The 270,670-nt window shown below is 39.9% G+C and overlaps 3 protein-coding genes across 11 annotated transcripts; 1 reads left to right on the forward strand and 2 right to left on the reverse strand.

Moving 5' to 3' along the window:
* Nucleotides 1-5,496: 5,496 nt before the first annotated feature.
* DYTN (dystrotelin) lies at nt 5,497-64,534 on the reverse strand. The gene is made up of 12 exons (XM_049887977.1): nt 64,516-64,534; nt 58,262-58,336; nt 53,818-54,019; nt 51,674-51,759; nt 51,026-51,126; nt 46,724-46,795; nt 46,271-46,434; nt 43,101-43,212; nt 41,117-41,265; nt 17,444-17,603; nt 14,667-15,165; nt 5,497-5,600 (listed from the first exon to the last, which is right to left on the reverse strand). The coding sequence occupies exons 1-12, from the start codon at nt 64,532-64,534 to the stop codon at nt 5,497-5,499; spliced, it is 1,743 nt and encodes a 580-aa protein (XP_049743934.1).
* Nucleotides 64,535-73,652: 9,118 nt separating this feature from the next.
* Nucleotides 73,653-100,545, reverse strand: MDH1B (malate dehydrogenase 1B). Of its 7 annotated transcripts, XM_049887968.1 has the most exons (13): nt 100,260-100,545; nt 95,368-95,480; nt 92,916-93,050; nt 92,577-92,719; nt 90,793-91,286; nt 86,446-86,587; nt 84,509-84,672; nt 81,569-81,708; nt 80,982-81,033; nt 78,767-78,844; nt 75,678-75,743; nt 74,671-74,736; nt 73,653-73,836 (listed from the first exon to the last, which is right to left on the reverse strand). In XM_049887968.1, the coding sequence occupies exons 1-13, from the start codon at nt 100,279-100,281 to the stop codon at nt 73,808-73,810; spliced, it is 1,644 nt and encodes a 547-aa protein (XP_049743925.1). In that variant the 5' UTR covers nt 100,282-100,545; the 3' UTR covers nt 73,653-73,807. The 7 variants fall into 7 exon arrangements, with proteins under 7 accessions (XP_049743925.1, XP_049743932.1, XP_049743931.1 ...); XM_049887975.1 differs by lacking the exon at nt 95,368-95,480; XM_049887974.1 differs by lacking the exon at nt 92,577-92,719.
* A 71-nt stretch (nt 100,546-100,616) lies between these two features.
* Nucleotides 100,617-125,183, forward strand: FASTKD2 (FAST kinase domains 2). Of its 3 annotated transcripts, none has more exons than XM_049887966.1 (12): nt 100,617-100,676; nt 101,336-102,146; nt 105,986-106,089; nt 106,839-106,947; nt 107,230-107,353; nt 107,599-107,738; nt 108,882-109,054; nt 114,298-114,461; nt 115,429-115,644; nt 116,051-116,135; nt 117,820-117,934; nt 119,145-125,183. In XM_049887966.1, the coding sequence occupies exons 2-12, from the start codon at nt 101,403-101,405 to the stop codon at nt 119,262-119,264; spliced, it is 2,094 nt and encodes a 697-aa protein (XP_049743923.1). In that variant the 5' UTR covers nt 100,617-100,676; nt 101,336-101,402; the 3' UTR covers nt 119,265-125,183. The 3 variants fall into 3 exon arrangements, with proteins under 3 accessions (XP_049743923.1, XP_049743922.1, XP_049743924.1); XM_049887965.1 differs by having other exon boundaries at nt 100,632-100,784; XM_049887967.1 differs by having other exon boundaries at nt 100,648-100,680.
* The last annotated feature ends 145,487 nt before the right edge of the window (nt 125,184-270,670 follow it).

Raw genomic sequence — 270,670 nt, forward strand, 5'->3', positions numbered from 1 at the left:
AATCAGGTAAAGTAAGGCCTCCGACTTTGTTCTTCTTTTTCAGTAATGCCTTTATTTATCTGGGGCCTCTTCCCCTTCCATATGAAATTGGCGATTTGTTTCTCCATCTCATTGAAGAATGTTGCTGGAATTTGGATCGGAATTGCATTAAATGTATAGATCGCTTTTGGTAGAATAGACATTTTTATAATGTTAAGTCTTCCTATCCATAAGCAAGGTATGTTCTTCCACTTATGTAAGTCTCTTTTGGTTTCTTGTAGAAGTGTACTGTAGTTTTCTTTGTATAAGTCTTTTACATCTCTGATAAGATTTATTCCTAAGTATTTTATCTTCTTGGGGGCTACTGTAAATGGCATTGATTTGGTGATTTCCTCTTCAATGTTCTTTTTGTTGGTGTAGAGGAATCCAGCTGATTTCTGTATGTTTATCTTGTATCCCGATACTCTGCTGAACTCTTCTATTAGTTTCAGTAGTTTTCTGGAGGATTCCTTAGGGTTTTCTGTGTATAAGATCATGTCATCTGCAAATAGAGATGCTTTTACTTCTTCCTTGCCAATCTGGATGTCCTGTATTTCTTTATCTAGCCTAATTGCTCTGGCTAGGACTTCCAGCACAATGTTGAATAAGAGTGGTGATAAAGGACATCCTTGTCTGGTTCCCGATCTCAGTGGGAATGTTTTCAGGCTCTCTCCATTTAGGGTGATGTTGGCTGTTGGCTTTGTATAAATGCCCTTTATTATGCTGAGAAATTTTCCTTCTATTCCTATTTTGCTGAGAGTTTTTATCATGAATGAGTGTTGAACTTCATCAAATGCCTTTTCTGAACCAACTGATAAAATCATGTGATTCTTGTCTTTTGTTTTATTTATGTGGTGGATTACATTAATTGTTTTTCTAATGTTGAACCATCCCTGCATGCCTGGCTTGAATCCCACTTGGTCATGGTGAGTTATTTTTTTGATATGTTGTTGAATTATATTGGCTAGAATTTTGTTGAGGATTTTTGCATCTACATTCATGAGGGATATAGGTCTATAATTTTCTTTTCTTGTGGTGTCTTTACCTGGTTTTGGTATCAGGGATATGGTGGCTTCACAGAATGAATTTGGTAGTATTCCTTCCTTTTCCATGCTCTGAAATACCTTTAGTAGTAGTGGTGTTAACTCTTCTCTGAAAGTTTGGTAGAACTCTGCAGTGAAGCCGTCCAGACCACGGCTTTTTTTTTGTTGGGAGTTTTTTTATTACATTTTCAATCTCTTCTTTTGTTATGGGTCTATTTAGTTGTTCTACCTCTGTTTGTGTTAGTTTAGGTAGGTAGTGTGTTTCTAGGAATCCACCCATTTCTTCTAGGTTTTCAAATTTGTTTGAGTATAGTTTTTCATAGTAATCTGATATGATTCTCTTAATTTCAGTTGGGTCTGTTGTAATATCACCCATCTCATTTTCTTATTTGGATTATTTGCTTCCTTTCCTGTTTTTCTTTTGTCAGCTTGGCCAATGGTTTATCAATTTTGTTGAGTTTTTCAAAAAACCAGCTTTTGGTCTTGTTAATTCTTTCAATTGTTTTTCTGTTTTCTATTTCATTTAATTCAGCTCTAATTTTTATTATTTATTTTCTTCTGGTGCCTGAGGGTTTCTTTTGTTGCTCTCTTTCTATTTGTTCAAGTTCTTTAGGGATAGTTCTTTGATTTTGGCCCTTTCTTCTTTTTGGATGTGTGCATTTATTGATATAAATTGGCCTCTGAGCACTGCTTTTGCTGTGTCCCAAAGGTTCTGATAGGAAGTGTTTTCATTCCCATTGGATTCTATGAATTTCTTTATTCCATCCTTAATGTCTTCTATAATCCAGTCTTTTTTGAGCAGGGTATTGTTCAGTTTCCAAGTGTTTGATTTCTTTTCCCTGCTTTTCCTGTTATTGATTTCCACTTTTATGGCCTTATGGTCAGAGAATATACTTTGTAATATTTCAATGTTTTGGATTCTGCTAAGGCTTGCTTTATGACCTAATATGTGGTCTATTCTAGAGAATGTTCCATGTGCACTAGAAAAGAAAGTATAGTTGGTTGCTGTTGGGTGGGGTGTTCTATATATGTCTACGAGGTCAAGTTGGTTGATTGTGGCATTTAGATCTTCCGTGTCTTTACTGAGCTTCTTTCTGAATGTCCTGTCCTTCACCGAAAGTGGTGTGTTGAAGTCTCCTACTATTATTGTGGAGCCGTCTATCTCACTTTTCAATGCTGATAGAGTTTGTTTTATGTATCTTGCAGCCCTGTCCTTGGGTACATAAATATTTAATATGGTTATATCTTCTTGGTGTATTGTCCCTTTAATCATTATATAGTGTCCTTCCTTATCCTTTCAGACGGATTTAACTTTAAAGTCTATTTTGTCAGAAATTAATATTGCCACTCCTGCTTTTTTTTATTGTTGTTTGCTGATATATTTTTTTCATCCTTTGAGTTTTAGTTTATGTCTGTAAATCTAAGGTGTGTCTCTTGTAGGCAGCATATAGATGGATCTTGTTTTTTAATCCATTCTGCCACTCTCTGTCTCTTTATTGGTGCATTTAGTCCATTGACATTCAGGGTAATTATTGATAGGTATGAATTTAGTGCTATCATTTTGATGTCTTTTTGTGTGTGTTGACAGCTTCTTTTTCCCACTTGATTTTATGCGCTGAGTAGATTTTCTTTGTGTATTGTCCTTTCCTCATAATTGTTGTTGTTGATTTTGTTTCTGCTGAGTCTGTATTTTTCCCTTTTATTTTATTTTAATGAGTAGGATAGTTTGTCTCCTTCGTGGTTACCTTATTATTTACCCTTATTTTTCTAAATTTAAAACTAACTTTTATTTCTTTGTATTGCCATATCGTCCTCTCCATACAGAAGGTGTATGATTACATTTCTTAGTCCCTCTTTATTATTTTAATGTTGTCTTCTTTTATATAATAACATTGCCGTTACCCTGTGTTGGCCTTTTTTTTTAATCTGGCTTTGTAGTTTTTTTTTTTTTTTTTCCCCTGTCTGGGTTGACTTCTGGTTGCTCTGCCCAGAGTTCTAGTCTTGGGTTGATACCTGATATTATTGATTTTCTAACCAAAGAACTCCCCTTAGTATTTCTTGTTGTTTTGGTTTGGTTTTTACGAATTCCCTCAACTTGTGTTTATCTGGAAATGTCTTAATTTCACCTTCATATTTAAGAGACAGTTTTGATGGATATATGATTCTTGGCAGGCAATTTTTTTCCTTCAATTTTTTAAATATGTCATCCCATTGCCTTCTTGCCTGCATGGTTTCTGCCAAGTAGTCTGAGCTTATTCTTATTGGCTCTCCCTTGTAGGTGACTTTTCTTTTATCCCTCACTGCTCTTATAATTGTCTCCTTACCTTTGGCTTTGGCAAGCTTGATTATAATATGTCTTGGTGACTTTCTTTTAAGATCAACCTTATGTGGTTTTTTTTTTATGTGGAGTTCGATGAGCATCTTGGATAGATATCTTCTCATCTTTCACAATATCAGGGAAGTTTTCTGCCCACAAATCCTCAACAATTTTCTCTGTATTTTCTGTTATCCCTCCCTGTTCTGGTACTCCAATCGCTCGCAGGTTATTTCTCTTGATAGAGCCCCACATGATTCTTAAGGTTTCTTCATTTTTTTAAATTCTTTTATCTGATTTTTCTTGAAATATATTAGTGCCAAGTGATTTATCTTCAAGTTCAGAAATTCTAGCTTCTACTTGCTCAGTTCTGCTCCTCTGACTTTCTGTTGAGTTATCTAATTCTGAAATTTTATTGTTAATCTTCTGAATTTCTGATTGCTGTCTGTCTATGGATTTTTCCAGCTTATTAAACTTTTCATTATGTTCCTGAATAATCTTTCTGAGTTCTTCAGTTGCTTTATCTGTGTGTTCCTTGGCTTGTTCTGTGTATTGCCTCATGTCCTTCCTGATGTCTTGAAGGGTTCTGTATATTAAACTTTTGTATTCTGCATCTGGTAATTCCAGGAATGCACTTTCATCTAAAAGATCCCTGTATTCTTTGATTTGAGAGCCTGGTGAGGTGATCATGGCCTGTTTCTTTATGTGACTTGATATTGACTGTTGTCTCCGAGCCATTTAGAAGTTATTATATTAGTTTATGCTTGCTTATTGTGTCGTAGCTGCTTGCTGTGTTTTGTTTTGGTGTACCCCTATGGGTTGCTTGAGTGAGCTAGCTTGATTATTTTCACCTTTGGAGCTCTGGTGTCCTATCCACAGCTGGTTAGAGCTGTTATCAGGTATATCAGTCTAGGAGTCCATTCAGTTTTCTTGTATGAATTCAGCTCAGGTTTCCAGGTAGCTGATATCAAGTGTGTGGTACAGGCTCTGTCCTACAGTCTTAGAGGGGCAGGGGTGATTGGCGTATATACTGGTATCTGATTGCAGCACGAGGTCACGCTCTGAACAAGGCAGGGGGCTGAGAACCGACCCCCAAGCATCTCTGAGGAAAATGCATCTCTGTTCCCTAGAGTGTGCTGGTGGGTGGGCTCTGCAGAGGCACCATGGGCACCCAAAGATTTTGTTGTAAGGACTGGGAGGTACCAGTTATCCCTGGACCCCTCTTGCAGGTGGCTGGGCGACCCAAGTGGAGCCACCAGTCCTTAGGTCCCTGTTGTGGGTAGGTGAGGGCCTAGTTTAACAGGCAAAGCAATGTCAAATGTCAAACACCCACCTCTCCACCAGACCGCTGAAATGGTTGGAGTTTGCCAACAAGTGCCCATTCTCCCCAAATAGGCCCACACAGGTCCATGCAGAAGGGAAAGGTGTTCAAGATCCATGGACGGTTTATGCCTGGACAGGAGCCGCTTCTGTCCTGTGCTCCCCCAGTTAATGGAGCTAGCAAATTATCTTTTCCCCCCAGTTGGAAATTTTTTCCTTCCCCAAGGCTGGGAGGGCGGCTCCAGGTGCTCACCAGGGTCTATCTCAGGCCTAGGGATTTAGCCATTGAAGCTGGGTTGGGGGTGGAGGGGGGGCCGTGGTAAGATATACGCAAGTACTTAGCTTTTGCCGAGAGCGCCCTGCTGCTCAGGTTCCGGAGGTGTGAGTGGGCTGTGTGTCTGGCTCCTTCTCCCTGAGGAAACTGCTGCGGAATGCTAGGACCAGCCCACCACTGCCGCTGCCGCCGCTGCAACCGCCTCTCCGGGAAAGGTGCCTGACAGCTCCCGGTGATTCTGGTCCGGTAACTCCTCTCCACTTCTGAACGGCCTCTTCCTCCCCCTGCCCCTCAGTTCATTGTCTATTCTTGCCTTTGACGCTCACGGCTCCCAGCTTGTCACAAATATACTCCTTTCACTTGTTTTTTCAGGTCTTTGTTGTAAAGAGGGCTGCATGGAAGTGTCTGTCTATTCCGCCATCTTGGGTCCACCTCTTTGAATTGCCTCAAGGCCTGAGTATTTTTAACACAGATTTTGAATGCATGTTTTGTCACCAAACCAAGGGGCCTTTGGGCCTGGACTCTTTTCACTTCAAGTTGGGCAAGGTGATTTGATCAATCAGGGCAGAGAAGGCCCTGCTCACCTGCTCAGCTCCATGGTACAGATCCGTGTTTACTGAAGACTGAGGACCTAAAACCAACAAACAAGAGAGCCTTTCAGAGAAATGCACCCATAGGTTCTCAAGCTGATTTTTATAAAACTCTAGCACAGAAGAGAAAGAGAGCCCATCTCATCTCAGTTCCTAATGACAATGCCCTTTCCCTAAGCTAGCTAGCAAATAAGATGACTGTTATTTACCACGAGCAATACTATCAATTCAACTAGCTTGTGAGTTCTTAAAGGGCATTTTCTCATAGCTCTTAGCACAGATTTCAGTTGCCAGAAGCCCATTCTAAAACAGTGGTTCAAGCTCGAGTGTATTTCAGAATCACCTAGACATCTGGTTAAAACAGATTGCTAGTTCCCTGATTTATTAAGTCTTCGGTGGGGCCCCCAAATTTGTGTTTCTAACAAATTTCCAGGTGATACTGATGCTAGTGGTACAGGGACTACACTTTGAGAACCACTGCTCAATAGCTCCTTGATGAATGGTTTGAGTGGTCTCCTATGACCTATTATAATAGGGACTGTACCTTAGAAAGATCTACAATTTGGCAGTTATCAACCAAAAGCCTGATATGCATAATCTTTAACCTAATAGTTATTTTCTAAGAACTGATCCTAGAAAACATATTTACATATCAGTACAAAGAAATACTTTACAAGGATACTCACCAAAGCATTTCTGTGATAATAAAAAAATTGGATGCAACTTAATTATACAATAATAAACACATTATGGTACAATTATACCCTGGGATATCATGCAGCATTTGAAACATGACATTGCTCAGTGTCTAAAATATATTGCCAAGTGAAAAAAAACAAAAGCATAGTGTGGTGGTTAAAATTGCATGTCAACTTGGCTCGGCCATGATATTCAGTGTTTTAGCAGTTGTATAATGTTGTGATCATTTTTATAATGTTGTGATCACTTCCTTGTTGAAATTTGATACGTGATCACCCCCATGATAGAATCTGCTGAGTGGTACTGCCCTCTGCCCCGTATTTCCTTTCTGTTCAACTTGCCAAGGTTTTTAGCTTGTTCTGGATTCAGCAGCTGGCTTTTGTCATCTGATCTCTGGTTCTTCGGACTTGAGGCAACAGCTTACCTGTTGATCTTGGGATTCTTTCAGCTTCACAGCCTGCGAGGGAGTCCTACTCCCGGACCTGCCATCCTTGGGTTTGCCAGCCCCTGCAGCTACCTGAATCAGGAGAAACCTTGTGGTTTTGCCTGCCAATCTTGGGATTTGTCAACCTTCACGGCCTGTGAGCAGGAGCCCTGCACCCTGACCTAGTGATCTTGGGTTCACCAGCTTCTGCAGCTGTGTGAATTGGGAGAGGCCTCTATCCTAATCCACAGACTTGGGATGTTCCAGCCTCTGTAATCACGTGAGCTGTCACCATGATATAAATTTCTCTCAATATATTTATACACTTTACTGATTTTCCTTTTCTAGAGAACCCAGCCTAAGACATTTGGAGTGGGGTGCCTCCAGGCACTTGTCGGTGGAGCTACAGAGCTTTGGAACACTTGCCCTAGCAGGGTAGCTGTGGGTGTGAGGCCCAAGGAGCTGAGAGGCTAAGAGATCAGGAAGCAGAAGCTGAAGAGACAAGGAACACAAGAAGCCAAGATGCCTCAGTCTCAAAAGGTATGGCTATAACCTCTGGGGTTTCAAAGGGTGGAGCCATGGCCTCTGGTGTTTCTAAGGGTGGAGTTGCCACTCAGATGGACTAGGAGAATGATATTTCTAAAGCCAAGGGAGCAGAGTTGCTGTCCCAGTGGGCCTGCAAGGTAGAGCTGAAGCCCAGGGCAAAGGGGCCTTCACTCAGAATCTGGAGAGTGTGGCCAATACCTAGTGTCTGGGAGGCAAGGCCATTCTGTAAATGGTCTCAGAGAACAGAGGATGATTTTCAAAGCCTTGATGGCTAATGTAATGTGTTCTGCTTACTTGCTTGGTACCTGTTATCCCTTCTTTTCCTCCAGTTTCTGCCATTTGTAATGGAAATGTCTAGCTTGTGCTTGTTCTGCCACTGCATTTTGGAAGCAGATAACTTGTATTTTAGATTTCACAGGTGAAAAAGAACTTTTGGATTTTGGACTTAGAGCTAAGACTTTTGCTATATGATGGTGTAAATATGCTCTGCATGTTGCAAGGATGTGATTTGGGGGGCAAAGGGTGGAATGTCATGAATTGAATTATGTCCCCACCCCCCCCAAAATATGTGTATCAATTTGGCTGGGCCATGATTCCTGGTATTGTGTGATTTTCTCACATGTTGTAAATCCTGCCTCTATGAAGTTAATGAGGGAGGATGGGTGGCAGTTGTGTTAGTGAGGCAGGACTCAATCTACAAGATTGGATTGTGTTTTGAGGCAATTTCTTTTGAGATATAAAAGAGGGAAGGGAGTAGAGAGACAGAGGGATCTCATACCACCAAGAAAGCAGTACTGGGAGAAAAGCATGTCCTTTGGATCCAGGTTCCCTGCACGGAGAAGTTCCTAGATCGGGGGAAGATTGACAAGAAGGCTGACAGAGATAGAAAGCCTTCCCCTGGAGCTGATGCCCTGAATTTGGACTTTTAGCTTACTTTACTGTGAAGAAACAATTTTTTCTTTGTTAAAGCTGTCCACTTGTGGTATTTCTGTTATAGTAGCACTAAATAACCAAGTATTGTTATGGTCTAACTTATGTTGAAAAAGTGAAGACATATATATGCATAGAACACATTTTGAAAAAAAACTTACCGAACTGTTAACAGTGGTTACAACTGAGAAACAGGTGAGAGGGGTTAAGGGCACGATGATGAATTCATTTTTAAAAATTTATGTACTTCTGCATTTTAATTTTATAATGAGCATACAGTATTATATTATTTGTGTAATTAAAAACAGAAATGGCTCATCCACCCACATAAAAAAAAATAGGAAATGAAAAAATGGAAAGGCTTTTTTTGTTAGTTATATATTTTTCATTATATGATATATATTGTGCCCCCATCTGACGGTTTTCTGTTGAACATAAGAGGGAGGATCCATGTCTTTTTATTCCATCTGTCCTCTAACATCGCTCCAGGACTACAAGGACCTTGAATAAATAATATTTTACTGCCTGACTAAAACAACTTGTCCAGTGGCAAATTTATTTTAGGATAATCTGTTTCTCAGCCCACAGAGATGAAAACCTAAAATACAGCAATAGAGAAATTGGGAAGCAATAATCCATTTTACATATGGGAATTTTTCTTGTTTCTGTTTGTTTTTCTTCATAAGTTCCAGTCTCTTGAAATGTTAGAAATAGCCAAAGATACACACCTAGCACCTAGCATGTTGTCTGGCATACAGTTGGAATTCAATAAATATATAGACTGAATTAATATAGCACATAGGGTACAGTTGGAATTCAGTAAATATATAAACTGAATTAATATTGCACAAAGGGGAAGGCCTAACGCCACTCCTTGGAAGTCCTATGTAGTAGTTCTGTTCTGTCCTGTGGAGTCACTGTGAGTCAGAATTGACTCGACAGCAACTGGTTTAGTTTTTTGGTTTGAATGAGTTGTTAGATAAAAATACCTGTGACATGGACAATCCAAAGGACATCAAAATGGGAAAATAATTTGCTTGAATGTCATTAAAAATGTATGTGGTCTCTGAATGACTCAAGGATGGGAGAGGAGGCCACTAGAATGCTAGACGCTGAGGTTAAAATAATAGTTTAAAGTGACAGATCTAGGTGGGGAAGAAAGCAACAGGAATGGGTCCCTCATTTACCACCTTAGCTATGCCTAATCTCATCACCCTACTCTCCCACCCCTAGTTCCCTTCTCACTGTTGAAACTTGCAGTGACAGATGAGTGGCAAAGAGAGATGGGAAAGAATCAGGGGAAAGAATTTAGGAGATATATTCAGGGGAAATTTTACTCACAAATGGAGAGAAAATAATTTAACGAAAAAGTAAAACCAGAGATTATGTCCTTCATTTTCACCACAGAAGCAAGTAGCATTAAATATTCTTTCAAATGTAAACCTTTGCTGGAAGTTTTGATCAAATCGTTTGCTACTAATTTTCAATCCAACATTTGAAATTTAAAGAGGTTTGGAGAACCCCTTCTACATGACTTTCTCTTTTTCACTAAGCTCTCAGGGTCTCTTGAAATCCTATTATCTTATATCTTGATACTGAATCACTCTAATCAGGTCATGCCAACAACTGCCCAAACCTAACCGTCAGATTTGCTGGTTTAGTCGTGTTAAGCCTTTAAGTAACGTAAAGTTCATCTTAATTTCCAACGTGAGTTGGTTCCTTAGCAAATCTGAAATCCAAAACGGTAGTCAGCTTTGACGATAGTCATGACACTGGGTGAATACACCGGCACTCTGAGTAAATCTTAGCCTGTTACAAGCTGTAAATCTTTCTAATTTTCTCAACATCCTTCAAATTAAAAACAACAACAACAAAAAAACAACAACCTTTAACAGTAAAATGAGGAGCTCTAGTGGTGCAATGTGTAAGCACTCAGCTGCTAACTGAAAGGTCAGCAGTTCAAACCCATTAGCCGCTCATGGGAGAAAAGACCTGGTTATTTGCTCCTGTAAAGATTTGCAGTGTAGGAAACTCTATGGGGGCAGTTCTACTCTGTCCTATAGAGTTGCTATGAGTTGGAATCGACTCAGAGACATACACAACAACAACAACAACAACGGTAACATGATCAAAGGCTTCCTGCTGTTATCTGATGAATCCATGACAGAGATAAAATGAAAGTAACAAATATCTTCATTTAGCTTGTTTCCCTTTCTGATTCTTCATCAGCAAGTTTGTCATACTTTAGGCTCTGATTTAGTGCAGTTCTGGTAAACATAAATGGGTTATAGAATGTACTCTTATAATCCATATTGACAATGGCCATGTCGAGTGTGTAAACCTGATCACTATCAATACCACATTGAGTAAGGATACAAGCTTAATTAGAGAAATATCTGGCTGAGTCAGAAGTGAGACTGTTTACAAATGTAAACGGTAGCCATGAAAATTAGCATAGATTCTTATGCTTAAAGGCCTAAGAGAAATAAGACTTACATAACTTTGGTGAAGGGTAAGACGGTACACAATACTGGGGAAGCCAGCACAACTTGTCCAAAGCAAGGTCATGGAAGCTCCACAGACACATCCAAACTCCCTGAGGGACCAAATTACTGGGCTGAGGGCTGTGGGGACCATGGCCTCAGGGAACATCTAGCTTAACTGGCATAACATAGTTTATAAAGTAAATGTTCTACATTTTACTTTGGTGAGCAGTGTCTTAAAAGCTTATGGGGTCTTAAAAGCTTATGAGCGACCATCTAAGATACTCTACTGGTCTCGCCCCATCTGGAGCAAGGGAAAATGAAGAAAACCAAAGACATAAGGGCAAGATTAGTCCAAAGGACTAATGGACCACAAGTACCACAGCCTCTACCAGACTGAGTCCAGAACAACTAGATGGTGCCCAGCTACTACCATCAACTGCTTTGACAGGGATCACATTAGAGAGTACAGGAAAGAGCTGAATAAAAATGTAGAACAACATTTAAACTCACACAAAAAAGACCAGACTTACTGGTCTGACAGAGACTGGATAAATCCCAAGAGTACGGCCCCTGGACACACTTATAGCACAGTACTGAAGTCATTCCTGACATTCAGCCTTTAGCCAAAGATTAGACAGTCCCATAAAACAAAACAAGACTAAAGGGGCACACCAGCCCAGGGGCAAGGAACAAGAAGGCAGGAGGGGACAGGGAAGCTGGTAATGGGGAACCCAAGGTCGAGAAGGGGAGACTGTTGATGTGTCATGGGGTTGGCAACAAATGTCACAAAACAATATATGTATTAATTGTTTAATGAGAAACTAGTTTGCTCTGTAAACATTCATTTAAAGCACTATAAAAAGAATGTGTAAAAAAATATGGAACAAAATTCAAATTAAAAAAAAAAAAATGATCAGACTTACTAGCCTGAAAGAGTGTGGAGGAACCCCCAAGACTATTGCCCTAAGACAATCTTCTAACTTGAAACTGAAGACACTCCCAGAGGCCACCTTTCAGTTAAATAAAACCGAAAAGGAGGGACAGAGAAACCTGATGAATAGAAACAGGGAACCCAGAAGGGTGGTGGGGGAAGTGGGGGGAATGGGGAGAGTGCTGACACATTGCAGGGATTACAAGCAATGCCAGGGAACAATTTATGTATGATTTATTGATTGAAAAACTAATTCTCTATGTTAACTTTCACCTAAAGCACAATAAAATGTTAAAAAATTAAAAAAAAGACTTACTTAAAAGAAATAAGACAATAAATTCAAATCTCATCAATTAGAATTTGTTGAATCATCAAGGAATATAGAATACTATAATAACAAAATGAAAATATGCACCTTGAATCTAATATCATTGGCACATTTATATGATAACACATACTTCATGCAGAAGCATCACAGTGGTCTATTGAGATTATAAAAGATGAATTTTTTGAGGCTTATATTTTGTTTATATTTTCTACAAGATAGAATAACATTAATTTCATCTTTATAAATTACTATACCATCTGAATTTAGAAGTAAACTTTACCTTTTCATGATTTTCCTTTTAATGACAGAACAATGTGTATGTATAGGAAACACACACACACACACACACACACACACAGACAAAATTCACTGCCATCCAGTCGCTTCTGACTCATATGACCCTACAGGACAGAGTAAAACCTCTCCATAGGGTTTCCAAGGCTGTAAATGGAAGCAGACTGCCACGCCTTTCTTCTAGGAAGCAGCTGGTGGGTTTGAACTGCTGACCTTTTGGTTAGTAGCCAAGTGCTTTAACCACTGCACCACCAGGGCTTCTGTGTACGTACATAGCTATAATTACAATCGATTTTTATATGTAAAAACAAACCAAAAGGGAAACCCTGGTGGCATAGTAGTTAAGTGCTATGGTTGCTAATCAAAAGGTTGGCAGTTCAAATCTACCAGGCACTCCTTGGAAACTCTACAGGGCTGTTCTATTCTGTCCTATAGGGTCCTATGAGTCGGAATCGACTAGATTTTTATGTATAGCACTTGATAAAGTCACTTAAAATACGTACAAATCTTTTTACTTAAGGTATCAAACTGCTCAAGTGTTGGGATACTGTCTTCCAAAAATGTATAGTCGACCTACTCTCATAGGAATCTAAAATGTGCAACATAGCCTACTAACAATTTAAGGCTGAACAACATTTTAGAAATCAGCACCTTTCATAAGCTCATTTGGAGAGACAAAAACAAAAATTAAAAACAAGATGATGATGCCAAAGAGTAAAAATCTTTCCTCTAAAGCACATTTTTAAAAAAAATTTTTATTGTGCTTTAAGTGAAAGTTTACAAATCAGGTCAGTCTCTCACACAAAAACTTATATACACCTTGCTACATACTCCCAATTGTTCTCCTAGTGAGACAGCCCGCTCCCTCCCTCCACTCTCTCTTTTTGTGTCCATTTCTTCAGCTTCTAACCCCCTTACCCTCTCACCTCCCCTCCAGGCAGGACATGCCAACATAGTTAAAGCCCAATTTTTATGTGAATTTTTCCTAAAAATGTCAAGTGGATACTGACTTTGCTTTTAACACTCATCGTGACTCCAAAGACATTTGAATGGAAATAGAGTGGGTGGTATATTGGGTCAGCCTAAGAATGAGGCATAAGAAGTTTCATCCTGTCTTTGTCTCAGGCAGTTTGAGGGTTCTTCTGACACCTTTAGGACCTTGTTTCCTTCAATCCAAAAATTACAGCTCCAGCCCCATTCACCATAGCGTTCTTTAGGGTCACCAAATAATTACTTCATTGACTTGGCTCTATTATGGTCTGTATAAAATTGACATTATTATGTGCCCGTTTTACAGTTCACCTCCTCTAACACAGAAACACAGGAGAATGTTACCCTTTGTTGTATCACAAGTCAACAGAAGATCTGTGTGACAGGAAAGGCCTTAGGCTTTCTTAAAGAAATGGATACAGATATAAAGTAATAAAACTCTCTAGCTGGAAATAAGACAAAGTCACTTCAAATCAGAAGAAATAGCTATAGTAAAGTAAGGATTGAAAAAAAAAGATTTCAGAACTTAGCAATGAGTCACAGCTTATGAAAACAATGATGTTACTACCTATATGTTGTGTGTGGGCTGTATGCCACTGAGTCAATTTTGACTCACTGTGACCCTATAAAAAAAAAGAAAAAATAGGACAGAGTAATTGCCCCATAGGGTTTCCTAGGTTCTAGTCTTTACAGGAGCAGATCACCAAGTCTTTTTTCATGTACAGAGGCTGGTGGGTTCAAACCACTGCCCTTTGGGTGGATAGCAGCCAAGAGCTTAACCACTGTACCACCAGAAAAAACTAAATTAATCAATTCTCTTCTAGAAAGAGATTACCGCTCTTACTTTCATTTTTAAATGGTAACATCAGGCTGCCCAGTTATATATGAGTTGGGTCTACTGATAATAATAGTTGCAATTAACAAAATAATAAGCATTTATTGGATGCTTAATCGACTCGACAGCAGTGGGTTTGGGGATTGTGTTCCCGGCTGGCACAAATAGCTATGCTCCTGACTGCTAGCTGAAAGATTGGCAGTTCGAACCCACCCAGGTGTACCTTGGAAGACAGGCCTGGTGATCTACTTCTGAAAGGTCACAGCCTTCAAAGTCCTATGGCATAGTTCTACTCTGCACACATGGGGCCTCCATGAATTGGAATCGACTTGACAGCAACCAACGACAACTATGTACCAGGTGCTATACTAACGTCTTACATGGTTTATCATTTTTAATGCTCACAAAAACTGTCTTATATGGTTTATCACTTTTAATGCTCACAATAATTTGATGAATTGGGAAATTCTAGAATGTAGACAAACAAGTTCAGAGATGCTACTGACATTGAAAAGATTCAGAACTCTGCTACTCACCAAATGAGTTGTAGCTGTTGGGCTGATCTGGCATGCTGTGAAACCATGTTTGAAAAGACAGCCTTATTTCCTGGCCATTACTGCCTCTGCTGACTGTGAAAACCTTACCTGATGGCATTTCGAGAGTGAAGGCATCCATACATTTTGATAGCAGTTCTTGCAGTTCCTCTTCCTCCAACTCATCCTTCCTCTCCTCGATGTTAGTGGTCTCTTTCCTTTCAGCAGGAGCCAGAGCAGGACTGCTGATTTCAGCAGGGATAAATTGGGGGATGTCCAGCAGCAACCCCTCCTGAGCACTGGGTAGGCTTTGCTTCATCATCTTTTGGGCTTGGTTTTGTGCCCTGCTGCTTCGCACTGACCTTGGCTGCAAAATGGCCTCTGGTGGCTCTGGATTTGGTAGAGCATGCTCTGTATTTGTTTGACTTGGGTGACTTCTGCCAACAGCGGTAGAGTTAGGAAGAGGTTCCCACTCTGAGCCTTCCTCAGTGATATTCTTGATCCATGAAGAGTCTCCTTTCCTCCAAAACCTCTTAGTCAAAGAAAGGTCACTCTTCGACACCATATTTGGACAGGAAGAAGATAAAGGATCAAGTGGCTGCAACGTTGCCTAGATAAACAAGACGTTGTTTAGGAAGAAATTAATATTTATCTTACTTTTTTCATGAATGCATTAAATTCCAATATTCCAATAGAAAATTTTAATGCAAGACTTTTCTTTCTACTCTCTAAACATTGTATTATAAATCTTATTTTATGCTGTTAAATCAACATCGACTTAAAACTGTCTATGAAAGTTGGCACAGCTCAGATTCTAAAATCACAAGGAATATCACTAGGAACTTGGGGAAAATTCTATGTTGTAAGAAGTCCAGGTTCTAGAACTATCATAAGGAATTTGGGAAATATCAACATATGTTGAATCAACAGATGAAAACTGTTACAACAAAACACAGTCATAATGATCTATTTAAGTAGGTATGTTGTGAGGGGTTTCATGATACATTAAACCCAAAAACCAAAACCGTTGCTGCCGAGTCAATGCTGACTCAGAGTGACCCTATAAGACAGAGTAGAACTGCCTCACAGGGTTTCCAAGGAGTGGCTGGTGGATTTGAACTGCTGACCTTTTGGTTAGCAGCTGAGCTCTTAACTACTTCGCCACCAGGGCTCCATCATGATATGTTATAGGTATAAAATCTAAGTGGAGGTGTTACCTGTAAAACTCAGTTCTCAAAGTTTGGTCCATAGACCCCTGAGTGGGTCCCAAAACACTTTTAGAGGTCTGAGACATCAAAATTATTTTCATAATAACACTTAGACGTTCGTTATTTGCCTTTTTGTTGTGTTGACATTTGTGCTGATGTCGCAAATGCAAGAGTCAGTAAAACTGTTGGTGCCTTAGCACAAATCAAGGCAGCATCAGCAAACGGTGCTGATAGCCACGGTATTCTTCACCACCATGCAATTTCCGTTTAAAAAAAGTGCCAGTTCCACACTTGATGGAGTAGTAAAAGTTATTAATTTTATTAATAATAGCACATATCTTTCTCACATTATGGGTGATGAAATGGGAAATGTGCATAAAACATAGTCGAATACAAAACTCACCATGAGAAAAAGCATTTGTGTAAAAGAATGACTGACGGACTATGGGTACTCAGACTTGGGTATCTGGCAGACATTGTCACAAAAATGAATGAAGTGAGACTATCACTGCAAGGGAAACAATGGTATGTTTTGTAAATTATGACAGTTGACCTTTCAAACAAAAATTAGAATTTTAGAAAACTTGTATCTGCCATCCTAAGCTTGAGAGCTTTCAGATTCTTAAAGATGTTTCTGATAAGATTAGTGATGATGTTAATTGAAGGTGATTTGTTAAAATATATTGTATAATTAAATGGGTAAGTATTAGGATGTTTGGTGTGGGTCAGTGAACTAAGATTTTCTAAATGACCAGTGCATGTTGCTACAAAGTCATGGCTGGGTAGAAGATGCATTCAAAGAGCACAATAGAATACTGGGTTTTATTAAAACAGAGTGTGAAATGGATATGGTTCGGCTACCATATTGTAACTATCCTTTAAGAAACTATCATTTATTATGTTTTAGTGTAGTACCAGAGAAGAATGTCGCCAATTACCTGAAAAGGCTACTAAAGTAAACCCAAGCCCATCGCTGGCGAGTCGATTTCATCTCACAGTAAACCCTACAGGACAGAGTAAAACCACCCCATCAAGTTTCCAAGGAATGGCTGGTAGATTCTTACTGCCAACTTTTTGATTAGCAGCCAAGCTCTTAACCATTGTGCTACTAAAATATTCCTTTTTCTTTTCCAACTGCTAATAATTTGTGTGAGACCAGGTTTTCTTCATATATTTCAACCAAAACAACATCTTGCAACAGGTTGAATGCAGAAACAAATATGAGAATCTGGTCATCTTTTATTAAGCCAGATATTAAAGAGCTTTATAAAAATGTAAAATAATGCCATTCTTCTCATTGTTTTTTTAAAAAATCTAGTTTAAAAATGTTATATATATACACACACACATACATACATATATAAACTCAGTATATATGTGCACATATGTGTAATATATATGCATATATAATGGGTTTATTATTTTTATTTTAAAATTAATTTGTGAAATATTTAATAATTTCTCACTTTTAATTTTGATTTTGGTAAATAGTGATAGAACCTACAGAAGCAAAACTCCTTGGGGTTATCAAGGATTTTTAAGAATGTAAAAGATCTGAGACCCAATGTTTAGGAACCAAGGCTGTAAAGAACTTTTTCAGGATGCAGCCCTCCCTCAGGTGGGAGACAGAGGTTTGACTTCTAGGTAATCCAGCTGGCCAGTGTCTCACACATTTGATACCTGGAGATCCTCTCCCATCTGCTGTAGCTTGGTCCACAGGCTGTCCTGGTTGGTTGTGAGCTGGCGAATCTTTGTTTCGAATCTACTATTTTTTTCTTCTTGGGAGGCGCACAGTGCTTGCAATCTGTCTTTGCATCGGTTTAACTGTTTTTCAAGGAGCCTGCAAAAAGAAGGGATTTGAGTGCTTTAGAAGGGCAAGAGGCCAGCACACTAACTAGCACCCTAGCAAGATGTGCTCCACGTCTTCCCTATGGAAGCCTGCACCTCAATTATTATCTGACATTGATCAATACCATGTGAAACTGTTTGACTGTTCACTATGCACCCCTGCCCTTTCTATCCATTATTACACAATTCCACTAAGAAATTCATTGGCTGTAGATGTGTTTCAGAAAGCTCATCTTGCATGCCAAGGATTACTGTTGACAGCATACCTCTGATGGCTATTTAAATTTGAATACTGGCCTTAGGCATTATCCTTTTGTCTAGACACACTCATGTACATATCATATACATATCGTGGCTAACCACTTAACGTTTGTCAAAGACCGCAGGGAAGGAACAGTGATTCAGTTCAGGAATTGTGGGTTTTTGACTTTTCTTTCCAAGTCTAGCTGTTCACTGGTTTAAGAAAGAACCAAACAGTCTGGATAATTGTTTGAAAAGGCAGATCATGTTACTCCTCTGCTCAAAGCCCTCAGTGGCTCCCCTCCTCACGCAGCGTTAGCTGAGGTTCTTACAGAAGCCAACAAGGCCCTACATGATGACCCTACAAGATGGCTAAGTCTCCCCTTTGCCTCTCTGATCTCATCTCCTACTTCTTCCTCCTCATTCACTGCCCTTCAGTCACACAGATCTCTTTGTTATTCTTTGAACACACCAGGAATGTACCCCCTCAGAGTCTTTGTACTTTTGGTTCCCTCCTTTTCCCCCAGGTTTGCTGAGCAAACTCTTTTACTTCCTTCAAGTCTTCATTCACACGCCAAATGTATAGTGAGGTCCTTCCTGACTACCCTACTTGAAATCAATAACCCCCAAGCTCGCCCTGGCACCTACTTTCCTCTTCCTTGCTTGATTTGTGTCCATGGCCTTTAAAATTCCTAATTGCTGCAGAGTTTGAAGAGATCTTAGATTTTGGCTCGGTCACAAGCCCTCAAACTTCTAGACAGTCACGCTGTCTAGCCTACTGTATCTTACTTATTATTTTATTTTTTCTATTACTTAGGCTTATTTACCTTCAGGTCTTTTTAAAGTGTTAAAAACAGAGATGTCACTTTGAGAACTAAGGTGCCCCTGACCCAAGCCATGGTATTTTCAATTGCCTATACGCGTGTGAAAGCTAGACAGTGCATAGGGAAGACTGAAGAAGAACTGTTGCCTTTGAATCATGGTGTTGGTGAGGAATACTGAATATATCATGGACTGCCAGAAAAATGAACAAACCTGTCTTGGAAGAAGTATAGCCAGAGTGTTCCTTAGAAGCAAGGATGGAAAGACTTTGTCCCTAGAGAAGGATATCATGCTTGGTAAAGTAGAGGGTCATCAAAAAAGAGGAGGACCTTCAAACAGACGGACTGACACAGTGGCTGCAACAATGGGCTCAAATATAACAACGATTGTGAGGATGGTGCGGGACCAGTCAGTGTTTTTTTCTGTTGTACATAGTGTCGCTATGAGTCAGAACTGACTCAATGGCATCTAACAATGGCAATACTCGCTTTTAGTCTCTTTATTCCCATTAGAATATAAGTTCCAAAAGGCAAGTATTTTTTTTTTCTTTCATTTTGTTTATTGCTGTAGTATCAGACCCAGGCCTAGAAAAAATCCATGGCACATAGTACATGTACAAGCAAAATTGACTAAATTAGAGTTTTATTCTTTGATCAGCATTGTTGGTATATTTGTGCAATTTGTGCAAATCAGTCCTCTGATGTGAAATGCAACATTTCTAAATGTTCCTAATTGCTATAGAGCTTAAAGAGGCCTTGGAATTTAGTTGGGAACCCATCCAAAGGAGGATTCCCTTGAAAGATACCCTTCAAACTTCCAGACAATTACAGTCAGGGAATACAGAAATCTGACTCTAACAATCTTGATCGTGATTGGATTTTCCAGTAGATCTTTATGATAGGTTTTTCAGAAAGGAGTCATCCCAGGGTTTTACACAGCAGATAACACAGAAACATTCTCAGAAAGCCTCTCTAAGACAGTGTTCTCTGTACCCAAAGTTCTGAGCTTGCTATGGCCCTAACGATACACTCTCCTTCTCCCATGTTGTCCACCATCCCCATTACCCTGCCATTTTTTTCTTCTTTTGTTTAAAGGAGAAATTCTCACGGAGTATTTCTGAAAAACACAATTCACCTGGTGCCAATATTTCTAGCAACAGGGAGCTCAGTAGTATTCAGGCAAATCTCCACTGTCAACAAACAGTTTGGGTTATTTTAAAAATAATTTTCAGATGACCTGGAGTCTGCCTTGCTAGCCTTTTATCTCTTTATTATCTCTTATGTGTTTATTCTTGTGTAAGCGATATCTTTCCAATGTTAAAAAGAAAAGCATGGTAAAATCTTCGTAGAAAATATTCCTATAAAAGTAAAGGGAAATGCTATTGATTTGTCTTTGTTGTCAGTATTTGGGAATACACATTTGGTCCTTACCTTCTTTCCTTATGGAGAAAGTTCACGGATTCATGAGTCTTCCATAGTTCATTCCTAATGCTGACCATAGTCTAGAGAAGCAAGAAATAGAGAAAGTAAGTTTGTGGTTTGAGCTAAATCTACATTTCTAGAAATTTGTCATAGGAACACATTTTAAACAATGATTTTTTTCAAAGACACAAAAGCCTATTTTCAAAAGCGACTGGTGTTTGGGGTTATGTCGATGTTCAACGATGCAGATATTCATATGATCAAAGTCCAGTCACATGCTCTAATTTGGACGCAATAGATCTCCTCAAAAAGATTTAAAGCATAAAAGAAATGCTTTAGGTTTAAAAAATAAGTTACAATAATGTTTTGCCTGAGCTACATTGCTGCCCCAAACATGTCTTTCCCCAAAGGCATCTATAAGAAGAAATTGCAGCATTATTCACAACAGCCAAAAGGTGAAAATAGCTCCAATGTCCAAAAACATGAATGGATGAAGAAAATGTGGTATATCCGTACAATGGAATATTATTCAGTCATAAAAAGGAATAAGGAACTGATAATTGCTAAACATGGATGAACCTTGAAAACATTATGCTAAGTGAAAGAAACCAGCCACAAATGACCACATGATGTATCGTTTCATTCATATGGAAATCAAGAACAGGGAAATCTAGAGAGACAGAAAGGAGGTTAGTGGTTACAAGGGGCTGACAGTGAGGAGATGTGGGATGTGGGGGGTGATAGCTAAAGGGTACAGAGTTTCTTTTAGAGGTGATAAAAATGTTCCAAAATTAACTCTGGTGATAGTTGCACATATCTGTAAATATATTAAAAATCATTGAATTGTACACTTTAAATGGGTGAATTGTATGGTATGTGAATTGTATATCGATAAAATAAATCAATTGCCGTTGAGTCAATTCCAACTCATGGTGACTCCATGTGTCTCCTGATTTTTTTTTAAATTGTGCTTTAGATGAAAGCTTATAGCACAAATCAGTTTCTTATTCAAAAATTTATACACGAATTGTTTTGCAACATTTGGTTGCAATCCCCAGAATGTGTCAGCACTCTCTCCCTTTCCACCCCAGAGTCCCATGTCTATTTGTCCAGTTTTTCTGTCCTTTCCTGCCTTCTCATCTTTGCTTCTGGACAGCTGTTGCCCATTTGGTCTCTTATACATGGCTGAACTGGGCAGCTGGCCCAGGCTTCTGGGGCACCATGTCCCAGCTCTTGTCCCAGAGGTCAGGATGGGAGATTAGATTTCATTACTCAAATTTTATAAGCAGCTACAGCCAGACTCTGCAACTTTCTCTCCTCCCTGCAAATGATCTGTAGAGGGACTGACCAATGGGAGGAACAGCCTGAAAGAAAAAGAGAGAGGGCAAGGAAAGAAACTGAGCTACAGACTTAAAGTCATATTCTATGGTAGGTGTGCAGCCTCTTGTGGCCCCTCCGAGTGCCATGTCTCTTCATTCAAATCCTCAAACAGCTTCTACATGCCTAGCACAGCTTTTAAATCAGTGAACATTATATAACTAATATGAAAGCTTATCTTTAAAAAGTTTTTTTTGCATCAGTGTTATCATGTATTAATTGTCTTAGTTATCTAGTTGTTGCAATAACAGAAATACCACAAGTCGATGGGTTTAACAAAGAAAAATTTATTCTCTCACAATCTAGGAGGCTAGAAGTTCAAATTCAGGGTACCAGCTCCAGAGGAAGGCTTTCTGTCTCTGTTGGCTCTGGGGGAAGGCCCTCTTCATCAATCTACCCCTGGTCTAGGAGTTTCTCAGTGTACAAACCTCAGGTCCAAAGGATGCATCCCCTTCCTCTTTCTTCATTCTTGGTAGCATGAGGTTCCTGTCTCTCTGCTTGCTTCTCTTTTTTATATGTCAAAAGAGACTGACTCAAGGCACAACCTAATCTTACAGATTGAGTCCTGCCTCATTAACTTCATAGAGGTAGGATTTATAACACATAGGAAAATCATATTAGATGACAAAATGGTGGACAATCACACACTACTCGGAATCATGGCCTAGCCAAGTTGACACATATTTTTGGGTGACACAATTTAATCCATAACATTCCACCCTTTGGCTCCCCCAAATTAATGTCCTTGCCACATGTAAAACATATTCACCTCATCATATCAAAGCAAAAGTCTTAAATCAACTCCAAGTCCAAAATACAAAAATTCCTCTTCATATGCGAAATCTAGACTACAAGTTATCTGTTTCCAAAGTAAAATGGTGGAACAGGCACAAGCTAAACATTTCCATTACATATGAGAGAAATTGGAAGGAAAGAAGGGATAACAGGCACCAAGCAAGTCAGCAGAACACATTACATTAGCTCTCAAGGCTTGAAAATAATCCCTGTTCTCTGAGACCATTTACTTAATGTCCCTGCTCTCCACACTCTGGGTGTTGGCCACTGGAGATCCCTCGGTCCTGCGCTCAGTCTTCCAGGCTCACTGGAGCTAAGACTCTACTCCCTTGCATTTGGGTGGCCTCATTTTCCTGATCCATCTGTGGGGCAACTGTACCCCCTTGGCCCTGGCAGGCCCGTTCTTTTGTTCCTTGGGCATGGCAGCCCTGCTGTCTCAGTTTTGGGCAGTGGATCTAGCCCCATCCTCCTGGCCCTTGTGAAAGGTAGCTCCATAGTCTGGAACCAAGATCTGACTCTGAAATCTGGTAATATTGATCTGTAATTTGATAAGCATTTTAGGTTCGAACATATGGACCTCCGGTGTTCTAACTAACTGCTGCCTGGTATTTCTGTAGAATAAATGTTGTTGTTAGCTGCCATTGAGTTGGCCCAGACTCACAGCCAATGGAAGTCCTGTGCCAGGTTGTGCATCAGACTGTTGTGATCCATAGGGTTTTTGCTGGCTGATTTTTGGAAGTAGATTGCCAGACCTTTTTTCTTAGTCTGTCTTAGCCTGGAAGCTCCACTGACACATATTCAGCATCATAGCAACAGTCAAATCTCCACCAAGAGATGGGCGGTAGCTGTGTGTGAGGTTCGCTGGCTGGGAATCTAACCTGGGTATCCTGTATGGAAGTGAGAATTCTACCACAGAGTCACTAATGCCCTCATAGAATAGATACCATGGTTCATTTAGTCATTTTCAACTGAAGGACATTACGTTGTTTCCAATATTTCAAAATTATAAACAATGCTGCAGTGAAAACATTTTACATGCCTTCTTGAGTATGTGTGCAAGTTTCTCGGTTTTTAGATTTAATAAGATACGTTTGATTTGCTCTGAGTTCTCATGCATGTGCACACACATATTTGAAAGAGCATAAGAAGATGTCTGCACAGATATAGCCCAAATGGATTACCCCGGACAGGGAGTATGGGAAGGCAACTTCACGGAGATCTCAACAGGAGATAGAGCACGTGGTAACCAGAGATACACACTTTCCCACCCCTCGCCCTTCTGACCTGTATGCTGCCTCCACCGCTTTTCAACGGGCCAGTCACTAGGCCAGAGAGACACTGGCTTACTGCCACCCTGGGTCCACCCCGCTCCCACTAGCTGGCTCCCTCAGTGCCATATATATTTTTTCTTTTTCTCTTTCTCCCTTTTCCTTGCCCCTCCCACCTAGCCCCCTGCACTGCCTCACCCCTTCCTGACAGGCTGTGCTGAGACACCTAAGAAGAGAGACACCAGCTTGGTACCACCCTGGTTCTGTCCCATACTCAACGGTCAACTTCTTCAGTGCCATATTTTTGTTTGTTTCTTCTCTCTCTTTTCCTTCCTTTCCTTTCTCTGGCCCATGCACCACCTCTGTCCCTTCTCAACAGGCCATGCCACACCACTTGGCTACAGCTTCATAGGCACTCGGCCTCCCTGGATCTGCCCTGCACCCACCCACTGGCTGCGATGGCACTGTCATTTTTTTTTTTTTTTTGCTTTTCTCTCTCTTCTTTCTTTTCTATCTCCATCCACCTAGCTCTTCACATCGCATATGATTAGCAATTCCACTTCTAGGAATACATCCTAGAGAAATAAGAATCATATGAATAGACATATGTACACCCATGTTCATTGCAGCATTATTTACAATAGCAAAAACATGGAAACAACCTAAGTGCCCATCAACAGATGAGTAGATAAACTGTGGAACACTACGCAGCAATAAAGAACAATGATTAATCTTCAAAACATATCACAACATGGATGAATCTGGAAAGCATTATGCTGAGTGAAATAAGTCAATCACAAAAGGACAAATACTGTATGAGACCACTATTATAAAAACTCATGGAAAGGTTTACACACAGAAAGAAATGATTTTGAAGGTTACAAGGGAGGGGAGGGGAGGGGAGGGAGGAATGGGGAGGGAAAAACACTAAATAGACAATAGATAAGTGGTAATTTTGATGAAGAGTAAGACAGTACACAATACTGGGGCAGCCAGCACATCTCGATCCAGATAAGGTCACAGAAGCTTCATAAACACAACCAAACTCCCTGAGGGACTGAATTACTGGCCTAAGGGCTCTGGAGACCATGGTCTTGGGGAACATCTAGCTCAATTGGCATAACATAGTTTATAAAGAAAATGTTCTACATTCTACTTTGGTGATTAGTGTCTGGGGTCTTAAAAGTTTCTGAGCGGCCACTGGTCGCACACTTTCTGGAGCAAGGGAGAATGAGGAAAACCAAAGACAGGAGGGAAAGATTAGTTCAAAGGACTAACGGACCACAACTATCACAGCATCCACCAGACTGAGTCCAGCACAACTAGATGGTGCATGGCTACCACCACTGACTGCTCTGACAGGAATCACAGTAGAGGGTCCCAGACAGAATGGGAGAAAAATGTTGAACATTATTTAAACTCACAAAAAAAGACCAGACTTACTCGTCTGACAGAGACTGGAGAAAGCCTGAGAGTATGGCCCCTAGACACCCTTTTAACTTAGTACTGAAGTCACTCCTGAGGTCCACCCTTCAGCCAAAGATATGACAGGCCTTTAAAACAAACAATAACACACATAGTTCAACCGTGTACAAGAGATTAATTGGACAAATCAGCACAAAAGCAAAGACGAGAAGGCAGGAAGGGACAGGAAAACTGGATGAATGGAAATGGGGAACCAGAGGTCGAGAAAGGGAGAGTGTTGACACGTCGCGGTGTTGACAACCAACGTCACAAAACAAATTGTGTATTAATTGTTTAATAAAAAACTAATTTGCTCCGTAAACTTTCACCTAAAGCACAAGAAAAAAATAAAAATGGCAGCGAGAGGGAGGAAAAAGGAAAGTGAAATAAAGGAGGGCGACCAAACAGCAAAGTCTCTTTCAAATATCTTCCCCCAGAAAAAAAGAGTTTTAGGCCAAAAGAAAAATGTCTGCAATGCCCTTTCTTCCTTTATTGTTTGAAACTGGGAACTGAGCAGCTCTTTATTTGTCCTAACACCGGTAACTCCAGCTCTTTGGGCAGCGCATGGCTCCCTGAGAACCAAGGAGCGATTGGAGTGGGCGACCCAGGACAGCTGGCGATTAAAGTACCCGCAGGCCCCAGTGCACAAAGGCACTTGGTACAGGGTGCTTGAGAGATTTACTCACCACTCACACTTCTACCCGGAACATTGCAATATGGGAACTCTAATTTCTCTTTGATGATTGAATAGTATTACAGATGATCATATTCTGAAGACTTTCCTTGAGAACAGACTGTGCTGATTACAATAATTGAGGGGAAAACTACAAGTGGAGAGCAAATAAACAGCTGAGCCAAAAAAAAAAAAAGATCAAGTATTTGCAGAATGCACACATCAAAACAAAAACAAAAACAAAACAGGATAGCATTTTTAATCCCTTTGATGAAGCAATTTCATTGAGATTTTTTTAAAGTTCCTTCCCTCATCTCATTTTCTTTACCTCCCTCTCTCATTCTTCCTCTTTTAAAATTCTTAAACATTTTCCTTATATATAGATGCATTCTCTTTTCTCCCACTTTTTGAATAACATCAATGATAATAAGTTGACAAGTTAAGGCCCTGTGGGCAGAAGAAAGCTTGTTTGCAAGAAAGTGAGTTATATTCAGAAGTCTTGGGTGGAGGGAGACCTCATATCTATGGACAATGGAATAATTCAAAGGTAGCAGAGTCAAATTCAGCTTACCTTTAGGATATAAATTTAGGAACCATCCTCTCAAAGCTGAACTTTGTCCACTATGGCAGTGAACAATACATTCATTGTTTGCGTATCAGAGGTGGCAGGCATTGTTGGGGTTAGAATTGCCTACTCTTTGGTGGCAACAGATAAGAGAAAATTCATGTTGCTCAGCTACAGCTACATGTAAATGAGGATAAGTTTTTATTTCCTGAAGGGACTTTGCAACAGTCTTCCAATACATGCCACAAAGGAGCAATATGTTATACTACAGTTAATTGTGTGTACCAGTACACCATTCTTGCTATTAATTCATAATTCTTACCTGGATAGAAAACTTTATTCTTGCAAACATCAGGTTAGCCTGGTCTACACTATTCTTCAGGAAAACTTTGAAACTGATTATATTAAATAGATGAAGGCTGGCTAGCAGTTAATCTATTTTGAGAATATTATAGCTTTTCTGATTCGATCCTTTTGATACAAATGTGACTTTACTCTTTCGGGGTAAAGGCTGAGCATATCTGAGTTGAATTAAAGTAGAAATTTGAAGATTTGAAAATAAATAAAGTGATTATTTTAAAATACCTTTCTTAACTAATTAATTTGAAAATTTGAAGTAGATAATTTCCTCACTTTACTAAAAGATGTTAAAGCTCTTTTAGAAGAATAATTGTTTCATAATAGCTAACACTTAAAAAATAAAAAGGGAAATTTGCTCTGTATTATATTAATGGTATCATAAAGCTAGAATAATTCAAACAATATTGTTCTTATGTAAGAATAAACTTAAAAGCAATTTAGCTGAACAGATAGCCACAGACACATTCTAAAATGGTGAAAATTCTAGTATATACTAAAGCTATTACGGAGCTCTGGAGGCATAGTGGTTAAGAGTTCATCTGCTAACCAAAAGGTTGACAGTTCAAATCCACCAGTCACTCCTTGGAAACCCTAGGGGGCAGTTCTACTCTGTCCTACAGAGTTGCCATGAATCAAAATTGACTAGATGGCAATGGATAAAGCCATTACACAAAAATCAAAAGGAAAAGATTTTTTTTAAGGGTAGACAAAATTGGCTTTTTAAGTAAAAAGCAGGAATGGGGACTATCTTTACCTCCTATCATGTATCAAAAGAAAAGTCAGGTCAGTTTAAAAGTTAAATGCAAAAAATAATTGAACCACGTAAAAATACAGAGTCTCTGGCTGGTGCAAAAGGTTAATGCACTCAGCTGCTAACCAAAAGTTCAAGTCCACTGGAAGGTGCCCCAGAAGAAAGTCCTGCCAGCTACCCTATGGAGCACAGCTCTGCTCTGACACACATGGGGCAGCTGTGAGTAGGACTGGTTTCAAGGGTAATCAGAGTTCTCAACGGGGAAGGTTTTTTTCCAAGCACAAAGCAGCGCTAAGAAATCACAAAGGAAAAGATTGATTGCATTTTCAAAACAAAAATAAATAAATAAACAAAACTGAAATAAACCAGGAAAAAAGATTTCCATTAGTTAAACTCAAAATATAAAAAGTTCAAATACATTAATAAATCAAACATTGATGCACCAATAAAAATGGGGAAAGGATACCTACACATGATTTGTAGAAGAGAAAATGTAAACCAAACCATATGAGGACAGCCTTCTAAAACATGGAGGAAAAGTTTCGTTTCACTCCTAATCAGAGAAATATAAATTAAGGCAAATAAAATATATTCTGTTCATAAAATTCGCAAAATATGAAACACAGTAGTAGGGAAACAGGAAAGATCAAGTGATATAGGTACTTGCACTCTCTAGAATGTAACTTGATAAATCCTTTCTAAAAAGAAATTTTGCCATCAGTATGAAGAACCTTACATGTTCCCACTTTTCATTCCAGTGATTCTGCTTCAAGAAATATTTGATAAGGAAATAATTGGAGAACAGTATGCAAAGAATTATGTACAAGGGTTTTAATTGCAAATTTTTAAATTACAATAAACATGAAAATGACCCAGATATCCAACAGAGAAGGGGTTAAATAATGATAAAAAAAATTTTTTTTTACAGCCCTTTAAATGAAAATGTTTCAGCCATTAAAATGCTTTTGAAGAATTTTAATGACAATAGGAAAGACTCACCATATAATTTACACTGATATAGAACTATAGAATTAATAACTTTTGCAATATGACCTAAACTGTATTAAAAATGTTTATACGGAAGAAAATGCACCAAAAGTATTATGAGTGGTTATACCTTGGATTCTTGTAATTTTAATTTTGTTCTTTCCTCTTTTCTGACTTTTCCAAAATTTTTTTTATCCTAAATATGTAGCACTGTTAGGATTGGAGATAAATATTTTTAAATGTTCCTAGTTTTTTTTTTTTTTTTGATCACATACTGTCTTGACTGTATTCACCAAACTAGGAAATGGTTCACCAAACCTCTTACAGTATTACTAGCTGGTCCAGATTAATTGTCCATTCACTGGGTTCCTTTCCCTTTCAGACTCACCTTACGGTGTGGGCTGGGGTCACTAGTTTGTTGAGCCTGAGAGTCCCTTTGAGGTATCTGTTTGTAGGCCTCCTTGGCTGCTGCTTCCGCTGGTCCAGATGGTACTTTAGAACTATTGTATTGAATGGAGAGTCTGTTACAGAGTTTTACAAAAGGTTGTAGAAATTTTTAATTCTTAATTATGACATTGAGAAAAGTCTTTTTAGAAAATGTTAAATCAAATAAAGTCAATGTTAAAAAAAAAAAAAGCAATAAACTAGCCCATCTTTTTTCTCTGTGCTCTTCTCCAGACAATTTAGTTGGATAGAGATCCAATTAACCAACAATAGGGATGGAAACACCATTCCCCTCCCCCGCCTTTGACAATCTAGAAATGACAATGCAATGCAATTCAGGGATGACTGCAGAAAATTCCCCAGGTCATCTTGTCCAGGTCAGATTCTAGGGGTTCTAAGAGCAGGCGTGTGTTTATTATGTCATATCTGAAAGAACATAACATAGACTAGACGGATTTAAGGTCAGACGTGCCATTTCATGCAATTCCATTTAGTTTCATTGTTTTTCAAAAAAATACATTTTTAAAGCACTTTACCTTTGCAAGTTATTAGAATAAAAAACACAAATATATCTTTTCCCTGCTTACAAAGAATTTATATCTAGTGAGTAGATAGATGTATAAACAATCATCTAGGATATAATGTGATAATTTCTACAAACTGCAAAGACAGTATAGGGAAAATTATTCTGTGATGCACTTAATTATGAGACCAAAGTGTGGGCATTTTGGGGTAGAAAAACAGGCTAACCCATAGCTTTTTTGCCCCACACCTTCTCCGATGCTTATCCCATCTGAGATAATTTTCATACCTTAAGGTTGCTCCATTTTCTGTACTCATATAAACATTTACAAACATCAAAATACATGTTGAATTTGTATTTGAAACAAAAAGGGAATGAGCCCATACACATTATTTTGCCACTTGCTTTTTTTCTTTTAACACATGATGATGGATAGTCTCTAGTATAATAGAGCTAAAACTTGTTCTTTTGTATAGATTCATTGTGTTCCATTAAACAGCTGTATCATCTGTGTTCCACCATTTTCCTATCAATGGATATTTAGGTTGTTTCCAGTTTATTGTCCTGCCCTCAAATGCAGCAATAAACATCCTCATTTACTCTGCAGTGATGCTTTCATTCTTATAGGATAGATTTCCAAAAATAGATCACAGGCTAAATACTGTGTACATTTTTATGTTTAGTAGGTACCACTCTTCTAGAGTAATTCCTCCACATCTAGATCCCATCCTTTCTTGTCTGCTGAATAACACTGCTCCATCAACTCTCCTCTCACACCAAACCATCAGTCTTTCTACTAACTCATTCCCTTCGGCATACAAACATGCTATTATTTTTCCCATCGTAAAAAATGTTCTCTTAATCTCGGTCATCCTACCACTTTTACTATTTGTTTGCTCCCTTGTTAGTAAAAAAAATCCTGGAAAGAATTTTATTACTTGGTATCTTCAAATCCTCAGCCCCCATTCTCTCTTAAATTGCTAAGAGTCTGACTCTTGCCTCTCCCACTGCCCTGTGACTGGGCTTTTTGAGGGCATCAATGATTTCCTCATTGCTACATCTAAAGGTCATTTCTTGATCTCACAGCAGCATTTGACACAGTAGATCAGACTTTCCTCCTTCGGACCCAGTCTTCATCTGTCTTCCAAGATTCCTCACTTTCCTGGTGTTCCTCCCATCTCACTGACCACCACTTCTCAGTCTGTTTTGCTGGTTTTCTTCTTCTCCCCAACTTCTTACTTCTTAATGTGGAGTATTGCAGGGCTCAGTTCTTGACTCTCTCTTCACAGTCCAGACTCGCTCCTTCGTGATCTCAATCTCATGACTTTAAAATAAACAACCCAATCAAAAAATGGGCAAAGAACTGGAATAGACATTTCACCAAAGAAGATATACAAATGACCATTAAACACAAGAAAAGATGCTCAACTTCATTAATCATTAGGAAATGCAAATCAAAACCACAATAAAATACCCCTTCACCCCCAGTAGGATGGCTGTTATCAGAAAAATGAAAAACTTTAAGTGTTGACTAGGATGTGGAGAAACTGGAACCCTCATCCATTGCTGGTGGGATTGTCAAATGGTGCGGCCACCTTGGAAAACAGTTTGGCTGTTCCTTAAAAAGTTAAACATAGAATTATATGATCCAGAATTTTCATTCCTAGGTATATACACAAGACTTGAAAGCAGGGACTCAAATAGATACTTACCAAGGTTCATTGCCCAGAAACCCAGTGCCATCGAGTCGATTCTGACTCCTAGTGACCCTACAGGACAGAGTAGAACTGCCCCATAGAGTTTCCAAGGAGCTCCTGGCAGATTTGAACTGCCGACCCTTTGGTTAGCAGCCGTAGCACTTAGCCACTATGCCGCCAGGGTTTCCAAGGTTCATTGCAGCATTATTATAATAGCTGAAAGGTGGAAACAACTCAAGTGTCCATTAACAGATGAATAGATAAATAAAATGTTGTGTATGCCTACAATGGAATACTGTTTAGCCATAAAGAGAAATGAATTTCTGGTACAAGCTACAACACGGATGAATCATAAAAACATGCAGAGTGAAATAAGTCAATCACAAAATGAAAAATATTATATGATCTCACGTATATGAAATACCTAGAATAGGCAAATGCATAAAGACCAAAGTTTATTAGTGTGGGTGGCAGTGGGAAAGGGAAGTTATTGCTTAAGGGACACTGAGTTTCTGTTACAAGTGATGAAATAATCTGCGAATGGATAGTGGTGATGGATCTATAACATGGTGAATGTAATTAATGTTACTGAATTATACAGGAGGTTGAAGTGGCAAATGTTTTGTCATATACACTTCACTAAAAAAAAAAAAATTAACAAAAAGACAAGAAGGAGAAAGTGATGGCACCAGGGGAAAAATCATGTATGACTCCAAAATTTATATCTCCAGCACAGAGCTGTCTCCCAAACTCCAAACATAAACAACCAATTGACTACTCAGTATCTCCATGTGGATATCTAGCAGACATCTTAATTTTAACATGCTGCAAACTAAACTATTGATTTCCCCCCACAAATCTGCTCCATCTCAGTTGATAACAACTCTATTCTTCTACTAACCACAGAACCACCAACACCATCGAGTTCAGTATAAACACAGGAATAGAAAAATAAATCTGAGGATGAGAATATAAATTCTATTAATTGATTCAAGTATATAAAATAACCTAATATGTGATAACTTCAGTATTTTAAATAAGTGAGGAAAAGATTGCAATCTATTTTTGAAAAAAATTAGCCAGCAAAAACCTTATGAATAGCAGGGGAACATAGTCTGATATAGTGTCAGAAGATGAGCCCCTGAGACTGGAAGGAACTCAAAAGATGACTAGGGAAGAGCTGCCTCCTCAAAGTAGAGTCGACCTTAATGACGTGGATGGAGTCAAGCTTTCAGGACCTTCATTTGCTGTTCTGGCATGACTCAAAATGAGAAGAAACAGCTGCAAACAAACATTAATAGTCTGAACACAGAATGTACAAAGTACGACTCTAGGAAAACTGGAATTGTCAGAAATGAAATGGAACACATAAACATCGATACCCTAGGCATTACTAAGCTGAAATGGACTGGTACTGGCCATTTTGAATTGGAAAATCGTATGGTCTACTATGCTGGGAATGACAAATTGAAGAGGAATGGCATTGCATTCATCGCCAAAAAGAGCATTTCAAGATCTATCCTGAAGTACACCACTGTCACTGACAGAATAATATCCACATGCCTACAAGGAAGACCAGTTAGTACAACTATTATTCATATTTACACACCAACCACTAAGGCCAAAGATGAAGAAATTGAAGATTTTAACCAACTTCTACAGTCTGAAATTGATCAAACATGCAATCAGGATACATTGATAATTACTGGTGATTGGAAGGCAAAAGCTGGAAACAAAGAAGGCTGAGGAGTTGGAAAATATGGCCTCGGTGAGATAAACCACCTGAGATTGCATGATAGAATTTTGCAAGACCAATGAATTCTTCATCGCAAATGTTTTTTTCAACAAAATAAACACAGTCTGTACATATGGAAGATAACACAACCTTGCTTGCTGAAAGTGAAGAGGATTTGAAGCACTTGCTGATCAAGATCAAAGACCACAGCCTTCAGTACGGATTACACCTCAACATAAAGAAAGCAAAAATCATCACAACTGGACCAATAAGCAACATCATGATAAATGGAGAAAAGATTGAGATTGTCAAGGATTTCATTTTACTTGGATCCACAATCAACAGCCATGGAAGCAGCAGTCAAGAAATCAAGTGACATGTTGCATTGGGCAAATTGGCTGCAAGAGATCTCTTTAAAGTATTAAAAAGCAAAGATGTCACCTTAAGGATTAAGGTACGCTTAACCCAAGCCATGGTGTTTTCAATCACCTCATATGCAAGGGAAAGCTGGACAATGAATAAGGAAGACTGAAGAAGAATCGACACCTTTGAATTATGGTGTTGGCAAAGAATACTGACTATACCATGGACTGCCAGAAGAACAAACAAGTCTGTCTTGGAAGCAGTACAGCCAGAATGCTCCTCAGAAGCAAGGATGGTGAGACTTCATCTCACATACTTCGGACGTGTTATCAGGAGGGACCACTCTCTGGAGAAAGACATCATGACTGGTAAAGTAGAGGGCCAGCGAAAAAGAGGAAGACCCTCAACGAGATGGATTGGCACAATGGTTGTAGCAAGGAGCTCAAGAATAACAACAATTGTGAGCATGGCACAGGACCAGGCAATGTTTTGTTCTATTGTACATAGGGTTGTTATGAGTAGGAACCAACTCGACAGCACCTAACAACAACAACATACACATGGATCTTGCCAGATGCAATACACAGGAATCAAATTCACTACATCTGTGGAAAGAAATGATGGAGAAACTCAATATCATCAGTCAGAACAAGAATAGGGGCCGACCGTGGAACAGATTGTCAATTGCTCATATGTAAGTTCAAGTTGAGGCTGAAGAAAATTAGAACAAATCTATGAGAGCCAAAATACAACCCTGAGTATATCCTACCTGAATTTGGAGATCATCTCGAGAATAGATTTGACCCACTGATTCCTAATGACTAAAGACCAAATGAGTTATGGAATGACATCATACGTGAACAAAGCAAAAAGATCATTAAAAAGAAAGGAAAGAAAGAAAAGACCAAAATGTATGTCAGAAGAGACTCTGCAACTTGCTCTTGAACATTGAGTAGCTAAAGCAAGCAGAAGAAATGATGAAATAAAAAAGCTGAACAGAAGATTTCAAAGGGTGACTAGAGAAGACAAAATAAAGTATTATAATGACATGTGCAAAGACCTGGAGTTAGAAAACCAAAAGGGAAGAACACATTTGGCATTTCTCAAGCTGAAAGAACTGAAGAAAAAATTCAAGACCTGAGTTGCAATACCGAAAGATTCTATGAGCAAAATGCTGAATGAAAGAGGAAGCATGAAAAGGACATGGAAGAAATACACAGAGTCATTGTACCAAAAAGAATTGGTTGACATTCCATCATTTCAGGAAGTAGTATATGCTCAAGAACCAATCAAAGGTACTGAAGGAAGAAGTCTGTGTTGTACTGAAGACACTGGTGAAAAACTAGGCTCCAGGAATTGATGGAATACCTATTAAGATGTTTTGACAAATGGATGCAGCCTGGAAGTGGTCACTCCTCTATGCCAAGGAAATTGGAAGACAGCTCCCTGGCCAACCAACTGGAAGAGATCCATATTTATGCCTATTCCAAAGAAAGGTGATCCAATCAAATGCAGAAATTATTGAAAAATATCATTAATATCACACACAAGTAAAATTTTGCTGAAGATCTTTCAAATGTGGTTGCACAGTATATCAACAGGGAACTGCCAGAAATTCAGGCCAGAATCAGAAGAGGACGTGGCACAAGGGATATCATTGCTGATGTCAGATGGATCCTGGCTGAAAGTAGAGAATACCAGAAAGATATTTACCTGAGCTTTATTGACTATCCAAAGGCATTTGACTGTGTGGGTCATAACAAATTATGGATAACATTGCAAACAATGGGAATTTCAGAATGCTTAATTGTGCTCATGCAGAACCTGTACATAGACCAAGACGCAGTTGTTCAGACAGAATGAAGGGATACCGCGTGGTTTAAAGTCAGGAAAGGCATGCATCAGGGTTGTGTCTGTTCACCATATTCATTCAATCTGTATGCTGAGCAAATGAATAAAAACTGGAGTATATGAATAAGAACAGGGCATCCGGATTGGAAGAAGACTCTTTAACAACCTGTGTTACGCAGATGATACGATCTTGCTTGCTGAAAGTGAAGACGACTTGAAGCACTTACTGATGAAGATTAAGGACTACAGTCCTCACTGTGAATTACAAGTCAACACAAAGAAAACAAAAATTCTCACAACTGGACCAATAAGCAACATTATAATTAATGGAGAAAAGACTGAAGTTGTCAAGGATTTCATTTTATTTGGATCCATAATCAACATCCATGGAAGCAGCAGTCAAGAGACCAAACAACATATTGCATTGGACAAATCTGCTGCAAAAAACCTCTTTAAAGTGTTAAAAAAAAAAAAAAAAAAAAAGATGTCAGTCACTTTAAGGACTAAGGTACACCTGACCCAAGCCATGGTGTTTTCAATCGCCTTATAAGCATGGGAAAGCTGGACAATGAATAAGAAAGACTGAAGAACAATTGACACCTTTCAGTTACGGTTTTGGCAAAGAATATCGAATGTACCACAGACTGCCAGAAGAATGAACAAATCTATCTTGAAGAACAGCCAGAATACTCCTTAGAGGCAAGGATGGCGAGACTTTATCTCACATACTTTGACCATGTTATTAGCAGCAAACAGTTCCTGGAGAAGGACATTATTCTTGGTAAAGTAGAAGGTCAGCAAAATAGAAGACCCTCAATGGGATGGATTGACACAGTGGCTGCAACAATGGGCTCAAGCATAACAACAGTTTTGAGGATGGTGCAGGACCATGTTTCATTCTGTTGTACACAGGGTCGCTATGAGTTGGAACTGACTCATCTGCACCTAACAACAAAACCACCACCACTCCTGATGCCCTGTTCCTTCATATAGTTCAGCTTCTCAGATTATTTGCTCAGCATACAGATAGAATAAGTATCGTGAAAGGACACAATCCTGATGTACGCCTTTCCTGATTTTAGACCATGCAGTATCCCCTCGTTCTGTTCAAACGACTGAGTCTTCATCTATGTACAGGTTCTGCACGAGCACAATTGAGTATTCTGAAATTCCTAGTCTTGGAAAAGTTATCCATAATTTGTTATGATCCACATAGTCAAATGCCTTTGTATAGTCAATAAAACACAAGCAAACATCTTTCTGGTATTCTCTGCTTTCAGTCAAGACTCATCTGCCATCAGTAAATGATATCCCTTGTTCTAGATCTCCTTCTGAATCTGGGTTGAATTTCTGGCAGCTCTGAGTCTGGAACCACTTTTGAATTATCTTCAGCAAAATTTTACTTATGTGTGATATTAATGATATTGCTGGATAATTTCTGCATTCTTTTGGATCACCTTTCTTTGGAATGGGCACAAATATGAATCTCTTCCAGTTGGTTGGCCAGGTAGCCATCTTCCAAATTTCTTGGCATGGATGAGTGAGCACCTTTAGTGCTGCATCCATTTGTTGAAACATATCAATTGTTGTACTGTCAATTCCTTGAGCCTTGTTTTTTCGCCTGTGTTTTCAGTGCAGCTTGGACTTCTTCCTTTAATACTATTGGTTCTTGATCATACAGTACCTTCTGAAATGACTGAATGTGAATCTATTCTTTTTGGTACAGTGACTCTGTGTATTCCTTCCATCTTCTTTTGACGCTTCCTGTATCATTCAGCATTTTACCTTTAGAACCCTTTAGTATTGCAACTCAAGGCTTGAATTTTCTCCTCAGTTCTTTCAGCTTGAGAAATGCTGAGCATGTTCTTCCCTTTTGGTTTTCTAACTCCAGGTCTTTGCACATGTCATTATAATACTTTATTTTGTCTTCTCTAGTCGCCCTTTGAAATCTTCTGTTCGGCTCTTTTACTTCATTATTTCTTCCATTTTCTTTTGCTGCTCTATGTTCAAGAGCAAGTTTAAGAGTCTCTTCTGACATTCATTTTGGTCTTTTCTTTCTTTCCTTTCTTTTTAATGATCTTTTGCTTTCTTCACATATGATGTCCTTGAAGTCATCCTATAATTCATCTGGTCTTCAGTCATTAGTGTTGAATGAGTCAAATCTATTCTTGAGATGGTCTCTAAATTCAGGTAGGATATACTCAAGGTCATATTATGGTTCTCATGGACTTGTTTTAATTTTCTTCAGCTTCAACTCAAACTTACACAAGAGCAATCGATGGTCTGTCTGTTCCATAGTCTGCCCTGGTCTTGTTTTGACTGACGATATCGAACTTTTCCATCATCTATTTTCACAGGTGTAGCCAATTTGATTCCTGTTTCCTACCCGGAGAGGTCCATGTGTTGAAGAAAGGTATTTGCCATGAACAAGTCGTTGGTAGAGCAAAATTCTATTATATGATCTCAGGCATATGATTAATAGGAAGGATATAATGCCAACTCCTTCTCAGCCTATAAATAGTTGGAATAAATTGTTAGCACTTACCAAGATCAGTATGGTGATCAGGAATAACAGGAGTTATTTGAAGAAGCGGTTGATATAGGGTTTCTATCGCCGATGTCATGTTTTCCCGCTTCCAACTGCTGATCCTTCTTTGTTTCCATCTTTTGCATTCCAATCATCAGTAATTATCAATGCATCTTGATTGCATGTCTGATCAATTTCAGACTGCAGAATTTGGGGAAAATCTTCAATTTCTTCATCTTTAGCCTTAGTGGTTGGTGCATAAATTTGAATAACAGTTGTATTAACTGGTCCTCCTTGTAGATGTATGGATATTATCCTACCACTGATAGAGTTTTACTTTAGGACAGATCTTGAAATGATCTTTTCAACCATGAATGCAATGCCATTCCTCTTCAATTTGTCATCCCCAGCATAGTAGACCTTTTGATTTTCCAATTCAAAATGGTCAATACCAGTCCATCACAGCTCATAATGCCTAGGATAACAATCTTATGCATTCCATTTCATTTTTGACAACTTCCAGTTTTCCTAGATTTATAGTTTGTACCTTCCACATTCCATTTATTAATGTTTATTTGGAGCTGTTTCTTCTCATTTTGAGTCATGCCACATCAGCAGAGGATGATCCCCAAAGCTTTACTCCATCTATATCATTAAGGTCAACTCCACTTTGAGGAGACTTCTCTTTCCCAGTCGTATTTTGAGTGCTTTCCAATCTGAGGGGCTCATCTTCTGGCACTATATCAGACTATGTTCAGCTGCTATTCGTACAGTTTTTACTGGCCAATATTTTCAGAAGTAGGCCACCAGGACCTTCTCCCTAGTTTGTCTTAGCCTGGAAGCTCAGCTGAATCCTGTCCACCATGGGTAACCTTGAAGGCATTTAAAATGCCAATGGCATAGATTCCAGCATCACAGCAATATGCAAGTCTTCTCAGTGGGACAAACTGACAGACACTTGGTGGTAGTTAAGCTATTCCCTCACTAAAATAAATTCCAAATGGATTAACATTTTAAATAAAAATTCAGAATAAATACATTAGAAGAAAATGCAGGAAAATATTTATACCTTATTTCTACTCTTGCTTCCTTTAGTTATTCTCAACGTAGCATCCACACTGATAGTTTTAAAATTTAAGTCCCATCCTCTACTCAAAACACTCCAAAGTTTCCCTATTTCACTTGGAGTAAAAGAACATCTTTTCCCTCTATTCAACAATTTTATAACTTCAACTATTCTTGTACATTTATTCTTCCAAGATATCTTCAAAACTGTATTATCTTGTTTAAAAAAAAGTGGAAGTGCATTTAAGTATTAAAATGTGGAGAATGGACATTTTAGGATTTGGTATGTCTTGTTTTCTGTTGTTGTCGTTAGGTGCCGTCGATTTGGTTCCTACTAATAATGACCCTATGTACAACAGAACGAAACACTGCCTCGTCCTGTGACATCCTCACAATCGTTGTTATTCTTAAGCCCATTGCTGCACCCATTGTGTCAATCCATCTTGTTAAGGGTCTTCCTCTTTTTCGCTGACACTCTACCAACCACGTCGTCCTTCTCCAGAGAGTGGTCCCTCCTGATAACATGTCCAAAATATGTGAGACGAAGTCTTACCATCCTTGCTTCTAAGGAGCATTCTGGCTGTACTTCTTCCAAGACAGGTTTGTTTGTTCTTCCAGAAGTCCATGGTATATTCAATATTCTTTGCCAACACCATAATTCAAAGGTGTAAATTCTTCTTCAGTCTTCCTTATTCATTGTCCAGCCTTTCCATGTATACAAGGTGATTGAAAACACATGGCTTGGGTCAGGCACACCTTAGGCCTTAAAGTGACTGACATCTTTCCTTTCTAATACTTTAGAGAGGTCTTTTGTAGGCAGCAGATTTGCCTAATGTAATATGTTGTTTGATTTCTTGACTGCTGCTTCCATGGGGATTGATTGTGGATCTAAATAAACTGAAATTCTTTACAACTTCAGTATTTTCTCCATTTATCATGATGTTGCTCATTGGTCCAGTTTTCTTCAGTTTCATGAGATATTACGATTTTTATGGGGTCTGTACCTTTTTATTAAACTTTTTCCTAAGTTTTTAAAAAATAATTTTTGTAGGTATTGTCTGTGGAATTTTTATAATATTTCTCATTGATTATTCTAGGTTAGTGAAGAGCTGTTGATTTATGCATAATTTATTTTGTTTTCTACCACCTTTCAAAATCTGTTAATCTTAGTGCTTTTTGCTTGGCTTTTCTAGATGCATGATCCGATTAGTTGCAAACAAAAGTATTTTTCTTCTCTTCTTTTTTGGTGTTTTAATTTTATTTTTGATATTATGTGTAGGAAATTCCAAAATATTTAATAAAAGTGATGATATTTTGCACCTAGGGAATAAGCCTGTCTTGGAGGAAGCACAGCAGAATGCTCCTTAGAAGCAAGGATGGTGAGACTTTGTCTCACACACTTTGGATATGTTATCACACACTTTTGATATATCCAGTCCCTGGAGAAGGACATCATGCTTGGTAAAGTAGAGGGTCAGCTAAAAAAAGGAAGACCCTCAATGAGATGGATTAACACAGTTGCTGCAACAATGGGCTCAAGCATAACAAGGATTATGAGGATGGCGCAGGACTGGTCAGTGTTTTGTTCTGCTGTACGTTGGGTCGCTATGGTTCAGAAGCAACTCAACAGCACCTAACAACAACTTTCAATTATGATTTTATAAATGAAAGTATTCTCAGTGTGAACTATTATGTGTAAAATAAGTGAATCCACATCAAAAGGAAGGAGGCTTAATACCATGCAGAATGCTTGCTGGATCAAAGAATGAATTCAATACGATCATTTGGCAATAACCGTTAATCTCTAGGAAAACTGTCAGCATTCGTGCCAAGTTAAGAGATATGAAGGATGTGTTTTTTTCCCCTCTTCTCACACTGTGTAATGGTAATGTCCCACACATTCCTTACCCCTGAATCAGCCTCTAATCAGAATTTCTGAACTCATCAGTACGTAGGCTGACCTCAAAATTATTACATGAGCATGTTACTTTGGTGAACAGCCCTATCGTACTCAGGTTAAGTGGTGGGATAATGGGTATCTTTTCTTTCCTTTCTTTTTTTTTTAAATGAAATATTAGTTCTGAATTAGGCTTCAAAAGCAAACCAACAAAAACTAGGGATACAGAACAAAGTTATTCAAATATTCTAATATTATTAAAAATCTTCTGTACCTTTCTGATGCCTGCATTCGTAAGAATAACTCTAAATTATTGGGTGAGTCACTTAAAGCCATTGCTGTTGATTTTTTGGGAAGTAATGGTATTAAAAAAAAAATTTTTTTTTTTTTGTTAATGGTAGATTGCCAGGCCTTTCCTTTGAGGTAGGTCTTTCAGTTAGCAGCCCAGTTTGTTAACTGCACCACTCAGGGACTCCACTGTCTCTTAGTTCTGCTTTAAAATTAAAGGCCACTTCTAGAGGGAAAAAGCGTCTTAATCTCCCTCACCCCTACCTCCTGCCTTCTTTAGGATCGTCAGTAACGTGAAGGCTGCCGTATATTCCCTGCGCTGGCTGTGTGACCTAATACCCAAGTCCCCTGGGCTTTCACACACAGGGACTGTCCCTCTTGAAGACACTCACCTGGTGTGTGCAGGGTTAGCCAAGACTTTCGGATTCACCTGGTCCAGCAGCCACTGCCTTCTCTCAGCTTCTTTCCTCCTACAGCGCCCTTGGAGCAGGTTGTTTCTGAGGGTCCTGAGCAGGAGTTTCGTATTCTCCTTTGCTGACATCTGCTGGAATGGCCAGCATAAAAAAGGGTGGCAGATAAGTCTAAATATGATCATCTTTCCTTACTTCGGTAGGCTGGTCATCACGAAAGTTTTCCGTCTTATTTCTACTCACTCTCATGGCCTCAGAAAAACATCTTACTTCCTGAATTTCTTCTTATCCTCTCTATGTAAACATAACTCACACACGCACACACAACACACACACACAGCATAACTCTCCAAATTAAATACCCCAACTTCCTAAATAGCTCCTCTTCCTTAGAGTAACCAAGTAACTTGAAATTCTAAAGCTGGAAAGGGGCATGAAAGAGAACTAAGCTTATAAAGGTTGCTAACATTTGGTGTTGTAGGTTCCTTGGAAAATGGGGTGATAACTCATGGGCTTATCTCCAGAAAAACGCACCAGCATTTGGTTCTGTATATAATTTCAATGGATTCACAGGTCACCTGGAATCCAGCCATAGAGCCCAGGTTAAGAATCTCTGCTAAAAGGAAACAGAGGGCATGAGATGCTTAGTTCTTTCCGCGCTTGAAATTTAAAGTGTAATAACAAAATGACCACATGGTGTCAGTCTAACGTAAAAAAATCATTGCTATTGCATGGATTCTGACTCCTAGTGACCCTATATGACAGAAAACTGTCCACAGGGTCTCCAAGGCTGTAAATCTTTATGGAAGTAGACTTTCACATATTTCTCCCGCAGAGCAGCAGCTGGTAAGTTCAAACTGCCGACATTTCGGTTAGCAGCCGAGGACTTAACCACTGCGCCACCAGTCTCCTTTACCATAAAAGAAAGAAATAAACAAAAAACCAAACATGTCACTGTCGAGTTGATTTTGACTCATAGCGACCCTATAGGACAGAGTAGAACTGCCCCATGGGGTTTCCAAGGAGGTTGGTGAATTCAAACTGCTGACCTGTTGGTTAGCACCTGAGCTCTTCTTAACCACTGTGCCACCAGGGCTCCTTCCCCTATTTCTCCCCAGGCCAATGAACCTGAAGGTCTAGGCTAATCCAGTTTGTTCTGTCTTTTTTAAAGAAGTGTCCTCTGGAAATTATTTGGCAACATCTTTGCACTTGACTTCTGTGGATCGTTTATGCTGAAAAGATAAACAGGAGAAACTGTCCTCGGCAAAGGTGATAACCGACAGCCCACTACCGTAGTATTTAAAAGTGATGCCTTCTGCACAGAGAGACTGACCTATAGGATCTTATCCATGAAAAGAAAATTATTTCTGGGAGAAACTATAATGCTCTTTGATTATAAGTTACTATCTTATTTCTCATTATTCTTAAAAAAGGGCTGAATTCTCTTGCTAAACACTTATAATTTTCTTTAAAAACACTTGAAGGGCAGCTTTGATACTCTCATAGACAAAACTAAAATAGTATTATTTCTCTCCTGCCTCCCCTCTGCCCCAGTAAAAAATGCTAGAAATTTAAAGCTCAGGAAAATGCACGTTAAAAAAAAAAAAAATTCTCAAAAAATGTAGTAGCAACTAGAGGCCCTGTTGCATACTTTTTAACGAACTAGAGCTCTTCTGTTTTCCATATTTGCCCGTTTCCAATGCTTCTACCCCCTTTAATTCCTCCCAGATATTCTCTTGTCCCTAAAAGCTTTTATTAACATCTACAATATAAAGAAAGTATACATATACTGAGAGATATTTGAGGTTGAGTTTGCCATTTCCTTCGTTTAAATGTTATAAGGCATGGTAGGGGTGGAACCTGTGGTTTTACTGGTAAGGTGGTTTTTTTGTTTTTTTAACTGCAGTAGCTTTAGCTTATATTGATTTAATTCATGAATAGCTTAGTACGTTGCGCTAGATGTTACCGGGACGCAGTGCTCAATCACAGGATGAGACTTCTGGTGGGACTTGCTGTGAAGACCAGATAAGAAACACACTTGGCAGATGTCAAAGTTGAAACACTTCAGACAGCGATATCTGCCAATTAAAATGGAAGTGTACCTTACTACTAGTAGGTGAGCAAAACAACAATATTCAGGTGGCGAGTGCACACCCAAGAACATACAAGGGATAGCAGAGCTATCAAGTGAGAGTTTTTCCCAGACTTTCTAGGGATATTAAATGACTTCGATGTGTTGATTAAAAAAAAAAAAAATCTTTTTGTAGTTTTTTTTAATAATACGGAATTATATAAATATGGTTATGCCCAATAAACTACCGTAGAAAAGCCTGATTCATCCAAAATATGTAGAAAGTGCCTTCTCCATGCAGGGTGTCGTGTGCTGTATTCCGTGGGATAGGATAGACCCTTAAGTCTGCAGCCACATTTTGTTTAGCTTCGCAGTGCATTTACATATTAAGAATTTAGTTGCCAACTTAAAAAAAAAACTGGGAGATTTCAATAAAATTTGAAATTCGACTTCTCTTGAATACTTGCAAGATACAAATTTGGACCTGTCTTCCTGCATGATCTTGGGTAAAATGACAAACTCTTATTTTAAATATAGAATTTGCAATAAAGTTTTATCGTTTTCTGGAAGTCGGAATGTAGTAAAGACATAAAGTGGAGGAGGGAGGGTTCTTCACCAGCTAAAACCTTAGCGACAATTGCACCTGAGTTTCTTAACACTTCAGAATTTCAGACTTCCTTTTAAGAACAGCTCCAACCTTAAATCTCTTTGGTCAGAAAAAAAAAAAAATTGGTCAGAAGGAGAGGGAAAATCTTGAGATACTCAGGTAACATGTTCCACAACATTTGGAGGAAGAAAACCTACTGTGTTATCAGGGGAGGGCTGGCAAAACCTAGTAGCTGCGAATTAGGAGCATTTAAGGGTATTTGAGATTCTTGGGTGATGCAAACGGCTTATGCTGGACTACTAGTGAGATCCCCATGGGCTGGTGGTATGGTCAGAAAAAATTTAATGGAAGAAGTAAGACTCATGCTGAGCATGGAATGCTGAGCTGGAGATTAAAGTGGGGGGAAATTCCAGGCAGAAGAAAGAGGAGGAGTAAGGTAATGGAGGTTGGGGTGAACAAGAATAGGTTCGAGAACGTCGCATCTCTCAGACCTACTGATTACTCTTAAGAACAGAGGAATTAAAACTTGAATGCCTCCAGAGGCTGGTTGCAGAAGATCTTAAAAGTCTGCCGACTTCATTTGAAGGCAGAGCAGGAGAATGTAAGCTCCATGAAAATAGAACCTTTGTTCACTACTGTACCCACAACCTTGGGTCACATGGTGGGACATTAATAAACAGTACTGAATGGCTAAAATAGTACCTAATATTTTTGAGCACTTACCATGTGACATACAGTGTACATGTGTTGACAATTAACCCTCATGACAACTCTTTGAGGTCAAGTATTCTTAGTATCATCCTCATTTTACAGATGAGGAAACTACAAATTGCACATGGTCACACAACCTGGAGTTTTCTGACAGCCAAAAATATACATTTAAAGTTTGCGTTGTAACACATACAGTCAATTTTTAGTAGACTCAGAAGGCCAGAGCTAAAGAAACCTCAGGCATCATTTGATCCCTTCTTCCTTATTTTACGTACTAGGAAACTCAGGCCCAGAGAAGTTAAACGCCTTGCCCAGGATCACCCAGCTATCTGTATATATGGCAATGGACGTTCCAGAGGAAACGTGGTTGGCATGGAGGCATTTCTAAGGGTAGCTTAATTTTGATCTAAATAGATACGGACAAATTCTAAAATTTGTAAGTATGGCATTTATAGCCCTTTGCCTTTACTTTTTTTTTTTTTTTTTTTGAGAGACCTGAGCAAGTCACTAAAATCTTTTGAGACTCCATTTTGCTGTCTATTAGATAAGAATGATAATATCTGCTTTATTTTCTACATAGTGATTTTGAAAAAAAATGTCAATTTCTGTACAATGCATGACACATACTGACTGCTTAATACTTGTTTATCGGTTAAATGATTATAATCTGCATACAATGTGGCATGTTCCTCCACTGTCCAATATAAAAAAGTTTATTGTTTATTCTAGCGTAGAGATATCTTGGTTTGTCTCGCTTGATTTCCAACAGTCCTTTCCATTGATATGTTTTATTGTTGAACGTTTAGATGTTTGCAAAGGGTTTTTCCTGAGTGAGGGTCACTGTGCTCTCAGAATTCTCTGCAAACCCAATTCATTTTTTCTGCAACATCAAAACCTGATCTCCAGTGTTTTAGGGAACCCAGCAGACCTATTTTTTTTAACTGTGAGGAGCATGTCTAAGATCTGGGCTAGTTAAGGTCTGGAAGTGCAGGAAGGGAAGGAAACAAAGTGAGTAGGAGCCAAGCCCTGAGTCCCTATAAACTTGAGCCAATTTTTAAATAACTCTAGTCTCAATATATCTTATCTGTAATTGGGAAGAATAATGCCACCTTTTTCTTATAGGGTTATCACGTGTATTACATGAAATGGTCCATATAAACCACTCAGCCTAGCACTTGGTTAACACTTAATAAGTATAAAACAAAACCCAAAACCAAACACATTGCCGTCGAGTTGATTCCAACTCATAGCAACCCTCTAGGACAGAGTAGAACTGCCCCAGAGGGCGTCCAAGGAACGGCTGGTGGATTCCAACAGCCAGCCTTTTGATTAGCAACCATAGCTCTTAACCTTGTGCCACCAGGGCTCCTAATTAATATAAGCTATTGTTATTTATTTATTTATTTATATTATTACCACTACTAATTTTATTATTATTGATGGCTCCAAAGTATTTTTAAAGTTATTTGAAACAAAAGACAAAATTTTTTTCCTCTTAGGGGCATAAAAATTTCAACTGGCCTGAGTTTAGGAGGACGTGTCAGTGAAGTAATTTAACATTCCATCAATTATAGAAAATAAAATACAATTTTTTATCAACCAGGATGCCTCATGTAGAAAATTACCAAGCCAAAAGAAGTAACTGAATTGCAAATGTGAAAGAAGGACCTCAGAAGGAATCTGGAGAGATGTGGCTCCAGTGTCAGACCCCTTTTGGAGAACGACTGTCTGTCAAAGACTGATGTACCTCAGTCCTGTGATTGGGAAGTTCCTGCAGATACTACACCGAGCCGGGTGAGTGACCATCTCAGTGACGGATGATCGGTAGCAGGTGGGGAGCCACAGAAGGATGGGTGGCTCAGATCGCAACCAGCTTAGAAATTTCTCTTCTTTGATTGCTGGGCTCAACACCTGAAAAACAAAAGTGTGCTTACCTGCATTCTGAAGCATGACTTTGGTTTGTAGTATACATGAAAATTTATTTTCATCTTCTTCTTTCGTTCTACAGATATCAGCTTTGCCGAAGAAGTTTACCATGTGAAAAGTCGGAGGTAACTCTACCTGCTAAATTACATTGTCTGGGAGGCTGCATCGAATAATAGGTCTGTAATTTAAGTCATTTTTTTTTTTTTTTAATTTAAGTCAGTCAGCAAACAATTCAGGTGCGTCTGCCCCCAACTCCCCGGAATGTTGTACTCACCCCTTGGAAACAGCTGCGTGTAGCACTTTCCACAGAACACAGAGCATGACTCTCCCCCACCACAGCTGGGATCTGCAAAAAGGGAGATACCTCTTAGCAAATGGAGAAATATATGGCCATCAGGTTCAGCATGCCTGAGTGATAGTGCTCACATCCAAGGAGTCACACTTACTTGGTTTCTGAGACAGGAGGAGCTGTCCCAACCCAAGCTAACAAAAGTAATGTGTGGCTTTGTGCAGCGTTTGAGTTGAGACCGTGAACGGGCAAGGAGAAGGAAGTGGGGCTGGTGGGAGGAAGGAGGAAGGGGACAGAAGCAAGTCTGTCAATTGGGTTGTGGAGGGATGGCTTTGGTTGTCGTACTTCTTATGATTCCAGTCAAATTATTTTAACCTCTCTTTGTTCTTGTTTACCTGTGAAATGCAGATAACATTGATACTGTATTCGAGTTTATAGTGGTTTTAAAGAAAACCTTTTCAAATGCTTTCACGTCATCTCATTGTAACAAAAGCCTATCTCTGGAGGGTAGGGCAGTGATCATTACCCTTGTTTAAAGCAAGGGATGATTGAGATTTTATAGCAGAATTGAAGTCTAACTCCAGGACTCCTTACTCTCCATTGAGGGTTTTCACAAAGCTTTGTCACACCCTGATCTTAGCTCTATTTCAATGGCTCAATCTGTACTACATGACTGTGGTTTCCCTCTTTCAACCACAGTCACCATAAGGAGCCTAGCTAAGACATGAAGAACCCCTGTGACTGCCAAGATGGCCAGGGCCTTGGCTTAGACATTATCTATATGCTCAGATATGTGTGCCTGTTACCTCCATTTATTCCCTTTCGGTCATGGGACCTATTGGCAAGTCTGATGTCTTCCATAGCACAGGCTGTTGGCAGGCATTGCCTGCAGCCTCAGAAGTAATTGCAAAGATCCCCCTGCTGAGTCCATCAACTCCAATAAACACTATTCTAATCAGGAAAGTGGCACTTCCAACCTCTTTGCTGACAATTAGCCAGGCAGAAGTCAACAAACATTTGCGTAATAGAGGGCAAGATGGCTTGTACTTTAAATTGATAATAACCCTATTGCCATCAGATCATAAGTAACTACTCCATATGTTATCTGGTCTTTGTCTGAAAAATAACTCATTGTCCATCTTCCAGTCTGTGAGTGCTGATGAAATACTGGACACTGGCATAGACAGTTTGGCTAATTCAACCTTCACATTCTTCGGGTGTCCTTGAGCCCTGGGCAAGGGATTGAACCTCATTTATAAAATGAAAGAGGTAGATCTGATGGGACCAACTCGTCAGCTCCATGATTCTGACACCAGTGAAAAGAAAATTCCCTTCCGTGTTGTGTTTTAACCTAGAGTTTTGGTTTTAAGCATGTGCACAAAGATTTTATGGATTAATTGCCCATTTGACTAATTTCTTGCAGGTGTTCTAGGAGAGAATTAAACATGGCTAGATGGCATGCTGGCACAGGGAGAATGCCACTTGAAATGATAATTAAGGTTCTTAGAGGGGATTTGAATCACATAATGGGGTCTGGAATTTTCTATAGGAATCTATCTCTGAATTCATAATGGAAGTCAAGGGGAAGATAATTTGCTATACGAATCTTCGGCTTCCTAACAGCTTTCTTAGGAGCATAGTCATGTATGAGGCAGACAGGGCACTTTGGGAATTGCCAATTCAGCAGCTCACTGACCTCAGCTAAGCCTGGAAGAAGGGCAGACATTTAGGGCCTGTTGGACAGACTGCTGACCTGGGGCCAACAGCAGGGATCACAAGAAAAGCACATCTACTTTCTAAATAAGGAGTCCTGGTGGCACAGCAGTTAAGCACTTGGATACTAACTAAAAGGTTGGCCGTTTGAACCCACGCAGTGGCTCTGTGGGAGAAAGGCCTGGCCATCAGCTCCTACAAAGATTACAGCCTAAAAAACCCTATGGGACAGTTCTACTCTGTCACATGGGGTCACTATGAGTGGAAATTGACTCAACTGCACCTAACAAAAACTACTTTCTAAACACTCTAGTCTTTCAAGTCTGATGGTATAAATGGGTAGACAGATTTTCCCGTACTCCCTGGCTCCCTACCAGCTTGAGTCCTGAGATATGGGGATTTATGAGGAAAAACCTGTGCTACATGGCTCCCTGAGAGATGCCTGAGAGTCAGGAGAAAACCAGCGGTTGGATCTACATGTTGCTGTAACTGCCAGAACAGCTCTGGAGTATCTAGGTCTGATATTTTAACCCTAGAAATTAAAAAAAAAAAAAAAAATTATTATTCCATTTAAGAAATATCAACATTTTAAATGTTGCTTGGAATTTCCAGATAGAGATTAAAATAAAAATCGATTTAAAATAATACTAAGATCAAATCAAAGTTAACTTCAGATAAGTTTTTCTAAACCACATTCCATGTCCTAGAGATTCTGATAATCTCCCTCCTTACCCTTTCCTGCTACCCTCAGCATGACTATCTCTAGTTTAGAATCCTTGGCCCAGACTCAGGAGCAAAATGACAGAAAATTACTGATGAAAACCCTACTGCTTCACAGTGCAGGAAGCCTAGTTTGGGGATTTTACAGGGCTAGAAGAAGACGAGAGATCCTTGAAACAGGGGTAAAAGGTACATAGGAACAGGAACCAATTAGACACAAGACAGGCTGGGATCTGCTCCATCCACTCCAGAAGTTGCTGTTTGGTTACACCAGTTTACATCATTTTAACATTTAAGGAACATATGTACTGTAAAAAACCCACCCAGTGCCCATCGAGTCGATTCCAACTCATAGCGACCCTACAGGACAGAGAAGAACTGCCCCCATAGCGTTTCCAAGGAGCGCCTGGCAGATTTGAACTGCCGACCCTTTGGTTCGCAGCCGTAGCACTTTAACCACTATGTCACCAGGGTTTCCATATGTACTGTAAGGAGGCTAAATTCCCTTGCCTGGTAAGGATAGAAATGATGTCATATTTGCATATTCTTAACACACAGGAAATGATGGAACTTTTAACCATTTGAGTATTTAGCTTTGCATTTCATCTATGCATTCATTAAGCATTTGTTAAAGGCCTTCTAGGACCAGGCACTGCCCAAGGCACTGGGGATAGAAACATGAATGAGATCCTTGTCCTTGAGAAACAGTCCAGTGAGGGAATCTTACACCGAGGTAAGAATTGCAATACAATTTGACAAGTGCTCTAGCAAAGTTGGAAACCCAGGTGGCACAGTGGTTAAGAGCTACAGCTGCTAACCAAAAGATCAGTAGTTCAAATTCAACAGGTGCTTCTTGGAAACTCTATGGGGCAGTTCTACTCTGTCCTACAGGGTCACTATGAGTCGGAATCAACTCAATGGCAACGGATTTGGTTTTTGGTTTTCTAGCAAAGTTACACACAGTGATTTACCCAGGGAGTAAAGAAGCCTTTTGTGAGGAGGTGACTGATAATTCAAAGATTTTGAAAGAAGAGCAGAATTTGTCAAGTGGAAGGGGAAATAATGGTATTGCCAGTAGAAGGAATATTAGAAATCAAGCATGGAGAACTTGTGCAGGTCAGGCACAGTTAGAATTTTGACATTCAGGAGTGAAAAGGCTACAAGGAGTATAAGGAAAAATAAAATACTCTGGAATAAGCAAAAAAGGCTACTGGATATTTCAAAATGGAGATTATCTGGACCTATAGAGATACGTTTTAACTAGGCTATTTTCCACCTTTGTAGAGATTAAGCAGAGTCCCCGGGTGGTAGTAAATGGATGAGATGCTCAGCCACTAACTGAAAGGTGGGAGACAGGAGGTTTGAGCCTACCCAGAGGAACCTTGGAATAAAGGCCTGACTGTAATCTACTCCTGAATACGCAACCATTAAAAACCCTATGGAAGCTGGAGAAATGGACACGAAAAGAGAGAATGGAGGGAGAGAGCGGGCTGTCTCATTAGGGGGAGAGCAATTAGGAGTACATAGCAAGGTGTACATAAATTTTTGTATGAGAGACTGGATTTGTAAACTTTCACTTAAAGCACAATAAAAATCATCAAAAAAAAAAAAAACCCTATGGAGCACAGTCCTACTCTGACACCCGTGGAATTGCCATGAATCGAAATCAGATCAACAGCCAATTTTTTTTTTTTTAAATATACACTCAGATTATAGCAGTGGCTACAGAGGGGAGGGGTTGTGTGGAAAACTATATAACAGTAAATTTAACACAGTAAAAATCAGATTCTTTAATTACAAACGTGGCTATTATAACCGAAACAAATTTAGAATTCTTAAGTATTAGGGATTTACCTGTTGTAGATCAGTTAGTAGGTTCCTCAAAGTCCTTCGAGTCATGCATGCCCCAGATTCATATTGCCCCTTGTTGTTTTCTTCATAGAGCTGGAAAAGAGCTAGACACATTGAGGGGAAAAGAAATCTTTAAGTTAATATTTGCAATACATCTTCAAAAGTTTACATGCTTTGAATTCTAAATAGTTTATTTCTGAATATAAAGGAAAAGGAGAGGGGAAGTTATATTCCTGATTGTTATTATTTTGAAGGCCTCCAAAACTAGATAATTTGATAACTAATGAAAACCCATTCACATTTCAACTTCTTGATAATTTAGCACATCTAAGAAGAAGGCCAGGAGGTTGGCAAACAGCAATGTGAGGCTAGTTCTGCTCTTCAAAGGAATAGTAATTACTGGTGTCTGAATAATCCTTAAACAAATAAATAGCAAGAACTTTCAAGTAATGAATAATTAGAAAGCGTGGATAGACATCTTGAAAAATTCCAAGTTCTCTAAACATTAAACATTTTTCCTCACTAAAGACGTAAGTCGTGCTGAAGAACAACTATTGTGGTGGGGACACAGGGTGAGCAAAGACGATAACATGCTGGGGGTCTGGAGGTTCCTGCACTTAGGCACTCAGAACTCCCACGTGTGGGTGTTACCTCTGTATTTTGTAAGAGGGCTGTCCCCTGAGAGGGCAATCAGGGCAGCGGCTGCAGGCACAAGATTGAGGACAACCGTTCCTGTGCTGCACAGCAATGAAACAGAGACAAGAATGGGAAGGGCAGGGTGACTGTTTGTGACATGGCGTACAAAAACTGTAACTATTAATGGACATTTCTTACACGTTGGTATAAGTTTTAGCTTTTCATGGCCTTTTTTCCTAAACCTAGAATTTGACAGACTTAAGCATTGAATTCCACCAAGTGTCTGTCAATTTGTTATACAATGGTACCCTGCATGTTGTTATGACATGCGATTGGTAATTCACGTACCAGCAGAATCACCCACCACGGTGGACAGGTTTCGGTGGAGCTTCTAGTCTATGACAGACTAGGAAGAAAGGTCTGGAGATCTGCTTCTAAGGATTAGCCAGTAAAAACGCTGTGGGTCACAACAGACTCGCTTGCTTTGGATATGTCATCAGGAGGGATCCATTGCAAGTGGAGGACATCATGTTTGGTGAAGTAGAAGGCCAGTGAGGGCAATGGAGGCCCTCAGTGATATGGATTGGCACAGTGGCCACAGTGATGGACTTGAACATGCTAGCAATTGTGAGGATGAGGCAGGACCAGGCAGAGTTTCTGTGGTACATATGGGGTCACCATGCATCGCAGTTTACTTGACGGCAGCTAACACACACACACACACACACACACACACACACACACACACACACATTGAATTCAAATATTTCACCATTTGTTTATTAATTCACTCATTTGTTGAATAATAAACAGTAAACACTGTGTTCTTGGACGAAGTAATCTTACTTCCTTAGAACTCAGCTGCCTGGAAACCAAACAACAGAGACAAAGACCAAAAGGCAGGCAGAGGCACAAACATTTGTGTAAAAACAAACAAAAAACCCTACCACTTCATAGGCCATAACTCAGAGCCTAATTGTCCTTTTCACACTGATTATATAATTTCCAAATGTATAAAACCATTTATCCAAGGCATGAGGACTATTACAGGCAGGCGATGATAGTAGAAATGGCACTTAAAAGTCTAATGTTTAAGGAGACTGGAGATCATTAAATAACTTGTGAATGTGTTTATATTTTACTTGAGCAATAAAAAAATAAATAATAAACTAGAAAACAAAACAACTCTAAGGAATTTGCCAAATAGTGAAACTGTGCCTTCTTCTGGGAGGTAGGTGTATGGATAATATTTCTTTTTCTTTATGCACGTGCATGCACACACACACACACACACACATACACTCATGGATACAACCATTGGCTCCAGAGCACATAGGATCAACCCTTTGACATGCCCTAAATTGGTTTAGAGGTTAGCCATCCATGCACAGGACATTCATCCTTACTCCAGCCAAAACACAAAACAAAAATTGATAGTGAAATAAGGCTACTGGGGACTTACAAGCAAAGTGTAGTTTTTCATACGTGCAGATGTATAATCACCCTAGCAAAAGGCGTACATGCTTCTCTAGAGTGCAGAATAGTTTGTACGAGAGAAAAAGTAACGTGGAATTTCTTTTCCCAATTTGCTATCCGTGGGTCATATAATTTAGTGAAGCTGATAGGGATGAGCATCTTCCTTCCCCTCCTCAATGCGTAATACATTTGTGGAAAATAAGCAAACAAAAAAAAACAATGACACCTTCTTGTATACCAAACTCCAAACAAACATTCCAGTTCTAGCTGCCATCAAGTTGATTCTGACTGGTGGCGACCACATGTGTGTCAGACTAGAACTGTGCTCCATAGAGTTTTCAACAGTTGACTTTTCAGAAGTAGATCACCAGGCCTTTCTCCCGAGGCTTCTCTGAATGGACTCAAACCTCTAACCTTTATGGTTAATAGCCAAACGTGTTAACCATTTGCACCACCCAGGGACACCAAGCAAACGTTGTTGTTGGGTGCCGTTGAGTCGATTCCAACTTGAAGCGGCCCTATGCGACAGAGTAGAACTGCCCTTTGGGGTGTTCTAGGCTTAATCTTTATGTGAGCAGATAGCCAGGTTTTTTCTCCAAACATCAGACAATATTAAACTCTCAATGACCAGTGGCAGATAAATACTGCCTGTGAGGTTACAGCACCAGCACCCAGACCCTCACCTGTCATACATCGCTGTGAGAAGACTCAGAGTGAGTTCCGGAGCTCTGGGATGCACCTGTCCCGGTTTTTCCACCCTGACCCTCTGAAACAACTCCTGGAGGGCCTGAAAAAGCTGCTGCACCGAGAGGGAGCTTTCCCTTGCGTCCCAAAAGTATTGGTGTAGTAGGAGGTGCTGGGTCAGGGAGATGTCAATCAAGTCCACTGCAGGAAGCAAGTGGAAATTGAACCTTATTTTCTGATTGGAAGCGAAAGCTTCAAATAAAGCAAATGTCACCGACTATTTAATTAAGATGGTCTTCTTATGGCAGCAGTTTTAAAGAGAATTAAATATGACCATTGTTTAGACACCTGTCTCTTGTGTATAATTCAGGCATTACTATTCTGACAATTTGAATTTTGGAAAAGCATGTCTGTTAGTTAAGCATAGTTGTCACGTTATTTCCAATATAACTGCCAGGATGACTGCTTTACAGAATGAAGTTAAATGAGACTTGAAAAATGGCCTCCCAAGCAAGTTAGTACGCTGCAAGGAAGAGTGAGGAGGAACAGCCTTATACTCATTGAGTGTATTGAGAACATTTACCTTTCTTGTTCAAATATAGGTTTACTTATATTCATGTAAATATATGTTGACAGAAGCTATTAGCCTAGCTTCAGAAGGAATATTGTGTTTTACACTGTAATTTGAAAGAGCCTTGGTGGCACAGCAGTTAAGCACTCAGCTGCTAACCAAAAGGTTGGTGGTTCAAACCCATCCAGCAGCTCCACTGGAGAAAGACCTGATCATCTGTTTCCATAAAGATTATAGCCAAGAAAACCAAGAAGAAAGGCTACAGTTCTACTCTGTCACATGGGGTTGCTACGAGTTCAGTCAACTCAAGGGCACCTAGCAACAACCTAATGCAGTTTGAAACCCCAGTGATCTTTACAAAGGGCAATTGCTGAAGTATCAGACTCTTTAGGCCCCATCCTTGCCTCGGTAATATCTTTTGTGATCTTGTTTCCAACAGTATTACTCTCTAGGGAAGGCACTCAATAAAACCAGAGTTGCTTACAAAAAATGATGGTTTATTTCTTATATTTATTACCTCCTTCTACTGAAAATTTTACAAGGCAATGAATAGCAGGAAGAATGAAATGGAACCAACTCTATGGTTTCTCAAGAAGAGAGGATGACAGACAAAATTAATAAACACTGAACTCTTACATTCTGAGAGGTGGGGATGTTGGTGGCACCAAGAGCGGCTGACATTTGAAATGCTTCAGTCTATGAAATGGTAAAACCCGTGTTTCTCTCTACTTCGTATGTCAATCTCTCAGATAAAAAAGTTTAGCAGGTATCATAATAATTTTTATTTGTTGTTTGATACTGCTTTGAAGGAGAGAGGCTCAGCAAGTGAGGAGCAGATTTGGGGAATACGACTTGAATAAAAACATGGCAGCAGGTGGTAGAGGCTGCAAAGTCCTTGATCATTATCTAATCACAAAGCCATCGCCTCTATAAACAGGACATTTTTGTCTTATGCTGAGACTTCTCTATTACAGCAAGCCAGGTAACAGTGGTATCCACTCATCTCTCCACAACGCTTAGGCAAGATGGTCTCCAGAGCTTTCTCCTCGGAGCTCTTCTCTCAGTGTTTGGGTTGTTTTGTCGTTGTTGCTTTCAAATTTTTGTTTGGCTATCTTTCTAGGTAGAACTTTTCAACTACTGATTTTATTCTTATTTCCCATGAGTATTATTTATATTCACTGCTTCTGATGCCAGGGATAATAAAAAGTTCAAAAATGTACATTCTTAAATTATGCTATTATACATATAGATTTAAAAAAACCAGTTGCTGTTGATTCAGTTCTGACTCATGGCGAATAAAAATGTGCTCCATAGGATTATCATGGCTGTGATCTTTTGGAAGCAGATTGCCAGGCCTTTTTTCAAGGTGCCTCTGAATGGATTTGAACCGCCAACCTTTCAGTTAGTAGCTAAGTGCTTACCCATTTGCACCACCCATGGTCTCCTAGGCATTAATGAGGGAGACTTTTTTTTAATTGAACTTTAGATGAAGGTTTACAGAACAAACTAGCTTCTCATTAAACAGTACACATATTGTTTTCTGACATTGGTTAACAACCCCACAACATGTCAACACTCTCCCTTCCTGACCTTGGGTTCCCTATTACCAGCTTTCCTGGCCCTTCCTGCCTTCTAGTCCTTGCCTCTTAGTTGGCGTGCCCTTTTAGTCTCATTTTGCTTTACGTGCCTGTCTAATTTGGTTTGGTTTTTTTGATTAATTTTTGAATGAAGGGTCAGCCTCAGGAGTGACTTCATTACTGAGCTAAAAGGGTATCTGGGGACCATACTCTTGGGGTTTCTCCAGTCTCTGTCAGGCCAGCAAGTCTGGTCTTTTTTTGTAAGTTAGAATTTTGTTCTACATTTTTCTCCAACTCTGTCCGTGACCCTCTGTTATGATCACTGTCAGAGCAGTCAGTGGTGGTAGCTGGGCACCATCTGGTTGTACTGGGCTCAGTCTGGTGGAGGCTGTGGTAGTTGTGGTCCATTAGTCCTTTGGACTAATCTTTCCATTGTTTCTTTAATTTTCTTCATTCTCCCTTGCTCTTGAAGGGGTGAAACCAGTAGAGCATCTTAGATGGCTGCTCACAGGCTTTTGAGACCCCAGACTCTACTCACCAAAGTAGAATGTAGAACATTTTCTTTACAAACCATGTTATGCCAATTGAGCTAGATGTTCCCTGAGACCATGGTCCTCACAGCCCTTAGCCCAGCAATTCGGTCCCTCAGGGAGTTTGGATGTTTCTATAGAGCTTCCATGACCTTGCCTTGTACAAGTTTTCCTGGCTTCCCCAGTGTTGTGTACTGTAGTACTAATGAAGGAGACTTTCATAAACATTTTCTTTAGTGGGAGAAATTATCCCAGAAAATAACATAATTGAAGGTAAACTGTTAGTGACCAAATTCTTCATTTTCTTGATCCTTGGGAAAGGAAATAATAATCATATGTGAGTTTATCTGTCTAGATCAGTGATTTTAGAAACCTTTTTTAAAAGCCAAGAATTCTTTTTCCAAAGGAAGGCTCATAGGGAAACGTAGTATGTGAAATAGAGAAATACGCAGTTGTTCTGGTTGAAGAGACGGTCCTTGAGCCTTCCTAATTTGTCTGTCCCTCCCTTTCTCACCTTGCTAACCTTTAATGCCCTCGTTCATCCATGTACACTTTGTAAAGCACAGTTGGAAAACCACTGGTCTATGTAACTTATCTGGCGGTTGGAAAAGCATAAAATAAATCTAACCTTTGGTAGAAATGTCATACCCATAACAACTTTTAGTCTGATATGATAAATGTCAGAAGCCATTTTACTTGATACTTTTTTCATGCTACAAAGAAGTTACAGCAAATCAATAACTTTAGATATGTGGAATGCTTTTTTTTTTTTTTTTAATATACTTAGAACCCAATTATTTCATTTTGGAGAATTTTTACAGGATAAATGTTTTCATTACATTTTACCTTATTTGCCTAAGTAACACATAGGGCTTCCAAGGAGTGGCTGGTGGATTTGAACTGCCAACCTTTTGGTTAGCAGCCGAACTCTTAATCACAGCGCCACCAGGGGTCCAAACAACACTATAGAAAAAGAAAACTGCAGCATTCAATCAGATAAAAAGTGAATGCAAAATGGCAGTTCTCAAGGAATCCTCAAGGTAGTTTTGAAATTTACGACCCATGGATTATTCATTTGAACCTACTTTTGGATGTTCAGATGTAGGTAAGTGGTACAACTGGAAGATGCAACTCTTACGTAGAAGAAGAAATCTTAAATTTTCGTACTTAAATCTATAAGTACAGATTCTAAACTAGCCTATTTTGTAACTTTATGTCAATATTGGTATCCTAAAAAGGAAACAAACAAAAAATTTCCAGAAACCAAGTAGGAAGAATGAAAAAAAAAAAAATTGACATGCTCATTCACAAACCACTTTCTGTAGTTAGTGGAGCCACACGAGTGTTGAATGCATATGGTATACTCCTCACCACCTTCTTTGTTACAAAAAAAAAAAAAAAAAAAATCCCATTGCCATTGAGTTGATTCTTACTCATAGTGACCCTATAGGACAGAGTAGAACTGCCCCATAGTTTCCAAGGAGTGCCTGGTAGATTCGAACTGTTGACTGTTCAGTTAGCAGCCATAGCATTTAACCGCTATACCACCAGGGTTTCCCTTTTGGTTTGGTTTTATACATAAAAATCTATTGTAATTATAGCTATATACATACACAGGAGCCCTGGTTGTGCAGGGTAAATGTATGGCCCAGTCTTCCTGAGTCACAGGGTCACTCAATTGGGGGAGTTTTTGTTTTCTCTATAAGTTTTACATCACACATCAGGAGCAGATTTTTCCAAGTACTTCAAGAGAGCCTGTACTTACATTGGCACAGAGTTTGCACAGATCGTAATTTGAAGGCTGTTCTATAAATGGAATTCTCAATACTACTAAGAGCATCTGCAAAGAAAACACGAAATATGGATAAAGGATGGTTTTGGTATATAAATCCCATATCCCAGAAATTCTAGAGATCATATAAACAAAAAAAACAAACCCATGGCTGTGGAGTTGATTCCGTCTTATAACAGCTCTGAAGGACAGAGTAGAACTGCCTCGTAGGGTTTCCAAGGCTGTAATCTTTATGGAAACATTGCCGTATCTTTTTCCTCGGAGCAGCCGGTGTGTTTGAACCATTGACCTTTCAGTTAATAGCTGAGCACTTAATCACTGTGCCACCAGGATTCCTTAGCGATCATATATTGTTGCTGTTGTTAGGTGCTGTCGAGTTGGTTCCGACTCATAGGGACTCTGTGCACAACAGAACGAAACACTACCCGGTCCTGAGCCATCCTTACAATCATTGTTATGCTTGAGCTCATTGTCGCAGTCACTGTGTCAATCCACCTTGTTGAGGGTCTTCTTCTTTTCTGCTGATCCTGTACTCTGCCAAGCATGATGTCCTTCTCCAGGGACTGATCCCTCCTGACAACATGTCCAAAGTATGTAAGACGCAGTCTCGCCATCCTTGCTTCTAAGGAGCATATAGGATTCCCTTTTTTTCTTTATTATTTTACAGATGAGAAAACCAAGGCCTACAGCTTGCAGTTCCACCTGCGAACAAGTAATAGTGGACTCACAGGACCCTGGAGCTGCAGGTGACCCTAGGGAACACCCCTCTCAGTCTCTCTAACTAGGGCATCCACCAAAAGGTGGGGACTACTCCTTCAGGAATCTACCCACTTTTTAACAAAAGGAGAAGACCTTGTGAAACAAATAAGATAAAAAAAAAAATTATACGTAGGATATAAGCTCAATATTGTTAAACAGGTTATATTCTAGTCATACGTGCACACGTATTTATACATGTATAAAGACTTCATATCACATACTTTGGGCATATTACCAGGAAGGACCAGTTCCTGGAGAAGGGCATCATGCTTGGTAAAGTAGAGGGTCAGCAAAAAAGAGGAAGACCCTCAATGAGATGGACTGACACTGTGGCTGCATCAATGGGCTCAAGCGTAACAATGATTCAGGCGCAGAACCAGGCAGTGTTTCGTTCTGTTGTACACAGGGTTGCAATGAGTCAGAACTGACATGAAAGCATCTGGCAACAAGGACTCAAAAGCTAATCATCCATTCATTCATTTATGTATTGCACTTGTAATATGTGGATCTGACATAATTCTAGGTCCATGAATTATAAACCCAAAACCTGACTCATAGCGACCCTATAGGACAGAGTAGAACTGCTCCATAGAGTTTCCAAGGAGCGCCTGGCGGATTCAAATTGCTGACGTTTTGGTTAGCAGCCGTAGCACTTAACCACTACAGCACCACCATTTCCCCTTAAATATAGGAGTTAACAAAACAGACAAAAATCCCACCCTCGTGGAGTTTCAATTCTAGTGGTATCCACCACCTTGCCAAGGGGGCCTTCTAGGCAGTCAGTATCAGCCAAATGGACTTGGCACATGATTTCTATTTGAAACATATTTGTGGCTCCTATTTTGGAATCTAATCTATACAAAAAATAAATAAGATGAGAGAAAAAAAGAGGTATAAATATTGGCAAGGAATAGATTTGCAGGTGGTATCAGGATTTATAAATGATCTGATTATCTATCTAGATAATCAATAAAAATCATCTGCAAGTTGGCTGGATCAGGAATCAATAAATTCCCTTTACACTAGTGATTTCCAAACTTTAGCTTGTATCACGTTTACCTGTTCAGATACAGGCTGAGGGGCCTTAACCCCAGAGTTTCTGATTCAGTTTCAGATCTGGTCTGAGCATGTTCCTAGGTGATGCTGCTGCTGTTGACCCAGGAAACATACACTGAGGATCATTGCTTTACAGCTGCAGTAATCAGCCAGGACAGATAGTTTTTAGACTACACAGTACGCTGAACAATATATAAAACCTTAGAAAGCTTATAAAGACATTGAAGATGATATGAATAAGTAGAGAGTTCTAACTTATTCCTGGATGGAAATTTAGCATGATGAAGATATGAATTCTATCCCAAATAATTCTATAAATGTATTGCAATTCTCATTTTAAAATTCCTATATTTTCTCCTAATAGTCTTAAGAGTTTTAATAATTTATGTTTAACTTTGTAATGTATCCTGATGTTATTTTTGTATATGATATCGATCAGAGAATCTATATATTTTTCCCAATGGTTATTCAATGGCCTCAGCATTATTTATTAAATAATCTATAATTTCCTTGTTGAGTTTAATGCCTTCTTTATTATATGCTAACATTCCACATTTACATGGGTCAGGTTCTGGATTCTGTTCTATTCCATTTCTCTATCTCTTCCCGCAATAATACCATGCTGCATTTATTCTCACATTTATTACTTACGGTTTGTCAAGTTCAAAACAGTAGCTGGTGGCAATTCCCTGAGGGGAGGGGATGGCTGTGTAGCATAAACAGGGAGACGAGGCACTAGGCTTGGTGAGGATTTCTGTGTCCAATCTTGACGTGGAGTTTTATGCCTTCAAGTGGACCCCAAAGCCAAAGGCGATGAGCATAGCAAGTGGTGGCCAAGATGCCACTTAAAATCAGGGTCTTTCACCAGGTGTTCAGAATAAAAACCCTAGAGGTTTCCATCTGTCTCCAAGGGATAGGTCTTTCCCAAACATGACTCAGTCTGAATTTCATACCAAGCCACATTTGGAAATTGGAGCAAAGTCCTAGCCATAAACAAACAAACAAAAATCACCATCAAGTCAATTCCAGCTCATGCTAGCCCCATGTGTTACAGGGTAGTCCTGCCCCGTGGGTTCTCTTGGCTGTCATCTTTATGGAAGCAGATTACCAGGTCTGTCCTTTGTGATGCTGCTGAGTGGGTTTGCACCACCGACCTTTAGGGTAGTAGTTCAGCGGAAACCATTTGCACCACGTCGGAACATTTTCCTAGCCACTACACATATGGATACTGAGCACCAGGCACTGGGTAGGAAACTGAGGGATTACAGAGCTGACCAGGGCAGACCCATTCTTGAGGAGTTAGAGCACACCACAGGCCTCTCTCTGAAGTTTGCTTCAGTGACCAATATATGATCACGAGCTGGGGACCTTTCTCAGGTTAATGAGGGCTGTGCCTAAAAAATGTCAGCAAAAGAAGCCAACTTGTCTGAGAACCTTCCACATTTTTTTTTTTTTTTGAAGAGGCACAAACATACTAAAGACTCTACAGTCTGCTCTAAAATGTTTATGATTCAGCATTTCCTTGTATTTTAAAAAATGCTTATGGTCTCAACCCACCTGGAGCAAAGGAAAATGAAGAACACCAAGCCCACATGACAACTAAGAGCCCAAGAGACAGAAAGGGCCACATGAACCAGAGACCTACATCATCCTGAGACCAGAAGAACTAGTTGGTGCCCGGCCACAATCGATGACTGCCCTGACAGGGAGCTCAGCAGAGGACCCCTGAGGGAGCAGGAGATCAGTGGGATGCAGACCCCAAATTCTCATAACAAGACCAAACTTAATGGTCTGACTGAGACTGGAGGAATCCCGGCGGCCATGCTCCCCAGACCTTCAGCTGACACAGGACAGGAACCATCCCCGAAGACAACTCTTCAGAAATGAAAGGGACTGGTCAGCGGGTGGGAGAGAGAAGCTGATGAAGAGTGAGCTAATTATATCAGGTGGACACTTGAGATTGTGTTGGCAACTCTTGCCTGGAGGGGGGATGGGAGGATAGAGAGAGAGGGAAGCCGGCAAAATTGTCAAGAAAGGAGAGACTGAAAGGGCTGACTCAAGACGGGGAGAGTAAGTGGGAGTAGGGAGTGAGATGTATGTAAACTTATATGTGACAGACTGATTGGATTTGTAAACGTTCACTTGAAGCTTAATAAAAGTTATTATAAAAAAAAAAAAAAAAAAAAAATCCAGAAGTCATCATAGGTGTCCTGCCAACTAGTGCTGGGTTTGTGGACACAGAAGGCCATGGCTTTGAATTCTGGCTGTGTTGGTAACTTCCAGCAGGGGCTTAAACTTCCTGGATCTCAGTTTTCACATCCATAAAAAGGGGAAATATTAGTACTTACATGGAAATTCTTTGTGAGAATTTAATGAGCTATTACATGTAAAGGTCTTATCAACAGTTCCTGGCACATAGTAAGAACTGGTGATTCTTATCTTTGCTTTTGTACAATGTGTTGCATTTTGTACATTTTGAAATTATCTACTTGTAATAAAACCAAACAAACCAAAAAAAAAAAAAAAAAAAAAAATGCTTAGATTCAGATAAGAGTCCAATGTTTGAGTATGGGAAAAGTTAAGAAACACCCTTGCACTCCTTCTGGAGAAGGAAAACAAATGGAAAATAAACATAATAATACGGAAGTAATTTACATTCCCCTCCCCCTCCCCCCCGAAATTAGCCAGGTTTTGTGCCCTAGTTCCTCTCAGATGCACCAAACAGACACAGAGAATCAGCAAAATGGGGGCTCCGCAGCTTGCCAGATGCTGCTCTTGGTGGAGGAGTGACTTGGGAGCTGCTCTGCCATCTGGCGCACCCCACTCTTGTCAAATTATGTTTTGCAGTGTCATTTGATGAAGTTATGCAGCAAATCATGGCAAGCTGTGATACAATGCAACATGGACAATGAACGAGTCTCCCAGGTGAGTCTCCCAGCCCTGCTTCCTCAAGGCTTCATTTGGCTTGTCCTGCTGGTGGGAGAGAACTCAAAAAAGGAAAAAAAATGCTGGATCCATCATAAGGTCGCTATGCGTCTAAATCAACTCAACGGCAGTGGGTTTTATCAGGTCCAAAGCTATGAACAAAGTAGCTTTAGATGCTTAAAAGAAGTAAAAATACAAGCTACATATGTTCATATTTGTGGAAGCAATTTGAGGAACATCATTTGATTTAAATAATTTTTTATTTTTTGCTTAGCCAAATAAATGCATCATTTTTCATAGGTTCTAAGCTCAATGTAATAAAACCTCTTTCGGCTGTCCATTAAGAGTCCCTGGGTGGTGCGAATGGTTAACGCTCTACTTTGAACCCACCTAAAGGATCCTTGGAAGACGTGCCTGGTGATCTGCTTCTGAAAGGCCAGAGCCTTGAAAACCTTACAGAGCAGTTCTACTCTGCACGTATGGGATTGCCATGAGTTGGACTCGATTCCTCAGCAACCGGCAACAACTGTCTATCATCTAGGTAGATGGTCTAGAAATTGATGCTTTAGGTTAGTGGTCGTCAAAGTGCAGTCACAGGTGAGCAGCATTACCATCACCTGGGAACTTGTCAGAAATGCACATTCTTGGACCCCACTCCAGACCTACTACTCCCAAACTCTGTAGGTGGAGCCCAGAAGTTTAACAATCTCTCCAGGTTATTGTGATTTGCCCTATATTTGCAAACCACTGCTTTGTGGTGAGAAAATTGACCATTGAATGGATTAACCTGCTGCTTGGTGTTTAGATTACCAATATGAGGGCTAAAATTTGGGAAACTTAAAGATAATTTGAACCATTCACAACGTCATTTAAGATAAATAACTTGAGATGTTACAGAATTTTATATAAAAAAGTAAGGTTAACAATCTAGATTTCAGCCAAGGGAATAAGGCTGCAAATAGATCCAGCAATAAAGATGTCACAGACTGGCCTTGGACCTAACTTGGTATTTAAAGATGTTGGAGGAAAGGGGAATTTGTTTCCCCATATCGATTTATCAAATATTCATATAGTGACAGCTATGGGACCTTTCTCCTCGCTTTGGGATCACATAGTACTGGGATCTCACCCTTGACATTGAAAAAACTACAGTGATGTCACTTTAATAGTAAACCACGAAGATAAATAAAAATAAGAAGCCACTTTTGTGTATTTGAATAGCAACTTAAAATGTAACTATATTAAGTCTTTTGTTAAATTTTTTTTTTGTGCTTTGGAGATAATAGACCAAATAGTTTTCAATTAATTATGGATTTCTGTTTAGAAGAGAGAGAAAAGTCTCTTTAATCACCTAATATTTTCTTTTCCAGGCAGAAATTTGCCAAATGTTTTCTCTTCTGTAACTCAGAAGTCTAAAAAAAACACAACATCTGTGTCTAATTTTTTCATTTACAAACCGTGCTCAGAAACTCGACAGTAATACTCACCTTGTTTATCTGGGTCCATCTCAGGAATTTCCCAGAATGACAGATGGCAAGTGGGCTCTTGTAACTAGAAATGAATCAATATTTTAAACAGAAGATCTTGCTGTGGAGAGGGAGAGGAAAGAAACAAAAAGGCAAACAAAGTAATTTTACCTGGAGAACAATGAATACACACTGTTGGGGAAGACTGTAAAACCTCTTGGGAGAATAAAGAGGAATACAGACTTCTTATGCTGGACACACTTCTAGGAGTACATCCCAAGGATTCCCTGGAGATGTACTTAAATATATGTATAGAAATCAGATGACATATCGTGTTGGGCAAATCTGCTACAAAAGACCTCTTTAAAGTGTTGAAAAGCAAGGATGTCACTTTCAGGATTAAGGTGCACCTGACCCAAGCCATGGTTATTTTCAATCGACTCATATGCGGGCGAAAGATAGACAATGAATAAGGAAGACCTAAGAAGAATCGACACTGTTGAATTATGGTGTTGGCAAAGAATATTGAATATATACCATTGACTGCCAGAAGAACAAACAAATTTGTCTTGGAAGAAGCACAGCCAGAATGCTGCTTAGAAGCATGGACAGAGAGACCTCACATACTTTGGGCATGTTATCAGGAAGGACCAGTTCCTGGAAAAGGACTTTGAGCTTGGTAAGGTAAAGGGTCAGTGAAAGAGAAGAAAATCCTCAATAAGATGGATTGACACAATGGCTGCAGCAATGCATTCAAGCATAACAATGCTTGTGAGGATGGCGCAGGACTGGGCAGTGTTTCCTTTTGTTGTACGTGGAGTGGCTATAAGTAGGAACCAACTAGATGACACCTAACAACAACAACAACAACAACATAGATATACAGATATATCTGTATATTGATATTCAAACATACATACACATATATCTACACACACACATATGAATATATACATTTTTAAAGAAAGCTCACAAGAGGATCATGTGATAAGGTGTTTGAATTGATACTATTTGGTTAAAAATGTAATACGTAGAATTATTTAGCATAGTGTGTATTATAAATTCAAACATTTGAGGGCTTCAAATTTTGCCCTTTGAAATTCAAGTAAATTTACTTTTTTTTGAAATGAGAATGTAGTCCACTCTTAAAATCACAATGCCTCAAAAGCTCTGAGTAGTCACAGTATTGGTTTCTGAAAATATGGTTGTAAATTCCTAGAATTATGTGTATAGATATATAATACATAATATGTATACATACATAATATGATATATACATATATGTACACACTATACACATATATATGTACACACACAGAAATCAGTTGTTCTTTTTTTTTTTTAAAAAAGGAGCAAATTAGCTACCTGCTAATAGTTTCATATTGCAACTATTGTTCAAACTCACTCTCTCTCTATATATATTCACTTTCAACAAAAAGAATAGGTTACGCTATAAAAAAGACACAGCATTCCTTAACATAAGAAGTTTAAAATTGTTTGAAAAGTTACATAATCATTACATTTTAAATAGTGCTTATCCTCCTTTCCAAATGAGTGAATGAATTAAAGCACACATTACTTGGTCAGATAACATTTTACAGAGAGAGAAACTAATACAAAAACCTATTATGCTAGTTCTTCAAAAATGTGATGGCAATAGTGATGATATCAGACTTGCCAAAATCTAGACGGTAAGGTCTGTTTTGAAAAGAAATAGCAAGAGAAATATGGCTTTTGTTGGTGTAGAAATGCTCCTCCAAGCTTCACCCGAAGTCCCCAGTGCTGCTGGAGATGTCATCTATCTGCCTCCACACTCCAGGTCCTTACCTTTCTAAGTTTGCCTGGAGAATCAATTCTTTCAGTCCAGTATTCTGCAGAAATAACTCAGCAGTTACTGAGGCAAGAGAAGCTGAGTAATAGCAGATTTCCAGATGTAGCATTCCTATGTAGACTTGATGTCTGGTTCTGACTCCCCAACAACTATAGGTAAAACACTGGCAGTTGAGGCTGCTCCGACTCACTGAAGTGCATTCATTAGTAATAACTATCTTGAATAATTTAAGGCCACCCCTACGTGTCTGTTTCAAAGGGTTATTTCCTTATTTTGTGTATTGGAGAGGCAAGTAATTATGCTTATCTTCTAGGTGCTGGTGAGAACAAGGCTTACCGTAGAGATTAGGAAACAAGAAGGGTCCCACATTGCAGGCATGAGGTGACGTCCACTTTACCAACCAGCCCAGGTTAGATGACCTAAGACTAGAACCTAATTCATTGTGCTAATTCTTTTATAAATACGGATATAGCTACACATTTTTAAAAGGCACCAAAAGGATAATATTAATTTGTTGTGAATATGTATTTCCTCTTAAATTTTAAATATAATCTGAAAATGTCTTATGTTTTAGATATTCAGATTAAAAATAAACCTGTTATAACCTCAACTGGGCTTAAAAAAAAAAGTTTATCACATGAACCATAATACATCACATGGGTTTATTGATTAGAACTTTACCATTAACATCTTCAGGCTGCTGAAGAGGTAGGGAGTCAATTTTAACATGTCTTTCAAGGTTAGAACCCAAAGCACAGGCATAATACTCCGTGAACATTTCGTGGGGAGCCAGTATGTCTAAGTGTCCATGGTCCCAAGTGATATACTTAAAACAATAATGATAAGTGGGCACTAACCCAGTCTAGAATTTCCCATTACAAAAGTCAGTTTTGAAAAGTGAGTAGCCAGTTTATTCCTTTCTCTTCAAGAAGTGTTAATATCACACTATTGATTTCTTAAAAACTGAAACTTGGGACATTCTTAAACACAAAAATTAATTAGTGATGGGGCGAGAATGGCACCAAGTGGAGGGAGAAAACAACCTGTCATTTACCCTTCCGCTATCAATTTTCTGATAAGACAAAAACCTAGGAAGAGAGCAAGCCTATCTCAAGTGATTTCTGTATCCATTTGAGTGCTACAGAGTCAATGTTGAAATCATATTCCATTTTGTTTTTCCAAGACATATCGTAATATCTGAGGTATTGGCAAAAGAAACAGGTTCGAATGTTTTTCTGAATGCTGCCATATTAAAATATAAACAGATCTCTAATATTAAGTAATTGTGTGGATCAAGAATCTTGATACAAAAGAAAAAATTGTTTGACGTTCTAGTCAACATGACATAATTAAATAGACAAATGTTTATGTACATAGGAATGAACTAGAGTAACTTGGAAAGTAATTTAAGCAAACTAAGAAATTGATAGTCCTGAGCACTTGGTCTGGCTGGATTTTGGAGAAGCTATTTTTTTTTTTTTAAGATAAGAGAGCAGGGGCCATTTTGGTTTCACTTACTTCTGTTAATTGGAACTTTGTAGTTACTGTTGCACCTCTTGAGTCAAGCTCAGATAGGCTTAGTCACATTAAGACTTTTTTTTTTCCATAGAATGTTTTGGATTACAAATCAAAACCCATTATTGCAAATTTACCACATCAGAGGTAAATGACGAGGGGAAAGTTTTTGCTAGCATGGCAGCAGGTTCTAGAAATTGTAATTGGTAATTAACACTGTCTTTACCCTCTGAAACAGAGCAGCTCCCTTCTGAGGAAGCAGGTAAGAAGAGAGTTCAGTCTTCTTATACATTTTACTCTTTATATTTAATAAATGATTTGTGGAGAGAGATGTAAATGTCCCGTTCCATATCAAACTTTCACCCAATAGTTTTGTCATCTCCTGATAATTCTTATTGAGCCAATTATAATTATCATGATTGCAAAGTGTTGATTTTATAACTTCATCATTTATTGGCTGGCTTACACTGCAGGGAAGACCTTTTCCTTCTCTTCCCATTGCTGTGCAGAACATTGTCTGATATAGTGCTAGATGATGGGCCCCTCAGGTTAGAAAAAAAAAGGCACTCAAAATTTGAGAAAGAGCTGCCTCCTCAAAGTAGAGTCAACCTTAATGAACGTGGATGAAGTCAAGCTTTCAGGACCCTCATTTGCTGATGTGGCAAGACTTAAAATGAGAAGAAACAGCTGCAAACATCCATTAATAATCAGAACGTGGACTGTACAAACCATAAATCTAGGAAAATTGGAAATTGTCAAAAATGAAATATAATACATAAAGGTGAATATCCTAGGCATTAATGATCTGAAATGGACTCATATTAGCCATTTTGTATCAGACAATCATATGGTCTACTATGCCGGGAATGACAAATAGAAGAGGAATGGCATCACATTTATTGTCAAAAAAAAAACATTTCAAAGTATGTCCTGAAGGACAACACTGTCAGTGATAGGATAATATCCATACAGCTAGAAGAAAGACCAGTCAATATGACTACTATTTTAATTTATACACCAACCACTAATGCCAAAGATGAAGATACTGAATATTTTTACCAACTTTTGGAGTCTGAAATTGATCACACATGCAATCAAGATGCATTAGTAATTAGTGGTGATTGGAATGCAAAATTTGGAAATGAAGAAGAATCTATAGTTGCAAAATATGACCTGGTGACAGAATGACCCTGGAAATTCCATGATAGAATTTTGTAAGACCAACAAATTATTCATTGCAACTACCTTTTCTTAACAACATAAATGCAACTACATATGCGGACCTCACTGGATGGAAAACACAAGAATAAAATTGACAATAATTGTAGAGACAATGGAAAAGCTCAATATCTTCAGTCAGAACAAGGCCAAGAGCTGACTGTGGCACAACTGCTCATATGCAAGTTCAAGTTGAAGCTGAAGAAAATTAAAACAAGACCACAAGAACCAAAGTATGACCTTACGTATATCCCACCTGAATTTGAAGATATCTCAAGAATAGACTTGACACATTGAACACTAATGACCGCAAACCAGACGAGTTGTGGGAGGACATTAAGGACAACATGCATGAAGAAAGCAAAAGTTTATTAAAAAGACAGAAAAGAAAGAAAAGACCAAAATGAATGTCACAAGAGACTCTGAAACTTGCTCTTGAATGTCGAACAGCTAAAGCAAATGGAAGAAATGATGAAGTAAAAGTGCTGAACAGATTTCAAAGGGTGGGTGGACAAGAAAAAGTAAAGTATTATAATGAAATGTGCGAAGACCTGGAATTAGAAAACCAAAAGGAAAGAACGTGCTTAGTATTTCTCAAGCTGAGAGCTGAAGAAAAAAATTCAAGCCTCAAGTTACATTTTTGAAGGATTCTATGGGTAAAATACTGAATGACATAGGAAGCATCAAAAGAAGATGGAAGGAATACACAGAGTCACTGTACCAAAAAGAATTAATTGATGCTCAACCATTTTAGCAGGTGGCATATGATCGAGAACTGATGATACTGAAGAAAAATGTCCAAGCTTCACTGATGCCACTGGTGAAAAACAAGCCTCCAGGAATTGAGGGAATACCAGTTGAGATGTTTCAACAAATGGGGGCAGCGCTAGAGGTGTTCACTAGTCTATGCCAAGAAATTTGGAAGACAGCTACCTGGCCAAAGAACTGGAAGAGATCCATACTTGTGCCCATTGAACTTCCAGAAATTTAAGCTGGACTCAGGAAAGGACATAGAAGGAGGAATACCATTGCTGATGTCAGATGGATCTTGGCTGAAAGCAGAGAATACCAGAAAGATGTTTACCTGACTTTAATTGGCTATGAAAAGGCATTCGACTGTGTGGATCACAACAAATTATGGATAACTTTGCGAACAATGGGAATTCCAGAACACTTATTTGTGCCCTGCAGAACGTGTACTTAGACCAAGAGTCAGTTGCTGAAACAGAACAAGGGAATACTGCATGGTTTAAAATCAGCAAACGTGTACATCAGGATTGAATCCTTTCACCATACTTATTCGATCTGTATGCTGAGCAAATAATCTCAGAAGCTGGAATATATGAAGAAGAATGTGGCATCAAAATTGGTGGAAGACTCATTAACAACCCGCAGCAATATGCAGATGACACAACTTTGCTTGCTGAAAGCGAAGAGGACTTGAAGCATTTAATGATGAAGATCAAATACCACAGCCTTCAGCATGGATTGCACCTCAACATAAAACAAAAATCTTCACAACTGCACCAATAAGCAACATCATGATAAATGGACAAAACACTGAAGTTGTCAAGGATTTCATTGTACTTGGGTCCACAATCAATGTCCGTGGAAGCGGCAGTCAAGAAATCAAGCAACATACTGCGTTGGGCAAATCTGCTGCAAAAGACCTCTTTAAAGCCTTAAAAAGCAAAGATGTCACTTAGAGGACCTAGGTGCACCTGACCCAAGCCAGGGCATTTTCAATTGCCTCACATGCATGTGAAAGCGGGACAATGAATTGATGCCTTTGAATAATGATGTTGGTGAAGAATATTGAAGATACCATGGACTTCCAGATAAACGAGTAAGTCTGCCTTGGAAAAAGTACAGCCAGAGTGCTCCACGGATGCAAGGGTGGTGAGACTTCCTCTCACGTACTTTGGACATGATATCAGAAGGGACCAGTCCCTGACAAGGGACATCATGCTCGGCAGGGTGGAGGGTCAGTAAAAAAGGAGACCCTCAGTGAGATGGATTGACGCAGTGGCTACAACAATGGGCTCAAGCATGGCAACGATTGTGAAGATGGCTCAGGCCTGGGCAGTGTTTTGTTCTGTTGTACACAGGGTCACTATGAGTCGGAACTGACTCAAGGACACCTAAAAATAACAATAAAAATCTTTATACCACATCTTTCTCCTGCTGGTATGCTCGGACTGCCAACCTTTTCATTAGCAGCCAAGCACTAAACCACTGTGCCACCATGGCTCCTTTATTCCTTCTCTCACTTCTACTTATTTAGGATCAATGCAGACTCATGGATTCTTATTTTATTGACTAAGTTATATTCCATTACCGATATTATTTATTTGATGCTCAAATTGTTTCATTTTGGCCAATGGAATCCCCAAAATCTGGCACCTGGTTTTTAAAATATTTTAAAAAATAATTTTCCATCATTAAAAAAATAATTTCTTTATTTTCTGGTTCAACCAGATGTTCCAGGTTTATTTTATGGTTTCCCTGCCCCAGCCCTATAATCAGTCATTTCTCTAGGAAGCCCTAGTTTGTTTCGGTGAATATGGTTTTATAGACCAAAATCTGGGTACTAAATGTGCTCATTATTAATGGAAAAATTGTTTTTAGGTACTGTCATAAGTTTATCACAATACTTTCAATTCCAATCCAACAATCCAAAACCACAGGGCTCTTCTTTGCCTTCCCCAATTTTATAACTATTTCTCCCTTCTCCAACAATGATTACCCTGGCTTCTAAAAAACATTGATGTATATACCCATTTGCTCAATCATAAGCTTACCTTTTGAACCCTCCCTTTCTAAAACACTGCTCTTGGTTCAGGTCAGAGATTTTTTCTATCTTTCTGCATTGCCACTGTCTTATGCTGGTGATGTCTCCTTTCAAGGGTACAGGATGGCTGCCAAAGCTGCAAGCATTACATGCTGGTAGGACTGCATTTTAAACAGTAAGGAAGTAGGTGGGAGTCAGAGAGCTTTCTCTTCACATACCATTTTTCCGTTCTATCTCTCTGTTTAGGGAAAAGTAATCTTTTCCATAAGCCTCCAGAAGACTTCTCCTTATGTGTCATTGTCAAAACTGGGTTGCCTGCCTGCCCCTAGACCAATGTCTAGCAAAGGCAACTAGATTAGATCTATCACGATTCATTGCTCTAGGGTTGGGCACATTGATCATCCCAGCAAAAATCAGAATTTTATTAGTCAAGGGAATGGGGACACAGCTGTAGGGCCAACTAATAGTGACTACCACAGTTACATATTTATAAAAACTTAACCCCTATTTTAATGATCAATAATTACTTTATTCACATAATGACTTTCTCTGAGTCATAGTCTATATTTTATGCTGAATATCTGTCACCCTTCATGCCTTTACCATGACAGTTTTAACAACATAGACAAATTGTTTTTAATCATCTCACATTAAAGTTACTTCTGATGGGAAGATCAGAATTGATATTTCCCAAATTGGTCCATTATACACACCAGGCTACTGTGAGAGATAGTGCACCAGTTGGAAAAAAAAAAAAAAAAAAAAAACTCTCTGAAAGATATTTTTGAAATGGCACCATCATTAATCTTAAACAACAATAAACATCAAGACTTTCTTCCCAGTGTGATTCCATATCTTATATTAGTTTGGGACAAATGTGTGGCAGTAGGTAACAGTGACTAAAATCTGTTTGTTCAATTCTTCTATGGGAGCCTATCCTGGAGAATTATGTCATCCTATAGTGGTTCAAACATATGATAGGTCATATTCATGCTGAAAGGTACAGACTGCTGGGGACAGGGCTGAGTGTTTCCTGCAGTTCCTAAAGGGGAGAAAACTTCTGCCTACACTCTGGTCTTTCTCTCTAGTCCCTTCCTAGAAGTTCACCAAATGGAGAAGAAACTGTTCATCAGATTGATCAGAGCTTGACACCCACTGGGAAGAATACCACTAGAGGGCAGGGCCACTGTATTGAAAAGTGATGCATGTTCATGGTCATATTCTCTGTTCCAGCCTTTCCACCTTTTTCTGAGTGGTAAGGGATCAGCATACATGATTCAATGTGGTAATAGGGCAGGAAGCTTTGCTTGGGCTTCTTGGCCAGAGTTGCATTTTCCAATCTAGCTGAATGATATTTTTACCAAGGAAATCTAAGAAAAACAGGACATGCCAGGTCTCATAAAGGTGGAGACCCTTGCCATCTCTGAAGACCTCACACACAGAACTTCTAGGCTTCTCCTGGTCACCACCATTAACAAGACTCAGACACCATTTGTCTAAGTTCAAATTGTAAGAGAGAGAATCTGATTGGTTCTCCTCGGGTAAAGTGTGTCTAGCCTGGCTCAATCAGTTGAGGCCAAGGTGCCAAGGTCATCTGAACAAACATGGCCACCTAGTTCCAAGTCTTAAGTATAGGCAGTAGGTGCAAACAGGTTCTCTTAGAACGATGGACGAGCAAGAATGCAATAGACTGACAACTCTATTTTAATGTAATTAAAAAAAAAAACAGCAATTTATACCAAACTCTTTCTGAGAAAATGCAATAATAAGCTAACATATGGGTGAGTACAGGTAAGACAAAATAATCGAAGTCTGACTATTGTGTTCCCACTGTTATTTAATTGCCAATATAATATTATCTAGGACTCAAGTTATTCTACCCTAAATACAGATATTCATGGGTCTTTCTATATTTATTACACTACCAAATAATTTTGTATTGGGTACAATTTGATCTTTCACTGTTCCACGGTTTTGTCTTCAAATTCTGTAAAAGAAAAATGGAAAGATGTAACTATGTTAAAAAAAAAATACATCAGTAACTTATGTTTTTATTAGCTTTTCTTTGCTTCCCTCTTCCTTCTGTTTCCTGGATTCCTGTATTCAATCTGATTCAATGCGGAGAGAATGCATGTGCTGGGGGGAAATGAGACCACAAGACCATCAGTAGATATTTCCAAATAGCAAAACTAAATTCTGGCCTCATTCCTGGACCTGAATCCATTTCGACATAGATAGTCTCTCTTGGACCCTTTGCTTCTCACTCTGAATGTTCTATTCAGCTATATTGTCAGCGCCCTCTCTTCTCGTGGCCTGGTGTCTCCTCTGTGCCCCGATTCTAATTCCCCATGGTTAACTCCATTCCAAAGCCCATCACAACTGTACATTTTGAGACAGTACAGAAGAAGCAATGGATTATGTTCACTTTATTGGACACTTCAGTAAAAGTGTGGAGGCTGGGGTGAATACCTGGATTGGCCAGCCACAAAGAAATCTACATCAGCCTTGCTTTCATAAACTATAAGATCAACTCAGTAATACACTTTGAAAATCTGGACTTGCAGATATATTTATGTCTGCTTCCTTACCTATCTATCCTGAAGGAAGGATTAGGTTCTCACCGCCATAATCTTGGCCATAAAAGTGGGAAGCTAGATTCCAGAAGAGTGGGCAAGCAAGGCTGAGTCCTTAGGGATATGGGTATGTGGGGGTGGGGGGGGAGAGTGTGAAAAGAACTGTATCCCAAGGAAACTTGATCCTATTCTATCCAGTTTCATTTGTAGAACAAAAAAGATTAGTTAACATTTTATCTACCACATACCATCTGTGGGTACTGGACTGTATGCCTTTTCTGGAATACTTTGAGGAACCAGGTCTAAAAAATTTACTGAAGCAAGGAGAGAATTAAAAGATTAAAGCATTTAGTATTTAAAGCACCTTGATCTTTGCAGTTATTCCCATTTTCTCCTTTCTTTTTCCTTCCATTCCACGTTTCTCTGAGTGCCTCGCTCTCCTAGGAGCTGCAAGATGCTAAACCAGACTTATATGCAGTCTTAGTCTTCCAGGAGCCCACAACCAAGAGGGAAAAGCTTTGTCTTGTCCAAGGCTCTGAGGGCAAATGGAGCAAGCAACTGTCCAGTTCAGTGTAGCATCTTTCTACCAATCCCCCTCTGAAGCCTTGATTCCAGCAATAAAAATCACTGGGAAACTCCCCAATGCTTGCCAGCTCCTTTCTTTATAGACAATTTCAGGTAAAGAAGTGGTAAAAATGGGAAGACTATATTGGGGTTTTTTTTTTTTTTTTTTTTGGATATACAATTTGTAAAGGCAGACTCACAAAATATATAGGCCTCTACATAACTATTTCTAAGTATTCACATTATATGTGATAACAAGGTAACAAGCTGTTTCCCAGCCCTTCCCTCCTAAAGAGAATATTGGCTTGGCTCTCTCAGTCTCTCCCCCTCACCTCCCTTCTCAGGAGAACCCCGAATTGCCATACTGGCCATTTGGGGCTTTGTAATGAAGAACTGAAAAGAGAAGGGAAGGGTGAGAAGGATGAGGCATAAGCGGCTCGAGTTGAAGAGTATTTGAGAGACTCTGAAGTGAGTACGATAAGGAAGCAACTTCAGTATTTAAAAAAAAAAATTGTTGACATTATTTATCCCCTCTTCCAACCATTTACAAACTATAAGGAAAAGTTTTGAATTATTTTAAAATTCCATTGGTTACTGAACTGTGTTCTTCTGACTACAACATCACAAGTCTGGACAATGTAAGTTACAACCATTAGCACTACAGAGATTGTTTATAAATCAATCAACTTACTATCTGATAAAGCTAGATCTTTTTCTTCTTCTGGGACTAGATCAGAGTATATGCTATATTTATGTTCTGAAACCAAAAATAAAACATGTTGGGTATAGAATAAAACTAACAACCTATGAGATGTTCTAAGCAGTGCTTTTCAAACTTTGTTGACCATGACCCACAGCAAAAAATGCATTTTCCATTGTGGCCCAGTCCATATATGTGTATGTATAAATGAAACAAAAAAGGTTACACGAAACAATACTGATGCTTTTCTAATGTATTCTTACTTTCCCTTTTCTTATCTTTTCTACTCACCTTTTTCTTGTCTCTTCTATTCTAGTTCATTGGGGGAAAATGTTGGTCTTCTCACCCTTTTCTTATCTTTTCTACTTACCCTTTTCACATCAATTTCATTCTAGTTCATAGGGAGAAAATGCTGGTTACAACCTATGAAATTGGTTTTCTGATCCACTAATTTTTTTTTTTTTACATTACCCACGATATGGAAAACATTATATTTGATTCTAATGTTCATTTGAAAAATGACCTGAAAACAAACTGAAGTCAACCCCATTTCTCTACTTTATACATAATCTGTATAGGATTATGATTTAGCAGGAGGTCTAGGAGTCTAAAGTTTTTTTTTTTTTTTTTCACTGTGCTTTAAGTGAAAGTTCACAAATCAGTCTGTCTCTCAGACAAAAATTTATATATACCTTGCTATATACTCCTAATTGCTCTCCCCCCAATGAGACAGCACACTCCTTCCCTTTGCTCTCTCTTTTCGTGTATATTCAGCCAGCTTCTGACCCCCTCTGCCCTCTCATCTCCCCTCCAGACAGGAGATGCCAACATAGGCTCACGTGTCTACTTGATCCAAGAAGCTCAGTCTTCACCAGTATCATTTTCTATCCCATTGTCCAGTCCAATCCCTGTCTGAAGAGTTGGCCCTGGGAATGGTTCCTGTCTTGGGCTAACAGAAGGTCTGGGGACCATGACCACCAGGGTCCTTCTAGTCTCAGTCAGACCATTAAGTCTGGTCTTTTTATGTGAATTTGGGGTCTGGATTCTACTGCTCTCCTGCTCCCTCAGGGACTCTCTGTTGTGTTCCCTGTCAGGGCAGTCATCGGTTGTAGCCAGGCACCATCTAGTTCTTCTGGTCTCAGGCTGATGTAGTCTCTGGTTTATGTGGCCCTTTCTGTCTCTTGGGCTCATAATTACCTTGTGTCTTTGGTGTTCTCGTTCTCCTTTGCTCCAGGTAGACTGAGACTAATTGATGCATCTTAGATGGCCGCTTGCTAGCGTTTACGTCCCCAGACTAGGAGTCTAAAGTTTTAATTAGCAACTTAAATTGTTCTGATGCAAGTAGTCTTGGGAATACATGAGAAACACTACAATTTAGCTTCTATTCCTCCATTCTAGGAAATTGCCAGTCATCTTCTTCATGCACACCTTATAGTTTCTTCTCAGTTCTCTTATAAGGGCTTTAGCGGCCTCAATCCTTGCCTTGAGTATTGCTTAACACTAGCTTGATCAGTGGAGCCCTGATGGTGCAGTGGTTAAGGGCTCAGGCTGCTAACCAAAAGGCTGACAGTTCAAATCCACCAGCCACTCCTTGGGAACCCTGTGGGGTAGTTCTACTCTGTCCTACAGAGTTGCTATGAGTTAGGATTGACTCAATGGCAGCGAGGCGGAGGAGGATCAGCTGGAATAATAGTGCCACCACTCAGGTGCCTAGAGACACTCTCTATCTGACTGGACTTCTTAGGATACCAGTTCTGGATGGCACCACGTTCTCCACGATCTTCTGGGCAGTGATTTGGGCTGCTACAGGGCCAATGATATGGAAAGATTAGTAATCTAAGACCAGTCCCACCTAGTTCATGCTTTGCCCCACCGCCCAACAGCCATATTGCTGAGGTCCTAAACAGCCATTCAGCCAACCAACATCTGGCCCCCACCTACCTTTCCAGTTTCATTCATTCTTTTTTGATACTCTGCTCTAGCCCAGCTATTCTGCAAACTTTACCCAGGTTTGCACTTCTGGTCATGCCTCAATGATGTGAAATGCCTTCTTTGCCCATGTTGTTCCCTCTGATGGAATATATTTCACTCCCAACTTCTTACCTACCCCTCTACCTGCACACCTCCTATTTGCTAAACTACTAGACTCAGCTCCCACGTGTCCTCTCTTCTGGAAAGCCTTTCCTGGCGTCCCATTCTATGTTAGGAGACCTCCTATGTGGTCCCATTGTACCCTGGATATCTCTCTATCATAGCACTTACCTCCTATTAGGGTAATTTCCTCTTTGCTTTGTTATTTCCCACACTTGGTCGTGAGTGCTTTGAGGACAGGAACCATGCTTTATTTATCTTCTGTCCCTAGCATCTACCATAGTCTCTGAATATATAAATGCCCATTTGCTTATCTTTAGCCATTTTAAGTCCCAACTAGATTTTAAGCTGTGATTCAATTTTCTCCTTCGTAATCACAAGGATCTTTGCTTTTTGTGGGTTTCTAGATTTCTTACTGTACGCTATCCTTCCTTTTGACACCTCTTTCCCTGTTTATTGAAGGAGCCCTGGTGGTGCAGTAGTCAAGGGCTCAGCTGCTAACCGAAAGGTTGGTGATTGGAACCCACCAGCCACTCCATGGGAGAAAGATGTGGCAGATCATTCCCATAAAGATTACAGCTTTGGGAACCCTACGGGGCAGTTCTACTCTGTCCTGTAGGGTAGCAATGAGTCAGAATCGACTCAACAGCAATGGGTGACAGGCCCTGTTTATTGAGCTTTTTAATTCATCATTTGTCTTGTCATTTACCTTTTCATATCCTCATGGTTCCTTTACCTGGACACATTTGTGTGGCCATAACTCCCTTGAGTCTCTCTCAGTGGCCAGCACTTAGAAGGTACTCCATGAGTCTCTGGTAGTTTCCTCCAAAGATTTAAACAGATATTAAATATGGTCTTATTTTTGAATATAGGATCAGGGTGATGAGAGATTTAACTCCTACTTTATGGCTAATAGGTGATCAAATCTCTGGCATTTGGTGTTAATACCTGGATAAAAAAGGCATTTTTTTTCTACTGAGTGTACCAACCAGCTGTGGGGTGTTGATCTTCGTAGTTGTCATCTTTGATGGGTAAGATGTTTCCATATTTTTTGGCTAAGTCAGTTCCTGAAAATCAGTGAATTAAATTAGTTGAAAAATTAAACAAACCTCATATATGGATCATCTCACTGATTATGTTAGTAAGCAGAAATTTCCAATCTGTGAGCATGTGCAAAGCTCTGGTTATTTTCAATGCTCTGATTTGGGAATCCCTGGAATAATGTTTCGGGCAAGGACAAAAGGTGCAGTTGTATACGTTGCTTCCTCTGAATGGAACAGCCCTTCCATTCACTTCCACCTTGGCTAAGGCCTTCTTTGCTTTCATGACTCACTTTGGAAGGCATCTCCTCCAAGAAGTCTTTCTATCTTGTAAAGTCCTGATAGGGCCCTTCCCTTTGTTCTCAGGCCCCTGGCACCTCCCACTGGCCCACAGCACTAAGCACACTGGCTCCACACCAGACTCTAGCTCCTAAGGCCAGGCCCACCCTCCTGTATTCATGTCCTCCCTTCCCACTCCAGCCTCATTCTGCCTTCACCATTCCACAACTGAACTCACTAAAGTCACAAATAGCCTCTGGTCATTCTGGTCATTATTTGAACTTTACAAGCTTCAATTTACTTAATCTCCTAGCAGCATGTGAACCAGTAAACCAACGATTGTTCTTGGAACAATCTCTGCCTTCAGGTCTTCTGTGACATCAGATTTTGGGTGTTCACCTCTCTCTCTTTCTGATTACCCCTTCTTACAGTTCTCTGTCAGCAATTCCTGCTCTACCAAACCCTTTAATGCTAAGTTCTTTCAGGCTCTCTCCTCTTGCTCTCTCTCTAGATAATCTCCATCATGCTCATGGCTTCATTTCTATTTATGAGGCAACAATCTCAGTCTGACAACTGCAGTCCATATCTTTCTGAGCTCCACAAAGTATGCTGTGCTCTATCTGACATTTCTATTTTAGCTATCCCACACATATCTCAGAATTAAAATCTAAAAAACTAAACTCATAAATCCTTCTTGCTGGCACCATGTCTTTTCTTCTCCCACCCAGCATATACACACACATGCACACACATTCACACTACATTCTCATTTCTCTCTCAAATAATGCTCTTTTGACATTTTTCCCACCCAGATGTTCAACCAGGACCAGGTAGTGTTTTGTTCTATTGTATACAGGGTCGCTATGAGTCAGAACTGACTTGATGGACCCTAACAACAACAACTAGCCCTCAAATTTCCATCACCTCTAGCCTCTTGCAATCATCTCTTCCTTTAGTCCCTGCACTAATCTCCTAACACCAGTTTTTCTGCAGACAGTCTTGCCATTTTCCAGTCTGTTCTCCAAACTAACAACAAACTTGATCAGGTTCCTCTTCACCCCAAAGTAGCTTTCACATTTACTCCTTGTGGCTCAATTTCCTAGCTTCATCTCTTTAAGCTACAACCACCTGAGGTTTTTTTTTTTTTTTTTGCAGTTTTTCACACAATTTGGTATAGTTTTCTTGCCTCAAGTCATTCCTTTATATCCTCAGGCTTAAGCTCTCACAGCATAGCACCCTGTACTTCTTATTCCTAGCACTCCTCACAACTACAGTCATTTGTATAATATATGATCCCTTGATGGACTATAGGTTTCAAGAAGACAAGATTAGGACTACCTTATTCACGCCTGTATTTCCAACTCCTAGCACTGGCTTACAGTAGGTACTCAATAAATATTAATGATGGAAGGAATCCTGGGCTCTCAAAAGGCAGTTCATCAATGCTTTTTGCATAAATGAATTTATCTCTACATTTCTATTTCCATACATAAGATGAGATTTTCTTTAAGGCAAACAAATGAAGACAGGTGACAGCACTTCCTTATGATTTTATGATTAGAGAAAACGCCAATAATAAAAATAAGATTGTTGTAACTTATTGCTTTTTTAAAAAGCTATCTAAAAAAGTAAATACAACATATGCAAAATTTGTAAGATCATGATGTTTTTAAGACATGATTTCTTTAGCATTCTTCTGAGATATTTTGTCTCAAAGGATAAATAGGACTTCGCAGTTTATTTTGTCAACAGTTTAGTTTAAACACGGTAAGATACAGATTAGAGTTATCTATATTAAATTAAATAGTAATTCGGTTACAACAAATATTTTAATACTCTTTTAATAGACACCCAATTAAAAAAAAAATCACATCTAAGAGATTACCTGGTTGGTATGGTTCAAAATATATCACGTCTCCAAGCGCAACAAGTTTTTCCTGTTGAAAAATTTCATAGAGAATTAAATGACGACAATTACTAACTTAATCATTTTTAATAGAAAAACACTTTGATTCTCAATTTTTAAAAAGCCAACATATTTTTAACATACCAGAAATTACATAACCAAATAAGTAGTATTCTTCTATTGATTTCTTCTAATTTTTATTGATTCCTTATTGTGTTTAGCAATAAGATCCAAGATTGAACCCACAGAAAGCCAATGTATGCATTGTTGTTGTTGTTAGGTGCTGTTGAGTCGGTTCTGACTCACAGAGGCTCTATGTACAACAGAAGGAAACCTTGCCCAGTCCTGTGCCACCCTCAAAATCGTTGCTATGCTTGAGCTCATTGCTGCAGCCACTGTGTCAATGCATCTCATTGAGGGTCGTCTTCTCTTTCGGTGACCCTCCACTTTACCAAGTATGATGTTCTTCTGCAGGGACTGACCCCTCCTAATGTATGCATTGGCCTAGGGGAATCAGTTTAATGCCATTATCAAAGTCATTATCCCACTATCTATTCCGACATTACCTGAATTATATCACTTGTCATTCTGGTCATTATTTGTTCATTTATTTCAATATCTTCAAGATCTGTAAGAACCACCCAACTTCCATTCTCAAATTTCACAGGCATAGAAAAGACAAGCCCTTCAGGAATACCAAACTGGCCTGCAGTGGGCAAACACACACAAAGTAAAGCAAAACAAAACAACTGAGAAAAATAAACCCATTCTACTAAGGAAGGTAGAAACAGTCAGACATACTACATGTTTATTATTATTATTGATAATAATAATCAAGGTAAATTTCTCAAAATTCCTTGCCAAAGAGAACCAAAACATTCACTCTAGAAGGACTGATAGAGCATCTATTGAGAATAAAGCTCTGAGAGTCTCTTCTTCACTAGCTGTCTGTATCAAAGCTACCACCCTTCACTGGACATTTGGAGTTGGGTTACCTCCTTCTCTGTCTCCCATATCTAATTACTCACCCAGGTCTGACAATTCTCGCTCATATAGTTCTCACAAAACTGTTTCCTCTTCTTCATCCTCTGGCCCCCACCTGATTCAGATCCTCAACATCTGCCCTGGGGACTACTGCAGTCTTTCTCTTTCCCACCTTGTCTGGGCTCCTTTTGTCTATTTCTCATGACTTTTCTTTGACCCTTTGTGTAGCCCTGTGAGCTCAAGTCATTTGCCCACTCTGGCCTTCTACTCTTCTAGCCTACGATGGAAGTCACATAGGGCAAGTGTGAAGGACTGGGAAGGGAAAGAAATGGAGCAGGAAAGCTGGTAATTTCCTTGCAACTCTTAGTCTCTGACTTGGATGTGCTCTAAATAAAAAGACTAATAATATTTGCTACTAACTGATTAACTTTCAGATAAAATTTCCCCTTTTTGTACATCAATCAAATAAGAAAATTATTCTTGCCTTTCTAGCCATTGCAAATATTGTCACTATGGCCAAACACAAAAAAATTGTGATATTCATGAAACCAAGATCTAAATGACTTTTAGAGGTTTTCCAGGCCGGCTATTTAATCTCTATTAGTTTTCTCTCTGAAGAGCTAACCTTGCCGGCAGATGATATCAGAGTGTTTACTTACAGGGTATGGTTTCAGGGAGGAAGAAAATGATCACCTGCCCCACCTTCCCATATTGCATTGTTTATTGATGAGTGATAGTCCTACAGAGATGAATTAATTCTTCTTTCTACAAATAGAAAGTTTGAAATTCCTTTTTCTCCAAAATGGTAACATACTGATTTGAATTCACACTATGGAGATGTTCATGTGAAGGATCAGAAAAACGACCCAGATGAGGTCCCTGTCCTCAGAGTGTACACCTTCTAGTGGAGGGGACTTATGCAACTAACCACCCCATGAATGAATGGGAGACTATAATATGCGCTCTGATACAGGAACAACGTGCTGTGTGAGTAGAGAAATGAGACAGAGATTAATTCTGACTTGGTGGATTTGGGAGGATTTCCTTGAGCTTCACTGTGCAACAACTGGCAGGATGGTTGTTCTATTAAAAACATAAGGAATAAGACATTGAATCAGACAAGAAGGAAGATAATACACTCAATTTGGTGTATGTTGATCATGAAGCGACAGCATGATATCCAGACAGCAATGCTTTAGCCTACGAAGCCTATGAAGGCTAAAGCTCAGCAGAGGGGCCTGGGCCTGTAGCTTTGGGAGTGAACAAGCTTACTCAGGGGGCAAGCATAGGCCCAAAGGGAAGAGATGCTTTAGACAGAGCCTACCGAGGACAGAACAGCTATTTTCTCCTTTCTGTTTTTTAAAAAATGATACGAGTCCCCTGAATAGTTTTCTGCAGCCTAAAACATTTTGGCTGTTTGTCTTTGTCATCTAGTGCTGCTGTAACAGAAATGCCACAAGTGGATGGCTTTAACAAAGAGAAATTCATTCTTTCACGGTCTACTAGGCTAGAAGTCCGAATTCAGGGTGCCAGCTCTAGGTGAAGGCTTTCTCTCTCTCTGTTGGCTCTGGAGAAAGGTCCTTGTCATCAATCTTCCCCAGTTGAGGGGCTTCTCAGTGCAGTGACCCCCAGTTCAAAAGGCATGCTCTGTTTCTGGATCATTTTTTGGTGGTATGAGGTCCCCCTGTCTCTCTGCTCACTTCTCTCATTATATCTCAAAAGAGATTGACTTAAGATATAACCTAATCTTGTAGATTGAGTCTTGCCTCATTAACATAACTGTCTCTAATCCTGCCTCATTAACATCATAGAGATAAGATTTACCACACATAGGAAAATCACATCGGATGACAAAATGGTGGACAACCATACAATACTGGGAATCATGGCCTAGCCAAGTTGACATACATTTTGGGGGGACACAATTCAGTACATGACACTGTACAAATTCATATACAGTATTTATCGACAGAGAGCAAGCTTCCTACATTCCTGCTGCTGCCGGGTACCCGAAGATTCGGGTCCTAAGCCCCTTCATAGCCTGTCCTTGTGTCTTTGCTCCTGTGGCTCCCTGTGCCCAGATATTCTTCCCAAACTTGTGTGCCAGGTAAGCACTACTCATTTCAAGGCTCCCTAGACTGTCATCTCCTTTCTGAAGCCTGTCCTGACTTTTCCTGTTCCTGGCCTAGAACTGACCTTGCTTTCCCTTTCTTGGCTGGATACCGGGGGGTGCGGGGGAACTAAACAGGACTATTTTGTTTATGTATCTGGCTCTGCTGACTTCACTGCTTGTTTCCTGAAGGCAGAGACCAGGTCTAATTCCTATGTGTGTTCCCAGTGCATTCTCGTAACATATCTGATGACTTTCGGAACAAATGAATGAATGAATGATTATGGAGTTGTCAAAGTCCAGACAACATACAGATGTTAAGAGCTAGACAGGCAGAGACATAGAAATTGGAATATAAGGCATACGTGGAGGTTTTTAAATAATAAACAAGACATGAAAAACACCAATTTACCTTCACTCAACACTCCTAAAGACACAATCTCCCCAGGCGGTGAGCCGTGGTACCAGTATTTCAATGTAGTGGCTATACTGTGTGCAGACAAAATGCCTCCAAATTGTTTTCCTGTGGCTGATAAGTTTTGAAGAGTTGTCACAAATTCTTTGTTTAACCACTCACTGTGGGAGAGAAGGAACCAATTTTATGATGCAGAGAAGAGTGAAAATGGAAAAGGATGTTTCTCAGGTCAATGAAGCTGAGTACAAGGAATCACATTCACAATCAGAATAGAAACATGACTCTGTGCCTTTTCTTCCAGCTTCTTTAATCCCATAAAAAGCTGATCGATAAATAATGAAATATAGCAGAAGTAGTTCCAAAATTTCAAACTAAAAACATGGTAACCTAACTGTGGAACACAGGAAAGTGGTCAAAGGCTGCAGGAACAATTACGTTCATTATAAGGAATTTAGTCCATGTCTCTTATCTTGGGGGCAGGGAAAGTCCCCAGCTGGCACGAATGGTTAAGCACTTGACTACCACCCAAAAGGTTGGCAGTTTGAATCTACCCAGAGACACCTTGGAAGACAGGCCTGGAGATCTGCTTCCGAAAGGTCACAGCCCTGAAAATCCCATGGAGCAGTTCGACTCTGTATATGTGGGGTCGCCGTGAGTCAGAATCCATTCAATGGCAACTAACAACAACAACATGTTATCTTGGAACCAGAAGTATCCTTCAGTTTTAATACATTAATTTCATAAAAGTCCTGGTGGCATAGTGGTAAGAGCTCGGCTGCTAACCAAAAAAAAGGCTGGCAGTTAGAATCTACCAGCTGCTCCCTGGAAACCCTATGGGACAGTTCTACTCTGTCCTATAGGGTCACTATGAGTCACAATCGACTCAACGGCAACAAGTTTGGTTTTGGTTTTGTTTTAATTTCATAAAATGTTGAATTATTCACATTGAGAATTAGGGAAATAATTGTGTTCTTATAATCTGAAGTCTAAACTAAGGGAACAGTGCAGCTGAATTAGAGCAAGCAGTAAAGGGTACCTCTGTTGACTGAACGTGAGAAAGCTCCATCCAACACTCCCCTACCCAGGCAGCAGAGGCAGGGGAACAAGCTCCGGGAATGAGATCTTGGGTACGGAATTTCTAGGCATGGATGAAATTCCTATGATCTAACTATCCACAGGCAATGGAATGGAAATGCTACACTGGGAAAGGACTGCAAAGTTTAGAAATATACTCGAAGGCACTCTTTCCCTCTTCTCTTCCTCTGTGGCATCATAATGCTGGAGTCTGCTCGGCACACACAGCTCTCAGTGCTTTATGTGCATTACTCCATTTAACTTTCTCAACGACCCTATGAGGCCCATACTGTGATACCATTTTCACTATGCAGATGAAAAAACTAAGGCACAGAGAAGTTAAGTAACTTTTCTAAAGTCACACAGCTAAGAAGTACCTAAATGAAAAATCAAACTCAGGTGGTTTGGTCCTAGAGTTGTGCTCCTTGCTACCTCTCCATTCTAACTACCCTAGGACATAACATTCAGTATGGCCTGGGCCTGCTCACCAGCTTTGCTCCTTGTTCTCGAACACTCTTCAGCTAATTTCAACTTAGATACATGTTTTTGTCTTTATGTTAAATAAGATTCACTTTACATATAGCCACTTTAGAGATAATTTTAATGTAATATGTGAGTTACTTTAAGAATAATATGAAATATAAAAGTACACAAAAAGACCAAAAAAATTGGGGATGGAGATTGACTAATTAAATTCTATGGAATTTTCTATTCCTTCAATAAATAGCCTGAGCAAAAATGAGTATGAATAATGCAAGTTATTTTTGTGCAAAGATTCATAAAATTATTTCAAAGGTTATAACAACAATTACACATGTATTGAACATTGTTAGTGTACTTGACTTAAAAGTATACTGTACCTATCAAAAACCAAGCTTAAAACAGGACGTGAATAGTGAGGAGGTCCCCAAATAGCACTCTCATATCTGTAGACCTTGGCTTTCCTCAGATCAACATAGTTATTTCCACTAATATTACCCCAAATTATAACATCTTTGATGCCTGTAAAGAAAAATAAAAATTGAACATAATGTGTACATTAATACTAAAAAATTGTCTGACACCTTTTCTGGTTTGTTTTAGGATTGATTCTTCTGCTGTGAAATGAATCTAAGTTTATGTTCCCTAAAAACGTGCAAGTGATATGGATCAGCTCCCTAAACATCAGGGTTTGGCAATCTCTAATAATGTTTTGTGAATGGCTATGAGTACATGATTGTATTCAAAGAGTTCTGGAATATTCCCTGAAATAAATGCTACTGAAAATTTTATCACTGGTGTTGGTCCTAACCTTATTACTCTGCCAGAGAGAGAGAGAGAGAATGAAAGAGAGAGAGAGAGAATGAAAGAGAGAGAGAGATGTGGTTTTTATCTGCTTTGGTCTGACAAGGAGTCCTTGATTCTCAACAGGGATAGAAATTTGGGCAACTTAACTCCCTGGGCAGCTTTCATCTCCTGAAAAACGAAGGCATTGTAATAAGAGGACCCTAAGGAACACCCTTGTAAACAAATAGTTATTGTATATCTTCTGGGTGTGAGGTGCTTCCATGCGTTAGGCTTAGACTAAAACAAATCAGCCTAAATCTTATAACATGCTGGGGATGGAGGGGAGTGTGTGAGGAAATAATTACTACACAAAGTGATACATGCTATGAAGAAAAATAAGACCGTAGAGAGAAATAGAGGTTTCTATTTAACACACCTCTCTAATTAATAAGTTTCTATAAATGTTGAGTCCAAAGTGCAAATAAGTAAGTTTATCTATCTAGCCATTTATTCATTCACTTATTCACATATTTGCTTAAAAACTTAATTGTCTTTTAAGGCCACACCACTCCCTGTCGTGGAGATTAAATTCTTTAACCTAATTAAATTATTTATACTAATTTTGCTTAACAACAAAGTGTGTACTTTCTCATCTATGATGTACGGAGGTAGATAGTTACACTGGTGCTGACTAAGCAGCTCAAAGATGTAAATATCTTGGCATTGTTCTCATGCTCCTAGAATGGCTGCAGCAGCTCCAGTTATCACACACTCATACAGTTGTGTTCAGAGGCAGGCAGTAGGTAGAAGAATGGGGCAGAGGCTCCCTCCTTTGCCTTTTCTCTTTTCAGGGAGTGAAATCTTTTTCTTAGGAGATTCAAGGCATACTACATTACTCAGCCACCCTTAGCTGCAAGAGAAGCTGAAAAAACGAGTGGGTTTTGAGCCTCTGTGGTAGGAGACAGCTATGGGGATAAGAAAGTGGGTAGTCGATTTTGGGTAGTCAACATCGGCATTTTCCTCTGAGATTCTCTCCCTCATCAAAACGACTAATGAAGTAGGAATACGTAGTATTTCCTTTACTACCCAACTCCCATGAGAGCTAGTGATGTGCACTTGGGCCCCTCCACCCTAAGCAAGTTGCAGGAGGAAATGCAGAGGGGTGGTACTCTGGTTTGGTACTCATAGGATCCTACATATCCTCACCCTTAGCCATTGCTGTTGAGTCAATTCTGACTCATAGCAACCCTCTAGGACGGAGTTGAACTGCCCCATAGGGTTTCCAATTATTCTCAAGCCCCAAGTAAGCATACAGTAGGCTGCCTTGCCTTTTCATCCTACTGAGTCTTATTTTCTTACCAGTTTCGAGGCCCTTCATAGCTCTAAATTACCTAAAGTATGCTATAAAAATATAGTGGACATCTGCTGCTTTTTTTTTCCCTCCCAGCATTTCTTCTCCCTTTCCTTTTCTTTAACAGCATCCTGGGTCTTTTTTTTTTTTTTTTTTTTTTGCTTGTTTTTGCTTTTAAATAACTACCCCTTCCCCACTTTTAGTCTATATGATTTGGGTGGGGCTGTCACCACCCCTTAGGTGCATCAGTAGGGATGTGGCCCAGGTCTGGCCAGTCAATAGATTCCCTTCTCCTGCCCACAATGATTGATCTGGGGCTGGGCATGTGGTCCAGACCAGACCAATGAGATATTATCCTTTGTGCTTGTGCTACTTTTGCATGAAACATTGGGAAAGAAAGCCCTATTTCTTCTGGGGTAGCTAAGCTATGAGTATATGGGTCTGTGGCTACCAGTAGCCATTTTACCATTTGTTGGAGAAAGCCTGCCTGGGAACAAAACTGACACAAAGGAAAGCAGAGCTGAGCAATGGACCAAGAGAGAATGTAAGGAGTTCTGACGTCATCGTTTGAGCCTCTGCTTCCAGCTATGACTGAAACAAGAACTAAACACAATATTTTTCAGTTATGTAAAAAACAAACAAAAAAAATCCCTCTTTTTCTTTCTGTGACTTCAGTCCACTTAAGTTGACTTTCTGTCTCTTGCAACAGAAAGAGTCCCGACTAATCCAATATACATGGTCTGAGACACAGGGTTATGTGTGAACTAAACTCAGGGGATACCCTGGACCTTGCTCTTTGGAAAAGGTTTGATACTGTTATGGACTTAATTGTGTGCCCCAAAAATATATGCTGAAGTCCTAACCCCTGCACCTGTGAATGACCTTGTTTGAGGAAATCAGGTTTTTCTTCACAGATGTTATCAGTGAACTTATGAGGTCGTACCGTAGTAGGATGGGTACTAGTCCTAATCTCTTCTGCACGGCATCTTATAGAAGAGAAGGACAGACACAGAAACAGGGCACACACACACGGTGAAGATAGCATGTGAGGGTCTGTCAACAAGCCAAGGAATGCCAAGAAATGCCTGGGGCTACCAGAAACTGAAAGACACAAGAAAGAGTCTTCCCCTAGATACCGTTGTGAGAAAACAAACTTTGTTTTTAAAGCCACCCACTTGGTGGTATTTGTGTTACAGCAACACTAGGAAACTAAGACACACGCCATTACATTCGACTCTGCCTTTGTTGTCACTGGGTTTCTCCTTGCTGCTCCACTGACAATTCTGTTCCTCTCATATCTCATTTTCTTTACTCAACTATCACCCACTTTTCTTTCTTCTTGTCTTTGCTTCTTAAATGCTTATTGGTTTTGAGTAGAGCAGGGCTTAGATTTTATGGCACCAGCAGACCCTCAAGGGAGCAGCTTTCTGGTTGAAAGCCCCCTGCCCCTCATCATGCCTTGTTTTAAATTTTCTATCACTGTCTCTTCTTGACACTTTTCATCAGTGTGCCCTGGACCTTTTGTGGCAAATCAATGTCTACACATATAAATACAGGGTTGACAAAAGAGATACGATGATTAGAAAATGTTTTCGTTTCCTACTGAATAACCTTAGCATCCACATGGCTCAGTTTTGCACTGATCCCAGCAGTAAGGCAGTAACAATTCACGTGGAAGAACTCAAGAAATGATGGTTTCTAGGCCTTCATTGTAAAGAAATGGATAATACAGCTCTTGCTACACTCTGTCAGGGGCTCAGTGAGTTCCATTACTGCCCTGATTCAGAGCATTACAGGCTCACGTTTCAGTGCCTACCTAATCTTGCCTGAGGAAATGCCTCGCACCTCCTCGCATTCTCAATGGACGCTGTCGTAGGCACTCCATCTAAGTGCACAGATCGCTAAAATCTGTCAGCTGTGATCTCCCTTTTTCAGTACAATAATCCATTTCCTGATCTCGCCTCATCGTCATGATTCTGCTGTCCCCCAGTTCAAAGATTAATCAGAGCAGAAACTGATCAGATATCATAATCCAGCTGGTGTTTAATAACCTTCCAGTGCTCACCATGTGCTTCTATGCCCTTTAGAAATACTATCTTCTTGAATTCTCAGGTCAGCTCTAGGAGGTAGTTGCAATTAGTATCCTCATTTTAGGGCTGAGGAAACTTAGTTGTAGCAAAGTTATGTAATTGTTCAAGGTCACACAGGCAGGAAGCGGAGTGAAGCCACTTTAACACAGCCTTGATTTTTTTCTTTGTAAACAACACTGTTACCTTAGTTGACTATTACGGAAAAAGTGGAATATGAGGTTTCAAAATAATTACTTGAATAATATTGACCTTATTATAGTAAATAATTTATTAATTTTGACAATCACGGATACAGTCGGTAACTCATAAAATCCAGGGAAAAAAATGTTTGCACAACAGTTAAAAATCACCCTATTTAAAGTTTTCTCCCTTTTTTTTTTTTTTTTTTTGTATCTGGTTTATCCTTCCAGATATCCAGAATGACCCCAGAGGGTACAGTGTTCTTCCTAGCTGCTCTGAAACCATGTTGTTTAAAACCAAACCTCCGGGAATTCACTCACCTGCCGCAGTGGTTTTCAGTTTTCTGGCCAGCGCGGCTTTAGCTTGCCCTTCCACCCCCAACGCCACAGCGACAATGTTGTGTGCGACACTCGGGGCGTATCTCATAAGCAAGGCCGTCTTAAGATTCACAAAGGTTTTCCCTCCCACAACAACTCTGACGGATTCATGGGCGTTTTTCTCAATCAGGTATCCGTAGAGCCTGCACAGAGGAACCCTGCTGCGGATGCAGTCTTCGAGGCTGAGCACCTCACTCTCGGTGCTGTCGTCCAGGATGATGACCACGTGGGCCTGGTGGAAGGCCTCCTCCACTCGAGTGCAGATCCTGATACTCCGGAGGACAGGCGCTCCCAGGTCCTGGCTCTCCAACAGAACGGATGTGAGGTGGTTTCCGCGCTTGTTGTCAAATAACGTTATGCTAATTTCCGTCTGCATCCCAAACACCTCACCACTTGTCAATAAAGGAATCAGGCCGCAGCTGGCAGGAGCCGATGCACTGATAAAAATGCAAACCTGGCTTATGAATATGATCAAGTCCTTTACCCCTTTAAACCTTTATTCTTAATAGACAGTTCGCGTGTGCACTGATTAGGTGAACCTTTTAAATAGGCATACACAGCTGCAGAGACAGTGTTAAGGCTGGAAATAAAAAGTAGAATGAAAAAAAATTCTCACTAGCCCCTCTCTCTGGTCATCTGAAAATGATCCCCAAATAAGAAATGCATCTGTTTGTTCAGCGTTTCAAATAAAATAGAATTTCCCATAGGCAGAAAGCAAAATTCTAAGAGCTGTGTCATTTTACTGTTATTACATATTTACATGTCCTCTTAAAAATATAAATAAGGAGCTTCGGTTAACTATAGTTCTCTTTTATTTTTATACCCTTGTCTACAGAATAAAGACTTTTTTGGGGGGGGAAAGTTATCTTTTCCAAATCACTACCTCCCAAATAATAATAACCCTTACAAAGATGCCTACCGATCAAGATGCCTATGGATTGATACAGGCTGTGTGTGGTTCATCCGTAACCACAACTCAGCATGTATCTGGATATTCTGTAGCTGTGGCTATAAACTAAGAACTGTATGACCCACTGTGGGGAGTTTGGAAAGGCATCAGGGCATTTTGGTTTTCACAATGGGGTTGGGGCATGGTCCAATGGGGGCTTCAATAGTATCTCTGCTATTTTAATTCTTTAAAAAATATCTAAAGCTGATGTAATATTTATTAAATCTGAGTGATCGCTTCATGGATGCTTATTACATCATTCTCAATTTGGAGAGTTTCATAATTTTTTCAAATGAGTGTGTATCTGACAATATACACACAGGTAATGAGTTGGAATCGACTCGACGGCAGTGGGTTTGGTTTGGTTTTTGAATGAGAAGGGCAGTACGAGAGGCAGGTCGAGGGTAGGGGAAAGACTGGTGGGGGACAGAACAAGACAGCAAGCGAGTGCAGAGAAAGGAGAGAAAAAATGACAACCGAATGTGTCCAAGACTGATGGCATGGGGCGCAAAGTGAGAAAGGAGAAAACTTAAGAAGGAGCCAGAACAAGGGGGAGTTACAGAAGGGGAGTGCACAAGAGCCAAGGAAAGCTCCAGTAAGTGGGAAAGGGGGAGAAAGCATCAGGCAGTGAGGGGCTGGGAAAGGGAAGGACAGAGCACTGGGGCAAGGCAAAAACTTGACATTCAGGTATTCTTCCATCATAGAATTCATTCCACTCCAGTGTGCTTTTTAAATACAAAAAGCCAGTCTCACGAATCCAGGGGCTTGACCATCCCACCTGGTGATCCAGACCTGCAAGGGGTTGATGAGTCCTTTGAGGGATTCTTCCTCAAGTTCTTTTTCTATATGTGTCCCCAGGTTTTCTTTAGCAACTACCATCATCAGCTCACTTGTCATGCTAGAGGTGACCCCATAATAAAGCTAAATGTTGGGAAGGAAAAAGCCAATATGAGAGATAATGAGTTACTCACAATGGCTATACTAGAAAGTTTTTTATTTAAAAATCAAAATAGAGTAAAAAGAGAACTGAGAGAATACTTGGAAAAGGGAGACATTTGGAAAATAAAATAATGTGGGAGAGTGAAATATTTTGAACAGATAAAATAATTTATATTACCTGGGCATGTTCCAGGAACTCATTATAGCCTCCCAAAAGCATACCCTTTCCACCACGATCCAACAGCTCTCTCCAGATGATGGGAGACTTCTTGTGGCTCCACTTATTCTTTTCACACACATCTTCCAGCCACTCCTATTGAAGGGTATTCCAGGGAAGATATATAGGAAATCTGCCTCAACTTTAGAATTCAGACAGTAAAATACAAGCTTGTTTTTTTTTTTACTTCCACTGTGTTTACATAATAAAATTTAGTTATCTTTAAAAAGTAAAATCTAAAAATAAAAATGATGAATTAATCAAATAAGAAAGAATATTCTTGATATTCATTGGCCGAATCAACTGCAAGTTGCTCTCTTTGCTGAGGAAAGCTAGAGTGCAAGTGTTTGCTTAAAGAGAGGCTAAGTGTTTCAATCTGACTGATTTCAAAAAGTAATTTTCCCTTTGTTCTTATGTATGAGATATTTTCAGTCTTAAAGCCATAAAAATTTTGATATTGCTTTTCACATCCTTGGGTTAGGTTTATAAAGTTCAGACTGAATTAGTGAGCTAAAAGTTATCTGGGGCTTTATGATAATATTTACTAGAAAAAGTGTAAATTATCATTATCTAGTTTGTATAGACCACCAACATGAGTTCCCATATAATGTCACTTTGTACCAAGGGACCCACTTGGTACCAAGGGACCCACAGAAATAGAGGCGCAACAGCGGGCACATAACCATGGGATACACTGGCCTTAACATATATCGTACCACTCATGGGCTGTCAGCCTGATTGAGGAATGGACAATTTACTCAAGGTGCACCTGAGGCACCAGCTCAAAGACTGACAAGTTGGGCACCATCTTTCAGGATGCAATTGACACCATAAATCAATATGGTGCTTTGTGCCAATAGGTAGAATACATGGATCCAGGAATCAAGGGATGGAATTAAGAGTGACTCTGCTTACCATCACTCCCAGCAACTAACTTGGGGGAATTTGAACTCCAAACCCAGAACTCTAGACTCTGTGGGTCTGGAGATCCTAATTCCTAGAGGGGGAATGTCTCTACCAGGGAACACAGGATGAGCCCCATTAAGCCGTAAGCTCTGGCTGTCACTCAGTCACTTTGAGCGTCTGTTCAAGGAAAGGAGTTACCATCCTGGCAGGGATAATTGGCCTTTATGATCAGGTGCCATTACCTAACGCAGGCAGGGAACAATATTTGACATCTAGGTGATGCATTGAGTGTCTCTTGCCCAATTTAGACAGTAAATGGACAAGTGCATCAGTCACATTGTGAAAAGGGAATGGAGAGTAGGGCTCAGCCCCCTTATAGATGGAGGTCTAATAAGTCACCTAGACCAGCAGAGAATGAGGGGAATCTAGAAGGTGATGAGTGTCAGCATAGCTCTGAAACTATCTGCAGTGGGACTGTAGTTCATTCGATTAACTTTCCTCTTGTAAAATTTCCCCAAGAAAAAACGCCAACCAGAATCATGGAGGAGCTGTTCTCAGATCATGTGAACTTATTCTACGGAGCCTGTGGATCCAAAAGGTCCAACGGGTGGACTATAGGTGCTGTCACGTGTGTCCAGATCCCCCCTGCATAACTGAGGCACTCATTCCTTTAGCTACAGGGTATACTGGCTGCTCATGGCTCCGTGCTGAGTCCCTCCCAGAAATTGATTTCAGTCAGAGGGACTTCCCTTACCCAACGTTAAGTCCCATCCCTAGAAGTAGCCTGTATCCATGACTGGTTGATATGAACCAGACCCCTTGCCTCAATATGGGGCATCTCTGAAGGGCCATCCCAGCTCCAGAGCTTCCTGTGGGATCCACTGAGGCCTCTGGTCAACTTCTCCCTCTGGCCAATCCTGCTTCCCTCATTCCCTCTCCGGATATGTCCCCAAGGGCACTCCCCATTAAGGCCCCTTCACCCAAATCTCTATCTCAGATTCTGTTTCTGGAGAAACACCAGTCCCAAAGAAGGGAGCTTCAAATAAACAAGTCCCTAATGTCATCAGAGATCAATATTAAGGAGAATGGATAATAAGTACAATGTAAGTGATTTGGATTCTTGGGGGGAAAAAATAACCATATAAATAATATTTTGAAACTGGTAAGAAAAGAACTTACTTTTTTAGTATTCAAATATCAATACTACATACTACATGAACATTCATTACTGGAAGCCTATCTACAACATAAAAAAACAAACACCAAACTTGCTGTTGTTGAGTGTATTCTGACTCATAGTGACCCTACAGGACAGAGTAGAACTGCCCCACAGGGTTTCCAAGGAGTGGCTGGTGGATTCGAACTGCCAACCTTTTGGTTAGCAGCCAAGATCTTAGCCACTGTGCCACAACAGCTCCTCTAAAACATATAAAAAAAAATTTCATTAAATTAGAACACCTCTGTGTGTGTGTGTGTGTGTGTGTAACAAACTCAATAGACTTCTTACCTCCCAAATATCAGGATGTTGTGTAATTTTATGTATCCTAAAATCAGGAAGATTCTTCTGTAAATAGTCTGCCAGAAGTTCTGCTTTAGCATAATATGGACAATCTGCTCTACCTAAAAGAGTTCAAATTAGCAATGCTTTCTCCCATCACACAGAAATTATCATGAAGTTGCCATACAATTATAGAAACAACATGCAGTTAGGATATAATTTTCTAACATAAAGTAATAGTATAATCATGTTATAAATGTCTCATTTTTATTACACTGATAAAATAAATTTCATAGGTACCCCAGAATCTTAGGTAATAAAATGTAGACAGGAAAAAAGAATATTTACTCTTTTCCAGTACTATGCTAGACCTCACTTCTTCTAAGAGGCTGCCAACTACTACTAATTAAATATCAACAATTAACTATGAACTACTTATTAGGGGTCACTCAAAGATAAAGTGACAAGTAAAGACCAAACCAAAAACCAAACCCACTGCTGCCTAGTAGATTCTACAGGACAGAGTAGAACTGCTTCACAGGTAGTTTTCCAAGGCTGTAAATCTTTACGCAAGCAGACTGCCACATCTTTTTCCTATGGAGTGGCTGGGGGGTTTGAATTGCTGACCTTTTGGTTAGCAGTCAAGCACTTTAACCACTGCACCACGAGGGCTCCTTCAACAAGTAAAGAGTGGTGGTAAACTCCCCTTTGGATTTCACATGTGTGGTGGAAAGCTTTGGGGGAGAGGAAGAAATCCGGGGTAACTCCTATTTTCTGACTTGGGTAGATGGTCTTGCTCTTACCAGAAAGAAATCATGGGTGAGAAGTTTAATTTTAGATAAGTGCAGTTGGAAGTATCTGCAGCATATTTAAGCAGACATGACCAGCAGGTAGCTGGGTATATAAGACTGAAGTGCAGGGCCATGTAAGGGCATAGGACACAGATTCTGCAGCTATCTACATACAGGAAGTTCAAACCACCACAGTGGGTAGAACTGAGTGTCTGTAGGGCAGGAGAGGCAGGGGCCAAGAGCAGAACCCTCTCTGCAGCCTATTTCCTCAGTTACTCCCAATTACCCGTTCTTCAACCTCATGAAGACTTCCAAACCATCAAACCCTCTCAACCTCCGCCTGTCCCTCAGTCCCCTCCCTGTCTAGTTCAACTCCATGGTTAATCACTTCAAACCACTCTCCTGCTGGTTTCTTAAATCATCTTTCCCCAATATAATCAGCCCGATAAAACCCTCTCACCCTGAATCCAATAATTGGGCTTTTCTCTGCCTGGGTCCCAGTTGCTAGGCACCACTGGGGAGACACGGTAGAACCAAGGAGAGAGGCACCACTATAAACTCATGGTCACCAGCCTCAGCTGGACCCTCAACTCTGCCTCTGTGTCCTTTCCTTCTTTTTTCACCTTCAATAGAAGAGGGGTCCTACCTGAATCCCACCCTCTCACATTTTTCCAGGAAACTTGCCCAATTGATTATCCCCTTGTCTTGAATCTAATCTTTCTCTCCAATGGCTCCTTTCCATTATATTTAAACATATTCAAGTTATACTTAAGTTTCTCCTGTCCTAAAAGAACAAACAAAACAAATTAATTAAAAAATGTTCTCTTCTAGCTACTATCTTTCATCCTCCCTTTTCTAGTCAAACTTCATGGAAAAGTTCTGTATACTTGTTATCCTCAGTTTTTTACTTCTCCTTATTTCTTTTCCCACTGCAATCTGGCTTCTTCCAAAATTCTCTAGAAAGCCACCAAGGACCTCCTTGTCACTAAACCCAATAGACACATTTTGCAATCTTTTTCTTGTTAACCCTTGGCAGTGCAGTATTTGTCACAGTTGCCCCCTCTAACCTCTTGAAACACACTCTATGGTGGAGCATTCTCCAGGTTCTCCTCCTACCTCTCTGGCCACTCCTCATTATATTTTGTAGTTTTCCTATTCTTTTACCCATGCATTAAAAGACTAGATTCCACACGGCATCTTATCTTCATACCTTACACATTCTTTTTGGCCAATCTCCTCTACTCCCTTGGTTTCAAGTATCAATCTATATTTTCAACTCAAACCTATCTCCTCATGTAGATGCTTACACTCTCCTATATTTTCCATCTCCTTCTAAATGTTGCAGGAGTCCCTAGGTAGTACAAACAGTTAACATGCTCAGCTGCTAACCAAAAGGTTGGAGGTTTGAGTCGACCCAAAGGTGCTTCAGAAGAAAGGCCTGCAATCTACTTTCAAAAAATCAGCCATTGAAAATCCTATGGAACATAGTTCTGCTCTGACATACATGGGGTTACCATGAGCTGGATTCAACTCGATGGTGGGAATTCTAAATGTCTCATAGGCACTCAGCACGTCTGTGATGGATTTTATCAGTACTCCCCCACGAAATCTGCTCCTTCTCCTCCATTCTTTATGTCCATGGATGACACCACTACCTACCCAGTTATCCAAACCACCATTTGGGAGTAATTTTTAACTACTTATTTTTCTTTGCATGCTATTCTCCACCCAGTTGGACATCTAGTCCTATTCTGCCTCCCTAATGTTTTTTTAATCCACCCACTTATCTCCCTTTCTACTGCCTGCCACCTTAGGCCAGGCCACTATTAGCTCCTTCCTGGACTATGCCAACAGTCTCCTTACTGGTCTCTTTGCATCCAGCATTTTTCTCCCATGCTGTAGCTATAACATTCTGATACAATGCAAATTTGATTATGTTCTCCCCTTTCAAAAGTCTCCCATGTACTTTGGATAAAGTCTACACTACTGAACATCACTTACAAGAATTTACATTATTTAACTATGGTCTCAGCTGTGATACTTTCTTCCTTGTATTCTTTGCTCCAGTCCTACATTTATAACAATTTCCCACTTACTGTGTGCTCTCAATAGTCCCTAAACCAACTCTCCTCACTCACTACAACCCTACTGTCTGCCACCATGCCTAAGTTGTTCTCATCCTCCCCAACTTCTCTTTCTCATATTTCAGGTCTCTGCTTAAGAATTACGCCCTCTCTGAAGCCCTTAACTGACAAAATAAGGTCCTCTATGGCTGTGCCCATAGAGCCCTGTCCTTGTACTGTCATGCACACAGCATTATTTCTAAGTTTGTTTACCACTGAATTCCCAGCACACAGTCAGTGTTAGTCTTAGTTATCTAGTGCTGCTATAACAGAAATACCACAAGTGAATGGTTTACCAAAGAGAAACTTATTCTCTCACAGTTTAGGAGGCTAGAAGTCAAAATTCAGGGTGCCAGCTCCAAGGGAAGACTTTCTTTCTCTGTTGGCTCTGGAGGAAGGTCCTAGTCATTAATCTTCCCCAGGTCTAGGAGCTTCTCAGTGCAGGAATTCTGGGTCCAAAGGACATGCTATTCTCCTGGCTCTGGTTTCTTGGTGCTATGAGGTCCCCCTGTCTCTCTGCTCACTTCTCTTCTTTATATCTCAAAAAAGATTAGCTTTAGACAAAACCTAATCTTGTAGATTGAGTCCTGCATCACTAACATAACTGCTGCTAATTCCACCTCATTAATATCATAGAGGCAGGATTTAAAATACATAGGAAAATCACATCAGATGACAAAATGGTGGACAATCACAATACTGGGAATCATGGACTAGCCTAGTTGACACGCATATTTGGTGGACACAATTCAATCCATGACAGTGCTCTCCTGAATCCATAAAAAAAAAAAAAAAAAAGCAAAAGAAATAGAATTTCAGGCAGGTGGGAGATCTCAGTTGTGCTCAATGCATCAAATACGATAAGGACTAACCAGCGTCTGTAGAAGTCATTGATAGCTTTGTTGAGGTAAATTTTTGTAAGGAGGCAGAAGTGGAAGCCAGCCTGAAGTGGAGATAGGAGAACAGTATACTCTTAAGAAACCTCCTGAGAAGAGAAGGAAGTAGGTACAATAGCCTGTTGTAGAAACAGTCTCCTCACTAGTTCCCTGGCTGCCAGTTGGCACTTCCAATCCATCCTCCCCATTGCTGCCAAATTGGGCTTCCTAAAATGCAAACCCATTAAGGCTACTTTTCTGCTTAAAAAATTCAATGACTCCTCATTGCTTTCAAAATACAGCTCACACTTCACTGCTTAGTGCACCGTGAGGTGTAAGGATCTGCCTCCTGCTACTCTTATAGCCCAGGCCCTGTTACTCTCCCCGTATCCAGATCATCCATTAGGCCATGGCGTTCCAGCCTGTGTCATTGTCTGGAATGGCCTCCCCAATCCCAGACCTTCACAACTAAGCTCCTGAAACACCTTTTCCAGCGAGCATTCCTGTGTCCACTCCCTACACTCACACGCAGATTAGCGATCTCTCACCTATGCTCCGAGGAGCTCTGGTGACCCAGTGGCTAAGTGTTGGGCTGCTAACCTAAAGATAGACGATTGGAACCCACTAGCCGCTCCGTGGGAGAAAGATGTGGCAGTCTGCTTCCCTAAAGAATAAAAAAAAAAAAAAAGAATACAGCCTTGGAAACCCAATGCGAACAGTTCTAATCTGTCCTGTAGGGTCACTGTGAGTCGGAATCAACTTCATTGGCAATGGGTTTTTTCATCTACGCTCCCAGAGGACGGTGCACATCCCCATCAGCATTAATCACATTGTATCAAAATTACTTGTTTACATGATTCTGAATCCCATGAGACTGAAAACTCCTCGAAGGCAGGGCCTATGTCCTCTCCCCCATCTTATCCCCAGTGCCTAACAGCGCTTGGCACACAGTCACCGCCGGATAAATAAATGCATAAGAATGCATACGGCCGTTAGTAGAGAGACTGGAGTGGTAGAGTAGAAGCCAGTTAAAATCATTGCGAAGTGGTCATGAGAGGTGAGCTGCTGTCGGCGTTTGGAGCTATCTGTGGGCGGAAGCCGGGATCACTCACCAGCAAGCACGAATTTAGCCATCGCCAAGACTCAAACGCAGGGACTTAGGCGTCAGGGTTTCCAGGCAACCATACCACCACGGCAGGGCGCAGTCGCACTCTGAAACTGACCGCGGGATCTGAAGCCTAGCAGGAGTTAGGTGTGGAGAGTTATGACTTGACGGGGTTACGTTGGGGTACATGCACAGACATACATTCCCTTCATGAGCTTGATGGTTTACCCTTTCCCTATTTCTGCATTCAAGAAAACTACCGTTATTTTTTCGGTTAGACTTTCACTCCTTTGGATAAGTTCTTCAACAGTTGCGAGTACACAGTTTTGACCTATGAAGGGATCCGTAAAATCTCGCGATACGCGCAGTTTGCTGGGGCGCCGTCATGACTGCGCCTGCAGAGAGACTGGGGCTCTGACCTAACGTGAGTGAGTGAAGGACGAGCATAAGCGGGGCAATTGTCAGTACCCCCCACTCTAAATTTCTTGCCCTGCAGAGAAAGGTCTCAGAAGTCGTCTGACACTAAGTTTAGGTGGGTTAGTGCTGGCGGCACAGTTTCCGTAGGACGGGGCTCTTGAACTGTCTTTGGGCGCTGGTGAGGCTGGCTGGTCTTAACCTCCCGCTCAAACGCAGACCACCTGCCAACATCGCATTCGTTTTCTGTTTTCTCTTCTGAGCCATCCTGCTTGACCAAATCTCTGTATTTAATAGTGAGGGTTCGGCCGTTGCTAAATCCTCATGTTAAAAAGTATCCATCAATGTTAAGCCCTTTATTTTCATTGAAGACATTTCCAAGTTAGTGCTAAAATAATATCCCTCTTGCAGAGGAAGCTTTTTGGAAAACTTTTCCACCGGAAATAAACTTTTTTTTTTAAAGATCGGCTACTTCCATAGTAACCTGTCTGCTTTAAAACGGTGTGCACATTGTGGTAGAAGGGGAGGAAGCCCGTAGTGGCAAAATGGTTTTACCATTTTAATCTAAATCTTTAATGGCTCGATAGGTTCCCGTATTAGTCTCTGTTAAATGCATCTCATTTCTTTAAGCAAAAGTTTTGCTTTAATTTTTTACTCCTTTCTCTACAGGAAAACGACTGCTTGTGTTCTCTCTCACTGGGAGAAGTGCTTTGAAAGTATTTCATTGGATAGCAAAATGAATAACAAAACAGGTTGCTTTTTATGGAAGTTCAGGCAATTCAGCACTTTAGTTCCAGCAAGCAGAAGAACTGTGAGGCTAGTAGATCTTTTGGGATTTTGCAGACCAAAAATTGTTCATGCAAACTGGAACCGAAGAAGCCTTTTTTTAAATGACTTTGATAATAGAATGCATTCATCTGTTAGATGTCTCTTTCAGAATGTACTGATTTTTAAATCAGGAGATGATGGCTTTCAAACAAACGGCATATGCACTGTAACAGTCCCTACAGTTGACAGATTACTTTGTCCTAGAAGACTGTCCTTTGACTCAAAACACTTTTTTGCCTCTGTTGGTACATCTGATGATGGATTGAAGAAAATAAACTTTCATCATGAGGTCTCCAATGAAGATGTTCTCATCAAGGAAGCAAAACCAACCCCTATAACCTCTAGGAAACTGTCTCAGGAGTGTAATTCCCTGAGTGATGTATTAGATGCATTTTCAAAAGCGCCTACCTTTCCTAGTAGTAAGTATTTCACAGCAATGTGGACAATTGCCAAAAGGATATCGGAAGACCAGAGACGCTTTGAAAAACAACTGATGTTTAACCACCCTGCGTTTAACCAGCTGTGTGAACACATGTTGAGAGAAGCCAAGATCATGCACTATGACAGCCTCCTGTTCAGTCTTCGAGCTATGGTGAAACTTGGAATCCCTCAGAATACTCTGCTGGTACAGACTTCACTGAGGGTGGTCCAGGTAAAATCAAAAGGAGAATTCAACTTCCTTTTACTCTGTTTAAGGAACCCTGGTAGTGCAGTGGTTAAGTGCCCGGTGCTAACTGAAAGGTCAGTGGTTTGAACCCACCAGTCACTCCAGGGAGAAAGATGTGGTAGTCTGCTTCCGTAAAGATTGTTGTCGTTGTTTTTAGGTCCAGTCAAGGTGGTTCTGACTCATAGCCACCCTGTGTACAACAGAACGAAACACTGCCAGGTCCTGTCATTATTGTGCTTGAGCCCATCGTTGCAGCCATTACGTCAATCCATCTCGTTGAGGGTCTTCCTCTTTTTTGCTGACCCTGTAAAGATTACAGCTTTGGAAACCCTGTGGGGCAGTTCTACCTGTAGTTTGTCCTCTAGGGTCGCTATGAGTCAGAGTCAACTCAGATGGAAACGGGGTTGGTTTTTTTGATTACTCTGTTTGGTGTATCTTCAAAGAATTGGGGGGCGGGGGTGGAAAGAGATTTCGCCTCCTTGAAAGAGACTGTCAATGGAATTGTAGTTCCTTTTATATTTATTTCTGCATGTGTGTTGTATGATTCAGGAACCTTAAGTTAGCTAGATTTTTCCTTCCTTTTTACTGTGGAAATATATTTTTTATTTACATTTATTTTCCTTTTCGAAGATTGTGTGGTAGTGAAGAGGCTGAAATCAGGAAAGATGCAAATTATGTAAGGAAAGGTTAGGTAGTTGAAGAAAAGAGAGAAGGGAAGGGAACTAATATTTGCTGAGTATCTAGGCCCTCTACTCATATAATCTTACTTGATCCTCTCCACAGCCTTTCAAGGTTGATGTTACTTTATTTTGCAGACAAGGAAACTGAGACTTAGTGATGTTAAGCAACTTGGCTGAGGTCGCACAGTAAGTGGCAGAGCTGAGATTCAGATTGTCTGCCAATGTCTTTATCCTACTTTTCATGTACTGTTAGGTATATAGGGAATTGCGAAGTGCTTCTACCAGTGCTTCAAGTTGTTCATTGCTGGTGTATAGAAACACAGCTGATTTTTGTATTTTGGTCTTTTACTGGTATAGCCTTTTAAAGTAGGCTTTATCACTCTTATCTTACTAAGAAACTGAGGCTTAGAAAGTTAGTGACTTTCACAAGGTCACATACCTGTTAGTGTCATTATTTGTAGGTGCTTGATAAATATTTGTTGAGTGAGTGAACAACCATATAGTACAGGATAGAACTGGGATTCAAGCCCAGTGAGAGATGATGTCTAAGTGGAGTCCAACGGTGACCAGCAGTTTGTGAAAGGATTGATAGTGAAGAGGATGGTGTTTCAAGGCGATGAAAAAGTTTGGCAAGTTTGGGGAGGTGAAAGTAGCTCAGTGAGGCTGAAGTACAGAATGATGGGGTTGTGTATATTGAGAGGTGAGGGCAGGGAGGATGTTTGTGTGGTGCTCAGGAGACAGGCATGAGGGAGTATTGGCAAGACATGAGGCTGGAAAAATAGGGACTGAATTAAAGGAGCCTCTTATGCCTGACTAAGGAGTTTGGATTTATCCTGTAGGCAGTGGGGACCCATTGAAAGATTTTTAATCAAAGGATCGGCATGCTAAATTTGTATTTTTGATCACTGAACGAAAGAAAAATGAATTGGAGGAAGGGTGAAATTGAATGGAGGGGAGGTACTTTTGGTTTCAGATAAGGCCCATTTGATATCCTTGAAATGGCCCCAGATGTGATGAAGAAAGCATTATTTTATTAAAATAATCACTTATGATTTAAGAGTGGACAGCTCAGACACCTCAGCTCAATGATCATAATTAAATAATTTTTTAAAACAGGAATTTCCTGAGGATGATCTGACATATATATTGTATCCAGGCAGAGAATTCATGGATTGAATTTATAGCTGTATGAGTATTCTCAACTTTATAACATTACCCTCCTCAACCAAGAATTAGTATTTATTTGGTAGACTGAGTATTAGTTCCATATGTAGTTATTTAAAAGTAATTATGGTAAGTTACTTTACCTGGTCAATGATGCTCTTACTAGATTTTGGACAGATGTCAGCATATCATCTGCATTAGTGAAGTATGAGTAGTGGACAGTAGAGTAAGAATATCTGTATTTACACTTGTGTCTCAGTAAGCTGTTGGAGTATCATGAAGACAATTTAGCTAGAGATGAAAGGACAGTGTACTGTCAATGAATATGTTCTTCGCATAGCCAAGTAGTCTTCTTTCACAGCAGATATTGATGGAACGCTATAAATTGTTATGGAAACCCTCCCATGGGAATGAGACTTTTTTTTCCCTCTTCTAACCTTATCCATTTTTTATTACCTATTTCTGACTCAGAGTTTTATGACTTGTTAGTCATGTAATTTTAGCAAAATAGCATACCTCTTTCAGCCTAAGTTTCTTCGGATATAATCACAACTACTCTGGTGACGTATATAGAGTAACTATAGTTAAATTGTAGAGTACTAGGTAAGCTGTTTTGCTACTAACCTACTACTTACTTATTGATTATCTTGTTATCCAACATTTTGCATTTATGGCAGTAATAAAAATCCACTATCCAACTAATTTGCACTGTAATGATGTACTACTGGCAGTAACAAAAGCAAGGTGAAAGGCGAGAGTAATGCTGGCTGTGATGGTTAAGGTTATGTGTCAGTTTGGCTGAGTCGTGCTTCTCAGTGGTTTGGCAGTTTTGTAATTATGTAATCTGGCAGTTATGCAATGATGTAGTCATCTTCCATTTTGTGATCTGATGGGTTATCCTCCATTTTTACATAATGCCAATTTTCATGTAACTGCCTGGTCTTTGGAACCTAACCATGTAGATAAGTGAGGAGTGGGTGCATTTACTTTCTAAATTATGCCTATTGCCATTTCTGGAGTCTAAATTAGATCTTGGAAACCCTGGTGGCGTAGTGGTTAAGTGCTACGGCTGCTAACCAAGAGGTTGGCAATTCGAATCCACCAGACGCTCCTTGGAAACTCTATGGGGCAGTTCTACTTTGTCCTGTAGGGTTGCTATGAGTCGAAATTGACTCAATGGCGGTGGGTAAATTAGATCTTGATCCAAGGCACTGTGGTGCTTGGAGCTCTTGAGATCCAGACCCAAAAAACTAAAACCAAACTTGTCATCGTCATTTTGACTCATAGCGACTCCATAGGACAGAATGGAACTGCCCCACAGGGTTTCCGAGGCTATAATCTTTATGGAAGCAGACTGCTACATCTTTCTCCCATGGAGTGACTGATGGGTTCAAATTGCTGACCTTTTGGTTAGTAGCCATATAGTTAATCACTGTGCCACCAGCGCTCCTTGAGATACAGATAGTGGTGGTAAAACATGGAAGCAGATGTGACTCAGAAGAATCACAACGGAGGTTAGAACCTTGTACTCAGGAAAGGATATAGGGAGATTGTAAGGGCATAGCCATCTAAGAGTCTTTAGGAAAGGGCAAATAACTCTGTCTCATTATACTCGATATTACTGCATTTATGCTTGTTTTCAAGTTCTAAGAAGTAAAAATAATGTTTGATGAAAGTTATTTCAGAAGCAGAGTAATATGATCAATATCAAATGGATCTTCAGTGATAATGAGGAGTGTAAGAAAGTGTTGATGCATGTAAGGGTTTCCATGTAAGGATAGGCATCTGTTATTTGGAAAATTCACTTAGGTGTTACATCCCATTTCCCAAAGATGCTGTTTATTGTGGACTGACTCTATATGAATTATTGGCTTGATACTTAATGCTTTAATTGAAAGCATCAGTTCAGTAGTTTTGCCTTGGCTGAGATAGTCTACTGTGGGCTCATCACCTGTGATGCTCTTAATTATATTTTATTAGGAACGTATCAATGAGTGTGATGAGAAGTGCTTTTCAGCTTTGTCAGCTGTTTTAGAGGTAATGGAGCCGTGTAAGAATGTGGACATTCTTCGAGCAGGATTGCGGTAAGAACTCTCTTAGACTTCATCTGTTTTTCTCTGTTCCCCTCATATCCAGAGTAAAGAACTGAGATGAAAACTGAACTGCTTTTTTGTGGGGGGACGGGTAGGGGGCTTTGTTAGTAGTTATACTCTTTAACCTAATACCTTATTAAACTTAAAAACTTGACTCAAAATTATGTAAAGCTGAAAACAATACTTCTTTCAGGGTCCACCATTTAAAAAAAAAAATTAAAAAGGTTTGGGTAAAATTGAGATCTAAATTTATCTTAAAACATTACTGGTGTGGGGTGGAAGGAGAATTGGCATGTACATTCCATTCATAAAGGTTATCTGGGCACATGACACTGGGTGGGCTTGAAAAGTAATTTGAATTTTATAATTTATAAAATTGATGCAACTGATCTAATATAGGTCAGTGAGAATAATAATTCTTTTTTTATTGCCTCCGCATTAGGGTATCTTACTATAATCACCTGATATCATTTGTTATGAGTCAGAATTGACTTGACAGCACTGGGTTGTTTTTTTTTTTTTTGTATCATTTGTTCATTGATAAAGACAACAGAATAATACAGGAGGAAGCAGTGCTAGACTGGTTCTGGATCTTTAACTGCTTAATACCCCCTTGGGCAGGCAGATTGCTTCATTTCTATGGGCTTCATGTTACTTGCCTATAAGAAGTAGGAGCTGAACTTTTAAGATTTCTGGTTCTAAGATTCTAGAATTGGAATGTTTATTGTGTTTGATGACAGGCTGCTAGTTGATCAGCAAGTTTGGAAAATAGAACGTGTCTTCACGTTACAAACTGTGATGAGATGTATTGGAAAAGATGCACCAACTGCTCTTAAGAAGAAACTGGAGGTAAATGCCTCCTGAATTTTCTCCAGTGGGTGAGATTTGAGAAGATATTTCTTGTGACCTGCTATCACTTCCTAAAGTCGATTTTTATGAGGACATTGCTGTGCTTTTAGGTTTAGTTTTGCTAAAGTGAAATAATAGATTTGTGTTTATCTGTGTATATAAATATATTTATCTGTGTGTGTATCTATTTGTCAGACTCATTTTGCTCAACCTTTATCCTTTTTTATTTAAAAATCAAAGTTTATTTTGCCACAAATGATAAATTTGTTTGTTTTTCTTTAGATGAAAGCCTTGAGAGAATTAGACAGATTTTCTATTTTGAATAGCCAGCACATGTTTGAGGTACTAGCTGCCATGAATCACCGCTCTATTATACTCTTGAATGAATGCAGTAAGATGGTCATAGGTAAGGGGATTTTTCTTTTATGATTTATAACATGTGACCTATGGGTTTGGACTGTATTTATTTTAAAAGTTTTGGTATGAAAATATCTGATGATATGGTTACATCTAAATTTTATTTTTGCCTGTAGCTTTTTTTTAAATAAAATGTAATGCTATTTTTTCTAAAGAAACAAAAAATATTGAGCACCTTGAGTCTTACATTCAAAACCGCCTAGTAATTTTTGTTTATTTAACTCATTTTTAAAGATAATATCCATGGATGCCCTTTTAAGATACTGTTCAGCATACTGCGGTCCTGCAAAGACCTCCAATACCGTAATTTAGATCTCTTAAAGGGAATAGCAGATTATGTGGCTTCAACTTTTGACATCTGGAAGCTGAAACAAGTGAGTGTGTTAACAGTTTAGAGTGAGCCTCAGAAACTTTCATGAAGCATACTGATTCACTTAGCATTCTACTTATTTCCCCTTTTGCTTTATAGAAGCTAAGATACCAAAAATATTCTACTGCTAAATTGACTTTAAAACTAGCTCCTTATTTCTGTCTGGGGATACTTGTTACTATACTGTTTAATCTTCTGACCATCTTTCTATCTGAAAAAAAAGAATTTCATTGTGAAAAGTTGGTTCTTCTATTTCTTTTTCAGAAGGTTGTATGGCATTTGGTTATGTATTTAGCATTATTTTTGTATTTCCACTTTTTTCCTGTTAGATTTAGAACAATAAAAACGGGCGATGTGACAGACTTTTTCTTTTTGAAAAATAAAATGCTACTACTTAATGATCATTTCTAGTTTCGTTTCATGGAACGTTGGCCTGTTTCCTCTAGACTAAAAGTCTTTATATTCAGGTCTGTGTTAGCAGCACGAACATCCAAAGGAAACATCTGGTAAAAATGGTTTGCTATGAAGTAAGTGGCAAAAATTGTAGATTTCTAGGTCCAATGTACTATGGCGAGGAAGCTGACTATTTAGTTTACCATGGCAATTGATTTTGGAAGAAGAAATAATCATGTTAGTGAGAGGGACCAAGAGGGAAATAGAAGGTGAACTGGAAAGTTTCTTTTTCTTACAATATTTTAACTCCTTCTCATTTGTAGAAATTAATATAGAATTTTTGAGTTATCTCTTATATATTTGAATCTAGAAAGTATCTAGGTTTGGGGAGGCAGCAGTTCAAGACTGAGTCAGTCATTGTGAAAAACTTTGGAAAAGGTCTGTTTAAAGGCAAATTTCTGATCTGGTGTAGAAAAAGCGGGTAGGAAAGGATTTATTTTTAAATGAAATAGAGTATGGAAACCTTTATATATTTTGGTTCCTAGCTTATAAAAAGAGGTTGCTTATTAACTTGATAATGGTTCAAGAATTAATGGAACAGATTTTGTGAGAAAAAATTGTTCCTTTTTAAGGAATATTTTGTTGATCAGGATAGTTCCATTGGTATTTGAATTTTTTGAGATTTAAAAAAAATTACTATTAGCATGCTATAATTTTTAAAGAGTTTTTCCCCTCAATTCTCTCTTTTTTCAAGGTTCTCTTACTCCTCATTTTATTTGAAACTTTTGGCTTTCGACCTGTTGATTTGATGGACTTGTTTATGAAGAAAGTAGTAAACGAACCCGAATTCTTAAACATGAAAAGCACTCTCGCTATTCTCCATGTGTATTCTTCACTCAATCACTTTGGCAAATGCCCGAACAAAGAGTATGTACTTGTTCTTTTGTACTTTTTCTGGCTGCATCACATAGCGTATAGAAAAGATTACAAATCATAAGCACAATGAGCTATCACCAGTGAATACATCCGTAGCCATCCTCCATGTCAAGAAATAAAACATAGTATTCCTACTCACTCCTGAAGGTAAACAGAATTTTATTTTATTTTCCTTTGGCTTTTCCTGGTCTTGCTATGGGTTTATGAGATATTTGTTCATTCACTGTAAGAGTTTTCATTTCAAACAGTCTAAACTTAACTCCTGTAGCTCCAGAGTTGACAGCTCAGTTTGGGCCCTAACTATTCATTTGGTTCCAGGCTCCTGCTTTCTAATCTTTTTGTTTTAACCACAACCATGCATTTTTACTAGCTTTCCTTGGAAACTCTATGGGGCAGTTCTACCCTGTTCTGTAGGGTCGCTGTGAGTCGGAATCAACTCGATGGCAGTGGGTTTGGTTTTGGGTTTTATTTGTCATGCATGCCATGTGCTTTCACACCCCTGCCTTCCACCTAGAACATCTTTCCTCTCTTTCTCTAACAGTTAGGGTTCATTGAAAAACAGAAACACATACAAAATGTCATTTGTTAGAAGAATAATTAAAAGCACAGAATCTGGGACAGCTTGCTTAGGTTTGAATCCCAGCTCTGCCATTCATTAGCTGCTTGACTTTTGGCAAGTTACTTATCATCCCTGTGCCTCAGTTTCTTCATCTATTAAACAGGGATATCAATTATTTCTAGTCACACTGGGGAAACCCTGGTGGTGTAGTACCTACATCCGCTAATCAAAAGATCAGCAGTTCGAATCCACTAGGTGCTCATTGAAAACTCAGGTAGTTCTACTCTGTCCTATAGGGTTGCTATGAGTCGGAATCGACTCGATGGCAATGGGTGTGTAGCAGGTGAGTCACATTGGGTTGTTGTGTGGATTAAATGAGTTAGCCTGTGCTAAGTTCTTGAAACAATGTCTAGCACACAGAAACCACTATAGAACTGTTTGCAGTATAGACTAGAGTAGAAAAAACTAAAGTGTGGGTCACAAAGGTCTTGGAGGGACAGACTAGGGCAGCTCTGAGGGTTTCAGTGGTAAGAATTCACAAGCCTTCAAATGACTCGACTCCAACTGCCTTCTGTCCCTGTGGTAGTCACTCAAGATTCCGACTTCCAAAAGAGACACTCTGGCTGAGTTTTGGGTCACATGCCCAACCTTTGAGGCAATTAATCAAAGAAGTGGTGGTGGGCAGACTTCAAAAAGCAGCAGCTCACTTTCCTCTCCTTTGAACCGATACGCCATCTGTAAAACTCAGCTCATACCATGTTTTCTGTACCTTCCCAAATTGTCTCCATCAGAGCCCCTGTGCTTGTCATGATGCATACAAACCTCTGACGTAGCCTCAACTGCATAACTGTAATTATTTGCCAACTAGTGTCTCTGCCAGGCAGTGGGACAGTTCTCCAGAATCAGACCCAGATTCTCATTATCACTAGAACTTAGCACAGGGCCTGGCACAGAGTAGGTATTTAACAAAGATTGAAAAATGTCCCCAACATAAAGCCTTCCCTACTCCTTTGGCTTGGTTTTCCTACGGAGCTGGCTTCTATGTATCTCCTGTACTTACTAGACCAATACTGTCAACCCGAGTGGTTACTACAGCTCTGGAAAACAGCCAGACAGATTTCATACGAGTAGGAGAACAAACACTGGTTGGTTAGGGAGTTTTTAACCTAACACCAGGCAGTCTGAGAGATAACTTGGTCTGATAAAATTGTTATATTTGAACAATTTAACAATTTTAACCTTGTTATATTTTAACGTAGCCACATAAGGTTGGAAGATTCAGTCAGACACATCAGCAGCAGAGCCAGCGCAGGAGGAGAATCATGAACCCTGTCTTTTTGTCTCTCTTCTCTGCTTTCATTTAACCCAGTGGTTCTCAACGGGGGTGTTTTTGCCTCCCAGGGGCATGACTAGGGGTAGGGATTATAGCTGATACTGGCATTTAGTGGGTAGAACCAGGGATGCTGCTAAACACCCTGCAATGCACAGGACAGCCCCCTGCAACAAAGAACAATCCAGGCCAAAATGCTAATAGTGGTGAAGTTGAGAAACTTTGATATAACCCTTAACCCTTCACCTCAGCATTTCTCCTTTGGAGAAACAGAGCAATGAGAGTGTGATTGTAGATCACGACTAATCAGTGAGACTCTCCTGAATGCTGACAGATGTGTGGTGGCCTGAATTTGTTACTCCAAGAACTATAAAAAAAGGAGTTTGTGTTCCCTTATCTTTTCTAGACCAGGTAAGGAGGCAAGTAGTGTATGTCCAGAGGAAGGCAGTAAGTGGCAAGTACCAAATCAGTGCTTTATAGAGAAGGAAGATGGCCTCTTGGGCTGGAATGGCAAAGGTTTTGGAAGCAGGTTAATTCAAAGCATCTGGACTCTAGTGACACTAGAGCTCTACTGCTAACCAAAAGGTCGGCAGTTCAAATATACCACCTGGTCCTTGGAAACCCTATGGGGCAGCTCTACTCTGTCCTGTAGGGTTGCTTTGAGTCAGAATCAACTCGACGGCAATGGGTTGGTTTGTTTGTTTGTTTTGGTTTGGAAAGAAAATTGACTAGAAAAGGTGAATTAGGTAGGAAAGTGGTAGAAAATTTGGCTTAGCACATTGTATATCCACATACTGTACATTAATTAGATTCCACTTCATGTGATGGCCTGTTGCAGGGGGGTGGGAGGAGTGCTAAATCCAGAGTATCTTCCTGGGTTTGAAATCCAAGGAAGAAAACATTTAACATTTAACCTGTGTCATTTCAGTCCTTGGGTCTTCTTGTCCTGACCTGTACTTCCCATCCTATGGATAACTCCCAGATTTGCATCCCTGGTCATCAGTGTGCTCCTGAACCCAGACCTCACTGTGGATTACGTATAGTCCCTGGACATCCCACAAGTGTCTCAAGTTCAATAATTCTAGAACTCAGCTCATTGTCCTTTTTTTTTTTTTTCTTAATTGTGGTAAAATATAGGTAACAAAATATTTGCCACTTTCAAAAACCTTTATTTACATGTGCAGTTCAGTGACATTAATTATGTCCATCATGTTGTCAGCTCCTTGTTCTTGACTCATCCTTTTTCACTAACAGTCTCCTCCTCCTGTCTTCCTCATCTAACACTTAGCAAACATCTACCAAACTACCTGGGCGCTTAGGACGAAAATGAATAAGACACAGTGCTTCATGCGAGAAGATTCTGTGTAATGGGAAAGGTAGACACATAAATTGGTGATTAAATATAGCATGAAAACTGGAGCGATAGAATTTTGTACAGGATACGGAAATGGGAAGGACTTAACCTGATGAAGTGGAGAGTCAGGGAGTGCTGCCTGGAAGAGATGGTGCCTGAGCGGACCTTAAAAGATGGACAGATAGGAGTTAACCAGGAGAAGATGAGCAGGGAAGAACATTCTGAGCAAAATGGATTCTATATGCGAGGCGTGGAGAAAATTAACAGCAGAGCGTGTGCAGGGAACTACAAGCAGTTTGGAGTTGCTGAAGCACAAGGGACAGCAGAAGGCGTGGGGCAGGGGAACACAGGAGAGGTGATCCCCACCCAGGCTCCAGACTTAGTCACCTGCAGCCATGCCCTTTCTGGCTGCTGACCCCAGAGGTAGTCAGTTATCACCTTAATAAGGGCTGCCTTACTATTGTCTCTAGGCTCTGTTACATTTTTTCCATTCCCATGTAACTCCGCCTGTTGTATTTGGCTTACCACCCCTCCTCGCCCCCACACAGCCACTTGCCCCTGCCCATGGCACCTGCCAGTTAAACATTCCCTTTTACAGTCTCATCAGCAATAAGGACTTACCCTCAGAGCATATCTGCCGCTTGCCTGAGAATCACTGCCCTGTTCCTCAGCCTTAATAGTTACTCACCATCGTGCGAATACCATGTACTTTCAGCCTCCATTTCTTTGCTCAGTTTCAGGTGATGTTCCTCTCTCTCATATTTCCCACCTACTGAAATTCTACTCATTCTAAAAGCTACTTTGTCCACTTTCCATCCTCGTTGCTATCACAGTACTTTGCACATTTGTTGTTGTTATTAGTTGCCGTTGAGTCACTTCTGACTCATGGCAACCCCCATGTGTGCAGAGAGAGCTGCTCCATATGATTTTCAAGGCTGTGACCTTGCGGCATCAGATCGCCAGGCCTGTCTTCTGCAGCACCTCTGGGTGGGTTTGCACCGCTGATCTTTCGGCTGGTAGTGAAGTGCATTACTATTTTTAGCACCCAGTGACCACTTTGCATATACTTCATTTTTTCTTCATGTAATGATATATAACATATACCCTGGCAGTCAGACCAACTTGGATTGAAAGGATATCTGTGCCATTAATTGGTGGTACCAATCAGGGCAGGTGACCTCACTTAATTTTGAGCTTCCCCCTCTTCATCTATGTTTCACTACTTTTTATCCTCATAGTACCAGCTCTGTGTGGTAAGACCAGTCTTGCAGTTCTTTTAACCCAGAGTATTGATGGCTAAAGAATTTTAATTGGTTATACAACAGCAGTGGTGTTCCAGGCCGTATAGACATAACGTGATACAAATCTAAAATAATGGTTCAAAGGGTGGTCTCTGGAGCTTGATGACTTGGGTTCCAGTGTTGTCTCTGCTACTTCCTGGCTCTGTGTCCTCTCTGAACCTGTTTACGTATCTTTATTCTGAGGATAATAATGCCTACTCCGTAGAATTGTAATGGGAACTAAAGAGTTAAAGCTTTTAAAGCATTTGCTCTGATCAAGACATACGGCAGTAAACCCAAAACCAAAACTGTTGCCATAAAGTCGATTCTGACTCCTAGTGACCCTATAGGACAGTAGAATTGCCCCATAGGGTTTCCAAGCTTGTTGTCTTTATGAAAACACTGCCACATCTTTCTCCTGTGGAGTGACTGGTGGATTCGAACTGCCAGCCTTTCGGTTAGCAGGCAAGTCCTTAACAACCGTGCCACCAGGGCTCCAACACATATACCAATAGCCAGCATTTATTGAGCACATACACTTAACCCACCTGTCTGGAACAATATGCGGATACTTATTTGCAAGCCTGATTTTTTTAAATCTCTTTTCTTTGAACTCCTTATAGTCATTAGGTCTGTGGCACCTCACCAGCTCTACCATGACCTTATCTTCTATTTATGTTTGAAAACTGGCTTTCGTTTGTTCCCCTGAAGGTTCCTAGATGTTATGGCTGGTGCTCTGACTGGTTATCTTCCCCAGATCTCTTCTGAAGATCTGTTGTATGGTGTGCGCTCGTTTTGCTTGATGAACCATTTTCCCCTGGCAGCTGTTGATCAGCTTCTCCAAAAGGACGTCATCAATGAGCTGCTGATGACAGGTAAGATGTCAATTTCCATGACCAAAACAAACCACTACCAGTAGCTACCTTGTGCATCTGAATGAGGTCTTTGCCAGAGCAGTGTTAGCTACAAAGTGCAGAGTAGATGTTACAATGAAGGGACCAATCATGGTGAAGTTATTGTTCAGTGCCTGGAGCTACCTAATCTATGGAGCCTCCCTTAATGACATTATACACACAGAAGGAAAGAATAAGAAACATATGAACATCACTTCTTTTATTTAGTGACAGAAGCTCAGTGTTAGAAGTTGTTCTTTATGCCTGTATCAGAGGTGTTTGCATTTCCTAATCCTTTCATGTCACATTTGGAAGCCACTTTCAGCCAACTTTTGCAGCTGTAAATACTTGGTCACTCATGGCCTGGAATAAGGGCTCACAGCCTGTTAGATCAAAGAAACCAAATAGTTTCTTAATTCAAATTAATGAATTTATTTACTTGTTGAACCAAATTAATTGTTGAGCTTGGGTCTTTAATAAGGAAAAAAGAATTTCAGGGTAGATATACAAAATTTGATGTTCTGAGAATAAAGTAGTTAACTTTTTTTTTTTTTACTTATGTACAGAATCAATACCATGTGCTGATTTTTCAAGCAGTGCAGTGTGGGGCAGCAGCCTTGAACCATGAGTCAGGAGACCTGGTTTCTAGTCCCAGCTTTGCCATTAACTAATCAAGAGACCTTTTAACATATCTGGACATTTCCTCATCTCTACAATGAGGGGTTTAGACTGAATCATCTCTAAAGATATCTTAAACCTTTAAACAGTTACCAAGTGCAAGGCATTGATCTAAATACTGGGGACTAGGGAGTTATATAGAGATTCCTCCTGATAAGAAACATGTAACTAGAAGTATAGGTGTATTAATACAATTTGTAAAATGTGACGATAGGTTTCTTAAGTAATTAAGGAAAGGTAATATAAATATACTTTATTTTTTCCTTTTTAGGTGATGTGGAGGGAAATGTTTCCAAGCTTCATCTTTTGGATACTTGCCTGGAACTTGATGATACTCCTTACCACAAGCCCATGGACCTATCACTGCCACAAGGGCTGGCAGCACCAGTGCGTCCAGATGCAAAGGTTGCGGAGGTGCTAAGTAGCCTCCTGGGAGGGGAAGGATGCTTCTCAAAAGATGTACAGTTGCCACATAATTATCATATCGGTATGCGACTTTATATGATTTTATTTTATTTATTTATTTCCGGACAAAAGATTAGAAGAGTTTAGAGTAGTGGTTAAGAGCATCCATCCTAGAGCTGGACTGCCTGGGTTTGGATTCTCACTCTACTACTTACCAGTACTGAGACCTTAGACACTTAACCAGCCTCAGCTTCCTTATCTGTCAAATGGCAATAATAATAGTACCCACCTCATAGGGTTTTTGTGATGAATTAATGAAAGCCTACAGGTAAAACCCATAGACTATTATCTGGCACATAGCAAGCCATCAGTGTATTTTAACTGCTGCCATTATTATTATTGGTGGTAGTATTATACCATTGTATGTTTTGAAAAAGAAATCACTTTGAGCAATGCTTGGAAAATTAATATTAACTCTCTTCTTTCAGATTTTGAAATTAAAATGGATGCTAATAGGAGTCAAGTGCTTCCATCTTCTGACGTGGATGGGGTATCTGCTGCAAATATGCAAAGGTTGCCTAAATATACTCATTTGTGGGCTTTCTGAAGTTAAACCTTAATTCTAAAAGACTCTGTATTAAATAGCAGTAATAATAGTAAGACCTTATGTTTGTATGGAGCTTATAATACACCATGAGATTTCTCTTCCACTTTTTTTATTTCTTAGGAGTAAATGTGGGCTCTGTGGCTGAAAGCATTAGACAGGAATTGGGCCATTAAATGAAATGGGCATTGTTTTTTCTATTAGGTTTTGAAGCTAAACAGTTCAATAAAGCAGTGTTAACATCATGGAAACTATCCGTGCAGGGTAAAATTTGACAAGATAATGTAATAGTGATCATGCAGACTTGAGGCTTTTACAATAACTGGATACCCAATAAATCTTTTGTTTTACCACCAGGACCTTTCCAAAGATAGAGCAAATTTAGCTTTTTAGTTAACCTCTACCGTGTGTGGATCTTAAACTGTATCATTGACTCACACACTACACATAGAGTATCTCTGGAAAAATGTGATGTTATAACATGCGTGAATGGCCTGCTCTTTAAGTAGATGCATAAGATCATGTAATTATTGCCCATACTTCCTGTTCAGTCAGCCTTTGTGGAAAGACTGCTCAGCTCTGTGGGGCATACAAAGGTGAATCAGTCATGGGACCTGACCTGAAGGGATTTATATCTCCATTGCACAAAAGACATGCACATAAATAGGATAGCAAGAAGTATTGAAAAAGTTCTGCAGGAGTTCAGATTCTTATCTGCCTGTTCCTTCCTGTTCACATAGAGTTCTGTAATTTTTACCCCTTTCTGAATCTACCTAGCTTGTTCCTTAACCATCTTTTTCAACTACTGTCTTCTCTACCCATGTTACTCTTTTCCCGTCAGTAAAGGCTTTCTCTCTGACTCCTTTTGAAGATCGCTTTTCTTTTGCAGATACTCCACTTTTCTGGCGTAATAAAATAACATAGTAGTTCTCAACATAAAGGACTGAGAAAAAGTGATGAATCGGAGCATTCCTTTAAAAATATAAAATTTCTCTTATGTTATCTAAGATAACAGAGTATAGAGGAAGACAGTAAAGATACTAATGTTTGTTTTGGGTTTTTTTCCTCTCAATGAACTTAAAATTTCCAGAAGGACAGGAACAATGTAAAAACAAATGATGCCATCCACATCTTTGTTACAGATATAGATTTTATCTTTTTAGCAGTCTTGCTGTTTCTGTAAGGGCTTTCTTCTTGTATTTGGTCTCTCTATTCTGGTATTCCCAAGTTTTCTGGTATTTAAATGCTGTTCCCTGTACATGAGACAATATGTACAAGACAAGCATTTACTATTGGGTATTATCTACACCAGTACTTGTACCAATAGTTTAAGTAACCATATTCAGATCATTGATCAGCGCTGCAAAAGAAAGCCTAAAGATGTGTGCATTCATATCTGAAAATTTTTGTCATCAAAACCGTGGCCATCCTTAAAGATGGGTGAGGGATAACTATTGTGTGTAGAGCATTGTGGTAGGCTTTTGGTTTATGAAGTAGGCTTTATATGGAAGTGAAAGAATACGGTTGTGAGGAATGGTGAGGAATGCAGTCAGTGGAGAGGTCAATTTTGAAACTGAAGAATAGGAATGCTGCTTGATTGTAAATGGTAATCTCATTAGTGACTTTTCTTGTATTGTTCAATTTCATTTTCAGAGTAGCTGTACTGTGCGTTCGTAGATCTAGTTATTGTTTGAATTCAACCCACCCAAGAGGATTACTTGCCATGAAAATGCGGCATTTAAATACAATGGGCTTTCATGTGATCTTGGTAAGAAACAAATGCAAGTGAAATATCGTTTAGTTACTAATATATTAATAATAAAGAAAAAAAGCAAACCCCTATGCCATCGAGTTGATCCTGATTCATAGCAACCTTATAGGACAGAGCTGAACTGTCCCGTAGGGTTTCCAAGGCCGTAATCTTTATGGAAGCAGATTGCCACATCTTTCTCCCTCAGAATGGCTGGTAGGTTTGAACAGCCGACCTTTAGGTCGGTAGGTGAGTTCTTACCCACTGCTCCTCCAGGGCTCCTTGGCATTTAGTTGCCAGAAATGTTGCAGCTGAATCGGTTACTAGGAGTTGTGAGGAATTGTCAGCAGTTTTGGAATACGTGTTTTAGCAAATTTTTTTCTGAAAAAGAACATTCATGGTACATAGTTTGCTTTCCACTAAAATGATTGCTGTCATTTACTAGGTAAGGAATTTATATTTTGTCATTTTTTAGTCTTTTTTGCTTAGAGGAAGAAAGTAAATCATACTTTTTTTTTTTTTTTTTTGCTTAACTTAAGACTCACGAAACCATATCTATTTCCAGGTTACCTTGAGAAAGGAAAGAAAAGATGTTTAATTAAAGCTTTGCTTTCATGGGCCAGTGTGAGGCTGTTCTAGGATGTTTGTTACCCAGAAAAGCTTGATACTCTAAGAGGGTGATTCTTCCTATTCCTTGTGCTTTATTTTCATTCTGACCACTACAGCTTTCCTTGAATAGCCTCTCCAGATGTCTATGTATGTAGCAAGAACCTTACAAATAAATTTATCTTTATGCTAGTATTGGGATCTGGAGGGATGCCACTCATTTGCTCCTGCACTTAATGTGAAATATAAACATTCCAGTCTCCCATCGTGGTACTTCAGTGTCTGAAAGTGGATTACATGTGGATTACTGAGGTTAAGATGGCCCCTTTCTCTTAATGGACTACTGTTTAAGACATTGGCTAACTTCTCCCAAGAAAGAAGAAATTTTTGCGCCATTTAGAGGACTTTTAAGGTCTTTATAACGTTACAGTCTTAGAGCTTTCTGGAACCCTGGCATGTGGTATAATTAGGCCATTAAAATATGAGTAATTATAAGGTAACGTTTGCTTTTAAAAAGCAGTCGACTTGTGTCACTTTACTATGCTTGGATCTCTAAACTAGGTTTTATTTTATGTGTCATTATGTTCTTGCAAACTGATTATTTTCCTCTTTCTTTGGCAAGGTCAATACTTGGGAGATTGCAAAACTGGAGATGAAGGATGCAGTCACATTTTTGAAGACTAAAATCTATTCAACTGAAGCCCTTCCTACTGCTGATGTAATTTCGCAAAGCGCACATTAAAGTGAAGACTAGTTTTCCATGGAATCCACCTGACTGCTCACCATAATAAAGTGTTCCTTCAGTTCACTGTTAACGTCGCTTTAAGAATGAAGAAATGTTGCTGCTGGCATTTTAGAATATGCAAAAAAAAATTTTCAGAACCACATATATTCCATCTGGTGCCTGCATATTTGATGAATCAGTGAGCTGTTGGTTTTACTTTTTCTCATTAGCTTTGATACACTGAAAATGGTTTCTTAGTTGCCGTGGGTCACCAGGGAAGTCCTCGTGTTTGGTATCTGCATTTTTATACTCCTTTATGAGCTTTTTTTTTTTTTTTTTATGAGCTAGTTTAAGATAACTTAAGGGCCATACCTCCAAATCGCTTTCAAGCCTTAGCCAGATAGCAGTTGTCCCAGATTCTCAAATTGTGGAGTGTGTAAGAATTAGCTGGGTAAAAAACCAAACCAAACCCATTGCCGTTGAGTCGATTCTGACTCATGGCAACCCTGTAGGCCAGAGTAGAACTGTCCCATAGTTTCCGAGGAGCGCCTGGTGGATTCGAACCACTGACCTTTTGGTTAGCAGCGGTAGCACTTAACCACTATGCCACCAGGGTTTCCATTAGCTGGGTACCCAGAATCACCCAGTGCCGTCGAGTTGCTGGGTAGCAGGTCGAAAATGTAGAATCCTGGGTTTAGGGTGAGGATCTGGCACTGCGTTTGTAGCAAGTACCTGTAAGTGATGCTGTTGAAGGTTGTTCCTGGGCCATCATTTCAGAAACACAGATGAGACAACACATAGATGGCAAGGAATCTAAGTTTATTACAACTGATAGGCTGTTGGTTGCTACTGTTGTAACTCTTGCAGTTGTTGAGGTCATTCCTTTTTCTTAACTTTCTTCCCCTTTACCCTTCCCACTATTTCATGAAGTCTTTTCAATTAAATACATAGCTCAACTGTGTTGTGAGTCAGGCCTCAAAACAGTTTTTCAATTATGTTGTTTATTGTTTTGTTCAAATAATTGTTTGCTATATACCTACCTACCTATTAGTTCAGCCTCTGAGGATACACTAACGAATAGGCATGGTCCCTTATAAAACCTTCAGTATGGGTGCCATGTAAACTGATAACTCATCTACCCCCAAGTACCAGGTCTGCAGTTATCCAGCACCTTACTGTGTGCCAGGCGCTGCTAAGTATTCACATGGGTTATCTCTTCTCATGATCTTAACAACTCTTTGAGGTGTAGCTACTAATAGGATTCTCTCTGGGCCTTCATTTCCTCATCTCTAGTGTTGTCGTTGTCGTTAGGTGCCGTCAGGTCGGTTCCGACTCATAGTGACCCTATGCACAACAGAACGAAACACTGCCCGGTCGTGCGCCATCCTCGCAATCATTATGCTTGAGCTCATTGTTGCAGCCACTGTGTCATTCCACCTCACTGAAGGTCTTCCTCTTTTCCGCTGACCCTGTACTCTGCCAAGCCTGATGCCCTTCTCCAGGGACTGATCCCTCCCGACAACGTGTCCAAAGTATGTAAGATGCAGTCTCGCCATCCTTGCTTCTAAGGAGCATTCTGGTTGTACTTCTAAGACAGGTTTGCTCATTCTTTAGGCAGTCCACAGCGTATTCGATATTGTTCGCCAACACCACAATTCAAAGGTGTCAGCTCTTCTTCGGTCTTCCCTATTCATTGTCCAGCTTTCACATGCATATGATGCAATTGAAAATGCCATGGCTTGGGTCAGGCGCACCTTAATCTTCAGGGTGACGTCTTTGCTCTTCAACACTTTGATGAGGTCCTTTGCAGCAGATTTGCCCAATGCAATGCGTCTTTTGATTTCTTGGCTGCTGCTTCCATGGCTGTTGATTGTGGATCCAAGTAAAATGAAATCCTTGACAACTTCAGTCTTTTCTCCTTTTATCATGATGTTGCTTATTGGTCCAGTTGTGAGAATTTTTGTTTTCTTTATGTTGAGGTGTAATCCATACTGAAGGCTGTGGTCTTTGATCTTCATTAGTAAGTGCTTCAAGTCCTCCTCAATTTCAGCAAGCAAGGTTGTGTCATCTGCCTAATGCAGGTTGTTAATGAGTCTTCCTCCAATCTTGATGCCCCATTCTTTTTCATATAGCCCAGCTTCTCGTATTATTTGTTCAGCATACAGATTAAATAGGTATGGTGAAAGAATACAACCCTGACGCACACCTTACCTAACTTCATCTCTGATAGGATTAAGTTATTTGCCCAAGGCTACACAGATAGTAAGATGATAGGGCTGAGTTTGAAGCTGAGCTTAAGAGAAAGTTGAGGACCTCCACATTGGCAAAAAAGAGCTCCAGCAATATAATCGCAGCCGTTAGAGGTTTTAGGTTTTATCCCACCTACATTTAGAAAAAGAGCTGGAAGGACATTTAGTGATCCTTCAGTATACATCTACCTCATTTTATGGACAAGGAAGTTAAGGCTTGAAGAATCTGATTTTTCTGAAGTGTCAGCTACATCACTGATTTCCACATTGTTTCATCTTCTGCAGCTCTTCAGCTTGTGTTCCAGGACATCTGGATTCTGGTTCCAGATTGGGCATCATCTCGTTTGGTGTACTTGGCCAAGTGATTTAACCTTTATGAATTTTAGAACATGAGATGAAAATATTCCATTATAAAAAGTAAGGTACATGCTTTAAATGTTAAGTGTGTATCAGCTTCTTCTAGTGGCTAATTAGGATCCGTATTCAAAGGACTGGATGGTTTAGTCACATTTATGAATACTTAAAACCAACTTTTGGGGTAATAATTTTCTTGAGTTTGTACCAGTTGACATGGCAGATAAAGACCTTCCTGTTTGACCATATCACTAGTGTTAGCTTTCTTCATTGCTTTGAGATTCAGGGTGTAGTGTGGTGGGAAGCAGTTTGTTTTAAGTGATAATATATAAGTCTTCTCAGGATTATGAATATAAACCTTTACTTCCCACTCCAGGAAAGTATGTAAACATATTCTTGTATTCAATGCTCAACAACAAAAACTCATGTCCCCATCTCACACAATGAGAAAGGAATGATAAATAAGCAAAAATTGGGAGTTTATAAATCACAAATCTGCAAATCCCAAAATATTTTATGTCTTAGTACCACTATCTCTATTTTAAAAAGGATGAAATTAACCTATTTTACTGCATAAGTAACTAAAAGAGTGAATATGAAAAGTATAAGTTGACATGTTTATGTCTATAGCTTGCTTGTGATGTAGTCTTAATGGTAGTAAGTCAGCCAACTCGTGAAAGAAATTAGGTGATTGTGAAAGACTTCAGTGATTTTTATGTCTAGTTCTGTGTTCTGACTTTGGGCTTTTTTTGTTTGTACATGTTTGGAGCAATGCTAAGATATAGTTTATTTCGGATTCTTGAACTTCTTCAAAATGTCTACTGTATATTTTGCAAATAATGTGCCCACACATATAATGTGTAGCATAACTCACTTAGAAAAATAGCTAGGAGGTTGCACAGTTGGCAAAAAACATAATGTGCATGTTATTTGCGTAAAAATGCGGTATTCAAGTTATAAGTACATCAAAAAATATACTTGGATATATATCAATATATAAAGGTAAAGATCAAACCCAAGGGGAAAAAGTAGCCCATTTATGACAAATATGTACCTATAAAGCTCCTACAATTTGATAAGAAACATATGAACATTACAAAAAAAAAAATAAGTGGACAAAGAACATGAGCTTATCAACATGAAAGAAATTCAACTAGTAAAGACATGTGCATTCAAAAGGAGTTATTTTTGCCTTTCAAACTTACAGAGCTTTTTTTTTCTTTTTTTCCTTTAAGACCTACAGTACTGACAAAGGTGCAGTGAAACAGGCATTTGCATTTGCTGCTGGTAGAATGTAAATTAACACAACCTTTTTGGAATGTACTTTGTGGCTCTTTCCCTTCCCCTGTATTTTTAAAAATAGGGTATAGGGTTGCTGTGAGTCAAAATCGACGGCAATGAGTTTGGTTTTACTGAGGTATAATTGACGTACAATAAATGCATATATTTAAAGTGTATAATTTGATAAGTTTTGACATGTATAACCAAACCCACTGCCGTCACGTCGATTCCGACTCATAGCAACCCTATAGAACAGAGTAGAACTGCCCCACAGAGTTTCCAAGGAGTGCCTGGTAGATTTGAACTGCCGACATTTCGGTTAGTAGTAGTAGCTCTTAACCACTACCCCACCAGGGTTTCCCTGATGTGTTTATATAGCCATAAAGCCACCACTACAATCAACATATTCATCACTCTTAAAAGTTTCTGCCCTATAAAAGTTTATTATAACAAAAAATTAAATCAGTAAAACCCAAAGTATTAAGGAAGATATTAAATATTGATTTTGTATAAAATTTACAGATACATTTTTTTTTTAAGCTTGTTAATAAGAAGCCCTTTCTTCCTCCATCCCCGAGAAACCACTGGTTTGCTTTCTGTCGCTATGGAATGCCCTTTGGCTGTATATATCCAGAGTCTTGAAAATGCTACCTGTCGACATTGACCCAGGAGTTAGATTTTTAATAATGTGTGTGCCTGTTACATAGTATACATTTGATAAGTATTTCCATTATTCCTACATATGTGCAAGGATGCTCATCACCTTGTTAATATGATATTTTCATGTCATAAAAGCCAAACGGAAACTAAAGCGTTTGTCGTTAATAGAATAGCTAATTACATCGTTATTTTCTAAGACCTTGCTACTCAGAAGCTTGTCAGAAATACACAGTCTTGAGACCCATTTCAGACTTGCTGAACCAGAACTTGTATTTTAACAGTATTCCCAGGTGTTTTCTATGCTTATTAAAGTTTGAGAGCACTGTTCTAAGACATTTTAATATTTTTAAAATATGTGAATGAGCCATAATACACCTAGCAACAGGAAGATCTCATATTAAATGAGAAAATCAATATCAGCTATATATACTGGGATTCAAGTTTAGTTTTTTAAAAACAGTACCATTTAAATGATGCACAGAAAGGCATGAAAAGATAGGAAGTAAAGTCATAAAAAGGTGGAAAGTGGTATTTCTGAGTAAATTCTGGTATTTCTGAATTGAGAGTGATTTCAATTTTCTTTATACTTTTTTCATATTTCAGAAATGAATATGTATTACTTTTACAATAAAAAAACAAATTATTAGTTTATCCCAATCAATTTCTAATGTTTGATTCCCCAAATAGTATTTTAGCAATCAATGATAACCACTATGAGCTTAATATGTACCAAGAACTCTGGCAAAACGTAAAGAAGTGAAGACAGAGGCCTTCTCAAGGAACTTACAGTCTTGTTGGAGAGAGAAGATGGCATTGATTGCATGCTAAAAGATAGCCTGGCATATGACAAGGCTCAAACCCGAAGATAAGAGGCAGTTAGAGAGGAAAGAGGTCACTGAGTTGGGTTTTCAGATTTGGCAATGTACAAAAGGAGACTGTGGTCTAAGAATTATTTCTTTCCAGGTGTTTATGGGATGGAACAGTGGTAGAGGTTCAAGTGGTAAATTCTGATAACTAGATTTTAAAAAGTAAGGGAGCCAAGAGTATTATCCTCTGCCTAGAATGTTAGTATTACAGAAAGTAAATAATTTTCTTAGATTGACTGTGTAACATTGTATATGTGGTACTGTGACATAGATAGCAAATTGGCTCATCTACTCCACTTCAACTCCTCTACCTTTTTCACATCATGGTGCACATAGAAAATGATAGTATTTCCATAACATTAAGCTAGAGAGCGTTTGGGGTGTCTATTTGGGGATTGGTAGAAAAAATTGTCTTTATATTAGAAAAAATAAAATCAGAAAAATCCAAATATTAATATTAAGAAAGAGATTAAATATTGATTTTGCATAAAATTTTCATAAATATTTTGTTAGATTTTTTAATAAGAAGGTAGATCTTGCTGTCTAGAAATAACTATTAAATGCCAAGCTGTATGCTTGAAATGACTACATGCAATACTTGATCAAGGCATTTTAATGACAAGCTCTTCAAATTCTTGATAGTCAATATTGACAAGAAACTTTATTTATAAAAGTAGCTTATGATGCAATTTAAAACCATTTGAAAAACTTGAAAAATTGAAAATTTATATCTAGAGCCTAACAGCGCCTCGTTTTCTGTCATTGACTCATGTAATGTTGATATTTTTTGCAATAGTACAAATGGATCGCAAAAGCAATTGAATTTTTCATAGTGAAGTATTTTAAAGTAATGATGAAGTTCTGATGTATAGAATGTGCACGTGTTAGAGCACATGTGTGAACCTTGCAACTAGCTTGGATGTCTCTATGCAAATAGACACCAAAAAAAAACCAAGCCAACCCTGTTGTGGTCGAGTCGATTCTGACTCATAGTGACCCTATAGGACAGAATAAAACTGCCCCCATAGAGTTTCCAAGTTGCGCCTGGTGGATTCAAACTGCCGACCTTTTGGTTAGCAGCCCTAGCCCTTAACCACTACGCTGCCAGAGCTCCCAAATAGACATAAGCATCTGTAAAACAGAATTATTTGCATCCATCTGGAGCTGTACCTATGGGCACCTGGGCTTCAGCAACCCCCGTTCCCAGCTGGCTGCTCCTTACCCCCTGGAACATGAAATTATCCAGCAACTAGAGGGTTCCTTGGAAACCCTGGTGGCATAGTGGTTAAGTGCTACAGCTACTAACCAATGGGTCGGCAGTTCAAATCTGCCAGGCGCTCCTTAGGCGCTCCTTGGAAACTCTATGGGGCAATTCTACTCTGTCCTGTAAGGTCACTATGAGTCAGAATCGACTTGATGGCACTGGGTTCGGTTTTGGTTTTAGAGGGTTCCTTATCCACGATGGTCAGTGGCACACTCTGCATCAGGCTGCTTACGTAGATGTTCCAGCTGTCAAGGGCATTCTCAGCTCAGACACATGGCAACAACACATCACAGCAAAGCAGTGAGGACCAGATACCTCTGGTACTCTTTGTCCTTAGGGTGTGCACTGTCAGACCTCACTTCCTGGGCTGCTTTCAGAGGTTCCCTAGATGCGGCTGCTTGCAGCCGCAAGTGACCAGCTAATGAGCCCTGGCTTCCCCAGCCCCTTTGTGGCTACCTAGAAGGCAGAGGATATAGGTGTTTCTTGGCACGCATGCAACTCATTTGTGTGTGTTATTTGGATGTGCTATGAGTGAGCCTGGGAAACCAGTCTACATTTCCCAGACTCCCTTACAGATGGAATTTCAAATGTAACCTGCTTCCTCCAAACAGATGTGCCTGCTTGAAATTAGTAAGACTGAGTGAGATGGAGGCCATGCTTCTGCTCTCTCTGCCAGCAAACAGTCATGGAGCATTTGATTTTTTCTGCAATAGCAGTAGCAGAGGTCCCAGGATGTGGTGTGGCAGAATATGGAACATCCATTTTGTTGATAGGAATTGTGGCTAAGGTAATATATCTCTAGAACCAGCAGTTAGGCAGCATCTTCCTGATTCTCCAGCTTCTGGGTTTTCAGCAAGAATAGCAGCTCTTCTGGACAGCCTGTTCTCTGGTGGTATTCTGGAAGTCATTCCAGAAAGCCATACTAAAGCCTTTAGATATTCCAATCATCTTGTAAGCATGGGGAGTCTTACCTGAACGTCCTGAAGTTAACATCCAAGCATTTTCTGTTTAAACTAAAGTGGTTTCTGTTATCAGTGTCTAATCCTGATTGATACAGACATTATAATATAGGCATATATGTATGTTGTAGAGCCAAAATACGTAATACCTTTCTTTAAAAGTTTTTGAATTTTGTTTTAAAGACTTTCACTCAAGGTTAGAGACACATATCATGTTACTTAGACCCAATAGGTGTTCCTGGCAGGTGCAAATGGTTAATGCACACATGGGTTGGTATTGACTCAATGGCAACTGGCTTTGGTTTTTAAGACCCACTAGGAACATCCCATGGAGACCTAGTGGTGCAGTGGTTAAGAATTTGGTTGTTAACCAACCAAAAGGCTGGCAGTTTGAAACCACCAGTTGCTCCTTGGAAACCCTATGGTGCAGTTCTACTCTCTCCTATAAGGTCTCCATGAGTTGGAAGCAACACGATGGCAATGGTTTTTTTGGGGGGGGGGGTGGGGGGACACTCATGTACAATACCAGCTGGTTTTACATGTGACCTTACCCTCCAGACAGGGGTTCTCCAGACAGTGATGAGGCGTCCCTGGCAGGTGAAGGGAAAAGCCAACCTACCTGCCTTTGTTTTCTGCTTGTTCTCCTTGCACCCAACTTTCTCCGTACTTCTGCACTTGTCATACTCTACAATTCCACCTCTGGCAATTTTTTGCACTAGGACCCACATTATCCTGGAAGAGGGAAAGGAAGATACCATCAAACTTTTGCTCATTTGTCTCAGGAAATCCATTCCTTATTTATGCCAAAAAAAAAACAATGAAGACAGAAATATATGGAATTTATTACATACATAATATTTTCATCTTGTCATCATTTTTAAATTAAATTAGACAAAGAACCAACACCCATATTTTGAAACCTTTGAGGAACTGGAGGTTGCTTAGGTGCCTCAGAAAATACTCCGCCCATCTTATTAACCCCATGCATGTGTCGGTTTGTCGTACTGCGGGGGCTTGCATGTTGCTGTGATGCTGGAATGAGGGGTATCATTGCTGATATCAGATCATGGCTGAAAGCAGAAAATACCAGAAAAATGTTTACCTGTGTTTTATGGACTATGCAAAGGCATTTCACTGTGTGGATCATAACAAATTATGGATAACATTGTGAAGAATGGGAATTCCAGAACACGTAATTGTGCTCATGAGGAACCTCTACACAGATCAAGAGGCAGTTGTTTGAACAGAACAAGGGGATACCGAGTGGTTTAAAGTCAGGGAAGGTGTACATCAGGGTTGTATCCTTTCACCATACCTATTCAATCCGTATGCTGAGCAAATAATCCAAGATGCTGGACTATATGAATAAGAATAGGGCATCAGGTTTGGAGAAAGGCCCATTAGCAACCTGCGATATGCAAATGACACAACTTTGCTTTCTGAAAGTGAAGAGGACTTGAAGCACTTACTGATAACAAAGGTCACAGCCTTCATTAGGTATTAAACCTCAACATAAAGAAAACAAAAATCCTCACTACTGGACCAGTAAGCAACATCATGATAAACTGAGAAAAGATTGAAGTTATCAAGGATTTCATTTTAAATAGATCCACAATCAACACCCATGGAAGCAGCAGTCAGGAAATCAGATAATGCCTTGCATTGGGCAAATCTGCTGCAAAAGACCTCTTTAAAGTGTTGAAAATCAAAGATGTCACCTCAAAGACTAGGGTGCTCCTGACCCAAGCCATGGTGTTTTCAATCACCTCATAGGCATGTGAAAGCTAAACAATGAATAAGGAAGACGGAAGAAGAATTGACACCTTTGAACTGTGGTGTTGGCAAAAAATATTGAATATGCCATGGACTGCCAAAAAGATAAATCTGTCTTGGAAGAAGTACAACCAGGATGCTCCTTAGAAGCAAGGATGTTGAGACTACATCTCGCATACTTTGGACATGATATCAAGAGGTATCAGTCCCTGGAGAAGGACATCATTCTTGGTAAAGTAGAGGGTCAGAGAAAAAAAGGAAGACCCTCAATGAGATGGACTGACACAGTGGCTGCAACAATGGGCTAAAGCATAGCAATGATTATGACAATGGCGCAGGACCGGGCAGTGTTTCCATCTGTTGTATACAGGGTCAGTATGAGTTGGAACCAACCTGACAGCAACTAACAACAGTAACAACATTCCTCACTGAGGAGTGTGGTCAAATCATTTGAAGAAAAGTTGTACTAAAACACATGAACTTAGTATACAAACAGAGAAGAAATTATTGTTTACATGTTTTAAATCAAAGGAGACTGTCCATAGATGTTCCCTCAGTTCTTAATTCATAGAAACCTGAATCAATGCCATTTGTATAGTTTTAAAAATATGGCCACGAATTCTTTGACATTGCTTCCATTGATAGGTGGAATCTATGTCCCCTGTCCTTAAGCCTGGGTGGGCTCTGTGACTGCTTAGACCAATGGAGAATGATGGAAATGCTATAATGAGATTTCTGGGACTAGATCATAAGAGGCCACAGAGGTTCCCCCTTATTTAGCGGAGCCCAGGTGCCATGTAGGAAGTTCAACTGCCCTCAGGCTGTCATTCTGGAACAGTCACTGCAGGCTCTCTGAAGGACAGTCTCACCTGAGCCAAGCCTTCCAGCCATCCCACCACAGCCACAGACATGTGAGTGAATCCATCTTGAACCTTTCATACCAGTCATCCTCCAGCCAAACCATCAAATGGCCTTGTGATGCTACCACCTGGAACATGAGAATCGCCCGGCTGAACTCTGCCTCAAATTCCTGACCCATAAAATTATGAGCTATATATAAAAAAAAAAGGTTATTTTAAGCCATAAAGTAGTAGTAGTGTGTTACAAAGCAATAAATATAACATTGCAAAGAATGGGAGTTCCAGAACACTTAATTATGCTCATGAGGAACCTGTATGTAGATCAAGAGGTAGTTGTTCTAACAGAACAAGGGGATACTGTGTGGTTTAAAATCAGGAAAAGTGTGCATCAGGGTTGTATCCTTTCACCACACTTATTCAATGTATATGTGGAGCAACTAATCCAAGAAGCTGTACTATATGAAGAAGAACGGAGTGCCAGGACTGGAGGAAGACTCATTAACAACCTGTGTTATGCAGATGACACAACCTTGCTTGCTGAAAGTGAAGAGGACTTGAAGCACTTACTGATGAAGATCAAAGACCACAGCCTTCAGAACGGATTACGCCTCAACATAAGGAAAACAAAAATCCTCACAACTGGACCAATAAGCAACATCATGATAAATGGAAAAAAGACTGAGGTTGTCAAGGATTTCATTTTACTTGGATCCACAATCAACACCCACGGAAGTCAAGAAATCAGACAACGTGTTGCGTTGGGCAAATCTGCTGCAAAAGACCTCTTTAAAGTGTTGAAAAGAAAAGATGTCATCTTGAAAACTAATGTGTGCCTGACTCAAGCCATGGTGTTTTCAATCGCCTCATACGGATGTGAAAGCTGGATGGTGAATAAGGAAGACTGAAGAACTGACACATTTGAATTGTGGTGTTGGACTGCCCCAAGGACAAACAAATCTGTCTTGGAAGGAGTATAACCAGAATGCTCCTTAGAAGCAAGGATGGTGAGACTACGTCTCACATACTTTGGACATGTTATCAGGAGAGATTAGTCCATGGAGAAGGACATCATGCTTGGTAAAGTCGATAGTCAGAGAAAAAGAGGAAGCCCTCAATGAAATGGATTGACCCAATGGCTGCAACAGTGGACTCAAGCATAACAATTGTGAGGATGGCACAGGACCAGGCAGTGTATCATTTTGTTGTGCATAGGGTTGCTCTGAGTCAGAACATTTTTTTTTTAATAATAACATCTTATTAAATGCTGGCCTTGAAAAAAGCCAGTTGAATTAAAGATCAATAAAACAGAGGTCCAAATAAGCTTACACCCACCACTATTGCTCCTGCTTCAGTTACAGGCTGTCTGTTGAACCAGTGGACCCACACCATCCCACCCACAGGCCAGGCATGTACCCACTCTGTATCTAGCTGCCTCAGTGCAGAACTCTGCACAGCACTTTGTGAGGAAGCTACCACTCCCTCAGCCATTCTCCTCAAAGCACCCTTACGACCAAGGTGGTTAAGTTGGGTAAATTTTCCAAGTTTGGCCCCTGTGCCCAAACCAGCCTTTACCCTTTGGCAGCGTAGGCATGACTTTGATCCCACCTCCCCAGCCCATTCTCCCTCTTCTTCACTCTAGGGTCTGGCCCTTTTGTGTTTTTCTGTTCCTGAACCTCAGGCTCTAATCTTTGAACAACAAAATGGAAAGCTTCTTCAACTCTTTTCCCCAAGGGGTCTCCTCAGTCCCCATTTAAATTTGCCCACCTCCTCCCCAGTGACCCCAGTACTGTGCACACCAAGGGATTCTGGGAGTGGTTGCCTTCGATGAGCTTTGTCTCGGTGGTCAGTAGGTACCTAATTTAAGGTCACTCAGAGAGACTTGCCAGACAAAATTGATGTGCTCTGAGACAACTTGCCTAGTTTAAATATCTTTGAATTTAGTGAGAGAATCAGTCATTAAAGTCCTGCATCATCAAGCATTCCTGGTTAACAATATTTCCAGCATTGTAACACTATGGAAACTAAAGCAAAACATATGTGTGTTTTAAAAAAAAAAATTTATTTCTTGCAAATATACAATATCCCAATTAAATCATGAATTAGATATCATTTCCTACATGGTCTGAAAAGTTGTTCACTATCTTTGCAACATTTTCCATCCCCTTCTCCATCTCCCCCCAAATTCTTTGGATTTCAAAACATCTGATATCCAAGTAATATCTTGAAATACTCATTTGTAGGTTGAGCACACTGTATTCCCTTGATTTGGAATTTCTATAGATTAAAAAAAAAATAAGCCTTACATATGTTGAATGTAAAGCATTTATGGCACAGGAAGCATACCAGGTTAACTAAGATCATATTATATCAGGCAAAACCCCAAATGGAATGAGTCCAGAGAAGTTGATAGTGAAACTTGGATGGTATAGGTATAGATTTTGGGGCAGTGGTGGTTCAGTGGTAGAATTCTCACCTTCTGTGTGGGAGATCTGGGTTCGACTCCTGACCAAAGTACCTCATGTGCAGTCACCACCCATCTATCAGTAAAGGCTTGCGTGTTGCTAGGATGCTGAACAGGTTTCAGTGGAGGTTCCAGACTAAGACAGACTAGGAGTAAAGGTGTTGCGATCTACTTCCAAAAATCAACCAGTGAAAACCCTATGGATCGCTGCAGTCTGATTCCCACCCCATCATACCAATGGTGTGGGACTGAGCAGTGTTTCTTTCTGTTGTGTATGGGGTCGCTATGAGTAAGAGGGAACCCAACAGCAGCTAAAAGAGCAACAGATATAGATTTAATTGTTAAATAGATGTTGTAGATGGAGATTTGTTACTTGGTCACCAGTCAGCTTCTCCCAGGAGCTGCCTTAGAGCGAATGTTCTTTCCTGCATTGGGTGCTGCAGACAGGGGTTGTGAGCCCCACCCAGCATGTGTGACGTGAGTGTATGATGTGGGCACCACACGTATGAGTGTCCATGTTGCTCAGAGAGATGGATATTTCATGGGATTGGTGTCCAGAGACCAAATGCTTGCTGAACTGACAGACTCAAGAGTATGTTGCTTGTTCAGCTTCCCACATATATTTATTATAGGTACCCTCTTTAAATTTTCCTTTCTATTAGTTGTTTACGGAGTTCTGATTATTTTTCTCATCAAAACAAAACAAAATTTTCAGAGATGAGTTTTCAAATAAATCATTTTTCTCTGTCTTTGAGAATTTCTCTTTTCCCCCACCTGCACCTCGTATTTTTTGGGTGATCTTGGGTAAACATGTAGACTGAAGGAAAAACAGAGGGAACTAAGGCTGTGCCGGCCACATTTCTGAGAATGTGGATGTAAAATTATATATTTATCTGCTCGTTTTAAAAAATGATGTACCATAGGTACTTCTAAGCCACAGCATCTCACATGGTGTTTTGTCCTAGAGATACAAACCAAGCAAGATATATCCCGAAATCACATTTAACTGTGGCTTTGCTATCGACATGTTTTGATATTGTTATCAAAGAGAATAATAGTAAGAAACTTGTTATTCTCCTCAGGGTCAAACTGTTTCAATTGTTTGGCTTCTTATTTATAGAAAAATTTCTTATCCTAAAGTTTTATATGTAGGATACGTTTTATATATATATAAAACTTTAGTGAAGTTCAATATATGTTACTATAGTATATTCTATGTATCCTCATATACTTTCATGCTGGATTTAAGTTTTGGAAATAACAAAAAGTCACATAGGGCAAATCTGATGAACTAAGTAGTTGATGAAGCTAAGTAACAATGGTAATACCATTTACTGATTGTTCCTTAAAAGCAAGGATGCTGGGACTTCAACTCTTTTACTTTGGACACATCATCAGAAAAGGTCAATTGCTAGAAAAGGACATTATGTTTGGTAAAGTAGAGGGTCAGTGAAAACAAGGGAAACCCTCGATGAGATGGGTTAACACAATAGTCACAAAAATGGACTCAAACATGCCAAAGATCATGAAGGTGGCATTGGACTGAGCAATGTTTCGATCTGTTATATGTAAAGGCACCGTCAGTCAGAGCTGACTTAATGGCAATTAACAACAACTATGTGCCAGGCACTGTCCTAACCATTTCACACCCATTATCTCATTCAGTCCTTCCCACAACTCTCTTTAGTTGTTATTGATATAGATTAATCTTTCTTTTGTAGATGAAGAAACTGATACACAGGGGATTCAAGTGCTTTTCCTACTTCCCTGCAATACACAATTAGAAAAAGGCAGAGCCAGGGTTGGGAGCAAAGTCCTTTTGACTCCAAAGCTCAAGCTTGTATCATTACACCAGTATTTTTCAAACTTCCCTGTTGATTAAAATCATTTGCATACTTGATAAAAATACATATTCGTGGGTCTCATCCCAGATATACCAAAAAACCAAACCCACCACCGTTGAGTCAATTCTGACTCATTCTAACCCCATAGGACAGAGTAGGACTGCCGCACAGGGTTTCCAAGGCTGTAAATCTGTACGGAAACAGACTGCCACATCTTTGTCCTGCAGAGCAACTGGCGAGTTCCAACGCTGACCTTTCCGTCAGCAGCCAAGCGCTTTAATCACTGCGCCATCAGGACTCCTTAAATATCAAAATCTACAGAGGAGTGTTCCTGAAAGATTACACTGCAGGACACACTGGCATCTCCACCATGTTTTGGTTAACAGTAAAACATGTATCTAAGGTCACGAGATGACGTGTGCAGTTCACAGATAGTCTGAAGGCAGTTCTCAAAACAGACTCAGAACTGTATGCAGATTATTCATTGGAATGAGAGCATAGGTTTCGGTGACTTCGTTGAAGGACAGTAGCATTTGAATATTCTGTTTTGTAGTCATTAAAATGAGCAGCATCATTACTATGAACACACAATTCACAAGAGAATAAAGAGAAACAGCGTCTTATAGTGGAAAGAGGAAGATAACTCTGATTTAGGATCTCCGGCAAGTCTCAACTTCTCAGGGCCTTCATTCTTCATCTGTAAAACGAGATGCTACTACCCCATTTGAAGGACTACCGTATATATTAGAATGCATATGTATACCTTGGCATAGAGTAGATGCTTAATAGTTGGTAATTCTTACAATAGCAAAGCACATTTCCCACGGTGAATGGTAAATGTAAAGCACAACAACCAGCAGGGATCACTGTATAATAAACTAGTTGAGGAGGGTTTCCAGCTAAGTCTAGAGCTGAATCTTGAAAAGTGTGCAGGGAAGCTTCTATACTTTTCTCATGTGGATATAGGGGGACTGCAATACTGTAAAAGGAATTTTAAGAGTGGAAATAGCAAAAAATGAATTAAAATGTCCCCTAGGTGGTGCTGAATCATCATGAAAATGCAAGTGAGAAACTTGGTATTTCTAGAGGTTGACTTCCTTCTGGTTTGAATTTCAAATAAGGGAAGGATGGCTTCCTGGGATGTCTGGGAAAAAATAACCGGGCAGAAAGATTCCTTTTAGTAAGACTGAGTGCACAACGCTCTTGCCCATGAGGCCCCGTCAGGTCTTGGGTTTGCTTTAGCTGGAAACAGGAAGCAGGACAAGGCCAACTTTTATTCATTTGCTGAGAGCTGTTAGAGCCCTGACTGATTTTGACATATCAAAAACCATTTATAACACTGCTGTGGGGAAGAGGTTAGCCTGGGATGTTAGCTCTAGCCACTCCAGGGACTAAATACAGGGTTTGAGGGATGGCAGGGCCCCTGGACTATTTAAATATGTGTGCTAATGAATTTTAACAAGCACAGCTCATTATTGTTTTGTGTGTAACACTGTGCATTTCCTCAGCTATATCCGTCCTTCCCAACTTCAATTGCTGGGCAACCTATTTTTCTTTCGGCATCACAAGTGATAGCATCTGGGAAGTAAATCTGATGAATTCTGTCTGGCAACCAAGGTCCTTCAGACTGCCAGATCCTGGGGAAGGAAACTGAGATGCTCAGGAGTTGGTTCAGGGCCAGATATACCTGTCCTTGAGGTCCCTCCTGTTGATGGGTGAAGGAGGCCTGCCAAATGCGGAACTTCTGAAACTCCACTTCCTGAGTTCATTTCCATTTTGGCAAGATGTGACTTTGGTTTCCAAGGAAAAGACTTCACATGTATTAAAATGTCTTAGTTGCTGAGGTTGCTATGTGTCGTCCACTAAAGCCTTCTGCCATCCATCGCCATTTCCCCTCACATTTTAAACGTGGCGTCTTTGGAAGGTAACCATAGCGACTAAGCTTATTCAGAAACAACTGAATCTAGGCAGTAAAGGGGGAGGTAACCCGTGGTAATTTTCGTTTGAACCCCACAGGACAGCATTGTGTCTAATAATAGTACAGGCTAGGTACTCTTATCTTTGTGCTAGACATTTGATTCTCATGACAACCGTATAAAAATAGTCCTTATTATCCCCTTTAACAGCTGAGAAAAGAGTTGCACAGAGATTTTGATGACTGGTCCATGGTTGCATAGCTAGTTAGATCTGGTGAGTCCTCAAGTCAAAGTTCTTTCTCCTTTATGCACTGTCTTCTAAGAAAAATTGAAGAGAAATCTTGCAATGTCCATTTAAACCACCCCCTGCCCCCCCCAAAAAAACCAAAACCATTGCTGTCGAGCCAATTCCAACTCATAAGACCCCATGGGACAGAATAGAACTGCTCCATAGGGTTTCCAGGGAGCAGCTGGTGGATTCAAACTGCTGACCTTTTGGTTAGCAGCTGAACTCCTAACCACTATGGCACCAGGGCTCTGATGTCCATTTAGTAGTAGCAAAAGTGAGTTGCAGAAATACAGAAATTGTTCAAGGCAGTAGCAAAGCTATAGAACCTCTGCCCATCCCACTAATCCCTTTCTGTTGTATGTAGCTTTAAAACTCCCAGGATCGTCTAATTTGATGCTCACAGTGGGTCTTTGTGATTATTATATCAAATACTGATGAAGATATTGAGACACTGTTGGAAGGTTAAGTGTCTTTGTCAAGGCCACTAACTATTATATTGAGGGATAAGACATCAAATCCAGGTCTCTAATTCTATGCTGCTTTCTTAAATGTCCCCAAACCTCATCACCATTGAGTTGACTCTGACTCATAGTGGCCCTAAAGGGTTTCCAAGGCTGCAAATTTTTATGGAAGCAGACTGTCACATCTTTCTCTCAGGGAGCTGCTTGGTGGGTTTGAACTGTTGACCTTTTGGTTAGTAGCCAAGCACTTAACCACTGCACCATCAGGGCTCCTTTCCTAAATGTAGTGCTTTAAAATATTCCACCCACCCACCTGTCCATCCATCTATCCGTCCATCCACCCATCCGTCCACCCGTCCACCCACCCGCCCACCCGTCCGTCCAACAGTCCATCCACCCACCCTTCCACCCATCCACCCGTCCACCCGTCCATCCGTCCATCCGTCTATCAGTCCATCCATCCAGCTACCTATTCATTCATTTCATAAGCATTTATGAATATATTGTTGTTGTTGTTGTTTTTAATTGTCATCAAGATGACCCCACGTGTTACAGAGTGGAGTGGCCTCATAGGGTTTTCTTGGCTGTAATATTAATAAAAGCAGATCGTCAGGCCTGTCTTCTGAGGTACCTCTGGGTGGGTTCGATTCACCACACTTTAGGTTAGCCATGGAGCACAAACCATTAGGTACAATATATTATGTGTGCTTGACAAGGTCTTCAGGATCAACTTTAATTCATCAGAGATGAATTTTGCCAACCATATTTTACTATCTAAACGACAGGACCACCTTTGATTTGTGTGTTGTGGAAACACTGTTTATGAGTATAAACTCTTATATGTGAGAATTATGTATGTGTATGTTAATGAATCTAAAAAAATCCATATTTATATACTATAGATATGAAATCATAAGTTTATCTTTGTAAATTCCCTAAGACGATGACAGAGAACGGTGTTAGCTTAAGACTTTTAATAAAATGGAGGGAAGAAATAGCCTCAAGAGAAAAATGATCTGTAATCCTAAAGCAGAGCCGACTGCTGAGACAGGGGGCCTAGTGAAAGACCACATGGAGAAGACAGGACCCCATCCTGGGTGGGCTGTCTGATGGTTTACTCAGTGGGTTAGAGTCAGGACTCCTGAAGTGACACTCAGAAGCCTGGGCTCAGAATTCCTCTGAGAGTGTGATACGGGCCCTTTGAACATTGAGGGGCCTACAGAGAGAAGCCTGGAAAAGTCCAATGGCAGCAGGATGCCTGGAGCTGTTTCTGATGACAGAGCAAAAGCAAGCAGCAGCCGTGAGAGGACTTTAAGCCTCCAGATTTTGCTGGGGAGGGGTGATGACATGGATTCATAATGTTTCCTGTGAATTAAACGATGAAAGGAAGCTAGTAGGCTTGAGTCATCTTGAAAGGTACCTGTCTTAGAGGACTTCCTGCCAGAACCAGCAGCCCCAGCAAAAAAGACTGCATGGGATCCCCACAGTCAGCCTGAGAGTGCAATGTGGGGCAGGTCAAGAAACACTAAAGGGGTCAGAGAGCCACAGCCAGTGAAAAGGGGGTTGGATGGTGATGGTGGGTAGAGAGAACCCAAAAAAATTCCCCATGTAAGGAAGAATACAAGGTCACAGGTTAATAGACCTTGCCCCTTTATCACTTATCCTTCTTCCCCATCCTGGCCCTGGAGAAGCCAGAGGAAACACAGTACATGGGGCACGAGGAGTGAAAGAAAGAACAAGGTGGACAAGCAGCAAGAGACCACGTCCCCATACCCACCCTACTGCTCATTACTGAGCCAGGGGAAGGTAAAGGAAAAAAAAAAAAAAAAGAAAGAAACCTTAAATTGGGTGAAAGAGGAATATTCTGAGAGTAGATTAGTAGAGGGACTTTTTAATATCTGAAGATAAGGTCACTCTTATACCCAAGTGTGATGGAAATTGCTCTGGTATATGCATGAGGTATCCTTGCTGGAGTGGGAAGGAGAGCTGACAGAGTCAAGCCATGGGCAGGGGGTAGAGAAAAATTGAGCTATTTCCAGCCTAACTACTGATCCAGTCCATACAATCAATCATACAATTGGTTTCACCTTGTAGAAGAGTCTTCCAAGTGCAAAGGGACCACTTAATTTTCTCTCTTTGCTCTTTTGTACCCAGATGGCTAGGCTAACTCTAGAATCCACTTCTATGTGTGTTTTTCTTTGAACGTCTGGCTGAAGAAACAGCCCCTGTCCCTTTTGTTTGGCTTTGCATTTTTACTGTAAGGCTATTACCAACGACAGAGGATACTTTCTCCATGAATTGCTAGCAACAGCCACTAGCTCCCTCTAGGTGACTTTAATGGGCCTTCAGGATGAAGTTGGAAGCTTAAGGGAGCAAGCATTACAATTAGAAAAAATTATTTCTTGCGATAAAACATCCTGTAATACTGTCTATAATAGCCTGTAACGTTATGTGCTGCCGGGGCCCAAACAAGATGTATTCATCTGCAATTATTTATGCTCACCAGAGAAGGGATTTTTTTTTTCTTTTGTTTATTGCTTTATTTATGATTAGGCAGCAGTCTAATTATAGGGTTATAATGATAACATGAAGAATTAAAATGTTTGAGGTGCAAGTTGCAGGCAATTTGCATAAAGCTCTGACGCTAACCCTAGACTGAAGTTTCTGGTAGAGCAGAGAGGCAGGGAAGAAGTCTGTTCTTTAATTGTGTATGTGTATGTGTGTGTGGTGGTGGTGCGGGGGGAGGGATGGGAGATAAATTTATGCCAAGTAAGGACCGATAGAGCCATGGTCTCTTCTATCACCTCATATGCATGTGAAAGCTGGATAATGGAAAAGGAAGACAAAAGAAGAATTAATGCATTCAAATTCTGTGGTATTGGTGAAGAATACTGAACATGCCATGGACTGCCAGAAGAATGAACAAACCAGTCTTAGAAGAAATACGACCAGAAGCAAGGATAGTGAGACTTTCACTTGCTTACTTTGGGTACATCACTAGGAAAGTCCAATCACTAGAAAAGGACATCATGTTTGGTAAAGCCGAGAGGGCCAGGGAAAATGAGGGAAAAGCTAAATGAGAAGGATTGACGCAATAGCACAACAGTGGACTCAAACATACCAATGATCCAGAAGATGGCCCAGGACCAGGCAACAGTATGTATGATGTTATATAACATCGCTGCCAAGAGTTCGAACCAACTCCGTGGCAACTAACAACAACAACTAGAGTGGCCCAGGTGCTTCTCCTCTTCCTTCCACAACTGGCTTTGCATTCAAGGTCAGAGGAGTATCTAGGGCTTTGACAAGCCTTCTTCCTTTTATCTCTCCACACAATGAGAATCATTACCAGAGCAACAATAATCTTCCCTGCTTGTGAAAATCCACATATAATTGTTTCTGAGAGGGAGTATTTCCCTCTCAAAGTTCCAGAAAATTCTAGCTCCCCAAGTGCTGGTCTTGAGGGGTGAACACCCCTGTTCCCACCTTCTCAGTCCAGAACAGGGTTTGGTACTTGGCTTATGACTTTCCAAGGTTTCTGGGCCTGGTCCAGCAAATAGAAAATACATCCTCCTTGCTTGATGGAGAGACTTTTTTGGAGTATCCATAGTCTTGGCAAATCTTCATCTTTTGTTTTGGCTTTGGCTTTCATAAATGGTTAAAAGTATCTCACAGCTAGCTTTGGGGAATGAAGTTGTTATAACTGAATTAGACTATTTTTGGTCAAAATGTAAGCTTAAAGTGATAATTTTCTCTTAAGATGCATAAACAAGCTCTGAAAGCAATTCTAAAAGAAAACAGCATCAAGTCATGAGAAAAAGTATACAGTGAGTCTCCTAAGGAAACTGTCTGAAGCCCAATTCCACATATATAAATATAATAAGAGTTGCTGTTTTAAAAACATTTTTCTCAAAGGTTAATTAAATAAAATAACTCAACTTTATATGAGGTATTTATTATTATGCCAATTTTACAGACGAAGAAACTCTGACTTAGATTCACCAGCCACAGGCCTTTGAGCGAGTTAATCTTTTAGATTAGATTCCAGAGTCATATGTCATGTATTACATAACTTTGTACCAATCAAACAGAAGACAAGTCGTTTTTAAGCACCTGTCTTATCAATTCTCACTCATTTTTGTACTAGGATATGATGATACCAATATATTACACATGGGCATTTTTTTTTTTTTAAGTTTTGAATGAATTTCATTATGGAAAAAAGGCCCCTTTATTCTTTTTTTATATTTTTGAACTGCAGGGAGGCAGCGGAGAGAAAACAAAGGCCATTGGGCTGAGGACCAGGTGATTCAGATTTCAGCCACTAACTCCGTCATTTAAATTCTCTGGGCCTAGAGGTCATGGCCCCAGGACCCGCTGTTAGCTCAAGACTGGAACCATTCCCGAAGCCAACTCTTCAGACAGGGATTGGACTGGAGTATAAGACAGAAAATGATACTGGTGAGGAGTGAGCTTCTTGGTTCAAGTAGACACATGAGACTACGTGGGCAGCTCCTGTCTGGAGGTGAGATGAGAAGGCAGAAGGGGACAGGAGCCGGTTGAATGGACAAGGAGAATACAGGGTGGAGAGGAGTGTGCTGTCACATCAGGGGGAGAGCAGCGAGAGTTACATAGCAAGGTGTGTATAAGTTTTTGTCTGAGAGACTGACTTGATTTGTAAACTTTCACTTAAAGCACAACAAATTAAAAAAGAAAAAAAATTCTCTGGGCCTTGGCTTCCTTGGCTATATAACCAGGCAGTTGGGTTAGACCTTCACTAATACCTTTTCAGCTCTCCCTTCTTTACTGGTACTTAACATAAACCTAGATTTTCCTTTCCAACTTTTGGCCAAAGGTCCTACCCATAGCCCCAAACCATGGTTTAAGCTCAGAGAAGAGCTGGCTGTGTTACCAGGATTAAGAATACACGGTGCTTCCTAAATCAAACTCACCATTAAAATGTACTGCAAAAAAAAAAAAAAAAAGCTTTAAACGGTTAAAATGTTGGCTTATGAGATTTAATGAGCTCCATATGCCTGACCTCTGCAAAGAAATGATTTTGGGAAGTAGAGCTGTGGAAGAGTCTGAGGGCATTAGCATCTGGTGTGAGTTACTGGGAGTGAAGGGAATCAACCACATTCTTGTATTATTGCCAAGCCTGGGAAGGTAGAAATACTGTGTAATCTATGTGCTCACCTTCTGAGATAATGCTTACAGTTTTTCAAACTTTCTGTCACTCATCGGGAGGTTGTGGAGTCAGCAGATTCTGACTTCCTTCCTGCTGCTCTCATAGCCTTCTCGTACCCATGTGCTCATTAGGTTTAGGTCTCCTCTGTTGAAAGTAAGATCTCCTGACGGACATGCCGGTGACTTGGTGGGCCACTTGTATGTATTTTGATCTGCTCTGCCATCCTAAAGGGTTCTGCCTAAAACCCAGATCTGACAATGCCATTCTACTCCCTTATTTAAAAAAATCAGGACTCCCCATTGCTCATGTATATACTGCATATCTAAAGTTGGGTCTGAATGGCCTCTTGAGATTTAGTCCCCATATTGGCCATTATTCCCTGTTCCTGGCATTCTGTGTTCTAGCCATTTGGAATCCTTAATCAGCATTCCAGACTCTTCGATCAAAGACTTTCCACATGCTTTGTACTCTGCAGAGTCCCTACCACCTCCTGTTGACCTGAAAACCTCCCATATCAATGCAAATGGGACACTACCTTTCCTGGGATGTCTCTCCTGATTTGTTCCTGCCCAGTTTATAGTTAGTCTTTGCCATTTCTGTGTTCCTATAACCCTTAGATGCAGTCAGGGCTAAAAGGAGGTGGGAGGTCTTCATGAGTGAAAATGTACCTGATTCATCCTTTTATTTACTGGAGAAGTTGTTCTCAACAAATGTATGTTGAGTGAACAAATGAATGAATGAATAGAAAGTCCTCTAAAGCCAGTAGGGTCTGAGTATTTTGGAGTTTCTCCATCGTATTCCTCTGATTATCTCAAATATCATAATTTATGTCCATCAAGGTTTTATGCTATGCTTACATCCTTTCTGAAGACTTCTGTTCAAAGGTACGAAAAATAAATAAATAAATAAATAAACATTCTGCTGACCTCAGGAAGTTGCTATGAAACAGCAAAGAAAGGCACAAACTTGTGGACGTTGTTGTCTTCATAAAATGCTGTTGCTCCCTGAACTCATTAAGCACGTGGATGGACTCTTGTCTTAGCGGTGTGCTTTGAATGCAGTCATTTTCTGTGTGCCATTTTGCAAGCAAATGGGTCTTGCAAATTGTAAACTGAACAGAGGCAATAATTAAGCTCTTCCTTTGTAGAATGAGGACTTAATTCTGGTCTTTTTGTTCTTACGTCTATTTCAATTTATTTCCCAAACCTTAAAAGACACAATCATGTATCAACACTTACCTCCTTGATATCAAATTTAGAAAATGAAGAATATTTAGATTCGGTGGATTCTTAGACAGCCCTGGTGGCACAGTATTTAAGAGCTTGACTGCTAACCAAAAGGTTGGCAGTTCAAATCCACCAGCCGCTCCTTGGAAACCCTGTGGGGCAGTTCTACTCTGTTCTGTAGGGTTGGTATGAGTCAGAATCAACTTGACTGCAATGGGTTTGGTTTGGTTTTTGGTTTTAGACAGTACTGGTGATCTGAAGATGGTGTGGTGGTTACAGTGCTATGGCTGCTAACCAAGAGGTCGGCAGTTCGAAACTGCCAGGCGCTCCTTGGAAACTCTATGGGGCAGTTCTACTCTGTCCTATAGGGTCTCTATAAGTTGGAATCAACTCAACGGCAGTGGATTTGGTTTTGGCGAGTTTGGTGATCTGAAAGAACAATCCAAAAGAATTGGTAGTAATATTTTAGTGGGCATGGTAGTTTTCAAATACATTATCTTATGTGATCCTTGTAACAGGCTTATTAAATGGATTGGGCAAAAATTAAAACTCTTCTTTTGCAGATGAGTAAACTGAAGCTCATAGAGTGTAAGTGACTTCCCCAAAGTCACATAGCTAGGAAATGGCAACACTAGGGCCTGAATCAGTTATCATTAGAGTATTTATTCAGGGTTACCTCCACTTCTCAATTACAAGTATTTATAAATGAAGAGGCACATACATTATTAACTAACCAGTTGCCATCAAGTGGCCTCTGACTCATGGCAGCCCCATGTACGTCAGAGTAGAACTGTGCGCCATAGGATTTTCAATGGATTACTTTTTGAAAATAGATTGCCAGGCCTTTCTTCTGAGGTGCCTCTGGTTGGTCTCAAACCTCCAATCTTTTGGAGTCGAGCACATGAACTGTTCACACCACTCCACGTACATTGTAGCACACTATTTTTGGCTATCTTTGAAAATTTCTAGCTTCCCAAAGCAAATAATCCATCTTGGAAACTGTATATTTCCCTGTTATTCAGGGAACTTCTCTGGGTCGTTTTCATGTCCATTAGCATCTATGAGAGAATATGGGATTGAGAAAGGAAAACAATGACAATTGACCACTCATTTGATTAAACATTTGGTGCAGAATGAAATAAAATCTACGTGGGACAGAAACAGATTTTGGAATTGTAATTTCTTTTACCCAGACTGTTCTATTTCTCTATTCTCAGAGAGATTCAAGAGCAGACAGTGGTAAAAATATAGCGATTCCATTTATTTGACTACCTAGGTTCTCTTCAGAAAAGGTGAGGATGGTAAACGTGTTTAGAGTTCAGCTAAAAGCCAGTGGACAATTTTAAATTCAGGAAATTGGGTGTTCCCTTGCATTGCCTGCTCTTGTTAGAATAATGGAATTTGAGGGTTTAAAACATTGCTTGTTTTGAAATTATGCATGAGTTCCCAAAAATCTTGTTTAACATATTGCTGGAATAACGTATATGAGATGGTTAAAAATGAAAGTAGAAAAAAAAAAATCTCTAACACCCTTAGAGGAATTTGCAATTCATAAAGTTGCTGCCAATTTTGCATTATAGTTGCCATGGTAACCAGGCTAGGCTTCTGCTGAAACGTTTCTCAGAAGGGGAAGGGATGGTATATAATAAGCTCTTCAAGTGTAACATTTTTTTATTGTAGTTGAATTAGTGTGTGACTCTTATGTGAGCATTTTAGTAATACATGAATGTGCACGCTAGTTATGATTCTGATTTCTTATCTTTGTATGTTAAAGCAACGTATGAAAAGTTGCTGACTACTATCAACACTTGGTAATTAATTATGAAAATAATAAAAAGCACTATCAACAGTAATTAATTACAGAAGTGAAAACAAAAAAGCATTTCAAACCTGACTGCAGTAAATTTACGAGACCAAAGCACTGACTTGCTTATTGATTCAAAGCACTTTCAGCTAAGCTTTTAGGCGACATTCACAGGTTACCTCTTGCCCCCTCTGTCCTTTTCCTCAGAAGAGTCTTATATAGTGAATAAATGAAGTATCAAACAGAGCAGGTTATGTGGACCAATTAGACCAAAATAATACTTTCATTGGCCCAGTTAGATGGGAAGCTATTTTTAAATGGTAATCGACTCTTTTTTTCTTCTTTATTAAGCTTCTCTGGAGCCAGTCTAACAGCTGAAGCTGAGCCATGCTTATCTCGACATGGAGCTAAGGTCATTTAGGGTTTGATCCTACATGGATTAGTTTTGAGAAGAGATCTGGGTTTGGGAGGCAGACAGAACTCCATTTGCACTCCAGTGCTGCATTTTCCTAGCTGCGGCCTTGGAAGGAGAGAGTTCTGGTGGTGCAGCGGTTAAGCACTTGGTTACTAACTGGACGGTCAGTGGTTTAAACCCACCCGCCGCTCCGTGGGAGAAAGATGTGGCAATCTACTTCTGTACAATTACAGCCTTGGGATATGAACAGACACTTCACCAAAGAAGACATTCAGAAAGCTAACAGACACATGAGGAAATGCTTGCAATCATTAGGCATTAGAGAAATGCAAATCAAAACTACAATGAGATAGCATCTCACCCCGATATTACTGGCACTAATCAAAACAACAGGAAATAACAAATGTTGGAGAGGTTACGGGGAGATTGGAACTCTTATGCACTGCTGGTGGAAGTGTAAAGTGATACAACCGCTATGGAAAACGATATGGAAACTCCTTAAAAAGCTAGAAATAGAAATACCATATGATCCAATAATCCCACTCCTAGGAATATAATCCCAGAGAAATAAGAGCCATCACACAAATAAACATATGCATATCCATGTTCATTGCAGCATTATTCATAATAGCAAAAAGATAGCAACAACTTAAGTTCCCATCAGCAGATGAATGTATAAACAAATTATGGTACATACACAAAATGGAATACTATGCAATGATAAAGAACAATGATGAATCTGGGAACCATCTCACAATATGGATGAATCTGGAGAGCATTATGCTGAGTGAAGTAAGTCAATTGCAAACAGATAAATATTGTATGAGACCAATATTATAAAAACCCAAGAAAATGTTTATACACAGAAGGAAAGCAATCTTTGATGGTTTCGAGGGAGGGGAGGAATGAAGAAGGAAAATCACTAGATAGTAGACAAGTGTTAACTTTGGTGAAGGGAAAGACAACACACAATATACAGGAAGTCAGCACAACTAGATTAAGGCAAAGTTATAGAAGCTTGCTAGACAAATCCAGACACTTTGAGGGACCAATTTACTGGGGCTGAGGGCTGGCACCATTGTCTCAGGGGAAACCTAGGTCAATTGGCATAACATAGTTCATAAAGAAAATGTTCTACATCCCATTTTGGTAAATAGCATCTGGTGTCTTAAAAGCTTGCACACCACCATCTAAGATACATCTGTAGGTCCCATCCTGTCCAGAGCAAAGGCGTATGAAGAAAACCAAAGACACAAGGAAAATATTAGTCCAACCCCAGCCTCCACCAGCCTGAGCCCAAAAGAACCACATGGTGCCCGACTACACCCACTGACCACTCTGACAAGGATCACAGTAGAGGGTCCTGGACAGAGTGGGAGAAAAATGTAAAACAAAATTCAAATTCACACAAAAAAAGACCGGACTTATTGGTTTGGCAGAGACTGGAGAAACTCCTGAGACTATGGTCCCTGGACACCCTGCTAAGTCAGAACTGAAGCCACTCCCGAAGTCCACCTTTCAGCCAAAGATTAGACAGGCCTATAAAGCGCATAATAACACACGTGAGGAACATGCTTCTTAGTTTAATCAAGTATATGACACCGAATGGGAAACACCTGTTCAAAATCAAAGATGAGAAGGCAGGAAGGGACAGGAAAACTGGACAAATGGACTTGGGGGTCCCAAGTGAAGAGGGAAAGAGGGAGAGTACTGACATAATGCAGAGACTGCAACTGATATCACAGAACAATTTCTGTGTAAATTTTTTAAGGAAAAACTAATTTGCACTGTAAACTTTTACCAACGATTCTGACTCATAGCGATCCTGTTTTACCTAAGGCACAAAAAAACAAAAAAAAGATTACGGCCTTGAAAACCCTGTGGGGCAGTTCTATGCTCTCCTGTAGGTTTGCTATGATTCGAAATTGACTTGATGGCAACAGGTTTGTTTTTTTTGGTTTTGGCCAATATCACTTAACATCAGTTTCTTCATTTGTAGAAAATGGATGCTCAGCCTCTCTTGCAGTATGTGCCAGGTTAGAGTTAACTGGAAGTGAAACACTTAGCCCAAAGTCTTGCACACAGTGTTTTAATTTCTTATTGCTGCTCTAATGAGTTACCACAAATTTAAAAAAGTTGATTTAACTCTTGGTGACTCCCTATGTTGCAGCAAAGAATTACGATCCATCGGGTCTTCATGGCTGTGAACTTTTAGAAGCAGATCACCAGGCCTTTCTTCCGAGGCACCTCAGGTGGGTTTGAACTGCCAAACTTTGGGTTAGCAGCTGAGCGCATAACAGTTTCTGCCACCAGGGATGCCACCATAAACTTAGTGGCTTAAAACACCACAAATTTATGACAGTATAGTTTTGGAGACAGTATAGTTTTGGAGATTAGAAGTAAAAAATGGATCTCTATGGGCTAAAATCAGGACGTTGGCAGGGCTGCGTTCATTTCTGGAGGCTCTAGAAGAGAATCAGTTTTGTTTTGTTTGGTTTTCATTTTTCAGCTTCTAGAGGCCTCCAGAATTCCTTAACTCATGGCCCTGTTCCTCCATCTTCAAACTAGCAATGACCAGTTGAGTCTTTCTCACATCTTGTCACTCTAACGCTGAATCTCCTTCTTTCCTCTTCCACTTTTTAGGATCCTTGTAATTACATTGGTCCATCTGGATAAGCCAGGATAATCTCCCTATCAGCTGATTAGCAACCTCAACTCTGTCTGCAACCGTAATCCCCTCTTGCTGTGTAACATAACCTATTCATAAACTCTGAGGATTAGGATAAACACATCTTTGGGGGGTGTTATGCTGCCTACCATACACAGAAAGCACAGATAAATGGTAATGGTATAGTTTTCTATCATTATTATTTTTAGTATTAGTAATAGTAGTACTTACCCAGCTGCCCTGAAGAGGAACCCATCTGGAGTTGATAGAAAAAAGAGAGCTGCCTTAATCAAATGTTAGTCTACCTGAATAGAGTTCTCTGTTGTCTGAGAATTGGATTTGGGTGGGTCCTTATTGTTGGAACCCATATCTGTAGAGCCACCATTGGGACACCGTTTCATTTCCCAAATGTCTTGCTTTATTATGGTTTTAATTATGAAGTGTTTTATTTCATTAGCATTATTTTTTAAAATTGTTTTCTCAAAATGCACTAATTCCTAAGGCGTAGAGAATCCCCTCTCAAGAGGAGAAGCTTAAAGGATCTAGGTAAATGAGTGTGGAGATGACTGAGGGAGTTCTTTATATACTCCTCAAGGAGTTGGTGTCTCCACACTACAGAGTAAGGCCAGTATTTGTCAGCCCACATAAGAGCCCTGGTGGTACAGTGGTTAATCACTTGGCTGCTAAACAAAAGGTGGGGAGCTGGAACCTGCCAGCCGCTCTGCCGGTGAAAGGTGTGGCAGTCTGCTCCCATAAAGATTACAGACGTGGAAAACCCTACCAGCTGCTGCTATGAATTGGAATTGACTTGACAGCAAGGGGTTTTATAAGAAAGCATGGTGGGGGCTTGGCCACTCTCTAGCTCCCAGGCAAAATAGAATGAAAGAGAATAATCTTATGTATAGAGGTGTTGATTGTTGTTGCGCTGTCTTGTTCAGATTCTGACTCATAATGACCCTATAGGACAGAGAAGAGCTGCCCCATAGGGTTTCCAAGGTATGGCTGGTGGATTCAAATTGCCCACCTTTTGGTTAGCAGCCTGAGCTCTTAACTACTTCGCCACCAGGGCTTCAAGGTGTTGATTAGTAAGAGGGAAAATATTCTGACCATTGTTCCACCTTGGAACATTGTGACCAATGATAGTGTGGGGGCTACTTCTCTGAAGGTCTCATCTGCTTGCGGTGGTTTTGGTATGGCTGTGGGTAATGCGGAAACCCTGGTGGCATAGTAGCTAAGTGCTACGGCTGCTAACCAAAGGGTCGGCAGTTCGAATCCACCAGGCGCTCCTTGGAAACTCTATGGGGCAGCTCTACCCTGTCCTATAGGGTCGCTATGAGTTGGAATCGACTCAACGGCACCAGGTTTAGTTTTTGTGGGTAATGCAGGCAGATAGGTGAATGGCCATCCAGTTCCTTTCTTTCCTTTTGAGTCAGTGAATTTCCTCTCTCTCGCTCTCTCTTTAATCTCTCCTTGAACTCAGTAGAGTTGTCTCCTAGGTAGCGTTTGCATTTTTGCTTCCACACTTCTCTCCAGGGCGACTGAGCAACTGAAAACACCTATTTTCACCATCTAACATGGATTTATCTCCTGTAAGTTAGAGGTGCTCTGGCTTAACTCAGTGTATTGTAGTTCGGGGGAGCAATTTCTTAATGTCACTACCACTCTTTTTAAGTGTTCTATAAGAAGGCTTTGTATCTGTTTCTCCTTTCCTTTTACATCTATACGTGCTTATTCCTTTTTTTTTTTCCTGCTGTTTTTGGTCTCTGAGAGTTTAGACTGACTTCTACTATTTTCGTTTTACTGTTTTCGTTTTTCTGGGCTAGTTATTTTCTCTTCCTTTCGTTTAGGCAATATGTTTTCTCTGAAGAACTCAATGGTGATTATTTTATAAGGGAAATTATTTTTTCTAATTTGATTTGCATAAGGAGAATGTGCTTACACTCCTAGTCTCATGCATTAGCAAAGAACGGTCAATATGTTTTAAAGAATTGGAGTAGTTGTCTCTTTTCTCAAGAAATCTACTCACAATGGGTAAATAAAAGAAATCCATATATTCGCATTTTCCCTGCAATTTTCCTTCCGGAGGTTCTTTACACATCTATGAAGCTAATGTATGAAGCTATCTGTGGGGGAGGCCGGGAGAGACAGACAATGATCTTGCAGATTTCCATTTTACCCAAATTGACCCTCTTGGAAAAACAAGCTAACTTTTCTGTTGCAGAAAAGGAGGTAAGTGTTGCCTTTAGCTGGCAGCAAGAACAACGGGAAAGAGGAAAAACAACCCACTGTAAAGGTGCCCTCCCTTTTACTTGAGAGCAGGGACAGAGTCTTGCTCTCCACAATGTGCACATTCAATCAACGCAGTAACAGCTTAAGAAACAAGTTGATATTTATGTAAATAAAACAATTATATTGTCTTTTCTACCCAAAAGATTAATTTCAGGGACTTTGTTTTGGATAGTGCCTATTCCTCCCCTTTTTCTAACCGTCTGGGGAATTTAACTTTTTCTAGTCTTTTTGAAATATGACTTAAAAAAAAAAAAAAAAACAGGAAAACAAAACAAAACAAAAACCCTGTTGCCATCAAGTCAATTCCGACTCATAGACTTTACTAAAGTTGAACTTCCTAGTTTTGTTACACTTCAACATCTCTACATTCTCAGTTCCTGGACTTAACCTGGCAGCTACTAGGAGAATGACTCATATCAGTCATCATTATGGTTGAAGCTGAAAGACAACACCGATTTTAGAGTTGCGAAATTGCTATCGCTCTCATCAGACTGACTGAGACTCTAGTCCTGGTTCTGCCCATTACTAACTGTGTAGGCAAGTTTCTTAATCAGAGTGACCATAACAACCATCCAATCCACTACACTTTGGAGAGTGAAAGCAGATGCTACCAGTAATTATACCAGGACAAGGGGTGTCAGTCAGGACAGCCTGGGCCAAACTAGGGTACATAGTCGCCCTACTCTTACCAGTATAAACTATTTCCTACTCTGTAAAATTTTTTAGGAAAAATTTAAAAATTTGAAAAATACCCCTTGTATAGGGTTTTGGATGGATTAAATGAGATAATGTATAAAGAGTGCTTAACACAGATTCTGGCACATACTAGGAGTCAATAAATGTTAGCTATTATTATGGATATACATGCAAAGTTTCATATCTCTCAGGGCAGTCTAGAATGTTAAATAGCGTTCATAATGAATACCCTATTGTTTGCTTATCATACAGAACGTAATGAAGGATCTTGGGCTTATTCCTTAGAATGTGTGCTGTCTTCCTCTGTTTAAGCATAATATAGCAGTCTCATCACCCTCACCCCTTGACCTAGGAAAATTAATTTTTTTATTAAATCTATTTCACTAGACTGCTACTTCCTGTGCTTGGGATTAGAGAAAAGCTGTGTAGAGGAGGCTATAGAAGTTCCAAGTTTCAGTTTAGAATTTTCTGTTGCAATCTAATCGCCAGTGGAGAACTTTCTCCTCCACTAAAGGTCCCTGAGTTGAGATCTGCCTAACAACTCCAGAAAATTTTGCATGGCTTTGTCAGTGGTTTGCTATGGCTCAAGGGGCTTTTAAATTGTTGCTCTTGCAATAGAAGAACTTGTTTTTAATTTGAGACATCAATGGTAATTCTCTGGTGTCATAACCTAGTTTTAGTAAGGAAAAAAAAGTTGGAGATATTAGAATGTTTTTACTACAACTGGGATAAAAGCTCAGCTTGGTTGAATGGGAAGGTTTGTGATAACTAAAGAAGAGTGGAGGCCTTAGAAGCACTTTGTGTTCACCAGAGGATTCTGAAGAACATCCCTCAGAGCTTCTTAGTGGAATCAGTCCATTTGTGCTTAATTTTGGTTTTGTACGATATTGCATTGTGTCATGGATTGAATTATGTCCCCTCAAAAATGTGTGTATCAACTTGGTTAGGCCATGATTCCCAGTATTGTATGGTTGTCCTCCATTTTGTAATTGTAATTTTATGTTGAGAGAATTAGGGTGTAACAGCACCCTCACTCAGGTCACCTCCCTGATCCAAGGTAAAGGGAGTTTCCCTGGGGTGGGCCTGCACCACCTTTTACCTCTTAAGAGACAAAAGGAAAGGGAAGCAAGCAGGGAGTTGGGGACCTCATACCACCAAGAAAGCAGCACCAGGAGCAGAGTATGTCCTTTGGACGCGGGGTACCTGCATCTGAGAAGCTCCTTGACCATGGGAAGTTTGAGGACAAGGACCTTCCTCCAGGGCCAACAGAGAAAGAAAGCCTTCCCCTGGAGCTGTTGCCCTGAATTTGGACTTGTAACCTGCTAGACTGTGAGAAAATAAATTTCTCTTTGTTAAAGCCATACACTTGTTGTATTTCTGTTATGGCAGCATTAGATGACTAAAACACATTGGGTCTTGTGAAAATCTGTGGACAATTATTTTATTGATGGCATCATAGAACTAGTAGTTGAATTATTGATGGGCTCCATAAAGTGGCTTCATTAATTTACGCATTCTTCTATCCATTCATTGACCTATCTTTTCAACAAATATTTTTTGAGCCCACTGTTGTTATGTGCTAGAGTGAAAAGATTTAAGCAAGTGATATTCAGCCTTTGCCCTTGTGGTAGACTTGTAAAAATGGCTCCAATTTTTCACTTGTCCCTCTATGCTACATAACTTTGTGGTTATCTTCCATTTTGACCGTGGTCTCAGCCATTTGACTTGCTTTGGCCATAAGCTGTTGGCAAGCATGACATAAGTAAAGGCTTGAAAGCACTCCTTGCAATCAGGCTCATTCTCACTGTTACTCTGTCATCATAAAAATGCTCGTGCTGTCCTATAGGATGATTAGAGATATGTGGAACAGAGATGAGTTAGCCCAATCATCCCAGCTAAGACTTCCAAAATCAGCTGAAAGCCAGTAACCCTCATAAGTCATAGTTCAAATCCACCAGTGGTCCCACTCTCTCTTATAAGGTTGCAATGAGTCGGAACTGACTTGATGGCTATGGGTTTATATGTCATTAAAGATCCCCGGTGGCGCAGTGGTTAAAAGCTCTGCTGCTAACTAAAAGGTTGGCAGTTTGAATCCACCAGCCAGTCCTTGGAAACCCTATGGGACAGTTCTACGCTTTCCTATAGGGTCACTGTGAGTTGGAATGTACTTGACAGAAACAGGTTTTATATGGCATTGAAGTGTTGTGACTGGTTGCTGATCAGCATTATTTTGAGAACAGTTAATGGTACAGCCTCCAAAGACTCTTTTTCTCATGTCTTTTCTCCTGGAGAGCCACACCCTATTTTTTCCAAAACATTTTGTGTATCTGCTTACCTGATGTTCTAACAATTTCTTTGGAAGAACGCAATGGCTGTTTTGCGGTATTTGTGTTCATGCTTCTGAAAAATTGAAAGTGAACAATCTTATGAGTGTCTGGATGGATGAATGGATGGTTGGATGGAAAGCCTATTTGTGTAGAGTTCATATAATAGTGGCGGATACTCTAAATGAATAAATGAACAAATAAAACACAATGTGGGAAATACTATACTTTCTGTGTTAGGAGCACATATTTGTGTTTATATTCAGGTCTAGAGAGAAACACCTTCCAATGGAAACACTTGATTAAAAAAATACTAAGATACTTAATTAGATTATACATTTACTCAATAAATATATGTTGAACATTTGGTAAATACTAAGTAGTGAACTATGCTTGGAAGCCATAAAAAATAAGCCCTTAAAGAATTCATAATCTATAAGAGGCTGATGGCATACAAAATTAATATAAAGCAGAAGGAATTAAGTGCTAAAACAGAGGTTCAAAATGTAATTGAAGCTGAGAACAAGGAACAATTAATTCACATTAGGAAAATCATGAAGTGCTCAAGGAAGAAATACAGTTTAAGCTGGACTTTGAAAAACTCTTCATTTATATCTACCAAATAAAAATAGTTCTACAAAATCAAGGGGTTCAGGGTGTAGCAGAAGGTTTAGACCGCTGGCTCTACGATTTGGGAAAGAAGAGGCTGCTGAATGCTGCAGAGGAAGAGAACCTAGAAATAATGAGAGCTCAGAGGCCTGGGTTCTCTCCTTGCAGTACAACTCATTGGTTGTGACTCTGGCCAATTCATTTAGCTGGTGAATTTTCTCACCTCAGTAATGAGTAGAGTGATTCTAGATGATTGATATAGATTTAAGATCTTGAGTAACCTAATTAAATTATTTGTTATGTGCTTAAGAGCAATGACATGGTCAACACTTTTTTATTCCCATTAAAGACAGACCAGCAGTTACTGGGTGATGCTCGGTAACTGGGTATCACTGTGGAAATTCTGTTCCTGGAATCCCAGAGTCATTACTCTCTGGGGAAGAGCTTTGTGGAAAGGTTGTTTTAGAAAGTGGAGAGAACATCAGACTTACCTGGGCTCAGCTGCTGACACTGTCACCAGCGATGTGATTCTTCATGAGTCACTTAACTTCTCTATGCCTTATCTGAAAAGTGGAATAATAATCCTGCTTCCTAAAAAAGGCGAGGATCAAATAAAGTGGTTCATTTGTACTATGCCAGAAAGTGAGGTGCTCAAGCAAAGTTACCCATTAATAGTTCATTGTGGGTGATGTATGAGTGAATAGGTGAGATCTTGGTGTGAGGGTATCCCTCTCTGTACACAAAAGCTGTGTTCCTGAATGATCATATGTGATTTGAATTTTTTATACCTCCTTTATATGTCAAGTGTGCTGTTTTAATCTCTGTTGTGACCCTTCTTGCTAAACAATATTTCTTAGATTACACAGAATTTGATTTTATAAAACAAGTTAATTTTTATCTTAAAGGGTAGATTATAAAACAAGGCTGAGTGTGGTATAAATTGCTTGTTCTCTACCCGTGTTCTCTCTCCCCTTCTTTCTTACCCAGAATTTATTTGGATCAGCAGTGTGTGAACTGAAAGATGTTTCTTCCAGTAGGAGTGGTCAGTGTGATATGAAGAGAAGGCAATAGGAAAGGCATCAAGAAGACTCTTCTTTTAACCCTTATTTTCTCTACCTTTTCTTGTCTGGAATGAAGGATGGATGTTTGAAGACCCAGAGACAATTTGTGACTTTGAGAATGTATGTCATACACTAAAGATGGTGGAGCAGTAAGACAGAAGGAGCTAGAATCCCTGATGGTTCTGTGGTGCTGCTGTGCCAGCCCTGGACTGTCCATCTCTAGACTTTCTGTGACAGAGCAATAAACTTCTTTTTTTTTATTATTATTAACTTTTATTGAGCGTCAAGTGAACGTTTACAAATCCAGTCAGTCTGTCACATATAAGTTAATATACATCTTACTCCTTACTCCCACTTGCTCTCCCCCTAATGAGTCAGCCCTTCCAGTCTCTCCTTTTGTGAAAACTTTGCCAGCCTCCAACTCTCTCTATCCTCCCATCCCCCCCTCCAGACAGGAGATGCCAACACAGTCTCAAGTGTCCACCTGATATAATTAGCTCACTCTTCATCAGCATCTCTCTCCCACCCACTGTCCAGTCCCTTTCATGTCTGATGAATTGTCTTCGGGGATGGTTCCCGTCCTGTGCCAACAGAAGGTTTGGGGACCATGACCGCCGGGATTCCTCTAGTGACAGCCAGACCATTAAGTATGGTCTTTTTATGAGAATTTGGGGTCTGCATCCCACTGATCTCCTGCTCCCTCAGGGGTTCTCTATTGTGCTCCCTGTGAGGGCAGTCATCAATTGTGGCCGGGCACCAACTAGTTCTTCTGGTCTCAGGATAATATAGGTCTCTGGTTCATGTGGCCCTTTCTGTCTCTTGGGCTCTTAGTTGTCGTGTGACCTTGGTGTTCTTCATTCTCCTTTGCTCCAGGTGGGTTGAGACCAATTGACGCATCTTAGATGGCTGCTTGTTAGCATTTAAGACCCCAGACGCCACATTTCAAAGTGGGATGCAGAATGTTTTCATAATAGAATTATTTTGCCAATTGACTTAGAAGTCCCCTTAAACTATGGTTCCCAAACCCCCGCCCTTGCTCCGCTGACCTTTGAAGTATTAATAAACTTCTTTTTTGATTAAACCTCTGTTATACCTGTTCTCTGATACCAATGGCTTATTGCAGTCCTTAACTGATGCACTCAACTATATACATGACACTGTCCAGTTCAGTGGGCTGGGAGTGTCAGAATTGGAAATCAGAGAAATAATCATGCCTGAGCACATCCCATAAACTAATCATTTGTGCGAGATCCCACAAGGTTAGCCAATTAATGTTGGCAATGCTGCTACTTGTCAGTAAAGTTTGTCAAGCCTTCATTTAGATGCTGGGAGAAGAATATAGGAAGGCTACCTAGCCTAGTCTTGAAGATCCAGGGAAGTCCTCATTAGGAAAGGGAAGTACATGCTGTAAACTAAAGGAAAGCAGCAGTTAGCAGGCTAAGGTAGAGGTGGAAGAAAGAGGCGAGGGGAGAGAAAAGTGTTTTACAGGCAAAAGGAACAGTGTTGGCAAAGGCATAGAGATAAAAGTCAACTTGATCTATTTGAAGGAATTTTAAGTGTTTAATGTATGAACGGATCATAGCGTCAGAGGTAAGAAACAGGGAGTAGAGAGTGGTAACAAATGAGGTTAGAGAACTAGGCAGGGAAACGGACTACGCAGGCTTTTGAAACCACATTTAGACTTTTCATTCTATACTAAAAGGAATCCGTTCCATTTTTAAGACCATTGTGATGGTAAGGTGGAGAAATGATGGGGTGGGTATGAGTTGGTTGGTGCAGTAAGCCAGGTGCAAGATGATGGTGAGAACACTAAGGGTGTGGTATTGACAATACAAAGAGCAGACAGATTCAAAAGAGAATTTGGGAGTAGAACCAATTGGACTTGGTGACTGACTGGCTTAGAAACAAGGAAGATGCCCAGGTTTCTGGCTTGGGTGACTGGACAGAAGGAGAAGCAGGCTGAATAACTGGCACTGGGGTAGTACAAATTTTAAACTCTCATAGATGGCATACTTGCTGCCTCTTTTGAGAACCTGAAATGTGTATGTCTTATTTAAAAATCAGCTTCATAGCAACTGGCTTAGTGAAAATTAAATTTTATTGATAAGAAGGGTAGGCCATCTGCTGTTCCCTGACTGGTTGATATCTATTTCCCTGAGTGTAATAAAGATATAACCTTTGCCACAGGAAGCTATTACCTGATATTATTTATTTCCTGATAAAAAGGAGCAAATCATGCCTGGACACCTGTGGAAAATGAGTTTCTAATAAAGCCAAGGTAGTTAAGGTCTAAATGGGAGTTTCTCCTGCAATGATAAATGTCTACTCTGTTGAAATAGTTCCCATAAAACTCAGCAGGTGAGAGGGTAGAGACATTATGCAATTGTCAATGAGACAATCAAAGGATGTTTGTTTATGGGTTTTATAATCAACAATGAACCCTAACTCTTATGAAAAATGAAAATGTTTTGGTGTACCAGTTTAACAATTTAAAAGTTTCTGTTTCAGGAAAAAAAAAAAATTAATATATATTTAGTGTAACATTCAGTGGATAATAGAAAAAAATGTAGAAGCTGCCACTGGGAAAAATACTAAATAGTTATCATGTGTGGTAGTGCAGTGTTAATAGCTTTCGGAACAAATAATAGCATATTGCTGACCACTCATTGTACACAAAAGGCTGTTTTTTATAATTGTCTGTGTAATCTTTGCTTACAGAATTCTTTACTGCTAGACTGCTGTCCTTATTGGTCAGCTGCTACAATGTGGCAGCAAGAGGTGAAGCACAGGAAGTATGCCTTTATCTTAACTATCTGGTTCTATTTCTCCCCTAGACAATGAAAAATAATTAACTGCTCCTCTGACAATGGAGGTAACAGAAACCCACAAGACCAGAGTATAAATGAATATGTCACATTTTATTGCTGTCCTTGCCTCAGATGCTTTCTTTAGGCTCGGCTTGGATAAGGAGTGTAAGTAGGGAAGCAAGAGAGAGGTGACCATTTCTGTGGGATTGATGTTCTTCTATAGGTCACAGTGGTCACTGGCTTCAAATGGGACATGTGATTATCCTCAAATGGCTGTGAGTAGATACTAGCAGGTGTTCCTCTTGCTAGAGACAATTATCTAGAATCAGTGTGCGCTAGTGTCAGACTAAGCTGCTGTAACAAAAAAACCCAAATATACAATTGCTCAAATAAGCTAAAAGTTTACTTCTCTTTCATATATTAGTTCAAAGGTGGGGGCAAGGTATGAGGAAATGTCCAGGGTAGATAGATGGTTCTGTTCCATCACCCATCCAGAGTTTCGGGTTTCTTCTATCCTGTGGCTTTGCTTTGCCTTAGGTTATTGTCCTCAGCTGCATGGTCAAATCTAGGTCACAAGCATCATGTCTTCTTTCCAGCCCAAGGCAAGAGGGAAAAAGGGATTGGAAGGCAACCAGCTTCCTCTTGAAGGATGTAACCTGGAAGTTATTCATCCCATTGGCAGGAATATCGTCACATGGCCACACCTACCTGCAAGGGAAGCTGGAAAGTAGTCTTTAATTGGATGACCAAGTGCCCAGCTAAAACTCAAGAGTTTTCTAGAACTAAAAGAAAGATAGGAAAAATGATACCAGGGGAACATGTAATAGTCTCTGCCTTTAATCTGCTTCAGTGACTGCTCTTTTTTTCTAGAATGAGAATCTAATTTTATAAAATGTTTTGAGAGGGGCCCCTATATCTTATTGATCACTCCCAAATGGTGACTGCCCATTGCTGAGAGAGAAGCCACTGGAACATGGCGAGTAAGATTTACTACCAAGCAGTAAATAATGACAACATTCAAAATTAAAGGTGTTTTATTTATATAACAATGAAAGAAAATATATTAGGAGTACATTTGTATTTCAGAATAGAAAGTTTTGCTTCTGTTAAGTCAAATGTGCCTCAGAGAGTTCAAATTTTTGTTCTGTTCTGCAATGTTAAAATGGTGGTTTCCCTTAGGACTACCACGGTGTTCCTTGATGGACTTAAATGAGATTTTGTTCTTGGAAGTTCAGAAGACACCCAGGATTTCCTATCTGAGAGCACAAAGCAGCTCTTTGGAATCATTCAGGACTCTCTTATAATTTCATCACAGCACTAACAATATTTTATTGCAATTATCCATTTTATAGTGTGCCACCTGTCTTTGTTCCACAACAGACTCTAACTCCTTCAGGGGAAGGACAATGTCTTCTCCAACTTTTTGTTTCCAAAGCATAGTGGCATCTGGTGCAAAGTAGGGGCTGTTTGAAATGATGAGTGAATGAATGTGTGAATGGATGAGGGAGAGTGGAAGTGGGGGCAAAATCCCTAAATGGGAGTTGGAATGCCTCTTTCAGTAAATCTGAATAAAAGGAGGAAAAGATGGGCTAGGATATAGGAAGACTGTCAGGACCTGTGGAGGGAAGTGGTTGTCAAGGTGGAGTGCAACAGGAAAAATGAATCATGGCTGACACCTAGATTTTGGGCTAAAGTTATAATGGAGGTTAGTACTATTTGCTGAGATTGGAAGACTAAGGGGGAGAGGGAGATTCAGGCTGGTGGGGTTTGAGGGCAGACAGGAGATCATGAGCTCTATTTTGACCATATTATGTTTAAAATGCTTAATCAGCCTGTGGATATGAACCTTGAGCTCAATGGAGCAGTCAGATTTGGAGACATAAATATGATAGTCTTCATCATATACATCCTATTTAAAGTTATAAGTCTGGAAGAGATTAAACTACAAATGATTGAAGATATAGAACGGTAAAGGCCTTGGGACTGAGTCCTGGGGTGCAGATGTACTTAGGGATTGTGACCGTTAAGGTTATGTGTCAACTTGGCTGGGTCTTGATTCTCAGTGGTTTGGCAGTTATGATGTAGTTTGGCAGTCCTATGATGATGTGATCACTTCCGTGATAAGATTTGGTATAATGCGATCACCTCCATGATGGAATCTGCTGTTAGTAGCCAATTAGTTGAAAGGGAGTTTTCTTGGGTGTGTGGTTTGCATCAGATATGTAAATGGACTTCCTGGCAAGACTTGTAGACTTTTGCTTGCTCTGGATCCTGCAGCTGGCTCCTGTTTGTTGGACCTCCAGTTCTTGGGACCTGAGTCAGCAGCTTACCTGCCATCTTGCTTGCCTATCTTGGGGTTTGCCTGTCTTTTCAGCCTGTGAGCAAGAGCCCTGCTGTCTGATCTTAGGTTTGCCAGCCTGCGGCTATGTGCATTAGGAGAAGCCTCTGTCCTGACCGACGGACTTGGGATGTTCCAGGCTTTACAATAGTGTAAGCCATTTCCTTGGTATAAATCTCTCTATATATTTATACACTTTACTGGTTTTGCTTCTCTAAAGAACCCAGCCTAAGACAGAAGTAGTAATAGGGGAAAAGGAGCCAGTAAAAGAGACTGAGAAGGGAGGCCAGAGAGGTAAATGAAAAAACTGACTTTTCCACCCTTGTCACAGAAGCCAGGTCTTATTATCAGTAACAGATCTTCTCTTGTATGAGTGTCTGTTCAATCTTGAAATGCATAATCTGTTTAGTCATCCTACAGTTGGATTCACTTGAGCCCTCCCTAAAAATAAAAAATTATTGTTATTTTTTTTTGAGCCTTCCCCACATACCCTAATATACACAATTTAATCTATCACTATTACAAGTTTTATGGACTGATCACCCAAACGAGATGTTCTGTATGGAATCACTAACCATCTATGCCGCACACCGTCTCACTTCTCCAGGGTGCTCATTTTCTTTACAGGCTATAACCTGTCCAGTTAACACTGTTCTTCTGTGTTTATGGGGAAATTCCTCATAACTTCTGCCTGTTGTGGTCATGTGCTTACCACAGCTGACTGCTTCAGGCCTGTGCTCTGGTTTGGTGTTTTTATAGGTCAATAGAGTATTAGGGCTAGATGGAAGCTCAGTAATCCTACAGTCTCAACTCCTTATTTTTAAGATGAGGAGGCTGAGGCCCAAAAAATTGTAGTGATGTTATCTTAGCAACATTCCTAGGCTGGCCAATGGAATGAATTAATTGCATTGAGAAAAGCTGCTGCAAAAGACCTCTTTAAAGTGTTAAAAAGCAAAGATGTCACTTTGAGGACTAAGGTGTGACTGACCCAAGCCACCATATTTTCAATTGCCTCATATGCATTTGAAAGTTGAACAATGTGTAAGGAAGATCGAAGAAGAATTGATGCATTTGAATTATGGTATGGTGTTGGTGAAGAATATTGCATATACCATGGACTGCCAGAAGAATGAACAAATCTATCTTGGAAGTAGTACAGCCAGAATACTTCTTAGAAGCGAGGGCGATGAGACTTTGTCTCATGTACTTTGGGCATGTTATCAGGAGGAACCAGTTCCTGGAGAAGGACATCATCCTTGGTAAAGTAGTGTGTCAGAGAAAAAGAGGAAGACCTCCAATGAGATGGATTGACACAGTGGCTGCAACAATGGGCTCAGACACAGCAATGATTGTGAGGACGGCACAGGACTGGGCAGGGTTTCATTCTGTTGTACACAGGGTCACTAGGAGTCGGAACTGACTTGATGGCACCTAACAACAACTAGGCTGACCGATGGAACTAATTATTTTCTATACCCTAAATATAAATCCATAAATATCATGGACCAGGAGACATACGGGGGAGAAGGGGATGAGGCAAAGAAGGTGATTGTGTAAAGAATACGGTAACACCAGTTCTGTCTACACCACAGTTTTATCATTAGACTCCCTTGAGTAATATTTCTAAAAGTTTATGATAAACAATAAATTCCCCTACAAATGTGAGGCTGTATTTCTGTTTCCAGACAAGCCAGGTAAGTATTGGACAACTTTCTCAAATATCTTCTTGAACTGAAGGGAGGAGCTTATTCCCTGTCCGAACACTCCTCTGAGTTCAGATTTCTATAAACATTTATGAAGTTCCAGCAGTAGACTAAGGAAACGCTTCCACAAACTCAAGAGCTTTCCTGGTATTAAGCAAAAGCGCTTGGGGTTCACCCAAGCCAACATTTTAATATGGACCAGCAAGCCCATACCTGTTTCTGCCTGTAGGGCAGATGTTTTTAAAGGACCAGAGGGAACCTGAGGGTAGAAAGCCAGGCTGAGTGACAATAGTTCAGAGGCGAGTCCTGGAAAGTGGCAAGGCCATCACAAATTCTCTAGGAGGCACTAGAATGTTAAGCAACCCCAGCCAAATACTGACAGAATACACTACTAAATAAATAGAGGCAAATAACACACACCCTTGAAATGAAGACAAATGCATTTTAGTTTGATTTTATTTTCTCATTTTTCCTTAGGGGGCTAAGTGGCCCAGGAGTCCCTCAAGTGGAATTGCTATTAATCATGATCATTTACCTTCCAGAGAGGAAAAAATAAAGTTCAACATGTGCAAGCAGTATTTCTAAATTTCTGATAGATTTGGAAACTATAGTTTTATTCTTCCAAGTTTACCTACTACAGAAGGAGAGAAAAAGCTTATAATCAGGGACATAACGTCAGACATTTTGGCACTTTTATTTAGGACATTTATCCAACCTGAAAAAAAAAGTATTATTAGGTTTCCATTCCAGATTTGTTCCAGAGAAAGCTTTTTACTTTTGCTCACATGACACAGAATCTTAATATAAAACACACAGGGGCTACTGGGAAGAAAAGGGACAAAATAAGCAGAGAATCTGCACGTCTATAATTACAATAGATATTATTCCATGGACAAGGTGAGAATGATTTCTAAATATACCCCTTAATTCCACCCCCATACCTCCCCAATCCCAGGGGATGCTTTTAGTACAGATGTTGTGAATATCCTGAGTCTAAACTCTTAAGGGTCAATGCCAGACAGAGAGACCTGGTAATACCAAAGGCCCAACAGTGCGACCTGAACCTTTAGTCAGGGCAACAGGTCCCAGACCTCCCATGGCCAAATTTAGTCACCCCCTACTCCTTCTCACCCTTTTACCTTGGTGTGCATATTGTAAACTTGACTGTCAAATATTAAGAAAAATGCTTACTGGTGAGTTCTCATTCTTAAATATGGTATTATAGAAGCAATTCATGATAATATACAAGAGCTGCATGCCCACTACTGCTTCCACTTCTATTGGCACTAGTATGGTCCTCTTTTATCTTTCCATTTCCTTCCTCTTCCTCCTTTTTCATTTAATGACTTTTCACCTTGCTCCCTACCATAACAAAAAACGGGTTTGAGATTGCTTATAGAAATACGTAAATATAAAACATACCAAGAAATAGATGAGGAAATTGGGGCCAAAAAGGAAATTAGTTTGCAAAAATGAGAGACAGCTAGGGGTGAGACAAATGTTCAGCTGCACAAATGATGAGGTCCTATTTGAAAGCTAGAGGTTGACCACAAACCCTGTCTGAGTGTCTTCAGTAAAGAAGGAAATGGGATTAGTTGCAATAGTCACAGTTTTCAAAAGCCAAAAAATATACCATTACTCAGGAGAAATTTGTATAGTAGTTCTCCACATTTTGTTTACCTAGTGCCAAGCTTCTGACCAATTTACTGCTTCTCCATTCTGTAATAAGTTGGGGCAAGAATATGGGGCAAAAAAGTTGTAGGCTGATTCTAGTCTGAGTTCTTGATATAGCAGTAATTCCATGTCAAGCTTCTCACCAGAATCATTTGGGGGAGCTTCCAACCATACCCATCTTTGGGACCCACCCATGAAGATAATGATTTGTAGATATGCGGTGGCATATGAAAAATATATGTTTTTTTTCTCCAGGTGTTTCTGCTACAGCATGTCCACAGGTGTATACTTAGAAACTGCTGGTGTAGGATGTGATGACAGGGGAGGGTTGCCGCTCAGGTTCCCCATGACATAGATGTTGAGACAGAGACTTGAATGCAGAAAGTTTACTGGGGAGTGTTCTTGGGAGAAAGACCTTAAGAAGTGAAGGAGGAAGAATATGGCAGAGGGACAAGTTGGGCAGAGCAGCAATTACAAAAAAGGACTCTGATGATTCCAGGGATAGCTTTGAATCTGGAATGGTTGAATATTTGTTTGAATTAGGGTAAAGGAAATGGGCCTTTATCCGTTCTCATTGACTGGTCATTGGACATGTGCTACTCCCAGGAGGGAGGCATGGTCTTAGGTGAGGTGTGTCTCTAGTGGAGGAAAATCTCCATAGAGGGACTCAGCTATGACCTGTCAGTTGCTAACACTCTTAACACCTGGGGAAATGAAGTGCTTCAGTCCTGAAAAGGGGTGATCTGGGTGGCACAACATAGCATCTACCACAGTCCACCCATTAAGCCATTCAATTCTACTTGCTTCATATATGTCCTGGGAGAAGCTCATTTGAGATCCTGGTGGCCTTGTTTTGCTAAGGGAAACTTTTAAGTGGACATTTAGTGGGGTGAACTACAGCCCTACTGCTTCAGCTTATTTTGAGACTGCAACTGATCCTGTCTCTGTCCCCCACTATTCATTTAAATTCCCCTCACCCTCAGCTACTTCTGGTTTAGGTGGCTTATTTGACTGCATAACCCAAACCCTCACCCCTGTAGTCTCAGGCTGTAGCTGCTGCCTGTCCATTTATAAATAAAGGTGAACAAGATTTTACCAAAGATGCTCAAATGGATCTCCTGGGTGACAGGCATATCCATCCATGTCCCCATTAGGTAACAGTAGCCCTATCTCTTCCTAATGATCAGGGTCAGTTACACCTGCCAGGATGAGGATTACCTCCTTGCCTGCTGGTCTCTCAGAATGAGGATCCTGGCATAACTAGGGGAGACACAGTTCAGACTTATGATATGCTTGCTGGGCCCTCTGGTAGAAGAATTCACTCTTTGGGAACAAAGGCCATTAAACATATGGTGCCCAGATTTTCCCCCAACTGGAGCTACTCCTGTTTCTATCATTGGATCCCAGAATGATCTTACCTACTCCCACATCACCGTATAATGGCACACCATTTTTGTAGTGTATTATCTTCAGGATAGTGCCTCAGCAGCACTTTCGATAGGCTGTATCATGCTGGTGCAGTACTTGATAGGACCAGTGGATCCCACAGTCATACGTCCACAGCCACACCTCCTTTGTTGTAAAGTGGCTCCTTTGGTCTGATGTGATGTTACGTGGAATCCTGTGTTGGTGGATCAAACACTGTGATTCCTTGAATTGTGGTACTGGCTGAAGCTCTGAATGCAGAAAAGGCAAATCCATACCTGGAGTATGTGTTAATTCCAGTCAAAATGCATCCTAGCATCTACCCAGGGCAAAAATGTTACAAAGTAGTCAATCACCTACCAAGTGACTGGTTGATCTCAAGGAATGGTACCACATTGGGAACTCAGTGTTGGTCTCTCTTGCTGATAATTTGGCTATCCAATAGCAACAGTAGCTGGATTAGCCTTGGTGAATCAGAGCTCAAAACTCTGGCCACTTTGTTCATGAATTTATTGGTTAGTTCCAGGACAGAGGCAGACTGACTTCCTCTGGCTTTTTTACTCTGATAGCTGGTCAAAAAGGACCCTCCATGCACTCATACATATGAGCTGAGGGAGAGGTGCTGACACACAGCAATGAATAATGTGGGGGTGTGGTCCACTGGCTCTAGTAGCATAATATGCCCTCCAACCCTGTTCATTCTTCATTCTGGATATGCCACTTCCACGTAATAATGGAGTACTGTTGGGTTTGCCGAACTCCATGACTTAGAGGGTCAGTGGACCTAATAAAACCCAGCTTAAGATGGGTATTTCTGGCCACATGAACATTTGATATCCCACAGTCAAGTTCTCCATCTTTATGAAGCTCCAGAGGCTGGTTGTATGACCTTTGTCTGGAACCGAAAAAGTCTATGTTGTGATTCTCTTATTGGGGCTTGTCATAAAATCATGGCATGTTTTCCCACTACAGATGTCTTTGATACAACAGAATGTGCTGGGCCTTTGGGCCAGGCTGCTTGCACTGCTTCCTGGTCCTTTTGCAGATCCCTTTCCTGCTATAAGCTCAACTCAAAGCTGGAAGCCGTTCTTCATGGGTCGAGTCAGTCAATTGGCCTAACATCATTTATAGAATGTCTCTTCTACCTAAGAGCCCTGGTGGCACAGTGGTTAAGAGCTGAGGCTACTAACCAGAAGGTTAGCAGTTCAAATCCACCAGCTGTTCCTTGGAAACCCTATGGGGCAGTTCTATTCTGTCCTATAGGGTTGCTATGAGTTGGAATCAGTTTGACAGCAATGGGTTTGGTTTTCTACTCCCCAAGTTGGTGAGTAGTGTTTGGAGTCTTAAAATTTACGGGCAGCTACCCAAGATACAATTGGTGTCTGCTTGCCTGGAGCAACAGAGGAAGAAGAAGAACCAGGAATCCGAGAAGGAAATGGACTGCAGGTCCAACTTCCTCCATGAGTGGCTATCTTCCTTGCCATGAAACCAGAAGAAATGGATGGTAGCTGGCTACCATTACTGAATGTTTTGAACAAGGACCCAATAGATGGATCCTGATAAAAAGGAAGAAAATTGTCAAACAGAATTTCAAATTCATATGGAAATCAGACTTACTGAATCCATTAAAACTGGAGGGAACCTCTGAATCTATTGCCTGGAAATAATCTTTAAGCCTTGAACCAAAACTATCCCATGAAGCCATCATTAAAATAAGCAACAGTTTAACTCAATTAGTAAAGAAGTTTTTCTTGAGCATTGTGCTCTTATAAAGAAGTATCTATATGATTTCAAATTGACAATAGTTAATCTAAAACACAGTGAGAACTTTAAGGGGCACAGAGTCTAAATTAATGGCAATGAAGTAATATGGACAGAGTTAGTGAGAATGGTGACACATTATGAAGTATGTAACCAAAGTCATTGAACTGTACCAGTAGAAATTGTGAATGGGTATATATTTGGTTGCATATGGATATATACTTGGTTGTGTATATTGCCACCAAAAAAAAAAAAGTTGGAAGCCTGTTGTGGAAGCTGGCATATGGCTCAGAGAACTGTTCACAAGTGTAGAATATGTGCAATAATGTGATGTTCTGAGGTCTTCCCATATGGTCAAGGTCACTTCTTACTATATTGTGACAGAGGGTGGGGTTTTTAATATAACCCAGAGCAAGACCATAAATGTATACTGTTGTCTGTCCCCCATGAATGCAAACTATTTCTGATTCTTATTTCTGATAGGGATGAAAAAGAATACGTTTACCAGATTGATGGCTTCATACCAGATACCTGAGGCTGGGGTATCACAGCTGCAACTGGGGTTCCTACTTAGTTGAGTTTCTGGTTGACTACTGTCATCCTCAGTTGTTGTCTGTCGTCATCCTCCAGTATCTGTCTGGCTTGAGCAGGGGCAAATGGTAAAGTAAATGGAAATATAGGGACTACTACCCCAGTATAGCACTAATCTTTGCCATTCCCCCTAGGATGATATATTTTTAATGTATTGTCTTTGTCACGGGGCAGAGAGACAGTTTCAGAAGCTTCCACTGATCTTCTCCATCACAATACCTTCTACATCATAGAAAAAAAAAAAAAAAATTGTTGGGTTTTAGCAACTACCAAGCATGTCCATTCCAATTACCCATTTGTGGTACAGGGAGATGATTATGTAATGGGTCAGTGGACCCAGTGGACCCACTGTTAGCTGGATTGGCCCAAACTTCATGTATTACTTCATGTTATATATCTTCACTCTAACCCCGGGCCGTGGTGACTCTTCAAGTCCAGGGATATCAGTCAGCTTGGACCCTGTGTTCAACAGTTCTCAAATGTTTGTGTCTTCCCTTTTCTTCAGTGTTTGGTTACTTAAGTAAATGTCTATAGGTCACTTGACCCTGATCTAACAAACATGGCAGGGATGAGAATTCAACATTATTGGTTAAGGACTTGGCTGCTAACCAAAATGTTGGCAGTTTGAATCCACCAACTGTTCCTTGGAAACCCTATGGGGCAGTTCTACTCTGTCTTTTAGGGTTGCTATGAGTCTTTTTTTTTTTATGAGTTGGAGTTGATTCGATGACAAAGGGGTTAATTTTTGGTTTTTGGATGCTATTCTTATTATTATGGAACTCTGGTGGTGCAGTGGTTAAAAGCTCGGCTGCTAACCAAAATGTGACCTTTTCAAATCCACCAGCTGCTCCCTGGAAACCCTGTGGTGCAGTTCTACTGTGTCCTGTAAGGTTGGTATGAGTCAGAATTGACTTGATGGCAGTGGGTTCTTATTATCATAAGTTCTTGGACTCGATTCTCAACCTTGTGTGCCCTCCAGTGGAAGGAGATGAGTCTCTTGATATGCTGCAAAGTAGGCTTTGGCTTTCAAACTTAGTTTTTAATTGGTGATGAAATACCCTTTCGTTTCTATTTTCCCTTATTTCTCAAATGCCTCAAACATCAGACCTGCTAAACATTTCATTTCGCTGGAACACTGTTCTAGTTCATCTAATTTACCATCAGTGAAAGTTTTGCCACATGCTAGGGTCTCTATGAGTTGGAATTGACTCAACAGCAACAGGTTTTTTTCAATGGATTAGGGTTTATTCATGCTTCACTTACCATCAGTGATAGAGGGTCATTATGGTTAGCTGGCTGGTGGGTGATCCAACTCCGAAACTCCATTTTAAAATAATTTATTTGGCATTCCTAACACATCAGTTGTCTCAATTCAGGTTCCACGGGAGGTAGATGGTGAGGCAGAAATTTGCCTGCAGGAGGTTTATTAAGGAATAATTTCTGGATTAACCCCTGTGGGAAAGTAAAAGAAGCAGGAGTGGACAGAGGAAGAAACTGGGTTGTGATGCAGTCCCTACAAAGACTTTAGCCAATCCCATGGTTTGCTCTGGAGTTGGGATGGCTCTGTATAGCCATTCCAAATTGGGGCAGAGGACCAGGCCTTGATGTCCCTGGCCAGCCATTGGATGTAGACTGTTCCCAGGAAGAGGATATGAACTCAGATGAGGCAGTTCTTTTTAGCAGAGGACACTTTCTGAAGGAGGACTGAGTTGTGAGCTGCCAGCCACCAACATTTTCAGCAGCTGGGGAAGTACGTGTTTCAGTCCTGAAAGGGATGAGGCATCTGGATGGCATAATACAGCATCTACTATAGAGAGAAGAGCAATTAGGGAAGCCACTTACTTAAAATATTTAAGTCTAATTTGTTTGCTGGTATGTGGACAAACACAATATCATAGAGTCATCTGAGATTAAGGCTTAGGGTACTAATGTAAATTTGGGGAGACGAAGGAGAAATCATGCAATGATACCCCAATTACATAAATCCCAAAATTCCTCTTGGCTGTGGTCTCCTCTTTAAAATTTTTTCTTCACTCATGCTAAGAGAGCCTGAGGTTATTAATTTCAATTCACCAAGATCTTTATCCTGTACCTACCATACGGTCTATATTCGTAGAGAATACAAGCATCAACAGGTGTGCTACATGTTCTCCTGGTAGGTAGGTTACCAGGCTGTTTCCAGGCTTGATCAGCTGTAAACCCCACCACTGATTTAATGAGAGCTGATTAGGGGGTGCGGAGAAGGGAGAGGGAGTAAAAACAGTACCTTATTAAACATACATATACATTGTAGGATGCGTCTTGTTTTCAGAAATGTTAAAATGTGCCTAATTACGTTTCTCAGTAAGTGAAGCAGTGGTGAGCGTGCTATAATAAAAAGCCACAAATTCTGGAAAGAGCCAGGGAAGGAGAGATAATTCTAGAAAGAAGAGGAGAAGCCTCATGGGGGAAGTGAAATTTGAACAGGGTCTTGAAGAAAAAAAAATACTCAACTATGCGTACGTTCTATGGCTATTGACCTTTACAATGTGTATACTTATTTATTCAGGCTGGTATAATCTGGTAGATAAAATCACATTTTACTGTTACATTCTTTGTTTTAGCTGAGTCTCATAGTGCATTAAATTTGTGGGGATCTAGTTATTGATCTACTTACATTATATTGTTATTTAACCATTTAAACAATATTTGCATATATATCATCTTATGGTGCCAAGAGACCTCACAGCAAAGGAAGCCTATTAAAATATCAGTAGAGCAAACAGTGTTTACATTTACTTTGCTACTTGTTAACATTTGCCAGTTGATGTTGTAGTCTGCTGGAAACAACAGGGACAAAAAAATAAACTTGTAGCTATTGTGACATAAAAAAACAAAACAAAAACTGGTTGCTGTCAAGTTAATTCCGACCCATAGTGACCCTATTTACCTCAAATTTGCTGCAAAGCCATGAAAATAAAGTCATTTTATTTACTTTTCCATTTCACATCTGTGAAGTAGTAGGACCAGATAAGCAGGAAATAAGATTATATGAGCAAATTACATTATTTTGGCAAATCCTAAAACATTTTTTAATTTACGTGCCTCTTCTTTAATTCTTTAATATGTGCTCATTGTAAAAAAGAAAAAAAAAAGAAAATACTGACAAATGAGAATTAGGATGAATTATTTATCCATAATTCTTGGTAAGTTAGGAACATCAATATGGCAACTGAAAATGAGAATAATCCCACCACGAAATGACTTTTTAATATTCCGATGCAAAACTAAGTCTCAGATTAGAAACAAAAATAAATAAACAAAATTCAGTGCATTCTCTGGCACAAGGTTTTTGTCCACCTTTTTTCAGATATCTGTGTGTTAAAAAAAAAAAAAGAACTTGTTTACTATGGGATTACACTTTGGGGTAAGAAAAAATGAATTTGTATTGCTTGATAAACCATTAGCTTATAAATTTTAAAAAGCTTACCTCAATTAACTTAAAGTATGGACCAATAAACCTATAAAAGATCCTATCTTAAAAAAAAAAAAAAACCCAATGCATTCAATAGATCAAATCTTCTAAAAAATAATAGGAAGACTGCCTTCTTTCCTCCCTCCCTCATTCCACACGTCTCTTTCTCCTTCCCTCCCTCACACTCTTTCACCTTCCTTCTTTCTGTCTTGGTCTTTTCTAATAAACCAGCTCCTTGTGAATAACGTGAAAATCTACTTTACAGGGCTTATAAAAGAAGGAGTCAGAAAGGCTGCGGCACTTGCACGTGTGATGCAGTTTTGAACATGACAGGAAATCCAGTGGTCTTCTGAGAACTATTGCTCTTCTCAAGAAGAAAGGCCAGACATTGGCTGTGAAACTTCAGACCAGGGCTTCAAACAGGTTCGTTCTGATTTGAACCCCTGTTGAGATGTTGCATTTCTAACAAGCTCCCAGGCAATGCTAATGCTGCTGCTTAGGGATCAATTCTGAGAACCACTAGTAAAGCCCAAACCTAACCCACTGCCATTGAATAGTCTTACCCATAGTGACCCTGTAGGGTTTCCAAGGCTGTAAATCTCAGTGGAAACAGATAGCCACATCTTTCGGCCACAGAGCCGCTGGTGGTTTCGAACCACTGACCTTTGGGTTAGCAGTCGATTACTTTAACCACTGTGCCACCAGGGCTCCTTACTAGTAGAGGAGTGGTTCTCAAAATTCATTATACATAAGAATCACCTGGGAATCTTGTTAAAATGTGTATTCTGATTAAGTATATCTTGGGTGGAAGTGCAAATTCTCAGCAGGGGTTCAAACCTGTTGAAAGCCCTTCTTCAGAGGTGTTTGAGAGCAGCTCTCTTAGGTATCATTGCTATGGTGATGTATAATGTAAAATTAAGATTTGTTGATTTAGGACAACCATATTATATATAAAAACATCCATTTATAACCATTTGGTAAGTCTCTCTTTAAAGGGATTTGATTGTGTCTACTAAATCTCTCTAAAACTAAATCTCCTTTGTTGTTTGTTGTGGGTCTGCTCTGCAAAATCTTATTGGAAAGAATTAAGATACAAATTATCAGTGAATGAGAGTGGAATTTCAGGTGATATGCCTATACAGTGAACACTGATGGTGTGATAAAGAACAACAGCCATGTCCTAAAAGTAAGCTATGTTGTGGAGGCAGATGGTCAACTGAATATACGTGATTCACCATAACTTGGTCTAATTACCTAATGCAAGAAACAGATGTCCAGGGAGCCTCATAAACAGAAATAATATGTGAGTGACTTTACACCGTAGCCAAAATTATGGCAGCTGTTAAAAATGCCATTGATGTCCAAAAGTAGAAAAAAAAGAACTACGTTAAAGAATATTTTATGATCATTTCCCCCCACAGGAATTCAAAGCATCTTCAGTAACATGACCTATGCATATTAAAAAAAAAAAAAATTTTTTTTTTTTAGTAGCCATAAAATAGGGCTTTTTGGGAGATTGCTTACTCTATGTAGGTCATTGGGGTTCCACTGTTTAAATTATTATTTTTGTGAACTGAATTGTATCCTTATGACCTGCAAACGTAAATGCACCCTGAAGGTTTCCAGTGCCCAGGCAGGATAAGTTCTTACAAACATTGCATCCTCTGCTGTATCCTTAAAAGGAAGTCAGTGGGTGTGAACAACTGTCTCCTTTGCCATGAGACTAGAAGAACTGGATGGTAACCTGCTATGATTACTGAACATTTTGATCAAAGATTCCATGGAAGAACCCTGATCAAAAGGGGGAAAACTTAGAACAGAATTTCAAATTCTCATGGACTCTAGACTTTCTGGAGCCACAGATGATGGATGAAACTATTCCCTGAGATAATCTTTGAACCCTGAACCAAAAATATCCCCTGAAGTCTTCTTAAAACCAAATAATAGTTTAGCTCAACTAGTAAAACAACATTTGCCTTGAACGTTATGCTTTGTTAAGAACTATCTATATAGTATTAAATTGACAACAGCAACTTGAAAAATTGGATGGGAACCTTATCGGGCAGAGAGTTGAGCTTAATGAAGGAGGAACAACTCAGAAAAGGAGGATGAGAATGGTTACACAGCTCAAAGAATGTAATTAATGTCACTAAATCGGACATGTAGAAACTGTTGAATTGGTGTATGTTTTGCTGTGTAGATTCTCAACAACAACAAAATAAATAAAATTTCAAGTGGGGAAAAATAAGGAAGACATGAGAAAACTAAAACCTGGCCAAAGAGGGACAAGGTCAGACTTGTGAACACCCAGTTCAGTTTGGTCTCTGATAGAACACGTTATGCACAAAGGTGGCACAAACGGTTAAGCCCTCAGATGCTAAATGAAAGGTTGGCGGTTCGAACCCATCCAGAGGTGCCTGGGAAGAAAGGCCTGCAATCTGCTTCTGAAAGGTCACAGCCTTGAGAACTCAATGAAGTAGTTCTATTTTGCACATGTGGAGCCACCATGAGCTGGAGTTCACTCACTGGCAACTAACAGCAAAAACAACAACAGTGGTATCTGTGCATTGTTGTTGTTTGTGCCACCTTCGTGGGTGATATGATCTAACTGCTCCATAGGGTTTCCTAGACGGCAATCTTTATGGAAGCAGACCATCAGATCTTTTCTCCTGCAGAGTTGCTGGTGGGTTCCAAATGTCGACCTTTCAGTTACCAACCAAACGCTTAACCATTGCACCACCAGGGCTCCTTGTCTGTGCATTAGTCCCGACTAATTAGGGAGCTCTGATTTCATCAAATAGTAGATTATGCATTTTAACAAATAAGGTCTTCCTGTGATTTCTGCTTTCTTTGATTTTTCGTTATTATTAGCAAATATTTGTAACATATAGAATAGTATAAAGAACAATAACGTAACACCATTAGTAAAACTACCAAGATTTAACAAATGCTGATGGTTTTCCCTATTTGCTTCAGATCTCTACAAGGGGAGGTGGTGGGAAGAACAAAGCAGTATAGATTGAGTTGGGAAGAACTTTTCCAAGTCCATTCCCCTCCCTCCTCAGGGGCAATCCTTGCCTTGAAGTTGATGTGTATCCTTCCTGTCCATGGTTTTCTGTATGATTATATACAGGCGTATGCATAAACACTATACAGAATCAAAATGACTATTTGTCTATTGTGAAGTGTGACTGGAAGAGCCATAGGACTTGCCTGAGGTATCACCCAGGGACAAGAAAAGAAAAAATTCACAGAGTGAATTTGAAGAAACAGTGGAGAAAGAATAAAATACCCTGCTTGCCCTATTGAATCTAGTCAATAAACTAGTTATATGAGTTTGTACATTGTTATGGATTGAACTGTGTCCCCTCAAAATGTGTGTCAGCTTGGCTAGGCCCTAATTCCCAGTACTGTGTAGTTGTCCACTATTTTATAATTTGATGTGATTATCCTGTGTGTTGTAAATCCTAACCTCTATGATGTTAATGAGGCAGTATTAGAGGCAGTGATGTTTATGAGGCAGGACTCAGTCTACAGGATTAGGTTGTATCTTGAGTCAAACTCTTTCAAGATATAAAAAAAAGCAAGCAGAAAGGACAGGGACCTAATACTACAAAGAAAGAAGTGCCAAGCAGAGTGTGTCCTTTGGATCTGGGGTCCCTGTGCTGAGAAGCTCCTAGACCAGGGGAAGAGTGATGACAAGGACCTTCTCCCAAAGCTAACAGAGAGAGAAAGCCTTCCCTTAGAGCTGGAGCCCTGAATTCAGACTTCTAACCTCCTAAGCTCTAAGAGAGTAAATTTCTGTTTGTTAAAGCCATACACTTGTGTTATTTCTGTTATAGCAGCTCTAGATAGCTAAGACAGCTATGAAATAATTTTATCTTTATTAATAATTTTGAAAATGTAATATTTCATACACAGCAAAAGAATATACACAAAATATATATGTAGGGCTGTTATTGTTGTTAAATGCCATCAAGTCAATTCTGACTCATGGCGACCCTGTATGTGCTGAGTAGACTGCTCTATAGGGTTTTCAGAGAGGTGACCTTTCAGATATAGAATGCCAGGCTTGTCTTTTGAGGCACCTCCAGGTGGGTTTGAACAACCAAACTTTTCTGTTCTAGTCCAGTGCTTAACCATTTGCGCTACCCACGGACCCCATATGTAGGACAGTGGCTCTCAATTGGGGGTGATTTTTTGTCCACTAGGAGACTTTGGCAGTATCTGGAGGGAGACATTTATGGCTGTCATAACTGGGACAGGGATGCCTCTGACATCTAGTGGTTACAGGGCAGAGATGCTGCTAGACATCCAATAATGTCCAGGACAGCCCCCCACAAGAAGAATTATCTTGTTTAAAATGTCAGTAGTCCTGAGGTTAAAATATACCATGGACTGCCAAAAGAATGAACAAATCTGTCTTAGAAGAAGTACAACCAGAATGCTCCTTAGAAGCAAGGATAGCGAAACTGCGTCTTACATACTTTGAACATGTTGTCAGGAGGGGTAAGTCCCTGGAGAAGGACATCATGCTTGGCAGAGTACAGGGTCAGCGGAAAAGAGGAAGGCCCTCAATGAGGTGGATTGACACAGTGGCTGCCGCAATGAGCTCAAGCACAGCAACAATTGTAAGGATGGCTCAGGACTGGGCAGTGTTTTGTTCTGTTGTACATAGGGTCGCTATGAGTCGGAACTGACTTGACAGCGCCTAACAACAACAGTCCTGAGGTTGAGAACCCTGATACAAGGTAATAAAGAATAACAACAAAATAAATACTGCGTCTCATCATCTGGTTTAAGAAATGAAATAAAAACTTCTGTTTACCACAGAAGCCACCACTATGCTGAATTTTGCTTTTCTTTATAATTTTACCCCCATACTCATGCATCCCTAAAATTATATTGTTTTGCAGTTTAAAACTTTATATAGATGGAACCTTGCTGTATTTTGCTTTTTCGTTTTACATTTCTATGCCCCATCCATGTTGAAATATGAAGTTCGTTTAGTTCATTCATTTTCCACTGCTGTATAATTTTCCATTGCCATCCCATTCCATTGTCAAACAATCATTTAGGTTGTTTGCAGTTTTCTGCTACTATGAACAACATTGTTATGTACATTCTCGCACATGTCTTTTGGTACACATGTAAAATTTTTTCTCTATGGTATCTGTTTTGAATGAATTTGCCGAGTTACGGAGTACGTGCATTTTTTTTTTTAACTGTGCTATAAAATGTCAAAGTGGTTGAACCAATGTACATGTCCACCAGCTGTATGTGTTTCTGATGTTCCGCATCCTCACCAACATGGGATTGTACGACTTTACAATTTCTGTCGATCTGGTGAATATAAGTGGTATTGTATTTTGGCTTCAGTTGCCTTTCCTCCATTTCTAATAAGGGGACATCTTTTCATTTGTCTATTGGCTCTTTGTGGTTCTCTTTCAGTAAAATGGAGGCCTGGTGGTGCAGAGGTTAAGTGTTTTGCTGCTAACCAAAAGACTGAATCCACCAGCCGCTCCTTGGAAACCCAATGGGACAGTTATACTCGGTCCTGTAGGGTCTCTTTGAGTCGGAATCAACTTGACAGCAATGGGTCTTTTAGTAAAATGCTTGATCATGACTTGTGCCTGTTGTTTGTCTTTTTCATTTTTTTGGAGCTTCTAAATTTTCTGGGTACTAATTCTCTGTTTTTGGACTCCCTGGGTGGTAGAAATGATTAACCTATTCGGCTACTAAGCAAAAGGCTGGGGGTTCAAGTCCACCCAGAGGTGCCTTAGGAGAAAACCCTGGCTATCTACTTTTGAAAAATCAGCCACTGAAAACCCTATTGAGCTCACTTCTACTCTGACACACACGAGGTTGCTGTAAACTGGAGGTGACTAGGTAGCTACTGGTTTAATGTCTTCGTAGTCTCTTTTAATCTAGACTAGCTAACCAGTCTTTTTTTTTTTTTTTTTAAGATCTTGACTTTTTGAAGAAACCAGACGAGTTGTTTTGTAGAATAATTCAAATTCTAACTTTATCAGCTTGTTGCCTTGTGGTGGTATTTAACTTGTTCCTTTACCTCATGTAATTTCCAGTAAACTGTATGTTGGTTTATAAGACTTGTTTAGATTCAGGTTAACATGGTTGGCCAAAATACACAGGTGTTGTGTATTTCACACTGCGTCACATCAGGAGGCATGTAATGTCAGCTTGTCTCACTATTATTGGTGATAAGTTTGACCCCTCGATGTTCAGATATGGCACTAGCAATCAAGATACTAGGTATTATCTAAGCTATTATCTCCAGATATCTCCAGTATAAAGCTTCATTTTCCACTCTGTCATTAACAAGTAATCTTGGGATGATTCTTTGATACTGTGGAAATATCCTGTTCCCCTAACAACATTTCACCTAATAATAATTTTACCTTGAACTGATGATCCATGCCCAATTAACTATTTCATTTGAGGTGGGAAAATGGGTATTTAAAAAAAAAAAAATTCTATCCTTCCTTCTACATTCATTAGTCAGCACTCTTATTTAAAGACCAGCTTTTATCATCAACTAGGAATTGTTGTTGTTGTTAGGTGCCATCGAGTTGATTCCAACTCATAGCGACCCTGTGGACAACAGAACGAAACACTGCCTGGTCCTGCACCATCTTCACAATCATTGTTATGCTTGAGCCCATTGCTGCAGCCACTGTGTCAATCCATCTCATTGACGGTCTTCTCTGTTTCGCTGGCCCTCTCCTTTACCAAGCATGATGTCCTTCTCCAGGGACTGCTCTCTCCTGATAACATATCCAAAGTATGTGAGATGAAGTCTCATCATCCTTGCTTGTAAGGAGCTTTCTGGCTGTGCTTTCTCTGTAACCTTTAGTTATTCCTAGACAGTCAGGTTAAATTAAAGCAAAGATTCTGAATTTGGGATTCCTAGTGATCCAAGGATACTCTTCAGGAGTTTTGTGACTCTCCTAAAATTGTACACAAAATGGTGTATGTGTGGAGGAGGTCTATAGTCTACTCAGATTCCCAAAGGTGTGTACAATACACCCAAAAGTTTAAGAACTATTCTTCTAAATTGTCCTGGGTATACAGTGTAACATACGGACTTCTCTGTGCTAACTCAGATGGAAGAACTATAATCACATTGGAAATATTGGCATGTTCTGCTTAAAATGTATATTGCTGATTAATGGCCAAATAGGAGTTTGACTGTGTTGAGAAAGTGAAGGAAAAAGAATGCAACTGCTAATTAGGATTCAGTTTATGGTGGTATTGTGAAGGATCATAATTTCTTAGCTTAAATAATGTTCACTATCTTGATTATAAGTACCATTAGAAGAAAACAGTGACTAAGTTGGGTTCTTGGTGAATCTGTAAGATTTAAACATACTGTAAAAATTAAACCATCATCATTTGCTGATAGGCACTAATGACTCTCGTGCTGACAGGTTAGTTTAGTTCAAGCATTTCATAGATGATTAAAGTTAATGAGTGAAATGTAAGCAGGACTCTACTTAATGAGTGTGCTAATTGTTTTTCTTGCTGCAAATATTAGTGCTGCTTTTAACCACAATATACAGAAGATTAGGAGCCAATTCATTACATTTTGTTTAATGAGTTATATTTATCCACTATAATAGCATTGTTAAATTCACATAGTACTCTCTTTAATATTCAAAGCTCTTTATTACAGCATACTATTTTAAGCTGAAAGGCAGTCCTTTGTCAGAGGGAAGGTAGAAATAGTATGCCTAGTTTAGCATAGTAGTTAAGAGCTCAGACTCTGAAATCATGCAGCTTGGCTTTGAGTATACTGGCCCTGCCACTTACTAGCTTTTTGACCTCAAGTAATTTACCTGTGCCTCAGTTGTCTCATTCATAAAGTAGGGCAAGTGATAGTAGATTACCATCACTCACGAGGTGTTGTCGATTGTAAAGAGTTTAAGGCAGTGCTGGGTGCACAGCAAGCCTCAGTAAGTGTAAGCTGGTAATATTCTCAATGACGCTTCTGCTCCCACAATTTTCCACAGAGCTTCCAGAATGATCCTTTAAAACTGGGAGTCTGCTTATGTCATCCAGCGGCTTAAAATGCTCTGGGGATTGCCAATTGCAAAGGAAATGAAATTCAAACTGTTTGCCATGGTCATGTGTAGTCTAACCTGTTGCCATTGAGTCGGTTCCAATTCATCACAACCCCATGTGTTCCAGGGGAGAACTGCACTCCGTAGGGTTTTCAATGGCTCTGATCTTTTGGAAGTAGATCAGCAGGCCTTTCTTCAGAGGTGACTCTGGGTGGATTTGAACTGCTAACCTTTGAACTGTCAACCTTTCAGCCTCCAGACTTTCAGTTAGTAGCCAAGCACTTAGGTCTTTTCTCCATCCAGGGAGTCACTCATCTACTCCGTCTGGCTCGTGTGCTCCAGATTCTCTGTTCTCTTCTGTTTCTCAAACATACCAAGCTCTTTTCTGCTTTAAGGCCTTTGCCTGGAATCCCCTTCTCCCAGCCTTCAGGCACCTCCTCACTCATATCTCAACTGAAGGTAGATTGAGGACCACAGGAGCCTTCCCTGACTAGGCTAAGTTACACTTGGTCTTTGCCACTGCCCCATTTAATGAATAAATGAATACATTTCTGTGAACTTCAGGGTTAATAGCAAACTATCATCATTTTCTGATGGTCTCCTAGCCAGTGGTTCTCAAGCTTCAACATGTGCCAGTCTACCCCCACAGTTTCTGATTCAGTAGGTCAGGGAAGATCTCTTTGGGGACATGACATTCAAGCTGGGACCTAAAGGGTGAGTAGGACACCAGGGACACAGGAGCTGAAGGAAGAGAGTTCCAGGCAGAGGGAACAGTAGGTACAAAGACTCTGAGTTGAGGAGCGAGTTGCCGTATTTGAGTAATAGAAGGGAGGCTGGTACGACTGGAGCTTGAAGTGGGGAAGAATCCCAGGTTGACAACGAAGAGGAGGCAGGGGTCAGATCAGGTAGTACCTGGTGAGCTGTGGTGAGGAGGGTAGATTGCCTCTGAGTGCAGTGAGAAGACATTGGGAGGCTTTAAGCAGGGGAGAAACCTGATCTGGTTCACATTTTTAAAAATGATCACCCAGGCTGCCGTATGGAGGGAGCCTTGTAAGAGGACAAAAATGGCAGTCATAAGATTCGTCCTACGCCTTCCTCTGATGCTATTGTCTGTTCTACACCTGTCCTGTGTGTACTTTCTGACTCCAAAGCTGCTGTGGAATGACTTTAAGGTGCTTTGTTGCCATCATAGCAGGAAGATCAATATACTGTCTGCCTCAATCCCAAATTTGGAAGGAAATTTTTAAGCTCATAGTCTCAGCTTAGTGAACAGCCTGAGTAATCTAGAGGATTCCACATTCTGCCTCTCCTGTCCTATTGCCCTGGCCCTGCTGACTGGACCAGGAGAGACTCCAGGGTATCCAGAACCCAGGCTGGCCAGCAGCTTATAAAGAGACCCAGCACAGGCTCTGCTCAGTAATGTTAATAAGAGTGAACAAATCACTTCAAAAAGACTCTGTCTTTTGTAACAGCACCAGCAGACAACAGTAGCAGGTCTAGAAGCTTAAAAGAGACACAGGGAATCATCATGAGGCAGCAGCGGCCACGCAGGCAGAGTTTTGAAGAAGAGCTAAAAGCGAGCAGAAAGTATTGCTAAGCATAAACGGCAGAGGAGAGAATGTTGGTTGTGGCAGAGGAGGTAGAAGTCAAGGCAAATAGTTGCTGCTGGGAGTGCAATGAGGGGAAGCAAAAGGAACCATGGTCTCTAGAGGAATGTTGGGCTCTCCAGAGTGATCTCTTACAGGCTGTGGGAGCCAGGCCTGGCTACAGTCCTCTTCCCTGGGTCTCCTCCTTGATGATCTCACCTCTGTGTGGTGTGTCCTGAAAATACCTCTTCCACCTACCCCATTGCATAGGAGAAACCAAGTTCTTTGCCAAAACAGAAACGTGATAAATGCACCCCACGTAGGAATGTACTTGTTTACTGGACTTCCTTTACATCCTTCAGATGTACCTCCCGGAATAATTTAACACTGTTCTATCATAGTTTATGGAGCATTGATGGCTCAGTGACAGAATTCTCACCTTTATGGGGAGACCTGGGCTCACCTTCTGGTCAATGCACTTCATATGCAGTCACCACACGTCTTTCGTTGGTGGATTGCATGTTACTATAATGCTGAGGGAGCTTCCAGACTAAGATGGACCAGGAAGAAAGGCCTGAAAATGTACTTCTGAAAACCAGCCAATGAAAACCATATGGATCACAGTGATCCTATCCATAACTGGTCATGGGGACAGTGCAGGGCCGGGCAGCCTTTCATTTGGTTGTGCATGGGGTCCCCCTGTGTTGAGAACGAACTCAATGGCAGCTAACAACGACATTTGTTTAAGCCAGGAAAATAATATTTTCATTTTCAGTTGAAACTTTAGTATCAATTTATCTTTGCAGAAAGAAGAAAATACTTCTAGTACCAGAATATGAGATAGTAGCCAAATGACTGTAAATTATAGAATAACAAAATCCTCTCCGAAAACATAATTTCTGAATCATTGAGCTTTACACTTACAATTTATATACTTTACTATATAAAAATTTAAGTCATACCTAGAATATATTAGCATTTTCTCATGAATATAAAAAAGATGCATGAATTTTCATTCTAAAACTATAAAACCTATTGCTCTCGAGTCAATTCCAAGTCATAAGACTCTATAGGACAGAGTAGAAATGTCCCATAGTGTTTCCAAGGCTGTAAATCTCTTTTTTTTCTTTTTGACCTTTCAGAATAGCTTTTTATTCTTATGCTAATATAACGCATTCTTATTTTTATTGTACATTTAATTCCAGAGTAACAGTGTCTCAAAGTTACCCCGTTTATGCCTACAGAACTCTTTACATAAAGTAAAATTTCTTTTCTTATTTTTCAAGTTCATGCTCTTTTGTTTGCTATTATTAAAACCCAATTACATACACAAAGATACTGCCTCCTGAGATGCACTTACTATATGAGAGTTACAGTGTTTATTTATGTTAATTAAAGCTTCAGAAACATGTATCTGGCACAATCTGTGGTTAACTTGTTTTGACACAACTCTAATGCATCAACGATTTTATTCTTAATGTAGTATTATAATGCAAACTGTATTTTTAGGCTGGAATTTTTAATAAAAATAGGAATAATCATACAGTACCAGAAAATATGATAGACTTGAAATAGCCTTGCTAACACTGAATGAGTTAACATTATAACATTGAGGTAATAACCTCTCACAGACCAAGCCAACTTGTTCTGTAAAGTCTTGAATAGAGGACATTCTGTTAGTTTCAAATATGAATAACCCTGAAATATATAATTTTTAAATCTTTCTTGATTCTCATGACAGACGTAAATAACATATCCAATTTAGTATTTATTGGAATGACAATATATCTCACAACTTGACAATGTGTTGCTTTTCTATATGAATCCTGTTGTTAGTACTCCCTATGGCCTCTAACTGTGGTATTACGATCCTATTTTATAGATCAGGAAAGGGGTTTGAAGAGGCTAGGTAACCAAGGTCACAGAGGTAATTGGCAGAGCTCCAGGAAATGAATGCAGGTGTTTTGACTCAAAGCCCAGAGCTCTTTCTATGACATTGCACCTGTCACTAGCCAAAGTCTAATATTTTCCCAACAGTGGGCTGGTGGGGAATATAGAGATGCAGTAAGACGTGGTTCCTGCCCTTTGTTTGAGAGATAAAGCATAAGCAGTAGCTAACAATTAGAGGTTGCATGTAAGCAAATAGCAAATGATAGAGACAATAAGGTCAGAGAAAGGAGAGATGTAGCTGTAGTTAGTCTATTGTAGCATAGCAAAGTGTATCTTACGTAGTAAAGTGTACTGTGCTTATTTTTCTTTTCTTTAATTTAATATTATATACAGTTATATATATATATATATATAATATATAGGAGTCCCTGGGAGGTCAAATGGTTAACATGCTTGCCTGCCCACCAAAAGGTTATAGAATTTGAATCCACCCAGAGTTTCCCTGGAAGAAAAATCTTCCAAAAAAATCAGTCATGGAAAATCCTATGAGCACAGTTCTACTCTGACACACATGGGGTCACCATGAGTTGGGGTCAACTCAATGGAAACTGGTTTATACATATGTGACTTTGTTGCTTTAGCCTTTGCAACTTGCACAAAATGAAAACAATTCTAAGAGCTAAATTTTCCAAAGAAGCATATGTAAACTAATTATCAGTTCAGATACTGTCTCTGAAAGAGGGGCCAGAAATCTAAAGATGCAAAGGACAGAATATTTATGAGAAAGGTTAATGCTTAAATCAAAGTTTAGAATTTTTTTTTTTTTTAACTGTACTTTAGGTGGAAGTTTACAGAGCAAATTCGTTTCCCATGCAATAGTTTATATACGAACTGTTCTGTGACATTGGTTGCAATTCCTACAATGTGTCAACACTCTCCCTATTACCACTCTGACTTTCCAATTTCCATTTGTCTGGTTTTCCTGCTACCTCCTGCCTTCTAATTTTGCTTTTGGGAAGAAGTTGCCCTTTTAGTCTCAGATGATTTTTCTAAAGCACACTTTCCTCATGGGTGTTATTGTTTATTATTTGACTGAAAGTTCACCTCCAAGAATGGCTTCTGTTACAAGTTAGAAGGGTATCTAAGGGTCGTAGTCTTGGGGGTTCCTCCAGGCTCCCTCTGACCAGTAAATCTGATCTTTTTTAATGAATTTTAATTATGTCCTACACTTTTTTCCTATTCTAACTGTAATCTTCTACTGTGATCCTCGTCAGAGCAGTTGGTGGTGGTAGCTGGGCACCATCTAGTTCTCTAGTTCTCCTGGTCTCAGGCTAGTGGAGGCTGTGGTTCCAGTGGTCTGTTAGTCCTTTGGGGTAATCATTTCCTTGAGTTTTTGGTTTTCTTCACTCTCCTTTCCAAGGCTGTAAATCTTTACAGAAGCAGACTGCAAGTCTTTCTAGTGCAGAGCAGCTGGTGGATTTGAACCACCTACTTTTCACTTAGCAGTGGAGCTCTTAACCACTGCACCACCAGGGCTTCTCTCTAAAACTATAATCTTTAGGAAATAATCCCAAATCCTTAGAATGGCATATGAGGCTCAGGTCTTCTGCCTCTTCTCCTTGACTGTCCTTCTTCACCTTTGCCACCTAAAACACAAAAGTTCTGCTCCATCTTTGTGAAACCACCTGTAATATCCCAACTGGGTGTGTTGTCTCATGCCTTGTACTATTATTACATATTCCAGGCTCATCCCTGCTCTGCAAAGCCTTTCTCTGACCTCCCTTCCATCTAGTTTGAGTGAATTTTCTCCTCTGTGCCTCTAGGACACACTGAACTCATTTCCTCCTTCATGTTGTGTTATGTTCCATTGAAATCTTCAACTTTCTTTTCTGTTCTAGACTAGGTTCTAAGTTTTCAGAAAGCAGGGACTGTGTATTTTTATTTCCCCAGTGTCTAGAACAGAACAAGGCTTGTATATTTCAAGGCCCAAAATAATGTTTACTGAATGAATGAATGATTCTATGACATATTGTGTTGGTGTCTGAAACAGAGGTCTAGCTTGGAATTGCCTCAAGAAGACAGCTTTGGTACTCTTAATATTTTTACTGCATGAAATACATAAGACCCTTCTTCCCACATTATTGCTAAAAAGGTTGTACATGGGTACCCTGCTCCATGAAGTCCTAGAATTTCAAACAACTTCTTCTCTCTGGGGTTTCACCTAGAAAGGACAAGTGAGTTGTGCAAGTCCTTCCTCTATGTGGAATAGATAAAGCGACCAAATACCTCTCGTCCCAGGGAGCACAGTGTCTTTCTGGTATCACTGTAATCCAGCTTTCGTTGTTTTTTAATCATTTGCTTGGAGCAGATTCTCAGGCCCTCTCTGCCCATCCTTTTCCCATGACTGATGCCTGCGCAACCTGTGAGACCTAAACCTTAATGTCACCTCCTTGGAGAAGTTTTCTCCCTCTCAGGGCAGCTTGTCCATTGCCTTCGTAGCACTCAGCACAATTCCTACTTATTCTTTTGTACTTTCTCTTCCAGGTGGATAGTGAGTGAGCACCACAAAGGGCAAAGCCACTGTCCATGCTAGCCACTACTGCATGCCTAGCACCCAGTGCAGTGTGGCACTTTGTAAGCACCTAATGAGCATTTTTGGCTCATTGCCATGAAGTCAATTCCTACTTATAGTGACCCTATAGAAGAAGGCCAGGGGCCAACTGTGGAATAGACCAACAATTGCTCATATATGCAAGTTCAAGATGAAACTGAAGAAAATAAGAGCAAGTCCACGAGAGCCAAAATATGACCTTGAGTATATCCCACCTGAATTTACAGACCATCTGAAGAATAGATTTGACGCGTTGAACACTGGTGACCAAAGACAGGACGAGTTGTGGAATGACATCAAGGACATCATACATGAAGAAAGCAAGAGGTCACTGAAAAGACAGGAAAGAAAGAAAAGACCAAGATGGATGTCAGAGGAGACTCTGAAACTTGCTCTTGAACGTCAAGCAGCTAAAGCAAAAGGAAGAATTGATGAAGTAAAAGAACTGAACAGAAGATTTCAAAGGGCCTCTTGAGAAGACAAAGTAAAGTATTATAATGACATGTGCAAACAGCTGGAGATAGAAAACCAAAAGGGAAGAACACAGTTGGTGTTACTCATGCTGAAAGAACTGAAGAAAAAATTCAAGCCTCATGTTGCAATAGTGAAGAATTCTATGGGGAAAATATTAAATGATGCAGGAAGCATCAAAAGAAGATGGAAGGAACACACAGAGTCATTAAACCAAAAAGAATTAGTTGATGTTCAACCATTTCAAGAGGTAGCATATGATCAGGAACTGACGGTACTGAAAGAGGAAGTCCAAGCTGCTCTGAAGGCATTGGAGAAAAACAAAACTCCAGGAATTGATGGAATATCAATTGAGATGTTTCAACAAACAGATGCAGTGCTGGAAGTGCTCACTCGTCTATGCCAAGATATATGGCCAACTGACTGGAAGAGATCCATATTTATGCCTGTTCCCAAGTAAGGTGATCCAACCGAATGTGGCAATTATAGAACAATATCATTAATATCACACACAAGCAAAATTTTGCTGAAGATCATTCAAAAACAACTGCAGCAGTATATCGACAGGGCACTGCCAGAAATTCAGGCTGGTTTCAGAAGAGGACGTGGAACCGGGGATATCACTGCTGATGTCAGATGGATCCTGGCTGAAAGCAGAGAATACCAGAAGGATGTTTACCTGTGTTTTATTGACTATGCTAAGGCATTCGACTCTGTGGATCATAACAAACTATGGATAACACTGCGAAGAATGGGAATTCCAGAACACTTAATTGTGCTCATGAGGAACCTTTACATAGATCAAGAGGCAGTTGTTCAGGCAGAACAAGGGGATACTGCATGGTTTAAAGTCAGGAAAGGTGTGCGCCAGGGTTGTATTCTTTCACCATACCTATTCAATTTTTATTCAATTTGTATGCTGAGCAAATAATCCGAGAAGTTGGGCTATATGAAGAAGAACGGGGCATCAGGATTGGAGGAAGACTCATTAACAACCTGCTTTGTGCTTTTTTTTTTTTTTATGCAGATGACATGGCCTTGCTTGCAGAAAGTGAAGAGGACTTGAAGCACTTACTAACGAAGATCAAAGACCACAGCCTTCAGTACGGATTGCACCTCAACATAAAGAAAACAAAAATCCTCACAACTGGACCAATGAGCAACATCATGATAAGTGGAGAAAAGATTGAAGTTTTCAAGTATTTTATTTTACTTGGATCCACAATCAACACCCATGGAGGCAGCAGTCAAGAAATCAAAAGACGCATTGCACTGGGTAAATCTGCTGCAAAGGACCTCTATAAAGTGTTGAAAAGCAAAGATGTCACCTTGAAGACTAAGGTGCGCCTGACCCAAGCCATGGTATTTTCAATTGCATCATATGCATGTGAAAGCTGGACAATGAATAAGGAAGACCGAAGAAGAATTGATGCCTTTAAATTGTGGTGTTGGAGAAGAATATTGAATATACCATGGACTGTCAGAAGAATGAACAAATCTGTTTAGAAGAAGTCCAACTAGAATGCTCCTTAGAAGCAAGGATGGCGAGACAGCATCTTACATACTTTGGACATGTTGTCAGGAGAGATCAGTCTCTGGAGAAGGATATCATGCTTGGCAAAGTACAGGATCAGCAGAAAAGAGGAAGACCCTCAACAAGGTGGATTGACACAGTGGCTGTAACAATGAGCTCAAGCACAACAAAGATGGTAAGGATGGCGCAGGACCGGGTAGTGTTTCGTTCTCTTGTGCATAGGGTCACTAGGAGTCAGAAAGGACTCCATGGCATCTAATAACAGCAACAACAATAAGCATTTGGTGAGATGTGTTTGGGTTGACTTACCCTCTGAATTAGTGTCATGCTACTAACTTGAACCCCAGCTTTGATAAAAGGCATATAATTTAATTCTCAAAAAACAAACCAGGAGGTAAGAAATTTCTATTACCATTTTACGAATAAGGACATAGTAAGCTCAAAGAGAGATTGACTTGAAAATAACTGGTAATAGGAATAAAGTTTTGAACCTAGGTTTTCTGACAGGAAGTACATTTTTTTCCCCCTGTATAATTGTCTTTAGAGAAAATTTCAGGAGTCCTGAAATGTGAATCGCTGTTTAGAAGTTCACCCCAGTTGAAATGCTATTGTCTCTGCTTTGATCGGTACAGACTAGGGAAGAGGAAGAGATTCAACAGAACGGCAATGAGCCTGTAGACATGATCCAAGCTGTCTTATGTTTTCCTTCAAGTCACTTCAGTAACCTAATTTAGTATAAATCATTAAGACATAAATCTATAACTCACATGAAAAAATAAACTCCCCATAGTCTTGCTGGTGTGCTGTCTCATCTTTAGGAAAGTTTTTATATCTGAGTTGATAAAGGGTGGACACCGAATTAGTAGCAGTTCAAAAAGAGTGAAAATAACTCAAATGCAGAGCTCAGTTTAGTCAAGACTTTATTATTGGGAGGGAACCAATCAAACCGAGACTCTGAGTTCATTAGTTTAGTTTCTAGAGTACCTCATCAGAATGAACACTAGAAAATGTTTCATTTTCAAAACACAATGTTTCATATATATTAGTGTAAAGCACCATGACTCAGAAATCATAGCTGCAATATCTAAACATTATGGCAACAGCTCTGTAAGAACACATGGAGCTACTACACGCTTCTGTGAGTTATGATAAACAAATGCACTGTTCATATCTCTGTGAATTAACAGCCTGGGAAATGTCTATGGACTTTCTCCTGTGATGTCATATTTTCGGCTAATCTATTTGAGTAATTTCTTGTCTGATCTCATACTGAATTCAGATGTTTTACCACAGTGTTCCTCACATAATTTTAACACAATCCACAGTGAGAAATGCGTTGGAATCCACTATACGCAAACATATACATCTAACCGAAAATGTCTGGAAACAATAGTTTTACCCTGCACCATGTGTTCTGATATTTGCTATTTTATTCCATTAGTTTTTTTTTTTTTTTTTAAAGGTGGTCATTACTGAATTGGTTTCATGTCCTATTTAATGGGTTGTGCCTCTAAGATTAAAAAAATGTTCTTCAGTGAGTGTTCTGGATATTTATCACTTTGTAACCCACTACTGCTACTTTATGGCTTAAAACAACAACCATTTTTATTATAGCTCATAATTTTATGGGTCAGGAATTTGGGCAGGGTTCAGCTAGGTGATTCTTGTGTTTCAGATGGTAGCATTTCAAGGCCACTTGATGGTTTGGCTGGCGGGTGACTGGTATGAAGGGTCCGAGATGGCTTCACTCACATGTCTGTGGCTGTGGTGGGATGGCTGGAAGGCTTGGCTCAGGTGAGGCTGTCCTTCAGAAAGCCTGCAGTGACTGTTCCAGAATGACAGCCTGAGGGCAGTTGAAATTCCTACATGGCATCTGGGTTCTTCTAAATAAGGTGGGACCTTTGTGCCTTTTATGATCTAGTCTCAGAAATCTCATTGTGCTATTTCCATCAATCTCCATTGGTCTAAGCAGTCACGGAGCCCACCCAGATTTAAGGATAGGGGACATAAATTCCACCTGTCAATGGAAGCAATGTCAAAGAATTTGTGGCCATATTTTTAAAAATTATGCAAATGGCATTGATCCAGGTTTCTATGAATTAAGAACTGAGAAAATATCTATGGACAGCCTCCTTTGATTTAAAACATGTAAACAATAATTTCTTCTCTGTTCTTATACTAAATTCATGTGTTTTAGTACAATGTTTTTCAAATGATTTGACCACATTCCTCAGTGAAGATGTTGTTGTTAGGTGCCATCAAGTCAGTTCCGACTTAAAGTGACCCTATGTACAACAGAACGAAACACTGCTGGGTCTTGTGCCATTCTCACAATCATTGCTATGCTTGAGCCCATGTTGCAGCCACTGTGTCAATCCATCTCATTAAGGTCTTTCTCTTTTTCACTGACCCTCTACTTTACCAAGCCTGATGTCCTTCTCCAGGGACTGATCCCTCCTGATAATATGTCCAAAGTATATGAGACCAAAATCTCACGATCTTTGCTTCTAAGGACCATTTTGGCTGTTCATTTTTGAAATTTTATTGTGCTTTAGGTGAAAGTTTACAGCTCAAGTTAATTTCTTATTAAATAATTTATACACATATTGTTTTGTGACATTGGTTGCAATCCCCACAATGTGACAGTACGTTCCCCCTTTCCACTCCAGATTCCCTGTGTCCATTCATCCAGCTCCTGTCCCTTCCTGCTTTGTCATCTTGCTTTTGGACAGGAGTTGCCCATTTAGTCTCCTATATTTAATTGAACCAAGAAACACGTTCCTTGCGTGTATTATTTTTTATTTTATAGGCCTGTTTAATCTTTGTCTGAAAAGTGGGCTGCAGGAATGGTTTCAGTTCTGGGTTAGCAGAGTCTGGGGGCCATAGCCTTGGGTGTTCCTTCAGTCTCTGTCTGGTCTTTTTTCTTGAATTTGAATTCTGTTCTACATTTTTCTCCCATTCTGTCCAGGACTCTGTTGTGATCCCTGTCAGAGCTGTCATTGGTGGTAGCCGGGCACCATCTAGTTCTTCTGATCTCAGGCTGGTGGGGTCTTTGGTTGACATTATTTACTTTTTGAGCTAAACTGCTGTTTAGTTAAAAGGTGTCTTGAAGGGATAGCTACGCTTCAAGGTTTAAAGAGTATCTATAGGCAATGTCTTGGAGATTCCTCCCGTCTCAATGAGTCCAATAAGGCTGGATTCTTTAATTTGAAGTTCTCTTTCACATTTTTCTCCCTTTTTATCATGATACATCTATTGTACCCCTGATTAAAACATTCAGTAGTTGTTGCTAGAAACCATCTAGTTTTTCTGGTCTCAAGGTAGTGGCAGCAGTGGTTCATAGTCCAGCTCCTACTCTGATTCTTGAGTTTCCTTCTTTTTCTTTTACTCCAGATGGATAGGGAACAATAGTTGTATCATAGATGGCTGCTTGCAACCTTTTAAGATCCCAGACACTACTCACCAAACTAGGAGGTAGAACATAAACTTTAAGAACTTATCATGCCAATTGACTGAATTATTCCGTGAGACCATGGTCCTAAATATTCAAATCAAGAAAACTAATTCCGTGATGTTCTTAGTTACATCTAAGAAGTATCAGCATCTGTAGCCCCATTTGTTTTTACATATATTTTTGTTGTTGTTGTTGTTCCAAAATTACATAAAAAAAAATAGCATTTATCAATTCATTCTTTTTCTTGTGTACAACTTAGTGGCATCATCTCTTTCAGGTTTTTTTAGCCCTGGGCATTTCTTGGCATTCTCTGCTGCTAGCTGTTCTTCTTCTAATGGAGATTTGTTCATTCTTTTGGCAGTCCATGGTATATTCAATACTCTTCACCAACACCACAATTCAAAGGCATCAATTCTTCTGTGGTTTTCTTTACTCATTGTTCAGCTTTTGCATTCATATGAGGTGATTGAAAGCACCATGGCGTGGGTCAGGCACAACTTAGTCCTCAAGGTGAAATCTTTGCTTTTCAACACTTTAAAGAAGTTTTTTGCAGCAGATTCACCCAGTGCAATGCATCTTCTGATTTCTTGACTGCTGCTTCCATGGGTATTGATTGTGGATCCAAGTAAAATGAAACCCTTGACAACTTCAATCCTTTCTCTGTTTATCACGATGTTGCTTATTGGTCCAGTTGTGAGGACTTTTTTTTCCTTTATGTTGAGCTGTAATTCATACTGAAGGCTATGGTCTTTGATCTTCATCAGTAAGTGCTTCAAGTCCTCTTCATTTTCAGCAAGCAAGGTTGTATCATCTGCATATTACAGGTTGTTAATGGGCCTTCCTCCTATCCTGATGCCCCATTCTTCTTTATATAGTCCAGCTTCCCAGATTATTTGCTCAGCATACAGATTGAATAGATATGGTGAAAGGATACAACCCTGATGCACACCTTTCCTGACTTTAAAACATGCAGTATCCCCTTGTTCTGTTCCAACAACTGCCTCTTGATCTGTGTACTCTTCCTCATGAGCACAATAAACTGTTTCGGAATTCCCATTCTTCCCAGTGTTATCCATAGTTTGTTATGATCCACACAGTCGAATGCCTTTGCATAGTCAATAAGACACAGGTAGACATCTTTCTGGCATTCTCTGCTTTCAGCCAGGACCCATCTGACATCAGCAGTGATATCCCTCCTTCCATGTCCTCTTCTGAATCTGGCTTAAATTTCTGGCTGTTCTCTGTTGATATACTGCTGCAGCCCCTTTTGAATGATCTTCAGCGAGATTTTACTTGGCTGTGATATTAATGACATTGTTCTATAATTTGTACATTCAGTTGGATCACCTTCCTTGGGAATAGGCATAAATATGGATCTCTTTCAGTAGGTTGGCCAGGTAGTGTCTTCCAAATTTTTTGGCATAGAGAAGTGAGCACTTTCAGCGCTGCATTCATTTGTTGAAACATCTCAACTGATATTCTGTCAGCTCCTGCAGCCTTGTTTTTCACCAATGCCTTCAGTGCAGCTTGGACTTCTTCCTTTAGTACAATCAGTTCCTGATTATATGCTGCCTCCTGGAATGGGTGAACATCAACCAATTCTTTCTGATATAATGACGCTATGTATTCCTTCCATCTTCCTTTGGTATTTCCTGCGTCATTTAATATTTTCCCCGTAGAATCCTTCAATATGTCTACTCGAGGCTTTAATTTTTTCTTCAGTTCTTTCAGCTTGAGGAATACCTACTGTGTTCTACCCTTTTGGTTTTCTAACTCCAGCTCTTTGCACATGTCATCATAATACTTTATTTTGTCTTCTTGAGCCATCCTTTGAAATCTTCTTTTCAGCTCTTTTACTTCATCATTTCTTCTGGTTGATTTAGCTACTCAATGTTCAAGAGCAAGCTTCAGAGTCTCTTCTGACATTCATTTTGGTCTTTTCTTTCTTCCTTGTCTTTTTAATGACCTCTTCCTTTCTTCATGTATAATGTTCTTGATGTCATTCCACAACTCATCTGGTCTTTGGTCATTAGTGTTCAATGCATCAAATCTATTCTATGAGATGGTCTCTAAATTCAGGTAGGATATACTCCAGGTTGCATATCAACAGTGAACTGCCAGAAATTCAAGCCAGATTCAGAAAAGGACATGGAAGGAGGAATATTATTGCTGATGTCAGAAGAATACTGCCTGAAAGCAGAGAATACCAGAAAGGTGTTTACCTGTGTTTTCTTGATTGTGCAAAGGCATTTGACTGTGTGTATCATAACAAATTATGGATAACACTGTGAAGAATGGGAATTCTAAAATACTTAATTGTGCTCAGGAGGAACGTGTACATAGATTAAGAGGCAGTTGTTCCAACAGAACAAGGGGATACTGCATGTTTTAAAGTCAGGAAAGGTGTGCATCAGGGTTGTATCCTTTCACCATACTTATTCAATCTCTATGCTAAGCAAATAATCTGAGAAGCTGTACTATATGAAGAAGAACAGGGCATCAGGATTGGAGGAAGGCTCATTAACAACCTGCATTATGCAGGTTACTCAACCTCCTTGCTGGAAATGAAGAGGACATGAAGCACTTATTGAGGAAGATCAAAGATCACAGCCTTTGGTATGGATTACACCTCAATATAAAGAAAAGAAAAATCCTCACAACTGGACCAATAAGCAACATCACGATAAACAGAGAAAGGATTGAATTTGTCAGTGATTTCATTTTACTTAGAAGCAGACTCGAGGTGAGAGAGTTTGTGGGATCACTGTGAGCATGGAGGACAAAGGGAGAAAGGAGGTTGGGAAGGAAGGGGAAATAAGAATGGGAAGGTAAGTTGAAGCCAGGTCAAGAAAAGTTTTATGCCATATTAAGTCATTTAGCCTTTATCCTGAAAGCAATTGGGAAGTATTTCATCATATGAAATAGTGCATAAGAAATTAAAGACAAAGTTCAACATATAAAGATGTGAACCAATTTGACCCTTGCAAAGCAGTTCATAAGTAAGCATACATCTCTTTATTCCCAGAAGTCAGCAGAGGAAATTAAGAACAGAGACGGATATTCTTTCATTATTAACGTGAGGTAATGATGGTTTTAGTCCATGATCTGCAGCTGTAAGGTAAGCCACCACGCTGTAACTCAAGAAAGCATTAGGGCGTGGTTTAAAACTCATATGGGGAGTTGGGACAGCTGGATTTCTTTTAGCCACTGTTAGCTCATCATGTTTAGTCTAATGTGAGGCTTCCCTGAGCCTTAGTTTTCCCATCTGTAAATGAGGAAGTGAGACTAGATCAGTGATTTTTACCAGCAGTTGACAAATTTTTCCTATAAAGGGTCAGATGGCAAATACATAGGATTTGAGGGCCATATGATCTCTGTCAAGGAGGCCTGATGGTACAGTGATTAAACACTCAGCTGCAAACCCACCAACCATTCTGCAGGAGAAAGATATGGCAGTATGCTTTCATAAAGATTACAGCCTTATAAACCCTGTGGGGCAGTTCTACTCTGTTCTATAGGGTCGCTATGAATCAGAATCGACTTGATGGCAATTTTTTTTTTTTTTTTTTGGTATTCCAATAAAACATTATTTATGACCACTGAAACTTGAATTTCATATCGTTTTCAGGTGTCATGAAATATTTCTTATAATTTTTTTCAACCATTCAAAAAAGTGTAAAACCCATTCTTAGTTTGCAAGCCATTACAATACCAGGCACGGTCTGGATTTGGCCTGTGGGCTGATCCTTGATCTCTATGGTTTCTTCAAAATGTAAGGTTTCTGTATGTCCTCTTTACCAACTAGAAATTTTTAAGTTCAACAATAGCATAATTTCCAAAATTTTTTTTTTACATTTATTAATTTATTTTTAAACATAGCCAACTTCTACTGATAAAACTATGCTGGTTATAAGGATGCTTGTTTTATGATGATAGCCATTTGTTAAAGAACGCTGTATAGGACCAAAATAATATAATGTTCGTGATACCCCCACCATGACCATAGAATAATTCAAAGGCAAATTACTTCATCCATGCTTACATTGTCACTCAGAGGGATAAGAGAATACTTTTTAAAATACAACATTCCTATTTTTAAAGAGCTATTATGTGGCAGGACTAGGACTTAGTGTGGTAGTACAGAACTCTTTGCACACAAAATAATCACAGCAACCTCAACATCTCTGTTTTGAGCACCTACTATGTGCTAAAGGAGCCCTAGTGGTGCAGTAGTTAAGCACTTGGTTGCTAACCAAAAGGTTAACAGTTGGAACCCACCAGCTGCTCAGTAGGAGAAAGATGTGACAGTTTGCTTTTGTAAAGATTACAGGCTTGGAAACCCTGTGGGACAGTTCTACTCTCTCCTATGGGATCGCTTTGAGTAGCAATTGACTCGACAGCAATGGGTTTACTATGTGCCAGTCTCTGTGCTAATCACTTTACAATATTAATTCATAGAATCCTCTCAGTTGACATCTCTCTCTCTCTTTTTTTTTTTAATCGTGGTGAAAACATACACACCAAAACATCTGCCAACAAACACAACAACTTCCACATTTACAACTCAATGACATTGATTACATCTTTCATGTCGTGCCACCATTATCACTATCCCCATCCAAAATATCCCACCACCTTTAACATAAACTCAATGCCTCCATACAAAAACTCCTCCTCTCCTCCTCCATCCCACCCCTTTGTTGTTGTTTTTAGGCGTCGTTGAGTCGGTTCCAACTCACAGCGGCCCCATGTACCACAGAACAAAACACTGTGCAGTCCTGCGCCATGCCCACAATCATTGTTATGCTTGATCCCATTGTTGCAGCCATTGTGTCAATCCATCTCCTTGAGGGTCTTCCTCTTTTTCTCTGACATTCTACTTTACCAAGCATGATGTCCTTCTCCAGGAACTGCTCCCCCCGACAACATGTCCAAAGTATGTAAGATGCAGTCTCACCATCCTTGCTTCTAAGAAACATTCTGGTTGTACCCCTTCCAAGACAGATTTGTCCTTTTGGCAGTCCATGATATACCCAATATTCTTCACCAACACCACAATTTAAAGGCATTAATTCTTCTTTGGCCTTCCTTATTCATTGTCCAGTTTCACAAGCATATGATGTGATTGAAAATACCCATGGTTTGGGTAAGGCATACCTTAGTCTTCAAGGTGTTATCTTTGCTTTTCAACACTTTAAAGAGGCCCTTTGCAGCAGATTTGCTCAATGCAATGTGTTTTTTGATTTTTTGAGTGCCGCTTCCATGGGTGTTGATTGTGGATCCAAGTAAAATGAAATTCTTGACAACTTCAATCTTTTCTCTATTTATCATGATGTTGTTCATTGGTCCAGTTGTGAGGATTTTTGTTTTCTTTATATTGAGGTTTAATCCATACTGAAGGGTATGATCTATGATCTTCATCAGTAAGTGCTTCAAGTCCTCCTCACCTTCAGCAAGCACGATTGTGTCGTCTGCATAATGCATGTTGTTAATGAGTCTTCCTCCAGTCCTGATGCCCTGTTCTTCTTCACAGAGTCCAGCTTCTTGGATTATTTGCTCAGCATACAGAGATTGAATAGGTATGGTGAAAGAATACAACCCTGACGCACACTTTCCTAACTTTAAACCACACAGTATCCCCTTGTTCTGCCTGAACGACTGTCTCTTGATCTATGTACATGTTCCTCATGAGCACAACTAAGTATTCTAGAATTCCCATTCTTCACAATGTTATCCTTAATTTGTTATGATCCACACAGTCGAATGCCTTTGCACAGTCAATAAAACACAGGGAAAACGTCCTTCTGATATTCTCTGCTTTCAGCCAGGATGCATCCGACATCAGCATTGATATCCCTGGTTCCACATCTTTTTCTGAATCCACCTTGAATTTCTGACAGTTTTCTGTTGATATACTGCTGCAGCCGCTTTTGAATGATCTTCAGCAAAAGTTTGCTTGCATGTAACATTAATGATATTGTTCGATAATTTCCACATTTGGTTTGATTACCTTTCTTGGGAATAGACATAAATCTGGATCTCTTCCAGTCAGTTGGCCAAGTAGCTGTCTTCCAAATTTCTTCACATAGACTAGTGAGGGCTTCCAGTGCTGGTAGCCATTAATAATCTTTGGTTTCTATGTATTTGCTTATTTCATATAAGTGAAATCACGCAGTATTTGTCCTTTTGCGACAGACTCAGTTGACATTTAACAGGAGGAAACCAAAGCCCAGAGAGGTTATCTTGTTAAGGAATCAACAGGCCAAGGTGCAACGCAAACCTGTGACTGTCTCCAAAGCCTTTGTGCTAAGCCAACCTCGCCACGCCACCTCCCTGAAATTCTGAATTTGACTAGGATGTGGAAAATCCTCTTTGCTGTTGTTGTTTCTGGGTGCCATTGAGTCGATTCCAACTCATAGTGGCTCCATGTGACAGAGTAGAACTGCCCCATAGAGTTTCCTAAACAGTAATCTCTATAGAAGCAGCTCACCAGGTCTTTCTCCTGCAGAGCCCCTGGGTTGAGCCACCAAGGCTGCTTTGAAAATTCTCTACCATTGAGTAAAGGGTTTTCAGTACAGTGTGTGTATATAGCCACTGTTACCCCTGTAGGAGAGAGGGCCTTTCCTCAGAGTCTGGTCCACAGCTCTCAAGTCACTGGTTTCTGGTAAGGCCAGAAGGCCGATGCTGGGTGCTTGCTAATGACACTGTGGGTCAGGTTGATTTTGTTTCTTCACTCTCAGTAGAATGACTAATAGAGGCTTTTAGTCCACAGTTTCCACCTCGAATGTTTACATGACACTGCTAAATAATAAATACACGCTTGTCTTTTCTTCCCCACTTTACCGTAAGATAAGGGCAGGCGCTGAGCCTGTTTAATATTTATATCCCCGTAAGATCGCCTTGCACAGTGCTTTGCACCAAGCAGGCACTCAGCAAATATTTGTTGAATGAATGCATAAATGAATGTTAAATAATCTGCCTTCGGATTTCCCTTTTGTTTCCAATTTTCTCTTACATCTGACATATGCAAGTGCTGGTCAGTGTCCCTTTCATGGATATTACAGATGCCCACAGCTCTTCTTCGTGTCCTTCTGGCCAGTTTCTTCTCATCGCTGCCGAAACAGACTGGGGGCCAAAAAGAGAAATCTCCTTGACAACTTCACAGAGCACTCACTCGCTGATTCCTAAGGTAGCAACACTGATTCTGCTAGAGCAGAACAGGAGTTTTATGACCTGCCACCTACTCGTCTTTGACTGATTTTTAAAAGGGATAATAGTTCTCCCACATGGTGATTGAGACAAACTGCAATCACCCCTGGAAACTGGTGTTTGGGACAAGTAGAGGAAGGTCATCCAATGCAGGAATGGCCCCACTTGTCTTAAAAGAGGTGTCTTGGATTGACTCGGTGGCTGCAACAATGGGCTCAAACATAGCAACGATTGTGAGGACAGCTCAGGACAGAGCAATGTTTCCTTCTGTTATACATAAGGTTGCTATGAGTCAGAACTGACTGGACAGCACCTAACAACAACTGTAACAGAAATACTACACAAGTGGGTGGCTTTGAAAGGAACCCTGGTGGTGCAGTGGTTAAGGCACTTGGCTGCTAACTGAAAGGTTGGCTGTTCCATCAGCTACTTTGTGGGAGAAAGATGTGGTAGTCTGCTTCCATAAAGTTTACAGCCTTGGAAACCCTATGGGGCAGTTCTACTCCGTGCTTTGGGGTCACTATGAGTTGGAATCCACTTGACAGCAATAGGTTTCGTTTCTTTGGTTGAGGTGGCTTTGAAGAACAGAAGTTTATTTTCTCACAGTTCAAGAGGTGAGAAGTCAAAATTCAGAGTGTGGCTTTAGGGGGAGGTCCTTTGCCTGCTTCAGCTTCTTAAAAAAAAAATCAGCTTCTGGGGCTCCGATATTCCTTGTTTCCTTGGCGATCCTCACATGTACTGCTGTCTACCGCGGCTTGTGCTTTCTTGTTTATGCTACACTTTATATCTCTCAGCACTGATTAGGTTTAGGACATGCCTCCACCCTAATATGACTCATTAACATAACAAAGAAAACCCCACATCCACAGGTATAGTTCTCTAGTACTCCAACATATATTTTTGGGGACCGTAATTCAGTCCAAGAGCAGATACTCAAGGATGCTTGAAAAGGAGACAGAATTTCTTTCCTTTCTCTCTCCCCTTTTCCTCTACCCTTCTTCTCCTCCCTCTCTCTCCCTCCTTTTTTCTTGCTCTCATTCTCCCTCCCTCTTTCTTGATATTTCTGGCTTATGGCAGGCTCAGTGACTCATATGTGTTTTCAAGCCAGGGAGCATTATGAAGACACAAGACAAAACTGTGTATATATACATATATTTTCATAATGCTGATTCTTTTGGATTAAACTGGGGAAAAACACTGCCTCAATTCAAATTATCTTTAATTCATATACACTGGCACATATGTTCCCATTCTTGAGCTATGAGGAGTTAGATAGGAGGCCTGATTCCTTCTCTCAGGGACTCTTCACTACAGTGAGAAGATAGGACAGATGCAGAGCTAATAAAACAAGGGAACATCTAAGTGTTAAATGGGTAACAGTAAAATCTAAATAAAAAAAAAATAGACACTCTTAATAATAATTGTTCCCAATTGTGTAGCGTTTGGTATCTTCCAGGCATGATGCTAAGGACTTTTCATACTTCTCTCTTTTTAATTCTACCTATAACTCACAAGCTCAGAACACAGGTGTGGAGGAGGTAGTGGAGTGCAGTTGTTAGGGATGTGTCTCTGAAGTCAGACCACAAGGTCCTGGCCCCAGCTGCAGCCTGGCTTTTCTCTTCTGCAGAGAAAGAACACTCCTTCCCAGATCTTCACTTGGTGTATTCCACCTCCTCTACCAGCCATGTGGCCCTTTGAGTGCTGATGAACTTCTCTTTGCTTCCATTTTCTTCCATATCCATAAAATAAAGGCAATAACGGAACTTACCTTATAGAGTTGATATTAAATGAGGTAATCTAAGCATAGTGTTTGAAACAGTGCCTGACATAGAGTCAATGGTCTACAAATATTAGGTTTTTTGACCCTGAGGCTCTGAGAGGTTAAATAACATGCTAGCTTTCACTCAATAAATTTATACTAGAAGAAGAATTCAAACCCAAAGCTGACTGATCCCAAAGCACTAAGATCTGAACCACTTCACCATAATGGTAGTTTAACCAAAGGGGGCGGGGGGGAGCCAAACCGTTGCCTCTGAGTTGATTCGAACTGCTGACCTTTTGGTTAGCAGCTGAGTTCTTCGCCACTGAGCCACCAGGGCCCCAAAAAACAAATAACCAAACCAAATCCATTGCTGTCAAGTCAATTCCAACTCAGAGCGACCCTATAGGACAGAGTAGAACAGCCCCATACAGTTTCCAAGGAGCGCCTGGTGGATTCGAACTGCCAGCCTTTTGGTTAGCAGCCGTAGCACTTAACCACCATGCCACCAGGGTTTCCAATGGTAGTTTAGAGAGTAGTAAATTGTTATCGATTAGTGTAAAAAGGGGGATGATTTTCAGAGAATGTGAGAGGATTTGAAGGCTGGAGTAGAATTTATTGAAAAAGAAATGAGGACTCTATGCATCCATGTAGAAAGAGTCCCTAGAGTTACCGCAATGCCGTCCTTTACCCAACTAAGACCTCGGGATTTATTTATTCTGCTAGCCAGACTCATCTTCTGATTATGAAGAAATGAAAAGACGTGACAGCTGTTATAGCCATCACTGAGGATGCTGGAGGTCAAAAAATGCTCCCTGCTCCTCCATAAATCCCCTATTGCAGGACTCTGGATTCTGTGTTTTTCCTCTCCTCAGGTTTTACTTACTAATGCGTAAGTGACTTTAAGAAAGAAACTCTAATATTTTAGCCCTTAACTATGTAAATATTTTATTTAAGTTAAAAACAGTATTTGTTAATGCCACAGGATAGATGGCACCCTTACTCTTCCAGGGGGAACCAGGATCTTCTCAAAGTTAAGGAAAAAGAGGGACAATGAATTGGAATGAATTCAATGGTGATAGGTAAATTGTGTTTGACATCTTCAGTTAACCCCATTTGTTACTTAGTTGCTGTCAAGTCGATTCTGACTCATGGCAACTCCACGTGTGCGGAGTAGAACTGTGCTCTATAGATTTTCAAGGCTGTGACCATTTGGAAGCAGATTGTCAGGCCTGTCTTTCAAAGCACCTCTGGGTGGGCTCCAACTGCCAACCAGAGGTGCAAACTGTAGTAGCTGGGCACTTAACAGTTTGCGCCACCCAGGGACTCCATTACCAGCAGTCAACTGAATTCCATCAGTAAGGAAAATGGGACATGAAGATAATCCTAAATGGATCCATTTAATCTGCTGAAGTAAGATCATTTTGTTACTAACCATGCCTTACCTCCTGCCATGATAAGGGGCATGGGGTCTAAGTAAAATGAAGTATCTTTTTACTTTGCCCTCTTCTCCCAGCCCAATCATATATCTCTGGAATCTTTTCCTACCTTACAAAACTCCCCAAAGTATATCTAGTGTGACAAAAAATAACAGCATTCGAACGTTTTATAATGGCTGCATTTTGTTTCTAATGGCCCATGTCATGTCTTCGTTGAAGTTCTCTCCATCTCTTGCCTGAGCCATTGCCATAAACTCAGTATTGGTCTCCATACCTTCTAATCCACTTTCTAACTGCTTCGGCAGTTGTCTTTCTAATTCCAGATCTTCAGTCATCACCTTCCTGCTTTTCATAGCACCCTGTTTTTTTGTTTTAAGCCTCAGTTTCCTTTTTTTCCCCAAGTGAAATTTAATATGAAATGCCAGTATGTAAAAGCTATCACAGCAGCCCTACTTTTTAGAAGTGGGGGTTGGAAACAGAGCCCCTGTCTCCCCACAGCTTCTACCCCTGCCTCCTTGACCTTGATCAGCCCCTCACCTGTCTGAGGCATCCATAGGACCCCTTAGAACATGTTTTGAGAATAAGGATCATAAAGCAGTGGTCTCATTTCTCCAGAGTCACCTTCAGCACTGCTTAAACTCTACATGTCTTATTGTCCTCCCTGTCTTTGCACATCCTATCCTCCCTGGAATGCTCTTCTCCTCTTCTCCACTCAGTGATCTCCTACTCACCCTTTGAGAAGAAGCTCAGAAGTCCCCTCCTCTGAGAAGCCATCCTAACATCTCTAGGCAGAATAGGTCATCCTCTGTGTGCGTGGCTGGCGTCGCCCATCTCTACTATACCATTTACTCCATTCATTTGCATTTCTTTATGTGCATCCGTATCATCCCTCACCAGCTACCAGAGCCTTGTGGACTGAGAAACCACATCGCACTGTGTTTGTGTTCCCTCACATCCACCTCTATCCCCTAACACAGTGCTTGTCACATAGTAGGTAAAAGCCAACCAAACCTGTTGCCGCCAAGTTGATTCCCATTCATAGAGGCCCTATAGGACAGAGTAGAGCTGTCTCCCCAGGGTTTCCAGGGAGCAGCCAGTGGATTCAAACTGCTGATCTTTTTGGTTCGCAACTGAGCTCTTAACCACTGCGCCACCAGGGTTGTATTCATTAAATGGGGGGGAAATAGTATGCTGAGCCCAAGTCAGAATCATAGAACATCTTGAGATCATTCATAGTTTAGCAAATTTGGTGAAAATAAGTCAATTTTTCTTTTTTTTTCTTTCATTCCCTGTGAAGTAAACAAACACTGTGATTTTGTCCTTTAAACTACATCATGGACACAACATGGACTTTCTCAGGTATGTTTTCAGTCAAGAAGTCCAGAGGCAGATGAAACTGAAGACATGAAGCTTCTTAGCATGTCTGGGAGATGGTCCTACTCATCCTTCAAGGCCCAGCTCACACACACATTACTTTTTCCCTGGAGCTTTTGTGGCATCTCAGCCCCACATTTGTCTCTCTTTCTTTAACTCTAATTGCAATGATTGCCTTTACTGTATAATCCAGCTATTCACTGTCCTTTATTTCCAGAGTGTCTATCTTGCTGTCTGTGCCAGAGGAAGCTTTTCAAGAACAGAGATTCAGGCTTACAATTTCTGAATTCCCTACCCTGGACTCCATGAGTATTTGAGTTGAAATATGTTGATCCATGGAAGCAATAGCTGGGTCCCAGTAGCTTTGTACTCTGCCTCCTCACTTAAGAAACAAAGGTCTTGAATCCCTAAGGGCTTTTTTTCAAATCTAGCAAAAATCTACTTGGGGATAGGGGAAAACTTGCTGAAACATAGGCCATTTGTTATTCTGAACTGGAAATGTTATAGGAAGAGAAAGATCACTATTCCAAAAAAGGACAATTACATAGCTACTTCTATATTTAAGGATGTGGCAGAATTAATTAAGTATAAAGAGGTCTCTGTTAGGAGAATCCAATAATAGGTATCAATAGAAGAACAGTAGGTATGGTAACCTAGGTGATCTGTAGCAGGAATGCTTACTTTTTCTCCTACAGGCAGGGGGTTCTGGAAGCTGGGAGAAAAGGAAAATTGAAAAATAGGAATCTTGACAGGGACAGTGTGCCCTTGGAATATGGTGGCAGGCCAGGACCCAAGGCAAGAAAGCACTAGTAAGAAATTTCCTTGGGGTGGAGGGTAGGGCAGGGATGGTTAAGGAACTATAAGTACAGTGTTCTTTTGTATTCAATTTTCAGTTGTTTATTATTTCATGAGACATTAGTCCTTCATTATTCCCAGTGCTTCCAAAAGTCTGTCATGCACAATGGCTTTTTGTTGCTGGTGAATTTCTAGAGAAATGGGGATAAATGGTGGCTGACAAAGCAAGGAAAGAGGAGGAGCGTGCTATGTATCTCTCAGTGCATGAATTGGAGACTCAAACCATTTTATATGGATATTACAGGAAAGGGTGATCCCAGAAGTCTGGAGCCTTGGCCCATGTGAGCTACAAAAGGAACGTACAGCAGAAGAACGTGTGCACACTTTCAGAAGGACGCTTCTCCTCACACCAGCAGGGCTAATATAGGAGCTACAGCTGCTAACTGAAAGGTCAGCAGTTGGAATCTACCAGGTGCTCCCTGGAAACTATGGGGCAGTTCTACTCTGTCCTGTAGGGTCATTGTGAGTTGGAATTGGCTTGACTACAAAGGAGTTGTTTGTTTTTTTTTTTTGGTAGGATCTGGGCATATTAACTTTGGAGGGCTCATGTCACACTAAATATGGCACGATATTTTTCTGTAACAATGTGAAAACACCTTTGTAATGTTGCTTTTGATATTACATATTCTTAGCATTGTTATTAATTTTCATTTGAGAGTTTAGTGCTTTATTTTGGACCCAATACATTAAAAAAAAAATCAGATCTCAAACATTTTCATGTATGCTTGCAAAGCTTGTGAGCTTTATGCACTGTGCTCAGTATACCTAATGGATAAAATGTTTATGTACGAAAGCAAGCTCTTTCTTGCAATGGTAAACTCAACTTCCAAAGAGGGCTTATAACCTCCCCTCGATAAACACAGATATTTAACTCAACTTACAAATGCTTGACTTAGACACTTCTTTTTCTTTTTAAACTACTTAAAATTTATTTATCATGCAAAAAATTTCAGAAGTGGTGGTGCTTTAGTTATCTAATGCTGCTATAACAGAAATATCACAAGTGCATGGCTTTAACAAACAGAAATTTATTCTGTCACAGTTTAGGAGGCTAGATGTCTGAATTCAGGGTGTCAGCTTTAGGTGACGGCTTTCTTGCTCTCTCTGTTGGCTCTGGGAAAAGGTCCTGGTCTCTTCAGCTTCAGTTTCTTAGTTCCTTGGAGATCTCCACGTGGCTTGACATCTATCTTCCCCCATCTCTGCTTGTTCACTTGCTTTTTTAATCTCTCTTATATGTCAAAAGATCTGATGCAAAAGACCTCTTTAAAGTGGTAAAAAGCAAAGACTTCACCTTGAAGACTAAAGGTGTGCCGAATCCAAGCCATGGTGTTTTCAATTGCCTCATGCATGTGAAAGCTGGAAGATGAACAAGGAAGACCGAAGAAGAATTGATGCTTTTGAATTGTGGTGTTAGAGAAGAATATTGAATATACCATGGACTGCTGAAAGAATGAACAAATCTGTCTTGGAAGAAGTACAACCAGAATGCTCCTTAGATGCAAGAATGGCGAGGATACGTCTCACATACTTTGGACATGTTGTCAGGAGGGATCAGTCCCTGGAGAAGGACATCATGCTTGGTAAAGTAGAGGGTCAGCGAAAGAAAGGAAGTCCCTCAATGAGATGGATTGACACAGTGGCTACAACAATGGGCTCAGGCATAACAACAATTGTGAGGATGGCGCAGGACAGGGCAGTGTTTCGTTCTGTTCTACACAGGATCACTATGAGTTGAAACCACTAGATGGTACCTAACAACAACACCAACAACATAGTCAAAAGAGATTAACTAAAAACACAAACTTCATTAATCCTAGTTCATTAACATGACAAAGACAATCCATTGCAAATGAGATTATAACCACAGGCATGGAGGCTAGGATTTACAACACATATTTTTGTGGGACATAATTCAGTCCAGAAGTGGTATGACACTTCATGTTTATCTTTCTTTTTGTTCTATTATGTTAGCATATGGCTTTTATTCTTAAGGCCACAAAATGGCTGGAAGCTTTCTTTTTTTTAAAATTGCGATTTAAGTGAATAGACATTTATTTTTCAAATGGAATGTAATAGCATAGAAATAATTTTTAGTGTAGGTGTTTATCTTTGGTTATCAATTACAGTCTTGTTTCTAATAAAAAGAAAAAAAAGAAGCAATGATACACCCAGTGATTAATAAATTAAAACCTTCAAAGTAAACCTCAAGGCTTGATACACACTCTAATTTTTTAAAGTGTTCTCATGTCAAGAGATTATTTAAAGTACAGGTTTTATAGATACTTTCCTTTTAAATAGAATTCTCTTAGCTAATGAGATGCTGAGTGGAGTTGCCTTTATTTTTATCTGGCCAAGCTTCTCTCCATCTGTTTTCCCATAATGCTCTCATTCTCTCCTCCAGATGTTTGGCACGGCATCTCAACTTGATGTCTATTTCTTCTTGTTCTCCTTCACCTCACATGAACCTTCAAGTCATAATTTTTTGGAAAGAGACCCAAGGAGCTTTATTTCAAATTACCATCCTTTATTTAAACAGTTCCATCTCTAAGGTTAGTACAAGTCAAAAAAAAAAAAAAATTTCTTTTTCTCATTGTAGAATTTCTTGGCTGTGTATATTTAAAAAAAAAGAAAGAAAGAAAGAAACCAGAAGTATGAGATAGTTAAGCAACTTCCTCTTGTTCCCTTAAACCGGAGAATCAGGAATAGGAATTAAATATCAAGAATTTCACTTTTGATCCTTTTTTAATGTTTGATTTACCGAAAACTGAAGCTATTTTATCAGTCACTCTATAGCTTCAACTTTGATCAATGCCTCTATTCAATAAGGGGTCAAATACCTGAAGGGAAATAAAAGAACTCTCTGGAACATACGGCAGGAAAGGATCAGTTGTGTGTGCCTGCTGAAAAGACAAATGACTCACATTCCCTGCTCTCTCACTGTGTCAATGATCTCTCTCTGCTGCTCAGCTGATCATAGACAATCTTGTGCTCTAGCTAATCTGCTGCTTTTCAAAGCCAACTAAATGGAAACAAAGGTTTAAGTACCTGGAAACTAAATCATTACTTTAAAAAAAAAAAATCTAATTACACGAAAATATCTCCCTGATAAAAGCGTAGAGCATGTTAGGCAAATTCTTTTCTCCGGCCACCTGCTGATATTCTATTTTGTAACCTGGGAGAATACTTGCCTTATGCCCAAAGCTTATACAGAACTAAAGCTGTTTGACCAGGAAGGAAAAACAAAAACAAAACCAAAAAAACCATAAACCTCATTGACAGCTTAGGTAGTTTTCATGGTGCAAAGGAATTTGCAAAGTAGAAAAGGTCTCTTTCCTAACCTTCACAAAAGAGCTTATCCTTCCTGATGTCTCATTTCACCCTTTACTTTTCCATTCTTACTGCCGACATGCTGAGTAAAGTCCCTGTTGGCTACAGGGTTACACTAGGGCAATGGCCTCCCACATCCATCTCCCGGTTTCCAGACTCTCACCAATCCAATTCACCTATCCCACTACAACTCCTGTGTTTATGTAGAAGAAATACCTCAAGAAGCTGTTTGACAGAGAAAAAAACAAAGCCCAAAGGATCACCTAAGGACATGAGTGGAACGGTAATGAGTCTATTCTGATTCATGGCGACCCCATGTGTGTCAGAGTAGAACTGTGCTCCACAGGGTTTTCAATGGCCAATTTTTCAGAAATAGATCACCAGACCTTTCTTCTTCTGGGTGGACTCAAACCTCCAATCTTTCAGTTAGCAGCTGAGCACATTAACTATTTGCGCCACTCAAGGACTCCATGTCAGAAGAGAAGGCGTAGAAAAAAAAAGAGGGGAAAGAGGGAATGGGCCCAGGTGATGGTAGAAGACATCTTACTCACTAATGTAATCTTTCTGCATTACTCTCATTCATCTTCAGAAAACTTGTCAAACTCAAAATATTTGGAGTTAATGGATTTTTCTGGAAACCAGGATGGAACTGTGTGTTATAGCTACATAGATATGTATAGCACATGAGCATGGAGATGTTAGGAGATTAGAGGAAATAAATACAAGAATGCAGGGAAAGTGTGGAGAGGGCTTATAACAGTCACAGGCTGTGCCATTAGGATTCAGTCAAAACTCTCAGGGCTGTATATGGCCTGGCTGACTTTTGGGCTAGACCATGAATGAACCCCATTACCTAGGGAGTTGACTTTGAACTCATCAGCCTGACGTTCCAGCCCTATGTGGTCTTGCCTTGATTGACTACATCCTTTCCCATAACTTCTTACAATGTAGCCAGACTGTGCTGGTCACTTCTCTCTGAACATGAATATTAAATTCCAGTGCCACCAGTTATTGCCTGAGTGATCTTGGGGAAATGACTTAGCATCTCTGAATTTCAATCTTTCATCTGTAAATTGAAAATAATCTCATAAAGCTGCTTCAAGAGTTAAAAGTAATAACAACTGTAAAAAAAAACCTGTACCCTGCCTCTAACGTGGTAGATCCTCCATGAGTCTCATTTCCCACCCTACTTTCCTGTTGCTTAAGAAATTTTGCTTCCATTCTTCCTTATACTTGCATCGCTTTTCCACGACAAGTTCAAGGTCTTCAAAGTCCAAAGCCTCCTCTGAACTTCTATCACACTCTATCACATATTGCCTAACGTTCTAGTTATTAATGGCTCTCTCATCTCCTTTAGTAGATTATAAATATCCCAAGAACACTCATCTTTATATCCTGTATAGCATCTAGCAAAAGAGTTTGCAAATAGTGTGTGGTCTGTATATACTGACTGAATGAATTTTCCATTATTGTTTACCAAAACACATGATTTTCAGTTATAAACATTTAAACTTGAAACTGTTCCAATAAAGTGACAAAAATGAGGCTGAATTTCCCTACTAAATATTTCTCACTCCATTTTCAAGGACCACATTTTAAATATCAAGCAACTTTCCCTTGAAGATGTCTATCACTGCCTAGGTCATAACCAGCACAATGTTTTGACATAAATCAAGTCAATAACATGAAATTGAATAGAACTTATTTTGTGCTTCACACTAATGAAGGAAGGAAAATAAAGTCATTTGCAAAAGAGCTGCCAAACACTGGACAGCCTGCTAATGTAAAAAAACGTGATGTTTCTTTTCATTATGCCCAAATTATTGGGATGGCAGGTGTGCCTGTCTTATGTTTTCGAAAGAGGGGTAAACTTTGCCTGTAGCCAGTTAATCATCTGAGCCTTTTGGAAAACTTAACTGAGAGGTCGTTGTTTGCTTTGCTTCCTCCTGCCTCCACAGGTCCACAGTGTAGCAGCAATCACAGTGACGCATCATTCTGCCAGTAATTCACACGGCACATTCAGAACCACAGATCATGGCTGTTAGACCTGCCAGATGTTCCCAGTCCCTTGCTGCAATTAAGTTCCAACCCAGCCCAATTTGAAAGAGCTCGAGGAAGCACAGTTCTAATTAAGAATATTCATGAGTTTGCACCTTGGAAAGTCAGAAATCACATAATGTGCCAGAGTGGACAAGATCTTTTCCTTTGAGAAGAGAGAGAGGAAAAAAAAAAGCAGTTTAAATAAGTCACCAGGTATGCGCTATGGGAAGGCCTGAAGTGTAACAAGAGAGATGGCATTGAATGAACTATTTGAACTCCCAGTCAGAGCTATTTAAAAAAAATATATAAAGGACTCTACCAGGAGCTGCGTATTATCATCTGAAAAACTTGAAAGAGAAAATCACTCTGGCCTGGGTCCCACCCTCAGGGCTAGTCTAGATCAAGAAAAAGAAACAACATTGTTGTTGGCATCCTCATCTCCACACATATGGAGTCACCCCTAGGCAGTTGCTATGGTAACCATGAGACTGATCTTCTCAGACATTAAAAATGAGAACTCAAAGCATCTTCAGTTGGACTAGAAACAGGTACCATGTGTAGCATATTCAAAGTAGGGTCAGGCAAACAAATTAGGCAATGCAGAAGCTTTCTGCTAGACGAACTTTAGGTTTTCAGGGGAATTTTTTAATAGCATCTTCAGAGGAAATATAGGAAATGACCTTCATTATGGTACTTACCTGAAGTGGTAGAGTTCACTCTTTGTAAACCATTTTCTGTTGCATCCATTGTGATCCCTGGGATTAGAAGCCTTGAAAAGATGTGGAACACTGGATTGCAAGTTACAAGACCAGGTTTCTGTTTCTGTTATTAACTAGCCTTGAGACCTGGGCAAGTGACTGGACCTTTCTTGAAGACAATTTCCTTATCTAATAAAGGAAAGATTTCTAGAGATAATTTTAGGCATATAATTGTTGGAAGGGGTCTTAGACGTATTTAGCCCTAGTCCTGGATTGAATTGTGTCCCCTCAAAATATTTGTCAACTTGGCTAGGTCATGATTCCCAGTATTGTATGATTGTCTACCATTTTGTCATCTGATGTGATTTTTCTATGTGTTGTAAATCCTATCACTGTGATGTTAATAAGATGGATTGGTGGCCCTTGTGTTGGTGAGATCTACAAGATTAGATTGTGTCTTAAGCCAGTCTCTTTCTGAGATATAAAAAGAGAGAAACAAACAGAGAGACAGAGGGACTTCAAACCACCGAGAAACAGTGCTGGGAGCAGAGCGCATCCTTTGGACCTGACATTCCTACGTGGAGAAGCTCCTAGACCAAGGACCTTCCTTCAGAGACGGTAGAGAGAGAAATCCTTTTTATCTGAATTTGGACTTGTAGCCTACTAGGCTGTGAGAGAATAAATTTCTCTTTGTTAAAGCCATCCACTTGTGGTATTTCTGTTATAGCAGCACTAGATAACCAAGGCAGCCCTATTGTGGGAATCAGTTGTTTTGGACTTCCGAAATCCATTTACTCTCTATTCTTTAACTGGCTCTTGGTTTTCCTTTGAAAATCAATCTTCCATCACTCTCAGTCTATGTTCTGACTCCACATCTAACTTCGGAGGATGATATTGATTTAGTTGTGACCACTTGAAATATCATTCTTCCCCACTCACAAAGTGAGTGGTTTAGGGATGTAATTTAAAAAAGAAAAAATCAAACCAGTTGTCATCAAGCTGATTCTGATTCATAGTGACCTCATGCGTGCAGAGTAGAACTGCTCCATAGGGTTTTCAAGGCTGTGACCTTTCAGAAGCAGATCACTAGGACTTTTTTTCTGAGGTGCTTCTGGGTGGGTTTGAACTGCCAACCTTTTGGTTAGTAGATGAGCCCTTAACTCTCTGTACCACTCAGGGATTCTTAGGAATGTAACTGAAGCCAGTCAAATCCAATGAGACTTAATTCTGGGACTTTTTTGGAATTATAGTGAAGGATATCCATTTTTTCCGGCTGGACTTGAAGATTTTGGGGTGTAAGCCTAGAGATGCAAGGGGAAACTTTGTCATCACAGGAGGAGAACATGACTAAGGATGAAGTCAATAAAATAAGAAGCAGAGCTAATAAATAGAGAGAGATGGTGTCCTGGTGACATCATTTAAACTCCTAGAGCCAGTTATACTGGAAGTTGGATACATTTGGGCCTTTAAGTTACATAAATCAATAATGAAACTGATGATTAAACCAGATTGAGCTGAATTCCTTTCAGTTGCATCCAAAAGAGTTCTAATTAATACAAGCCCCTCATTTTATAGGCTTAGGAAACTGAGGTGAATGGTGATGACTTATCTAAACCTAGAGTTAGAAGCAAGACTAGAACCAGCTACTGGGCTTTCCAGTTCAAAGACTTTCGGGGATACATGTAAACCTTCACCTTTTTAAAGTAAAGATCCTGTCATCTTTGAAATTTCCATTTTGCTGACTCTTGCCTCCATTCCAGTAACAGCAAATACTCGTATAATTCATGATCTATTTCTTTTCCTTGCAGCCCTTTGTTGTCACTTCTTCACACATTTTGTAGTTAATGAGAAACAAACATACCAGTGAGCCATTACTCAAATTAGTATTTAGGTACAATGCAGATCAAATAACCACCAGGTTATATGATTTTTAATGTTTTCAATAGATTGTTGCATTATAGTCAAGACCTCAACTTCTGATCAGAGGTGGAAGAGATGGAGATCTGAAAAAGGAAGAAGGTGAAATTAGAGCTGAATATTTAGCTAAACGATCACATTTTTCTTTTTATATAATTTTGGTAATTGTCCTCAAATGGGCCCCATGGGCTATCTTTCCCAATCTGTAGCTAGTGAATTAAGAACCAAAAAATCAAACGTTTGGATAAATCTGTCAGTCAGCTTAAGAACTTCAGTCTTCATAGACTGTGTACTCCTGTAACCCTTGTCCATCTCTCTATTATAGCACTTATATTGACTAGTAATTATTTGCTTGCTGTCCCTGGATAATGCAAATGGTTAATGCACTGTTCTACTAACTGAAAGGTTGGAAGTTCGTGTTCACTTAGAGGTTCCTGGGAAGAAAGTCCTGACAATCTACCTCCAAAAAATCAGCCATTGAAAACCCTAAGGAGAGAGAGTTCTACTTTGACACATATGGAGTGAGTCACCATGAGTTGGAATCAACTCAATGGCAACTAGTTAATTATTTGCTTACATATCTGTCTCCCCTATTGGAACTTGAGGTCCTGCAAGTCAGAGACCACCTTGTTTAGTCATCTCTGAATCTCACGAGCACTCAATCACTGTGCACTCTATACGTGTATGGACTGGAGATTAGAACACATGGCTATTCTCAATTTATTACTTAGTGCATCCAACCAAAATACTCCCTTTGACTATTTCTACAGTCTGTAGCAAGTTCATTTGTCTGCTGTTAGTACGTGTGAGAAGAGTTTCTAATATATTCAAACCAATTTCAGGCTTTGAAAGTTTCCACATGGACCATTTTTCATCAAGCAGAATCTTATGGTATCTTAGACCCAGAGGTGCCATATCTAATTGTTATATCCTCATGTTCATGTCTTCAGTAATCATCTAGAAGTGATATTATGGACTGGCACTCAGAGGCAGCTTGAGTTGTGAGAATCGACGTTCTCAAATCTTATTTGCTACTCCTCCCATTTGTCTCACATCATCTAGGGTATAACAAGTGTGAAACTTTTTAGTTTTGTATACCTAGAAGAATTGAAACCAACCAGAGAGAGGCTTGAGTAAGGAACGTTATGGGGGTTTTATATTTACACACAAATATGTAAAGTTCTACCCTACTCAGAATACAGGCCATCCTCTGGTTATGAACATCTGATTTACGTACCCCATAAAGCCTATTATATTAAAAATTCAAGGTACACACAATGGTCTGTGTCTTAGTCATCTAGTGCTGCTATAACAGAAATACCACATGTGGATGGCTTTAACAAAGGGAAGTTTATTCTCTCACAGTCCAGTAGGCTAGAAGTTCAGATTCAGGGTGCTGGCTCCAGGAGAAGGCTGTCTCTGTCGGCTCTGAAGGAAGGTCCCTGTCATCAGTTTTCCCTTGGTCTGGGAGCTTCTCAGTGCAGAAACCTCAGGCCCAAAGGATGCTCTCTGCTCCTGGCGCTGCTTTCTGTATGAGGTCCCCGTGCCTCTCTGCTCGCTTCTCTCTTTTATATCTCAAAAGAGACTGGCTCAAGACACTACCTAATCTTGTAGATCTCGTCAATATAACTGCTGCTAATCCATTTTATTACATCATAGTGATAGGATTTACACATATAGGAAAATCATATAAAATGGTGGACGATCACACAATATTGAGAATCATGGCCCAGCTAAGCTGACGGATTTTGGCGGGGGATACAATTCAATCTGTAACAGTCTGTAACAACGAACAGGTGTTGCTTTGTGACGCACATCCAAACTTTATTATCGCTGTATTATGGTGTTAAATATGTTTTAGTGTACCTGGAAGTGTTTCCTTAATGTTTTTCATGCATAGAAAGGTACACCATATACTATATACTGAGACAAGCATTTGACTAACTGACGTTAGATATGAACTGTAGCACCCGTTCAGACTTACTTACAAATTCAATGTAAAGACAGATTTAAGAATGGAACTCTTTAGTCTGTAGAGAGGAAGGGAGTCTTTTTAATCTAGAGAAAGGGTAGTATTAAATTTATCAATGCAGAGCTATTTATTTTTTTTAACTACAGAAAGCAGAGGAGAAATCAGAGCAATCTTAATTAGAAAGAGGGAGAGAACACATTCAAGCAGTTTTCACTGGAGATTTTAATTTTATTTTTCCATTGAAAGTGCATTATCATTTTAAAATTTGCATACTACTATAAAAGGAGGAAGAGAAGTAAATCGTTTTATCCACATTTATAGATGAACATACAGTAAAACATGTGAAAGCCAGAACCTGTGTAAGGTGGAAACCCGTCAGAGAAGAAAAACTCAAATATTTTCCACTAATAGAGAGCAATAGAAAAGTGGTAAGACTGCACCCTATTAAAGGTGGAAACATATGAGACCTGGAGAAACAAGGCAGTCCCGAAGAGTTCCAGCTCTCACAGTACTAAATTTAGGGAGCTGAAATAAATTGCCCAAGACCATGCAGATAGTAAGCAGCTGAACTGTATTGAAAGCCAAGTGTGTCTGACTCCCAGTTTCTGCCCTGACCACTCTGCTACACGGCTTCTCAAAATATAGTCTCTTGATCGTCCCTTAATGTACTGTGTGTTAGCTACTGTGCTTAACATCCTTTATCTCAGTTAATCCTCATGACAATCCTATGAGTTGAGTATTCTTATCTGCATTTCACAAATCAGGAAACAGCCCTGGGTAACTCTCCCAAGCTCATGGAACCCATAGGTGGTGGCTCCTGCTATTAGACACCATTCATTTCTTTAGCTCACATTTATTAAACACAACCTCTGTACTGGGCATCACAGGAGCCAGAGTTGGCCAGGGTGAGAAGGAAACACCTAATTCCTATTCTCAGATACTTTAAATATTAGTAAAATATATTTTGAATGAAGGTATCGACTTAAACAAATATTAAAGAGTAGATTTTTTTTTTTTTTTAGACAATGTCAAAGCATTAGTGCCTCTGAAATTAGGCTTTAGACTTCCCCAAAGGCCTCTCGCATACTCCAGAGCCTCCTGGAACACTCTGAAAATTACTGACCTGAGTTTAATCCATTTGATTCCCAATCTAGGAAAAGCCTCTGCTTTCACTCTGGAGCTGTAAGAAATCACTCCTTTCCTTTCCAGTCTCCTCCTGCTTCAGACTCACACACGAGTCTCTCCCACAGGGGAAGAGCTTCGCTTGAGCTGCTGCCAGCTCACCCACCCACCTGCCCACCCCCAACTATCACCCCGCTTGTTTCCTTTCTTCTACTGCCAGACACCTCCAAAGAGGAGCTGATTCCATCTGTTTCCATTCTCACCCTGCCCAGTTCGCCCCTGCAATCTGACATTATCCCCAACCCAAACGCTGTAAGTTCAAAGGTCACCAGTGATCTCTGAGTTACTAGTCTAATTATCTTTACTTAATTATCTGCACCAACATCCAGTTACAAGATCAACTGCAGACCCCCTTAGATTGGGGTTTTCCTGCTCTCCACAGAAAATCAAAGGCCTGTTTTCCTTCTCCCTGACTGTCTGATCAAACAGCTATGCTTCAGCAAAGCTGGCCTACTCCTCTTTCCTGAAGGTGTTTTACGCATTCTGTGTCAGGCAGATGGAGCAGTTAACTTATTAGGCAGACGAAGTATGGTTTAGAGTTTCAATAGAGGCCCCAAGGATAGAGAAAAGTGAAGCTTCAGTTGAATTGTCCGGAACTTTTCTATTAGAAAATCTAGAAAGAAGCTATTTTAATTTCAACACACACAAATGTTTTGTACTTTAGAGTTTGGTGTGTGTGCATGTGTGTGTGTGATTATATATGGGATGTGTAGATAAGTGAAGAATAGGGTGAACCATGATGTTTTCAGTACTTAGGGCTCTTAAAGGTCTTAACTTGGTCCAAGAAAAAGTTAAACTTGAATCTCTTGAATGTCACTAATTAACATAGGACTTTAGGAAAGTCACTTCTACTCTCCTTGTAGTGTTCACCAATCACAGTAACGTATTAGCTCTCCTCTGGTGATATATACAGGACCTAGAAATCAGATGTCTGGCAAACAGCCCACCTGGGTCCAGTCAAAATAAGATGAATAATTCCTCAACAGACAGAGTCTGTTTGTGTGTGCAAACCCATTTTCTTTTTAGACTCTTAGAAATCACAGAACGTGCACCTTAGAAGGCCCCAAAATTTTCACTGCAAATGAGAAAATCCAAAATAAAGGCCTACTACTGAATGGATTGCTTAGTCAAAGAGAGCCATAGCACATTAAATTCAATAAAACACTAGAGCTTCTGATTGAGTATATTATGGGAACACTATAGGATACAGTTTAAAAGATTAGCTCAGGAAGAAACAATATACTACTGTATTGGCGTTCTTGCTGGCAGTCTCAGCTTCAGACACAAGATGATGCTACCTGATAGTTGCCATGGTAACTATGCTAGTGTTCGGCTGCAAGGTTTTCAAACGGAAAAATAGAACATCATACATGAGTTCGCTGCTTAAAGAGAAAGGGGATGGGCAGCAGCTTGGAAAATGGTAGCGTTAGAGTCTGCCAGCACAAATTCTGCCATGTCAGGTTCGTGAGTCTTTTGGGGCTGCCATGCCATACCTACTTATGGGTGTCCAAATTTGCTGATATCCTGAGTAACTTTTAGGGGAAATATGGGCAAGAGCTGCATCTGTAACACTGTGGGGGTTGGAGGGGACTCTGTTATGCTGAGTTTGGCTTGCTATTTTTCCCAAATCTTAGTTTTCCAATGTCTTCCTGGGTTCACCAGGTCCTAATATTTTCAACGGACTCTATATCCACTTTGGGGTTCCTGGATGCACAAATGGTTAAGTGGAAAAAGTTGATGGTTCAAATCCACCCAGAGGGTCCTTGGAAGACAGACCTAGCCATCTGCTTCCAAAGGTCACACACTTGAAAATCCTATGGAGCACAGTTCTACTCTGAACACACGGGGTCGCCATGAGTCAGAATCCCTCCATGGCAACTAATAACAACAACAACAATATATCCACTTGGCTTAACACTCTCTGCCTTGACTCTTCTTCCACGCCCTGAACACCAAATTTTTGTTGGTCACAGGTTTTAAAAGACTGAGGCATTCGTTCAGGTTTTCCGTGGTCCTTTTTCAGCCTATCTGAACCTTAGACAAAGAGGTTCATGTCTTACTTCTGCAAGTGCTTCACCCCACAATCACAGCTTCTCCCCAGGGTCCCCTGCACTTCTCCACCTGCAGCCCTCATGTAGCACCATGGCTATTTTATTTTCTATGAGCTGTCAGCTTCTTGGGCAGAGGTCATAAACAACCCATGTGGACCAGATCTAATCTTTCATTTAACCTGCACAGTGTTTAAATAACTGGACCAACAATCAATTGGAAGATGTCACATACCATTTGGAATTCTGGAAACTCTAGGCCCACATTCCTGCATAGCAGCAACTGGCCAGAGCTGTGGAGTAACCAGCCCCTTTAGATCAAGGTCATGTTCCCTCACCTGGCTGCATTACTGCAATTACGTACCCCTCTGGCTCCTGTAACACTTGAGAGGACTGAAAGGACTTCTGTCCTTGAGGATAGGGAAAACATCAAATAGTGTTCCTCCCTCTGTATTCCTTACATATTTGTTTCCATCACAGCTTATTTCCTTTGCTTGTTGTTGTTGTTGCTAGTTATCGTCAAGTTGATTCCAGCTCATGGCAACCCCGTGTGTTACAGAGTAAAAGTGCTGCAGAGGGTTTTCTTGGCTGTAATCTTAGTGGAAGCAGATGGCTAGGCCTTTTCTTCCAAGGTACCACTGGGTACACTCAAATCACCAACCTTTAGGTTAGCAGTCAAGCACAAACTGTTCGGGTCACCTAGGGACCTCTTTGCCTGGTAGGTTTATTGATGAAAATCCAAGGTAATAATGTCTCTTTGATGAACGCTTACTGCCTACCAAGGCTCTCCTCCTCTAATAGTTTTTCTGAGAAGCTGAGTTGCCTGCATGCTTGGTGACATGTTTCGCTCTTGTTGGGAGGGCGTTGCTGATAGCAACAGTTCCCCTAGAGGTGTGGCCAGAGCCCAGGAAACTTTCTTTAGATCAGTGAAGTGAGGACTGTGGGCAAACCCGGGGGCTTGGGCCATGGCAGTGGCTGCAAGGCTGCTCTAGGAAAGCATTCTTATGGTTCCTCGCATCCCACCCACTCTTCATTCATTTATGCACTCAACCAACATTTACTGAGTATGTATCACAACCAGGCATTATGGAGAGTGATAACGATGAGGAAAATAGTCAGCATGTCTACACTCATGGTGCTTGTAGTCTAGTGAACTATTGTTTCTTGACCGAAAAAGATGAAACAGCTACTAAATGGACTTGATGCCTAATTTCAGGGACATCAATTTGTTGCAGAGACAACTCACAAAAAATAAAATAAATGATCAAAACATAAATGAAAACTATTTACCTTCTCCGGCACTCAAAGAAATAAAATTAAAACAGTAATGACATATCTTTTAACTACTCAGATTGGCAAAATAAGAAAAGAGAATCATAATGTCCATTGTGGAGAACATGTGAGGCAATGAGCATTTTTCTTTCTTTTGATGGGAAAGTAACTTGGCAGTCTTTTAAGAGGGCGAGCTTGGCAATGACTATGAAAATCTATGAACAATTTTTGATATAGTAATACAATTTATAAGATTTTATCCGAAGGGAATAATTATGAACGTGCACCAAAATTTAGCTGTCAGGATTTTATGGAAGAGATGTTATTTATAATGATTAAAACAATAGCAACAAAAGCAACTAATGGCTGCTCAGCTCTTTCTACATGCCAAGCCGTGCTTTGCCCGTGTCCCTCCCCAAAGACGCAAAACGACCCTTTTGAGAGAGGCACAACCGCTGGCTGAGGAAGAGCTAAAGTGACTTGCTTAGCTGACACAGTTCTGAGGAAACACAACTGTAATGGAGAGCGAGCTCATGCTTTTAGCTAGTGCATCATGTTTCTGTTGCCTGTAGTAGTGAAAAATTGAAAACAATGTAGAATTCCCTCATTAGGACACTTGCTTTAAAAATTATGGAACATTCTAGCCTCGCAGGCTCAGATTACCCAATAAACAAGGTACGCATGGGCTTAGTTGTGCTTACTTACTAATCTGTAGTGCACAATTTCACCTGGGTTTCACAAGGTGCTACCTTGCTCACTGTAAACTGGCTCATGTCATGCTTACTGGTTAATCCGCCCCTGCTAGTCAGCCATTAAAACAACAGGTTGTTGTTATTAGCTGCTGTCCAGTTGACCTCCGACTCATGGTGACCCCATGCAGAATGGAACAAAATGCTGCCATTCCTGTGCCATCTCTATGATGGATTGCAGATTGGACCATTGTGACCCTTAGGGTTTTCACTGGCTGATTTTCAGAAGTAAATGGCCAGGCCTTTCTTCCTAGTTCCTCTTAGTCTGGAAGTTCCACTGAAACTTGTTCAGCATCATGGCAACATACAAGCCTCCACAGGCAGATGGGTGGTGGCTGCAGAGGGTTCACCGACTGGGAACTGAATTTGGGTCTCTTGCATGTAAGGTAAGAATTCAACCACTGAACTACTACTGCATCCCCAAAATAACATAGATGAAGATATATCCACTTGGAAAAATGTTTGAAAGCTACTGCTAAGTGGTAGAAGCTGCTTAGGAAACAGTATTTGAAGTGTGATCCCACGTGGGTACGAGAATCAATTTGGAAGCATACGTGATCATAGAAACATCCAGAGGCACAGACAACAAGGTTCAATCAGTGACTATCTCCGGGTGGTAAGACGATTGCTTTTGTGTTTGTTTTTTCGTTTATTCATGTTTTTCTTAACTGTATTTTTTAGTTTTCTAAAATCAATTGCATTGTTTATGTAATGGCCTTTATATTTAATTTAAAAAAATATTGTGGTATTATTGACTTTGTATTAGTGGTCCAAAGCATTACCTTATACTCTGACTCTTGCTTCCCTGAATTAACATTTCTTCCCCTGGGGTGTTATAAAAATCACCCTGGCTTGAGAGCAGACAGACCTGGGTTTCAGGCAGAGTTCATCTATTAACGTATCCAGGATGTGACTCGGGGCAAGTTGCTTTGGCTTTCCTGGCCTCAGCACGATGAGGCGGCTGGGTGAGCTGACGGGGAGGCTCCTTCCAGCTCTAACACGATGTGCACTCCTGTGCATTCATTTTCTTCTTTGGAGACAGCCTGTAACCATTTCCCACCTACAGGAGAAGGATTCAAGAATGCAAAATCATTTTGGTCTATAAAAAAGCATGGATAAACACCTGTCTAACCCATTTTTGAGAAATAATAACATGACATTTATAAACCACTTTGCACAGTGTTTATGAATTCCTTCCCTGGAGGCTCTGAGTTTGATTCTAGTTATTTACATGACTGCATTTTGGTAAAGGATTTGCAACTGAGAGAGGGAAAGCTTTCTCCTGAGATTATTGTGAATTCAACATCTCCTATTATGTTGCTGGTGGAAAATGTGTTAAGCCCCGTTTCTCTGACATAGAAAATGGCCCCCAAAATACAGTGTGGCTTCATTTCAGCTCCATTTTTCTTTCCAGCTTTCTGTGGACAATAGTCCTACCTGAAGGCAATGAGCTGGGTTGGGATTGCATATCAGAGCTGCAGCTTTGCTCCATGATAGGAGCTTAGAGCTGCAGGAGCCACTATTAGGAAGGGTTCTTTCTTTGGGAAAGAAGAACTTGAGTTGTGTTTTATATTCCTGTTCCTTTTGAAAAACAACTCTTAAGACAACTGAGTTTAGGTTCCCATTTAGGGAACTCTAAAACCAAAGGACAGAGAAAGCCTTCCCTCGGGGCTGGCACCCTGAATTCAGACTTCTAGCTTTCTAGCCTGTAAGAGAATAAATTTCTCTTTGTTAAAGCCATCCACTTGTGGTATTTCTGTTACAGCAGCACTAGATAACTAAGACAGAAACACTATGGGGCAGTTCTACTGTGTCTTATATGGCTGCTATCTATGAGTTGGAATCGATTCAATGGCAATGGGTTTTTTTTTTTTGGTTAGCATTACTATGAATAAAACAAGGTATTTAATCCCCTTTATGAGGCATTTCCCATATATACTACCAAAGAATGTGAAGCAGGATAATAGAAGATGAGTTGTGGGGAACAGATTGGAGAAAAAAAAAGTTGTTAGAGTGAATGTTATATACTTTACCCGTGATTTGCTATTGTGGAACACTGGGCAGGACAAATGGGGGAGTCCACAGGATGCCATTAGAAAACAATCTGTGAAAGGTAAAAACATAATGTTATACTGCATGTTTTATGGCTTTTTCTCTTTGATGTTTTAGCTTTTTTGTTTGTTTTAACATTCTTTTCTTTCAGCTGCAAACCACCATTTGGAAAAATTTTATCAGACCCTTAGTTCAACCAGTTTTTTTTTTTTTTTTAATTCTCTCCACTACTAGATTTGACTTAATTAATTTACTCATTTATTTAATAATTTATTCTACAAGCATCGTTGAACTCTTACCACGCTCCAGGCACTCTGCTAGATACTGGGTACAAACGCATTTTCTGCCCTCGAGGGGCTGACAGCCAAACAAGCAGTTGCCATCAAGTTGACTCCAACTCATGGCAGCCTCACGTGTGTCTGAGAAGAACCGTACTTCCTTCGTAGGGTTTTCAGTGACTGATATTTGGAAGTAGCACACCAGGCTTTTCTTTCTAGAGGCTTTTGGGTGGACTTGAACTTCCAAGCTTTAGGTTAGCAACTCAGTGTGCTAACAGTTTGTACCACCCAGGAACTCCAACAGCCAAATACAAAAACAATAAACAAACCCATTGTCGAGTCAATTCCAACTCATAGTGACCCTACAGGACAGAGTAGAACTGCCCCATAGTGTTTCTAAGGAGCTACTGGTGGATTTGAACTGCCGACCTTTTGGTTAGCTTAGCAGTCATTGTCTTAACCACTGTGCCACTAGGGCTCTAAACAGCCAAATCGAGGTAGACAAAAAAAAGTTACTTTGTAAATTTTTCCTCTCCTCCAGCCTTCTAAGGCAAACCAACTGCTGAATTCCCCTTTGTTAAGTTGGTTCAAAGTATGATGAAACGTTATAGGTGCTATGGCACAAGATGTCCCTGGTACACTGAGGACCTCAAACAGGTAGAAGTCAGTTCCAAAAAGGGATGGAACGGAAAAGACTTCCTAGGAAGAAAAATGATTACCAAGGTTGGGAGCCATGTCTTACTTACATTTGCTTTTTTTTTTTTTTTTCCATTTCTCTGCACTCCCCCAGCACCTACCACGGTTGAGCTCTTCCAGGCTCACGAAGGGGTCTCTTCTTTCAACTGGTGATGACTTCTTTCTTGGAGGTCCAATGAAATGAGACCAAGAGATGTGGCCCAAAGAGAGGGAAAAATACATCAGGGTGACTTTGAAAGACTAACTCCTAAAAAAATGAAGAGGAAGTGAATTTAGAATTAAACAAATTGGAGCATGAATTCTGGATTTGGCAATTATAGTTGTATGAACTTGAACGAGTGATAAACTCTTTGATTTTTGGTTTATGTGTCTTTAAAATCAATGTCACAATGAGATAAAGCACACAAAATGAGTCAGCAAAGTTTATGGCATTTAGGAGATTCCCGTTGAATTTTAGTTTCCTTCCGTTCCTTCCAACAGGCTTTCCACAAAAACCAACCTTCCTCCCACCTCCACCCAGAAAACTCACTGAGGAGGGTCTATTTCAAATGGTGTCATTTAGAAATTCAGATACGTAAGGCTTAGACAGCTCCTCACTCAGTGATAGTTCAATGTCAATGCCTTTAATGATTGCTGCTTTTATCAGCTGGGATTTGATTTGATTTGAATTTTGGATCGCAATGACAGCTTTTACAGTTGCTTTCAGCACAATCTACCACTTGATTATCTACGAATGACATATCTTTTATCCAAGTAAGATAAGTGGTCAGTTTAAGACTAGGACACAGAGCTATCTAAAGTCACAGAAACTTTGAAATTTATATCAACAATTAATTCTCTGTGGCCATGTCACATCTATTTGTGTGTACTCTAGATGTGGGAGAAGAACAGAGAAATGGTGACACAGCATTCTCCAGGGATGAACTAGGAGAGGCAGCCAAAGCATACTCTGAAGGTGAGAAGGGCAAAGAAGGAAAGGCATGCTACAGAAGTCACTAATCAGGCCTGGCTCAGAATCATGTGAGAAAACTCTTGAGTGTATAAACTTACTTGGCTTCTTTCCAGTCAGTCAACCTGATGGCGTTAATGCTCTACACACCTTGAATTTATTATTTGTTCTGTGTTAAAAATGGGAGATTGAAGTTTGACAAAGTCATTTGGACTAGCCTAGAATCTCATGTAAAACAATTGGTTCTGAGCTATTAGCACAGCAGATTTCTTGGTCCATTAAGAGTTTGATATAGTAGGTGGTGTCTCCTGGTGATTCTTTCCATCTTTAGCTTCAGAAAAACTGTCCTTTCTGGGTCTTGAGCCTGTTTCTCTGATTATGTTTTCAGTGTCTCTCAGGAAAGTTTTTCCTCAGTTTGGTACTCGCTGTTCCAAGCCCTTTGCTACTCTTTACCCTTTACCACACTTTCTCCTTGTTCGCAGACTGTTATTTCTTTATTCACCATCTTTGAGAATCTATATCCTAAGGTGGGGGGGGGAGACTGTCACTGAGCCAACCCTGACTCATGGCAACCACGTGTCTGTCGAAATAGAACTGTTGCTCCATAGGGTTCTCAGTGGCTAATTTTTGGAAGTAGATCACCAGGTCCTTCTTCTGAGGCATCTCAGAGTAGACTCGAACTTCTAACCCTTAGGTTAACAGCTGAGCCAGTTAACTGTTTGTACCACCCAGGGACTCCATATCATATGGAGACCTCCTAAATGTACTATTCTCCACTCTTCGTTCTTTCCTTGGCTGTCTAATCAAATTCTTTGTTTAAATTTTTGCAATAATAGTCCACATATTCACTCTTTTCCCCTAAATGGTTGCCAAAATATGCAGCTGCTTCCTCCTCAACATTGTGAAGATTCAGCCTTCTTATCTATCAGAAAAATAAAAAAGCCATTTTGTTTAAACATTCCAAATTCCAGTTAACGATGTAGTTAATTCCTAGACATCTTGGGGGGTTTTGTCTGTTGACTTTTACACCCCCAACTTCCCTCAGCTTTGTCAACCTAGGCTCAGGCAGATGCCCTCAGTTTCCACGGCCTTCACTCCACTGGTTGCCTCGCCCAGGCAGCTGCAGCGGGCACAAGCTGTTACGGGGACTGACAGCTAGAAGCTGCCCACCACCGGCCAGCAGCCATGTCCTTCATGTTGCCAGGGTCACTAGGAGGACCTGCTTGGAGGGTGGGAAACTGTGGGGAAAACTTTCTGTCCCTTACTGTTTATTCTTCTTGGCCAATTAAATAGAAATTTCCAGCCTATCTGAGGTATGAGGAAAGGGCTTTGCTTTTTTTCCCAGTCCCTCCCCACTAAGGTAGGAGCAGTATTTATCTGTTTATTGCATGGTGATGGTCAAGGTTTTTGTGTCGCCCTCCTCCACCCACAAAAAAAAAATATGCTGAAGTCCTAACCCCCAGTATTTGTAAACGTGAACTTGTATGGAAATAGGGTCTTTGCAGATGTCATTAGTTAAATAACACGAGGTCATGCTGGAGTAGGGTGGGCCTTAATCCACTCTGAAAGAAGAGAGACACACAGGGAGGACAGCCATGTGAAGAGGGAGGCAGAGATTGGAATAATAGACAAGCCAAGGAACACCCAAAATTGCAGGTTGTCACCAGAAGCTAGGAGAGAAGCATTGAACAGATTTCTTCTCCCTCAGAGCCACCAGAACCAATCCTTGCTACTGATACCCTTAATTCAGAATCCTAGACTTTAGAACTGCAAGATATTAAGTTTCTGTACTTATAAGCCACCCAGTTTGTGGTTCTTTGTCATGGCAGCCCTAGAAAGCCCATAGAGGCATCCAGTGGTCTGCTGCTGAGTGGAGTTACTGTGTGAAAAGTCGCATGTATTTGGGACCCCATTCTCTTTGTCTGTGTTAATAGAGCCCTATTCACTCAAAGTGAGCCCTGGTGCCACAGTGGGTAAGAGCTACAGCTGCTAACAAAAAGTTCGACAGTTTGAATCCACCAGCTGCTCCTTGGAAACCCTATGGGACAGTTCTACCCTGTCCTATAGAGTTGCTATGAGTTTGAATTGATGCAACAACTTTGGTTTTTGGTTTCCACTTAAAGGGAACAAAGCCAGTCACTTCCATGAAGCTAGCTGGTGAGGTAAGTGTCCGCTTTGCACACCTAGTGGTCATTGGGTGTTTGGGGGCTGGGAAGGGCTTGTATTAGGAAGCACATGTTGACTTCAAGTCCAAGCTGTGTTCTTCAATATAGCTTTACTAGCAGTTGCCAGATTTTTTTTTTTTTTTTTTTACCCCAAGTCAATTAACTGAGGATCTCTGGTGGCACACTGGTGAAGCACTCGGCTGCTAACTGAATGGGTGGTCGTTTGAACCCACCAGTTGCTCCGTGGAAGAATGATGTGGCAATCTGCTTCCATAAAGATTACAGCCTTGAAAAACCTGTGGGGGTAGTTCTACTCTGTCCTACTTATAGGGTCACTATGAGTTGGAATCGACTCAGTGGGAATGGATTTGGCCTGGGTTTGGTCTATTAACTGATGTTGGCCTCAGTGAGGGAGAATAGTTATCACCTCAAACTCTGATAAGACCAGACTGCCTATTTCTCTTTATGTTCTGATTATTAAAATCAAGCATACATACAGTAAAGAAAACAATAATCACCCAGATTCCCACAACTCACACCTTCTTTTCCTTAGGTATTTTCCCATCACTCTAAGAAACTGAAGCGTTAGCCACTTCATGCCCACTGTGAGTCTAGCAACAGTTCTGTGAAAGGAGTGGGGGCTCATGGAGTTAGCCATGTTCCGTAGATGGGAAAGAGACACAAGGAGGCAAGACTACTTGCCCAAAACCAGTCATATATCTACATGGTAGAGGAACCAATGTGATAACCCTAGTCTCACTTCTGGTGCAAAAGGCCTGCCTGTCTCTTGGGCCTGGTGTTCTGCTCTACTAAACACAGTAAACTCTAAGTCAATATTATTGTCTCAATATATGTTAAGAGGATTTTATTTAGTTTGGGGAAGAGGTGAGCTGAATAATTCTACAGCCAAGAAGAGAGGAATTAAAAGGAGACATGTAATGACTCTTGGAGAGAATAGAGCTCTTTCATCATAGTTGGAAGATAGATATAGATATATAGATACATAGGTGGGTAGATATATAGAGACATACAGATTTTTTTTAACTCTCTTTGTTCTATTTCTTTAAATTAAACTACTTTCTCCATGGTCTTATTTTTCTTTTCTCCAACATTCCATTCATCTCCTTCTACCTGCCATTGTCTGTCCCTTAGTTTGCGTCTATCTAGGCAACCTTGTGCCTTGGGCAAGTCATTTTACTTTTCTCTACTATAGTTTTTTCAAATTTAAAATGAAACCATTAAATTATTTTCTCTCGGAGATTCCCTTTATTGCAAAATGTGGGCTGAGCAGTACAACTCATTTGGGCGGGAGCTGGGATCCAGGTACTTTGGCTAGTACAGGTGGTCGTCCCTCCTGCATTGCCCATTGCTTCCACTGATGTACAAAAGGATTAAGAAGCCTCTTGGGAAAATACATAAACCCTACCAAGGTTTTAATTTGTGAGGTTTACTCACATAAAAACACATCTAATAAGTTGAGGAGTTCTGAGTTAGACCATGTATAGAAAAGGTCACCAGGGACCCTAAGGGAGCTCACCGTAAGTGAAGAAAATGTGAGGAAGTGTAAAGGCCCTAAACATTAAAGGAGAGTCATAGTCTCCTTACTGGTTTGGTGGCTGATAGTAGAGTTCCTTTAGACCCAGCCACCCTTAGCATCAGGTGTACGCCCTGAGAGAAAACAATAATGTGAGAATGGATGAATCTTTATCACTGTGCTATAATTCTTTGGGACCCACCCAGCCTAGCTGTGGGACCTCCTCTTTCTTTCCTAAGTTAAAAACAAAAGTCATGTAGTCCTAAAAGAGAGGTGGTACTATTCCAGCTCTGCTGGTATTAGAGCTCCACTGAGTTCTTATTCTATCAGCATTTGGGTATGGCAGAGCTCCATCTCCAGGAACATGGTGGCACAGCAGTGATGGCCTCGGAAACAGAATTATAGCTTAAAGTGGAATCACTGTGAAATTGTTGGCTTCTGGTTTCTGTTGGGAAACCCTGGTGGTGTAGTGGTTAAGTGCTATAGCTGCTAACTTAAAGGTCAGCAGTTTGAATCCACCAGGTACTCCTTGGAAACTCTATGGGGAAGTTCTACTCTGTCCTATAGGGTCGCTATGAGTTGAAATTGACTCGATGGCAATGGGTTTTGGCTCCTGTTGGACAGCCACACCAGTGACAATGGTTAGGCCTAATTAATGAATGCAAGTAAGCACTCTGGGGGCAAGGGCATTTCTTGATGAAGGGAACTCTCTAAGACTGGCTTTGTGGCCAATCAATTTTGGTGGTCAATTTATGTGGGATTTTTAATGTTGGTTAGAGAATATTCCTTAGCTCCATTGCTTGCCCTTCCCTTGTTCAGCTCCATGTGACATGCAGTCTCTTTCCCAGACTTCTGTATCAACTGGCTGTAACTGGTTTGGCCAACGACAGGTGCTGGCAAGAGATTGGAGGGTAAGAGCAAGGGAGAAACCAGGATATTTCCCCCCTCCATCTGAGCCTCAAGTGGTGTCTCTTGCAGTGGCCAGATCTTTTGTGGCTCCAGTTCCCACCAGGTAGGCCTACCAAGATTATAATTTCTACTGGGTGTTGCCCACCTTCTTTCTCCCTTTGTCCCTCCAGCCTAGGGGCAGGTAAGATTTACTGTCTTTGAGAAAATTGATCTATTATTATCATTTATTGCCCTTTGCACAAGTGGTAGCTAACTCATAAAAATACAGAACAAATAAAACTTACAGTTGATGTTTTATTTGTTCTGTGTTTTTGGATATTGATGTTGACTTGAAATTCAGAAGTTGCAGTGCATTTTTACTGAGGACCTGCTTTTCTCAAAACAGGCTTGAGGAATAGAAGGAGGTCAGCTGTTATCTATTAACTTTGAACCTACGCTTCTATCTGTTCCTTTCTGATGCTGGGATTGGGAATCTGCAGATCACATTTCTGCTTTGCCTGCTGAATCCATGTTTGGCTTTGACAACAGAGGGTGCTAGAGGGGACTGCAAGGCTGGGGTAGTGAGAATGGAATTTCTACTTCCTGTTTCTTGCTGGAAACCCTGGTGGTGTACTGGTTAAGAGCTATGGCTGCTAATCACAAGGTCAGCAGTTCAAATCTACCAGGTGCTCCTTGGAAACTATGGGGCAGTTCTACTCTGTCCTATAGGGTTGCTATGAGTTGCAATTGACTCGACAGCAATGGATTTGGTTTGGTTATTTGTTTCTTGGAGCCCTGGTGGCTCAGTGGTAAGAGCTCGGCTGGTAACCAAAATGTCAGTGGTTTGAATTCAACAGCCACTCCTTGGAAGCCCTATGGGGCAGTTCTACTTTGTCCTATAGGGTCACTATGAGCAGGAAATAGGTATTTCTTTCTTGTGGGCTTCTTTTCTGCTCCCTGTTCCTGTGAGTGCCATCTCAGCACTGGCAGTTCATTTCAGTAGCAGCAGTTGAATCCAGTTTGCAGAGTTTCCAACACTCACAGAACCAGCCTCACTGCTCCCCCTCAGGCACACCAACACCAGATGCCTAGAGCTCCTCCTCAGAGGTCTGGGTCCCACCTGAGCTCAGAGATCCTAACACTAGCTGAGTAGTACCCCCACCTGAGAAGAGACCTTCCTCTAAGCACCTAAGTTTTAATAATTCCAATCTTTTGTTCCTTCTCTTTGATTTTAGGGGTGGAAGTGCCTTCTTGCAGTTGTTACTTCATGTCACCTTAGGCTTCTCTTGTTCTCTTTTCACTTAACAATTCTTTATATTTAATTAATAATTCTTAATAATAAATTAATAATAAATGCCCTCTTTTAAAACAACTGGTGAGATTGCTGCCTCCTAACTGGACTCTGACTGATACCAGGAGAAACTTTGTTTAGTACACTGTACTTTTACCTGTAAGGTCGCTATGACATGTGATCGACTTGACAGCCACAGGTTTTCATCTTTAGGGAAAGCAAACAATGCCAGGAAGGAGGTGAAACTAGGAGGGGAGGACATTCCATGGTTGAAGCCAGGCTGGCAGAACTCAGCTAGGTTTTTATTATAGTGCTTCATACATACAGATTACATTCCAGTTAGAAAAGCTGAGGATCTTTTGGATGTTGTCATGGATTGAATTATGCTCCCCCCAAAATGTGTGTATCAACATGGTTAGGCCATGATTCCCAGTATTATGTGGTTGTCCTCCATTTTGTGATTGTAATTTTATGTTGAGAGGATTAAGGTGGGATTGTAACACCACCCTTACTCAGGTCACCTCCCTGATCCAAGGTAAAGGGGGTTTCCCTGGGCTGTGGCCTGCACCACAATTTATCTCTCATGAGATAAAAGGAAAGGGAAGCAAGCAGAGAGTTGGGGACCTCATACCACCAAGAAAGAAGCACCAGGAGCAGAGCATGTCCTTTAGACCTGGGGTCCCTGCATAAAGAAGCTCTTCATCCGTAGGAATATTGATGAGAAGGCTGACAGAGAGAGAGCCTTCCCCTGGAGCTGATGCCCTGAATTTGAACTTGTAACCTACTAGACTGTGAGAAAATAAATTTCTCTTTGTTAAAGCCATCCACTTGTGGTATTTCTGCTATGGCAGCACTAGATGACTAAGACAGATGCCCAGAAAGATACTGGAAAGTCCTGCTGGTTAGAGAGAAAGAGTTAACAGCTTCCCTTCTAATATTTAAAAAAAAAAAAAAAAGTGCTTTTTTATTTTCTTCTTTGAGACCTCAGCATTACAAGGTAAGTAACATTTTTGCAAAGTGGGTCCAATTACGATCATCAAGTTCTAAACATGGCGCCATGTACAAAGTAATTGTATACTGGATGGGTTAAGGTATGGCCCGTTCTTACCTCCAGATCTTCATCGGTGTTATTGCCTCTGATTCAAGTGATATCTCCACTCTCAACCTTAAACCCCTTCCTCCTGGCTGACTCTTACTTGTCTTCCCTGACAGCTCTTCCTAAACTATGTTAGGTGCCCCAGCCGTGTTCCATAGAGGCAAATCCCTAACTTGCCATCTTCACTTGTGCAGAGCATTGTGGCTGTATTTCCTCCTACCTACAGAGTGCTGTACTAATCCTGAAAAAAATTGAAACTAAAATATTATTAAAATTAATGCTACCCTGGCTGGAAATTTGCCCATTTGGTAAATGATTCACTTTATTAGACAGGCAGGAGTAAGCCTAGAGAATTCATTTTAGAGAAGTCATCAATTGTCAGCTGGTTGGAATTAAAAAATAGGGAGAAGTATGAAATTCCAGGCCCAAGTTTTTGCATTTTCCCATCATTAAGAAAGATTCTGTCATGTTGAAATTAAAAGATTTACAGGCTCTGACTTTTTGGAAGTCCTCTTGAAGCAATTGGTGCTTCCAAAAATGGGTGGTCTACAGCCCTGTAGAGAGGACTCACATTGTGGAGGGTGAGAGCTGTCTTGATCCTTGTAGAGAGCAGAAAGGCCAGCATGCTGTGTTTTGAGCGTTCATTATTTCAGCTAGGACACTCTCATCCCTTATGCTTACCCCGATGAGCCACTAACCAGTGCTGATGGATGGGTAAGGCTTGTACCCTGACTCCAGTACTCCATCAAGGTTAGATATGCTTTACTTTTCTGCCTTTTTGGTGGTTTTGAGTTTATTTCACTCTATTCCCGTCTTTTATACAAGCCTCCACGTGACACTTATTGATATCGCTGTGGCTGAGTTTGGGCATATTTCCAGAGAAGCTCAGATTTGCTCCTACTTTTCCATCCAATAAATTCATCTGTTAAGCATTGGGAGAAGAATTCTGGAAACTCCATCACTAGTTGGCAACTATCACATTTCTTAAGAGAAGAAAAATCTTCAAGCTAGTTGGAACCGTATTTCTTGTGCTGGAATGGATTTGAAACAAAAAATATATTGCACATTTGGGCAAGGACCTTGATTTTTCAACATACATCTTTCATGTGTTAGAAACTGATGATGCACATTTTTTCCCTGGGGATCTTCCTTTTCTTAAGGCATTAAATTATTGGCTCAGATGTATAGAGCATCTACCAACTTGAATGAATGTGCTAATTAGCAGTGGCAAAATTTATGTACACTACATTGAGAAGAAAGAGGAGATTAAATCTTATTTCATTTAGGTATTTTATGTTTACAAGAAGGAACAAAAAAAGTTAAAGTAGACTTCCTTGTCTACATGACAATTTAGAAATTAAAGGCATGCATGTATTATGTAGTAGGAGGAGAGCAAAACCTGTTTATTCCCTCTTGCTTTTTTTTATGGCTCTCTGTCAGATATCACACCAATAGTTCTTAAATCCTGCCATCCACGAGCCCCTGAGAAAGCTCTCATGGCTAGTCCTTGACCTTGCCCATGACTCTTAATATTCCTCTATCCAACCACAGTCCAGTTTATCTTTTGGTTACCACCACCAAAAGAATACAAACAAACAAAAACTCAAAGAACTAGTTGCTGTTCAGTCAACTCCAATTCAGGATGACCCCATTTGTGTCAAAGTAGAACTCTACTCCATAGGGCTTCCAATGGCTGATTTTTCTGAAGTACATTGCTAGGTCTTTCTTCCAAGGTGTCTCTGGGTAGGCTCGAACCTCCAACCTTTCATTTAGTAGCTGAGCTGTTTACACCACCCATGGAATCCAGCACCAGCGAAAAGTTCTTTAAACCCAGACATTCCTAACTGCTGTTTTCCCTTGCAACATCCCCATTCTTTAACAGAGTGGTTCTCAAAATGTGGTTCTTGCACCTGCAAAAACAGCATCAGCATCACCTAGGAAGTTGTTAGAAATGCACTTTCTAGGGTGGAACCCTAGACCTACTGAATCAGAAACCCTGGGGTGGTGCCAGAAATCTGTGTTTCAACAGGCCCTCCAGGTGATTCTGATGTATGCCCTAACTCAAAATATCTTGCCTCCTAGTTTGAAAATGAGGATCAAAAGACTTTTTTGGCCTTAGTCCAAAGTAGTAAACAACCACAGAACAAATATGAAGCCCATTCTAATCAATTAGTGACAGCCTCATTCTTCTGAAGGTCAGCCAATTAGCAACAGGATCACTTTTGAAAGTCAAGTTACCCCTAAACTCACAGCTGAAAGTCCCTAAACACGCCTGCTTCAGAAAGTCTGCCAATCCCTGAAATCCATGGCTACTAAAACCCAATGTGAGATCAGGTTTTCCTTTGTTCAGAGAGACTGAGCTTTATACGAAGAGTTCACCATTGCTTAATAAACAATAAATTTAGCTTCTTTGTCACATATATGTGATTGAGAATTTCTTCCTTCAACAAATGATCATTGCAGATTTTGAGGAAGTCAAAATTTATAGTGAGGAAGGGTTTACCAGCCTTTGTTGAAACACAATTTTTGATGAGCATGGCATGCCTTGTTCAATAGAATTTTTATTTGATAGTAAAAAGTAGAAAAGGAAAAGATATGTAATACACTTACATAGTTATTATAAAGTAAACCATCAATGACTATTCACCATATAAAATGTTGTGATGTAATATCATGAGAACTGGGAGAGAAAAAGTGAAGGTATGGGGGTAATGTTGGTGCCAAATCATGATTCACTATAACAGGATGCCAAGAAAAAAAAAAAAAAGAGATACAAGGTAGAATTGGAAGTAGATAAAAATAAATGTTGTTAACATGGACAACAATTAAATTTTCATGCAATTCAAGAAATATTTGTTGAGCACATACCATATTACTATTAGATGCTGGCGATATAAAGATCAAGTTTTGTCAGAAGAGATAGGCCATAAATATTTTCAATACAACCCAAAGAAGAAATTAAGTAATTCTGAGAATGGTGATGGTGGTGAAAAAAAAAAATTTACAAACAGGAGCTAACGTGCCCGAAGCCTCATAAGGATAATGGGAGTTACCTAGACAGACTTAAAAGAGAAGAGTATTCCAGGCAGAAGGAATAACATGGGCAAAGGCAAAGATGTGAGGAAGTGAGAATTAAAATTGGGAAAGAGTGAGTACTTTGGGGAACTGGCCAGAAGTGAAATTTATTTATGATTGTATATAAAAATGCAATGAATTTGTATATATTGACTGTGGATTTCAGAGATTGCTCTTTATGGATATATTCCATAAAGTGCTTTACATACATAATCATGTATGTAATATTATCTGAAAACAGTGACAGTTTTACTTTTTCCTCTTCAATCTCTATGCTGTATATCCTTGTCCTGTTCTGGATCATAGAGGAAAAGTATTCAATGTTATATACTACCTATAGGTTTTTCATATATGACCCTTATTACATTGAAAAAATTCTATTCCAAGTTTGCTGAGAAATTTTATCATGAGCAGACATAAAATTTTGTCAAAAAAAATTTTTTTTTACATTTGTTAAGATAATCATATATTTTTTTATCCTTTATTCTATAAATGTCAATTATTGATTGATGCTTTAAAAAATAAATAACTTTTTATTCCTGGGATAAAACCCACTTGGTCATGATATTTATGCATTGCTGAATTCAATTTGCTGATATTTTGTTAGCCTTATTTTCATCTATGTTCCCGCAGCATATTGGTCCATAACTTTTAAAACTATTTTTGTCAAGTATTGTTCTTGGTGTTAAGCTAGCACCATAAAAAGCTGGAAAATGTGCACACCTCTTCTGTTTTCTAAAAGAGTTTTCTTCTTAAATTTTTGATTGAATAAACTGATAAAACCTGGAATTTCTTTATGGGAATGTTTTGATTGCAAATTCAATTTATTTACTAGATATGGAGTTAATTTGTTTTAATAATTTTTATTGTGCTTTAAGTGAAAGTTTACAAATCCAGTCAGTCTCTCACATATAAACTTATATACACCTTACTACGTACTCCCATTTACTCTCCCCCTAATGAGTCAGCCCGCTCCCTCCTTCCAGTCTCTCCTTTCGTGACTGTTTTGCCAGTTTCTAACCCTCTCTACCCTCCCATCTCCCCTCCAGACAGGAGATGCCAGCACAGTCTCAAGTGTCCACCTGGTACAAGTAGCTCACTCCTCAACAGCATCTCTCTCCAAACCATTGTCCAGTCCCTTCCATGTCTAATGAGTTGTCTTCGGGAATGGTTTCTATCCTGGGCCAACAGAAGGTTTGGGAACCATGACCACCGGGATTCTTCTAGTCTCAGTCAGACCATTAAGTCTGGTCTTTTTATGAGAGTTTTGGATCTGTGTCCCACTGTTCTGCTCCCTCAGGGGTTCTCTGTTGTGCTCCCTGTCAGGACAGTCATTGGTTGTGGCCGGGCACCATCTAGTTCTTCTGGTCTCAGTATGATGTAAGTCTCTAGTTCACATGGCCCTTTCTGACTCTTGGGTTTATAATTACCTTGTGACCTTGGTGTTCTTCATTCTCCTTTGATCCAGGTGGGTTGAGACCAATTGATGCATCTTAGATGGCTGCTTGTTAGCATTTAAGACCCCAGAAGCCACATTTCAAAGTGGGATGCAGAATGTTTTCTTAATAGAATTTATTTTGCCAATTGACTTAGAAGTCCCCTTAAGCCATAGTCCCCAAACCCCCGCCCTTGCTCCACTGACCTTCGAAGCATTCAGTTTATCCAGGAGACTTCTTTGCTTTTGGTCCAGTCCAGTTGGGCTGACCTTCCGTGTATTGAGTATTGTCCTTCCCTTCACCTAAAGTAGTTCTTATCTACTAACTAATCAGTAAATAACCCTCTCCCACCCTCCCTCCCTCCCCCCTCTCGTAACCGCTAAAGAATGTGTTCTTCTCAGTTTATGCTATTCCTCAAGATCTTATAATAGTGGTCTTATACAATTTTTGTCCTTTTGCATCTGACTAATTTCACTCAGCGTAATGCCTTCCAGGTTCCTCCACGTTATGAAATGTTTCACAGATTCGTCACTGTTCTTTATCGATGCGTAGTATTCCACTGTGTGAATGTACCATAATTTATTTATCTTATTCATCCATTGATGGACACCTTGGTTGCTTCCAGCTTTTTGCTATTGTAAACAGAGCTGCAATAAACATGGGTGTGCATATATCTTTTCGTGTACAGGCTCTTATTTCTCTAGGATATATTCCGAAGAGTGGGATTTCTGGGTTGTATGGTAGTTCTATTTCTAACTTTTTAAGAAAACGCCAGATAGATTTCCAAAGAGGTTGTACCATTTTACATTCCCACCAGCAGTGTTATAAGAGTTCCAATCTCTCCGCAGCCTCTCCAACATTTATTATTTTGTATTTTTTGGATTAATACCAGCCTTGTTGGAGTGAGATGGAATCTCATCGTAGTTTTAATTTGCACTTCTCCAATGGCTAATGATCAAGAGCACTTTCTTATGTATCTGTTAGCCTCTTGAATATCTTCTTTAGTGAAGTGTGTGTTCATATCCTTTGCCCAATTTTTAATTGGGTTGTTTGTCTTTTTGTGGTTGAGTTTTAACAGAATCATATAGATTTTAGAGATCAGGTGCTAGTCGGGGATGTCATAGCTGAAAATTTTTCCCCAGTCTGTAGGTGGTCTTTTTACTCTTTTGGTGAAGTCTTTAGATGAGCATAGGTGTTTGATTTTTAGGAGCTCCCAGTTAACTGGTTTCTCTTTGTCATTTTTAGTAATGTTTTGTATTCTGTTTATGCCTTGTATTAGGGCTCCTAAGGTTGTCCCTATTTTTTCTTCCATATCTTTATCGTTTTAGTCTTTATGTTTAGGTCTTTGATCCACTTGGAGTTAGTTTTTGTTCATGGTGTGAGGTATGGGTCCTGTTTCATTCTTTTGCAAATGGATATGCAGTTATGCCAGCACCATTTGTTAAAAAGACTATCTTTTCCCCAATTAACTGACACTGGGCCTTTGTCAAATATCAGCTGCTGATATGTGGATGGATTTATATCTGGGTTCTCAATTCTGTTTCATTGGTCTATGTGCCTGTTGTTGTACCAATACTAGGCTGTTTTGACTACTGTGGCTGTATAATATGTTCTAAAATCAGGTAGATTGAGGCCTCCCACTTTCTTCTTTTTCAGTAATGCTTTACTTCTCCTGGGTTTCTTTCCCTCCATATGAAGTTGGTGATTTGTTTCTCCATCACATTAAAAAATGTCATTGGATTTTGGATCGGAAGTGCATTGTACGTATAGATGGCTTTTGGTAGAATAGACATTTTTATTATGTTAAGTCTTCCTATCCACGAGCAAGGTATATTTTTCCACTTATGTAGGTCCCTTTTAGTTTCTTGCACTAGTACTTCGTAGTTTTCTTTGTATAGGTCTTTTACATCTTCGGTAAGATTTATTCCTAAGTATTTTATCTTTTTGGTGGCTACTGTGAATGGTATTGATTTGGTGATTTCCTCTTTGATGTTCTTTTTGTTGATGTAGAGGAATGCAAGTGATATTTGTATGTTTTTCTTGTAACCTGAAACTCTGCCAAATGGAGTTAATTTTTTAATGTCTTTTTGTATCAGTTTTGATAAGCTGTATTTTTCAAAGAATTTATCCGTTTCATCTAATTGGTGTTGGGAGATAATTCTCCATGGGTCTCTTGCATTTCTGCATATCTTGTGAATTTCTGCATTGATAGCTTTTGCTCCAGATTATCTTTTCAAAACTATTTGTGTGATGAAAGATAGAGATAACTTCTCTCTCTGGAGCAGAGGGCAGATTTATTTGCTGTCCAGTACTGTATAATAAAGATAATGCCTCTCTCTAGGGAAAGGTCAGACAAGTTTGCTTGCAGCTCCTTATCAAAATCTGGGGTTTCCTAACCTTGGGAATCCTCAGCTATGACACAAGCCAATTGTGTATGCAGCATCCAACTAAACTGCTTACATCACCCTGGTGGAACTTGGGGAATAAGGGGAACTGACTTCAACCTGAAGGCATACTGCTTGCTGTTACATAAGTAATAAAATCCTTTGTCTCTGACCCAGAAATCTTGTGTCTTCTGCCAGAGTACATGACACTGGCAGGCTAACTCATTAGCTTATAAAGGGTGTAAAAATCTCAGACCCCTCACAATTCTCAAATATTGGCATAAGTTGTTTATAATATCCTTTATTATCTTTTTTGAATGTCAGGAAACTGCCTGTTTTGTTCCTGTTCTTCTTATTTGTGTTTTCCCTCTCTCCTCTCTCCCTCCCTTTTCTTCTCCTTCTCCCTCTCTCTTCCCCTCTCCTTCTTCCTCTCTGTCTTTCGATTGGTCTTGCTAGGAATTTATCAATTTTTTAAATGACATCTTTTGATTTCATTGATTTTTTCTATTTTTGTCTCTCTTTTTTAATGTCATCTCTGATATATATTATTTCCTTTCTTGGGCTTACTTTGAGTTTACTTTTCTTTTTCCAGTTTTTTGAGAGGAAATGTAGCTCATTGATATTTTTCACACCGTTTTTCTTTTCTAATTGGCAACGCTGGTGGCATAGTGGTTAAGAGCTATGGCTGTTGGCCAAGGGATCAACAGTTTGAATCCACCAGGCACACCTTGGAAACCCTGTGGGGCAGTTCTACTCTGTCCTATAGGGTCGCTATGAGTCAGAATCGACTGGATGGCAGAGTTAGGTTAGGATTAATACAGGCATTTAAAGTAATTAATTGCCTTAAGAAGCCCCAGTAGCACAGTGGTTAAGTGCTTGTCTGCTAACCAAAAGGTTGAAAGTTTGAACCCACTATCTGCTCCACACGAGGAAGATATGGCAGTCTGCTTCCATAAAGACTACAGCCTTGAAAACCCAATGGGGCAGTTGTACTCTGTCCTATAGGGCTGCTACAAGTTGGAATTGACTCACCGGGGTCAGTTTTGGGTAAGATTGCTTTAGCTGTATCTCACAAATTTTTATATGTTGTATTTGCATTACCGTTTGGTTCAAAATAATTTCTAATTTCCTTTATGATTTCTTTTTTGACCCATGGGTTATTTAGATGTGTGGAGCTTACTTTACAAATATTTAAAGATTTCCTGATTTTTTTTATTATACTCAATTACTAATTTAATATTATTGTGGCCAGAGAACATACTTTCTACATCTATCTTGATGAATGCTCCATGTACATTTGAAAAGAATGTGCTAATTGGGTATTACAGTTAGTGAATATTGTTCTAAAATGTCAATTAGTTATGGGACTGATGGCAGTTTTTGAATCTTCTGTATCCTTACTGATTTTGTCTATTTGTTTTATCAATTACTGAGGGGTGTTAAAATTCCCAATTTTATTGATTTTTCTGTTTCTAAACCTTTTATTAGGTACATGCACATTTAGTGGGTTGTGTCTTCTTGATGACTTGACCCTTTTATCATCATATAATGTCCCTCTTTAACTCTGTTAATATTTTTGATCTTGAAATCTACTTTGTATGATATTGCTATGTTGTTGTTGCTGTGTGCCGTCGAGGTCGAGCCAATTCTGACTCGTAGCGACCCTGTAGGACAGAGTAGAACTGCCCCATAGAGTTCCCAAAGAGCACTTGGTCAATTAGAACTGCCTACCTTTTGGTTAGCAGCAGTAACCCTTAACCACTACGCCACCAGGGTTTCTGATATTGCTATAGCTGCACAAATATTCTTATGCTTAGTGTTTGCCTGTTATATCTTCCAGCACACTTTTACTTTCCACCTATCTTTGTCTTTATATTTAAAGTAGGCTTCTTGCAAACAGTACAGAGTTGGATCTTATATTTTTACTCCAGTCCAATAATCTTTGTCTTTCAATTGGAGTGTTTAGTTAATTTAAAATTGATTTAATTATTAGTATGGTTGGATCTAAGTCTACCATATTGCTATTTGCTTCTGATTGTCTCATTTACTCTTTGTTTTTCTGTTCCTTTTGAGGACTTCCATTGGGTGACTTGAATATGAGTTTTCTCTTAATCTTATCTCCTCTATTGACAATTTAGCTGTATTTTCTTTAGCATTTGCTCTAAATATTACAATAGGCATCTTTAACTTAAATTAGTTTACTATCAAATAATATTGCACAGTGTAAAGAACATCGTGCGATATCAAGAAACTTATTACTTCCTCCTTCACTTTATGTTCTTGTGATCATAGATTTTACTTCTGTTGTTGTTGTTAGGTGCCATCAAGTTAGCTCCACTCATAATGACCCTTGTGCATAACAGAATGGAACATTTCCTGGTCCTGTGCTATCCTCATAATCATTGTTATGCTTGAGCCGATTGTTGCAGCCACTGTGTCAGCTCATCTTGTTGAAGGTCCTCCTCTTTTTTGCCGACCCTCTGCTTTACCAAGCATGATGTCCTTCTTTAGGGACTGATCCCTCCTGATAACATGTCCAAAGTATGTGAGCACTCTGATTGTACTTCTTCCAAGACAGATTTGTTCATTCTTTTGGCAGTCCATGGTATATTCATTATCCTTTACCTACACCGTAATTCAATGGCATCAATTCTTCTTTGATCTTCATTATTCATTGCCCAGCTATCGCATGCATAAGAGCCGACTGAAAGCACCATGGCCTGGGTCAGATGCATCTTTGCTTTTGAACACTTTAAAGATGTCTTTTGCAGCAGATTTGTCCAATGCAATGCATTATTTGATTTCTTGACTGCTGCTTTCATGGGAGTTGATTGTGGATCCAAGTAAAATGAAATACTTGACAACTTCAATCTTTTCTCCATTTATTCTGATGTTGCTTATTGGTCCAGTTATGAGAATTTTTGTTTTCCTTATGTTGAGGTGTAATCCATATTGAAGGTTGTAGCCTTTGATCTTCGTCAGTAAGTGCTTCAAGTCCTCTTTGCTTTCAGCAAGCAAAGTTGTGTCATCTGCATAACGTGGGTTGTTAATTAGTCTTCCTCTAGTCCTGTTGCTGTGTTCTTCATATAGTCCAGTTTCTCAGATTATTTGCTCAGCACACAGATTGAATAAGTATGCTGAAAAGATACAACCCTGGCGCATACCTTTCCTGACTTTAAACCACACGGTATCCCTTTGTTCTTTTCAAATGACTGCCTCTTGATCTATGTACAGGTTCCTCATGAGCACAATTAAATATTCCAGAATTCCCGTTATTCACAATGTTATCCATAATTTATTATGATCCACACAGTCAAATGTCTTTGCATAGTCAATAAAACACAGGTAAACATCTTTGTGGCATTCTCTGTTTTCAGCCAGGATCCATCTGACATCATGTCTGGCTTACACTTCTGGCAGTTCCCTGTCAATGTACTGCTGCAACCACTTCTGAATGATCTTCAGCAAAATTTTACTTGCATGTGGTGTTAATGATATTGTTTGATAATTTCCACAGTCTGTTGGATTACCTTTCTTTAGTATAGGCATAAATATGGATCTCTTCCAATCAGTTGGCCAGGTAGCTGTCTTCCAATTTCTTGGCATGGACAAGTGAGCACTTCCCTGCATTAGTTTGTTGAAACATCTCAACTGGTATTCTGTCAATTTCTGGAGCCTTGTTTTTCACCAATGCCTTCGTTGCAGCCTAGACTTCTTCCTTCAGTACCATCGGTTCCTGATCATATGCTACCTCCTGAAATGGTTGAATGTTGACCAGTTTTTTGGTACAGTGTATCTTCTTTTGATGCTTCCTGTTTCATTCAGTAGTTTGTCCATAGAATTCTTCAAAATTGCAACTGGAGGCTTGAATTTTTTCTTCAGTTCTTTCAGCTGGAGAAATACTGAGCGTGTTCTTCCCTTTTGGTTTTCTAACTCCAAGTCTTTGCATATATCATTATAATACCTTACTCTGTCCTCTGGAGCTGCCTTTTGAAATCTTCTGTTCAGCTCTTTTACTTCATCATTTCTTCCTTTTGCTTTAGCTACTTGATGCTCAAGAGCAGGTTTCAGCGTCTCTTCTGGCATCCATTTTGGTCTTTTCTGTCTTTTCCGTCTTTTTAATGACCTTTTTCTTTCGTCATGTATGATGTCCTTGATGTTATTCCACAACTCTGGTCTTTGATCATTAGTGTTCAATGCATTAAATCTATTCTTGAGATGGTCTCTATATTCAGGTAGGGTAAACTTAAGGTCATACTTTGGCTCTCGTGAACTTGTTCTAGTTTTTTCCAGCTTCATCTTGAACTTGCACATAAACAATTGATGGTCTGTTCCACAGTTGGCCCCTGGCCTTGTTCTGATTAATGATATTGAGCTTTTCCATTGTCTTTTTCCACAGATGTAGTTGATTTGATTCCTGTATATTCTCTCCTATAAGGTCCATGTGTATATTTGCCATTTATGTTGTGGAAAAAAGGTATTTGCAATGAATAGGTTGTTGGTCTTGCAAAATTCTATCATCCCATCTCCGGCACTGTTTCTATTGCCAAGGCGGTATTTTCCAACTACCATCCTTCTTCTGTGGTTCCAACTTTCGCATTCCAAACACCGGTAATTATCAATGCATCCTAACTGCATTTTCTATCAATTTCAGACTGTAGATGTTGATAAAAAGATTCAGTTTCTTCATCTTTGACCATAGTGGTTGGTGTGTAAATTTGAATAATAGTCATACTAGCTGGTCTTCCTTGTAGGCTTACAGATATTATCCTATCACTGACAGTTTTTTGTACTTCAGGATAGATCTTGAAATCTTCTTTTCAATGCTGAATGTAATGCTATTCCTCTTCAATTTGTCCAGTTCAGAATAGCCAATACCAGTCCATTTCACCTCACCAATGCCTAGGATATGGAAGTTTATGTGTTCCATTTCACTTCTACAAGTAAAAAAAACTTCTATAAATCTCAAAATACTTTGTTATTGTTTTTGTTTTAGACAATCAATAATAATATATACTTATATATGTAATATATATCTACATATTTACCCTTCAGCTGCTCCTCATTCCTTCTTACAGATCCTCAGAGGGCATTTCCCTCAATCCTCCTACTGTCTCCTGTTGTCAGAGTACTAACCTCACGAAATTACTGAAGGATTGTAGGAGAGAGTTGCTATATTAGTGCAGCCTTGTTCTGCAGCTGGGGCTCCTTGGGATGCAAATCCACTACCCCAGTCTATATGCGGCCATTAAAAGTTTGTGATTTTGCCTGTTTTTTCCTTACCCCTGTCTATGTCAGATTTTTCTTCTCTCACCACTTTGCAGGTATGAAAGCAGTCATGGGTCTCTTTCTCCTAGGAAGGGTTTGCTGCTTTCTGGAATTTCTTTTTGGTTTCTTTGTGTCCTCAGACCTCTAATGGATTTTTTAAAAAATCTGTAATTTTGTAGCTTCTCTGGCTTATTGTTGTAGTTAGGATGAAAGTGACAATTTCTTGTGACTATGTACGAGCTATTACCTTCCCTTCAGTCTGTATACTGCACATACTGTTGTCCAGGCACTATGAGGGTTGAGATCAGTGGAAGATAGCACCATTAGATTGAGAACATTGGAGGCCAGAGCCATTAGCAGGACTCTGTATCCCAGCATGGAGTCCTAGCTCAGCTGAGATGAGGCCAGCAATTAGGCATATCGCTAACCTTGCTAGAACCTTCAGTGACTACTGAATTAGAGACACTAGTGTCAGCAGCAGTATCTCTAATAGTGGGTTTGGAAGTCTCCACACACAGGTTTGGAAGGCAGTTTGGGAGAGTGAGGTCTTTACTAAAACAGCAGGAGTAAGCAGTCAATCAACACAGGTTTTTCTTGAACATGTGGAAGACCTCCCTTTCCCTTGCTTATACCGGATATACCTCTAGGCAGGGTGGATGGAGACTGGGAGATTAGGGTCAGTATACTCTACAACGTGCTGGAGCACATTCATAAACTGATTAAGTTTTCAACCTGGCACATTTTGGATTTAATCTGGAGGCTGGTAAAGCCTCATAATATTTGGGTTAGTTTATCTTTCATTTAATTATTATTTACTTTGTGTTAAGACAGATTTGCATATGATTTTTAGCCAAGGCTTTGTATAGTTAAGAGGAAGAGGTTGAGTGTAAGAAAATATAAATGAGGAAGGAAATAAACTAATTTCTTGTGGTCCTAGTTCCAGGTGAATTGAGGGGGAGGCATGGAGAGAGGTAGGATCAAGAGGAGGACATCTTCTCTCCTGAGTTCAAAGAGAAGGAGCTACAGATGAAAACGGGTTTGTAAATGTGGGCTGGACTTTCTTAGTGGTTGTCCACTGAGGATAGGTTGTGTCATCTGCTGAGACATGAGTAGGGCAAGAGTGGGGTGGGGGTCTTGAGGAGAGTGATGAAGGTTTGACCATCCATTTGGGAGAATTGAGTTATGTGGACTAAACAACTATAAATAGTTGTACCACTGAAGCTGAAGATCATGAATTTAAAGTGGCATAGTCTCCTCTGACCACTTAAGTCTCAGGTTAGGTATCCTTCTTTGGGCTTCCATGGCACTGTGTATTTCCACCCCAGAAACACTTATCATGGAGCCCTGGTGACACAGTGGTTAAGGGCTTGGCTGCTAACAAAAGGTCGGCAGTTCAAATCCACCAGCTGCTCCTTAGGAACCCTATGGGGCAGTTTTACTGTGTCCTATGGGGTTACCATGAGTCAGAACTGACTTGACTGCAACACGTTTGACTTCTTTTTTTTTTTTTTTAACACTTATCATACTATGATGTAATTGTTGAAACCCCATCAAACTTTATGCTGTGAGAAGAGACCATCTCATATTAATTGTTGTATTCCTTTGATTCTAGCACAGTTTCTTCTGTTTCTTGTGCTTAGTAGGTGCTCAATAAATACTGGCTAAGTATGCATAAAAAAATTTTTTTTAAGTATGCATAACAATACAGCAGTTACGAGATTTCTCCTATAACTCTGAGAAGGCAGAGAAGCAAAGGAGGTAGATGGTATAAACAATCCAACATGAATAGAAGGTTTGAAGTGTGGGTGTAAAAGAGGACAAAGATGTTAAGAATGCTGGCAAGAGCCTTGTTGACATGGTGCTCCCTGAGGGCTGGGTTGGATAGGATTTGAGAACTAATGCGGGCCTAGATGAGGAAAATGTTCAGGGTGAGGCTATGGGAATGGAGTGCTTGTGGGAAGCATTAGCATTGAGGCAGGGCAGGGAGGTGAATTTGCCAGATCCAGATGTGCTCCTGGTCTTTAAGTCTACTTCCTGGCGCATTCCTCATGATCCAGTGGGACTCTCCCATCATCAAGGATAGGGAGGAGGAAAAAGTTTAAACAACAAATAGATTCTACTTGAAAAAATAGATTTGTGAGTGAAAGAAGAGAGTAGACATTAGAACTTGATTTTTAGGGGGCAATATTGACATTAAATTTTGACAGGTAACTGTTCTTAAAAGCAGTTGTGATGAAATTTGCACAATCATGTGGTTAAACTTTGTAACTCTCAGAACTTTTGGTCACTATTATCCTGATTTTGAAAGCAGGGACCATATCCAAGTAATCTTTGTAAGCTCTGAGCCTAGCACATGGGAGTACTATCCATCGATCTGAAATAGACCTGAAAACAGACTCCCAAGCCTTGAGTTCATTTATTTTACTAATAATTAGAAACTATTTCCATAGACATCTCAATCAGTTAAATTTATGTGGCTCTCTTAATGGTCTTTTTGAGTAACCCAAGCCTTTTTTTTTTCCATTTTGTAGATATTCTGTTTAGATAATACCAGGGAAGGTAAGATGAGAAGATTTGTACAGGTTTGAGAACTTCATGAGTGAGGAACCTTCAAAGGCTCAGAAAGGCTGCACTAAGAACTAATGTCTGCTGGGGTAATCAAACTTCATATCACTCTGACAAACAGGTGCTGAACATCTACTCTGTGGACTAAGGGGAAATATATACTTTTCCTGCCTCAAAAAGTTTGCAGTTGTGTAGAGAAAGATAAGAACTACACTTAATAGTTGTAGTTAATATAACCATATAGAATAGTAGTATTATCCAAAACATAGTAGCCCAAAACAATACCATTTATTTAGCACAAGACTCCTGGATTCAGTGGTGATTATTGTCTTCGGCAGGCTTACTTAGGCATCTGGAGCCAGCTGCTTAACAGCTACAAGGCTCAGCCTCTGAGTGTTGGCTAGCTGTTGGCCGGTACAAATGGGGCATATGTCTCTCATCATCTGAAAATCTAGTCCACACTTAGTCACTTGTGTCAGAAGGGCCTCAAGTGCAGCAAGAAGGCAAACCCTAATAAACAAGTATTTTTTATGTCTCGACTTGTATCACATTGGCTACTCTTCCATTAGCCAAACTAGCAGATAGTGAGTTAGGAGACTCTTGTAGGAATCCTATTATTTATAAATCAGTTCACTTTTCCGTAAAGTAATTGTAGACATATTAATTTTACTTTTGGGGGACATCTGCCCTCAGGAAATGTACCCCAAATACTTGTACATTGATAAAAAAAAATTAGTACCTTTTTAAATGAATAAAGTTGACTAAATGGGTTTTAGACAGCTAAATTATTTTAAAATCCATACATGTTTTTAACAACCAAGGGGCCATACTTTATTATTATCAATTGAAAAAAAATCCATATAGCCCAGCCAGGTTGCCTGTAACCGAATGTTACATTGCAGGGAGAATGACTAAGTGAGCTGTGATATTTCAGTAAGAAGGGATCCTGCACAGCTACTAAATACAGCAAGAAAGTGTGGATGATATGAAAATGTAAAGTGCAAAACAAGCTGAACACAAATTATCAGCAGGACACTGGTTACTACAGAAAAACGTGTCTAGGCACATTAACAAAGTTCAGAAAAGAAAATGAAATTCTTTCTCCTTCTGGCTTGGGTAAAAAAAAAAAAACTCATTGCCATCAAGCAGATTCTGACTCATAACAGCCCTATAGGACAAAGTAGAACTGCCCCATAGGATTTTCAAGGCTGTAAACCTTTATAGAAGCAGACTGCCACATCTTTTTCCCTTGGAGCAACTGGTGGTCTCAAACCGCCGATCTTTTGGTTAGCAGCTAGAGCTTTAACCTCTGCACCTCCAGAGCTCCTCTGGCTTGGGTCCTTGGTTTAAAGACCTAGGAGCAGACAAATAATAGAAAATGGGTAAAGGACTTGAATAGACATTTCCACAAAGAAGATATACATATATCCAATAAACACATGACATAATGCTCAATATCATTAGTCCCTAAGGAAATGCAAATGAAGCCACAAGATGCCACTTCACATCCACTAGGACGGCTATGATTTAAAAAAAAGGAAAACAACAGGTGTTGGAGAGGGTTGCGGAGAAATTGGAACCTTCATACATTGCTGGTAAGAAAGCAAAATGGAGCAGTCATTGTGGAAAATAGTTTGCCAGTTCCTCGAAAGGTTAAACATAGAATTACATTGTGATCCAGCAATTCTTCTCTAGACGTACACCCAAAAGAACTGAAATCAGGGATTCAAAAATCTACTTGTACACCAGTGTTCATTGCAGCATTATTCACAATAGCCAAAAGGTAGAAACAACCCAAATGTTCATCAACAGATAAATGGGTAAACAAAATGTGGTATAGCCATACAGCAGAATATTATTTAGCCATAAAAGGGAAACACTGGTGGTGTAGTGGTTAAGTGCTATGGCTGCTAACCAAAGGGTCGACAGTTCGAATCTTCCAGGTGCTTCTTGGAAACTCTATGGGGCAGATCTACTCTGTCCAATAGGGTCGCTATGAGTCGGAATCGACTTGGCGGCAGTGGGTTTTTTTTTTTTTTTTAAAGGGAATTAAGCTCTGATACATGCTACAACATGGATAAATTTTGAAAACATTATGACGATTAAAACTGCAGCATCAGAAGGAAGAACGTTTTGGAGGTTCCAGGAAAACACAGGTGGATGAATTAACCTCATTTGCAACCTTTAGCTGTGGAAAAAAATACGGACCTTTGCATAGTTAAGTCTGGTTCAAATCCCTACTCATCTGAACCTCAGTTTTCTCATGGGTAAAACACGTACAAAAGTTACTTTTCAGGGCTAGTGGGAAGTTGAAATGAGATATTATATGTGTAAGTATCTAAGGAACACTCGATTAGAATATTAGAGGCCCTTAGGAATATTAGAACTCTTTCCTTCCCTATCACAGACTATAAAGAGCTTCTTGGTCCCTTTTCCCCCTCCTTTCCAGCTTGGCCAGCTTGACAACAAAAGTAATGCTTTCCAAATAACATTGGAAGTTTGACCTCCTTATCAGTAAAATTTATTCAGACATACATCTATAGGGTCTGGGCTAACCCAGATAAAGCTTGGCTTTTAGCTTCATCTTGGCTGCAGTTGAGGATGCCATTAACTGAATTAATGTCTCTAAATTTCCTAAGTGAAGCTTCTTTCTTGATTTCATCTAAGCCTTCTATCAGCCCTAAGGATTCTGAGTGCCGTCAGAGTGGCTGGTGCATTCCAACTGCTGACCTTTTTGGTGAGCAGCTAAACTCTTAACCATTGTGCCACCAGGGCTCATACCTCCTCCAAAATTATGGGACATCTACAATAGAAAAATTAGACATTATCTGGCGCACCATATCGGGTGCTTTGTACATTGTAGAAAACTGATAATAATGCAAATGATGCTTGCCAAAGAAATGCAAATGATAGTATCTAGTGGAATGCATTTGTCTAATTTTGCATCTATTAGTAAATTCATTCCAACATTACTTATTATCTATATAAGTTTCCTGGTTGGAGCGAATGGTTTGTAGTTTCAACCCACTCAGTGGCATCGAGGAAGAAAGGCCTGATGATGTGCTTCGATAAAGACTACAGCCAAGAAAACCCTGCGGAGCAGTTCTACTCTGTAACACATGATGTCATCATGAGTCAGAACTGACTCAACAGCAGCAGGTTTTATTAACTATATATGTGGTTCTTGGAGTTTTTTTTTAAACTGGTTGTTAATATCTTGTTGGGTCCCTCAGTTAATTAATGTATTAAATAAAATCTTTGACAGGTGTTTGTTTTATATGAGAGTCCTGATTGTACATTAAAAAAAAATTACCTGTTTGCAATGTCAAGTCTTGAGTGTCCTTAGCACTGAGCTGGAGGCATGGGCGATATGCCAATTTAACACACATGAAACAGCTGCACACTACACATGAAAGAATGGGGAAAGTAAGTAAATTTTATGATAGAGTTTTCAAGTTGCTATCAAATTTCAAAGGAGGAGGAGATCAGGGTTGCAGTAACCAAAAAAAAAAAAAAAAAGGGTTCAGAGAGAAGGTATGACTTTATAGCTAGGATTTCAAATAGCCCGAGGATATGATATAGAGATTGCCTTTTGGGTTGGGGGTGTGTGTACAATCTGAGAAAAAATATGAGGGAAATGAGCCTGGCCTGTTTGGAGAGATATTCTCCATAGTCAAAGCCTGGAGTGGAGAAGTAATAATCAAGGCTAAAATTTAGGGGGCCAACAGAGTGCTATAGACAGAGGTACCAAGCTGTCTGTCTGCAGCAAAGACCTGAAAAACTGAGTAAAACAGATACAAACATCAATCCTGGACCCCTAAGCATCAGATGAAGGGATAAAGAACTAGATCAAGCACCGAATAGAAGAAACTGACAGAGAAGAGAGAACGAGGAGAGCTACAGAGTAGAGGTCTCCTACCAGTTAACATGGCATGACTTCCTTATCTTGGAGCACAGCCACCAATGACCCTGCACAGGCAGTATGGGAAGGCAACTTCATGGAGCTCCCAAAAGGAGACAGAGCATGGGGAACCAGAGATACATGCTTTCCCACCTCATACCCTTCTGTCTTGTATGCTGCCTCCATCTATTTCCAACAGACAGTGGAGTCTCGGCCAAAGAGACACTGGCTTACTGCCTCCCAGGGTCCGCCCTGCCCCCCTGCCTGCATCACTCAGCTCTGCATTTTTATTTTTCTTTCTATTTCCTCTTCTTCCTTTTCCTTCTCCCTCCCACTTCGGGTCTGTGCTACCTCCACCCCTTTCTGATGGGCCATGCTATGCCACCTAGCAAGAGAGACACCAGCTTGCTGCCACCCCAGTTCCTCATTGTCCCCAACAATTCTGCATTCCTTCAGTGCCACATTTTTTATTTTTTTGTTTCTTTCTCTTTCCCTTTCTTCCTTTCCTTTCTCCTGCTCACCTAACCCCATGCTGCACCACTTGGCTACAGAACCAGCGGCACATGGCCTCCCTAGGTCTGCTCCACCCCCACCCGTCAACTCCTGCCACATTGCCTTTTTTTTAGTTTTGTTTTTGCTTCTGTTTCTCTCTTCTTTCTCTTTCCCATGTAGCTCTGCACATCTCATCCTCTCCCTTCCCTCTTGCCTTTCTGCACTGCTCATTGGGTGCTGCACCCCTGAGCAGCACTGGCATAGATGCCCAGGCCCCTGGAACCCACCCCATTGAGCACCATGCCCAACATTACCAGCATGGGTCTCTGGAACCCTGGACCCTACCCTGCCTTGCCATCCTCAGACCACCCTGCTGGCACCAGTTTGTGTTGCAGACACAATACCTACTCCTCCCCCCCACTGGACCTGCCCTGCTGCACCATAGCTGAGCATCCAGCCCTTCCCACCTGGACAAGGTGGTGAGAACTATTGTGCCCACAGATGAGCAAGCAACAAAACATGTCCAGCCCGCCTGTCCAGACATAGCCAACTTAAACAAAAAAGTAGGACATTATATAGTCCTTACATTACATTAAAGAACAGTCAACCGTGATGACATAACCATAATAAATATCTACACACCCAACAACAGGGATCCAAAACACATAAACTCTAACAGTACTGAAAACAGAAATTGATAGTTCCACAATAGTAGTAGGAGACCTCAACAGCTCACTCTTGGTAAAAGACAGAACATCTAGAAAGAAACTCAGCATAGGTACAGATGATCAAAAGGCCACAGTCAATCAACCTGACCTCATAAATACATATGGAACACTCCACTCAACAGCAGGAAAGTATACATTCTTTTCCAATGCACAATGAACTTTCTCCAAATAGGCAACATCTTAGGCCACAAAGCAACCCTCAACAAAATCCAAAACATTGAGATAACAAAAAGAATCTTCTCTGATCACAACACCATAAAAGTAGAAATTAATAACAGAAACAGCAAGGACAAAAGAATCAAAAATATGAAAGCTGAATAACACCTTGCTTGAAAACCACTGGGTAATAGAAGAAATCAAAGACGGAATCAAAACATTCCTGGAATCAAACAAGAATGAAAACACATCATACCAAAACCTTTGGGACACAGCAAAAGCAGTGCTCTGAGATTAATTTATAGCAATAGATGCACACATCAGAAAAGAAGACAGGGAAAAAAAATCAAAATGTTAGCTTTACAATGCAAACAAATAGAAAGAGAAGAGCAAAAGAACCCCATAGCTAACAGAAGAAAGAAAATAATAAAAATCAGAGCAGAAATAAATGAAATAGAGAACAGAAAAACAATAGAAAGAGTCAACAAAGCCAAAAGTCGGTTCTTTGAAAGGATCAACAAAATCAACAAACCACTGGTGAAACTAACAAAAGAAAAATAGGAAAGGATGAAAATAACTCAAATAAGAAATGAAATAGGGGACATTACAACAGACCCAACTGAAATAAAAAGGATTATAACACAGTACTATGAAAAACTATATTCCAACAAATTTGAAAACCTAGAGGAGATGGACAAATTTCTGTAAACACACTGCCTACCTAAACTAACACAAACTGAGGTAGAAAGTCTGAACAGACCTATAACAAGAGAAGAGATTAAAAGGTAAACTCTTAACAACAAAAAAAAAAAGTCCTGGCCTAGCTAGCTTCACCAGAGAATTCTACCAAATATTCATAGAAGAGCTCACACCAGTACTACTTGAACTATTTCAGAACATAGAAAAGGAAGTGCTACTTCTGAATTCATTTTATGAAGCCAGCATAACCCTGACACCAAAACCAAGCAAAGACACCACAAAAAAGAAAATTATAGACCAATATCTCTCATGATTATACATGCAAAAATTCTTAACAAAATTCTAGCCAATAGAACTCATCTTCATGTTAAAAAAATAATACACCACAACCCAGTAAGATTCACATCAGGTATGCAAGGATGGTTCAACATTAGAAAATCAATCAATGTAATCCATCACATAAATGAAACAAAAGAATGATATGATCATCTCAATCAATGCAGAAAAGCATTTGATAAAGTCGAACACGCATTCCTGATAAAAACTCTCAAGAACATAGGAATAGAAGAGAAATTCTTTAGCGTAATAAAGGGCATCTGTACAAAACCAACAAACAACATCATCCTCAATGGAGAGAGGCTTAAACCATTCCACTGGAGAGTGGTAACAAGACATGTATGCCCCTTATCACCACTCCTGTTTAACATTGTGCAGGAAGTCCTAGCTAGAGAAATAAGGTAAGAAAAAGAGTAGTGAAATTGGTAAGGAAGAAGTAAAACTATCCCTATTTGTTGATGATATGATACTGTATATAAAGAACCCCAAAGACTCTCCCTCAAGAAAACTACTGAAACTAATAGAAAGATTCAGCAGAGTTGCAGGATACAAGATAAACATACAAAAATCCGTCAGATTCCCATACACCAATAAAGAGAACTATAAAGTGAAATCGGGAAAGCAATACCATTTATAATAGCCCCTAAAAATATAAAATACTTAAGAATAAATCTAACCAGGGACATAAAAGACCTATACAAAGAAAACTACAAAACATTACTGCAAGAAACCAAGAGACCTACATAAATAGAAAAACATATCATGCTCATGAATATGTAGACTCAACATTGTGAAAATGTCAATTCTATCCAAAAAAAAAAAAAGCAATATACAAATACAATGCAATCCCAATTCAAATACCAACAACATTATTTAATGGGATGGAAAAACTAATCATTAACTTTATATGGAAAGAGAAGAGGCCCCACATAAGCAAAGCACTATTAAAGAAGAAGAATAAAATAGAAGGACTGGCACTGCCTGACCTCAGAACCTACTGTACAGCTATAGTAGTCAAAACAGCCTGGTACTGGTACAAAGACAGATACATTGACCAATGGAGCAGAATTGAGAACCCAGACAAAGGCCCAAGACCCATTAAGGCAGTCTTTTTAACAAATCTTGCTGGCAAAACTGGATGTCCATCTGTAAAAAAAAGAAACAAGACCCATACCTCACACCAGACACAAAAACTAATGAAAAGTGAATCAAAGACCTAAATAATAAAACCCATACCTATAAAGGTCATAGAAGAAAAAATAGAGTCAATGCTAAGGGCCATGCAACAATAAAGAACAATGACGAATCTGCAAAACATCTCACAACAGATGAATCTGGAGGGCATTACGCTGAATGAAGTAAGTCAATCACAAAAGGACAAATAAACCTATTTGTATGAGACCACTATTATAAAAGCTCATGAAAAGATTTACACACAGAAAGATACAATCTTTGATGGTTACAAGACAGGGGAAGGGTAGGGAGGGAAAAACACACTAACTAGAAAATAGATAAGTGGTAACTTTGGTGAAGGGCTAGATAGTACACAGTACTAAGGAAGTCAGTACAACTTGATGAAGACAAAGTCATAGAAGCTTCATAAACACATCCATACTCCTTGAGGGACCAAATAACTGGGCTGAGGGCTCTGGGAACCATGCCATTGTCTCAGGGGACATCCAACTCAATTGGTATAACATAGTTTATAAAGAAAATGTTCTGCATCCTACTTATGTGAGTAGTGTCGGGGGTCTTGAAAGCTTGTGATCAGCCATCTAAGATACATCTACTGGTTCCACCCTGTCTGGAGCAAGGGAGAATGAAGAAAATCAAAGACACACGGGAAAGATTAGCTCAAAGGACTAACGGACCACAGCTACAACAACCTCCACCAGCCTGAGTGCAGAACAACTAAATGGTGCCCAGGTACCACCATCGACTGCTTATGCAATCTGTACACTGAGCAAATAATCTGAGAAGCTGGAGTATATGAAGAGGAATGGGTTATCAGGGTTGGAGGAAGAGTCATTAACAACCTGAATTATGCAGATGACACCACTTTGCTTGCTGAAAGCAAAAAGGACTAGAAGCACTTACTTATGAAGATCAAAGACCACAGCCTTAAGTATGAATTACACCTCAGCATAAAGAAAATAAAGATCCTCACAACTGGACCAATAAGCAACATCAGGATAAATGGAGCAAAGATTGAAGCTGTCAAGGATTTCATCTTACTCAGAGTCACAATCAACACCCATGGAAGCAGCAGTCAAGAAATCAAATGACACATTGCATTAGGCAAATCTGCTGCAAAGGACCTCTTTAAAGTGTTAAAAAATGAAGATATCACCTTGAAGCCTAAGATGCACCTGACCCGAGTCATGGTGTTTTCAATTGCCTCATATGCATGAACAGCAGGGCAATGAATAAGGGAGACAGAAGAATTGACACCATTGAATTGTGGTGTTCATAAAGAATACTGAACATACCGTGGACTGCCAAAAGAACAAACAAATCTGTCTTGGAAGAAGTACAGCCAGAATGCTCATCAGAAGCAAGGATGGTGAAATTTGTCTCACATACTTTGGACATGTTATCAGGAGGGATCAGTCCCTGGAGAAGGACATCATGCTTGGTAAAGTAGTGGATCAGCAGAAAAGAGGAGGACCTCATCCAGATGGATCGATAACAGTGGCTGCAACAACGGGCTTGAGCATAACAACGATTGTGAGAATGGTGCAGGACGGGGCACTGCTTCATACTGTTGTACATAGGGTCACTATGAGTTGGAACTCGACTCGACGGCACTTGACAACAACAACACCATGACATTATATACTTTTGAAAGCAGAATTTACTCATTCTGCAAATATGTACTAAAGAAACTACTACATGCCAGGCTGTGTTTTAGGGACTGGGAATAAATGTCGTGGTCAAAAAAAAGTCCCTACCCTCATTCTAGCGCATAGAACAAGAGGGTCAGGTATTCTGCTAAGTGGAGGAAGAGGATTCCAGGCTGAGAGGAGAACACATGTAGTGGTAACATGGCACTCTGCTAGGGTATAAGGAAGTGGAAGCCAATAAAAACAGCTGCCATCAAGTCAATTTCAACTCATGGTAATTGGTAATTCCCCCCCCACCCCCCCCACCCCCACCTATGTGTGCAGAGTAGCACTGTTCCATAGGGTTTTAAAGGCTGTGACCTTTCGGAAGCAAATCACCAGGCCTGTCTTCCAAGGTGCCTCTGGGAGGGTTCGAAATGCCAACTTTTTCGCTAGTAGTCAAGCACCTGTTTGTGCCACTCAAGGACTCCTATAGAAGCCAATAGGACTCACAATAAACAAATGGCTACAAAGATAGTACATTGTGAGTCACCTGGGGAGTCTTGTCAAAGTGTAGAGTCCAATGCAGTAAGTATGGGGGAGGGGGCTGTGATTCTGCTGTGATTCCTACTTCCTAAAGGTGGTGTGTACATTAAAGCACAGTGACCGGGACATAGTAATAACTATACACTTGCTTTATAATTCTGTAACTTAACTTTAAATTTCAAAAGACTTCCCAGGAGAGTCACATGGCATTCTGCTAGGGAGCTAAGGAAATGTTAAACGTTAAAGGAAGCAAACAGGACATAGGAAATGTTAGGGTAAGGGCCTTCTACCCTCTGCTGAATTTGCATGTGTGGAACTATGTAGGAATCTTAGTGTACCAGTGTACAGTGTACAAGTGTGGAATTGAACTTTTTGGATGTAGTTGGGTTCATTAAAGCCTAAAATAATTTTAAAGCAACTATTTTTCTATGTATAAAATTGGGTATAAAATTAATCAAGTTAATTTCAACTTATGAAATAAAATTGGAGTCTCATTTGTACTCTTTTATAGAAATTACTTTAGAGATATAGGGTTAATTTATAGGTGAATAGGAATAAAGGACTGACATTAGATTTGGCTTTTTTTTTGTTTTTTAAATAATTTTTATTGTGCTTTAAGTGAAAGTTTACAAATCAAGTCAGTCTGTCACATATTTTTTTTTGTTTTTTTTCACACCTTACCTCATACTCCCATTTACTCTCCCCCTAATGAGTCAGCCCGCTCCCTCCTTCCAGTCTCTCCTTTCATGACAATTTTGCCAGTTTCTAACCCCCTCAACCTCCCATCTCCCCTCCAGACAGGAGATGCCAACATAGTCTCCAGTGTCCACATGGTGCAAGTAGCTCACTCTTCATCAGCATCTCTCTTCAACCCATTGTCCAGTCCCTTCCATGTCTGATGAGTTGTCTTCAGGAATGGTTCCTGTCCTGGGCAAACAGAAGGTTTGGGGACCATGACCGCAGGGATTCTTCTAGTCTCAGTCAGACCATTAAGTCTGGTCTTTTTATGAGAGTTTGGGGTCTGCATCCCACTGTTCTCCTGCTCCCTCAGGGGTTCTCTGTTGTGCTCCCTGTCAGGGCAGTCATCGGTTGTGGCCGGGCACCATCTAGTTCTTCTGGTCTCAGGATGATATAAGTCTCTAGTTCATGTGGCCCTTTATGTCTTAGGGTCATAGTTATCGTGTGACCTTGGTGTTCTTCATTCTCCTTTGATCCGGGTGGGTTGAGACCAATTGATGCATCTTAGATGGCTGCTTGTTAGCGTTTAAGACTCCAGATGCCACACTTCAGAGTGGGTGGCATATTTTTATATAAAGTCAATTATGCTGGAAACTGTTATTTTATAAACAGAATTCTAGGATTATGTAGATTATATACATTTGATTTTAATAGCTAAGATATAGCTTATTTTAAACAGATGCTGCATTTTAAAAATGTTGCACAAAAACCTATTTTCCCAATATATACAAAGCTGAGGAACATCCCCTTTTAGGGAAATCCTCTGATGAACTTTTTACTAAGACACTTCATGGGAAAACAAAAAGAGTTTCACATTTTCCTGTCTGGGGAGTTTGGTTTTCCTCTTCTGTATTGTGAGGTCTCATACTGGAGTAACTCTGTGTAGAAATGAAATCTTGTTATATATCATTGTTATTAATCTCAGTGATAATTACACTACACATTTTTGACGGCTTTTATAGTCTTCAGGCAGCTTTCCCATACATTAGTTAATTTAATTTGTCCCACAATCCTGAGCAGGAAGCAGGATAGGTACATTTTTTTTTTTTTTTTTAATGAAGGAAGACAGGTGAGGTTTGCCCATTTTATATGGCTGATTAATTGGTGAAAACAGAATTAGAAGCCAAAACTTTTGATTTCTAATCCAGTTCTCTGAACTTGGCTCATCTCATACTGCACTGAAATTCTGACAATGCATGTAATAACCTTGTTTAATATATTAAACAAAGATGAGAAGGCACAGGGCAATGAAACTGGCAAAATCCAGAGAAGGGAAAGAAGCCAGTTCTAATTGTGTTGAATTCCCTTCAAACACCTGAAATGAAGCAGTAAGATTAAAAAAAAAAAAAAAAAAATTTTTTTTTTTTTTTTTTTATTTAATTTAAGCCAATTAGTATGGTGTGGTATTGAGCTTGCATTCCCTCGGAACACCTGGGAGACAGATGGGAGCAGAGTCCCAGGATGATGACCCTCTTTATCAAATGTTAGGTTGATGGATCAGAAGTGTTCTTTCTAAAAACTAGTTGGTGGTTGGTGCTGACTGAGGTACCAGCCAAGAGCAAAAGGGATGCAAAAGCCTCCCAGAGGCTAATCCTCAAACTACTTGTCCTTACCATGCCTCGGTTCTACTCTTCCCACTCCTCCTCTCTAGGGCCTCTTCATTCTCCTCATCTTCCCACCTCAACTCCTGGCACTTGAAAGAGTGTATTCCTTTCCTGCTCCCCTTCCTTAGTCTGATAATCTAAATAGAAAGTACTTTAGCACAAGAGAAAGAGCAATATTTATCATCTCCACAAAAGGGTTGAGTAATAAACAGTGCAATCAAGCCATGAGATAATCTTTTTTTTTTTTTTTTTTTAAGACGACTAGTATGGTGTGCTATTGGGCTAGCATGTCACTTTCTGTAGCTTCGCTTGCTGGCTGTGTTTTACGGAAGCCTCCTAAGGCCTGCCCATGTAGGACTGTCCTTGTTACTTCCAAATATCAGTTTCGTTTCTGCATCAAATTACTGACAGAGCCCAGAAAGATCTCCATGACTCAAAGGCCAATTGTTTTCATTTGTCCTGGAGTCTGTTTGATTTGTTTTCCTCTGAAAATCACATGCCAAGATGCAGTTAGAAGTACAAGATATTTACAGGGGCATTGCTTGCAAAAAATAGAGGGGAGGGGCAGCAGGAGAAGGCAGAGAGAGCACTCAAACCATGATACAGGTCTGACATCCATGAAAGAAGAACAGGAAGAAAGGAGGATTGGGAAGGAAAAGCCCCGAACTGTGGTGCAGCTCCAAGAAGATTGCTGGTAGAGGAGTCCTGCACTAGAACAAGGTGAGCCTTGTGCCTCTGCTATGCTTAGTCATTGGCTAGGGTATGTCCAGGGAGCACGTTCCCTCAGCTTGAAGTGAGCCAACTTTTGAAGGCACCACAGCCAGGAATTGGCAGCAGTTTCTCTTTTGAAAGAAGATCTGAGCAGTACACTTCCATGGCTGCCACAGCTGGACAAGGGGAAGTAGATGGTCATAGCAAGCTAAGCACCTAGCTGTATATGTAAGAGGTTAGATATACGCAGTGGATTTATGCCATCTGACAGGAACATGGAGACAGATCCACCCATCCATCCCTCCGTATCTCTATGTATTCATCTACCCACCCACCCGCTCGCCCGCCCATCCGCCCACCCATCCGCCCATCCGTCCACCCATCCACCCATCCGTCCATCCATTCATCCACCCATTCATTTATCCATTTATCCATACGCTTATTATTGCTTTAGATGATAAGGCAGCAATCCGTGGAACAGACCAAGACCGTATCCTTGGTGCTACCTTAAAACCAAATCTAGATTTTGCCTTTTCTATGATTAAGGCCCTAATAACCAAACGGGTATAAACCAGCCTGTACCTCCATTAGATCTGCCTCCATCTCTGCTTGTAACCATAAGACAATCTGTCAGCTATCTGAGACCAAACCCTCAAACACGCCCTTATTTCTGCCAACCTGACACACCACTCCTTGAATCATACTGGCACTTTGCTCCCTTTGATGGACCATAATTCATATTCCAGTCCCTTTGCCTCAGTGGCCCAGGCATAAAATGTGCACGGCAAGTGGTATTAGTGATGAGGTTCATGTCAATGTCCTTGGGTTCAGGGACTGGGGAGCAGCAGAAATAGTGAGCTGACTTAGCTGTGTCCCTTCCCATTCTTAAGTTTCCGAAGGTGTAGACCTTCAAAATAGCCCTGATATTTGGTAATAAAAACTCATAGCACCTTCTCATCAACAAATATGGGAACCAGCCAAGAAACTGTGAGTTCAGAGAAATCATGGGCATCCTCTTGAGAGCATATTATTTTGGAGGGTGAAAATGTCTAGGCCTTGACAGGTAATAAAAAGAGGTTGATTTTTTTAAGCAAATATTTCCACCAATTAGAATTTAATCTTCTAATCAGAAGTCTCTAAGGTCCTTTCATTTTTTTCATCCTACTACTTTATCAAAGAACTTAGGCCTAACCATAATAGAAACCAATTCCCATTTTTTTCCCCCAAAATATGTTTCTGTTTTCACAGGCGTTCTCTCATGTGGTTTGAAGAACCACATGTGTTTGCAGGCATTCTATCAAGTAGTTTAAAGAACATAATAAAACTTCCAGTAATATTTTTGGTAGTAAATTTTATTGTTATGGCTTTAAAACACAATCAAATAAAAATAAAAATTCCATTAGTAGTTCAATATTGTAATGAAAGAGTTGAGAATAAATTTTACTGCTACAGAAACAGCCATTAAAAAAAAAAACCTGTATTTTTGTGAATAAATTGTGTTGCGATGACTAACTAGAAAGCTATAAAGCATGATGATAAGGGATAATCTAATCACCAGGAAAGATGTGATAATAATTCACCCTTGTTAGTGAGGAGCCCATGGTTCCAGTTCATTGGCCTTGAGTGCTCTGGGTTACTACTTGCATTCCATAAGGTTGCAGAAAGATCATCTTTGGCCTGTGGGGTTGGCAGAGACTGCATATTATAGTGAAATTGGACATGGGGATTGAGGAAAATCCAGTTATTAGTGACCATTAGCAAAACCCTGTGTAGTTATGCCAAATATTCTCACAACACATTTTAAAAATTATTTGCAGGTTTCTACTAAAATTTGTATATATTATTTGATGTATGCTTTCATGTTTTTTTAATTTTTACTTATGAAGAGTTCATTTGCTTCAGAATAACTGCACAGAATAACAGATCTGTTAAAAAAAAAAAGCCTATTGTAGTCTTTCTTTTTATTTAGACTACTCATGCATCCCTCCATCCATCCTGAGCTCATTTTGGTCCCCTTGCAATTAGCAGGGGAATGGAAAGAAGACACTCTCAACTCCTGTGTCTCACTCCCTCTTGGTGGAGCTCATATAGCAAATTCAAGCTCCATTAAAACGCTTGCTCCCAAGTTAGGACTATCTAGGTGATTGTTCTGTTATCTTATGCACTTGGGTGAGGGAAAGAGTGTCATAGATATTGCATTTTATTCCTCTGTTCTGAACATCATCAAAATTCAAATTCAAGATTTCTGAATTAACGATATTCCAAGGGGATGTTGGAAAATGATAGCAATGCTGACTCCTTTAAGATGCCATTGTCTTAGGCAAGCCGTGCTGGTTGAGCTTTCTACATTCATTGCTTCTATTTTCTCACTTCTCTTTCTTTCTTTAACCAAATCCAATTGGAATTTTGTCTCTACTACGTAACTGCTGAAGTTGCTCTTTTCAAGGTCACCAGTAGTATCTACCCTGCTGAACACCACTGTCAGTTCTCAGACCTCATTTCTCCCTACTTCTTGACAACATCTGACCCAGTTGGTAACTCATACCTTAAAACGCTTTTCTCACTTGGCTTCTGGGACATCCTAGTCTTCCACTTTTACATCTACCTCACTACCTGTTCTGTTTCAATTTCCCTTGTTGGATTTTTTCTTCTACCAAGACCTCTAAATGTTACACCTACAAGGACTTAGTCTTAGTCCTTCTCTTCTCTATCTACACTTACACACTAAGTAAACCCCTCCAGCCCTATGGCTTTAAGCATCATCTACTTCATGCTGATGAGTCACAAATGTGCACATCTCTCTCAACTTCCCCATGAGCTCCAGCCTGCCACAGCCACTGTCTACTTGTTGATTCCCCTGGATGTATAATAAGCAACTCAAGTTTACGAGCATCAAACAGAAATCTTGACTTTTCATCTTCTCAAACCTACTCCTTCTACAATTTTTCCCATCTCATAAAATGGCACCATTATTCATTCCATTTACTGGCCCTATAATCTAGGCTTTGTTCTTGAGTTCTCTATTTCCTCCACACGTTATATTCACTGCCAAAATAAATGTAGAAATCCTAATCCCTGTACCTATAATATGACCCTGCTTGAAAATAGAAGTTTCTTTTGTCATGTTAATAAGGCCATACCAGAGTAGGGTGGGTTCTAAACCTAACCCCTTTCTGAGTGTTGTCTTACAAAAAAGTAAAACAGACACAGAGAGGCACACATATGGGGAAGACAGACACCATGTGAAGACGGAGGCAGATACAGCTACAAGTCCAGGAACACCAAGGATTACTGGCAACTACTAGAAGCTGAAAGAGACAAAGAAGGACCTTCCCCTAGAGCTGATGTCCTGAATTTGGACTTCTAGCTTCTTGAACTGTGAGAAAAGAAGTTTCTGTTTTTTAAAGCCATCCCCTTTGTGATATTTTTGTTACAGTAGCATTGAGAAACTAAGACACTGAGTTTGTTTGAGAAACCGGTTATACTGTCCATAAGAACAAGAGAAGGCATTTGACCCAGAACATAGCTTTAGATTGCAGAGGAATGTATAGAATAACAACCTTGTCCTGGATAAAAACGAGCAGATGCACTACCCGTTGTGCCCAGCAGAGCAATGTGGGGGGAACAATGGAGTGATTGGCTTCTCAGTACAGGTGACAGGAATTCCTAGAGGAATTCCTTGGAGGAGAATTTACATAAGGGAGAAATTTCTTTCTGGAACTGACAGAGTCAAGAGTTCGTATAAATTTGGTTTTAGGAAAGTACTGGAAAACCAGACAGTAAAATTTCTCATTGTTAAAAAGAGCTATTTTTAGGGCATGGTGGAGTTAATGAAACAAGTGGTCAAGCCCGCTGCTGCTGAGGCACCCATTGACTTATCTTGGTTGTAAGAGCCGCACCCTTGATACCTTCTCAGAGACACTCCCTTCACTGGCCTGCAGGAGAGGCCCGGGGTTTTCTAGCTCTCCCTGCTGAGGAATGAAGCTGCTGCTTGGGACTCTTTACCTTCTGGGAGTGCTGGCTCCTGGGTGGCTGGGGTATGATGGGTGAGTGTGAAATGGGAAACGGGGCTGACTATTACGATTTATTTGTCTAAATGGAAAGCTTTTCACAAGATCAATGCAACTGAATTCCGCCCCCTTCCTATCCATACACACCACCTTGAAATGAGAAAAATAAAGACAGCTAAAGTGTTATCATTGAAAATTGCTCTGATAAATACTCTAATAATGTTTGGATAAAATGAATAAATATCTAACAAATGTTTTCTAGCAAAATGTTTGACAAATACCAATGCATATATGTAAGTCATGTTTTATAACTGAAGAAAGAAAATTATAACAAAAATTCTATATCCCTTATTTTCATAGTTTCTCAATTGGTAAAGGACATTATTTTAATTATTAAGGATCACCTATCAAAAAAAGTATTCAAAGAAATATTAATAAGAAAATGTTTAATAACAATAATGTTCAAATATTTAAAAAATAGCTTCACCTAAACATAATTACTGTTAACGTTTTTTGATGGACAGACAGACAGATAGATAAATAAATCATTATGTATACAGTATGATTGCTGGAATTTTTTAGTTAGATTATATTGTAGAAATTTTTCTATGGTATTCATAATTCATGTAAAACATATTGCAACCATTAATAACATTCCACCATTGTTACCTTATGGGAGAGTTAGTTGATTTCTACTTTGTCACTTTGACAAATAATGCTATGATGAGCAATGAGCTACAGAAATTCTATTTACATATCTTATAAATAATAGTATAATTATGATCTATATTATTATACTATTATTTACATTATATTATGCATATTTATCACCTCAATTAAGGAAAATCGTTGAGTCATAAGCTGAGAAAAATTTAAGGATCTTGCTATACATTGCCAAATTGCTCTCTAGAAAGTTTGTATCAGTTTACGCTTCTAACAAGAGTGTATGAAAGCACTTTTTAAGTGTCTGCCAATTTGGCAAGTGAGATATATTCACTACTGACTTAATTTGCACTTTGCTGATTTTTAATAAGGTTAAATATTTTGTCTTGTTTATTACTCATTTTATTCTTTTATAAATTGTCTGTTCATGTTATTTGCCCATTTTTGCAGCCTTTCTCTATTCTTAATGTATTGTAATTTCTCTTAATACATAATATTTATCAAAATATGTGTGTGTGCATGTGTATGTAGCTGACATATAAAAGATAATTTTTATTGTTCATAAAAAACCAACCCAAACCTGTTGCCATTGAGTCAATTCCAACTCATAGTGACCCTACAGGACAGAGTAGAACTTCCCCATATAGTTTCCAAGGAGTGCTTGGTGGATTTGAACTGCCAACCTGTTGGTTAACAGCCATAGCATTTAACCACTATGTCACCAGAATTTCCTTTATTCTTCATAAAACAAATTAAGTACACTTAATTGTGCTCATGAGGAACCTGTACGTAGATCAAGAGGCAGTTGTTCAGACAGAACAAGGAGATACTGTGTGGTTTAAAGTCAGAAAAGGTGTGAGTCAGGGTTGTATCCTTTCACCACACCTATTCAATCTGTATGCTGGATAAATAATCCGAGAAGCTGCACTTTATGAAGAAGAACGGGGCATCAGGATTGGAGCAAGACTCATTAACAACCTGGGTTATGCAGATGACACAACCTTGCTTGCCGAAACAGGACTTGAAGCACTTATGAACAAAGATCAAAGACCACAGCCTTCAGTGTGGATTGCACCTCAACATAAAGAAAACAAAAATCCTCACAACTGGACCAATAAGCAATATCATGATAAATGGAGAAAAGACTCAGGTTGTCAAGGATTTCCTTTTACTTGGATCTACAATCAACACCCATGGAAGTAGTAGTCAAGAAATCAAAAGACACATTACATTGCGCAAATCTGTTGTAAAATACCTCTTTAAAGAGTTGAAAAGCAAAGATGTCACCTTGAAGACTGAGGTGCACCTGACCCGAATCATGGTATTTTCAATCACATCATATGCATGCGAAAGCTGGAAAACGAATAAGGAAGACCGAAGGAGAACTGACACCTTTGAATTGTGGTGTAGGCAAAGAATACTGAATATACCATGGACTGTCAAAAAAAAAAAAAAAAAGGACGAACAAATCTGTCTTGGAAAAGGTACAACCAGAATGCTCCTTGGAAGCAAAGATGGCGAGACTGTGTCTTACATACTTTAGATGTGTTGTCGGGAAGGATCAGTCCCTGGAGAAGGACATGCTGGGTAAAGTAGAGGGTCAGCAAAAGAAAGGAAGACCCTCAATGAGATGGATTGACACAGTGGCTGCAACAATGGGCTCAAGCATAACAACGATTGTGAGCATGGTGCTGGACTGGGCAGTGTTCCACTCCATGGTACATAGGGTCACTATGAGTTGGAACAAACTCAAGGGCACCTAACAATAACATTGTTCATACATAGCTTGTTATTTTGCACATTGTATCTTATCAAGCACATGTGGTTATAATCAGTGTTTTCTCTTGTTCCCTCAGTCAAAGCGACAAGCAGTGAACTTGCCTTCACAGTATAGACAAATCTATGCAGATTTTTGCCCCTAACTAACTGTATGTTCTCAGCTAGTCCCTTAGCTTCATAAGCCAAATCAGTTGCTGTCTGGTCAATGTTACAGATTGAATTGTGTCCTCCCAAAATGTGGGTCAACTTGGCTAGGCCATGATTCCCATGTGTGGTTTTCCATTTTGTGGTCTGATGTGATTATCCTACATGTTATAAAGCTTAACCTTTGTTAATGTTAATGAGGCAGGATTACAGGCAGTTATGTTGATGAGACAGAATTGAATCTACAGGATTAGGTTTTATCTTGAGTCAATCTCTTTTGAGATATAAAAGAGAGAATCAAGCAGAGTGGAGACGGATCTCATACTACCAAGAAAGAAGCTGCGAGCAGAGCATGTCCTTCGGGCCCAGGGTCCCTGTGCTGAGAAGCTCCTAGGCCAGGGGAAGATTGATAACAAGAACCTTCCCTCAGCAATGACACAGAGAGAAAAAGCCTTCCCTGGGAGCTGGCACCCTGTATTTGGATATTTAACCTCCTAAACTATGAGAAAATCAATTTCTCTTTGTCAAAACCATCCATTTGTGGTATTTCTGTTATAGCACCACTAGATATCCAAGACAGTGGCTGTCTGGTAGATTCCAACTCACAACAACCCGATGTGTATCAGAATAGAGTTGCGCTCCATAGAGTAGATTTCTAGGCCTTTCTTCCCAGGCATGTCTGGGTGGACTCAAACCTCTAACCTTCTGGTTAGCAGCTGAGACAATTAACCTTTTGTACTACCCAGAGATTCTCATAGGCAGTCTGATTTTCAGATATAAAAATAGAGTCCAGGGTCTATGTAATGCCAATAACTGATTTGGGCATTTGTTTTTGGTTTTTCCATTAGTTTATTTGGTTTCATGTAGATACTACATTTATCTTCCTTTCTGAGATTCCTCATCCATAAATTAGAGATAAAGACTCTTGTGTATTTCACAGGACTTTGTTCTGGGGGAAAAAAAAAAAGCTGCTTTAAAAATATCAAGAGCCATAAAACTTTCATATTCTTTGACCTAGTATCTGTGCTTCTGGAAATTTACATTGAGAAAATAAGTTAAAGTATGAAGAGAGTTTTATGCACTGAGATGCAGCCTTATTTATAATATGAATATGTTAAATATTATAATATTTAGATATAACCTAAGTGTGCAATATTAGTGCTAAGCCTATGTAAATGATGATATGTGATTTATTGCAATGGGGTAGTATTCATCCACTAGAATAATGGTTGTGAAAAGTTTTTAAAAGTATAGGAAACTGTTTATATCCTAAAGGAACAAAAAAATAAAATAATAAAATACATAAAAAAAAAATACAGAGAAGAGGAAAAATATAAAAATATATTCCAAAATGCTATTACCTTTAGCTGGTGATTTTCCTCCTTAACTCAGATCTTCTTTGTTTTCCAAATATTCTACTGAGAACATGCATAACACTTTTATTTAAAAAGTGATTGCCAAGTCCAGATTTGGCTCAGGCAGGGAGCTCAATGAGATGACGTCCATTGGATGCTCCTCATGACCGCACTTAAGAAAAACATTTAAAATCTGTCTGTCTTTATTGGCTGTTTTCATTTTCACTATTAATTACTGGTACAAAATTAACATAATTTTATATAAAATATTTTGTATAAATATTTTACACAAAATTAACATAATTTTACCACCTCAAAGCATAGGTTAGCTGCAATTTTAGATACTTTTTGCTCACTATGGTACATAGTGATGATGGAAAATCTAAAATGAATGAAGATTAGAAGCATTATTTTTCTCTTGGGCATTTAAGGGGTTGTCTCTTACATAGCGTATACCTTCTCTAAAAGTATAAATCTGTATAATCATTTGAGATTTAGCAATATGAATCAAATACCTTGAATATTTTCATTCTCTCTGATTTACTTATTCTTCTTCCTGAAATACAACTCAAGGAAATAATTCAAAATGAGGGCGAGGACTTATGCCAAAAGTTATTAGCTCAAGAATTGTTTCCAATAGCAGAAAAAAAAAAGGGGGGGGGGAACAGGTTTAATATTCAGTATTTAAATAAACGATGCCATATACTATATACTTACTGTCGAGTATTAGGAGCCCTGGTGTCACAGTGGTTAAGAGCTTGACTGCTAACCAGAAGGCTGGCAGTTCAAATCCACTTTGGAAACCCTATGGGCCAATTCTGCAGTGTCCTATAGGGTCACTATGAGTCGGAATTGACTCAGCAGCAACAGATTTTAACAGTCAAATATTATTCAGTCATTAAAAGTAATATTTACAAGGAGTTCTCATTGGTTTGAGGAAATGCCTCTGACAGAATATAGAACACAAAGGATTGAATACAAAATTATGTATAGATATAATCTGCAATATGTTTAAGAAAAAAATATGCATGGATAAAAGACTGGAAGGAAATATGCCAAAATGTCAACAGTGGTTAACTCAGAAAGGTAGGATTATTGAGGATTGGTTCTTCTGTCTCTTCTTCTCCTACTTTTTTCCCTCTGTACTTCCTAAATTTTCCACTATGAGCAGAGGCTAATTTTGTAAGCAGAAAAACAAAGTTCCATAGTACATTACTATCATGAAATAGTCATGTAACTGTTTTTCACTAAGTGTTTAAAAAAGAGAATTTACTTCAATCTTCATTAGATTTTTGCCTCTTTATACAGTCTAGTCAAAATTTCACCGGATACTCTTTGATCTGCAGCATTTATTAATAAATGTGCCCCGAAGGATCATTTTCTCTGTTAAACATTTTATGAGTTACTGTTCAAAAAGAATACACAAAGTACAATAATCTTTTCATTTGATTGGTGAGATGAGACTGCGAGTAATTTGGGGGATTAGCCAGCTCTTTTCTTCCCTCTCTGCATGTATTAGGCATCCCGCAAGAAATTGCCCAGAAACAGGGACCGGCCTTTTCTAAGTGTGTGGTTTAAACATTCACTTGAATCAAGTATTTGAGTTTCAGAGGTTTAAGCATTGTGTTTAATTTCACATAAAAAGGATAAGCACGTCTAACATCAGGGGCTTTCACTGGAATACCTAGCCCATTCTCTTTTTTGCATATTTGATGGACCTGATTCTTTCCTGGCTGCTTAGAGACTGCAAGAGAAAATTCAGAGAGAACCCCTGACACTAGTGTCTTAGAGGTGGCTTGAAAATCTGCTTCCAATTATAAATACCGTCAACGCTGGACTTAGGAGGCAAAATACTCACACATTGTGTGGACATCGGTGGGTGCTGAGTGGGTCCAATTATTTTTCATTTATATTCCTGACTATATTGTGAAATGAGAAGCCCTAGTGGTGCAGTGGTTAAGTGCTCCACTGCTAACTGGAAGGTCAGTAGTTTGAACCTCTGGGAAAAAGATGTGTAGTCAGCTTCTATAAAGATTTACAGCCTTGGAAACCCTATGGGGCAGTTATACTCTGTCCTATAGGGTTGCTATGAGTCAGAACTGCCTCCAAGGCAAACAGCTTTTTTTTCCTTTTTTTACATATATATTGTGAAATTACCAGGGGATGCGAACTCGACTTCAATAGGAATTCACCAGGTGGCTAGCCTTGCAGTTTAGTGTATCACTTTCGTACCCCACTGAGTAGATAACTGTGGTAAGGAAAAACCCAAACATTTTCTAAACTATCTGAAGGAAGAAAGAGGGTCACTCTGAGCAGCCACCATTTGTGTTCCTAACACTATTTCAAAAGCAGTTCCAATGATCTCATTTCCTAGCAGGACACAAGGGGGGGGTGGGGGGTGGGGGGTGGGGGGAGGGATGAGGAAGAAGGGAGGGCTGTAGAGAGACCCTTTTCATTTTTATAATTTCCTCTCCTCTCTCCATTTTGAAAAAGCTTTAAAATTATTTTCTAGTGACTTTATAATACTGATACTTATTTTGTCCCCTTTGTAGTCCAGATCAACCCAAAAGCCGAATCGGTTGCCACGGAGTCGATTCTGACTCAGGGCAAACCCACACGTGTCAGAGTAAAACTGTGCTTCACAGGGTTTTCAGTGGCTGTGATCTTTCAGAAGCAGATCCTCAGGGCTTTCTTCGGAGGCTCCTCTGGGTAGATGCAAAACACCAACCTTCTGGTTTGTAGCTGAGTTGCTTAATCATTTGCACCATCCAGGTAGTTCAAACCAGAGGTAGATAATTTTTTAAAAATGGGCTAGTAAATATCTCATACGTATCTTCTAGAGTGTATATAAAAACGGCATGGGGGCAGTGTCTGACCTCCTCTAGCTTCACAAGGGGGAAGGAGAATCAAGAACAACCCAAGGCTGATTTCTATGAGGCAGAGGTCAGATATGCCTCCTCTCTCCGCCATCTTTACCAATTCTGACAAAAACCACCCCTCCCACAGCACTCTCTACTTCTCTGCTAGGTTCGATAATTCATTGCAATGGCCACACAGAACTCACAGACCATGCTTACAATTATGGGATTTATTAAAGTTACAATTCAGGTTCAGGAATACTCAAGAATACAGTTCTGCTATCAGGACAGCCTCTCCCCGGCTGTGCCAGCAGCCACGCCTCTTCCTGGCCCTAGGCCTTTGCCCAAATGCTCTCAGCTTTCTCTCTCTCCATGAGCTGAGAAGCCCACCACACTATCTCCTGCTCTGGGAGTTTCTCCCACCGCTGCTTTTCAGGCTTATAGCTCACTCTCTCTCTCTAGGTCTCCGGTTTCCAGGAGCTTCTCAGCGCAGGGATTTGGGGTCCAAAGGACGTGCTAGCCCTCTTTCCTTGGTGGTGGTGGTATTCTCTCTTTCCTGCCTTGGGGCGGCTCATTTCAAGCAGGGCAGGATGGCAAAACCGACCAATCCCCTTGGTGGGCTATAATCACCCTAGCATACAGTCCCGCCTGATTACTTGGGGTGGGAGTTACAAGACCACGGCTAGAAACCCCACACACAAAAGTGATCCATCATACTACAGTGTAACAAAATGTATTTTAGCCTATGCAGGGAAGCCTTCAGGAAATAGAAAATAAGACTAGGATGACAGTATTTATCTTAAAGGTTGTTGTTAAGATTAAATGAGTTACTATATATAAAGTACATCCTTAGAACAGTGCCTAGCATACATATTTGCAAGTAAAATGTTGGCTATTACTATGGCAATTTTTGAGTTCAGAATTCTCCCTCCCTTGACCTCATTGCATTAGTGCACGATTTAATTGGCAGTTAATCAGGCTCTAGCTGATCATACCTTGTGTTAGTCATCTTGTGCTGCTATAACAGAAATACCACAAGTGGATGGCTTTAACAAAGAGAAGTTTATGTCCTCACAGTAATGTAGGCTAAAAGTCCAAATTCAGGGCATCAGCTCCAGGGGAAGGCGTTCTATCTCTGTCAGCTCTGGAGGAGGGTCCTTGTCCTCAATCTTCCCCTGGTCAAGGAACTTCTCAGGCACAGGGACCCTGGGTCCAAAGGATGCGCTCTGCTCTCAGCTCTGCTTTCTTGGTGGTACGAGGCCCCCATGTCTCTCTGCTTGCTTCTCTCTTTTATACCTCAAGAGATTGCCTCAAGACACAATCCAATCTTGTAGAATTACTAGTCCTGCCTCACTAACACAACTGGCACCCATCCTCCCTCATTAATATCATAGAGGCAGGATTTACAACATACAGGAAAATCACACAATACCTGGAATCAAGGCCCAGCCAAACCGATACACACACTTTTGGGGGGACATAATTCAATCCATGACATACCTCATGCCTTGTTATTTAATGATTATTTTGCCTTTTGTGGTTCATGTCTCATTCTCTTAGATTTTAAACTCCATAGAAAGAAATCTATTTTTCTGGTACTACTACCAAATACTACTTTTGCACAGAGTAAGTAGTAAGAGCACTTACCCATTCAGTTGTTGAGGGGTTAAATAAAATAATAATATAAAGTGCCTTGACCAGCACCAAACATACAGCACTCAGTAAGGATTAACACGTTATTATAAAAATGCATATTTGCTGATTAGTTGATAAAGCCATGAAATGTGCTTCTGAAAACTTATGGGTAGATTGAATTTTTATGAATTTTAAACACACTGGGGATGTATATATTTTCTTTACAAAATGATAATATCTTTTGTAAAGCAATCAGACTCAATATATTACTTGTACCGAAATGTATTTTTATATTGAAATTGCTCACTCTGAAGCATTCTTGCTTATTAAAACAATTCAATGAATGGAAAATATTAGAAATGAATCCCAGAATAGCATGGAGAAACATATTGCCCCTCAACCATTACAATTTTAATAACATTTATTTCTTTTAATATCCTTCTAAAATTAATTTTCACTGTTTTAGCTAATCATTTAGACCACCCCATCTCATGAAGTTTTTATAAGGACAAGTTAAATAGCATAAAATTCATTCAACAATGTAATAAAACATTTACAATTTTGAGGACAAAGAGCTATGTTAAATTCAAATTATTATTATTAATATAAGCAACAATCAACAATAATAAATGTACCTCCAAGTGATAAAGTAGTAGGATTGTGTAGAGAAATTGATTTCCATTACAGCAGTTTATTGTGGTACATGGTGCTAAATGAACCAGGTAAAAAAATTAAAATTTAGTCAGTCCAGTTATCAGAGTTATGTAGGTGTTATGAATGTAACTTAAGTTTTAATTAATTCCATCAAAGCATTTCATAGTTTGGCATTGTTTGAGGATAATACCAGTTGAATAGCTAAGTTATTCTCTGTACACTTTCATTTTTCAATTTCAGTGCAGCTAAATAGGGCTTTTTCTTTGCTTTGCTTTGAACTGCTATTTATTAAGCATGGACTATGTGTCAGAAATTGCGCTTATTGTTTAACATGGATTGGCAATCCTCATAAAACTTCTTTTTGAAGGTACTATTGTTCTCCCTGTTTTACAGATAAGGAAAGGAAGGCTTAGAGAAAGGGCAGATACCATACTATGAATACTTGGGCGGGGGGGGCGGGGCTTGGGGAATGCAGGAAAATAGATTTAAATCACTGAAGTAATTACTCAGACCTAAATTCACTTCGGTCGAGTTGATTCAGAATCACAGCGACCCTGTAGGACAGAGCAGTACTGCCCATAGGGTTTCTAAGGCTGTAATCTCTACAGGAGCAGACTGCCACATCTTTCTCCTGAGGAGCGGCTGGTGGGTTGGAACTGCCAACCTTTTGGTTCGCAATCCAGCACTTAACCACTGCACCACCATTACAGCCCTAAAAAGGTATTTCCAATGACTCCTAACTTTGAAATGTTAGCTAATGAGATCTCTAACACATTGCCTTACAATGGCAGGGTCACTACATTGACCAAAAGCTGGGACCCCAGTCTCCAAACTCTCGTACCCTAGTGCTTTTCACATAGAATTCACTCAATAAATATTTGTTGGGTAAATGTATATTATCAATTACTGTGCTCTCATAATGAAAATATAACCCCATTTCTTGCTTAAAGGAAGCCTTTCAGCTAAGGAACAAAAACGTGGACCAAATGTTTGTGTGGCTAGAGATAAGAGTGCTGTGTGACTTACTAACTGTACGACTTTTTGCAAGTTAATTTCTCTGGGAATCAGTCTCCTCATTTGTAAAACATGAATAATAACACTTCACAGGGTTGTAATGAGACTGAAATTATTTAATGTACATGAATGTGTTCTGTTAAGTCCTAGCGCAATATCTGACA

Source organism: Elephas maximus, chromosome 6, assembly GCF_024166365.1.
Source record: "Elephas maximus indicus isolate mEleMax1 chromosome 6, mEleMax1 primary haplotype, whole genome shotgun sequence".
NCBI lineage: Eukaryota > Metazoa > Chordata > Mammalia > Proboscidea > Elephantidae > Elephas > Elephas maximus.

Coding starts and splice junctions, on each gene's coding strand:
- DYTN (XM_049887977.1), bottom strand. Junction 41,266..43,100: donor TGATTGAGCACTGCGTCCCG/GTAACATCTAGC, acceptor CCATTCCAGCAG/ATGTCAGCAAAGGAGAATAC. Junction 5,601..14,666: donor CACTCTCGAAATGCCATCAG/GTAAGGTTTTCA, acceptor TGTTGGTTTTAG/GTCCTCAGTCTTCAGTAAAC.
- MDH1B (XM_049887968.1), bottom strand. CDS start 100,281: ATGGCTAAATTCGTGCTTGCTG. Junction 92,720..92,915: donor AGTTCCTGGAACATGCCCAG/GTAATATAAATT, acceptor CCCAACATTTAG/CTTTATTATGGGGTCACCTC. Junction 81,709..84,508: donor TTTAGGAGTGTTGAGTGAAG/GTAAATTGGTGT, acceptor TGCCCACTGCAG/GCCAGTTTGGTATTCCTGAA.
- FASTKD2 (XM_049887966.1), top strand. CDS start 101,403: ATGAATAACAAAACAGGTTGCTTTTTATGGAAGTTCAGGCAATTCAGC. Junction 114,462..115,428: donor CAATGAGCTGCTGATGACAG/GTAAGATGTCAA, acceptor TTTCCTTTTTAG/GTGATGTGGAGGGAAATGTT. Junction 117,935..119,144: donor TGGGCTTTCATGTGATCTTG/GTAAGAAACAAA, acceptor TTCTTTGGCAAG/GTCAATACTTGGGAGATTGC.